Below are 288,358 nucleotides of genomic sequence, written 5' to 3'. Positions count from 1 at the left end.
GCAAAAATTAAACACTGTTGCAACTTCCAAACAGTGTTTGTGATTCATGCTATCTTCTTTTTCATCTCAGAGTTATATATTACTAATTCATTTAAAGGATACATTTTGAGTGCAGCTGTGTGACAGTGGTGGTGAACAATTAACAGTTAACATCCTTTATGTATTTCTATCCTGTCCCCTCTTCCCTTTATTGCTTATTTATCTTTTATCTACGTAAGTATCCCATTCTACTTAAAATGGAAAATAATAGGGTTTAAGTGAATTGCCCGAAGTCAGGGTCTTTTGACTTTGAGCCCAAGGCTACTTAAAGGGTGGTTCACAAACCCACAGCATCGGCATCATCTAGGAGATCATGAGAAATGCAAAGCATTGGGCTTATTGAATCAGGTTCATCAGGACATCAGAATTACTGAATCAGACTTGCTGAGGGTGGGATTCAGGCATCTGTTTTAAGCAAGCTCTCCAGGTGACTCTTATGTACCACCAAAGTCCGAGAAAAGTTTTAGGCTACTTATCTTTACCTACTGCACATATGTGGAGTATTAGTAAACCTTGCTTTAATTTGACTGCTTCACTGTCCCAGATCTTCTCAGAAGAACCTCATTCTAAGACCTTGAACCCCTCTGTTCTGTGTGGAGGACCTCCCAACACACCAGTCAATCAGCATCTGCACTGTCCTAAAGCAGTGTTTCTCAACTGGGAAAGATTTTGTTCCACAGCGAACATTTAGCAATGTCTGTAGACATTTTTTGTTGTCATGGCTTGGATGGGGGTGATACTACTGGAATCTAGTGGGCCAAGCCCACAGATGCCGCTAAACATCCAATAATGCACAGGACAGCTCCTTGCAACAAAAATTATCCAGCAGAGAGACAGCAATAGTGCTGAGGTTGAAAAACCCTGCCCTAGAGGGTCCTAAACAATCAATGACCAATATGCCCACTATGACATTTTGGCCTGCTCTCTTCCTTCTCCACTCCCCAAATTATTAATAGTCACTAAGAAATGGCAAAGTTTGCTTGCTAGGCAGAGAAGTTTTCTGATTTTAAACTTGATTCAGCAGAAGAAACTGCCACATGACAGTGGAATCACAATATATCATCCCACACTCATCCATCCTCCTCCTCATTTGTTTTCATTTCGAATGAGCCCAACAACACCCTCACTAATATTTTACATAGCTATGTTATACATTTAATAAAATGCATGTCCTTTAAAAGTCATAATGTTCCCACCAGGACTTGTATATGATACCATATAATATTTCTTGAAACAGGGATCTGGCTTGGAGAATGACTTCAATTTGTTTTCCAGATACATGTGACATAAATCACTATTTCATAGACTGATCACCAGACCATTGCTGGCTTGAAATAATGTTTCGCAGCCTGCAACCTGTTACCACAGAAAGTTCTTATTTTTAAAATCTATAAACTGAAATGATGACCCTTGACAGGCAATGAAACCTACAGCGTTACTTGTTGAAGTTCTAATTTTTACTATATCTTAGCAATATAATAAATAATTGAATAGAGAAAATATAACTTAAATAGTGCTCATCTTAGCCTGGGAGCCCCCAAAGCAAAATCTGAGGTGAAGGTTTATGATGAGTGGTTAATTCGAGAATGTGATTGCAAAAAGGAGAAGCAAGGGATAGGGGAATGAAGCAGGAAAGGAGGGAAATCCAACTGCACCGTAAGTTGGCCACCCAGTGGGTGGCTGGTCACTTCATACTGTGCATGAGCCTTTGGGAAACTTTATGAAATGTATCTCAGAATCATCAGTCTGGGGAAGAAAGGGAGAAGCAGTTTTCTGTTAGCTGCCTGTCTCATGGGTCAGCATTGTTGTACAGAATGTCTGCTTCCCCAGATTTCATTTGTGAGTGCTAACTGTTCCAGAGATGCCCAAAGATAGGAAGTGAGAGGGGTCTAAAACAGGAAAATATTAGGCTGCACCTGTCAGAAATTTCTGGAAGACTATAGAACTTGCCCCTGTAGAGGTAATTACAATGAGAGGTATGGCCAAGAGTACTGGAAGAGATGAACAAGAGGTGTTTGCAACATAACCCTTTAATAACATACTTAAATTAGGTTGAGTTATATTACTCATACATCTATAGTATATACGATGAATATATAGATGTCTGAGACATGTGCTATACATCCATATAATATATTTATCTCTCACTATATAGCCCTGTAAGTATAGGTACATATGATACACACATGCACACATGTGCATGTACACATACAATTTATAAGTATATAATTCAAATAAATATTTATGAACATTTTAAATGCTTATATAATATTTAATAATGATAATGACAATAAAGATTTTCAATATTTTTCTTGTCTAAGCTTAGCGTTGCCTAAGATGTATGGTTCCTCTTGTTCTGGCCTCATTTGAAAGGAATTATTTGACATTGAAATGTCAATTGGACTTCTTATTGGAAGTTCATGACAAGTGTGCCTTTCCAGTGGATGTTAGCTTCTTGTATCCTTTGGATAATAACATTTGATATTGACTATTTCTGCTGTTTAAACTTAGAATCTGACTACTTCTGTTTAAATCCTGTCTATACAACATACCAGTTGTGTGACCTTGGGCAAGTTATTTAAACCTTCTGTGCACCAATTTCCTCAATTATAAAATGGAGACAATGACAGCACCTGCCCTATGAGACTACTATAGAAACAAATAGTTAAACATGAAAAACCTTTAGGTTGGGGCCTGGTACATAGCAGGAGCTCCTAGTATCTTAGCCATTCATAGCTAATAAATGTTAGCTATCCTTATTATTTTTATACATGCATATCAAAACTGTATGGAAGGGGACAGAAGAAGAGAGAGGTGGAATTATTTGGCCTATCTTTTCTTGGGTCATTTCCTACCAATAAGCAATCTCCAATGTATTTTTAAACTGAACAAACACTTTAAATTGCATGTCTTTGGTTTGTTTTTAAAGCACTTTGCTTATCCTAAGTTTTATCCAGAGATAAACTTTTAATATATTTTAGAAAGCATTTAGTATGTCATTTGAGAGTTTCTGAGTCACACTAGGGTGTTATTGAATGGAACAGAGCCTTTAAAGTAAAAACCCAAGAAACGTTAAAAGCAAAACATGAGTTAAGTGACTCTGGATGAGTGGACTTGAAGATCACACTTGTAGCCATGTGGCCAGAGGGTAGGAAAACCTTCAAACAAGACAAATCAGAAACATTCTCTGTACCTTGTTCTAAGTCCTGTGTGAAGACCAGAGGTATAAAGCTAGATAGAAGTCTCTAATTTAAGGAACTCACAGCCTAGTAACCCTGCTACCTAGCTTTACTCCAAAAGTATAAACCAAGTATATATGAACCAAATGTATAAACCAGTTTTAGATATAAAACAAAATAAAATAAACAAATCAATAGAAGTTTTGTCTAAGTGGTCTCAGTAAAAATTCAGCCAAATTGAGTCTTTGGTACAAAGAATATGATTCAAGGAGGATTATATGGGGTTTTAGAATTAATGCTTAATGGTTCCAGTTCACTATTAGATATAAAGGGCAATGTGGGAGCCAAGTCCAGGCTAAGCCTTATTCCTATAGAGAAAGAGCAATAGTCCAACCCTAGTCCTTGAAGGTGAGAAGAAGACCTAGAAGGGAACTGGAAATGCATGAAAGTTGTAAAGCTCTTACAACTGAAACACTCACAGTCTGTCTGAAGGACGAAATATCATATTAATTGAGCACCTACTATGTACCAGTTTGCCAACTTCTTTGTAAGAAATGTGTCATCACTTCCATTTCCAAAGACTTCTAACATTCCAGAAGTTAAGTTAGCAATCCTCAAAAGATTATAAAGATAAAAAGAAGCCAAAGCAGAGTTGTAACCCCTGCCTGTCCAGCAATGCACATCATCAAATTGCTTTTTCCTCTGGGTGTGAACAAATGAACACCAGCTCACCAAATACACAGTTGGCCTATCATAGCTAGCTGGTCAATGACCATGTGAGGTCATCGGCAGTGACTTGGTATCAGCCATTTTTGAGCCCTGGCAGTGATAGAAAAATGCCCTTGATATTTCAGAACCATGAGTTTGACAGGGCAGATGAAACAGCTGATATCAATTAGAAAATAAATTAGGATTTTCTGGCCAACTTAAAAATAAATCCTATGCATAGCCATCCACAATCTGGAGTAGGAATCATTTACTGACTCAAGTAATTGCCTCTAAATGTCTGTAGCAAGTTAACTACCTAAGGCAAGTGAGACAAAACACCCTCAAGAGAATTGTATTTGTTTATCCTGTTAAGTAGGCTTTTAATTGTGGTATGTCCCTCTGCCTAACCTCCTTGACATTTAAAGGCTGGTGGTCGATTCTGTACTTATTATTCATGTTGACAATAAATAATACAAGGCAAAGAATTGATCTTCTACTAAAGGTAAATTATGTGAGGGAAAACAGAATGGTGAAGACAAGGCTCTCCATATTGTCTCTATCCTCTGCTATATACCAGGCTAAGCCCACATGTTGCTTATTTTCCAGAGGTTTTGGGATCAGAGCAGAGACCCTGCATCAGAGTCTCAGGTCCTAGGACCATTACTGCTCTGCAATGTTGGGGAGACCCTTAACCTCTCTGAGCCAAGTATCCTCATTCAGATGTAACTAGTATTCATTTGCACACTTTGGAAGTGGCAGAATTTTTCACATACACAACTTTGTTTCCTTACTGTATGCATCATGCCACAAATCCTGTCAAGCTGGTGATACTGTCCAGGCTCTTCAGATAAAGAGACTTAAGATTTAGAGAGGGAAAATGTTTTGCTTCAGGTTACAATAAAGAACTGAGATCAGCTGACCTCCAGGTCCATGTACTGCCTACTACAGTGTGTTGGTCATGGCCCTCTCCACCTTGGTAAAATTAGAATCTTCTTATTTCAAATTAGAAGTAATCAGATGTTAAGAATGTTAAAACTTAACTTTCTGCCTAGTGAACTTTGTTCTACCAGCAATAATCAACTACTTAGATTTAACTCCTCCCCTTCCCTTTCACATCCAACTTCTGCCAAGGCCTTTTGAATCTCTGTTCTAAACTTTCTTGACTCTCTCTTCTTCCATTTTCCACCCCACTGGTTAGTTCTGAGACTGTCTCCTAGACCTGTGCAAAAGCCTTTCCTGGGCCCCTGCCTCCTCCTCCTCTCCCTCCAATCTATTCTCTTTGCACTGTTGGCTGCATGGCTTTCTATATTATAATTCTCTCTGCTGTGAGAAACCCTTGACTCCCCTGTATTACTCTCCCAGGTCAGCTCCTATACAGCCCTTATCCCATTTCATCCCAACCCCTATGATAAGTCAGCTGTTTTCAGCAGTCTATGCACCCTGGGTTGCCTCACACCTCTGTGCTGTTATTTTTGTCTAGAACCCTAGTGTCACCTTAAGGAAAGAGTTTTCTTTATCCTTGAAAACTCACCGACCCTCATGAAGACTTTCCTCCCCCTCCTTCTCCATACTAACACCCACCTCCCCTTTTACTCAGATCTACTATTCACCCACAATTGTCAATTATGGAGTTTACAGGGAAGAGTTCCCCACAACTGGCAATCAAGGTAAATAAAATGATTCTCTGAGACTTAAACCTTAAAACCAACACATAAAGGATCAAGGCAGAGAAGTGCAAAGTCATCTTAAAGAGACAGAACAGTCTCCAAGCTTGAATATTGGGTTATAATAAATCTGAAACCCTTGGGGCCAGATTTGCTTTGGAATTCACATAGTTTGTTGTAATACAATGCATACACCGTATGTTCTAAATATAATACCCTCAGTGTAACATGTTGTGGAAATCATCAGTATTTGTGCAGTGAAACTATGAACCTCACACTAAGAAGCATAAATAAAGATTATAAATAGCTTCATGTTATTTCAGGTCAGATTTGCCCTCAATTTACCACTTGTGGCTTTCAGAGCTTTGAGGATTTCAGAATTGTGGATAATGGGTTGTGGACTTGAATCTCCCTAAATAAAGAAATTCTCAGTCAGAAAGGGAAGAACTCAATCACAGAGAAGTGAATCAATAAGTCTAGCCCACATTCAAGAGGAGGGGATTATACAAGGTTGTGAGACTAGGAAATAGGACCACAGGGGGCCGGAGGCTGCCTACCCTACAAGGGATTGTGAAGTATTCCAGGGTTAGTTAAAGCTGAGCTGCTTTCATCCCCAGGAGAAAGGGTCAAGGAGAGAGAGAGTAGTTTACGGAACTTGGAAGGATAGAGTCATGTGGAGAGGGCAGTCTTGAAAGACAATGTGTCCTTGGGTCAAGGAAGAGATATCTTCAGATGAACCCATAGGGAGAAAGCAGGTTGAATAAATACCCTGACCTCTTTTTTCTCTCTCTCCCCATCTCCTGATAAACCTCTTGACTGGTTTATCTGGTTCTGATTGATAAACTGGTTCTGATTGATAAACCAATCAGAAGCCCTGAAACAAGAGAGCACATTGATGTATTCCGTATAGGTCAGCCAACAAGGGCAGAGATTGGGTCTGGAGGGATAAATAAAAGATACCAGCACATTATACTAGTATCTGGAAAATCAGCTGTCGGGGACATTTTGGTCCCAGGGAACTTTTGTGTTTAAAAGGTTAACTTGGTATAGCATAGGACACTGTATTCAATATCTTGTAATGACCTATAAAGGAAAAGAATCTGAAAAAGAATATATATATATATATATATAATATATTTATATGAAACTGACTGACTTTGCTGTACACCTGAAACTTACACAATATTGTAAATCAACTATAGTTCAATAAAAAAGTTTAACTTGAATTATTATTATCGTTTTAGCATGAGTCATCTTAACAACTGCCTTATAAATTCCTGGTCAGCAAGGATGGAGCCACATTTGTCTTTAAACATTATGCACTAATTTGCCTGTGCCAACACAGGTTCTCAACCTCAGATATTATGTAGTAAACACTTTTTATTTTAGGGATGAGAAAATGGCTGAGATGTTAAGTGAATTGCCTAAGATCACACAATGCTAAGCCCACGTGTTCCAACACTATCTGTAATTTACTAATTCCTTAATAGTAATGATAATGATAACTTTGCAAGGGTACAACATTTTAAAGTTTACAAAGAACTTCCACCCACATCATCTCATTTATATCTCACAATAGTGCTTGCTTCAGCAGCATATATACTAAAATTGGAATGATACAGAGAAGATTAGCATGGCCCCTGTGCAAGGATGACACATAAATTCGTGAAGAATACCATATTTTTATGCACCCCAATGTTCACTGCAGCACTATTTACAATAGCCAGGACATGGAAGCAACCTAAAAGTCCATCAACAGAGGAATAGATAAAGAAGATGTGGTACAAATATACAATGGAATATTACTCAGCCATAAAAAGGAATTAGATAGTGCCATTTGCAGAGATGTGGATAGACCTAGAGACTGTCATACAGAGTGAAGTAAGTCAAAAAGAGAAAAACAAATATCATATAATACCGCTTACACGTGGAATCTAGAAAAATGGTACAGATGAACTTATTTGCAAAGCAGAAATAGAGACACAGATGTAGAGAAGAAACTTATGGATGCCAAGGGGGGAAAGGGAGGGGTGGGATGAATTGGGAGATTGGCATTGACATATATACACTACTATGTATAAAATAGACAACTAATGAGAACCTACTGTATAGCAAAGGGAACTCTACGCAATGGTCTGTGGTGACCTAAATGGGAAGGAAATCTAAAAAAAGAGGGGATATATGTATACGTATAACTGATTCACTTTGCTGTACAGCAGAAAGTAACACAACACTGTAAGGCAACTATACTCCACTAAAAATTTATAAATAAAATAAGCCATGAAAGGCAAAATAAAATAAATTAATCCCACAATAACTCTGATGTACTTGGAAGGTAGATATTATTTCCATTTTATAACTCAGAAAGTGACCTACATAAGTGTTACTTATTTTCAACACAACAAAAAGTGCCATAATAAGCATAGGAAATAATACGGAAGTTTGGGGCTTATTGAACTCAGCTATTCAGTCTCATTACATAGGATTATCTCCTCTAACTGGTTAAGGCAATTCTCTGAACTACGAACTGAGGGGCTTCTCAGTGAGAAACCAAGATAGGGTCTTCCTGTATGAAAATGGTGAGAGCAATGTTGTGTGAGTTTCAGGTATACAGCAAAGTGATTCAGTTATACATATACATGTATCTATTCCTTTTCAAATTCTTTTCTGTACACCTGAAACTAACATAACATTGTTAATTTAATGTAATAAAAATTAAAAAAAAAAGAAAATGGTGAGAGCAGACTGAAGCAGATCTCAGGGAATCGTCTAAGGGGAGAAAGAGAATAAAGCAACCCTACTAAGGGGCTTTCTTTCTCTACCACTGATGGAGTTCCTCCTGTGCTTCCTGGTGACATATCTATAGCATTCTCCAGGAAACAAAGCCTATATTCTCTTGGGGAAATCTACACAATGAACACACACACACACACACACACACGCAAACCCAGTAGGCTGGGGGGCAAGAAGAGGGTCTTGGGAAAAACTATGTAGAATTTGAAACCTATACTATTGTTCTAATTATCTACTGCTATTTAACAAACCCCAAAACTTAGTGGCTTAAAATAACATCCCTTTTAACTATAGTTCACAATTTCGTGGGTCAAGAATTCCCACGAATTCTGTTTCACGTGGCATAGACTGGAATGATTCAGTGAAATTCAGCTGACGGCTGGTCTGGTCAGGAGGAGACAAGAGACTTCATTCTTATAACCAGTGTCTTGATGGGCATGGCTTGCAAGCTGAGCTCACCTCTGCCTCTCTCCCTCTCCATATAGTTTCAGGGCCCTCTATGAGATATCTCCAGTAGGGTAGTTGGATTTCTTACACAGCCGTTCAAGACTCTCAAAGATTTAGGAGGCAGTTGCTAGCCTTTGTTCGAGGAGAGGTCCAGACTGTCATAGCATTAGGTCAGCTGTGCAGTTTTGGTCCAAGAACTCACAGGTTGACTCCGTTCCAGGAGAAGCTAAATAGACCGCACCATTTGGTGGGAGGATCATCAAAGAATATGACTATATTTGATCCCATACAAGTCTTACCATAAACTGCTCCGATTTTCTCCATTCTTTTCATTGTTACCACTCATTCAGTGTTTTTACAATTATAATCTGAAGAAAATAATGAGGACACAGGGGGGATAATTTTTAACTCTAGGAACATGCCCCATCAACTGGGGACATGAATTGAGATGATCTCTCTAGCATAACTGGTATATGTCTTGTTTCACTACCCTGGGTTTAAGTCACATAATGTATTCATAACTCAGATAGGATGCCCTTAATCCCTGTAATCACCCATTCATGTTGCAATTGTTTCCAGATTTTCCATCCCAGATATTTTAAGAATCCTCAGGCTTGCTTGTCCATGTCTGTTGCTCACCTCTTTCTGCCAGGAGCTTGGGGGCTATCTCTCTAAGCAGAATTTTGTAGGAGTGGCTATTGCTTCGGTCACTGTCTCTGGTCTTGATGCCAGTTCACTTCAGTCCCCCTCCTGCAGCCGTATCTTGGCACACGTTATTAAGGGAATTCATTACTGTTATTTTGATCCTTACGGTGCTATGAAAGAATGACCCTCCCTTTCCAAATGAAAAGGACAAAGTTTCCTCCCTATTTTTATTCTTACACAAGATGTGTCCCTTCATGAAGCTCCCCAAGTGTCCAGCATTACCGTACTTTTTATTCACCTACACAGAGCCAGGTACCCTGGGGTTGCTGATGCAGCCAGGGAAGCTGGCACTGGATGAGTTCCAGCACATGCCTGGCCACAGGCTATGTTCAAATCCTCCTCCCAGACTTTGCTCAGACAGTTGTGCTGCCTATGACTCAGCGGGTAAATTTCCCCTTTACTTACGGTGTGTTGTTTCCAGGACTGTTGTCTGCCCGTTTCCCCTCCTAGCTTCTGTTAGGACTTGCCATCTCCCCATTCCCTACTCCCCTTCCTATCTCTCATGTATTTCTCTATAGCCTGAGCTTCAATGTTCATAGGGTTCCTGGCCTTTTTTCTTAGCTCCCCCTGGGTACCTCTCTCAGGCCCTAAAAAAATCAATAAATGCAAACAGATATGTGATGTGTGTCTGCATGTTTGGGAGTGAGATATAGTGTCTAAATCCCTTCAACAGAAGCATCTTTGTTCCAATCCCTATCACCCAAAAGTTTTGGATTCTTGGGTTCTCTTCAAACCCTGTATTTCCCCATTTACTTTACCTTTGCCTTGGCTACAAACATGAATTGGAAGAAAAATAACTTCTGCATAGATTTCCAGTACAGAGACAGTTCTCTTTCCTCTTTATTTCTCAGGGGACTAAACCAAAATCTGCTGTCCCTCAAAGTCTATTCTGATTGGCCTGGTTATGAACACAGGTGCTTAGCATGGGGTAGGGCCCATTTGCTGCTTCTTCCCAGCCTGGGGTGGAGATTGGTGAGGGCAGGGATTGTCTGGTTGCTTTAAAGATTGACGTCTGGGAAGTGTGATTCTCAGTGTTCCTCCTCAATTCTCAAATTAGGTTGCTCGTGTGCATGGGGAACATCTGTCCCCCGGGGGCGGATTTGTAGTGTCAGGAGTTACTACCACTTCTAAGCATGATCACAACAATTTGAGGACTTGAGAATGTATCACCAGCAGAATCAGTGTGTGAGCTTGCCGCACGTCCCTGCTTCACACGTGGAGAGGGCGTGAGACGGGGCCCAGCACCGTGTGAACTGCCTTCTAAAGTCATTAAGCCTTATAAACTGTTAGATAATTCTATTTATCCATGAATCATCTATGTCTGACTTATCTCATCAACATGTCTCTCAGGTAGTTACCATTACATGTTTTTGAGCTTTGGTAGCATTGTAAATGTACTCATTATTAGAAGCTCTGGCATTTGGCACTGAATGTTCTTTTGCTTTGTGCTTTTGTTTGTTTCTTTCTCCACCAACATCATCTCTCCCCTAGAGGTCGCTCTCACTTGTGCAAACATCCTGCTCTCAGAACCAATTTAGATTCTGTAGAACTCCCCAGGCAGTCTCAAAGAAGGAAGGAAGGGGAAACTGATGGCAGTTTGACCAGAAATAAGAGGGTCTTTAAAAGAGCTTTCCCACGGCCCTCACCACAACCCCTTTACTGTCTGCTGGCAGCATATTCGTGGTAGGTCCCAATGAAGCTTATCAATGTTGTTTTTAATTTCTTTTAAGACAAAAACAACTAAGTGAAATTTTTTTCTTGTTTTTGATGCAACATTCATGATAGCACCTGTGGAATTTCCAGATAAGCAAACAGAAAATTTTAAAAATATCTTCGGGAGATAAATTCTATTAACACTGGTGAATGTTCTTCCATGGTTTTTTTTTCTGTATATATAAAAAAATATGAGAGCGTATGGACCACACTATACATTGTTTTGTAACCAACCTTTTCATCTGACAAACTACCTTGAATATTTTTAGTGTTCATATAAATAATCTTTTAGACAGTCATTATAATATTTCATTTTATGGATTCACCATTATTTCACTATTTACTCACTGATGAAAATTTAGGTTGTTCTATTCTTCAGTCTTATAAATAATGCTATGTGGGAAATGCTTATAAAATACATCTGAAAATACACCTATATTTTTTCTTAAAGCCAACACCAAACCCTTACCCGTGCAATTATTGGCTCAAAGAGTTTGCACATTTTAGGACTTTTGATACATAGTGCAAGCTCCCTCTTAAAAGTGGGTTCAAACCGTCTTGGGTAGTAGCAGTATATACAATGGACATTATCATTATTTCTAATTTTTGCCAGAGAACAAACTTGCCAGCCCAGGATGTGGCTGACCTAGGGAGGCTGGGGACAAGCCTAATGGGCTCCTTTCTGGACCTGAAAAGAAAGGAGAACTCTATGTAGGACAGTAAATTTCGCAACAAAAACCTAAAGCCCAAAAATTTCATACGCTAAACTTCTGATCATTTTATTGTGAGAATGTCTTTCTCTTATAGAAATTTGTTGTTCGTGGAATTTAAAGATCTTGAAAAGACTGTCCTCACTCTCAATATAAACTTTCTATCTGTTAATACTGGATCCTGTCGGCTGCACATAGGAGGTTGTCCTGCAGGTCTCAGAGGTTCTTGGAGTTCTAGTTCTAAACACTAGGGACATTTCCCAGGCAGGAAACTGTATCTTTCCTCCATGTAGCTACTCAATATACCCACTGGACCCACTAAAACTACCTCGTTTGGATTTTAAACAACCATACCTGATGTGTGACGTGATGGTAGGCTAGCAGAACTATTAGAAGGTGCCAAAATCTTACCATTGAAAAGATACCCAGAAAGACCACGTGGCATTTACAAGCACAAGGAACTAGGCAAAGGAAAGTTGAGTAAACCTCTTTTATTTATACTTTGAAACCTAAACACTGATGCTAAATTCTGGTAGGTGAGGCTGGACTATGTGGCTTAGACTAGAGAGTCAATGCAGTCTTCCATTTCCCCATTTGAAAACAGTATCTTACCTGATTCAACACAACCTGATGCTCCTTCACTCCCAACAAAGTTCTAGAGGAGATGGATGTAGAGAGAGATAGACAGCAAGAGAAAGTACTGAACTTGCCTGCACTTCAGCATGGCAGAAGTACAGGACAAGGTTGGAACGTCAGAGAAGAGAGCTCAGGAAGGAAACGGCCCTGGGGGTATTCTAAGGTAGTGGGTACCAGGTCAAGGCTCCTACTCAGGCCATCCAGGTGTAGGAGAGAAAAGAAACAATTAGCTACTCATGACCTTCTGGTGCTCGATGAGTCAATCCACTAGAAATAGGGCCCGGCTTTTGAGATCAGTTTTCCTCCTACTTTTGGAGGAGCAGGGGTGAGCATGGCTTAATGAGACAGCTTCCCTCCCATGCATGCCCATACTGTTAGTCAGGAAAAGGCTATTTCTTTGAACTAAAGTTGCAACGGATAGCAATAAAAGGACCAGGACTTGATTTCCGTCTATTACTCAGGGGACCTCAAGGGCAGTGACTCACCAAAGACAGGATTCAAATGCTCTTGGACATTCGGGACAAAAGCTATTTTTAATCACCCCCTTTAAGTGGGAGGAAAGTGGGACACAGGATGAGAGGATATCTAGGGTCTTCACTTGCTCTGATTCTTTGATGTCTGAAAGGCTGGTAGAGATAGGGAAATTGCCTCTAGAGGCAGGCGCACTGATGGTGAGGCATATTCGCTGATAACCTGAGCACAGAGGAGGAAGAAAATCTACAAAAATCAGGAACTCAAACATGAGAACAGCTTACAGCTATGGAATATAGAGACATATATCTGAAGAAGCACTATGAGTCAAGACATCAGGAAAATGGAAAGCTATGCTCAGGAAACCTGGCTTAAGGGAGAAAATAATGCAGTTAGCTTGACTTCCACTTTGGGAAGAGTCCAGTCCCTAGTTAAAAGTCAAATGTTTTGGTGTTTAAAGTTAACCCTCAGTTGGATGTAAAGGAATCGATCGTCTCAGAACCACAGCTAATATGGATAGTAGTTGCCAAAACAGTGTCAAAATAAGATTCACAGCATAAATATCCTTTATCAGCAACCAACAACTCACCAACAGTGGACCCAGAGTCATTATTTTTGCCCAAGAATTCATGTTTCTTGTTAGCCTTTGCCAGCATTAGGGTGCTTCTGGGAACAAAGGAGCCATGCAAAATAGGTTTTTGAAGACGAGGAGGAGGAAGAGGTAGGAAGACGAGCTGTATATTTGCCTTAAGTGGCAAAATTCATTTGGATTTGAAGTTCTTCTTTCTCAGCCTTCCAATGGGGTAATGGGGTACTGGGAGACAGTGCCCATGCCCCTGGAAGCATCCTCTCCTCCAGGCCTGCCTGCCCCACCACACAGGACCTCTTACCCAGGGTACTTCCATTGTGTACCCACCCCAGGTTGGGACCAAAAGGCAGCACATTTGTTTAACTATTTCTTCTCCCAGAGCAAGGATTTTTTTTTAAGGACTAGAGTTAGTAAATTAGACAAGTAAAAAAGACAAATACCATATGATTTCTCTTATATGTGGAATCTATACAACAAAGCAAATGAAAAATATAAAATTCTGCGTTCATCCTTTAAGAGTGTAGTCTCAAAATATCTAGGAATAAACCTACCTAAGGAGACAAAAGACCTGTATGCAGAAAATTATAAGACACTGATGAAAGAAATGAAAGATGATACAAATAGATGGAGAGATATACCATGTTCTTGGATTGGAAGAATCAACATTGTGAAAATGACTCTACTACCCAAAGCAATCTATAGATTCAATGCAATCCCTATCAAACTACCACTGGCATTTTTCACAGAACTAGAACAAAAAATTTCGCAATTTGTATGGAAACACAAAAGACCCCGAATAGCCAAAGCAATCTTGAGAACGAAAAAAGGAGCTGGAGGAATCAGGCTCCCTGACTTCAGACTATACTACAAAGCTACAGTAATCAAGACAGTATGGTACTGGCACAAAAACAGAAAGATAGATCAATGGAACAGGATAGAAAGCCCAGAGATAAACCCACGCACATATGGACACCTTATCTTTGATAAAGGTGGCAGGAATGCACAGTGGAGAAAGGACAGCCTCTTCAATAAGTGGTGCTGGGAAAACTGGACAGCTACATATAAAAGTATGAGATTAGATCACTCCCTAACACCATACACAAAAATAAGCCCAAAATGGATTAAAGACCTAAATGTAAGGCCAGAAACTATCAAACTCTTAGAGGAAAACATAGGCAGAACACTCTATGACATAAATCACAGCAAGATCCTTTCTGACCCACTTCCTAGAGTAATGGAAATAAAAACAAAAATAAACAAATGGGACCTAATGAAACTTCAAAGCTTTTGCACAGCAAAGGAAACCATAAACAAGACCAAAAGACAACCCTCAGAATGGGAGAAAATATTTGCAAATGAAGCAACTGACAAAGGATTAATCTCCAAAATTTACAAGCAGCTCATGCAGCTCAATAACAAAAAAACAAACCACCCAATCCAAAAATGGGCAGAAGACCTAAATAGACATTTCTCCAAAGAAGATATACAGACTGCCAACAAACACATGAAAGAATGCTCAACATCATTAATCATTAGAGAAATGCAAATCAAAACTACAATGAGATATCATCTCACACCAGTCAGAATGGCCATCATCAAAAACTCTAGAAACAATAAATGCTGGAGAGGGTGTGGAGAAAAGGGAACACTCTTGCACTGCTGGTGGGAATGTGAATTGGTTTAGCCACTATGGAGAACAGTATGGAGGTTCCTTAAAAAACTACAAATAGAACTACCATATGACCCAGCAATCCCACTACTGGGCATATACCCTGAGAAAACCATAATTCAAAAAGAGTCATGTACCAAAATGTTCATTGCAGCTCTATTTACAATAGCCAGGACATGGAAGCAACCTAAGTGTCCATCAACAGATGAATGGATAAAGAAGATGTGGCACATATATACAATGGAATATTACTCAGCCTTAAAAAGAAACGAAATTGAGCTATTTGTAATGAGGTGGATAGACCTAGAGTCTGTCATACAGAGTGAAGTAAGTCAGAAAGAAAAAGACAAATACCATATGCTAACACATATATGTGGAATTTAAGAAAAAAAAATGTCATGAAGAACCTAGGGGTAAGACAGGAATAAAGATGCAGACCTACTGGAGAACGGACTTGAGGATATGGGGAGGGGGAAGGGTGAGCTGTGACAGGGCGAGAGAGAGTCATGGACGTATACACACTAACAAACGTAGTAAGGTAGATAGCTAGTGGGAAGCAGCCGCATGGCACAGGGATATTAGCTCGGTGCTTTGTGACAGCCTGGAAGGGTGGGATAGGGAGAGTGGGAGGGAGGGAGACGCAAGAGGGAAGACATATGGGAACATATGTATATGTATAACTGATTCACTTTGTTATAAAGCAGAAACTAACACACCATTGTAAAGCAATTATACCCCAATAAAGATGTTAAAAAAAAAAAAAAGTTTAGTCTCTGTTTCCTACAGTGCTCCAGCGATCCCATACCCAAGCTCCACTGGTCTTCAAAGCCATATGTTCTGGGGGTTCTTCTTCCTGGTGCAGGACCCCCAGGCTGGAGATTTCGATGTGAGGCTTAGACCCCTCATTCCTTGGGAAGAACCTCTGCAATCGTGATTTTTTTCCCATTTGTGAGTCGAATACCTGGGGGTGTGGATCTTGACTGCCACATCTCTACCCCTCCTACTTGTCTTGTTGTGGTTCCTTCTTCATATCTTTAGTTGTAGAAAATCCTTTCTACTAGTCTTCAGGATGTTCTCATCAATAGCGGCTCTGTAAATAGTTGTAATTTTGGTGTGCCCATGGGAGGAGGTGAGCTCAAGGTCTTACTACTCCACAATCTTGGCCACTCCCTCTAACTCACATTTTTTGGATTCATATAGAGATTGAAAAATTATTTCAAATGACCTTATTTCTATTTTTATTAATTACTTCTCAGAATTTTTGGTATTGGTTTTCTTAGTGATTCCCCCCCAACTTTTTATTATGAAAAATTTCAAACAGAGAAAAGCTCAAAGAAAAGACAACGATCAGTTATATACGCATTACCTAGATTCAGTAATTGCCAACATTTTTCCTTGTTTGCTCCACCTATTCCCATGGATTTTCCAAGGTCCTTCATTACAATTGCCCCTTTGCCTGAGCCCAGGGCCACCAGATCTCACACCTATTTGCGATGTGACCACCTCCTTCTTGGAGATTCCTAATTTATAGGTGTAATGTCTTCTTTACTCTTCTGTGCAATCTCTGGGCACTCAGATGTGGACTCTGAAGCAGCCTGTGCTGTTTGCAGATTTCCCGACTTACATGTTAACTGGAATGTGTGGTTGCTCTCCGTCTCCTAGTCATGCTATTGAAATGGACACTGCATGATTTTGTTTGTTCTCAATATTGGTTTCTTTTTTTAAGAATGTGATAAAAATATCAAAATTTAAGCAGCCACTATTATTCTATGGAAACCTGAAAACTTTTATATTTTTACTGATTTTTAAATGTCCTTTATACATGAGGACAATTAATCAGATGCTGTAAATGGTACTGTACTTATTGTTTCCTTTTAATTTTTTGTTAAAAATTTAAGCCATCAGATTTTTTAAAATTTATGTCAAATTAATGAGTACATTTTTGTGACATTTACCAGTTTTTACATGTGTGAAAATACATTTCTTATCCAGAGAGTACATAAATATTTGGCTGTAATACCTGCTGATTTCTATCTATCTTTCTATCTCTTTACCTACCTATCTGTCATCCTATTTCTAATTATTAAAAGTGTCTGAAATATTGAAATATGTTTGATCTATAGAATTGATTGATAATCTTCAGGATCGTCCCCCCCATAGCTATTTTTTTTCACACATTTGTAAAATATAATTGCTTCCTCAGTGATTTATGATGACCTTTCTTTACGGTATATGAAGTTCTTATCAGTGTATATTATGGTCTATTTCAGAGATAAGTACTGTGTAGCAAAGTTATTTATTATTGCTATATTATTTATATGGTGTAAATTGGGGAAAAACGTAGGTTTAAGCTAAGCAATTATGTTATAGATACACAATGTAATAATATTCTATTACAAAGTTGATATTATAGAAGAATATGGATTGATATATATAAGTTGTTTACATTGTTAAGGGACAAATGTAAGTTTTATACATATATATTTATACTATTTAAAATATTTATTTTTGAATATTTATACACACAGGCGAACATCTGGAAGAATATTTCCAAGTCGCAACTGATGATCTTTGGAGGTTGAAGTTCTTGTTAGATTATAATTTCTTTTTGTATGCTTATCTATATTTCTCGATTTTTCTATACAGTCTAATAAATATGCAATATTCAGAAAACAATGTTATGTATTTTTATTTCTGTTGCTTAAATATAACTAAATTAGGGCTTCCCTGGTGGCGCAGTGGTTGGGAGTCCGCCTGCCGATGCGGGGGACACAGGTTCGTGCCCCGGTGCGTGAGCATCCCACGTGCCGCGGAGCAGCTGGGCCCGTGAGCCGTGGCCGCTGGGCCTGCGCGTCCGGAGCCTGTGCTCCGCAACGAGAGAGGCCGCAGCAGTGAGGGGCCCGCATAGCGCAAAAAAAAAAAAACACATATATATATAACACTAAATTAACATTTTGTTAAATTTCATTCCAGTGTACAGGACTAGATTTTGCTTTTGACATTTTTATAGTTACATTTAATTAACCTCTGAATCTGAGGGAGGGTTTTTATTTAAGGATTATTGTTTTGCTCAACAAAATGATGAGATATAATAATGAAAAATAATAATTTGCAATAAAATTATCTATGTTGCAGCCCTATCTCTAGGCTGTGGTTGATGTATCCTCACCAGTTTTTAGTGAAATAGGTTGTGGGTTTTGGGGTGATTTTCTCCTACAGACTTTTCTGATGAGTCAAGTGTGGGCCTCTTGGCTTTCTCACAGGACAGGCACCCAGTCTTCCCATTGCAACAGGTTCCTTCTCTTGGGTTTTCATATTTTTTAATTTATTTCTTTGTCTGTGGAGCATGTCTTGAAGAAATTTTTTTCAAGGTAAACCCTGACATATCTAAGACTATTTTTCTGTTGCCTTCACATATAAAAAGAAATTTGGCTATGTATAAAATTCTTCCGACACAACCTTTTTTCTTCAAAATTCTGCAGCTGTTGCAGTCTTGTCTTCTAGTGAAGTTGGTTCTGTTTTAGAAACCTATAATTTCTGCCTGGAAGCTCCTGAGAGATTTTTAAAACAAAGCCATCTTATTCAAATATTCTGCTAGCATATATTTGGGGATGCATCTATTTTCCTCAATTTGGTCTGGTACATGTTCAGTATTTTGTATATAACAGAATTGGAATTTGGGGGGGTTATTTTTCTTGGTGTATTTTATCTAATTTTGTGTTATTGCTTCTGTTACAATGTCCTAGTTTCTTCCTAAATGACACCTATAATTTTATATTGAATCTACGATTTTTGTTGGTCTCTGTTACTTTCACTTGTTTTGTCCTCCATTTGGGATCTTACCATTTTCATTGCTTTGTCCTTTCTTTTTTGCATTCTGAGAAAACAGTTGAAGTTGTCTTCAGTATCAGTGATTACATTTTCTTCAGTATAAATTATATTATCAGTACCAATGATGCATTCACAGCTTACTGTTACATATTTACTTTTCTGGTATTAATGCCTTATAGGATCCAGCTCATTTTTTGTTAAAGATTTTTTGGATGTGAACCATTTTTAAGTCTTTATTGAATTTGTTACAGTATTGCTTCTGTTTCATGTTTTGGTTTTTTGGCCCCGAGGCATGTGGGATCCTAGCTCCCTGACCAGGGACTGAAACCGTACCCCCCTGCATTGGAAGGCAAAGTCGTTACCACTGGACCGCCAGGGAAGTCCCCAGTTCATTTTTTATACACTTGATTGCTTTTAAATCTTAGTTTGTCCATAAGACTACCTGTTTTCCCACAGAAGTCAAGGTTTTTCAATGATGTAAGGAAGTAAAACTTCCCCATCCCTTCCTTCGTTCTGGTTCCAATAAGAAATCATATTCAGAGTTTTTTCTCTTACGTCTTTAGCACGAATTCCACTTTTCCTTTTACTGGATTTTTTTTTTTTTTGTACTCTTCATTTTTTTTCTTGTTGTTAATTTACTGATTGTTGTATATGAGGCTTATCCCATCTTGGAGCTTACTGCAGAGAGGGTAATTGTTCTTAGCCCCAACATTTGTTTACTTAGGTGCTGAGTGCATATTCCTCTTAGTTCTACAGTTGGATCAAAGACTGGCCCAGTTTTTGGCTATTAAGAATAAAGATGTTATACACATTTGAGAACAGGTTTTGTGTGAAGACAGATTTCACTTCTCTTGGCTAAATGCCCAGAGGTATAATCACTGGGTTGTAAGGTAGTTGTATGTTTAGTTTATTATAGAAATTGTCAGACTATTTTTCAGAGTGGCTGTATCATTTTGCAATCTTATCAGCAATGTATGAGTGATCTAATTTCTGTACATCCTTTCCAGAATTTGATGTTGCCATTATTTTTTATCTGATCCATTCTGATAGATGTTTAGTGATACTTCATTGTGATTTTAATTTGAATTTCCCTAATGGCTAACGAAGCTGAATGTCTTTTCATGTGCTTATTTGCCGTCTGTACATCTTCTTCAGTAGAATGTCCCTTCATGTCTTTTTCCCATTTTCTAATTGAACCGTTTTTTGTGGGTATTATTTTTTTGAGAATTTTAGAAACTAGTCTTTTCTCATATGTATGGTTTGCAAATATTTTCTCTCTCTCTCTGGCTTGTCTTTTTCACCATCTTAATAAGGTTTTTCACAGGGAAAAATTTGTTTAATGTTGATAAAGTCTGATTTATCAAATTTTCCCCTTATGGATCATGCTTTTGATGTTAATTCTAAGAACTCTTTGCCTAGCACTAGATCATGAAAATTTTATCCATTTTTTAAATAAAAGTTTTATGGTTTTACATTTTACATTTAAATCAGTGACTCATTTTGAGTTATTTTTTGTATTAGGTATGAAGTGTAAGTACAATTTGTAACCTATGGATGTCCTATTGCTCCAGAACACTTGTTCAGAAATTTATCCTTTCTCCATTGAATTGCTTTTGCAACTTTGTCAAAAGTCTGTTGGAAATATTTGTGTGGGTCTACTTCTCAGTCCTCTATTCTGTACTATTGATCTGTGTGTCCATCATTTTGTCAATACCATGTAGTCTTGATTATTCTAGTTATATAGCAAGTCTTGAAATTTGTAAGTCTGATTCCTCCTACTTTTTTTCTTTTTCAAAATTATTTAGTTATTTCATCCCCTTTTCCTTGCTATAAAAAGTTTAGAATAATATTATCTATATCTACAAAAATGTCTTGTTGGGATTTGGATAGGAATTTTTCAACTTGCCCTATAACAACTCTTTTTCTGGTCCAAGATCCAATCCAGGGTTCCACACTGCATTTAGTGTCATTTCTCCTTAGTCTCCTAGAGGCTGGGACAGTTCCTTTGTCTTCCTTTCCTTTTGTGGCTTTGACAATTTTAAGAATATTGGTCTTTTATTTTGAAGGATGTTTCTTTTTTACTCCTTAGCATAAATTTAAATTTAATATATAGTTAAACATATATATTTAAGTTAAATATAGACACACCTATATTAAGATTTCACCATCAAAAATAAAGTAACAGTCCTTTGTTTTCCTTTTGTGGAAGATATAGGCGCTGCATTCAACCTCAAGAAACTCTCTCTTTCTCTTTTTTTATCATTCTATGAGTTTAGAAAAATTTGGACATGTATCTACCATTATACTATCATACAGAGTAATATCGCTGCCCTAAAAATCCTCTGTGCTCTAATTATTCCTCCATACCTTCATTCCCTGGAAACCACTAATATTTTTATTGTCTCCATAGTTTTGCCTTTTCCAGAATGTCGTATAGTTTGAATCATATTGTATGTAACCTTTTCAGATTGGCTTCTTTCACTTACTATATATACTTAAGATTCCTCCATGTCTTTTTATGACTTGACAGCTCATATTTTTTTAGCACTGAGTTGTATTCCACTGTCTGGGAATAACACAGTTTATTCATCCGTTCATTTACCGAAGGACATCTTGGTTCCTTCCAAGTTTTGACAATTATGAATAAAGCTACTGTAATCATCCATATGCAGGTTTTTTGTGTGGATATGTTTTTCAGCTCCTTTGAGTAAATACCAAGGAATATGATTGCTGGATGGTATGGTAAGAGTACGTTTAGTTTTGTAAGAAACCGGCAAACTGTCGTCCAAAGTGACTGCACCATTTTGCATTCCCACCAGCAATGAACGAGAGTTCTGTTCCTCCATTTTTCACCAACAACTGGTGTTGTCAGAGTTCTAGATCTTGGCCATTCTAACAGGTGTATAGTGGTATCTTATTGTTGTTTTAACTTGCATTTTCTGAAGACATATGATGTGGAACATCTTTTCATATACTTGTTGTTTGTATATCTTCTTTGGTGAAGTGTCTGTTATGGTCTTTGGTCTATTTTTCAGTTGGGTTATTTGTTTTATTACTGTTTAAGAGTTATTATATATTTTGGATATGTATCTTGCAAATATTTTCTCCCAGTCTGTGGCTTGTCTCATCATTCTCTTCACAATGTCTTTCACAGAAAATATTTTCTTAAATTTTAATAAAAAGTCCAGCTTATCGATTATTGCCTTCATGGGTCCTGACTTTAGTGCTGTATCTAAAGAGTCATTGCTATACCCAACGTTATCTATATTTTCTATGTTGTCTTCCAGGAGGTTTACAGTTTTGCATTTACATTTAGGTTTGTGATCCATTTGGGTTTTCTTTTTTTGTCAAGGGGTGAGGTCTATGAACAGATTTATTTTTTGCTTGTTAATGTCTACTTTTCAAGCAACAGTTTTTGAAAAGACTGTTTTTGCTCCAATGTATTGTTTTAGCTCCTTTGTCAAACATCAATTGACAATATTTATTTGGGTCTGTTTCTGGGCTCTTTATTCTGTTCCATCAATCTATTTGTCTCTGCTTTTGCCAATTCCACACTTTCTTGATTACTGTAGCTTTTAAGTCTTGAAGGCAAATAGTGTCAATCCTCTGACTTTGTTCTCCTTCAATATCGTGTTGATTATTTTCGGTTTTGTTTTTCTGTATAAACTTTAGAATCACTTTGTCAATAGCTACAAAATGTTACTGAGATTTTGATTGGAATTGTATTAAATCTATAGATCGAGTTGGGAAGAACTGACATCTTGACAATATTGAGTTCCTATTCATGAAAATGGAATATCTTTCCAATTTTTAAATTTCTTCTTTGATATTTTTATCACAGTTTTTTTAGTTTTCCTCATATAGATCTTATACATATTTTCTTACTTAAGTATTTCTTTTCTTTTTTTTGGTGGTATTGTAAAAGGTAATGTGTTTCTAATGTCAAATTCCACTTGTTCTTTGCTGCTATATATAGGGATGCAATTGACTGTATATTAACCTTTGATCCTGCTATCTGTTATAACTGTTTATTAGTTCCAGGAGGTTTTTTATTCTTTCTTTCTTTCTTTTTCTTTCTTTCCTTCTTTCTTTCTTTCTTTTCAATTTGGCAATTATTTAGGATTTTCTATATAAACAATCATGTCTTCTGTGAACAAAGACAGTTCTATTTCTTCCTTCCCAGTATGTATGCCTTTTATTTCCTTTTCTGGTCTCATTGCATTAGTTAGCAATTCCAGTACAATTTTGAAAAGGAGTGGAGAGAGGAGACATCCTTACTTTGTTCCCGATCTTAGCAGGAAAGCTCCAAATTTCTCACCATGATGTATGATGTTAGCTGTAGATTTCTGTAGATATTATTTATTAATTTCAGGAAGTCCCCTCTATTCCTAGTTTTATCATGAGAATTTTTATCATGAATTGGTGTTGAATTTTGTCAAACACTTTTTCTACATCTACTGATGTGATCACGTGATTTTTCTTCTTGATGTGATGGATTATAATAATTGATTTTTAAAATATTAAATCAGCTTTGCATACTTGGAATAAATCCCATTTCTTTGTGGTGTATAATTTTTTAACATTGTTGAATTTGACTTGATAACATTTTTTGAGGATTTTTGTATCTATGTTCATGAGAGGTATTGACATGTAGTTTCCTTTTCTTTTAATGTCTTTGTCTGGTTTTGGTAATAGTGTGATGCTGGCATCAAAGACTGAGTTAGGAAGTATTCCCTCTGCTTCTATCTTCTGAAATAATTGATGTAACTTCTTTCTTAAATTTTTGGTAGAATCTACCAGTGGCACTTTCTGTTTTGGAAGATTAATAATCATTAATTCAACTTCTTTAGTAGATCTAGGCCTAATCGGATTGCTTATTTCTTCTTGTGTGAGTTTTAGCAGATTATGTCTTTCAAGGATTTTGTCCATTTCATCTAGATTATCCAATTTGTGGGCATAGAGTTGTTCATAATATTCCTTGATTATCCTTATAATGTCCATGGGATTATATAGTGATGTCCATTCCTTCATTTCTGGTTTTAGTCATTTGAATCCTATCTCTTTTTTCTTAGTTAGCCTGGCTAGAGTCTTATCAATTTTACTGAACTTTTCAAAGAGTCAACTTTTGGTTTCATTGATTTTCTATATTGATTTCCTATTTTTATTTTCATTGATTGCTGCTCCAATTTTTATTATTTCTTCTTTTCTGCTTGTTTTGGTATTAATTTGCTCTTCTTTTTCTAGTTTTCTAAGGTTGAAACTTAGACGATTGATTTTACATCTTTCTTCTTTTCTAATATATGCATTCAATGCTATAAATTTTCCTCATTTCCCTCTAAGGACTTTTGCTGCATCTCACAAATTTTGATAAGCTGTTTTATCATTTTCATGATATTTTAAATATTCATGAATAGTTCAAAATATTTTAAAATTTCTCGAGATTTCTTCTTTGAATAATGTGTTATTTATACATGTGTTGTTTAACATCCAAGTATTTGGGGATTTTCCAGCTATCTTTCTGTTTTTGATTTCTATTTTAAGTCCACTGTGGTCTGAGAGCAGACATTATAACATTTCTATTTTTTTTTTCTTGCGGTACGCAGGCCTCTCACTGTTGTGGCCTCTCCCGTTGTGGAGCACAGGCTCCAGACGCGCAGGCTCAGTGGCCATGGCTCACGGGCCTAGCCGCTCCTCGGCATGTGGGATCTTCCCGGACCGGGGCACGAACCCGTGTCCCCTGCATCAGCAGGCGGACTCTCAACCACTGCGCCACCAGGGAAGCCCTATCATTTCTATTTTAAAAAATGCATTAAGCTGTGTGTTATGGCCCAATCTTGGTGAATGATCAATGTGAGCTTGAGAAGAGTGTGTACTCTGCTACCGTTGGATTAAGTAGTCTATAGATGTCAATTATATCCAGTTGACTGATGGTGGTGTTGAGTTTACTGATTTTCTGCTTGCTGGAACTGTCTATTTTTGAAAGAAGGGTGTTGAGACCTTCAACTATGGATTCATCTATTTCTTCTTGCATTTCTATCAGCTTTTGCCTCGTGTATTTTGACACTCGGTTGTTAGGTGCATATATGCTAAGGATCTTTATGTGTTTGTTTTTGATTCCTGTTTCTTCTGTTTTCTGCTGGTTGTTTTTTTGAATGAATCTTTAGTGTTTGTCATCAGTTCTCATTTAAGCCTCTTTGTCCTTTCTCCCTGCTGTGGGAGAGCTAGTTCTGTCTGTCTTCTCCTTCATTTATATGATCCCTAATAATATCCATTCTGCTCTTTACTACCTCCAACCAACAGATTCACCTAATGCATGTGGATGTTGGGTTCCTGACATTTACTTTAGGAGGCTTTATTTCTATGCTGCCAAGTCTTCTTGGCAGGCATCTCTCCCCACATTGAGATCAAGTCCTCTCTGATTCTGATTCCCTGGCAGCATAACTGCCTAGGACAGGAGTCATCCCTGAGACCACTCCTTCTTTGATTGTCACTGAGGATAATCACTACTAGTTTCCAGCAGTAAGAAGGCATCAGTGGTGTGCTTCCTAACAGCTCATGTCTGCCACTTACCTCTAGCCCCTGCTCCTTGGAGTTAAAGGCATGTTTCTGAGGATTTAAGACCTTCTTTCTTTATTCCTCTTCTGTGTCTCATTATGTCTTTGTCTCAAGTTGATATGCATGTCAATGCTTAATTCTTGTTATTACATCTTTTAATAATAATTACAGAAAATTCCCTCTTTATTTTCTTAAATCATTGTTTAAATGCAGAATTATTATGATACTCCTAAAGACGTTTTTCTTTAGTTAAATTATTTTTTTATTCTATTTTTTAACATCTTTATTTGAGTATAATTGCTTTACAATGGTGTGTTAGTTTCTGCTTTATAACAAAGTGAATCAGCTATACATATACATATATCCCCATATCTCTTCCCTCTTGCGTCTCCCTCCCTCCCACCCTCCCTATCCCACCCCTCTAGGTGGTCACAAAGCACAGAGCTGATCTCCCTGTGCTATGCGGCTGCTTCCTACTAGCTATCGGTTTTACATTTGTTAGTGTATATATGTCCATGCCACTCTCTCACTTTGTCCCAGCTTCCCCTTCCCCTTCCCGTGTCCTCAAGTTATTTTTAAATGACAGGGACTCTAAAATAATGACTACCTAGTTGATGCAGGACATTCTTGGATTTGTCTGATGTTGTGATATTATACTTCATTTTGGATTAATATTATAGCATCCCTTGAATCTTGCATGGCTAATAGAACGGACAGAAAGCCTGGACAGAGGATCAGGCTCAAAAACAAGATGGAAACCTGGGCAACTCTCTAGCTACGCACACCAGAAATTATTGACAATTATATCACAGTGCTGCGGCTGAAATGAACTCCAATGATACTTTTATATCCTTGATCACTCAGCCCAAGATTCAAAGTCCTTGCATGAGAGCGTTAACCTGGCTTGGGAAGGTCAAGTAGGGCATGGTGATTTATTATTTTAATATTGCAAATCACAGGGAAAAGAAGTTTCCCTAAGAGGAAAACAGAGTGCAATTACCAAAATAAAAATGGGAAGAGGCAGGATTGTGGAAAACAGCAAAAGCCCCCTGCAAACTTTTAACTAGGTACCTCAATTTTAATTGCAATGAGTCACGCTGTGTGGCCTTGCTGAATAACTAAGAGAGAAGAGTGGAAGGCTAACAATTTACTCTGGCATCTTTCTCTTTGATACGACTATGCTGGCAAACAACATTTTCTAACATCTTGGATTTCTTTACAGTTAATGCCACCAGTTGACATACATCCTGTATTTTATTTTATCTGAGTGCACTTTCTAATAACTTTTGTACTTGTTTTGCAGTCGTTACACATTCAAGATGTAATCTTTACCATACTCATGTTAATCATATCATCTGTGATATCAGTGACAAATGAGATCCTCAGATCATTGGATCAAATGCCAAGGAATGAACACAGGTGCTCAAAACTCCCCTGCTCCTTCAGGACAAATTTCACCTTCTCAGAAAGTCTTCCCCACCACTGTGGTATCTAAGTAGGCCATTATATCTACCTACCCACGCACCCCCACCCCCACCCCCCATTTAATTTCTTTGTAGTCTTTATCACGAGTTGAGCTTATTTTGCTTATTTGTTTACTTGTTTATCTTTGGGCTTCCTCCATGAGAACAAGCACCATGGCCCTCTCACTCACCTGGTATGCCCAGTACCTAGCACAGGACCCTGCAAAGAGGAGATGTTCATCTTTCCTGAATGCTCATGCTATTGCTGGTTGAATTTGAGTTCCAAGTGCAAAATGCCGGATTTAAAACATTTCAGTGTACTTGCTGAGGTCATGCTGCCCTTCTGTGCTTTATAAACAACTATCTAGCACTTTATACCCCTAGTGTTTTCCTTCTAAATGCCTCGATAATTTGACTTGGAATCATAGTCAATGGAATAATTTTCACAGATTTTCTTACTGCACTCTGCACTGATCAAAGTAAAAATAAATGTTCTGGCATCTTGGAAGGGTGAAATTTATTATATACTATTCATTACTTACAGGAAATAATGACTGTGAATTTAATCCCACCTAATTACTCTCTCAAGATACTTCTATACATAAGATGAAAATTGCACCCTGGAATTTAAATGGCATTATTTGACATTTCAGGAAGCTGACAATTTTTTTAAATTAATTATAGTGGCAAGGTAATACATGTGACTCCATTCCCAACTACTTAATTTACTAGAATGTATTGCACTCAACATACAAATTAGAGACCTGATGGTATGACAAAGGAGTATCACAAAACTGTTTATGTAACAAGTAATTTCAACAATGTACTATACTCTCATGTTAAGTAATCCAAAGATGTGAAAATACAAAATTGTAGAACAAATTATAAATTGTTTGTTTTACAAATGATATCTTCTATTAAAAACTGATTTGCCACAAGACTTTCCACCTTCTGAACAACTTATTGCCTAAAATAATAAACAATAAGTTACTAAGTTGCTTGAGAGGAAACTTGTAAATGACAGGGGAAAATGTCATCTAAATTATTTAAAAAACAATGAAAAAAAATAAAGGTCAGGAGTTAATGGTTATTCATTCCTCCAGTTAAGTAACATTATTTGATGACCTGTTAGGTGCCAGACGTTATTAGGATCAAAAATCAGATGTGAGAATAAGTCATGGGCTGTATAGGCACTTATGAAAATTTTGTGCTATGAATTCAGTATCCAAAATAATGTAATAATAGTACGTTTTTGGTTTTGCTTTGTTGGGGAAATGTATACACACCACATTTTTCAACTAAGACCCAACTCAGAGTTGCTAGGGAAGATTAAAAGAGGCCCTCAGATGGAAGTGGCTTGAGCTCTACCAGCCACCACCTACCTTTAGTCACAAGGAAATTTGGATCTGTGGATATTTCAAACCCATGTGGTCTGTGATCTTTTTCTCTTTCTCCCTTGGCATATGGTAAAAAGTAAGAGTTCGTCTGTTACTAAGCCTAGATTTGTTCTGCAGGGGTGATGTAATTTTGTTGTATGCTTTATGTGCATAGAGACAGGACATAAACTGAACTAAACTGTGTTGTGTGTGTGTGTGTGTGTGTGTGTATGTACGTGCATGCATATGTGCTAAGTTGCTTAGGATATTCATATTTAAGGTCTCTAGGATAAGTGCCAGATGTCATAAAGTCTTGAAAGCCAATAAGAAAGCAGGTGAAATTTTTAAATTATTGATCGATTACCCAGTTAAGGTTTTTTGTTTGTTTTGTTCTGTTTTGTTTTGCTTTTAATTCCTCTTGAGCCTCTTAATAAAGGTCCCTATTGCTTACTGTGAGTTGTGGGGTTTTAAAATGGTAAGAGAAGCATTAATAAGGAGGAGATTAAGAAAGATGTTTCAGATTAAAGATGAGTTTAACCAATAAATATCTTTCGAGTGTTTCCTCCTTGAAATTAAGCTCCAAACTGCCCACCACCTCTTCAATATTGCTGGATTATAATTATTATGAGGAGGTAGAAGATGTAAAGATTATTTTTGACTAAGGACCTGGAGAATGTTTCATGAAGAATTTGCCTGGCAGAGAACTTTCACTGTATTATTGCTGAAATGCAATGTGATTTTTAATTTAAGAACTCATTTTGTGTTAGAAATAGAACAGAAATTATAGACAAAAGTCGTATAGCCCCTACAATTTATAATAATAAAACTGAGTGCTAAAGAGAGGGGAAAAAAGACTTATTCATTATTATAAGTAGTTACTAGAAGAGTTAGAACTCAGTCATTCTGTGCTATGATGCACTTTGCAGCTATACTGAATTAAAGTAAAAACATTGGCTGTGAGAGGAACAGTCTGGCATCACTGAATGACTTCCCCATTATGTGTGAATAGCCCTACTAAGGGTAAATCCAACATGATCTGTTTTTCTCTGGTAGGTGAAGAGGCGTCTATGTATGTGAAGTGCTATTGATGTTATGAGACCTATTTTACCATATTCGCTTCTATAACAAGCCTTGTTAAAGATTATAATAGACATTTTTGCAGTCATTCATCCTGTGTTCTTTTCATCAACAAAAAGTTTTGAGTTGTATATTTTGGAATAATTAAGATTTACCCTAGGGGAAGAAAAGACATGTTTTGACTGGTAGCTGAATTCATGCTTGCTTCATGAGAGAGAAGCATTGCATATTTAAAATGTTTAGCAGGGCTATTACATCCTTTTTAAATTATTTATGAATTTTTAAAATGTGTATCATATGTTTACTATGAGCAAGGTACTGTGGTGGGTAAAAGATAATAATTATTAAATACTTATGAGTGAAAGTGCATCAGAAGTTTCCAGTACATGATAAATATACAACAAATGCTACTTTTTTACATCTCAAATTTTTCCTGACATATAGCATTTGTCCATAGCCTTATTACAACTTTTAGTCCCCTCTTTTATTCTGTTTTTTCCTGAAAATTATTAAAATATAAATACATCAGCCTAGTATCTGTCAAACTATATATGCTATCAACATTCCTGCCATAATCAAATGACCTCTCTGGGACTGAATTCATCAATTTTGTTTTTAGAAAACTTTGTCAGAACAATTAAAAGAAAATAAAAGTAGTCACCTCGAGAATGAGAAATTAGATAAACCCAAGATCTGGAAGGGATTAAAATTTCATGAACCAATTCTACTAAATTTTTTTGGAAATCTAGATGAACTGATATTGATAAATATGGGGAGAATATAAATGGCTAGAATTGACTGAAGAAGCAGCAGAAAACTTAATCAATAAGCTAGTAAAGGTATTTAAAGAGTTGTTTATGAACTATTTCCAAAAAGATGACAGACCATTTGTCAGATGGACTTTCAAATTAAGGGATGTATCATCCCCATGATATTAAATTGTCCCCGAAAATAGGAACAATATAGAAAAATATATCTTCATTGTGCATATATACGTATCATAACTCTGATCCCTGAAGCTGACAAATCTAATGAAGAAAAAGATTCATGTCACTGATGAACATAGATGTCAAATTTTGGAATAAAATTCAGCTGTATATTAAAAGGAAAACATCAATGACTAATTCAGGTTTATTCAGTAATGCAAACATGATTAAACCTTAGAAAATGTATTACCCTAGTTAGTCCCATTAGCACATCAAAGGTGAAAAACTGAATCATCAATCAACTCAATAGATCCAAAAAAGACCACATAAAATTCAACAACCACTCTAATATTTTAAATCCTTAATAAAATACAAATCTAAGAATACTCTCTTAATATATTAAAAAATGTTTCTTTCCAAAGCAAATAGTAGAAAGCGTATCTCCATCATTTCTCCCAAGTCCGAGGCAGAAACTGATAATCCAACTCAGCATGCTCTCTTACAGAGACTTCATAACTACTTTCAAGCAAGAGCTACAAGTAGCCAAAGTAGTAGATCAGAGTGGATACTGAAAATGACACTGTTTTTTTTTTTTTGCTGTCCTGAAGTGGTTTCCCATTAAGGACAAGAATAAAACAAGATGCCTGAGACTTCCCTGGTGGCACAGTGGTTAAGAACCCACCTGCCAATGCAGGGGACACAGGTGCGCGAGCCCTTGTCTGGGAAGATCCCACATGCCACGGAGCAACTAAGCCCGTGCGCCACAACTACTGAGCCTGCGCTCTAGAGCCTGTGAGTCACAACTACTGAAGCCCGCGCACCTAGAGCCCGTGCTCTGCAACAAGAGAAGCCGCCACAGTGAGAAGCCCACGCACCACAATGAAGAGTAGCCCCTGCTCACAGCAACTAGAGAAAGCCCGCGCTCAGCAACGAAGACCCAATGCAGCCAAAGATAGATAAATAAATAAATAAATAAATTTATTTTTTTAAAAAAGATGCCATTATTATTTCAGTCATTTAGTGCTATTCTATCAGCCAATGCAATTAGACAAGAAATAAGTGAAAAAAGAGCTGAAAATAAAGTAAATTTAACTTTGGGAGTTGTTTGTTTGTTTGTTTTGTTTACAGTTGACCCTTGAACAACACAGGTTTGAGCTGCTCTGGTCTACTCACATGTGGATTTTTTTCAGTAGTAAATACTACAGTATTACATGGTCTGAAGCTGGTTGAATCCATGGATGTAGAACTGTAGATCTGGAGGAGCCACACATATGGAGGAACTGTGTATATGGAGGGCCAACTATAAATTATACACAGATTCTCGATTGCTCAGAGGGTTGGTGCCCTTAACCCCCACATTGTTCAAGTGTCAATGTATTTTCTCTTTATTTTAATTTTGCTGATAATTTAATGGTCTACTGGAAAACCTAAGGAAAATGGAAGAAAAAAAACAAAAAATATTATAGTGTATAAGAAAATGTTATAGTTTGGCAGATTATAAAATAAATACATAAGAAGTTGATACTTTTCTATATATCAGTAATAGGCATGATACCTTCCTTAGTATATTATATATAGTAAGTGTAAGTTAGAGCTTGGAGTTTTTGGTAAAATTATGGCCAGAATTTCCATGATGAGTTGGGGAAAAGACATTATCCTGGTGTGGGAAGAGGAGCTTAATTAACATTATTTCCCCCTCAACTTAATGAAATAATATCCTTCTACAGTTTTTGGAATATATATTTATGTTTAAGATATATTTTTTTATATTTATTCAAAATTTTGAAATATATATATACCCCATTACCATTACAGTGCTATATAGACATGTATGACTATATATGTAGTATCTGACTACATATAATGACAACATAATATTGTAAGTCAGTATTACTTACAATATTATAAGTAATATTGATTCATATTGACTTACAATATTATAGTTTCAGGTATACCACATTCAATATTTTTATACATTATGAAATGATCACCTGTTAAGCCTAGTTACCATTTGTCACCATACAAAGTTTTTACAATATTATTGACTATATCCCCTATGCTGTACATTATATCCCCATGACATTTATTTTATAACTGGAAGTTTGTACTTCTTAATCCCTTTCACTTATTTTGCCCATCTCCCCATCCACCTTCACTCTGGCAATCACAAGTTTATTCTCTGTATCTATGAGTCTGTTTCTGTTTTATGTTTGTTCATGTGTCTTGTTTTGTTTTTTAGATTCCAAGTCCATCCATATTGTCACAAATGATTTTCACAAATGAAATCGCAAGATCTCATTCTTCTTCATGTATATAGACAACTTTACTGAATTCATTTATTAGTTCTAATAGATTTCTGATGGCATATTTAGGGTTTTCTATGTATACTGTCATGTCATCTGCAAACAGTTTTTATTTCCATAAAGGCTAGATACAGGATAAACAAATGAAGTTTGCTCAAATAAGACAGCATTCTGAAGGGCATCGTTCAAGTTGGTCAAGGAGAGGATTCTGTCTCCTTTGGGATGGGTGTGCACTGGTCTAGTTCACACCACAGAATCACATGCACAGGTCCCAAAGGTAAGTTGCGTGAAGCTCCACAGGACTCAGGGTCATAGCCCAGGTACTTTCAGACGCATATGTTTAAGACTTGACAGATTTTTCCTTTCAACATGTTAAAGTTTTGCAATTTCCTAATGCTTGGAAATCTTTTGCCAAAACAAACTATTAAGATACCTTAATAGAAAGGTAAATAATCCCACTGTTTCTCCCCACAGTTAAATCATACACAAGGACAGGAGAATCAGTTTAGAGACCCAGCTCAGTTTCCCAAGTCAACTTTTCAGGGCCCTGGTTAATTTCCTTCCTTTCCTTAGGTTGGTCAGTTTGAGAACTAAAGCTCATTGCATGCAACAGTCTTTCCAACTTACACTGACCACGACTTTGGGGTGGAGACTCTGACAGGCAATTTGAAGGAAAAAAATAGATTCTTTTTTTCTCATTTGATTTTTCAGAATTCTGTTTTATTTGCTCCAAAGAACTTTAATTCTAATTGAAGTCTTAAAATGTCACAGGGCATTCATTTTGAAGATGGAAAATAAGAAAAAAAGAAGGAGCAGATCCTTTCATTATATCAACTGAGCATAAGGAATGTAGTCTTCAGATTTGAGTCTCATTCTTTCTCATTTTCTAAGTTCTGGGGTAAATGTTGCAATGGCGGAGAAGAGAGTTGCCCTTGTGCTACTTTTGCAGAATCGTTGAGTCAAAAGTATGACAGAACTTTTGGGGAAATTTAGATGGTAAGAGATAGCCAGCTATATCCTTTATAGCAAAGGATTAATCTTACTCATCAATCTATCCCCAGTTATCTACATAAGGTCACTCTTACACATTGTAAGTGATCAGCAAATATTTATTTAGTGATTAAATTCTAGACTTATTGCTGATGCTTGTCCTGTAGTATCATCTCTTGGGTGTCCATAAAGTTTCCATCTCAAAGACAAAAAGGTGGAAATGCAGAAATACAAATGCATGGCATTCAGAGCAAAAAGAGATTTACCCTACAGCAGATGGCCATATCTGCTAATTAACCAATCAGTTAGCAAGCAGAAATAAGGGAAGAGTCTTACCATTATTGGTCTTATTAGTAGTAGTAAGTTCTTTATTTTTCATAAAACATTTTTTGATCAAATAAGTTAATATAGTCACCGCCTACATTTCTCATTCTGAAATGCTTTGGTATACATGCAGCTTAAAAACTCGTACTTCTGAATCAAATCCTCTACCTTTTTATTTCTGTACAAGTACTTGAAATGCTCTGAGCAGAGATGTTTGAAAGTCTTAAAGAGGCCAGCCAGGGTCCATCTGGTTCTGAATTTCAATGTAGGTAACTTGCTTGCTAAGGGACTCAGGTACTTTTCAACTGAGCAAGTAAGAACTATGCGCCCCCAGGACAAAGGTTAGCAAGCAGGAACCAAGACCAATTTTCTTAGCCTATCAGAGACTTGATGTTACTAAAGGAAATCTGGGGACAGTGTAAAACAGTAAGGATAAAATGAGGATGGAAGTTCACTCAGACGTAAATCAGATTTCATTTGAGCCCTCAGGCTATTGTCTCTGGAATCACCCTGGTCTTGTGGACAGATTTTATTCCTGGTTAGGGACGCTTTAGGGACGCTTTAGCCTTCTGGCCTCTGTTTCAGATTCTTCCAAATCTGGTTACCATGACAATTCATTGATTGGGGTGGGGGAAGGAATCCAGCACATAGCCTGCTGCAGTCTAGCTCTATCTCAGATCCTGAGGGTCCTTGCTCCACTCCTCCAGCCAGTCTGGCCTATGGGAAAGGCCATCACATGAGCAAACACAGGCTAATCAGAACCACTGTTCCCTAACACTCCAACAGTGCCCTTTAAACTTCTCCTTGGGAAGGTGGCTTCAATAGAATTGGAAGTCAATATGTCAGCAACATATCCATTGCTCCTAATTTGGGGCAATGCAGTCTTTAATATTCAAATATTTAAAAAGCTCAGCTCCATCTGTTGAAGATGGATCTTTACATGGCTGCATTTCAAGCCAGGCTATGAGAGATGCAAGACTACCTACCCCTACCCTCTCCAGAGTCACAGTTTAGGAAAATAAATAAGTGGTTTGGATCATCTAAAGGAAGTAGCATTTTTTCTGTTTCTCAAGTAGCCCATGAATTTTCAAGGGCAGGATTAAATATTTGACTTTAAAAAATTTTTTTGGCTGGTGGCTTGGAGTTTGCTGTGATACCACTCTGCAGTCAATTTATTTCAGAACCAATTCACATGTGTAGTCTGAGCACTCTGTTCATGTTTGTACTCATGATAGCAACTAGTAAGAATGTATTTATAGGAAATACTTGTCCCTTCTTTTTCATGTTTCTTTATAAGAGGGATTTCTCTCTGCCTTCAAAACACAGAGAATGTTAAAGTCGTGTTTCTAAAATTGTGAGCTACTGCTTATTTACTTTACTCCAGAGTAGGAATGACTTTTCAGATGGGTGACATTAATGAGAGCCTGGTGTCCATTTGGCCATGTTTATGTGAGGTCTGTCTCATGACATGGAAAAGACAACAGAGAGCCATCTTTCTTTGTCCCTCTCCATCTGCTGGTGCCTGACATTTTAGGACAGACTGTGGTCCTCCGCATAAGTAACTGAATAAGTGAGCTCTGAGTCCGTTCAGACCCAACTCTCTCTGCAAGTTTGTGCCAAGTTCTATATTTGGTCTAAATTTAGGAGGAGCTTGTACAAACTATTCTTTATGTTCCTGGGTGCTCTCCATTTGAACATTACCCAAGGAACTCTATGCTTTAGGAGTTATTGGGTCTTCATGAATAATGATGCTTTGATAGACATTTGGCTGCTCTGGTTTATTGGTTCTCTAGTGGGTAGAATCTGGCTGGAAGGAAGCCTAAATATTCCATTAGAACATAACAGTTTCTGACAGTCCACAGAAATAGTGTCTTATCCTCAAAAAAGGCAAAATACTTCTGAAGATATCTTCAACAGAACGGGAGGTTTGGCTACAGCTCCCCGCTCAACAAAATTACAGAGAAAGAACAGTGACTCAAATCTGGAAAAATTAAAATTTGAGAAGACAGTGTGAGGAAGCTGTCATAGAATTTGCTACTTTCTGAAAACCAGTCGTATGTTTTATTAATAGAACTGGACAGAGATTCTGGAGATGCTATTTTTTATAAGGCATATTCAAACACACCTGAATTGTCAAGCCTTCTGATGTGACTGGTAGTAAAAAGCTATGGAATGAAGATAATTATTAGAAAAAAAAACAGTGAATGTATGATTTTGTGAAGAGCCTTTGTGTCAGCAGAAACTTTTACTTCCTGACTTTTTGATAGTAGTTTTGCATGTTTGTGGTCTGATTTTTTTTTTCTATTCCTACTTTTATTTTGGATAGTGTTTAATACTTAGGATCATCCCTTTCTGTCCATTATCCTCTCTTCAGTGAAGTTTTTATAATGGATGATGGGAAGGTTCCAGTTCCATAAGATATGCAGGACTGGGTAACTGAAGAAGCTGACCTAAGTGCAGCAAAGGCTCTCAAAATGTGTTATTATTTCTATTACTGTTTAGAATAATTCACCATTTTCTCTACCTTGGAATGGAAAAAAAGAGCCGCATCATGGGAATTGAAAAAGTAAAATATTTTTCATTATTTCTTTCATTTACTGAGGGAATACCATGTACATGTACCCTCCCTGAGAAACTCATTAAAGCACGATCTTCATTCAAAGATGACTGGAAACAAGTTTCATTAAAAGGATATACAATAAGGATTTAATATATTTTTAATTGCACATCTAGGACTAAAACAAGATGGGAACATAGGTTGAAAAATAATATGTAAACATTATGAATTCTGATGAAGTAGGGAGAATGCAACTTTTAAAATGGGAGGAGAAGGGACAGACAATTAGGAAAATAGAATAACATCATTGACTGATGTATAGGTCATGGACAGAGTCAACAGATTCTATTTAAAACTGAGTATCACAGACTAGAAGGATAAGAAAGCAAAAAGGAGATTAAGGGCAGTACAAATAGTATTCATAAAATAGGAACCTTTACAATAAAAATACATATTTTCCTAAGTACCAAAAGCAAATGAGATAAAGCAAAGGGGACAAACAAGACACAGAATTAAAACTGAATTTGTTTTAAATTTAATGTAATCCTAATACAATTTCTGATGAGTTTTCTTTTTAACCTATCAAGTTGATGCTAAATTTCACACAGAAAAATAAACTCAGGAAGAGATTGGGCTTTGAGTGGAGACTAGCCCTACCAGATATTAAAATAAACAAAGCCTCTATAATTAACACAATGTAGTACTGGCTCATGAATGTACAGACAAAATAAAGCGATAGAACAGACCAGAGGATACCAAACTACAGCTCACAGGCCAAATACAGTTCACCACCTCTCTGTAAATAAAATTTTATTGGAACAGAGACATGCCCATTCATAAGTCGTTGTGACAGAGACCACAGGTTTCACAGGCCCCAAAATATTCATAATCTGACCTTTTACAGAAAAAAATTCCCTGACCCCTGGAGCAAACTATTCAAAAATAGATCCAACTACATAGAAAAATCTAGTATATGATAAAGATAATATCTCAAATAACTTCAACTTTGATAATTTTTTAAAAAATAAACGTTGGATAAATGAGTAACCATTTGGAAAAAGATAGAATTAGGTTCATTTGCTATACATACATACAAACTCCAAATGGATCAGAGATCCAAATTAAGGCAAAAAAAAAAAAAAGCCACAAACTATGAATACTAGAAGAAAATACAAATGATTTCCTCTCTAATTATAACAAAAAATTCAGATGCATGAAGAAAAGACTGTTTAAGTTTGACTACATAAAAACCAAAAGGCTTTGCAAGGCAAAAACATTACAAGCAAACTCAAAGAAACAAATGACAAACTGGGATAAAACATTTGCAGCCTATATCATAGATAAAAGCATATTGTCCCTAGTTTATAAATAACTTCTAAAAATTGAAGTAAAAAATTTTCTGTAGATACCCCAATAAGGAAATAACACTTACTTACATAGTATTGTGGCCAAGAATATGTAACCTGAGTATAATGATGAGAAACACCAGACAAACCGAAGATGTGCAAAGTCCTATTTGAAAAAGGAGGGAGGGAGACTGTACTCTTTAAACTGTGGATGTCTTAAAAGACAAGGAAAGGCTGTATTGGTCCAGATTAGAGGAGGCCAGAAGACACATGACAATTAAAAGCAAAGCCTGCCCCTAGACTGGATACTGTACTGAAAGAGGGAAATGATATGAAGAATATCAGATCAATTGATATTATTGCAATACAAATTGTAAATTAAATAAAGAACATTATGGTAAATTTACTTAAGTTGTAACTGTGTTCTGGTTATTAATGTAAGAGCATATCCCTAGTCTTAATACATGCACCCTGAGGTATTTTAAGAGTAAAAGGTGTACAGTTGTTTTGTACTATTTTAATATTTTTATTATTACAAATTTTCTGTAATTTTAAAATTATTTCCAAACAGGAAGTTTTTTAAAACTGAATGAGAAATCCATACCAGCATTTTGGGGTTGGCTTTCTCTTGCCATCCTTTTCCCTAGCCACCCCCCCCCAAAATAAAGAATTAGTGGGATATAAATCAGTGAGTATTGCTTTCTTAGGGTGATGCACAAAGACAAATAGACCAATGGAACAGAAAAGAGAATTTATACAAATAAAAACACATATGGCCACTTGATATTTGCCAAAGTGATACTTCAGTGGAATGAGGAAAAGGATTAACCTTTCAATAAACGGTGCCAAGTTATTTGGACAGTCACTTGAAAAAGAAGAATAAGGAGACTGAAAGGGGCAGGGGGAAAGAGGAGAAGGAGTATAGATCCCCTTGCTCACACAATAGAAGAAAATCTATTTTAGGTAAATTGTCATTTTGAATGTGAGAGGTAAAAAAAAGTTCAATGAATAAACATAAAACATAAGAGAATATCCTCATGACCTTAGCATGTGCAAGTTTCATACACAAAAACAATAAGCACTTATCATAAAGGAAATAACTGATACATCGGATCACATTAAATTTAGCAAATTCTGTTCATCACAACACATTTTTAAACTTCTGGCTAAAGACAATGGAAGCTGTGTAGTAATCAGCCTCCCCAAATGATACAAAATAACTTCATAACTATGGAATTTCTACATGCAGCCATACCCTCAGCATTAACTGAAGACAGAGAATGTCAAAACTGCAAAGTAACCATGAATAGAAAGAGAAAAATCAACAAATTCCTCAGTATAATCCCTCATGCTCCCACCCCTCCCTTGTCCCATTGGAAAACTGTGTGGAGAGCAACGGCAGACCCAGAAAAAGGTGGGGAAGAAAGAAGAAGAGGACGAGCTTTTAAAAAGGCCTGGGAGTTATTTGGATTAGTCACTAGAAAGATTAAATCATCCCTAAATCTAAAAATACTACAAATATTTTGAGGCATGGACTACAGGGCAGAGATTTTTAAGTATAGGTGACTTAAAGGGCAGGCGCCACATCTAATTTAAAGGGGCAGTTACTTCGCATAAGACTGTTAAAGCAGGCAGTTAGCTAGATATGAGCAAAGAAAGGAGGGCAAGGTCCAAATGGCAGGACCATGCATCTTGCAAACCCCTGGGGGTGGTGGTGGGGGTCCTTGGGCAGACAAAAAAAAGCAGGAACCTCCAGACTGACAGGAAACCACACATTTTGGGCGGTAAGTGTCCTAGAGGCAGACAAAGAAAGGTGGGAAAAGGCGGGAATCTCCAGCATCTGAAAGCAACCTTTTGCTCACTATGCCCTCATTACAATAAAATTAGCCTTGCAGATAAGAAGTTCCCATCATGCACCGAGGCCGTGACATTTCCGATCAAGGCTAAATGAGGACCAAAGTCCTTCCTCCCCTCAGGAAGGTGGGGCTGGGATGAAAATCAGGGAAAAAGACCCCCAAACCCCTCCCTCCCAAATGAATATTCCACCCCTTCATTTCTACAACCCACATAACCAGCTTGCCAAAGAAACTCAGTGCAGCTACTCACCAGAGACTGCCTCCTCTCCCCCGGGGGCGTACTATCGCTTAAATGAATCCTCACTTTGCTTTCTTGACCTCCTGTCTGTCTCTGAATTCTCTCTGACACAAGAACCTATGCTGGGTGCCATCCTTGTTGGAGCCATCCAGAATTCGGTAAGCCTCAGCCTTGCGCTTGAGGCGCTGCGTGACTTCCCGCCATTTCTCGCACGCGCGCTTTCTTCGTCCGTCCCTATCTCACTTACTTTCCACTCTTAATTTCACGCCTTATTCTGCTGGAAGTGGGATGAAAAGAAATCTGCCAGGTATCTTCCCGGGCTAGGTGTGGCACTTTTCACTGTCACATATGCGCAGGGCAGGTCAGGAAAAGTTTCCAGCCACTCTCACAGGCAACTAGGGACCCAAACCACAGGAGCTTTGCCCTCTGGATTTGCCTTATCCACCCTTTCATTAACTGTCATCAGGTTCAACTGCGTGGAAATGTAAAACACAGCCTGCCTTACACAGTTCCCGCCATGGTTGCAGTGCACGGTCCATTCCGGAGCTCCCTGGTGCCATGCATGGGTGGTTTGCGCGTATATCCCCAGGTGCTGGGAAGCGGGATGGTCCTGCCCCGCATGGCTGGGACCCATGGCGGTGGGACTGCCTCTGGGTTGCCATTCTTCCCCTCCCTGTGTTCCGCCAGCCCCCTCCATGGTCGGCTGCCTCTGGGGTCCATGTCCCCACCCTCACCTTCGCCTCTAAGTGTCAAGCGGGGCAGTTCCTGCTGGGGAGGTGGGGCGACTTGCGCAGGGCTGGGGCGACTTGCGCAGGGCTGAGTCGGGAACGTGGCCACACACTGGGGATACACGCCCTGGCAGGAACCGCCTCCCTTGCTATCTAGGGGTCGTAAGATTGGGAGTGTCCATGCAGGGTCCCCGGAGCCTCCATCCCCTTCAGTCCACCTCGTGCTGCCATACCTGGCAGGACCTAAATACTGTCTTTTCCCACTGCTGTACCACTGAGGAAAAGACCAGTATTTAGACACCGGTCAAGTAAGGAAACCCCGCCCCGCACCAAAAAAAAAAAAACAACCACCATGGAGCAGAATGTAATTTTAAATTTTAGTCCAAATAGAATTAAACATACTCAAGCATTTGAGGAAATGAAAAAAATCACCTTGAATCCAAAATTCTGAACTTAAACCAAAATAGACAAAAATAGGAAAAAAATAATATAAGGGGTGATTGAACTCAGGAAAGAAGTGGAAGAAAAAGACAAAATTTTCTTACAAATTAATAAATTGCAAGAGCCCGAGGTAGAATAGACTTCAATGAAAATTTAATAAGAGGCATTGAAGGAGGGTGATAAAACAAGCAAGAAACTGAAAATGACATGAAGAATGAAAAATAAAAGTCAAAGAGAAAAATAAGAGAAAGGCTGGCAGAGAAGCAATAATATCCACATTATTGGAATACATAAAGAAGAAAAATAATGGAAGAGAGTTAAAATAATTAAAATTGTAATTCACAAAATCTCTCCAGAAATAGAAAAACATCTGAATCTGCACACTGAAATGGCTCCCTGCGTACCTGGGAAGATTAAACCAGAATGATTAACTCTGAGGCATATCCTAGTAAAACTATTAGATTTCAGAGAGAAATTCCTTGTGGTCTCCAGGCAAAAAGATAAAATATTTACAAAGGCAAAGGAATTAGATACAATTCCTTTCAAAGTCAGCATTCAAGCAAGCCCAAAATGGAGTAGTACTTTTAGAAAACTCAGTGATTGAAAATGTGAAGTAAGGATTCTATATCCAGCCAAGCTATTCTTCAAATATCAACAAATATGTAAACAGTTTTTAATATACAAGAACTTAGGGAACAATGAGCCCTTCAGGCCTTCCTGAGGAATCTACTAGGGATGAGTTTTATTCAATAGAGGGATGACTGGAGAAAATTCAGCAAAAGAACTGAAGTGAGCATTATAAAATAGATACATGTACATATAAGAATGAAGGAAAGGTGGAGATGAGGATGGAAGAATAATATATAAACATTATATATTGTGACAAAGTAGAAATAATGCAAATTTGGGGAGGATATTGGAGAGGCAAAGAGGAAAATAGATACAGCTCATTGTTATTTGCTAACAGGTAACATTAACTGATACAAAAAAAAACAAAAAGAAAACCAAAAATCCCTGATATACCAAATAGGAAAAAGTCAAATAAGAAAAACGGGATTAAGGACTTTTAAAAAGGTATAGATGCAAAGGTAATTACTAGAACAAAAATATAAAATTTCCTAAATACCAAAAATAGGAAATGTGTATCAATACATACATACACATGAACTATACGTTATTTATTTAAAAGTAAATATATAGACAGTATACATATGCAAAGAAATACACATCTTGGGGCTTCCCTGGTGGCACAGTGGTTGAGGGTCCGCCTGCCGATGCAGGGGACGCGGGTTGATGCCCCGGTGTGGGAAGATCCCACATGCTGCGGAGTGGCTGGGCCCGTGAGCCATGGCCGCTGAGCCTGCGCGTCCGGAGCCTGTGCTCCGCAACGGGAGAGGCCACAACAGTGAGAGGCCCGCGTACCGCCAAAAAAAAAAAAAAAAAAAAAGAAAGAAAGAAATACACATCTCAGAGAGAAAGAAGCAGCATAACAAATAAACCAAAATACACAGAATCATAAAATATTTTGGTAGAGCTGAGATAAAACATATTGGTCATTAAAAAAAAAACTTACGTACTAAACAAATAAGGTTTTCAATTTAGTTCACAGAATGTAACCCAACTCTGTGCTATATTCGAGAAACACACTGAAAATGATGCAGAAAAACTAAAAATAATGGAATGGACTCACTTATACCAGGCAAATGGAAATAGAGAGAGAGCAGGGTAGCTATGTTAATATCAGACAAATAATTCAAGCCCAAAAGCTATGACATGACAAAGATAGATACTTTTTAATGCTAAAGGCTACAGTCTATAATGAAGATATAACACATGAATATTTATGCATAAATAAGAGATCAGTCATGTTTATGAAACAGAATTACAGATAGTGCAAGGAGACATAGTTAGAGATACACCTATAATAGGAGACTTTAATATATGTCTTTCAGTATAAGTCAGGTCAAGAAGACAAAAATAACTAGTGAGATAGAAGATCTAAACAACATAATTGAGTAGATCATGTGGATATATATCAAACCCTGCACCACAATGATAGAGACTACATATTTTTCTCAACTGTCCCTGGCACATTCACAAAAATTGATCATATATTGAAAAACAAAGAAAATGTCAGTATCTCCCAGAAAGTATAAATAGTGTAAGCAACACTCTGTTCACAATGCAATAAAACTAGAATTTAATAAAAAACAGAACTAATAATAAAGGGAAAGACTCTTTTACCTAGGAATTTTTATATCAAAGAATATCTGAATGTTCATATGTTTGGAGGATTTTGCTACTAATTGAACTGTTATGCAATGACTTTTAGGTGAAAGGAAGAATGGTTCAAGAGAATCAAACGGAAGCCTCTTCCCTCTTCTGTTTCTTTTCTCCTGTACTTGTCTTGTAGGAGAGCAATGAGTCAGAATGAACCTTTTCATATACTAGCGGAATTATCCAGAATTGAAATGACAACCAGAACAAAGCTATCCCGGTGTAGCTATAAACCACAGAAAGCAGAGACACTGTCATATACAGATATAAGGATCATCACCCAACTGCAGAGTCTTAAGAGAATCATACGCACTTGATCAAGAGCAAGGAATTCTTTATACCCAAAGTTTTAGTCTGATACCTTCTTGAAGAAGAAAATCCATGTTTGAGAATGGTCATAAAGAGGTGCATCTTAGTTAACTTGACACAAGTATAAGTTAGAGGAGGAGAAATTGGGGAAAGAAGGAAGGTGAGGGTGAAAGTGGGAAAAGGGAAGAAAGGAAACCTCTCTATGTCAACTTCTTTGCTAAATGCTTTTGCATATGTTATTGCGTTTAATATTCCCCCAAGTAGTGTGACAAAGATGATACTTCCTCCTTGTTTCAGATTTTAGGGATCTGAGTCTTTGAGAGATTCATAAAGTCATAAAGCTAATTGGCGATTGAAGTACAATGTAAATTCACATTTTTCTGTGTCCAAAGCAAAATACTCTTTTCATAACTCTGCCTTTGTATCCTTCTCTTCCTCCCATTCTTCCGTATTTCACTCAATAAATATTTAGTGACTGTCAGTGTGCCAGGGACTGTTCTCGGCACTAGGAGTAGAGCAATAAACATGTAGACAGCAGTTCTCCTCTCACAGAGACTACAGTCTAATGGAGAGGAGACTGAACATGACCATTCATATATAAACAGGAATGGCACCAGACCATGGTAAGTGGTGGGAAGATTATTAAGACAACATGATAAGAGAGTAGTTGAGTGACTGCTTTAGGTTGGAGGACAGGGCAGATCTTTCTGAGTTATTCCAGGCACTGACCCTCTTAGGGAATGAGCTTGTGTGTCTGAGGAGCAGAAGGAAGGCTAGTGGCTCTGGGGTGTAGGGAGCAAGGGGAGAGTGATTAGAAATGAGGTCAGAGAGGTTAGCAGGAACCTGATCTTGTGAGAAACTGTAGACTGGAATAAAGAATTTGGGTTCTGTTTTGAGTCTGGTGGGAAACTTTTGAGTGTTTTAAGCTGGAAGTTGATAGGACATGCTTTATGTCTTGAAATGACACTGGAGCAGTGGAGTTATGATAAAGATGTAGTTTTACGTCATTGCAGACCATCTGCACCCAAATGGAGCACCTAGGATAGCAAAGGAAAAACTCCCGCAGACTGTATCTTCAGTAAAATAATGGGCAATATTTGGGAATGCCTTCATGAGCTCCGAGGTGGGGAAAGGGCTCAAGCTGCACAGTGATATAGATAAATCAGTCAAAACCCACTCTCAAAATTGTTCAGCAAACATTTTCCCTCCAAAGAACTAAGCCTCACTTTGAGTGACTAGTGATAGAAAAAGGATAAAAATGGAGCAAAATACAACAAATGTGGGGTTAAGGGAAAAAGGAGCCCAGAGGAAGCAGATCCCAGGAAATACTGGGTAGGAAATGTATCCTAAAATGAGAGCACTGTCTCAGAAGGTGAGACCTTTGGGTCCCTGGTAAACACAGGATGGAGGCAGAAAACCTCCCTGAACCAGAGCAAGCTCTGAGAGAGGAAGCCACTGATACACTGAGACCATGCGCTGGTCCTTCTTGGGACAGTAGGGAAGCTCTTGGATCGTGAAGCTGGGAAATCACCCTGACCCGTCCCTTTCCCATCACAGGAAAAACTACCTCATTTAAACATGGAAACAAAGAAGGAATATGACATAACCCCATACAGAGTTATAAAAAGGAAAATAGATGAAAATATACTAAATAACATTCTGACAGGCAGTGAGAATGTACCAAAAATGTGCCTGCAAAGCAGACAAAACTGTAACCATATTTCAAACCAAGTTGAAAGAAATTTTAAAAAATGATTGGAGATTTAAAATTGGCACAAATCAAAAGTAGATGAATTTAGAAATGATATGGTTAGACAACAAGAAGATATGAAATGAGAACTGCCATAACATAGGAAAGGACTTTAAAAGAAAAATTCTGAAATGAAAACCTAATGAGAAGGTACACAGGAAGGAATAGACACCATGGAAAATATAATAAGGGAGATATGGGATGTAAAGAAGAAAAGTGAAAAAATCGAAGGGAATTTTTTTAAAAGGAATAAAATACATTTGAGGGAAAGTGATAGATATGAAAGTCAAGGAAAGGAAATAAAATATTCATATAATTGAAGACACTGAAGAAGCTATGGAACAGAATAAATATTAAAGAAACATAATTCAAGAACCTTTCCTAAAATAAAAGAAGCCTTGAATTTTCATATTCAAAGGGCCCATCATCATGTACCTTGGAAACACAACCCAGAACATTCAAGAGAGAGACATATTGTAGTAAAACTAAAGGACTTTTAAAAAGGAATCTGAGATTCCAGGCAAAGAGCCACATTACTTATGAGGGAAAGAAAATCTGATTAGGATGATATTCTGACAGTCCCTTTTTTTATGTTAGAAAACAATGAAACAACATTTTTAAGGTATTCAGGGAAAGGAAATATGAAATAGGATTTTATAATCAGCAAAATTCTCCTTTAATTATAAAGGCTACATTCACACAGTTAAGAATATGGAAGGACTGCTCACCAAAGAGGAAGTAAAGCAGACACACAGTGAAGGATTTTAATGTATCAATAAATATACATGGTATTATCTCCCCTTCTAAAGAACGAGATTTTCAGACAAAGCAAAATCCAGTGTTATGCTTTATTCCTGAAATGCATCCAAAATAAATTATTCAGAAAGGTTAAAAACAAAAGGGTGCTCAAAAATTAACCAGGGACATTCAAAGAAAAAGAAAATAGAGGACTTAATCTTATCAGACGAAGTAGAATTCAGATCAAAGAGTATTAAGTGAGACAAAGAGAGACACATTATACTACTAAAAACTACAATTTGTAAATTGTAAACGAAGATATAATAATTGTTAATATCTATGCATTCAGTAACAACATTAATTTTCATAAAGCAGAAACTACAGGGAAAAGAAAAATTGAACAAACACATTCTGAAAATAGAAGACTTCCACAGTCCTCTCACAGAAATAGATAAATCAACGATGAAAAATTCATAAGGATATAAAAGATCTAAAAAAGCTTAATAATTAGTATGGAATTTCTATATTGAATAATATACCTTATTTTCAGTTACATGTGAATTAGTTATGAAATTGATCAGATAACTGGTAGGCTTAAAGAAAATTTTAACAAGTCCCAAAGAATATCTGAAATATATATGTGTATGTATATATATGCACACATATATATATATGCAGCATTTTATATATATACAGCATTCCTATGCAAAACTTGAACTTAATAGCAAAGTAAGAAAACAAAAATGCCCTTCCATATGGATACTAAAAAGAAACAAATGACTAGCCTGGTAAGAATTGAGACCATAGAAAGTGAATGACTGTATTGCATGCTTTCGAGACAGAGAAAAGGGATTTGCCGATGGACTGGATTAGGGCAGTAAATATAAAAAGCGATGTTTCAGTGCTCCATGTATATACTACTGACCTCAGCAGCTGCCCAGCTGGCCCACCCCTTGGTCTAGCTCTCCTACTTAACTGGTGACCCCTCATCCCTTCTCCTCATTAATGGCACCACCAGAACCTAAGAAAAGCACATTTCAAACAACTATGCAGCATTAGCGGTTGCTAATTGTAAAGCTCTTTTTGATTTTCAGTACCAAACACTTTACCCAAATATATGTGCATCTGCCTTCCCTTCTTAACTTTGGCTTTCAGCAGTTGCTTTGGCATTTATTTTGGAAGTGTAAAGAATCTTGCTACCTGCTGGTGTTGGAAACAGGTAAGCTAAGATGAACATCCTGTTGTCGCCCAGAGTTAAATCTGAGAGCTTCTCTGCTTTTCTTGGGACAGAATCAGTTTTGTTTTATTTACTTCCTTGGTATTTGATCACAGTTTATGAAATACAATGCAGATTCCAAGGCCAAGGATCTGAAAATGTCAGGAAAAGAACTAGAAAAGGAAAAAGGGAATCTGCAGGACTACTACTTGGGATCGAGAAGTCACGACTTGACAATTTTCTTAGACTCTGGCAGGTCTACCTTGGGTCAAAGTACCCAAGCCAATCTTTAGTTGGGGTAAGAGTGGGAACCCAGGGAAAGGGACAGAACCAGGTCATTACCACATCTTCCTGCCATCATAAATCCTAGAGTTATAAGAAAACTTAAAAATCATCTGGTATTGAACCTCTTGACTGTAGAACAGTAAACTGTATTATCTTTACTTTAGAGATGAGATATTTCAGATTCAGACACTTCTCTCAATGGTTGTGTGGAGGTTAGAATCAGAGGCTCCTGACTCGTAGCACACTGGATTTTTCTGAGTCCACAGTTTGGATTGCCTAACTGTTGTCACTGCTACCACTGGGGCACTGGTCTTAAGACTTCTCTAGAACAAGGGTAGTAAGTGAGGGCAAGAGCCTCTTTTTTTGGAAGGAAGTCACTCACTATGTGTAGCCCACACTTAAAGAGTGGGGAATTATGCTCCACCTCCTTGAGGGAGGAGCATCTACATAAATTACTTGGAATTCTGCACGAGAGATTTGTCTCTTTCTTCACATTTTTCAATTATTTATTTATATGGACTCATTAATTGCTATCTTTTACACTAAATAATAACCCATTACTACTTTATTTTGTTGTTCAAATTGTTCCAACTTTGGCCACTGGGAGTTCTTTCAGTTGGATGTTGTGTCCCTTTGACACACCCTCATCAGTGTGGATATTTAGGCGCTCTCTCTCTCTCTCTCTCTCTCTCACACACACACACACACACACACACACACACACACATACTTTCTTACTTTCTGGCACTAAAAGATACTCCATGCTCATCCTGTATATTTCCTGTTCTTATAGAATCAGCCATTTCTCTATGTAGCTCTGGTTTCTTTTATTGGAGAATGGTATTAGGAACCAAGATCTGGGTGGTAGGTGGGCTCATTGCTACTGGGGTGTTCTTGTTTCTAGGCTCTTTTAGTTTATAGAGCAAGGAAATATATGTGTGTATACTAAACCATATATGTACACATAACTATAAATATTTCTATATAGCCATCTATATTGAAAGTAAACTAAAAATGAGCTCCTACTAGTATCTTTAACTCTTATCTATTACCATGTGGATTATTCTAGCCTCCTCCTCTTTCTTGTGTATAACCTCCCACTCCAAAAGTGAGAAAGTTTGTTCCTACTATTTGCCATCAATTTACTTAATTTTTCAATTCCAGTATATATGTATAGTGGTAGCAGAATTCTTAGCCTGTAAATTCTAAGAAAGAATTTTACTAACTAGAGTACAGGGCTTACATACAGTTTTTTTTGCTTTCATCTTACAGATGCCACTCATTTCCAAAATTACTTAGGTCAGAATCTTTTCCCATCTTGCTTTATATACCTGTAACAGTCACATTATTTTGTCACATTCTACATTCCATCTTGGGATCCCCTGAACTTCTAACTGATTTTTAAAATTATTATTTTAAGGTTCATTCTTTGTGTTGCAAAGTCTATAGGCTTTGATAAATGCATAGTGTCATGTATCACTCTTGCAATATCATACCAGAGAATTTCACCACTCTAAAATATCCCCTTCGCTTCATCTAGTCAGCTCTCTCCCATAACCCTGGCAACCACTGATCTTTTTACTCTTGCTATAGTTTTACCTTTCCAAAATGTCAGATAATTGGAATTATACATTAAAAAAGCCTTATGTTTGGCTTCTTTTACTTAGCAATACATTTTTAAGATCCATCTGTCTTTTTGTGGTTTGACTACTCATTTCTTTTTAATTAATAAATAAGTATTCCATTATGTAGATGTACCACACTATGCTTATCCATTTACCTACTGAAGGAAATCTGGGTTCCCTCCAATTTTTTGCAATTATGAATAAAGCTGCTATAATCATTCATGTGCAGGTTTTGGGGGGACATAACTTTTTGAATCAGTTGGGTACTTAGGAGTGCAATTGCCGTATCATATGTTAAGACTATGTTTAACTTTGTAAGAAATTGGCAAACTGTCTTCCAAAGTAGCTGTACCACTTTGCATTTCCACCAGCAATGAATGAAAGTTCTTTTGCTCAGTATTCTCACCAACCTTGCTGTCAGTTTTTACCCACTTTATTCTAATAGATATATAGTTGTATCTTATTTTTTTCCTTAATTTATATTTTTAAGATGCATTAAGGCTATTTATTTCTTCACAGTTCAATTTTCTAGGGTATGTAAGAAATTCAGTACTTTCCTTTTTAACATCTGTACACGCAGTTATATTTTCAATGTAAGCCAAGTGTTCTTCAGTTGTACCTTTTTATTGTTGCTTTTATTCCAATTGTTGTGATTTATTTTTCAAGAAATTCATAATTCTTAAATTGGATTTCCATTTATTATCTTCCCATTACCATAATATTTAACTCCTTTCATTGTTTATGTCATTTTTCCCTACATTACATCTTCTTAAATTTGAACTTTATATCCCTTATTCAAGATTCTGAATTTCTGTCTTCTGAGGTTTTTAATTTAGCTGTTAAATTCATCTGTATAGTTTCCTTATAGCATCCATTTCCCTTTGAATTTCTGTACTTATTTTATCTCTTCTCTTATAAAGGCTTCATGTCCCCGCTGTTTTAAAGCATGATTTATTCATAAAATTATTTCTAGTGATATGATTTCCTCCAAGTCTTCAAAATGATGAGAAGAGAATTATCTAGATCTAGTGTGTCCACCTGTCATTGTCTGACTCACTGTTTTCTGGGGGTTGCAATCTCTGAAGCCACTTGACTAAGAGGAACTTTGGAGTGGGGTGGGGAACAATGTCTCACTACTTCAAAATAATAACTTACTATAGCGGAGAAATAGATGTGCTGTTTGGGGCTGATAAAGGTCTGAGTTTCTGATCTGCAAGCAAAGATGTCAGTGAGAAATTTTATATTCTTTATACTCAAGCAAGAATGTTTCCCTTCCCTTAGGTGAAAACCATATGCCAATGTCTTTTTCATATTCAAATTCTCGTTTCTGCTTCATATGTTTTTAATTAATGAAAATGCTCCCTATGGTCTGGCAATATGTTGACTGTCAGCCTTAGTTTTAGATGTAATTACAAATTATAATCATTTCCTGAGTTCCCATAGGTATTCCATTAGGAACTGGGCAAAACTGAATTAAAGAAAGCTAGCCAAATGTTATAACATGATGGTAAAAAAAAAGTGTTTCAGCAGAAATATAGGATTTCCTTTACATATATAGCTTATAAAGTAGAGAAACCTTGCAAAACACAAAAGAAAGCTTAAGAAATCATAGCAGATTACATCAGCAACACTTTTATTTAATAATTAAATCAGTAGTATATAATTTTAATAAAATATCTGAGATGCAGGTATTAATCCAGTGCTGTCCACCTATTGTTAATGGTTTGCACAGAGATTGAAACAGAGATTTTGAGATATATAGGAGAAACTGAAAAGAACTATAGGAATAATACTAAATCATAATATGAAAATTGTAAAGAGGGACTCCAAAAATTAGAGGCTTCTAGATAATTCCCTTCATTTGTGGGGATTACTACCAAATAAGAAAAGGATCTTTAATCCATGTTTTCATAGCTTTATAGAGGTGTGATTTTTATACAGTAAAATTCACCCATTTTGAGTGCACAGGTTGAAAACTTTTAGTAAATATATATAGTTATGCAGCTACTAGCATTTTCAAACTTAATAATAACATTTCCAACACCCCTCAAGAGTACCTGATATCCCTTAGCAGTCAGTTAAGGCCTCCAGCACTGACCTCTGAGAACAACTGCTTGGTTTCCAGTCACTATAGTTTTACAGTTTTACCTTTTCTAGAATATTATATAAATGGAATCATACAGAATGTAAGCTTCTGTGACTGGCTTCTCTCACTTACATGGCGTTTCTTAGACTTATCTGTATTGTTAGTGTTTTAGTATTTGTTCTTTCTTCGTTGCTGAGCAATAGTTCATTGTATGGATATCTTACATTTTGTTTATCCATTCAGCAGTTCATGGATGTGTGTTCCTTACAGTTTGAAGTTATTCTGAATAATGCTGCTAGAAATATTTGCATAAAGTTGATCAGCAGACACAAATGTTCATTTCTCTTGGGTAGTGGAATTGTTGGGTCATATGGTAAACTTATATTTGAGCTTTTAAGAAACTGCCAACATGCTTTCCAAAGTGGCTGCACTGTTTCACATTCCAACTAACAAGACAGGAGAGTTTCAGTTTCTCCACAACTCATCAACACTTGATAGCATCAGTTTTTTTTAGTTTTAGCTATCCTAAATGTGAGGAACACATTCAAAGGCAAAGCATGTTTGCATGTCTCTCCAAGCTTGCTTGGTTCCCTGGGGTATCACGTACACATGTGTAGTTTATTAGTTAGCCAGGCATGCATGGAACATTTATTATCTGTTCTTCTACGATCTCTTGACTCCCATTACCAAAATCCTCCTATAAATTCTTACTCTGTAACCTACTTCACACTAAGCCCACTAAGAACACCCCAGTGATAGGTTTAACTACTTAAGTGTGGGAGGGGTAGAAATGGCCGTATTGTAAGAAGGCTATAAGGTCACCATTATTTACCAAGGAAGCATCAGTTATTCCTGAGTAAACCTTCTCAAGTAGTTGTTGGCATTTGGTCAATTTCCTGTGCCCTGAAATTTTTTTTTAATCATTTTATCCAGTTAATTCTTTTCTTCATGGGGGAGGGGGGGAATTTTTCCCCCTGCCCTCCCCCTCTCTTACTACCACTACCAGAAGTAGCATGATTAGTCCATTTTTGTGAAGAGGAAAAAAGCTGTACACACACACACACACACACACACACACACACACACACCCCAAAATGATGCTAAGTGCCATATTATATCTGCCTCAGCCAGGCTGTGTAGGTTCTGAAAAGCAGTGAGGCTGAGGCTAGGGAAGTAATGGAATTAGGCGCTTTCAGTGCATGACCACAAGTCTTATACATACCTGGTCAGGGGAAAGAGTAGAGAAGTGTAAATCATAGCAAGAATAAGTTTTATCTTCAGCTTGGGAGAAGAGTCAAGCAGAATATGAAGAATAAAAATGATGAATAATTTAGTTATCTGTGGATGTATTACATGTTATTTTAATGATAATGATGGTCTATTACTCTTTGTCGGTAGTCATGATTCTAATATAAAAGAAAATGACCAAAAGTAAAATTAAGAATAAAGAGAAATTTCCTTTCTTAAGTATTTGAACAGGCCATAGGGAGAAGTTATAAAACTATCTTTTCCTTCAGCACATTATAAGTAGAAAAAAATAAATTTCTGGCAAGGATTGTAATCGAATTAAGATAAACTTGACAAATACCTGATACTATTTCTAGGTGCAAATGACTATAAATTATATTAGGCTATAAATTGTGATAAGATTTTGGATAGCAGTACTTAGCAATTAATTACAATCGATACACAGTATACGAAGTACCACTATGATAATACTCGTTACAATTATTTCCTACCCTCTCTCAATTTATTAATATACAACACATTATGTATTAGAATTACTTAATTACTCAGGAACAAAAGAAAGTATTATGTAGCCAGAATATGGGTTTTAAGAGAAAAAGATTGTATGTAGGCAAAGCCTTATTATTATCACTACTTATATTATTATCTGCTGACTACCTCTTTTGTGCTCTAACCACTGTATCCTGTGCCTTTCATAAAAACAACTCCACTGAGATAAGTGAATCTTCACGGGTAGCTTAAAAATGTCACTCTGTATCCTGAGTATTCTCAGAAGGGTAAATGTTGCATGTAGGTCAGGCAAGAAAAGAATATTATATGTGCAACACACAACTGTCCCTGATAATAGATGCCAGGAAATGTAAGTGAAGCCATTCTAACTGGGGCAGAATGATGACTCTCCCACCCACATTTTTGCAGTTCTTTGTTGATTAAGGCTGGAATTTTATTTTCTCATCAGTTTACAGATTTTTCATTTACTTTTATTAATAATAATACACCAAATTCCCAGTGCTTTATATATTTTGAAATATATTCACTTGATTTCTTTCATCACAACAACTCTGCTATTATCCTCATCATACAGATGGCTTTCAGAGGAGTAAAGTAAGAAAATTAGTAAGTGCTTGTATTAGTCATGATTCTATCCAGTGACCAAAAATAAAATTAAGTAAAACCCAGAATTTGCTCTCAGGTATTTTTTAAAGCCAAATCAAATGTTTTTTTTTTTTTTTTTTCCCATCTTGCATGCCGATGCAATCTCTAAAGAAGATGTTATTTCTTTTGTAGTCAGAAAAAATGAAGGCCTTCAGAACTGTCAATGAGAGGTATCCCTTTTCTTGAAAGTATTGTTAGACACAGACACCCCAGCAAGACATGACCCTTGCTAAGGATTAGAAAAACTAAGTTCTGGGTAAACGTCCACAATGAGGGGAGGTAATTTAGAAAATTTGCAAACTTTTAATTTGTTTCTGCAGTAGTTATCTGTACCTAACGCCTTTACCAACGTTTAACTTGGTTATAATTTTCTCTCCATGTATGTTTTTTCTCCTACTGAACTATAAAATTACTGGAGATAGGGCTTCCCTGGTGGCGCAGTGGTTGAGAGTCTGCCTGCCTATGCAGGGGACGCTGGTTCGTGCCCTGGTCCGGGAAGATCCCACATGCCACGGAGCGGCTGGGCCTGTGAGCCATGGCCGCTGAGCCTGCGCGTCCGGAGCCTGCGCGTCCGGAGCCTGCGCGTCCGGAGCCTGTGCTCCGCAACGGGAGAGGCCACAACAGTGAGACCGCGTACCGCAAAAAAAAAAAAAAAAAAAATTACTGGAGGTAGAGTTTATGTTATAAATTTTACATAATGCTTACCATAATAATAGTGTGCTTTGCACACTACGCTTCACAATAATTTTTTGTTAAGTGAATTAATTACACAATCCTATCCTTGTTTTCATATTATAATTACATTTCTTTGGTTTACTGACAAGAGCTATCAGTTTGGATAAGCTAAGGAAAAACCATACAATAGAGGGACAGACAATAATGAGACAATGTGGATGATATGTGGGAAAAAAAATAGCGAAATCAGGGAAAAGAACTAAAGTAAGTTAGGGAGAACTGGGAGTTAGCAAGAGGAAGGATGAAGTTGTTCAGAAAAGGCTGGAAAAGGCACTGATTGGACTTGACCTTGGCTAGATAGCAAAGAAAGGAACTCAGGAGAACAGGAACCTAATATAACTCCTACAGGAGTCAGCCTGGGAGAACATTTTCCTAAAAGAAAATTCAGAAAGGATAAGACTTCCTCACTGAACACAGAGGTGCATGGTATCACCAGTGAGACTGCATAGAAGCCGAATGGAATAAAGATAAAAAACATCTCTCCTCAATTAAAACAGATGAAGATCCACTCTGTAGCTGTGACATAAGCCATGTTGAATCAACACTGGAACAGATGGCAAGAACTACAATAAATGCATATGTACATACATACATAAAATTCCCCTAAAGATAAATAAATTAATTAATTTAAAAAACTGATGGCAAGAAATAAGAAAAAATCTAGTTAATAACAACAACTGCCAATCTAACAAAGAATATGTTTCACGTGCTTGAAAAAAGGAAAAAATGGTTCCTTTAAGAGCCAGTCACAGAATTCCTATCAGGATGACCTGGCATTTGTGGGGGAAACACCAACACCAAATAATAAAGATGAGGCCCCAGAATGTGAGATTGAAGGCAAGTGAGCTAAGAAAGGGGAATGAAGATTCTAGGAGAGAGAATGCCCCAGAGTAATTGTGGGAGGCCTGAACACTGGTAGGAGAAAGAATCAGAGAAAATTCCCTAGTGAGAAAAATGATTAAAGCTCTTAAGCACAGGGACATCTCTCCTACACTTTTAAGAAATTTGCTCTGCTATTTGGGGACGTACCCCATCTCCATCACCACAAACCTTGAGTAAAATTTGCCAAATATAAGCATGAGTCAAAGGACTTTGATAAGTGAAATAAGAGGAAGCTATCCAGTTTGGGGGAGAGGGGGAGTTTGGGCAGGGGGTATAGAAAAATGTTATACAGGAAAGGAAAGGCAGATTAGAAGATTTTTAGTATAAGTAGGAGGTTAAAGTCAGAGGGAACTAGAGAAAAGTCAGACCCATCCCCTCTCTCCTTCCCTGAGACAGTTGAAGCGTACTTTATTTCCCACTGTAAGATTGTGGTAGTTTGAGACAATCATATTTAAATCTTCGTGGGCAAGTGGACTACCCTCACGCTGTGAATGAGGAGTCGGGAGATGCCTGGGAACGTACACCCGCTGGGGATAATCTTTAACAATGATGGTGGATAAATGCTCCAGCTCCTGTGTCCTGATCAGGACAAATCTAAGGGTTACTTACACTGTCTCCGAACTTTCCCAGTGGGATTGAGCCAGTAATGACCTCTCTGAAACTTTGCTTGTTACCTTGCCCTGTTTGGCCTTCTTCATGTAACCTCTTCCTGAATAAACCCTTTTCACCAGAATCATTGTCTCAAGGTCTGTTTTGGGGAACTGAACGTAAGACCAGCGGTTAAGGAGGGCTGTACAAGGGAGGGGCTGTGGAACACACCTGATCCTGAACTCTTGGTCCACAGCCTGTGTCAATTACATCCGAGTTACCCCTAGCCTCAAGCACAAGATCAGCGTAAGGGGGAGTCTTCCATGCAGGGCAGCTGAATGCATGAAAATGAATGAATACTGAAACCTGGCTGGAATCCGAAGGAGGGAAGACTTTGCCCCAGAGCACAACAGAGTAAGATAAGATGCAAAGCAGGGGAAATTATGTATATGGGTAGAATAGAGGACTTGTGAAAGGTAAATAGTTTGGGGCTTTTCTCACATACACCATTGACTTTTTCTCTTAACTGATTTCTGTAGGACATTGACTAATGTCCCAAGCATCCTGAATGTTCAGGGAAGTTGGACAACTGTCTGGCACACTGACCCACCAAGAGTCAGTTGTGTTCACCTCCAAACCTGTTAATGACAGTTATCGTTGCTATTGTTATTCCAAAATATAATTAAATATTATGTGAACTGATGAAGCAGAGTTGAAGAAAGACACATGTTTCTATGAATACTTGGTGAATGCTTTGAAAAGACAGCAGAGAATAGCTTAAAATATGCTGTCAAAGTAAGGATGGGGGAAACAACTATTAAAAAAAAAACAAATCCAAGAAAAAATTAAAATCTGGAAGGATGCTGCATTATACTGCTACACAATGTATCCTTAGGTTCTCACTCTACTTTAAAGACATTAAAGCTGGACATGGTAGGTAAGGCGTTATGGATGCACTCTGACATGAAAGGTGAGGTGAAAACCAAGTAGTGTATCTATACTCCAAAAGCCTTGGTTCTGGCTTAAAAGATTGACTGGAGGATGTACAGATATGCATTTACTTAAAACAAAATGTTAACCATTTTAAAAAATGTACTGAACTTAACCAACTATTTGATTAAGAAAGCAGCTACCAAGTGAGTCCCAATTGTAATGAATATGAAGGCTTTTTTAAAATTATTAGGCCACACAAGGCTCCCAAGCCAAGGAAAAAAGTGAGCTAATGAAGACAGTAATTTGAAACAGTTAAATGAACACAGTCTAGAGCCAGACTGGTCTAATCGCTTGCTAGGCCTTTCCTTTACAGACATACCTCGAAGATATTGAAGGTTCGGTTCCAGACCGAATGTTTTGGTTTCCCAGTGCACATAAAAGTTATGTTTACACTATATTGTAATCTATTAAGTGTGCAATAGCAGATGTCTAAAAAAACAATGCATATACCTTAATTTAAAAATGCTTTATTGTTAAAAAATGCCAACCATCATCTGAGCCTTCAGTGAGTTGCAATCCTTTTGCTGGTGGAGGGTTCAAAATATTGCAAGAATTACAAAAATGCAACACAGACATGAAGGGAGCCCGTGTTGCTAGAAAAATGGCACCGATAGACCTGCTCAATGCAGGGTTGCCCAAACCTTCAATTTGTAAAAAACACAGTATCTATGAAGTGCAATAAAGCAAAACGCAACAAAATGAGGTATGCCTACACTGACACCACCTTGTGCGTCAGACACATTGTTAGATTCAATTCTCCTTCACTACCTTATTAGCAAAAGACTATATCACAGATAGTGAAATTCAGGCTCAGAGAGATTAACTGACTTGTCCGACATCACACAGCTAGTTGGATTTTGTTGAGGTGGCTGTTATTACTGCTGCTATTATTTTAGTCAGTGATAAATACACAACCCAAAATATAACACGTGGTCAGAGTTGAGGAGGTAAGCAACTGAATCATGTTTTGCTTTCCCAGAGTTTAAGTGAAATGTCTTCCTGAAACCACTCCAACCTCTCCTGTCCAGTAAGCTTTCAAATAATTTTTTAAAAATATTTACTTATTTATTTGGCTGTGCCGGGTCTTAGTTGCGGCACGCGGGATCTTTGTTGCGGCACGCAGGATCTTTAGTTGCGGCATGTAGGATCTAGTTCCATGACCAGGGATCGAACGCAGGTCCTCTGCATTGGGAGCACGGAGGCTTAGCCACTGTACCACCAGGGAAGTCCCCCAATAATTTACCTTTATGTGGAAACAGAGAGGTATGATGGACAGAGAAGCAGGCTTTTGAACAAGAACAGGTGGATTTGTGCTGATACTATCACACTACTTTAGTAGAAGCTGAAGTTTCTGGTTTTGTCACCAACACTCATTTTCCCATCCCCTTTTGCCTGATAAAAACCTGCCCCCTTTCTTTGGTCAGCCTCTTCCTTACTGCCTGCTATATAATGTCTTCCTGGACAAGTCCAAGGAATAGGCACATGGCCCACACCAGGCCCATCAGAGCTCTTCCCTGGAAGTTTCCACATGGGGGTACTGGCAGCTTTCTTACCCCTCATTATGTGAGAGCTTGTCTGCAAAAGAGAGACCAAAAGGGATAAGCAGGGATGAATGGGGAACGAGGGCATGAGACAGCGCCCCCTGGTGGCATGGACAGTCCTTAGTTCCCGTCCCTGAGGGCCGGGGTCCTGTAGGATTTCCTTGTGAACAGCTCTAGGATCTTTATCAGGTTGAGACCACCCCACCTTACCCTCCAAACCCCCCTTTTCCTAAGCATGCCTATACTGAGCTCCTGTCTCTTGCAACTGAAAGAATCTTGAATAGTATTCTGACCTCGGGGGGATAAGTTATCATAGCTTTATCTTCATTTTCTATGAGGGTAAAGTAGGCACCTCACAGGGTTATTGAGGGCTAAGTTAGATTATACATGGGAAACACTTTACACATAGTAAGTGCTCAATAAATAACAGCTATTTGCATTGCTGTTATTGTTAATGCTGAAAAGAAGGCTCTGAAAAAACACACACACAAAGGTCTCTATTATAATGTAAAACATTGACATAATCCAATTTATACTTTGGTTTCCCGTGAATCTGGTCAAAATAAATCCATCACAGGAAGCTGTGTCTCTTGGTGAGCAAGTACCACGTTTGGGGCTAAAACTTAAGGACCATACCCTGGAAATGGGAACTCAACTGACATGCTGCCTACAAGTGAGAAGCCACTGGGGATCCCATTAGCAAACCTGAAACAGGAGTCGTGGAAAATCATCTTGGAGTGATACTTTGGGGCAGCCTTCACCTTCTATTGGAGGGGGTTTTATTTGGCTTTTTAACCAGGGACATGCTGTGGTGCAGTGGGATCAATTTAGTTTTAATTTGGAAGTGGCCTGACACACAATTCAATAAAATGTTGGTAATAAATCTTTGCTCTACTCCAAGACCCTGGAGGCTAATAGTGACATGCAATCACAGCTCTATCATATTTTGACAAATGCTTAGTGTTTAATCTCTGAGGAATCTGAAAAAATTGAATCCCCTGAGTTCCCCAAGTGTTACGAGTGTTGGAGGAGCCCTGTCTTATTCTGAGAAGTAAAGTCTCTCTGGGGAGGAATACAAATCCCATGTATGCTGGGCCTTGCACTATATTCACTCATTTAATCCTCAGAATTCTATGATGTAGTTACTACATAACATTCCCATTCTACCGATAAGGAAACAGAGGTACTGAGGAGTTAAGCAACTTTTGCAGATTCACAAGCTAGTCCAATCCAAAGCTAGGATTCAAACCTAGGCAATCTGGTCTAGTTAGTTCATGTCATTATTTCCTACACAGACCCACCCACTACTACAACAACCACTACTACTAAAAATAATAATGCATAACAACAACAACATCTCATTCATTTGGTGCCAGGTACATGCTAAGTGCTTCACAAGTGTTGTCTTAATTTACTCTTAACAGATGAGCTTTATTATTATTTCCATTTTACCAGTGAAGAACAGAAAGCTGAAAAGGATGTGGTGAAGCAAAGGGTAATAACTAGGGCCCTGATCAAGGGCTGGAGAAATCTTGAAGAATTAATGTTTGAATTTCATTCTGGAGAGTGAGAAGGAATTAACTAGGCAAAGGTAAGAGTGGGGTAAGGATGTTTCAAGTATGGACAAAGGCCGTATGTGGCATATTCCTGAAGGCAACTATTCCAGAGAAGGCCTGTGACCAGAGAGCAGAGAGGGAATAGTGAGAGTGAGATGTAGTTTAGTTTGCATCTTGAACTACAGGTAGTCACTGGAAAATTTCAAGTCAGAAAATAACATGATAGAGAAGGGTAAACAGAGTGGTGGGAGACCAATTTGGGGGCTGCTGCAGCAGTCCTGGCGAAAGATACTCACAGTCAAAACAGGTCCAGAGGGAGGGCAGGGAAATTGGGGGAAGTGAATGGACTTGAGAGCTATTTGGCTGGATATAAGTGATTGGGATCAGGAGATGTCATAGTATGACAGGCTTCCCAGTTTGCACAACTGGTTGGAGAAAAGTCTCCCTCAGATGACCCTCTCACTGCTCATCCTCAGACTTAGGCTCCTGTGAAAATGGGGCTGTGAGTGAAATAGTGGAGGGTAAGCAAGGTGCACTGGGAAAGTGCTCTGGACTTGAGATATTTGTTCATCCAAATCTTTTGGGCTGAATTAGATCAGTTGTATGTCCCACTCCCACTTTGAAAGCAGGAACCATGAGATTAATAAAATCATTCAGGTTTTACAAAATGTGGTAGTCTCAGCACTTTGTCCTGGCGACTAGTGCTAGTGAATGAGTCTAATTCCAGAAACATCTACTCCCCACAAGAACCTTGGGTCTTAACTTTTTTCCTCTCTTTCCCCTCTTATACTCAGCCCATCACTTGTATGTTGCAACATTCACCATGCCCTGGCTACTGCCACTGGCCTCTGGTGGTCTACGTGATAATGCTAAGTTCTAAGAATTCAAGGGCAATATTTTCTGTTTTCCTAAAATTATTCATGTGTTTTTTCCTTAGGCAGAAAAAGTTTAAGAAACATTTTGAGTTTAAATTGAGCTTAATTTTTCCTTCTGGTTGGTCTCCACATGTTTAGAAAATGTTTTTATGTTTTAGAAACCCAGGTTATAAGAAGAAATGACTAGTTCATGAGATTTGCCTCATTCTCTCGAAAAGCCTAGTTACTTATACAAATATGATCTTTTTAGAGGCATTCAGATCTTTTGTGATTTAACCTTAGGGTATAGATGGGGAGTGTACGTGCAATAAACACCGGAACCACGTGGAAGAGAAAGTCTTCTTGGAATTATCCATAATTTACTCCATAAACATTCATGGAATACCTACTTTGTACCTGGCATCAAAGATATAAATCTGAGTAAACAGTGTTTTTGAAAGTCAAGAAGGAACATTCCATCTCATGAGGTGGGCATACCCAATTTGTTGTGACCCCTCCAGGACATCTCAGTGATAACCCACAGGGAACTGAGCTGTTGTGTGGGAAGTGGATGAGAGTATCAGAAAAAAGACTTAATCAGACAAGGAGAGTTTCAAATGGCCATGCTGGAGTTGCTCTTTTTAAGGTTCCTTCTCGAAAATTCTTTGAATTAGAGTCCCAAACAGAATGAAATTTTGGCTGGGTTCAGGTTCAGATAAAAAGATACTTTGAATGCTGATTCAATAGATATAGAAATAGATTTATTTGTTCCAGCTCAAACTGGTTCACTATTTTTGTTAAAAAAATGTTAAGTAGCTGAGGTAGGGGAATGAACACTTGGGTTTGTTAGGAGGCTTTCAACAAGGCAGGCACACGAGTGGGTTTTGTAAGACAGGTTGAGTCAATCCCTCGATGGGAATGCACACATCTAGAAAGAACACAAATGAAGGCAAGCACACTGCTTCTCAGGCTTGAGAAGTCCCAACAGACTTGAGAAGAAAGTCGAGAAAGCCTGCCAAATTAGCTGGCATAGAACATCAAAACTGGATGAGGAATTTTAAAAGGCAGAAAAGACTTTTAATCAGGAGGCAGTACCCTGAGGAAGATCAAAAGCCTGTTAGATACAATAGTTATGATGGAATTTAGTGCTAAAAGGGCCATTTGGATAATTAAAGCCTCATATGTGACTTTTATTGCCTCCATCCTTATATGCCTCTGTCCTTGCAGATGAAGATGTGAGCAGGAATCTGGTTACAGGGCCTGCACTAGCTGAGAGCAATGTGGTTTGAGGGAGAGGACATGTTGGCTACCCATTATAACCCAGAGGTTACAGCCTGGAAGCCCATAGGCCATATTTGACCTGAAGACAGGTATTTTTTGACCTGTATGGTGTTTAAGATTCGCATGATGTGGTGAGACAAAAAATCCAGTTCTATGACTTCCTTTGAAAAACCAGACTGGAAACTCTGGTCCTTAATTCCCTCATAGTAGCCGCTAGCTGGTTCTGAGTAACAACTGTCCCCTTTACACAGGACATGAAGACTCAGTTCACCACAAGCCTAGTGCTTGAATGATTACTTATTTTTAAAGTAATAGCCTCTATATCATTGTCTATATAAAAATGGGAAACTAAACACTGAAAATTAAACAAAGAAGATCACACAATTTTCCTTACGTGTGGTCCATGTCACCTGTCTGCATCATCTGTCTAGTCTCTGCTGCATTGATTCTGTCGCTCTTGACATAGAAAATGCTTAGCCATGACCCTTGTTGGGATCGTTCTGAAGATGCTCATGAACAGCACCCTTTTAGAAAATAAAACCTGGTTTTATTTTTTAATATTTTTGCCAGAAAGTGGATTGCTCCTTCCTAATTCCTTTTTAGTTTATTAACGTAAGATGACAGTGTGCTGGGAAAGAGGGAAACAGCTGTTAGAGTCAGGCAGCCTTGGTTTAAATTCCAGATTTGCCAATAATCATGGGGAGACTTGAGGAAAGTCACATTCTGGCCACAATTTTCTCATCCCTAAAAATAGGTATAATAAAATTTTTCACACAGAGTGATTCCAAGCATTAAATAAGAGCATTACATAAAGCTCCTAACTGCTCAGTAAATGACACCTTATCAATTATGATCAAATGATTTTATATGCTAGCTCCAGATTTAACCACGATTTTATGACAATAAAATGAGGTAACCTGAAATATGTCAGGTGCAAGTGGGCTACACTATGTAGCCCCCTCGAGAATGTAAGAGAAAATATGATCTCTTGTCCAGAGGTTAATTAATAAAAGTAATGGATTAGAGCAAGGGTCAGCAAACTTTTTCTATAAACACCACTAAGTAAATATTTTAAGCTTTACAGGCCACAGAGTCAGTGTCACAGCTTGTAGGCTGCTGCCCTTGTAGCAGGGAAGCAGCCACAGACAATACATAAATGAATGAGCATGGCTGTGTTCCTATAAAACTGTGTTTATGGACACTGAAATTCGAATTTCATATAATTTCCACATGGAATAAAATATTATTCTTTTGATTTATTTTTCAACCATTAAAAAAAAGTACAACTATTCTTAGTTCTTGGGCAGCACAAAGTCAGATGGCTGGCTGAAGTTGGCCTGTGGGCCATAGTTTGCCAACTCCTGCATTAAAACAGTAATATGAAAAGTCATAATAAAAAACATTCTAGTTCACAGAGGTAGACTTAAGGCTTTGTATCTAAATAATGAGAAGCAAACAGAGAGTTAAAGAAGCAAATTTTGGCAGAGTAAATGCTCTCAATGTCTGACTGACCCCAAACCCATCTGGAAGGACTGGCCCCATCTGGAATTTGATATGTTGGACTAACATGGCCTGATGCTAATCAGTAGTCAAATCGTGCCAAGCTCCCCTCACTCACCAAGAGTCCTCCTAAATATCATTTGGCTTTATTTTTTTCTACAGAGTTGCTTACAGGGAGGGAATGTACTGGTCAAGCAGACACAAATACCTATTTTGTTTGACAGCTACTTCTTATTGCAAAAGGATAAACTGTGATTCTGATTTATTCATCAGTCTTTTGTAAGTCCTTTTATTTTTTCTTTAAGCCTGAATCAGCATTTCCAAACCCAATTACCTTGGGGATATATATGAGAGTGTTCTTATGAGCCTACATAGCTGAGGGCCAGGTCCTCAACACTGGTTAATTTATGAAGGTAATTTCACTTTAAAAGCCCTTTCTGTGTGGCCAGCCAGCCTCCCACAGAAAGTCTGGAACTCAAGCTAGGCTACATGTTCTCCATACAAACTTCAAACTCTCTTTAGAAGGTTAGTGTGGGAATTCATTGGGTAAACATGTAAAGTAATAATGGCACACAGGAAGCGCTCAATTAGTGTTTGCTATTATGATGATCACGACTATGATTATTGACAGTTGCTGTCACTTTACCCTGGTATCTTAATTATACACATGAATAGGCCTCACTCCTTTTTTATGTTCCTGATATTAAAAGATTATAATTCAGGGCTTCCCTGGTGGCACAGTGGTTGAGAGTCCGCCTGCCGATGCAGGGGACACGGGTTCGTGCCCCGGTCCGGGAAGATCCCACATGCCGTGGAGCGGCTGGGCCTGTGAGCCATGGCCGCTGAGCCTGTGCGTCCGGAGCCTGTGCTCTGCAACGGGAGAGGCCACAACAGTGAGAGGCCCGCATACCGCGAAAAAAAAAAAAAATTATAATTCATTTGAATGGGTTGGTGGGATAGGGCGAATTACATTAGACTGTGTTGGATTCTAAAAGTGCTTTCTACTAGCAATCAAGGTCACATTTAGCAGAAGAGGAAAGAGGACTTCAAATGCATTGAGCACTTACTCTCTTCTAGAATCACTAGGCTTTAGAGTTTCTGAGAGTCCTGTAGGTTGGTATAGCTATTCCCTCTGTATTGACAAGGAAGATGGTTGCTCAGAAAAGTGAAATCATGTTTTTAAGGTCACACAGCTGGGAAGCTGTGGCCCTAGGACTTGAATCAGAATCTCTCTCTCTCTTTTTAAACAGTAGAGTTCCATTTATGCATACATTCTTTGTGCTACAATTGTCATATAGATTACATCTAAGTATGCTATAAACTCTACCACACAATGCTATAATTTTGCTTTAAACTACCATATATTTTGTCAAAAAATAAAGAAAGGGAAAAACATAACGTTTGTGTTTATATTCACATAGCAACCATTTCTGATATGAATCTGAGTCTCTTTGGCTTCAAGCTTGAAGGCTGTCTGCTGCATGATGACAGCCAGCTCCATCAGATTCCCAAACTCTGATTTTCTGCTCTTTTGGATTTAGACATAAGGCTATTCTAGGGCTTCCCTCGTGGCGCAGTGGTTAAGCATCTGCCTGCCAATGCAGGGACACAGGTTCGAGCTCTGGTCTGGGAAGATCCCACATGCTGTGGGGCAACTAAGCCCGTGCCACAACTACTGAGCCTGCGCTCTAGAGCCCGCGAGCCACAACTACTGAGCCTGCGTGCCACAACTACTGAAGCCCGCGCACCTAGAGCCCATGCTCTGCAACAAGAGAAGCCACTGCAATGAGAAGCCTGTGCACCGCAACGAAGAGTAGCCCTGGCTCCCCGCAGCTAGAGAAAGCCCGTGCGCAGCAATGAAGACCCAAAGCAGCCAAAAATAAAATAAATAAAAATAAATTAATTTTAAAAAAAAGACTACTCTATTATGGTATAAACCATAGCCTGTAGAAAGGGGCATAAAAAGAATAAGTTACCCCACAACTTTAAAACAATAGTAGGAATAACTAATATTTACTTAGAGCTTATGATGTGCCAAGATTCCACTTAGTGCTTTACAGATTCTTTCTCATTTAATAGTATTACCATTAATAATAAGCAGGTAATATCATTAGGTCCAATTTGTAGATGAGGAAACTGAGAATTAGAGTGGTAATTTTCTCAGTATAAAAGAGCTAGTCAGAGACTGAGCTGAGATTAAAATGCAGGTCTATCTGACTGCAGAGCCTATATTTTCACTAAGATACCTTAGTATTATATTATTTTGTGTTCTGTGGATGTGGTTACAATTATTACATTGCCATGTGCTTATTCAAATCAATGAACACAAGATTCATCTTACAATACTCTAAACAATATTCTAAAATTACCATATATTCACAAACATAAGGTATCAATTATAAGGTGCTTCCAAATTTTTCAGAAAGATTCCCTCAAAGAGGTTTTCAGTTTTTAGCTTTTTTATATACTTAAAATTTTGGATTATAGATTAAATAGTTAATTGCCTCATCATTTTCAGTCTGTCAACTCACTTATGCATACATATGCTTATATATCTAAGTTACCATAGAAAATCATGGATTAATTTAGAAATATATATTTTTTTACTCTTGCACTTCATGGACTGATTTTGTTCAAATTTTTCACATGCATCTTTAACACCAGGGCTATATCCACATTAGAACTAGTTTTTGAGTCATCTAACATGGTTTTCCAGAACACATTATCTTCATTTCCATGTAAGTAATTTGAGATATGGCCCATTTTGAATTTTAGTTTGAGTATGATGGTTCCACTGTAAAAAATTTTCCTAAGCCACAGAACTCATTTTTAAAACCTAGGAATTTGTTTTTGTCCTGTGATCTCTTTGACTTAACAATTAACTGTATTAGGTTTATGTTCCAAAAAATCTTTACAACAATAGCTATCACCGGCAACAATAAAGGCAAATTCCAGGGCTGATTATTAAATCTATCAACATTATTTATCTTTTTCCTTTTTTATTTTGAAACAATCGTACGCTTAGATGTATTAATCTTTACGCGATTGATTGGAGGCTTAAATGTGATAGCATATGGACATGTCTAGAGTGAGGGTCCTGCACATAGTAGGAACTCGCTTGTTGTTATTTCCACAGACCAATGTAGTTCATGCTACTGACAAAGGCAATATTCTGACTTCTGTCTTTCATGGCTATCGTACTTTGGGCCCTGATGAAATCAGTTGATGGATTATCTCGTTTATAATCAAAAGACTAAGAGGCAGTGCACTCAGCCAGCTTGGAAGGCTGGCGCCTGCTATTCCATCTACTTGCAATCTGGTCACTACAACTTTTCTTCCCAAAAAAGGTCTTAAACTGCTCCTCTTGGTTTATTTCCCCATGATTCTCAATAATAATAATTAAAATGATAATAATAATAATTCTGATTTGGGTAGAGAGATACAATCTACAGGCTACTTTACATGTGCTGTAGTGTTTATATCTAACAATGAGGCTACAGCCATGGTATTATCTCTCATTTTCTAGATGAGAAAATTGAGGTGCACAGAAGTTAGATAAGTTTCTCAAGTTCCCAAAGCTAGTACTAAACAGCTGTCATACAAACTCCTTTGTGACCAAAAATGAGTCGTGTTGGGCAAAACCTATGACAGCAGCAGTTATTTCCAATAATACTGTGCGATATACACACCGCTTCCCTTTTTCCACTGTCAAAATTAGGTGGAATGAAAATTAAAAGTTATGTGCAATTGATTAAGACAATGCTATCGATGTATAATTCTCTACATTGAAACAAGATACTATGATGCCTAAAGAGCATGGTCTCTAAATCACAAGCAAGGGAAATTCTCCAGACAAACCCAATCAGGCCTTGCTGTCTGGGCCTCTGGCTTCTGAACGTTATTTCTCTATCAAAATACCCTTATCTTTGTCCATCCACTTTCACCGTTGGGCAAACTTCTGTGCAGTCCTGAAGAACCCAACTCAAAAGTCAAGTCCTCTATCAAACCTTTCTCAATACCGCTGGATATACAGGTAAACGTCCCTTCTCTGTGCTACCATGGTCTGTGTGATCCCTGGGATCTGGGACAAAAGTTTATTTATAATTTGCCCTGTGCCTGGCAGTGGTGGAGTTTCCATGTAGTGGATAGTTGATGGAGATTTCCCCAGGGTCAGCTATATGGTCTGGGGAAAACTTATCCACCCTCAGCTCCAGGGATGACCAGATTGTCTTCTAAAAAAATAATCAGTGTATCCGATATCCAGGCAACATGGTTTATCCTTGAAGGATCAGTGGGTTTATCCTTGAAGGATCAATTCAGGTCAACAAAATATATGATATTAGCTAGAGGTTCCTAGAAGGGATAGAAACTTCCTTGCTCTTCTGGGAGAGCCCAAGGAAAAGATAGGTTCTTACCCTCTGGACTCCCAACCCTCTTAGGTAACCTCCAGACACTTCAAACTCAATACCAGCCAAGCAGAAGCCACCACTCTCTCACCTTGCTCCTCCTCCTGCCTTCCCTGTGTTTGTGAACAGTGCCCAGATCACCCAGGCGTTCTGGAACCTGCAAGTCATCATGGGTTCCTCCCTCTTTATGACCCCATAACTCGTCAAACAGAGTCCTGTCACTTTTTTCCTCCTGAATACTCCTATAATTTCTCACTTTATTCTTTTAATCTACACTTCTCTTTCCCTACTTTGGGGCTTCATCATGTCTCTCTTGGACTATTTCAGAGCTTCATAACTGATCTCCTTTCTTCCAGTCTAACTCCATTCAATCAGACCTCAACATTGCCTCCAGGTTCAGATCTGACTGTGATCCACAGAAGCTCGGAATATTTCTATGGGTCCCCATCAAATGCAGGACAAATCTCAGCTTTCTTAAAATGGCAGGCGCTTCTCTTCTTGATCTGGCCTCTCCTTACTTCCTCAGTCTCATCACTCCCCACCCTACCCCCCGCTCCCTAATAATTTATACTCAAGCAATACTGAATCAGCATCATATTCTGTGATATGCTGTGTCTTCCTTTTTTTTTAAGATTTTTTAATTTATTTGTTTGTTTATTTATTTATTTATTTACGGCTGTATTGGGTCTTTGTTGCTGTGTGTGGGCTTTCTCTAGCTGCAGCAAGCAGGGGCTACTCTTCATTGCAGTTCGCGGGCTTCTTGTTGCGGTGGCTTCTCTTGTCGTGGAGCACAGGCTCTAGGCACGCAGGCTTCAGTAGTTGTAGTGCATGGGCTTAGTTGCTCTGCGGCATGTAGGATCTTCCCAGACCAGGGCTCAAACCCGTGTCCCCTGCATTGGCAGGCGGACTCTTGACCACTGAGCCACCAGGGAAGCCCCTGTGTCTTCCATTTTTAATGCTTTCTTTCCCCATGGTCCATCTGGATGACATATTCTCTTTCTTCCAAAAGTCAAAATCAAGTCAAGCATTGGCTTCTCTGTGAATCCTTCCTTGATGCTGCCCACAAGTGTGGGGTCTCCTGCCCATGCATCGTTTTATTACAATCTTGAGTATTCCCAAGTTTCTTCTCACTAAGGTCACCTTTCCTTTATAGTCAGCATTGCAATCCTCCACCATCTAACATCCTAAAATTCCCTGCAGGATGAACCATCATTTGTATTTCCACAATTGGGTATGCATCCATTATGGACAAGTCTTCCACTGCCTCTCGTCCTCATCACTGTCATAAGTTGATTTCCTAATTATCCTTCCTCCTTCTACAAAGATGTTGAAAGATGGAGTGCAGTCTCATCTTCCATCTCAACTCGTGCTTTCATTCTCAGAGACATCAGGGTCTGTGCAGATGACCCAGTTAATCCCTTATCTTCTTAATTCCTTTACCTCCTTATCACAAAGAACTTTTCATCACTTCATTTTAGCCTCACAATTTCAAGGACACCTCTTGGACCTGTCATCAATATAAACTAAGCCACCCCTGAAGTCACAAATGCCTAAACTAACCCTTTAACCACAACCTTGTAGTTTCGTGGCTCGGTTGTTTAAATTGCACAGATTACAGTGTTCACCACCACCTTAACATTAGGCTCCAAAGTGCATGTAGCTCAGGAGCTGCATAAAAAATTTATTAGACTGTGGGAAGAAAATATTAGAACCTCAAGTTACGTTTAACCCATCATTTTGCATACACCTTATCGTGTATATACATGATGTACTAGTAGAATAACTCATGAGAATAGTTTTACACACATAAATAAGAGCATGAACTCAGCCGCAAAACTCCATCAACTCAAATCCTGCACCATTTACTTAAGGTGGGGACTTGAGAAAGTCACCTAACTACTCTATGCCTAGTTTTCTCATTAGTAAAATTGTATAGTAGTAGTTTCTACTTTATGAAGTTATTATGAAGGTTACGAACCTTGAGCAAGTTAATATTTGTAAAGCACCTAGCTCTGTACTGGAACACAGTGAGTACATGTAAGCGTTAGGCAAACATCCATGCATGTATGAAGGCTATGTGCCAAAATGTTTTAACTTATAAAGAGGACCGATTTACAAAGTATGAAGGCAATTCCTCTTATCCTTTCTTAACATCATTCTTCAGCCATACATTTTTTTTCTGTCTTCATTTTCCTCCATACCTAGTTTAGATTACACTACTCAGAGCTCCCTGCTCACTCTCCCCCATCATACTTATCCTCATAAATCTAAAAATCTGGATGAACATTAAAAACTGCCACTGTTGGGTATGTACCCAAGAGGCCAGTATTACTGGAAAAAAATCACATACCTGGGAGGGCTGGCATCTCTCCATATTGATGATGACTAGCTCCAGATGGACATTCTGCCCTAAGTGTCCTACTCAGTACTTGGTGATCTGCCTCTCGCTCACTCATCAGTGACATTTGATTTTACATCTCTTTATCTTCAAGCCTTCCAGCTTTCCTTTCCCTATTGTATTTTCAGGTTGCAAAATTTACCTCTTGTTTTACTGAAAACACTCGAACTCTTTAAAAGAGAATTTCTTCACTGTAAAATGAGCAGGTCTAGAGATCCATCCTATCCCTCCATATTTTCCCCTTCATAGTTTCTAGTGAGGAAGAGCTCTTTCTCCTCTTACACTTGAGGTCTGGAGCGCCTGCCCTGTTACATCCCTTGTTCCTTTACTTCCCCCCTCTTTTTCCTTATATCACCAATCTCCCTACTGGACCATGCCCTAGAGAATCCAAATAGGCTTCAGTATTTACCATCTTAGAAACAAAAACAAACAAACAAACAAAACAGAAAGAAAGAAAGGAAGAAAGAAAGAGGGAGGGAGGGAGGGAAGGAAGGAAGGAAGGAAGGAAGGAAGGAAGGAAGGAAGGAAGGAAGGAAGGAAGGAAGAAAAGAAAACAGAAACAATCTTGTGGTTCCACAATACCCTTCAGCTATTGCCCCATTTCTCTGATCCCCATTATAGTCAAAATTCTTAGAACTCATTTTTCTACCTCCTTCCGTTCATTCTTACAACAGCTCTATTCTGAATTTTGCTCATGACTATATTAAAATTGCTATTAAAGGTCAACGGGACTCTCTAAATTAAAAGCACATTTCCCTGTCCCCATCATCCTTCACCTCCCAGCAAGATTCCACACCAATGACAACTCCTTATGGCTTCAGTACTTTCTCTCCTGATTTCCTGGGCATATTGCCTATTTTCCTCAGATCTCTATGACTGATTCTACTGTCTTTTTTTACTGCATCCTTTAACTTTGCCTAAGCTTCAAATGTTAGAGAAACTCAAGTTTCTTCAGGTATCAGTTCTAGCGTACCTTTTCATCTTTTTCAGTCTCCCTCTTAACCCAAACTCTAGGAGGTTACATTTATTTCCCTTGCTCCTTTAAAGACTGGAAGTATATTAAGAAGTTCCTGCTTAAATACGAGAAGTAAAGAAGTTCTTGACTTCTATATTTATTCTCTTTTGGAGCTTTATTCTTAGATATCCACTTGTCCACTTGATATCCCTTCTTTCATTTAATATAATAATCATATATTTAATATGTTCAAAATTAGACTTTTAGGGACTTCCCTGGTAGCACAGTGGTTAAGAATCCACCTGCCAATGCAGGGGACAGGTGTTCGATCCCTGGTCCGGGAATATCTCTCATGTTGTGGAGCAACTAACCCCGTGCGCCACAACTACTGAGCCTGTGCTTTAGAGCCCGTGAGCCACAACTATTGAGCCCGTGAACCACAACTACTGAAGCCCGCACGCCTAGAGCCCATGCTCTGCAACATGAGAAGCCACCGCAATTAGAAGCCCGCGCCCTGCAACGAAGAGTAGCCCCTGCTTGCCGCAACTCCTTATGAAAGCCCGTGTGCAGCAATGCAGACCCAACGCAGCCAAAAATAAATACATTTATTTTAAAAAATTAGACTTTTAATTTTGTCTCGCTTAGAGTAAATCACCATCACCTTTCCTCTGACCGCAGCTGTAATATCATAATTGTCTTCTCTGCTTCTTCTTTTGCCCCATTTTAACCCAATTCATTCTTCAAACAGCACTGAAGGTAATCTTTTAAAAATGTAAATGGCTTAGAAACCATTCAACTCCTCATTGCGTTTCAAATAAAATTAGTGTTCCCTTTTTCGGCCTGCAAGGCCTCTACATATCCTGGCCTCTGCCCACCTTTCCAATGTCAGTTTGTGCCATTCTACCCCTTGGGCACTAAGGTGAAGCCACACTGATCCCCAGACATACCGAGTTTTGTCCAGCCTGAGGGCCTCAGTGTACACTGTTATCCCCTTAGCCTGATATGCTCCTTCCAACACTTTGCCAGGTGGCCCCTCCTCTCATTCTTCAGGTCCCAGTGTAAATATCGCTACTTTGGAGATGAGTCCACCTATATCTCTAAATCAGTAACATTCCCACCTTGTTATTCTCTATTCTAATTTCCTGTTCACTTCCTTCTTAGCTTTTTATTCTTTGCTATTACTTATTTGTTTATTCTTTCTCATCTTCTAGGCTGGTACACATCACTGCACAGTACACTCAGTGCTGAGTCAGTAGGGTCTCACACTTTAAGAGCTAAATCTTAGCTTCAGTACTTACTATCCGTGGAAATTCAGCAAGATTTCTAACATCTCCATGCCTTAGTTTCTACATCTAGAAAATTAGAATAATCATATGTAAACTTATTGGGGTAGAATGAGGATTAAGGAAGATAATATACATATAGCATTTAGAACAACATTTAGTACAGAGTAATTACTACTACTCCTCCTAGTACTATTACTACTACTGATGATAATAATATCAGTAATTAGTAGCATTCAATAAAATTGTTGGATGAATGAGTAAAGATTCAGATTTATATTATTGTGCAACTACAGTGTGCCTGATCATGCTATTTGCCATCACATATGCTTTATTTTAAAATTTTTATTCTCACAACTTAATGAAATGAACAGTGTTATCTCATGAGAAGCTATTCAGAATATGTGAATAACTTTCCCAAAGATACTTAGCTCCTATGCGATAAAACCAGAATTTGAAACCAGTTTACTTTCAAGTCTGGTGCTATTTCCAACAACTCACTGTCCATGGACCAGAACCACCTCGTCCATTAGAACCACATGGAGTGCGTAATTTTATCAAGGAGTAATTTCAACTTCCAAGTCTTATCATTCAAAAAACACATTTCGTAAGGCTATAGCTGCCATTGCTAGTGATTTCTCTGATGGATCTCAACAAAGTCAATTGAAAACCTTTCGGAAAGGATTCACTGCTTTAGATGTTATTAAGAACATTCGTGATTCATGGGAAGAGGTCAAAATCTCAAAATTAACAGGAGTTTGGAAGAAGTGGATTCCAACCCTCATGGGTGACTTTGAGGGGTTTAAAACTTCAGTTCAGGAAGTAAATAGCAAGACGACTAGAATTAGAAGTGGAGCCTGAAGATGCAACTGAATTGCTGCAATCTCATGATAAAACTAACAGATGAGGAGTTACTTCTTATGGATGAGCAAAGAAAGTGGTTTCTTGAGATGGAATGAACTCCTAGTGAAGACGCTGTGAAAATTGTTAAAATGATAACAAAGGACCTAGAATATTACATAATCCTATTTACTAAAGCAGTGGCAGGGTTTGAGAGGATTACCTTCAATTTTGAAAGAAGTCCATTTGTGGGTAAAATATTCTCACACAGCATTTCGTGCTACAGAGAAATGGGTGGTGAAAGGAAGGGTCAATCGACGTGGCAGACTTCCGTGTTATCTTATTTTAAGAAATTGCCACACCTTCAGCGGCCACCACTCTGATCAGTCAGAAGCCATCAGCACCAAGGCAAGACCCTCCACCAGCAAAAACATAACTGCTCACTGAAGGCCCAGAGAGCGGGTAGCATTTTTTAGCAATAAATATTTAAAAATTAAGATACGTACATTGTTTTTTTAGACATAAAACTATTGCACAGACTCTTAACAGACTACAGTGTAGTGTAAAAATAACTTTTATGTGCACTGACAAATTTAAAAATTTGTGTGACTCACTTGACTGTGTTATTCGCTTTACTGCAGTGGTCTGGAACTGAACTTGCAATATCTCTGAGGTATGTCTGTACTTTGTTAGAGACCGAAGGAACATGGTTTGCATGGGAAATGTTTAGGAGATGTGATCCAGAGGAAGCAAGCAACAAAAAAGCCATAGGGAAATGTTTACAGAAAGCTCCGTGTTCAACTAAATAGGAGACCAGATGTTACCATAAACTGATCCATGTCTGAAAAATTGTTCTACAGAGTTCTGGCCAGGAAAAATAATTGGCATCTTCTTGAAAACATGGGCAACTTTTAGTACTGGCAATTAGGTACCACAATTTCTTTCGGTTATCATGTAGAGTTATCACTTCTTTCAAGAGTTATCACTTCTTTCAAGCCAAATAATAACAGGTTTGGCCATGTTTCAAGACAAATTGGAAATGTTCAAAGAACATTGGGATTATAATTCCCAGTGAACCTTTCAGTTTTTGTCTTTCCATGACCTAAATTATGTTCAGGAAAAGAAAAATGAAGTTGTTATTCTTAACCATATGTAAATGCAGAGACCATCAAGGGTGGATCAATGAAAACTTTCCCTGGAAACATAAGGCTTCCATGCAACCAGTTATTAGATCCCCAAAGGATTCTTTGGGGAAGAGTCAGGCTAGACACAAGAGGAGGAAGAACTCTGTGGCAAAGATTTAGGATCAGTCTCTGTGAGGGGAAAAAGAAAGGATGTGCAGCTTACTCCTGTACAGAGTAAGGTAGTGAAGCCCACTGAAATGGCCCAGGGCTGAAGTGGGCAGCATCCCCAGATGCTATTTGTCCAAATAGGCTTGCCTGTACTGCAGTGACAAACAACCTTCAATTCTCACTGGCTTTATAAGAACAAAATTTGTATTTCTTCTTCCTGTTATATGGCCAAACAGGTAGGCAGTGTGGCTTAACTCAAGGACTCCAGCTGATGGAGCCTCCGTCTTAAAATATATTTCTGTGATCAACTAAGTAGTGTATTTATTCAATATACATTTATTGAGTGACAATAGTGTGTTGGATCTGGAGATATGGTAGAGAATATATCAAAGGGTATGGCTTTGTGGATTTACATTCTAGTAGTTTTATGCATATTTTTTAATCCTCAGGAGGATCCTCACAAGTAGGCAGTATTATCACCCCCATTTTATCAATGGGGAGATGGAAGTATAGAAAAGTCTTACACAACAAGTCAGTGGTAGAACTGGGATTTGATCCTTTGCAGTCTGACTCCAGAGCACATGATTTCACCCACCACACTATGCTGCCACTGCTGATGCCTGATGAGGAGAGTCACCCTTTACTATTCCCAACATATGAAAAAAGGGAGCTAAAGACAGTAGGATTTGTGTAATTGCTAGGTCAGATGGGAGAGCCACATGCTAAGCTAAGTGGCAAATTGTCCTGTGTGGAATAGCACTAAGAGCCTCAAGGTTCCAAGGTTTCTACGACCTCTGTTCATTACAGGGATGGGCAAGCTAGTTCCTAAGACCGTGAGTTCAAGGGTCTGCTTGGGAAGAACTGGCTCAAACCCCCCAAGGCCATGTTATGGCAGTGCAAGTCCTTGGCACCCGGAGGGCATACACTTGGATCCCAGCCCAAAACTGGTGTGAATCTTAGGTTCTTCATCTGTAAAATAAGCATAAAAATGGTATTTTCCACACATGGGTTTATTGTAAGATTAGAAGTGATAATGCATGTAAGTGGAGTCCTGGAACATAGAACGTTCCCAAAAAATTATTATCCATCATGTCAAGTGGGCCTAATACTCCTTTTTACATAAGAGTTAATGGGACTTTATAGCAGGTACTAGTTCAAGAAACTTGAAAGAGTGAGGATAATGTGTGGAATGGGAGGATGTTGAGAGGGTTCTGTTCACGCAAATTGCCTGGGTTCCTGCTCGTTTGCCCAAGTAACAAGTTCATATCCTGCATTTCTCCCCAGTGTCTGCTTTGTCAAGCTTCCAGCATTCATTCCTGTTCTAATCACATTTTGTCTAATTAACATCAAACTCTAATCTATAATCACTACAGGGAAAAACATCCCCCATGGCGACGACGCTTCTTTTAATCCCTGGTGGTGTGTAATCAAGGAGGGTATTTGCTGAGCCTAGGACAAGTCCTACTAGCCCAAGATGTAATCAAGGAGACATGGAAACTCAAATACAAGCAACTGACCCACCACAATTAAGAGAATTTGCCTTCAAAAGCTGTTGGTCCCCTGAAGGAAAAGTATCAAGTACTATGATAGAGAGAATTTTGGACATTTTGCTCTCAAGGGGCTCAATTATTTCTAAATATATTTTCAAATAAATGAGACTTTCTTAAACCATTTATCTCCATAGCAACTAAGCTGGCAGAGTTGGTAGAAGTCTTAGCTTCTATCAGCTGTGAAATATGCTTGTTGCTTGCAAAGTCTGTAGAAAAAAAAAGTGCTATATTGAATAAGTAAAGCAATAAATTCACGAAGACTCACAGGAAATGAATGAATAAAGGGATGATGGAAGCTTTTGCAAAGATGTACAATCCTACCCTGAGAGTTTAATAATAAAATTCCATTAGACAAAAGCTCATTATGGTTGTCAAAAACCTCACATTTGGTTATCTCGTAAGTAAAATAATTCTCTTAAAATACAAATACTTTTCTCTAACCATTCACCCCAGCATATGTGGTGCCTATAAGGTTGTAGCCTGGAGATCAAGAAATTTGAGTTCTAGTCCCAGTCTGATGCTAAATAGCACTGAGTGTTGAGTAAGACTTTCAACCTCACATGGACTATTTCCTTTTCTATGCAATGAAAGGATGTGGGATTCTATTACTCACCTTGAATAAGTGAGATAAACAATAACTTCTAAAACTTCTTTATGGCTTTAAAAAATGTCTTTCTCCGTTTGCACAGTTGTGATTTTTTTTAAGTTCTAGGAAATGAGTCAGCTATTCAGGCTCATGGGCTACCTGCATGTGTCAGACCCTGGCTCCCTACTTGTCTTTGCAGAATTTCAATCAACTGAAGGGAAGGGCAGGTTGACCACTCCAAGGCATTTTTGAAAAAGGGTGGAGGTGGATATTTACACTTACTGCACAACTTTGCATTTACGGTACTTTAACATATTATCTCCTTTCATCTTTACAACCTTGTATGTTAGGGATGATAATTCTCATTTTAGAGCTGAGGAAAGAAAATGTTTAATCCACTTCCTCACTGTCCCACCACCAGCAAGTGGTGGAGCTGGGGCTTTAATCCGCATCTGCTGGACTCCAGAGACAGGACCTCATCAGGCTACCTCTCCTCTGAAACCATCTGGTTCAAAGGCATAATGTAGTGCAGAGAGGCTTGATCAGGGAGTCGAGACCTGAGCTTAAGCTCCAGCACAGTCACCTATAGCTGTCTGACCTCAAGCAAGTCAGTACTGTCCTTGGGCTTTTATCTTTATCTCCAAGAGACAGGATCATAGGGAGTGACTACTTCTTGAGACAATGGACATCCTCAGCTGAGAAAAGGATCAGAAAAGCATCCCAAGGAGGAGTAGGAGGGTGAGAGTTTCAGACTCACTGTGACCATGAGTATTTACAGCAGGAAGGCACCAGGGTGACCACGTGTAGAAGACTAGGTTCAACCCTTTGAAAGGAAGGATGAGCTCAGGTAGCACAGATTTTGAAAGTGGTTCATTCAGCATTCACAACTGGAAACAAAAGTCAGACACTGAAATAAAATAAGCTAGAAAAGAATTTTCTGGCAGCCGAGGCAAGGGTTAGATTGAAAGCAGCAGGCAACATTCAGCTGTCTCTATATTTCTTTGCAGGTGAGTTACTTTCAACTGAACCTAGTGTCCAGACGTGAGAGGAGTAGAATCTTCTGGAAAAGTAGACCTTGCTTAAATTAATTAATACTATGTTTTGGGTTTTTTTCTTTACAAATTATCTCTTAATGTGTTGATAGAATATGTTCATTGGAATCACATCACTTTCTTCTATTTCTGTACACTCTAAAGGAATAGTCAGCTGCAGTCAAGAGAAGGAAACATATCCATACTTTCCCTTACCCCTGGCACCTTTTCATTCAGGCTTAGTAGCTCTATCAAACACAAGCCCAGCTCTAGTTCCCTAATTCATGACTTAGAAGAGACACCATTAGACACATTTCGTTAATATTATCCCTCTGAATACAAGGGGAAGAGGGAATTTCTGCTTTGAGAGGAATAATGTAGTACAAAGACCTGGAGTCAGCCAGGGTTGGGTCCAGTTCTGAATCCTTCATTTACCAGTTGTGTGACCTTAATAAATTACCTAATCACTCTATACTTCTTTTCCTCCTCTGAAAATGGCTAGGGAAATTCTAATGGCTGTCAGTTTCCTAGAAGTAAATATAGAGCTGAAAGCAAAAGATAAAACAAGGAGTCAAAAATGAGAATGCTGGGAAAAAGTTGGGGAATAAGATTCAGAGCAGGATGACGTTTCAAGTCCAGAACATGGATGGTGTCAGGAGCTTTGGTGTCCAGAACCCATCTCCACGTGTGGAGGGACTGGCCGCAGCAGAGGGCCCAATTACCAGTCAACTGCAAAAGTGTTGGCAAGCCTAGCGCTGTGACTGTCCACATTGAGACCAAATCTCCAAGACAAAGGAGAAGAAGAGGAGGCAAGAAATCTTCAAACTGAGAAGCAACAACAAATGCTTCCAAAGGTAGAATGATAAAAGGACTGTAGGAATTAGCTCAGGTGTGAGTTGCTTTATTAATAACACTGTTTACTGGTGCATTTCGTGGGGCTGCAAAGGTGGAAGAAATCATGCAAAGCCCTTCAGTTCTTCTGTTTGTTCTTCGCTTTGCTTTAATGTCACATATCTCAACTATGACACTCACACCATTCTGCATGTGGCATCCATCCAGGCACCCATCATGCCTGAACCCAGGAAGAATGAGGGAGGCTTTGTGAGTGGTGTTCTTCTGAAAGTGGCAGAATTGGAAGGTGCAAGAGCCATCCTTCCTCCCATGGGAAGTGGCACTCTGCCTCCTGCCCTGCTTCCTCTGTCTGTGCTGGGTGAGAGAGCATCACTTAGTCTCCTTCCATGTCCTTGTCACTTTGTCCTAGGCAGGTATACTCCCAGGCCTAGGGGGTATGGGCGAGGATGTCCAGAGTCCTCCACATAGACCCAACAATGGCAAATCAGATGGATAAGCCCAAAAGGGGCTTCAGCAGCATCTGTGCATAGTCATGGATCACTCTCCTCCCTAGGCTGGACTTTACACTTGCACAGTGAACAACCATTCACCTAGGCCAAGTCTAAATACAAGTTCTTTTTTTTTTTAATTTTTGCTTTACTTTGTACTCTTTCAATTTTTATTTTTGAAATAATTCCAAACTTACAAAAAACTACAAAAATAATGCAATGTACTCTCATACACACTTCATCCAGATTTAGTTTCAAGAAGCAAGAATATGTAAAGAATTCTCATATATCCTTCACCCCAGTTCACCACTTGTTAACAATTTGCCACATATGCTACACTATTCCCTATCTCTTATGTAATCTCATATATATATATATATATATGTAATTTTCCCCTGAACCATTAGAAAGTAAGTGGCAAAAATCATGCCCCTTTACTCCTAACCTGTACAGTGTATATTTCCTAACAACAGAACATTCTCTTATATAACTACAGTACAGTTTTCAATATCAAGAAATTTAGCATAGACACAATATTATTATCTAATCCACAGTCTGTATTCAAATTTTGCCAATTTTCCTAATCATATCCTCTATAACATCTTTTTCCCAAGAATTATCTGTTACTTTTAGTGGCCATATCTCCTTAGTCTCTTTTAACATGGAACTATTCATCTTTGTCTTTCATGACTAAGATTGACATTTTCAGAGAGTACAGTACATTGTGCATTTTTTAAAATATTTCTGTTTCATTTTAGTGTGTTTCCTCATGATTACATTAAGGTTATGCCTTTTGGGCAGGAATATCAAAGAAGTGATATCATGTCCTCCTCAGTCCATCACAACAGGAAGCAGGGGATCTCAGTTTGTCTTATTACTGGGAAGTTAACTTTGATTGCTATGTAATTTCTTCAGATCCTTATAATACTATGTGAGTGTCTGGATCGGTGGCACTCAATCTTTGTTCATACATTAGAATCAACAACAAGAAGTTTGAATGTCCAGCCTTCACCCTGGATCAGTGATTCTCAAACTTACCTGTGAATTGGAATCACCTGTAAAAATTTTAAGATGCTGTAATGTCTGATTCTAACATTTAAAGATTCTGACATATTTAGTTTGAGTTTTGCCAGGGGATTAGGATTTTTAAAAACTCTCCATGTCAAGCCAAGTCTGAGAATCACTGCTCTGGACGAATTAAGTCAGATTTTCTGATGGTGGGCACTGGAATATTTTCAAAGCTCTCCAGGGTATCTTTATGTGCAGAGAGGGCTGAAAACCACAGGTGTACACCTAGGAGATAGTGTCCACCTTTAATCAAAGGGGAAGCCTGGAGCTGTACTGGTTTTCTCAAGATCATACAGCTAAGAAGTGGTAGGGTCATGTATAACAAACCAGGCCTTCTTCCCTGTTAACCATAGTTCTTCTCTGAATGAGGCAGAAGTCAGCTAGTTGACACCTATTTCACCTGGGAGGAGACCAGAGGAGGTATTTTTCTGCTCCTAGCCCAAGAAATCTGAGAAAATCAGACAGTTAGGCTTATATTGTTCTGTTCTGCTAACTTCAGGTTGTTCTGTTAATGACTACATCCTTTCTACTCAAAGTGTGGTCCACGAGCAGCAATGTCAACATCAGAACCTCAGGCCCCACCTCAGATAAATTATTCAGTTTAGTGTAGAGAATCCCAGAAAGATGGCCCATGCATGATGCTATTTGGTTACAGAAAGCTTAATTGTGAGACATCTAATTTATTATAGGGCCACTCTAGGACTAGAATTCCTGGGGATTTCCATCTAGGATGATAATTTGATCACCCTTATTGTGCACTTCTCTCTAACTCATGTGCATCCAAGTGACTGAGAAACATAATAGAGATCCCTGGATCTTGGCAAGGGTACTATTCAGAATTCAGAATTTTGGAAATTCTAGAGAGTAGGCAAATGGGGTTAAGGTATTGGCAAGCTCTTACATATTACCATGTACAAGGGGAAAATACACCTGGGAAATAAGTGGACGTAAATACTTAGCAGAATTCTAAGCTAGAAGGGATATGGGTGGGAGCAAGAGTGGGCTACAAGAGAGAAAGAAATTGACCATGATTCAAGGAGTGTACCAGGATTGAGACTATGATTCTCACTCCAAAGTTATACTTGGATGCTTTTCTGAGGATAGAGGAGAGGTGTGGGAAAAGGGGTCTGAATCAGCTACTTTTAGTTTGCACATAACACAGAGAAAATTCTTTAGCATGTCTATGCCATATCTTCTTCTGCTCTTGTATGTAAGAATAAACAAATAAAAACCACCAAATGAAAAGATTTAGCTGTTCAACAGAAGGGGAATAGAGGTAAGGAACTGGGATAAAAATGAATGAGATTCCAGATGACACTGTAGGAAAAATATGTTAGAAAAGAAATATTCAATATCAGTAAAGCACTGTTTCAGATAATAAGCTCAATTCATGCATTTTAAAAAACACTGTGGAGGCAGTCACTAGCCAGTTGAATGATGAAGGAAACTGAGAAGCTGATAAAAGCTGAGCACAAAACATTGTCTCAAACTCAGAGGAAAAAATAAAAGTAAGAATATAATAATAAGGAAAATGGCAAGAGACTAGGAAAAATGATCCAGGAGATCCAACACACATGATATGCAAAAGAGCAAAAAGAGAAGCAAAATCAAAGAAATAATTGAATAAATGTCCTAAGCTGAAGAAAAATTTGAATCTTCACCAGGAAATAGACTGTCAAATATCAGATGAGATTAATAATAAAAAGAAAAGAAATCTTGCTTTACAACACAAAAGAAGTCTCTTATAGAAGAAAAAAAAATCTCAGGATAAAACCAAATTTCTTGTTTACAGCATTGAATACTAAATGAAAGTGGAACATTTCAGTGAGATTCTCAAGGGAAAGTTTGCATAGCTTTTGAAGGGAAAAATTCTATACTCGCCACTATTTACTTAATTAGTAAAATCATTAAGATACTCTCAGATGCGCAAGGACTCATACCCTTCCAGAAAATGTTCCTCAGGAAATAACTGTGCCATTTAAAAAATAATAATAACTCAGGAAAAATGAAGATGTGGTATAAACGCATAGATATAAAATAATGAAACTACTTAAAACTCGACTTACTGTCCAAATAATTATTGTAAATATGTTTTCTCCCCATAGGAAGCATGGCTTATTTTATTTTTCTCTTTAAAAACAAATTTTTTTTTTTAATCAAAGACCTAGCAGGTTGTTTTAAAACATACACACTGACCAAATAAATGAAGTTAACATTCATTCCTTGTTTCTACTACCATAATCTGAACTAAGATCCAGTGGTAAAAATGTTTTTATTTTTAACAGTTTTAACATGGTTTTGCAACCTCGTAAAAGTGTAAAAACAATTTTTGAAAAATAATAAATTAATTAATACGATTGTTCATAATGGTAATCTGAATGTAAGTTCTCAGATTATCCTAATTAAAACTACTAGCAGGAAAAGGGAAAAGATACACTATAGACACATCCTACAGTTTGCAGCTTGCCTAGTTGACATCAATGGATACTATTTCCAATCATAATATGGAAAATAGGCTAAGAGAACTTGATTTCTTATTGAAATAGAAACATTAAATGCTAATTACAGAATAGCAAATACATATAAAAAGATGCTAGAAAGAAACACATATGTGATGTGACAAAAGCTGTTTGCTTAGAAAAGTTCAAGCCTGATATCCTGTCCTCAAGGTAGATTTTATCTTCAATGGCCAAAGCTGAAGAACTGAAAGTGACATTGATCTTGACTGAACTGGTGGGTGGGCCAAACTTCGATGAGTTACGTGACGGTCACTCCCAACATGGGTGTCAGTGCAATGTGGGCTCTGGAATGTGTTGGTCCTTCTCAGACCTGCTCCCTTACTGCCTCCTTGTGGCCCAGTGAGAGGCCCTATTCTAGAACTGTGTATTCACAAATTCATCATTACAAAGAAATTTTCCTGTTTAAAAAAGAAAACAAACTGGACACCCAACAGGGAAATACAGGTGTGCAAGTAATATTTGGTGGGCACCACTGATTTGCATCAATGTTCCTGTATTGTCTTTTTAAATACATAAATCACACTAATCTTTTAAAAATAAAAGTGTTTAAAGTCATCTTGACATTTCTTCCTTTAAGTGTAAAGAGGAATTCGTGTTTCCTGAGATGGGGGAATGTGAATGTGAGCATTCTCTCTCTTTGTATCAACACAAGACAGAACTCTGATGCATCACTTGATCAGGGAGAGCTTGGAAGCCAGAAGCTAAGTTTACGAATTGCCTAGTTGCTAAGGAAGACTTCTAGAGACCAAGAGAGGGATAAAAACATAACTGGTCACAGCAACAAATCAAATAACAAATAGGAGCAAAACTTTGCAATTCAAGTTGATGCACATTTTTGCAATTTCTGGAAACTTCTTTTGTAACCTTGTTTTAGATGCAGAGCTGTCCCCAGTGCTTATTTTGAAGAAAGTTTCAGATGTAGTTTTGTATACACTATTGTGAGTCCAGAACATCATCTCTGCCAGAGACCTTTGCACTGTTAAGTCTCATTGGTTACCGCAAAACTGAAGCTCTTGGAACTCCTGAGAAAAATTCTAAGCATCAGCAAAGTGATGCTTAGAATTTATAACAAAATAACAAAAGTATTTTGAAGAGCAGGAAATATTTCCTGATTTGAAAACTTATGTCCACACAAAATTCTTCACATTTGGGTTTATAGCAGATTTTTTCATAATTACAAAAACTTGGAAGCAACCAAGATGTCCTTTAGTAGGTTAATGGATGATTAAGCTATGGTACACCTGGACAAAGGAATATTATTCAGCAGTAAAAAGAAAACACAACAGTGGTTGTCAGGGGTTAGGGGGAAGAGAGGGATGAATAGACAGAACACGGAGGACTTTTAGGGCAGTGAAACTACTCTGTATGATACTATAATGGTGGATACGTGTGCCATTACACCTTTGTCCAAGCCCATAGAATATACAACACCAAGAGTGAATCTGAATTAAACTATGGACTTTCGGTAACTATAATGTGTCAGTGTGTGTTCATCAACTGTAACAAATGTACCATGCTGGTGGGGGAATGTTGATAGTGGGAGAGGCTGAGCATGTGAGGATAAGAGGTGTATGGGAACTCTCTGCATTTTCCACTCAGTTTTAATGTGACTCTAAAACGGCTCCAAAAAATTAAGTCTATTTTTAAAAATATCAAGCATCAGCAAGTGATCAGAAGTGTTTTGAAGAGCAGGAGATATTTCCAAGATCCTCTGCATTTATGTCACTGGCAGCTACCTTGCTAACACTTCTCAACTCAAGAGTACAGACACCATGGCTATGGGGTCAACATGAGTTATTTTAGTTTATCAGTTTATTAACATCAGATATATAACCTTGAGCACATCATTTTAAACTTGTTTCTTCTCTCCTTCATAGGATTGTTGTAATGATAAAAGAGGTAATGCTATCCTGACAGACAAGTTCAATAAAGAGTAATTATTGTGATTTTTGTCATTACTTAATACATCCCAAAAGAATTTTATGGTTAGTAGTAGGGAAATTTGAAAGAGAAGGGAAGAGTCAATGATTTTTTTGTACCTATCACACACATATATACATGCACACACCCCTTTCCTATAGCTGGCTCATTAAAAATCCAGTGCATTTATGGCAATACCTTCCCACAAAAAAAGTCATCATATATCAAATCTGATGGAACAGTTAATGGTTCAGAGTGAAAGCCCAAGCACTTTAGTTCTATTTTCCTGAGATGTTAATCTATTCATCAGTTTACGTAAAGAAAGAAAATAAATAAATGAGAAAATAGAAAAAATGTAAGGAAGGAAAAAACGTGTTATGAAATTTGTTCATAAATAATAAAAGTGTGGTTTGTATGGGAAAGGAAAAATGATGTGCAGGTATAAAACGTTGTTACTTACAAAAAGGGATGGTTTTTCTCCTCATTAAACCTTTTGCTACTATGGAAACCTTTTGTGTTGAGGTTTTGGAATTTTTTAAAACTTTAAAAATATTTACTAATTATCTTGCTCCAGAATTTATTTTTAATATTTTTTAAAACCTGGATTTTAAGGAGGACCTTCAAGGTGGCGGAGGAGTAAGACGTGGAAATCACCTTCCTCCCCACAAATACATCAAAAATACATCTACATGTGGAACAACTCCTACAGAACACCTACTGAACGCTGGCAGAAGACCTCAGACTTCCCAAAAGGTTAAGAAACTCCCCCAGGTACCTGGGTAGGGCAAAAGAAAAAACAGAGACAAAAGAAAAGGGATGGGACCTGCACCTCTGGGAGGGAGCTGTGAAGGAGGAGAAGTTTCCAAACACTAGGAAGCCCCTTCACTGGCAGAGACAGGGGGTGGCGGGGGGAAGCTTCGGAGCCACGGAGGAGAGTACAGCAACAGGGGTTCAGAGGGCAAAGTGGAGAGATTCCCGCACAGAGGATCGGTGCCGACCAGCACTCACCAGCCTGAAAGGCTTGTCTTCTCACCCACCGCGGCAGGAGGGGGCTGGGAGCTGAGGCTCGGGCTTCAGAGGTCAGATCCCATGGAAAGAACTGGGGTTGGCTGCGTGAACACAGCCTGAAGGGGGCTAGTGCGCCACAGCTAGCTGGGAGAGAGTCTGGGAAAAAGTCTGGACCTGCCTAAGAGTGAAGAGACCATTGTTTCAGGGTGTGCAAGGAGAAGGGATTCAGAGCACCACCTAAAGGAGCTCCAGAGACAGGCATGAGCTGTGGCTATCAACACAGACACCAGAGATGGGCATGAAATGCTAAAGTTGCTGCTGCAGCCACCAAGAAGCCTGTGTGTAAGAACAGGTCACGATCCACACCTCCCCTCCCAGGAACCTGTGCAGCCCACCACTGCCAGGGTCCTGGGATCCAGGGACAACTTCCCGGGGACAACTTTCCTCAGGCTGTTGCAACCTCACACCGGCCTCTGCTGCCTCAGGCTCGCCCTGCATTCCATACCCCACCCTCCCCGCCAGCCTGAGTGAGCCAGAGCCCCCTAATCAGCTGCTGCTTTAACCCCGTCCTGTCTGGGTAAAGAACAGATACCAGAGGGAGACCTCCATGCAAAGGCAGGGCCAAATCCCAAGCTGAACCCCAGGAGCTGTGCGAACAAAGAAGAGAAAGGGAAATCTCTCCCAGCAGCCTCAGGAGCAGTGGATTAAATCTCCACAATCAACCTGATGTACCCTGCATCTGTGGAATACCTGAAGAGACAACGAATCATCCCAAAATTGAGGTGGTGGAATTTGGGAGCCACCGTAGACTTGGGGTTTGTTGTATGTGACTGATTAGTTTCTGATTTATAAGTTTATCTTAGTTTAGTTTTTAGTGCTTGTTATCATTGGTGGATTTGTTTATTGGTTTGGTTTCTCTCTTCTTTATTATTATTATTATTATTATATTTTTTAATTTTTTAATTTTAATTATTTATTTTTTTCCTTCTTTCTTTTTTTTTTTCCTTCTTTTCTTTTTTCTTCTGAGCCGTGGGGCTGACCAGGTCTTGGTGCTCTGGCTGGGTGTCAGGCCTGAGGCTCTGAGGTGGGAGAGCCGAGTTCAGGACTCTGGGCCAAAAGAGACTTCCCAGCCCCACATAATATCAATAGGCGAGAGCTCTCCCAGGTATCTTGGTCTCAACGCTAAGACCCAGCTCCACTCAATGACCAGCAAGCTACAGTGCTGGACACTCCATGCCAAACAACTAGCAACACAGGAATACAACCCCACCCATTAGCAGAGAGGCTGCCTAAAATCATAATAAGTTCACAGACACCCCAAAATACACCACCAGACGTGGTCCTGCCCACTAGAAAGACAAGATCCAGCCTCATCCACCAGAACACAGTTACCAGTCACCACCACCAAGAAGCCTACACAATCCACTGAACGAACCTTAACCACTGAGGACAGGCACCAAAGACAATGGGAACTACAAACCTGCAGTCTGCAAAAAGGAGACCCCAAACACAGTAAGTAAAGCAAAATGAGAAGACAGAGAAATACACAGCAGATTAGGGAGCAAGGTAAAAACCAAACTAATGAAGAGGAAATAGGCAGTCTACCTGGAAAAGAATTCAGAATAATGATAGTAAAGATGTTCTAAAATCTTGGAAATAGGATGGAGAAAATACAAGAAACGTTTAACAAGGACACAGAAGAACTAAAGAGCAAACTAACAATGATGAGCAACCCAATAAATGAAATTAAAAATTCTCTAGAAGGAATCAATAGCAGAATAACTGAGGCAGAAGAACGGATAAGTGACCTGGACGATAAAATAGTGGAGATAACAACCACAGAGCAGAATAAAGAAAAAAGAATGAAAAGATGAGGACAGTATCACAGACCTTTGGGACAACATTAAATGCACCAACATTCAAATTATAGGGGTTAGAAGAAAAAGAGAAAGAGAAAGGGACTGAGAAATTATTTGAAGAGATTATAGTTGAAAACTTCCCTAATATGGGAAAGGACATAGTCAATCAAGTCCAGGAATCACAGAGAGTCCCATACAGGATAAATCCAAGGAGAAACACACAAGACACATATTAATCAAAGTATCGAAAATTAAATGCAAAGAAAAAATATTAAAAGCAGCAAGGGAAAAGCAACAAATAACATACAAGGGAATCCCCATAAGGTTAACAGCTGATCTTTCAGCAGAAACTTTGCAAGCCAGTAGGGAGTGGCAGGACACATTTAAAGTGATGAAAGGGGAAAACGTACACCAAACATAACTCTGTCCAGCAAGGATCTCATTCAGATTCAATGGGGAAATTAAAACCAACAGACAAGTAAAAGCTAAGAGAATTCAGCACCAGCAAACTAGCTTTACAACAAATGCTAAAGGAATTTCTCTAGGCAGGAAACACAAGAGAAGGAAAAGACATGCAATAACAAACCCAAAACATTTAAGAAAATAGTAATAGGAATGGATTAAAATACAAGAATGGATTTGAATGGATACAAATACAAGACCCGTATATATGCTGGCTACAAGAGACCCACTTCAGACCTAGGGACATATACAGACTGAAAGTGAGGGGATGGAAAAAGATATTCCATACAAATGGAAATCAAAAGAAAGCTTGAGTAGCAATACTCATACCAGATTAAATAGACTTTAAAATAAAGAATGATACAAGAGACAAGGAAGGACACTACATAATGATCAAGGGATCAAGCCAAGAAGAAGATATAACAATTATAAATATTTATGTGCCCAACATAGAAGCACCCCAATGCATAAGGCAAATAAAAGCCATAAAAGGGGAAAACAACAGTAACACAATCATAGTAGGGGATTTTAACACCCCACTTTCGCCAATGGACAGATCATCCAAAATGAAAATAAATAAGGAAACACAAGCTTTAAATGATACATTAAACAAGATGGACTTAATTGATATTTATAAGACATTCCATCCAAAAACAACAGAATACACTTTCTTCTCAAGTGCTCATGGAACATTCTCCAGGATAGATCATATCTTGGGTCACAAATCAAGTCTTGGTAATTTTAAGAAAACTGAAATCATATCAGGGGTCTTTTTTGACCACAATGCTATGAGACAATATATCAATTACAGGAAAAAACTGTAAAAAATACAAACACATGGAGGCTAAACAATATGCTACTAAATAACCAAGAGATCACTGAAGGAATCAAAGAGGCAGTCAAAAAATACCTAGAAGCAAATGACAATGAAATCACAGTGGCCCAAAACCTATGGGATGCAGCAAAAGCAGTTTTAAGAGGGAAGTTTATAGCAATACAATCCTACCTCAAGAAATAAGAAACATCTCAATTAAACAACCTAACCTTCCACCTAAAGCAATTAGAAAAGAAGAACAAAAAAAATCCAGAAATTAACAGAAGGAAAGAAATCATAAATATCAGATCAGAAATAAGTGATAAAGAAATGAAGGAAACAATAGCAAAGATCAATAAAACTAAAAGCTGCTTCTTTGAGAAAATAAACAAAATTGATAAACCATTAGCCAGAATCATCAAGAAAAAAAGGGAGAAGACTCAAATCAATAGAATTAGAAATGAAAATGGAGAAGTAACAACCGACACTGCAGAAATACAAAGGATCATGAGAGATTACTACAAGCAACTCTATGCCAATAAAATGGACAACCTGGAAGAAACAGACAAATTCTTAGAAAAGCACAACCTTCCAAGACTGAACCAGGAAGAAATAGAAAATATAAAAAGACAAATCACAAGCACTGAAATTGAAACTGTGATTAAAAATCTTCCAACAAACAAAAGCCCAGGACCAGATGGTTTCACAGGCAAATTCTATCAAAAATTTAGAGAAGAGCTAACAACTATCCTTCTCAAACTCTTCCAAAATATAGCAGAGGGAGGAACACTCACAAACTCATTTTATGAGGCCACCAACACCCTGATACCAAAACCAGACAAAGATGTCACAAAAAAAGAAACCTACAGACCAATATCACTGATGAACATAGATGCAAAAATCCTCAACAAAATACTAGCAAACAGAATCCAACAGCACATTAAAAGGATCATACACCATGATCAAGTTGGGTTTATCCCAGGAATGCAAGGATTCTTCAATATATGCAAGTCAATCAATGTGATAGAGCATATTAACAAATTGAAGGAGAAAGACCATATGATAACCTCAATAGATGCAGAAAAAGCTTTTGACAAAATTCAACACCAATTTGTGATAAAAACTCTCCAGAAAGTAGGCTTAGAGGGAACTTACCTCAACATAATAAAGGCCATATATGACAAACCCACTGCCAACATCATTCTCAATGGTGAAAAACTGAAACCATTTCCACTAAGATCAGGAACAAGACAAGGCTGCCCACTCTCACCACTATTATTCAACATAGTTTTGGAAGTTTTAGCCACAGCAATCAGAGAAGAAAAAGAAATAAAAGGAATCCAAATTGCAAAAGAAGAAGTAAAGCTGTCACTGTTTGCAGATGACATGATACTATTCATAGAGGATCCTAAAGATGCTACCAGAAAACTACTAGAGCTGATCAATGAATCTGGTAAAGTAGCAGGATACAAAATTAATGCACAGAAATCTCTTGCATTCCTATACACTAATGATGAAAAATCTGAAAATGAAATTAAGGAGACACTCCCATTTACCACTGCAACAAAAAGAATAAAGTAGCTAGGAATAAACCTACCTAAGGAGACAAAAGTCCTGTATGCAGAAAACTATAAGACTCTGATGGAAGAAATTAAAAATGGTACAAACAGATGGAGAGATATACCATGTTCTTGGATTGGAAGAATCAACATTGTGAAAATTACTATACTACCCAAAGCAATCCACAGTTTCAATGCACTCCCTATCAAACTACCAATGGCATTTTTCACAGAACTAGAACAAAAATTTCACAATTTGTATGGAAACACATCACTAATCATTAGAGAAAGGCAAATGAAAACTATAATGAGGTATCATCTCACACCAGTCAGAATGGCCATCATCAAAAAATCTACAAACAATAAATGCTGGAGAGGGTGTGGAGAAAAGGGAACCCTCTTGCACTGTTGCTGGGAATATAAATTGATACAGCCACTACGGAGAACAGTATGGAGGTTCCTTAAAAAATAGAAATAGAACTACCATCCCAGCAATCCTACTACTGGGCATATACCCTGAGAAAACCATAATTCTAAAAGAGTCATGTACCACAATGTTCATTACAGCTCTATTTACAATAGCCAGGACATGGAAACAACCTAAGTGTCCATCATCAGATGAATGGATAAAGAAGATGTGGCACATATATACAATGGAATATTACTCAGCCATAAGAAGAAACGAAATTGAGTTATTTGTAGTGAGGGGGGTGGCCCTAGAGTCTGTCATACAGAGTGAAGTAAGTCAGAAAGAGTAAAACACATACTGTATGCTAACACATAAATATGGAATCTGAAAAAAAAAATGTTCTGAAAAACCTAGGGGCAAGAAAGGAATAAAGACACAGACGTAGAGAATGGACTTGAGGACACGGGGAGGGGGAAGGGTAAGCTGGAACGAAGTGAGAGAGTGGCATTGACATATATACAGTACCAAATGTAAAATAGCTAGCTAGTGGGAAGCAGCTGCATAGCACAGGGAGACTCCAAAGTCACATGATCATTCCATCATCTAGAATGTCATTAAGCCCCATTTGCAATTTGATATAGCCATTAATATATCAAAATTGCTTCTTAAATAAAAGTGCCTTTATTTGTGTTAATTTATCTACCTTTTATGAATTATGCTTTCATAGTACTTTTAACTTCTCTTATTATTTTTTTTTTATTATTATTTTTTATTTTTTTTTTTTTGCGGTACGCAGGCCTCTCACTGTTGCAGCCTCTCCCGTTGTGGAGCACAGGCTCCGGAAGCGCAGGCCCAGCGGCCATGGCTCACGGGCCCAGCCGCTCCGCGGCATGTGGGATCTTCCCGGACCGGGGCACAAACCCGTGTTCCCTGCATCGGCAGGCGGACTCTCAACCACTGCGCCACCAGGGAAGTCCGACTATTCTGAATGTACACAGCAGTTTCATTTGTAATAGCTCAAACTGAAAACAACCCAAGTGTTCATTACAAGTGAACAGTACACAAAATATGGTATATCCATATAATGGAATACTACTTAGAAATAAAATAGAATGCACTACTGATACACACAACAATGTAGATGAATCCTAAAATAATTAACCTGAGTGAAATAAAACAGACAAAAAACTTTCAGACTTTATGATTCTACTTATATAATATTCTAGGAAAATCAAACTAATCTACAATGACAGAAACTAGGTCATTGTTTTCCTGAAGAATGGGGTTGTCTCGGTATGGCCAGGATGGATGGATTCCAAGGGAAGACAAAGAAACTTTTGGAGTAATAAGTATATTATTTGTACTGTAGTGATGGTTTTATGGGTGAATATATATGTCAAAACTTATCAAAGTGTACACTTTAAACATGTGTAGTTTATTGTGTCACAATTATATTGCAATCAATTTGCTAAAAACACTGTTAAGAACTGAATAGGCAATGAAACACAGGTAGAAAACATTTCAAATGTGTGTATCTGACAAAGGAATTGTAACCAGAATATACTTAGTTTAAAAATCTTCTATATCTAAAAAAAAAAAAAATTAAAAACATCCTTTAAATGGGCAAAATTTTAAACAGATATTTCACAAAAGAAGATATATAAATGGCCAATGCTAAGTGTATGAAAAGATGCTGAAATTTTCCATCATCCTGGAAATGCCAATTAAAACCACGATACGTATGACTACATACCCAGTACAATGACTACAGTAAAAACACGGGCAGTCCAATGTTAGCAAAAATATGGAGCTACTAGAAATCTCACACATTGCTGGTGGAAGTGTAAAATGGAAATAATTTTTCGGAAGTGATTGGAAATTTCTAATGAAGTTAACTTTACTTCTTTTTGTTTTCATCTTTCTCTTTATTCTCAAAATATGATATTATAAAAGTCCAAAATGAATAGGCTGTTCCTTGTGTGGTCTCCAGTGCTTTGAGGCAGAACTGAGCCCCCAGAAATGTGAGAGGATCATCTCAGGAAGCTAGCAGTAGCTACTGTGCTGAATTCGACGGCCCCAAGTCAAACCCTGGGCATATCCTTGGATGTACGGTAGGGCTTGGGCTCTGGTTCTTGAAGAGGAATGGGGGTGGAAATCATTTTGAGATGACAACTGAGCAGAAGAGGACTCAGCACCAGAGGGTCTGGTGGGACAAGTAGGGAAGGCAACACTCCTTTCTGCCACTACCTAAGGGCAGAGGCAAGTGATTCCAGCAAGAGGCCAAAGTAGGTAGCAGCTCCTCGGATCCCATAAGGGAGAGGCCAGACCACTCCAGGGCTGGTTAACTGGCATCATAAGGCAGTGGAATGCTAGCCAGAAGAATGAAGACAAACTGTTCCAATTTCTGAGGAGCTTGCTTCCCAGCCTCTAGTACTTTCTCATGATTGGCCTCCTCCTAGCTTTTATAATCCAAGATGACCTTGTTATTGATGAGGGAGAGGCCAAAGACTCAAAGCCCACAGTGCCTTGAAACTATAACATCTGGTACTGTGCTCATGCCAACAGCATCCACGCCCAGCTTCTGCAACAGATGACACTCTGCCACAGTCTCAAAACTGGGGCCCCCTACCATCACGTAGGTGCCTTCCTGTAACTCTCTGTTCCCGCATTTGTTTCCAGGTACTATGAGCCTTCTGCTTCATATCCTGGTCATAAGTGTCAGACATGGCAGGGAAACTAACTCCAAACCTCTCACCACTGGGCCCTCTGAGAGGGTTCTCACTGCAGAAACAAGATAGGTTGATGTGATCAAGGATCAGCCTGATATCTCCAACCTCAGACTTGGAGTTGAGCTCTCCAGATGCACTGATGACCACTAGGGTGTCCACACCCAGAAGCCGGAAAACCCTCACTGGGAATGTCACCTTCCAGAGCAGGTAGACTTCATACATGTGGAACCTGCCCTGCATCATCACACAGGCTCTGCCATTCAAAATCCCAAACACCAGTCAACCAGCATGACCTGGCACTGTACTTTTGAGAGTTTGGTATTTGGTTGTAGTCAAAGATCTGGGCCTGAGTTAATCTGTCAGTCAGACCTCCTAACCCAGAACCACAGATCACTGCCACTTGAGGTCCATGTTTGGTGTAAGACGAAAGCCATTTTGCAGTGTTCTGATAACCTTCATATGTGAATCTAGACTCTAGGATGGGAATCTGTGACAAGCATGTGGGCTGAGAAGACCTCTTCCCTGTACGTGGGTAGGGGAGCAGACTCCCTCTAACCTCGCTCCATAATGCCTGCGTGCGGACGCGCGCATGCACGCACACCAGCTCCTTTTGCCATGTCATCTTTATGCCTGGGATATTCACCCATAGGAATTTGCTTAAAAGAGATAAAAACATTTGTGCACAGAAAGTCTTTTTTTACAAGAATGGTCATAGCAGGGATTTTTTTGGTGTTTTATATTAAAAATTAACTGATATTAATATGAACATATGCATGGCTGATATATTTGAGAAAATTCTGAAATTTTCCTTCTTCATTTTTTCTTTTTTGTAATTGAAATAGAACTGACATTTAACATTATTAGTTTCAGGTGTACAATATAATGATTTGATATTTGTATATAGAGCAAAACAATCACCGCAGTAAGTCTAGTTAGTATCCATCACCACTCTCTTGTGATAAGAACTTTAAAGACTTATTCTCTTAGCAACTTTCAAATATACTATACAATATTATTAGCTACAGTTACAATGCTCTACATTATATCCCCATGACATTTATTTCATAACTGGAAGTTTGTGCCTTTTGACCACCTTCACCCATCTCACCCACTCCCACTCCCCAACCACCTCACCCCTAATTCTGGCAACCACAAGTCTCTTCTTCATATGTATGAATTTGTTTTGTTTTGTTTTTTAGATTCCACATATATGTGAGATGATACAGTATCTGTCTTTCTCTGTCTGACTTATTTCACTTAGCATAATGCCTTCAAAGTCCATCCATGTTGCTGCAAATGGCTAGATTTTCTCCTTTATGGATGAATAATATTCCATTCATAGCAGTTTTATTCACCATACTCTAGAACTAGAAACAGCCCAAATGTCTATCTTCAGGAGATCGAATAAACAAATTGCGATATATTCATACAATGAAATATAACTCAACAATAAACAGGAATATACTACTGAAATATGCAATAACATGAATGAATCTCAAAAACACACTGAGCAGGGGCTTCCCTGGTGGCGCACTGGTTGAGAGTCCTGCCGATGCAGGGGACACGGGTTCGTGTCCCGGTCTGGGAAGATCCCACATGCTGCGGAGCGGCTGGGCCCGTGAGCCATGGCCACTGAGCCTGCACGTCCGGAGCCTGTGCTCTGCAACCGGAGAGGCCGCAACAGTGAGAGGCCCGTGTACCACAAAACAACAACAACAACACGCTGAGCAAAAGAAGCTATACATAAAAGGATATACTGTTAGGTTTCATATAAATGAGGTGCTAGAAAAGGCAAAACTCATTTATGGTACTAGAAATTAAAAAGTGGCTACTTCTGTTAAGTGTGGGGCAGGAGTTGACCCCAGACATTTGGGGGATGATGGACATACATATTCTATATCTTGTTTGAGGTAGTGTTGCATGAATGTATACAATTGTTAAAACTCACTAAACTGTATGTAAATTAGACCTCAGTTGAAATAAAGAAGAAAAACCAGTGAGTTAATCTCCAGATAACAATAAGACAAAGGAATACTCCCAGTGGAAATGAGTCTTCAGATTGTGTTTTAGATGAAATGACCCCTGAGAACCCATAACAATTGATTCTAAGCCCAGCCAAACTATCATTCAAACAAATAAAGGCTCTTTGAGATATGAAGTGACTCAGAAGTGTTTTTCTTCTCAACATATATTGGGGAGTTGATTAAAATATTCTCTAGCAAAATGAGAATGTAATTAAGAAAGACATGATATCTTAAAAAACAGTGAATCCAAAGTAGGAGCATAATAGAAGAAAGCTCCCAAATTAACAGTTTTATGGAGATGTAGACTGATCTGTACAGACTGGAGGATGAGGAGAGAGAATTCCAACAGGGAGGTGTCTGGAAAAGAGGTGGATTCTTGAGACGTACGATTTAGAACAACTTAAGGAGGAGATAAATGTTAATTGTGTATGAAAAAAAAAGGTCATCAATCTTAAACTTTAAGGAATATAGCCCCTATATGCTCAAATAAAACAACTGTGGCAATTCTTGAAGTATTTAAAGTAATTTTTCCCTTAATTTTAGAAGGATCCTCTAGAATCTAATAGTTCTTCTGTTTAAAAAAATAACAAATTCTGCAAATACTTCAGTTTCAAATCAACTTCTTTTCCTTCTGTTTAATTCATATAAAAATAAATTTCATACCTTCTTGCCAAAGATATTATATTATGTAAAGTATCATCCCATTGTTATGAAAATTACTTCTCAGACTATTTATCTAACCATACATCCTTCCATATGTATATATGCACAAAGAGCTGCCTGGAATCATGCCTATCTGATGTTCATTATATTTCTCAGTGGTGGAGTTTGGGTAACTTTTTTTTAACTCTCATTCTTACACATTTTTATAATGATTGAATTTTTACAATAAGAATGTATCATTTCCATAAAGACAAGGAAGAAAAAAGCTTTAATAAAGGAATCTTCACCAAAGTGTGAGAAATGTATTATAGCTTAAGGCTACATAGGGTGCTGTCATTTTAGCAGGGAAAATTCAAAAGCCAGTCTTCACAAGCATGGGAGCTGACAGGCTGCTCATCCATCTTTACTACTATACTACCTCAAGCTTGGCAATTGCCCTTGTAGCTATGGCCTCTCTCCCCCTTGATCTGAATGCCTTTCCTTGGAGGAAATTGTCATGACCACAAAACACTAACCCAATGTGCTTGGTGCAACAGAAACAACTGCTTAGTTGTTTTGCTCTCAATTCCCATAGAATTCAGAGAGATACAATAAACTCTTTAGAAGAGCAGAAGCAAAAATCCCTCCATCAGTTATTATCCCAACAGGGTTTAGATAACAACAAGAATAAATTTGAGATAATCACGCAAGAAAGTCCAAAAAATAAGAAAAGAAATGCATATGTCACAAACATATGCCTATTTGTTCAATGTGTTCCATCCTTATTTATCAACTATTAGCTTTTCTGACACTGTACCTGGTGCTGGGTATGTAGGGTAAACAGGGTAGACCTGCCTCTTGCCTACTTGTCACTTCAGTTTAGTGGGGAAAAGAGAAAATAATCAAGTGAGTAATTGAAAATTGTGGTCAGTGCTTTAAAGGAAACAAACAGCAGTTGTGATTTAAAAAAAAAAAAATAACAGGATGGTCAGAGAAGGTCTGTCTGGGAAGAGGTATTCATTAGAGATGAGAATTATAGAGTGAGAAGGACTGAGACATGCAAAAAAGGTGCAGTAGAGGGCTTTCCTTGCAGGAAGTGTGAGGACTCCAAGATGGGAAGGGGTTTGGTGAATTCAAGGACCTGATGCAGAGCCAGTGTGCCTGGATGGCTGTGAAGAAGGGGACCAGTGACCCCCAGATGAATGGCTGAAGACAACCGAGATGAGCAGTATAACTCAGAGTCAGCTTGTGACCTGAGCCGTCTTAAGAGGCTGGTCTCCGTTTCTATTTTCAGGGCTATTTTAGAGGATATTTCCTCTAAGTTTGCCATAGTGTGTTGAATGTCTTCCAGAACCTGTGAACATCACCTTGTTTGGAAAAAAGGGTCTTTGCAGATGTGATCAAGTTGAGAATCTCAGGATAAGATCATCCTGAGTTAGGGTGGGCCCTAAATTCAATGACAAGTGTCCTCAGAAAAGAAGGGGAGACCACACGGAGAAGGCCATGTGATGATGGAAGCAAACGTCGGTCAGGCTGCTACAAGCCAAGGAGGGCCTGGAGTCACCAGCAGCTGGAAGAGAAAAGCATGCATTCTCCTGTAGAGCCTTCAGAAGAAGCAAGAGCCTGCCCATACCTTGATTTGAACTTCTAGCACTCAAAACTATAAGAAAATAAATGTCCATTGTTTTAAGCCACATAGTTTGTGGTAATTTGTTACAAGCCCTAGGAAGCTAATAGAGTTGCTGACATTTCCACCTGTTTTCCTTTCTCAGATCCTTTCTCTCTCAGAATGACCTGGAAGCAGCAGGTGATAAGATGCAAAAGGAGAGACAACAAAGCTCCCTAGAACGAGAGGTTTGGCTTAATCCACCCACCCTTCATAGGGGCACCAGCATTGTCCTCAGGGCACAGCCCAAGACCACCTAGCCCTGGTTTATCAATCCCTTTCGCCCAGTGTATTTCGTGGTCTCTAGCTCTTATAGATGCTTGGATATGAAAGACTCTCTTTTTAATGCTCTGGGATCACAGTATTTCCCCCCACCTCCTTTTTCTAACCATGATTTAAACAATTTCTGTTAAATCTCTCAGGAAAATGGGTTTTGTTTTTGCATTGTTTTGTTTTATACATCCTCCCATCCCCTTCAGGATGTTGTCCATGTTTGACTTTAGACTCACCTCAGGAAGAAAGATTTTGGCTTCACGGTCTTGGGGCAGAGGTTTCAATTCCAGTTCTCTGAAGTGGCATCTACCTCCCCAAAGGAACAATATAATCACTTTTAATGCCGCCATGGACCATTCTATGTGAAGTCTTATTGTTCCTGCTGGCTGGTTTGCCAGAGCCCTGTGCTCCTCTGGGAACCCATCAAGGAGTACTCCTCTCTGCAGAGACATGAAAGGGGCCTCAGACACATCTTCTTGTCTCTGCAGGGAGGTCTCATGTGACTCAGGGACAGAACTGCCTTCTGTGGAACATGGTGAAGGTGGTCAAATGGGTAGGAAGCTACCTCCTCTAATAGTGGGGGGAGTGGGCTTAGTCTGCCCAGCAGGACTCTAACTGCCTGGCTGGAAGGCAGGGTTTCTCACCAAGAATGGAGGTGCACACGGAGCCAGGAGTGGAGTGAGGGAATGACAGCAATAAACCAGGTAAAGAAGGGATGAAACATCAGAGGGTGTGGCCTGGGCTATGAAACCAGGACTCCAAGTTGGGGGGAGAGCAAGAGAAAGGAGGTACGTATAGTCAGAAAGGACTCCACAGACAACGTGGAGGAAGGCTGTTGTCCACAGCTCAGTCCTTGGTACCAACCTCCCTGTCACATTGCTAAGCCAGCTAGAGTCCAGGCACCAGAGCAGAAGACCAGAGAAGCCTAAGGTCTTCACGTTCTTTTCACCTGGGCTATCTATTTGCACGTGTCCAATGACAGGGGCTTGCTCACCTACCTTCTCTGTAGGCTAAACCTTAACCAAACCAAATGTTAGAACCTTAAACCTTTAAGACAATACATTAAGCTGTAAACTCACCTAATTGTTCTCTGAAGTTTTTGGACCCAGCTATAGTTGGTGACATAGAACACCAACAATCCAAACCCCATCAGAGAGAACATTCTAAATTGCCTTCTTTTCCTTCACCTTTCCAGAAGTTCCCAGACCTGATTGCACAGCAGAATTACCTGGGAGAGCTTCTTAAATTAAACAGCCTCAAGGCTTATCTTTACCTGAGTACATGGGAGTAGGGCCTAGAAATATACATTTTGAACACATGGTCCCCATGCATTCTGAAATGAATTGTCCAGTGAGAATTGGGTTTTGGGAACCACTGTCCCTACTGGGATGGCCTTGGGAGTGAGACCCTGTCTCAGTCATATATATCCTCACACTCACCCCCTGGCCTAATACATGGAACATGGGAGACCCCACAGTGCTTTTCGTCCTGAACTGAACTAATAAATGCTGATGTGAAGTGCAGTCAAGATGCTTTGGGGAACACCTGCAAGAATTAATTATACTAAGGGCCATTTAAACAGAGTATCAAAAGATAAGCAGAAGATTGGCAGGCAAATTTGGGGTGGAGGATAAAGAACTTCCCAAATAAGTGCTTACAAATAAAGGATATGGAAGAAGTTGGGGGACAGGGGCTGGAGTGGGCTTTGGGGACACCCTGCCCTGCTGTTTCTCATTAGACACTGAAATATGTGAGGCCGACTCAGCCAGGAGAGTCCCTGCGTTCAGCCATAGGGACTGATTGTAGGAAGCTTGTGATCTATACCTCTTTGACCTCTTCAAGCCTCAGATATCACAGAAGGGAAGGGAGGAGATGGGAGGGGATTGTGAAAAGGGAAAGGAGAGAAGAAGGAAAGGAGGGAGGGAGGGAAAGAGGGAGGAAGGAAGGTGAGGAATGAACATTTATTGGGCATCTATTCTGGGCAAAGTGCTTTCCTACAGCGTATTTTGTTTAATCCTCATGACAAGCTTATGAGACAGCTATTACTAGCAATACTCTATACATGTGCAAACCAGGTTAAACGTGTCCAATATCACACAAGGATTTGCGTTTCCTGGGTGGATGTCTGCTAAAACAGTTTGCTCCAGATAGACACAATTTTAGTGATCATCTTCGATTGTGTGATAAGAGGCTGGTTTGCATTTTCCTGTTACCAGCGGTGATTATTAAATGCTAATATTCCATTGTCTTAGAATGCAAGATTGCAAGAGAAACATTTTCAGGGCCAGTTCTCTGTTGCTAAATATACCCAAGGAAAAGTTTGTGGACTTTTCTTTATGCAGAAGCATTTGCTGCAAAGGAGAGAAAACCCCCAGTAGAATTTTGGCTCATTTCCTCGTTTGAGAGTGCTCTCTGGCTGGAATCAGAGTTCCAGAGAAGTTCCTCAGAGAGCAGAGACTACTGGTTCCTACAGGCTCAATCAGTTAGTCTCAATGGACTCTTGTAGAGAATGACATGAAAAAAGTTTCATTCTTCCAACTGCCTAATAAAAAGTGGGGGGCAGAGGGAGGAGCCACCATATTATATGACGCTGAATAAGGATGACAAGACAGGCCAGCTCGTCTGGCTCCTGAGAGAAGGAAAATGCTAAAGAATAAGCTCACACATCCCATCCCTCACCATCACCGCAGCCACAACCCCTCAAATTTCCATAGCGTCCTGCCTGGACCTCCGAAAGAGCAGCCATGAGAACCAACCACAATCACTATCTACCTGCCTGTCTGACACACACCAGGCTCTCAATCATTCTTTTTAATTTTTTCCTTTTATATCAATACTGGAGCTAACCCTTTTCTTCTAGGGATAACTGTGTGAATAGTTACTGTGAAGAGAAGGAAAGTGGAAATCATGTGCTTCAGTTTCTGAGGCCTTCCCATGCTCTCCTTACCTTTCTGTCAGCTGGACACATATAATGCAGAGGCCATAGGAGTTCCCTGAATCCTAAACAGGAGAGAGCTGCCTGTCATACAGAAAGACTCATCTCAGACCATAATGTAAAGAAACACACTTTTCTTTTTGTATGTGGTGTCTATTTGTTAAGGTAACCCAGCCTACTCAAACTCCAACAATAGGAACATGGGTCACAGGTTAAATCTGTGACAAATGGTATTCTTTCATACATCAACACGGGATCCTGACATGCTGCTGGAATGCTAACCCATGAATTTGTAAATCAACATGAATTTGGCCCAGCTTAAAAGTTTAAGGCATGGGAAGTAGTTTGAAGCTCCCCTAAGTTCACAAAGAAACCATTAAACTATTTTAAGTAGGGAAGCAGCAAGATTAGATCCGTATTTTAGAGCAAGACCAAAAGCAGAGAAACTAGGTTGAACACTGTTGCTAGAATCTAGGTTCCTGTCAGTGCTTACAGAAAGTAGCAGATGTCTTCAAAACACATCTAGAAAGGAGCAGGGGGAAGGGCACTAAAGAATGTGTCATGTGAACATTTAAGAGATGGGTAGAGACACAAGAGCCTGCTAAGGAGACTCAGAGAAAGCATCTCGAGAAGCAGGAAGAAAACACAAGGATGGTTTGTACAAGGAAGGGAGACCGGGAGAGAGAGTTTCTAGGAGTGGGTTGTACACAGAGACAGATAATGCTGAAGGGCAACTGAGCCAAGCATGAAAAGGTGCCCATTTGATTCAACAAGTGAGAACCACGCCATGGGACCATGGGGCCAAGGTGTGGGTCACTAACCCACATTATTGGAGCTTGAGAAATCGGTAAAGCATGAGGATGTGAAGGCAGGAAACTTAGAAAACTTTTTCAGGAGGGTTGGCAGGAGAAGTAGGGAAGTAGTCAGAGGAAAACACGGGTTGAAGGAGTTTTGTGTGTTTTTTTAAATTTGTTGTAAATGTGAGAGGATTTTTTTCAAATGCCGTTGGGAAGGAACATGCAGAGAGGAGAGAGAATAATCAATGGAGCAAGTCCCTGATGAAAGAGCTGTAAGGGGTATGGGATGCAGGGCAGAGAAATTAACTGTTGGCAGGATGAGGAACCTCTTTTATTATAAACAGGAACAGTGAAAAAGAAGTACAAATAGAAGTAATTTTTGTTTGGCTGATTAAACGTAAATGGATAATGGAAACAAGGAAATCTACGTTATCAGCAGAAAAGGAAAGAGAAAACATCTATTAAGCCTATTAGAGTTTCTGTTCGTTGAAGGGAAGGCAAAGTGGCCCTACATAAGGGTGATTCAGAGGAGAAACACAAATGAAAATGATCTAGGCAGGACCCAGAGAAAAATTTCAGAAACTGTGTGACCATATAATCTAGTGGTGGAAGACATGGGCTTTGAAATCAGAGAAACAAGGTTTTGTATTCCAGTTTCATTATTTAATAACTTTACAATCTTGTACAGTTTGCCTGACCTTCATAAGACTCCAATTCCTAATACCTGCAATGGGATTATGTACACAGAACAATGACTATTTGGAACAGCACATTATGAGTCTTCAAAATACTTTTGGCATCATTATTATTATCCTTCAAAAGCATTTAAGAAACTATGATCTTCATGAAATAAGCACAGAAATGCAGGGATTACGGGTAATGGTGGAGAGGTAAATGAGATAGCTTCCCAGAATATTCAAAAAATGAACAGAGATTTAAACAATAAGAGAGTTGATGAATATGGAGGACTGATATGAGTAATCGATGTTCCAGAATGAAAGATCAAAGAATAACAGAAGCTATAATCAACAACATACAACCATTCATTTGCCACCTTTATATTTTCACACTGTACACCCACACATTTATAAACCACTCACTTTTGCTGCACAAGAGAGGATTTTTTTTCACTTCTACAATGTTGAAGCTGGTTGTAGTCAGCTCAGAGGCATATAACATAAATTTTTGCTCATGTACTTGTCAATTTTTAGAGCTACAGTTTTATCGTTAATAATATTTTAATTTGTAACAAAATTGTGCCCCAGACACATTTCAACCATCACTTGTCATTTGCACCACAAACAAACAAAACAAACAAAACAATAAACTGGCAAAATGGCAAACACTAATGTTACCACTATTACCAAAATCCCTGTTACTTCACAAGTTTTTCTTTATTTTAATTGCATAATGATAGAGATTGTAATTATCTACAGTATGTAATTACCAACACTCATTATTGATCTTAATAGCTTAAAGCTTGAACTTTCTTTTCCATTAATAGAAACACAGCAGTTTTCATATTAATATTAAAAATAAAATGTATGTGTGTTTTTGCCCACTAGCTAAAACTTTGGAGCTGATTATGCTTGTATGGCAGGGGTTAATTGTATCATAATACTCTGATGACCTGGAGACATCTGTACATAATTGAAATAGCTCCCTGCAAATACAGCCAAAAATCAATGACAAGGGATCCATGCTAGAGTCCATCCTGGCAATTTTTCTAATTACACAGATAAAGGAAAACTCTCGAGTGTCGAGGTTTGAGCAGATGGTAATATCTCAAACCTCTTCCCAATCCCCACCTCAAGGTGGAGAAATCAGATGACGTAGTCAGACAGATGGAGAACACAAGAGCTTTATCACTGATAAAGCTGATTGGGGAATGCAGCTTAGAGCTGGTGCCCAAGGAGCAGCCTGAACCATCTGTTCCTCTCAATGCCACTCTCAAAACAGAAATTAAACCTGCCAACCTGGTCACTCATAAAGCTGGACGAGCTCATGTTTCCCTAACAGAGGTAGATGCCTTACATGTGGCAGAGAAAGAGAGACCAAATGTTCTAGTGGAAGAAGGTCACACGTTGGGCACCTCAGTGCTCCTGCACATGACTTCTCTTCCAGAAGACTAGCCTGGGTTTCTTACATGCAGCTCAGGGCTTAGCCATGAGGAAGCAAACACTGCCAGTCCTCCTAAAGCCCAGCCCCAAAGCTGACACAATGTCACGTCTACCATAGTTTATTGGTGAAAGCACTCAGGCCAGTCCAGGATCAAGCGAGTAGAGGGATAACCTTCTCTGCTTGGTGAAGAACTGGCAAGAGTGTACAGGAAGGGAAGGAACTGATGGCAGTCAAGCTTTCCCACACCTTAACGCAGCAGTCCCCAACCTTTTTGACACCAGGGACCGGTTCTGTGGAAGACAATTTTCCCGGGACAGGGTGGGGATGGCTCAGGTGGTAATGCGAGTGCCGGGGAGCGATGGGGAGCGGTAGATGAAGCTTCACTTGCTTGTCCGCCCGCTGATCACCTCCTGCTGTGCGGCCGGGGGTTGGGGAGGAGTTTGGGGCACCCCTGCTCTAACGGACTGAGAGTGCCTCACAGTTGCCTCTGTGTACCAACGTCAAGCCCATCTACATGTTCTACATGTTTCCAGTGAGCGATGTCGCTCTGGGCTCTGAGTGCAGAATAAAGAGAGCCCTGGAACACACAGGATTAATAAAATTCTCCCCTGCTATGGAGTCTTACCGCCCTTCGACTTAGAGAATGACATATGAAGCTTGTTATGCTCTGGCCATTCAATGAAAAATGAGTCTCAGGAATGTGAAGCTGCAGAGCCTGAAGATTTTATTTGTACTAAGAGTCTTACAGTCTTAATGCTTAAAATCATCTCTTGCGTTTGAAAAGCTGTAAGAAAACTACCTTAGTATATGTTATCATTTCTTCATTTTTACCTTTAAAAAAGTGTTTTCTCATACATTTGAAACTCATGACAGTGCTATGAGATAAGCATAGATACAAAAAGTGTTGGACCTGGAAGAAGAACTTAGGTCTTCTCCCTTTAAAATAAAATGGATTTTTTTATTTGTAAAAATAATAAATGTTCTTGTAGAAAGTCTGGATATACAAAACGCTTTAAGAATTTAAGAAAACAAATTCCCCATAAAAGCACATCTCAGAGATAAGCATCATTACCCTTGTGATTTAACTTCCAATATACTTATTTGTTTCCCCTTAGCTAACAGCAATAAAAAGCTCTTACATCCTTCATAATCACATATGTAGTTTTTCAATTGTAATCATATCATAAAACAATAACTAGGTATATCCTTATTTACCCCAGTCATTAAACACTCTTCAAAACACAATTTGTAAATGATATGCTTTTTAATCTGACTATATAAACGGATACATTGTGTAATACCTGGAAGTGCAAGAGAAGCAATAAAAAATTAATTTAAAAAATAAATAATTAATTAATTTAAAAATTCTCTGTATGCCTACTACTTGCAGCTAACAATTGCTATCTTTCTGCTGTTTTTCCTTCTGGAAATATTTTAATACAGGTAAAGATACTGAAAGTGACATATACATATCTATCTATCTCTATACGTGTGTATATAAACTCAATATGTATAAATATTTTATATTTACATGCATTTACATGCATTTTATATTTACAAAAGTATGATCATAGTGTACCCTGCTTTGTAAACTTCACTTCACTTTTACTGAACAACGTATGGTAGATATTTTCCCATGTCTGTTTTTCACAATACCAACACATCCAACATGTTATTATGAAAATTTTCAAACATTCAGAAAAGTGTAAAGATTGTGCCTTGTGTGCCCATATACCACCACCTAGATTCTACCATTGATGACAACAGTTCTCATTACTCTTAGGTGGAGAGTGTTCCTGGGACTCCCGACCTGCTGGGCAGCAGGGATGGGTGGGTGCAGTGCACTCTCCCACAGACAGCAAATACCCCCAGGCAGTGCAGAAAGAAATCATCTCTGGTTAAATGGTCCATGGTCAATGCTCTACTCATCACACTTCTTGGAAGCCTTTCTCCGTGTGTGTGTGTGTGTGTGTGTGTGTGTGTGTGTGTGTGTGTGTGTGTGTGTGTGTGTGTGTGTGTGTGTGTGTGTGTGTGTGTGTAGCTCTCCGCCTTTCTTAAGGCAGTTGCAGAGGAAAGGTTTTCTGGTTCCAATATTGTCAGTGTGAAGCAGTCATTTCTGGGTTGGTCAGCATTTGTTGTACTGCAAAGAAACTTTATTTTTGTTCTTAAAAATGTTTGAGATTGGTCTTTTAGCTTTACACTCTAGAACCCTCGAATACCCTTGCTATTTGAGCATATAATGATCCTTTAAGAAAGCACAGACATTTATTAAGAACAACAACAAAAACCCACATTGACCATAAAAAATATAGCAGTTAGGGAAAACAGCACTGCACTCAAATTCTATATGAAACAGCCTCAGTGCCTGTGGTCTAAGTGGTACCCAAAAATCTGCAGAGGTGGAAACAGCTGAGCTGGCTCTCCTAGAGTTCACTTCCCACCAGTGGAACTCCAGAAAGAGCTCCCCTGTCCATCAGGGGATGAGATGCCACACTCTCTCACTGAGCAATAAAACGACCTTAATCTTGACCTCTTCCCCTCAACAACTCTTTCTCAAGGGTAGAGTGAAGTAGCAAAAAGCTTTGAGCTTCTCCCTGAGAAAAACAAGTAATAACCATGAACTTTCAACAGCCCCATCCTGACATTATTTCATTTGTGTTTCAACTACCTTTGTGTGAAGTAAGGAAAAATATGATCACTCTCCCCCATGCTGGAGAACTTGATTCAGAGACTCAGACAGGTGTTCAAATCTACATTTTTTGACACCTAACCAACTGCTCCTTCCACGCCACCACCCTTACTTACCTCTTCTCAAAAGCAAAGAGGAAACTGGTCAAGACAAAAGGCTGAACAAAATAGCGGGCAAAAAAAAAAAAAAAAAAAATAGCGGGCAAAGTGGCTTTATTAAAAATTATTCACCTGACAGCTTTCCTTCGTCCACAATATGGTGTCTATAAAATATGCATGGCCTTCAAGGAATTTAAGAAGTTCAATCTTCCTCCTTTTTCCCATACAAGTCCCTGAGAAATGAAAGCTATTCTGATGAAATGATTGAAGGGAACAGTGTGCTTGCACCAAGCTTCCTTAACTCTCATTCTGCTAAAGTAAAATTATGAGGCAACTGCCCACCTGAGAAACTTTAGACAAAGTCATAGGGCAGGGCCCATTAATAATTAATAGGGCTGGGCATTTGTTTACCCCCGTCTGGTTCTGGCTCTCTGAGGACCACCTCCTCAGCCTTCAGGCCACAAAAGAACCTCAGTAATTTACAGTCATAAAAATGAAAAATCACTGCATGGAAGTGAAGTAAATGAGTTCTGTGCAATGAATAGGAAATGATTTTTTTTTTCCTCCCACAAAGTGTTCATATCAAAGAAAAGGACTAAATCATGGAATTTCCAAAGAGCTGTCTCTTCTCTTACACAAATTGGTTAACCTGAGCTCCTGATTTACACTCACAGGAATCTGTCATTTGGCCAATGTTTACTTCTCATGACGATTTCTATGGGGTTTTTCCAGAAGGACCAGGATGTTGCCATATTTGACCAGAGAAATTTTAAGTCATTTTCCTTTAACGATTTATGTATGCATTATCTCCACAGTGGTGGACCACCTTGATTTTGATATTAACAGGCTTTTGAAAGATTAAAAGCTCACATCAGAGCCTCTGGCACTCAGCAATCATTCCCCCCCAGTGAGTGAAAAGATATAGAGGCAGACAGAAAAGTGGAAATCCTGAAAAAGTAAGCTTTTCCCCGAATGAAACAAATATGATCTCAGGTGTCAGCAGATTTTTAAAAATCCTACGCTAACACATTTAGATCTCACCATTTATTTCCTCTGATCTTAATTAAGGAAGCCCTTGAGTCTCCCAGGCCTGCCCAATCATCCAAGGACAAAAATTCCAGGAATTCCCCAGTCTCACCCACGGGAAAGTCTGCAGCAAATCAATGTAAGCAATTATCATGATCTCCCACAGAGACCAAACGTAAGAACCTACCAAACGTCCTACTTTATTGAGTTCCAGCCTTCTATTTCAAATCTCCAGCCTCAAGCTCTTAATCTGCTTGAAATCCTAGTTGACATGGAAAATTGATATACAATCTAGTAATATTTCATGGGGTGATCTGGCCACTTTGGGCTCACGTGGGCACACTACCTTGTTTCCTGGGCTGTAAGATGAGCCCGTGGTGCTAATGTATTGTGCTTCATATATCGTGCTTCCTTTACATTCTCTCCCTTCCTGACTTCTGCAACCACTAACCTCTTCTCACATTGCTGTCTACATCTTTATTTTAATAACAGCTCGTGTGGCTGGCATAAGTGTTTTGTAATTAGTCCCAGTGAATCACACAAAGTTAGAGTGGGAGAAAAAAATTGAAGATCACCTAGTCAAACCTCTTCCTTTTTAAAATTGAGAAACCACACTCAGAAAGTTAAGTAATTTTCTCAAGGTGTCGCTACTTGTTTTGACAGAAGATCTATCCTGATCTTCTGACTCAACACTATACTCTTGACACACACACCACTGGTTCACAATATTTTTAGCCACTGGACTCTTTCTCCAGATGAAATAAGATGGGGAAGGCAATGCAAAAAGATGATAAATTCAAAGCAGGAGTGGGTCCTGGAGACCCACCTGCTGGACCCTCCCCACCTGCTGGATCCTGCCCTGAGGCATGGCCATAAGACCTCTGGGGAAGGTTATAATGAGACTATTTAACCACATGGTAAGGCAAAGTCACAGAACAATCAAAAGGAATGCACCTGTCACCATTGTCAGCCACACATACAACAGCATACTGGCTGTTCACCACTGCTGCCTCCAAGGGTCCGCAGCGCAGTCTGTAAACCACTACACTTTTCTGTGTTAGCAGGGCTGCAGGTGGAAAAACATTAGCCATCCGGGATATCGCCAACCAGAAATGTCTAGAAATTGGACTTTACCACATGGCCTGAGAGAGCACTCATGTCTAGTCACTGTTGAGTCACAGTATCAATTTCCTTTGAAAGAAACTACATAAAAATACCGAGTTAAAGTTAGTGCAGGGTGCTTCAGCTAAGCAGAATAAACTCAGTGTGGAGAATAATAACTTTGCCAAAATTTTACACAGTAGGAAAGCAGGAAGTGTCAGCAATCCATGGAAAATGGCAGGCATTTGAAAAAAAATAAAGTTTTATATATATATATATTTTTTAATTTATGTATGAAATAAATATGTTTGTGTGTGTGTTTGTAAGTAGTTCTGAAAAGTAATGTGACAACTGAAAAATACTTGCTATGAGTCATGCTTTTTTAAAAAGCATTTAAATACACACACAAAATCCTAAGACACCTCTCCATCACTTGGCAGATGGAAAAAACCAAGAGGCTGAATCAATGTTATTTTCACTCACATCAAAACCATACTTTCTCTTAGTTGGAAGGGTAAATATAGGAAAGAAAGTTTAGAATATCTGGAAAATGACAAGTATCAATAAATAGGTTTGAAAGTCTAAAGTTTTCCACTTGTTCATTTCCTGGTTCCTGTCCCGGGGTGTCCATCCTGTGTACCTCAAAGACAGTGTCACCCAGCAGGTCTGACTTTTCTCTTCCAGCTCAGTTTATGATGCAAGGGATGAGTCATGGAACCACAAGTTAGAATCCAGACCCTGTTTGATTACACTACTCTCCTGGTTCTAGGAAATCATTAATCTTTAGGAGCCTTAGTTTCCTCATCTGTTAAATGTCATGAAGAATTTGTATTCACTTTGTTGCTAAAAGTAATAGCTGCAGATTATAATTTTACTATTATTAATATTTCATGTTTAAATTATTTTATTTAATTAACACTTATACAGCCCTTATTATATGTAGGGACTATTTTTAAAAGCTCTGTAAATATTAGCTTATTTAATGCTCAAACTTATGAGGCCAAAATTTTCCCAATTTACAGAGAAGAAAACAGAGACACACAGAGGTTAAGTAATTTTCTCAACACCACACAGCTAGTAAGTAATAAGGTTGAAATTCAAACCCAGGTAACTGATTCCGAAGTTCTTGTTCTTACTTATCGCACTATGCAGCATTGAAAGTAAAATATTATTTTTAAAACATTTCTTGACTTTGTAGAAATTAAAAAGTAAATCAACAGCCTCAAACAATGTATTAGGCGTAGCTGGGAACCAACAATCAAAAGGTAGAATGATTTCCCTAATCTCCTCTTGACTGCTGGAATTGTGTAAGTATTGAATCCTCTTCGTGCAGAGTATTAATCTTCAGCAAGTGCGTGCCTCCTAAAAGTTTGGAGCGATAAACTAAAGTAAGTCTTACAGACAAAGCTGTATTTTAATTGCACTCTCTGCATTAGCAGAATGATGAATGAGTAGGTTTGGGGCTATAGTAGAGTTCCTCTACAATAGCCTTCCTCCAGCTTTATAGAAGCTGTTTGAGCAGAAGCTACACTTATTGCTGTAAACATAAGGTTGCAATGGCTATTATCCTGGGGTGATCCCTTTCATGGGGACTTAAAACTTAAGTAACTGAGTCAGAGCCCTGAAACCTACAATGTCTCTTTATTTTCTTTGCAAACATTAAAGAGAACTGCCTCTCCCTACCATGCTTGTCTGAGAGCCCCAAATCATGAGTAAAACACAGTAAGACATCAAGACAACAAATGACTGAACTGAAGCATATAAAGGACATCTCCTTGACGATGGGACTCCATCTATGGGTCCAGGAAGGATGCTACTGCATCTTCAGCAGTAGACCAAGGTAGGGTCAATGTCATTGCTAATACATAAATTTGAGTTCCTCAAGTGAGCCAACTCTAGCTTCTCTTTGGAAGAAGATACATAATCATAGTAGTTAATGTGTTTTTCTTTAGGTGATTCAGGAGAAAATAAGCTATAGCCCCACAGATGGAGAAAGCAGACATGTAACTTAAGCCAGTTACCCCCCCGTGCAAAAAAAAAAAAAAAAAAAAGAATCATTCCCACCCTCTTCAGAACAAAGAGAAGCCCAGGAAGAGAAAAACTTCATTAGCGTAGAGCTGTAGACCAGGGCCAGTGTTTGTTAGATGTGGGGAGAGTTAATGGGGCTACTGAAGAAGAGGAATGTCCTGAGAAAGGAGAGAGAATAGAGAGATTAAGTACAGAAGACTGTAGAGGTGGAGACGGTTAGTTGAAAAAGGGAATGTCCCCCATGGGACACTCTCCAAAGACCTAAGCAGAAGGTCTTGTCTCTGACTTCTCCTGCAGCTCTCTGCTTTCCTATGGAGTTCAAGGAAAACCAGATAAAGTCACAACTCCCAGCCCTCAAATTCTGTACTGATTTGGGATACTTACTTGAACCCTTTAATTAGAAAAATAGTGTGGAAATATTTGAAATGGAGAAAGTGGGGTGCTGGTAAGACAGATCTCTCTCTCTCTCTCTCTCTCTCTCTATATATATATATATATATACACACACATATATATGTGTATATATATATTTAAAATTCCTGATTTGTAGCACAGGCCACTTTCCTTGATGTAAATATGCCCATTAATGCTGATTTCAAGCTACCAAGGTGATGGCCCTGTATGCAGAGTTTGTAAGCAATGCCCTCAGTCTCTTTCTCCTGAGTCAGTACCGTCTGGCTTCTGCTCACGACTCCACTGGATGGGGGCCACATCCTTTTCAGATCATCAGCCTATGTCTCCTGCATATCTCATTCAAAAGCTTATAAACCAGCAGTAGTAGTAGTGCCCGCAGTTGAGAGACTGTTGGACTAATTTCCCTGCCTCCCCCTTCCCCTAGAAAGTTTGAAAGGGATGAGTACAACTAAAGTAATGGCCATGAAAATGCATGGTGATTATAAATCTGTTCAGTGTAACAGTACCATGATCCATGACCTTACACAGGGCAAGTAAGTAGTCACAACAACATCCAAGCACTGATATCCACCCAACATGAAAAATAAGTCAAAGAGTAAGCAGAATATCTTATTACTGGAAACAGTTACTAAAGGCAGGGCTGGATAACAGAGCTTATATCTGTGGTCAAGTGGGCTTCCAAATAGGAAATTCCCTGGAAGTAAGGAGTCTGGAGGAGTAGATACCTTTAAAATGAGAAGCATGGAGGACAGTAACAGAATTTATGCTCTCTGCAGGAAGATTTTCTCCCAAGAGAGTTTACAGGGAGGAAGTGATGGAAGACTATGACTCAGATTGAACAGGTAGGGCTTCCCTGGTGGCTCAGTGGTTAAGAATCCGCCTGTCAATGCAGGGGACACAGGTTTGGGCCCTGGTCCGGGAAGATCCCACATGCCACAGAGCAACTAAGCCCATGCGTCACAACTACTGAGCCTGAACTCTAATGCCCGCGAGCCACAACTACTGAGCTGGCACGCCACAACTACTGAAGCCAGCGCACCTAGAGCTGATGCTCAGCAACAAGAGAAGCCACAGCAATGAGAAGCCCGCGCACCGCAACGAAGAGTAGCCCCCGTTCGCGGCAACTAGAGAAAGCCTGCACTCAGCAATGAAAACCCAACGCAGTCAAAAATAAATAAATAAAATAAATTAAAAAAATTTTTTGAAAAAGTACATACCCTGACGCATGCAATACTGGAATACAGGGTTCCTAAAACATCCTATGGATTCTCAGTCCTGCTAAAGGATGAGATTTACAATGTAAGGAGCAGAGAGGAAAATGGGTTCTGGGACCTGATATACTCTTCTGAGAACTCCCTAAAAGAAAGTTTTCTCTTTCTTGTGGAAACACCTTTACATCTAGGGCTCCTTCTCCTCACCAGTTTCCCACTGGCCCTGAACATCCAAGGGCAAGACCTTAATCCAGGAATAAGTAAGAGAGGGGTGGACAGGGACCCAGTGGGAGAGATACAGGCACAGAGAAGGAAAGCTGGGGAGCTCTCTTTCTCTCTCTCTTTCTTCCTTATCATTTTGTCATTTCAGGGAGAAGAGAAATGCCTTAATAACTGCATGAGATTATTACAGATAACTCCAATTAATATGTGATAAAAGCATAATCTTCTTTTCTTTCCCACAAGCTTTTCTGGAAACTGAAGAACCAGGTTATTCTAGCCCAAGCTATAACCCAGAAAATTGGGTAACTGTGAAACTGAGTCCCCCTAAAACTGAGTTCCCTTACTGAGTTTATAAGGGAGGGGAGAGGGAAAGACTGGTCCTGTTTCCCCTATATAACTCACCATCAGATAAGCTATTCCAGAGGCCGGGAGTATCACACTAATGGATGTCCCGCACATGAAGGGAGAGAAAGGTATCAGCCCCAAACCCTTACATCGCCTAGTTTATTTTTATCTTTGTCCATTGAGCTTAAGCTTTTGATCAGCTAGGGGTGTGACTGTTCCCTGTGCAGAGAAGATCACCACAGGGCTTAGGGAAGACCTGTTTCCACTTTCATTAGGTCCCTGCCCAAGCACGGACTTCTGCTGCTTTGTGTATCCTCATGAGACTGCTGATGGGCAATATATAATTTGCCTCCATAAGGCTTTGAAATTGGCCAGAATAGTTAATTAGTTAGGACAACCACAAGGCTATCCAGTTACCAAGCTGAAAATCTGCTCTCTATTTTATTTCCTATGCCAAATTATGTCCAGCCAGCATATCAGAGGTTCTGCAATAAAAGCAAATGAATAAAATGCCAACTAGATAGATACACCCTGAATTTGATTACTAAAACCTCTCCCTTAATCAAATTCCAGAGAGAAATTAAAGTTCTAAGACTAACAACACCCTTGCTTGTTGGAATCCAAAATTTATTCTAATCTCATATTTTGTTCATCTCAGCTAAAAGAGTTATTCTAGAGCTTTTAATTCCACCTGTAATGGTTTCTTGCAGAACTCTCCAGAAGCCACTCACACAGCTGACTTACCTCCTTCCAGCCTCACAGACCTCATGTAGCAGTACTAAGGCCCAGGGTTCCTTCACCCCTCATACATGTCCGTATTCTTTCTCATTTTCAGTGTCTCCCCTTCCCCTTCCCAACTCCCTATTACCTCCTTCTTTATCATCCCAAACAATAGAATTAGGATGGAGTTGGAACACACAGATGTAGATATGAAGATGTTTCTCATCTCCTGCTTCTGTATGGTCACAGACTTCGGTGGATGTTCCCACTTGTTCAGACAGAACTAGCAAACTGGACATTTGATACACTCCTTTTTCTGTTATTAAGAAAGGATAAACCCCAAAGGTTTCTATTCTTCACTTTTGGAAAACACAGATCTCTATGGTCCATGCCTCTGCCAAAATGTGCTAATGTCACCTAGTAAGAATCTACTCTTCCAGCCTTCTGGGAATTTCTGAGCATTAAATGTGTTAGGTCAAAAAAAAAATGTCCATTTTTTTGCCATGCTTCATTAAGAGAACCTTAAGTGTCCTCAAGGACCATGCCATATAACGAGACCTACTTTGTTTTGGAACACTGCTTCATAAATAAGGGAAGTAGTTTTACTTACCTAAAGCTATAGTATCAATTTTTCTACTTCTCTAGTCCTTGCAACCAACTTTGATAAATAACTTCTGACATTTAAAATGCAGCTCTTGAATCTCCCTTCTCATTAAAAGAAAAAAAAAAGTTTTGGAAATAGCCATCCCTCTGGCCCTATTAGTGGATGGATCATTTTTTAAATAAATGCTTTCAGTATAAAACTAGAACATGCATATTAAAGAACATTTGGAAAACCCAGTAAAGAAGATAGAAGGAAAAACCATTAGCCCCATTACCCAAGAAAAAACCACTGATAGCATTTCAGTGTTTTCATTTATGATTTCTTCTTAGAATTTATGCTTATAAGGTATTTCCTCAGATTGTAAATAGGTCAATTACCCATAAATAAAGCTATCCATTTAATGTAACTCTAAATTGTGATTCTTAATTAGAATGAGATTGTAATAAAAATCCCCATGGGTTTCTTCTAGAACTTGTGATTCACTCTAAATTCAACCTAAAGTATAAGTGAATGAGACTTTGTAAGAAAATCTTTTGGAACAGCAAAAAAAGGGAGTTCGGTAACATATATTAAAATTAAATATGCGTACACTCTTTGACCTAACAATCTAATTTTAGAAAACTCTTTTTAAAAAGTATAACATTAGTATGTATTTTGGAGTGGATTGTTTGTTTTGTTTTGGATCTGCAGGTACAGACCATTGAATTCATCACACTTCCCAATTCATGGAACATTAACTGATATCATCCACACAGGGAAGGAACAAAGGCCTCTTGTTTTTGTTTTTATTAGTTTCCTTTTGATCTTCAATCCTCATCTCCCTACCCCTATTTCTTCCTTCCCCAGTAATCACACATTGCATTACAATAATCTAGTCTTTTAGGAATGGCACCTAAATTGCCTAAAGAACCTTTTAATCACAAACAATGCAGCAATGAACAGCCCCACACACTTTTCCTCATGAATCTACGTACAAATTTAGCTGGGACATAGAAGGGAGGGAAAGAGAGAGAGAGAGACTTACTTTTGCAAAGTACTTTTGAATTGCTTTTCATATTGCTTGTATCTATTTTATTCTCACCAGTGGTCCAAGAGGTTACCCCTCTCATTCTCACCAATACTCGTTATTAACTTTTGTCGATGTAATGGGAATAAATAGCAGTTCAAAACTGTTTTATTTCACATGTACCCGATTAACTAATGAGTTTGACTATCACTTCATATACTTAATAGCCACTTGATTTTTCACTTCTGAGATCTGAGTATACATGTTCTTTGTCCACTTTTTCTTTTTTGGTGTCCTGATTTCTTCCTAATGTTTTAGAAGAAATCCTCTAGTCTAGATTTTAATTTCTTCCCAGTCTTAGATTTGCCAAATATCTTTGTCTAGTCCATTGTATGTCTATTAATTTTGTCCATGATGGTTTTAACAGAAATCCAGTCATAACGGATTTGATTGTTCGCCAATCTTTTGGTGTAATCCAATCTTAATATTTTATATTGTGGATTATACACTTTTGAGTCTCCTTTAGGAATATTCATCTGACCTGAAGTCAGAAAGATAATCTTCTATATTTTTTTCTATGAAGAGTTTCTGTTGCTCCACATCCTTATCAGCATTAGATGTCAGTATTCCAGTTTTGGCTATTCTAATATGTGTATAGTAGTATCTCATTGTTGTTTTAATTTACAGTTCCCTAGGGACATATGATGTGGGGCACCTTTTCATACGCTTATTTGCCATCTACGTATCTTCTTTGGTGAGGTGTCAGGTAAGATCATGGCCCATTTTTTAAGGGTGTTGTTTCCTTATTGTTGAGTTTTAAAAGTCCTTTGTATAACAGTCCTTGATCAGATGTGTCTTTTGCAAATATTTTCTCCTAGTCTGTGGCTTGTCTTCTAATTCTTTTGACATTGTCTTTTGCAGAATGGAAGTTCTTAATTCTAATGAAGTCCAGCTTATCAATGATTTCTTTTATGCATTATGTCTTTGGTGTTGTATCTAAGACACGCTGTACTCAAAGTCATCTAGGTTTTCTCCTATGTTATCTTCTACTATTTTTATAGTTTTTCATTTTACATTTAGGTCTATGTTCCATTTTGAGTTAATTTTTGTGAAGATGTGTATCACTCTTATATTCAGCATTTTACAGGAGTCCCTACCCAGCACAATAAGATAAGAAATAAATATATATAAGGAAAAATATAAAACTGTCATTATTTATAAGTGACAAGATTGTATACACAGAAAATCCAAAGGAATAGGCAATATTAGTTTTAGATTTGAAACATGAATTTATCAAGGTTGCTGAAATCAAAGTCGATTTGCAAACAGTGATTGTATTGCTATATGCCAGCAACAAACAAATAGAAAATATGTTTTTAAAAAGAGTCCATGTAGAATAGCATCATAAAACACCAAGTAGTCAAGAATAAATCCAACAAATAATGTATGACCTCTAGATTCAAAGCTACAAAACATTATTGAGTGAAACTAAGAAAGATTAAAATAAATGGAGACATATACCATGTTTGTATTCACCTGCTCAGGCTACCATAACAAAATACTATAGACAGCATGGCTCTAACAACAGAAATTTATTTTCTCACACTCTGGAGACTAGAAAGTCCAAGATCAAAGTCCCAGCTAATTCAGTTTCTGATGAAAGCTCTATTTCTAGATTAAAGATGACTGCCTTCTGTCTGTGTCCTCACATGTCAGAGAGAGCAGTCTCTCTGGTGTATCTTCTTATAAGGATAGTAATCCTATGGGATCAGGGCTATCCTTATGACTTCATCTAAGCTTACTTCCTTCCTTAGAGGTCACACTAGAGGTCAGACTTCAACATATGAATTTTGGGGGGAACAAACATTTAGTCCGTAACAATGTTCATGAGTAAAATCTTCCATAACCTAGATGTAGGTATAGGCAGTCTAAGACTCAAAATAAAAGAAAAAAATTCCTAAGTTCTTTTAAAATTTTAATAAATTTTTAAAACCTTCTGCATGGCATATATATATGTATATATAGCAAAGCCAAAAGACAAATTGCAAACTTGTAGAAAATACTTGCAACATATATTGTAAGTAAAAATTTAATATCCCTAATATACAAAGAACTCTTTAAAAATGAAAGAAAAAGACTAAAATTCTGGTAGAAAAATAGGTAAATGACCTGAACAGAAAATTCACAAATGAAAGATCTAAAAATGACTCTTAAAACATAGGAAAGTATATTCAACTTTTTTCACATACATAATAAGAGAAATGAACACTTACATACCACTTCTCACCAACCAGTGTGACAAACATTAAAAACCTTTACAACAAATTCTATTAGCCAGGCTATGGGGAAACAAGCACTCTCCTACACTGATGATGTAAATGTAAACTGTTACAGCCCTCAAGGAAGGGAATTCGGCAAGTTCTAAAAAAATTACACACGCATTTATACTGTGACTCAGGCTTCTCACTTCTAAGAGTTTTCCATGAAGTTACACCTCAAGCAGTAGGAAAATACATATGCACAAAGTTATTCTTTGCAGCTTTGTTTGTGATTGCAAAAATGTTGTAAATAATCTAAATCCCTATAAACGAGAAAGTGTCTGAATAATCTATGGTACATCCACACAATGGAGAACTATGCACCTATTAAAAATAATGAGAATGATTTTTAAAAACTGGTACTTTGTGCAAAGTGGCCACCACTTTGGAAGGCAAATTATGCGGTCGTCTCAGAGGGTACAGAAGAACAAACTTACCAGGATGGTGGACTCCTTGCCTCTCTTCGTTTATAGATCTCAACTCTCTAGTAATCCTAGGCAGGACAGTTCAGTACCCAATGTAGAGAGCCTAGCACTTCCTCTGTGAGAGGCTCACATGCTTGGCACTGGATCCAAGTCATTCCTGAGCTTTCTTGCTCTCAGAGTGATGCTACCAAGCCAGGATTCCACTGCAGGTAGGTGAGCACCATCCTCAGAGGTAGAAACGGCACCTGGGCTATCCTCCTGCTGGAAACCAGTGGATGACTGTGCTTTCCATGGTGGGATTTCCATCAGTCACTTTTGCTCCTTTCCCAAAGTTTATAGCCTTTGGGAGCCTTACTTGGAGGACTGAGGACATTGTCAAAAATTAGTGATAGAGAAAGGGGCAGGATTTTGTGACCCGGAAAGTTGAGTACACATAATAACTGGCTTCCACTTTCCTGAAACCACTTAACCAGGAAAGAACACTTGGGCAGACTCTTTCCTAGGAAAGTTCTAGAGAAAAGTAAAAGGAGGCCTCCAGCATTCCCTGCAGTAGAGGGAGAAGGAGAGGAAAAAGCCCCTTCAGTAGAGAAGCTCCTCCCTGGAACATAAGCCTTAGGGAGACTCAAGATATCTGGAATGGACAGGACAGATCTAACCTGGAGAACAGAGCAGGGGAACATGAGCCACAGAACTGGCAGGTGTTCTTCCTGCTTCCTCATGTTTATCCTTCATGTCTCAACTTCTGGTTACAGTGGTGTAAGGAGACTATGATTTACTGAAGAGAGGGATGCAGAGTGGTTCTCAACAAATTGCCATCACTTCCTATGAAATGGCTCTTGAGCAGGTGAAAGCCTGAGACCCCATGAAGAATGTGCGACAGACCATCCTATCGCTTTCCTTCAGGCACTGGAATAGGCTAGGAAGTCACCTGTTCATCCTCAATGAAAAATAAATATTTCAGTGCCTACGTTTATGGAAAATTTTAGTTTGGTAAACTAATTCTATTCACATACCTCCTTATGCGAGGAAAGAATCACATTTTCAAGGAAACTTTTAGAAATCATTCTCGTCTCATTATGAAACAAAATGCAAAAATCCATTAAGAATTTATGTTTCTATTATATGTAAGCTTACTGTAAAAAATACCATAATAAGAAAGCTCCAAATAAAAGAGAGCTAGAGATTATCCTAATAAATATTCATTTAGCAAAAATCCCAATTGTCAGATCTCTATCTCCTTTATTCTCTTGCAATAAAAATTGAAACAGCAGCTGAATGAAAATACATCAAAATAAATTGTTTTGAAAGATTGCATGAACACTATCTATCATAAGGGTCATAATTCATAAAAAGGACATGCTCAAAATAAGTTTTCTGTACTCAGCCTGACAATTTGTCTTATGTCCTTATCTTTGAAAGTACAGTTTTAAAGAAAACAGGTCTTTAATGGTTTGTTCTGTGCTGTTTTTTGTTCTGGTCAATATTTTTATTAAGGTCTGGGACATGGATAGCAAAGGTATGCTGATCTAATAACCCTGGCCAAAGAGTGGGGAGATGAGCCTGACTACACCAGTGTGAGAAGCAGAGATCACTCATATGTCAGAGGTGGAACGAGGGTCCAATATGGATCATCATATTGGCTGGGAGCCATTCTCTATCAGCCAGGCATGTGTTTATTTGGTTGCAAGTTCAGTAGAAAGCAACAGCTCTAGGTGGCTTCCAATATAGTTGATGTTAAGTCTTAAGTTTACATGGTATCTGGAAAAAGGAAGGTCATAGCCCCAATGTGTGCTGAGCCCATCACAGAGTTTAGCTGCAGCATGGGGTTTAGTTCTAGATTCTACTTATGAACAGTTACTCAGACCAACTGGAGCCAGTTCAGAGGACAGGTGAGATAGTGAAGACATGGAAGTATTGTCACACGGGGAGCAGTTGAAGAAACAGAGAGAAGAGAAGATTTATGGAAGACATTATATGTGTTCTCAGATACTTGAAGGGCTGTCATACAGTGAGAGGACAAGACTGATGGCTACTGCAGAGAGGCTGGCTGCACATCTGTGGGAACCAGAGCAAGAAAAAAAATACACAGGCTGCCTGAGTAGGAAGTGAATGCCCCAACATGGAGGAGTCCAAACAGACCAGCATTTGTTAGGGCTGTTTGGGGGCATTCTTGGGTTATAAGTAGTGGTGGCTGGAGGACTGGAAGACTGGCATAGGAAGCCTCTGCAAAATTCTACAAGGTCGTAGGTGTGAATTGGATTTCTTCTGATGTCTCCCTCCCCCCGTCCCTGTTGCCTAGAAGTCCCCTCTTCTGGGTGCTACCTTCTTCAGTGACAAAGAGCACTTTTTCCTCTTGTTTTTTTAAGACCCCCTAACAGTACTTGCCACATTCTGTTCTGTACCACACTGCTCAATTTACCTGTCCTGTCTTTCTTCCCCATCTGACTGTGAGTTCTGACGTGTTAGGAGAAGGCTCTCACTCCCAGTCAAGGGCATGCCCTTTGCCTGAAGGCTTCTTGTCAGAGGTGAATATGTGCACATTTGTAGATACTTATATAAACAACTCTGAGAAAATAGAAGAATCTGCTTTGAGAAAGGTGGGTGGGGTGAGGTGTTGGCGAGTGAGAGACCTCAAATAGTTGTTATGAGGAATGCAAAATTTAAGAGAACAGGCCAAGCACAAATGTTCCATTATGTAACCAAGGTAATATTGTACTTATGTAAAAAATAATTTCTTCTGAACTGGAAAATATCCTTTATATGTTGAAGAAACTAGTGTTTTCTGAGGTCAACCATACTGCTGCTCAGGGATGAAAAGAACAGAAATCAGGAATTCAGAAACACAGAGTAGGGGCTCATTAGAGCATTGTTGGAAGCCCAGCGTTCTGGTTACACTGAGTCTCATGTGCTGGACAACCAAGCCCAAGACAGTATTTGTCAGTTTTACAGAATCATTAAATGGGTAATTTTATCCATCCATCTTCTGGATGTTCACCCTCTTCATGGGGTTCTACTTAGGTGACCTGAGGTCCAGAGTGGACCTGCAAATGTATCATCTTCACTCTGTGGGGAGAAGTTATGGGTCGGTTCTTTCAGATTCTTCAAGCCCTGGGCGAGCGGCACTGTGGATGCAGCCTGGGGAGCTGCCAGCCTTGGCCCCAACTATTACAATGGCTGGGAGCAAAGCAAAAGTGCACACGTTCAGTAAGAAAAGATATATTTGAGACCAATATATTTAAGGCTGTCAGGAGCAAAGTTATTAGAAAAGTTTCTTGTAATGACAGAATTAGAATGTGCTTTCATGTCATTGTTTGGAATTCACTTTAATTTTTAAATAATTTGTGTTAACATCTGCTCATGCATTTACTTCTCATCAACATCACATTACACAGAGTAAGGGTTTAAAGCAAACAGAATAAGGAGGCCCTGGCTTCAGGGCGATTATAGGCCCTCTGGGGTGTAAGTCTAGGATTTAACACAGGTTAACGTCAGGAAGTAAGGGACAGAAGAAAAGCCAAAAGAATTGGAATAGCGAGTACAGGATATAGCATTGAAGTCTATGACATTAAAGTTTGTATAAAGTTCAAGATAACCAAGATCTGAGAAAAGGTTTAGCACAAAGGTGGTGATGGTGACTGGAGACATTTGAAAATGTGTTACCCCTTATATGGTGGGGATAGAAGTCAGAATAGAGAGGGTTTAGAAAGGAGCAAGGTGGTCTGAGAAGCTCACTCACTCTGGAGAGTAAGAAGCAGAAGGAAGGAAATGAGTTAAGTAGCTAAATCAAGTACCGGATCATTGATTTTTTAGTAGAAGGGACAATATCACAGTAATATTAAAGGGCCTTTGAAAGAGATAATGATAATAAACCATCCATCATTCTGCCCTCGTGTTTATTCATATTACCATGCTTGCTATTTTATAGTCAAGTTTAACTATATATTATGTCAAGTACTTTCCATATTTGTAAAAATGTATTCATAGTAGCTTCATGTTTCATTATGCTTTATGTACCATGGTTCATTAAACCATAAGTATTTAGGTCTCTCCCTCCCTTTTTTTCTTTTTTCTAAAATGAGTGGTACTACAATATATGTATTTGTGTATGTTCTCCTTCCAATAGATTATTTCTAATCCCCCGTGTGGCTGTGTAAATGGAATAAGGAAGCAACTGAAGTTAAATGAAGTCATAAGGCCATAAGGTCACAGGGTAGCATTACTGTTCTTACAAAAGAAACATCAAAGAGCTCACTCTCCCTCTTCTCTCTCTCTCTCTCTCTCTCTCCCTCCCTCCCTCCCTCCCTCTCTCTCCACTTGTACTTACAAAAGGCCATATGAGGATACAGCAAGAAGACACCCACCTACAAGCCAGGAAGAGAGTCCTCAACAAAAATCAAACTTGTCTGCACCTTAATAATGGACATGCAGCCTCTAGAACTATGAGAAAATAAATGTCTGTTGTTTAAGCCACCCAGCCTGTGGAATTTTTTATGGCAACCTACACAAATACATCATGTCATAAAAGTGTCAGTTCTTCTCAAATTAACCTATAAATTAAAATCATTTCAATCAAAATGTCAATGAATTGTTTTTGAAAAGTTAACTTTGGTGCCCCCTACAGCCCCTTAAAATTTAATTTGAGAAACAAATTATTTTCTCAAATAAATGGGAAGAAAAGAATGCATGCTACACTAGCATGCACCAACAGTAAACCACATGGTTATACTAAAAGAAAGGCTGGCACGTAGTAAGTACTCATAAAATGTTAATAATTATTGTCATCATCCCACTCATTATTATTACTCACTTTTGGTAGATATTAAATGTTTTAACCTGCATTGAGGGAAATTGGGCAAAATTTGGTTTAAAAAAAGCCATAAAGATGTAGTTAGACTAAAGGGCCAAGATGTTTACTGTTTATAATGGCATGAAATTGAAGCATCCCTACTGTTCAATAATGAAGCAGTATTAAACATATCATAGCATATGCATAAAGCAGAAAAGGTTTCAGCAGTAGAGTCACTGTCAGTCACAGTGCAATCAGGGAAGTGGTTACACAGGTGACAGAAAAACTGAGAAGGCAAATGGGATGATGAGGCAATGCAGAATTTAACAACAGCAGGAAGCCACTCACATCTCCACACCTGGATTGATGATGGGGAGGAAGTGGTGTCACTGGAACCAGAAGTCGAGACCTTCTTATGGGAGGTATGGTCCCAGAGCAAGGTTCCAGGTGAGTCTGGGACCATAAAGGAAAGGGCTGTCCTACTCTTGCTGGAACCAAGGAAGAAACTCATGGCTGTCAAAAGTAACACTCAATGTAAAGAGAAAGGCAGAGAAATACCCTGGTTTTTTCCTTTCCAATCTTCCACCAGTTCCTCCCTTTGGTGAATCTCTCTGCAAATTAGTGAGGCGATAGCATCTGGGATATGTAATTGCCTGCAATTCAGAGGAGTGCAGGATAAGATGGGAAATGAATCTGAGAAGAAACAGGCAATAAGCCAACATAACTATTCTGTGATACTTACTGGTGAGGAAAACATATTCATGATATATTTTAAGGAAAGAAACGGGTTATAAACATTTATATATTTCCAAATAGGCATATAAATACATACATAAATACTTAAGCACATAGAAAAACGTCTAGAGAACACACACCAAGGTATTAGTGCTAGCACTGTCTGGATGATAGTACTTCTGGCTTATCTGTATTGTCTAGTTATTCTAAAATAAATTATTTAACACTAATGACTTAAAATAAAAGGATAATTGTGTTTCTGTGTTTAAGAGCAATTAGCTTGTTGGCTCCTTGAATATTGAATATAAAGATGAGCTATCTTTATCACGTTTAGAGCCTTTGTGTTAGAGGGGGGAAAAGAGCTTAAATTCCTCTACCAATATGAAATACACAACTGCCTCTCTTGACATTGACCATCAGACAAAATGTTCAACGTATTTTGACTTCTGCTTGCCCTTCTCTACTTCCACATATAACTGAAATAATAAAGTATATTACACCTGATTCCTTTTTATTTCTTTCAACAATACATTATGAATCATCTCCAAGAAGAATTCCTTTCACATTTGTTTCTTTTATTATCATGTTAACCTCTATAATTCAGGTAGGTCCATTTTATGGTTCTCATAGTTAGTAACATTTATTTTATAACATGTATTCCCTCTCCCTTAGATTTTAATTTTGTTTCTTTTCCCTCTCAAAACACCATCCATATTATTTGAATAGTATTAGAATGTAGTTCTTGTTTGGGAGGATAATTCTGATGCCAACCTGAAATAGTAAAATGAGAACCCCTTAACTTCTCCACCAAAACCCAGTTAACCTTCCTCTAGGTTTTTCTCAGTCAAGATCCAGCCTGAAGGTAACAATCACACCAATTATTTTTACAAAAAAATGTAATACAAAGTACAGTTAATTAGGTTTTGGAGAACTGAAAATGCAAACAAGGGACACTGAGGTATTACACAAGTTGTAACGGCAAGAATTAGCAACTATCCCCAGCGTTGGGAGGACAAAGGGAAGGAACTGGGATTATTAAAATGTCAATGCTTAGAGGAGGGGTCCCGAGGAACTAGGATGGAGACCTCTGAGGAGAGGGCACCACCTGGTTGGTACAGCCTTGTAGAAGGCTTCCTGAGGAGCTGGGACTTAAACCTCTTAGCAGGGGTCCCTGGCCGGCCAGCGCTGCAATCCCTGAGGGGACACCATGAGGCTGGTTCTACCAACAAACTGTGTAACTGCTGCTACTGCCAGGGTGAACAGCCATTGATACAGTGTTGCTGGGATGAACAGGAAACAGACGCATGAAGCTGTCCCTTCTCACTCTTCCCGCTGGCCACCCTCCCTCTAGCTCCCCCAGACATAGCAGACATAGCAGACATAGCAGGGAGCAGGCTGACAAAGCAAATGGTGTTTGCAGAGACCTGGTTAGAAGCTGAGTACAGAAGAGTGTTTTGAAGCTGAGAGATATTAGCAAAAGTACATGCCACACAGCTCCTGTCCAGAGTGTCTGCAAGTAACAGGACTCTATGCCTATTTCTGAGAGTGACAAGGAGGACTGGGGACCAAAACTGAGTAAAATAGGCTTGGAATAAAAAGTGGGGGGAGTTGTTTACCTTAATTAGTAAAATGGCAAAAGACATAACAGTCTTCCCCCGCCCACCCCTCCCCCACCCCCGCTCAGTCAATGCTCAAGAGGAACAGGCTTTGAGCTTCCTGATGCTGAGAGGCCCTTATACCTTATTATTATATTTATTCGGCTCTCTGCAGCTCCTGGTATTTTTATCTCATTTCCTGCTCTTAGTGCCCATTGAACCAAATAACAAGTTTGAATTTCTGAATTTGGACCCTAAGAGCCCTCCCTCAGGTACAAACTATATTCACTCTCAGGCCTTCTAAATGATATGCCCTCCCCCACCTCCAACAATACGGTGGCACATCGTATCCTGGCCTTTTATCATGTACTCCCACAGACCTGTGCTGGTCTTAGAGAGCCTTATTCATCCATGTATTCATCCATTCACAAACTAATTCAGCAAGTGTTTGCTTATGACTTTCCGTGTTGGACATTGTTCAACACACTAGAGATACAACAGATCTGCAAAGCAAAGCAGATCAAGTCTCTGCTGGAACGGCCATTCCAGTGGGCGCTGAGAGGGAAAGGCAGGAGCGAGGCAGGTAATGCACAAATACGTGACAGAAGGTCAGGGGATAATAAGTCCTATAGAGAATAATACAGCAGTATGAAAAGATAGTAGCAGGGATCTAGAGAGTGATCAAGAAGGACTCCGAAAATATAACCGTTGGACAGAGATCAGAATGATATGCATCTCAAGAACATCTGTGAACAAAGCAATACCAGGTCGAAGGAAGAGCAAGTGTAAAGATGCTGAAGCAAAAGCATGTCCAGCACGTTGACAGAGAAAAGCAAAAAGGCCAGCGATGCTGGAAAGGTGCTGGCTTGGAGTCAGGCAGGAAGATGAGGCCAGAGAGGCAGCAGGTCACACAAGGCTGTATCAGCCATGGTAAGGACTCTGCAATGCACTCCAAGTGAAATGAGAAACTACTTAGAGGGGATGACCAAGAGAGAGAGAAAATAGTTGATTTAAGTTAAGAAAAAAATTCTCCTGGCTACTGTGTAGATAGTAAGTCACAGACTCTAAGAATCAATGAATTAAAAGAGACAACATTGTTGTATGTACCACTAAGAAATTATAAAAACAACAACAACAACACTGCTAATTAAACCACACATGAAGCTTTCTAATGAATCAGAAAGTTGTTTAAAAAAGTTGTTTTAAGTTTATTCAGATTTTTATCATATATCACTCTTGTACATACAAAAAAGGAAAATATACATGAAATTAATTGGTTAAAAAGTTTGTCTTCACATTCAGAGTTCAACCCTTCTGAGATGCTTTTCAATTCAAAGTCATCAAGGAAGCTCAGCTATTCACTGGTTCTTTCATTCGTTCATTCAACAAATACAACCAAGCACATGCTCTGTGGTAAGCACTGTTCTTGGTGCTGGGAGGCATTATTTAAATATGTTAGACGCAGTCCATGGCCTCACCAAGCTTACAGTCCAGTGGATCACAAAAAGCAAGGAAAGGTAAGGGCAGCAAACAGAGAGGAGAAAGCAACATTTCTGCAAATGCTCTGTTGTCATCAGGCACCATTCACAACAGGAACTTTAATGTCAGACAAAGCTGGGTTTGAAACGTGTCTCTCCATTTACTACTGAAAATGTATCCTTGCATCTTGGAAACAATTGTTTAATCTCCCTGGTCATCGGTTTCCTTCTAATATCCACCTCATAGAGTTGTTATTAAGGTAAAATACAATAGTGTATGTAATTCCCTTGGAGGAGCATTGACTCTAATCATGGAATTCATGGTTACTATATCAACATACATTTGTTTGTATTTAAGTATGCCTTGTATGGTTCTCATATTAATTCACATGCTCATGATATCCCAGATTCTTCTTGAGTCTGTGCTTATTCCTTCTTTCTGTAAACTTTTAGGTCTTCTAAATATGCTACAAGCACAAAATTGTAAAAACATGACTATTCTGTCTTCTCACAATTATACACTGAGTTGACATCTCGTTTCTCTGTCCCCTAGCTCATAAAATCTCAGGGAAAATAAAAAGCACATTTTGCCTCCAATTGTGTAAAGAAAATTGTTATTTGCCACTCCCTTTGTTTGGCAGAGGTAAAAGTTAAAGGACTGAAAGGAAAGTGATTGGAACACAGCTCAAAGACCCTGCAGGAAGGTGCCAGATTACTGCATCTAAACAGGTTGAAGGAAGTTAAAGGAAATATTGGACTGGCTCCATCCAGGAGCCGCCACTGTTTACTTGGGTCTCGTAAAGTCATATTCCTGGCCAAATATTTAAAACTTTGATCAGGCACTGTTTGTTTCCACTTCAAAAAGCCTTATGTAGACAAAAAAACAAAAACAAACAAACAAAAAAAAACACAACTACAACTGTTTCTTTCCTTTAAATCTTAAATGATATAAATTGTTTCTTGGTTGAAGTTTTCTTGGCAGGAGCTTCTTAGAAGCAAAGTAGATAATCTATCTCCAAAATGTAGTTACATTCTCTTTCTCTTTTAAATTCTAGACCTGATTAGAGACCTCATTCGCCATCTGGCTCAGTTGAGAGAATCCCAAAAAGCTGGAGTTATGAATTGGAAAAAATATATATCTTCCTATATGTATCCCCTATTAATACGTTAGCATAGTGCATGTACGATCAGCACTATTTCCATGTGTGTGAAAGAGGTAATGTTCTCCCTGCCAACTCTTTCTGTTCCAAAGCAGAAAAGATCTCAGAGATCAGACAGTACAACCTTAGAATAAAGAGGACGCCATGGTTCCAATACAATTATGAGGGCATAAGGTACCCTTTCAATTCCTAAATGTTTTTAAATAGATGACAAATATATATATGTACTATCTGATTTATTTTCTTCCAAAAGATATTTTCATTGTAATGAGCAACTTGAGGCGATACAGATCTAGAGAATGGTCACAAATTGTTAATGATTAGAGTCCCATTACAAGCAAATAACCGAAAAGCAACGAGGAGAAGAATGAATTCTTATCCAGGCAACATACGGCCTTTAACTACAACAGACACATGAGTGTGTTCTCTGTTTACAAATTTTTAATTTTTCAAAACATTCCAAGCAACTCAGATGAATTGTCGGCATGTGTTACTTCCAGTATATGTGCTGCTGAAGCAAGCACGTGTGTGTTACTTCTTAAAATACATTCCATCTTTTGATTCACAAAATACAATTAATTTTTTTCACCTGAAGGTTTAACTGATGTGGATAATCAGATGTCAACTGTGTAGAGAAATTAATTTCATCCAAATTATGGGTAAATTATTTTCTAAGTCAATGATGTTTATTTCTTTGAAGTTTTGCTTGTCTTACTTTCCACACAATTCCCTTTATGTCCTGATCTATGTTATATATTAATTCCTCCATCTTTTAACTTGCCAAAGCGTACTGTGGAGCTGAAATGGGACATGCCCTGTACAAGGCTCATACTTGATTTCCTCTTTCTCTTGAAATGTTCTCATTTTACTCCTTATATTTATCCATGATGATGATGATCATGATGATATCTTTATTTCATTCACTCAAACGTCAGTCAACTGTCTAGCACTAGAGTGCTCCTATACCACTTTCACATTTATTACCTCATTTAATCCTCATATCAATTCTGGAACAAGCAGGACAATAATATTATATCCGTTTTTATAAACAGTTTAAGAGAGATTAAGTAATTTCACTGCATTGTGGAGTTATCAAGGATTGGTGCTCAGAATAGTACCCAGACTGCCTAACCCCAGCACACAATGTTTTCTGTGATGTCCTTACGAAAATAATTTGAGTTTTGATATTGCACATACCTCAGTTGGAATTTCCTCTCATAGCTAGCTAGGTGAATGTGATTTAGGTAAACTTTAAAACTCTCCTTGAGCTTCAGTTTCCTCATCAGCAAAATGGAGATAATAAATAACATATATAAACCACCTGGCACAGTTCCCAGTGCAGCCTAAGTTTTTAATAAGTAGTTACAGAGAGGATGTTAGTTGGTGCAACACAGACATTCCATAAATGCAGGTTTCTCCCTTTGCAGCCAGATCACATCAAGGTTCATTGCAAGTGAGACTTTCACTAAATGCGGATTGACAGAGTAAAACATATTTACAAATTAAGTTGAGCAATTACTACTAATAACATTTATCGAGCACCTACTATGTTCCACACACTGCCTATTCTAAAATGCATGACATGTAAAATGCATTACTATTATTATCTTCGTTTTACTTATTAAGAAACTGAGTCACAGATGGGTTAAGTAACTCCCAAGATCACACAGCAAAGAGTGCAGGAGCTGGGATTTGAACCAGTTAATCTTGTTCCAGAATCCTCCAAGTATCGGTCAGTTCCAATATCAATACTATATCCAAATTATATACAAAAATATATGCCAAAACATGCAAAAATAATCCAAGCCTACATAAGAGGATGCCCTGCTTTATTTTATACTTCTGTAATAATCAGTTTCCATCACTCAAGTAGCTAAACTTAAAAAAAAAAATTACCAATGTCTTGACATAAGGCATAAAGTTGCTCCTGAGAACCACCAGATTGACATCTATTTTTTTAACCATCAACTATCAATCAAAATGTCTTTAAATATTATGATAAAGGAGAGAAAAGTTTCCCTCAGGTAAATCAGGATGGGATTATACCACTTCCTTGCTCAAAAATCTCCAATGCCTTCATTTTTCTTACAGAATCAAGTTCAGATTCTTTAGCCTGTCACTGAGGATACTCCAAAATCTGCCAGCATTTAGTTTTCGTTTTATCTCCCCCTACTCACAGCCTGAAGTCTCCACTCTTCTTCTAATATTACTTTCAAGTTCTTATCTCCACAACTTTTCTCTAGTTATTCCTATATCCAGACTGTCACCTTGCCTCTCTCTTGTCCCTACCTATTCCCAAGTTGCACACAGTCTACACAATTGGCAGCATTTCTGTGAGTTACCCTCACTTTCACTATCTTCAAGGGGTCCTTTTCTCTCAACTCTGGGAGCACACTGACTACTCCAGTCACTTGTTGTTAATCCTCACATTGATTGAGCACCTATGTTGTTCCAGGTGCTCTATATGTACATTTGTATTTACTCCTTACAAAGCCTGGTATGTACATCACTGCCTTCATTTCCCTTAGGAAGAAATCAAAGCTGAGAGATTTAACTTGCCAGAGGTAGCTAGTTACTGAGAAGTGAATTGGATAATCAAATCAAAATGGTCTAAAGCCAGAGATAATATTTTTCTCAAAAGTTTCCAAAACAGAACCTAGATTTTACCTTTTAAGCCAACCTGATTAATTTCTCATGGTACTATCTTGAGAATAACTGCAAGGATATACTAGGGTGCAGCAGGACTAAGTGCCGTGGTCCATTAGTGGAGTCCTCAGTGGGTGTGGGAAAGGTGGCAGGCATGCAGAGTGGGGAGTGCATCCAGGGCTGACGTACAGAAGGAGAACATGTTGACATAGAGTTAGGTTTCTTCCCCCGGGGCTTCCTTGTAGCCATTTCCCAACTCAGCTACTCTTCAGTCATCTCTAACACTCTTCTTCCTTGCTGTCTCCCACTACTGAGTCTTTAAAAGCCAGACACTCATTTTCCAGACTCGCTTACAGCTAGGGGTTGCTGTGTGCTCTCCTTCTTGCCACCAAGATACAAAGCGATAACTGCCAGTACCTTCATGAGCACCATGAAAATGTTTTCCTCTAGGAAAAGAGAGACAGATAAGAAGAATGCCCTCCTCCACCAACCCCCATCCTTTTTTTCCCATTATCATCCTTGCTTTTTGTTTTGGACACTGACTTGTGAAAATATGATGACTAGGCATGGCAGCCACCTTGTAATCATGAGGAGAGACTTTGTCAACATGATAAAAATGGTCAAGAGGCCCCCTATGGCCTTGTTGGACCACCAAACCTTCCCTGATACAGCTCAGCTCCAGCCTTCTGTGGTATAAACAATATGCCTCCATGGTTTAATCTACTGTGAGTTGAGTCTTCTTCTCCTTGCAGTCCACAGCATCCTAAAGCAGATGCACCATCAAATGGACAACAGCAATAACTTCCTACATGCTCTGCCCAATTTGTCAACGTAGATACAGCTCAGAACGAGGAAGTCACTGACTCTTTAAGTGACGCTTTTAAAAAGCTGTAGAAGCAAAAGGCCCATAAATCTTGGAAGCCTTAACTTTTCACTGTTAGATCCAGATTCTTCCAAAAATTCCTGGTGAACTCAGAGTCTAAAGTTTATACAGTAAGGCAGGAGGGGAGCATTCAACCTAACAGCTGTTTTCTCACTGTACACAGGGAAGATAAGAATAGTTCCTATAGAGGATTGGAAATGAAGAACAAGAAAATAGATGTTCATGTTGGGGTCTGACTTGTGGATGGCCTTTTCTGCAGGTCTGACCCATTGACAGGGTATTGGATAGAATAGGCTTGGGAATGTGAACACAGAAAGGGCTTGTACCACACTTTTTCCCTGGAATTCAGAGAGAAGACAGCCATGCAAAGTGCCTTGCATCAACATAGGTGGACTGCTATAGATTAGTAATAGCATAGCAAGACCAACCCATCTCAGACCTTGGAAGAGATTCAAAAATTTCCCAACCGTTCCCCAGAAGGGGCCCAGAAGACAACTGAGAATTAAGAGCTGGAGTGCAGGGCTTCCCTGGTGGCGCAGTGGTTGAGAGTCCGCCTGCCAATGCAGGGGACATGGGTTCGTGCCCCTGTCTGGGAAGATCCCACATGCCGCGGAGCGGCTGGGCCCGTGAGCCATGGCCGCTGAGCCTGCGCGACCGGAGACTGTGCTCCGCAACGGGAGAGGCCACAACAGTGAGAGGCCCGCGTACCGCAAAAAAAAAAAAAAAAAAAAAAAAAAAAAAAAAAAAGAGCTGGAGTGCAGTCAGGGATCCATGAGCTCATAGCAGATGCAAAAAGTGATGACATCAGAGACATGGGAAGAAAAAGTAGAAAGAGAACAATTCAGAGATTGAGTTTTAAATGAGTTACCTGAAAATTAAAAGACTGGAAAAATGATGTTTTTTCTCCTATAGAACAGAAATGGTATTTCATGAACTAAGTTGATTTCTGTAATAAAGTTTCATTTTTCCCATCTGAGTTGGTATTATAAATTTTAAACTTTTAGCAGACAATTTGACATCCCTGGACTACAATATGTTAGGAATCATTTATCTGAGATAACAGCGATTTTCCCAAAGATTCACCAGCAGCAGCCCCATTGCCATGATGTCTGACTCTGATTTGTCTAAGCCAGAGGACTATTGACTTGTGTTTCCGTCTGACCCAGGGGAAAAGACCCAAGTTGAGGATCCCGAGGTGCAGAAATCCTACAAGCTAAGAAGTTTTAAGCATGCATTTTATTTCACAACTGCAAAGAGGAGGCACAAGCCCACCAGATGAAGATGGCGTGATCAGCCTTTCCACCTCTCACCACAGAGCACTTCCACGCTCAAGAATGGACCTTGTTCACAGGAAGCATCACTCAACTGGATTTGTCTCTGATACCAGCTTCTTGGGGAGACCTGCCTGTTGTGAGTGACATTTCATTGTTGACACACAGGCTTCTTAGTTCACTGTGAATGATGTTTTATGCCATTCAGCATTCTAAAGAACCCAGAAGGAGAATGTTCAACTTACAGACCCAAGTCAGATACCACAAGAGAGTTTAGAGCAACCACCTAGGCCACTGCAGAATATCAGAATGATCGTGGATGTGGAATCAGACTACCTGGGTCAAATCCCTGTTCCATAACCTCCTCTGTGTATTACTCTTTCCTCAATTTCCTCATTTGTGAAGTAGGAAGGCTAAAATCTATCTCAGCATGTTTTTCTGAAGATTAAAAGAAGTAATAGGTATAAAGCGCTCAATTCCACTGACTCATAAAAGAAATGTAACAAATATCAGTTTCTTTTTCTCCCTTCTTTTGTTATTTCGTGCTCTAAATTTTACCTTGTTCTGAGTTTAAGCACAATGTGTTTACACTAAGGTTTAACAACTGTGGTGACTTCATCCTTTAGTCAATCTAATTAATGTCAGCATTAGCTGTACCCAGTAGCCACTGTAGAGAATAAAAGGACCATTAAACATTAAACTCTCAGGTACACACCAGTAATCCACTTAAATAGCTAGAGATGGCTCCACTGATACTCATTCAACAGATGTTCACTCTGTATCAAACGTGTGCCAATCTCATCCACAAGGCCAGAGAATAGAAAAGGGGAGAGTCCAGGCTCTGTAACACATGGCAGAGATAAAACAGGGTGATACAGGACTAAGATGAAAGATATCAAACTCAAAACCAAGACTTAGAAGCAAGGAGGCTGTATCAGACTGTTTCAGTAATTCAGGTGGGAATGAAGTAAAATTAGCATGGTAGAGATGGAGAGAAATAGTTTCCAAAAAGCATCACAGGGGAGCACTGGCAGACTTTGATCATTGAACAGATGTAAATAGCAGGTGGAATAGAGGAGGTAAACATGACAACATGACACAGTCTATTAATTCTAATTCAGGGCCTGGGCCGGGGAAACACCTAGGTGATTTGGGAGATACAAAGAGAAGAAGCCACATTCCTGACTTCTACAAAATTTATAATATATTTAAGGAAATAAGACATAGCCCCCTTTTCCCTTCTCCCCTAATTTATTATTTTATTTTTTAAAGGGCCCTATTCGGTTATCAGGAAAGAAAAAGGTAGTGAAAATGCAAAGGGGTGGGGCATCTGGGAAGAAGTTTTGTGAAGCCTCGAGGAAATCCCATTGAAACCTCCACATAACCATTTTTGTCTTACAGAGAAAGTGGATGAGAAGAACAGCTTGTGTCATTTACTTTTGAGCAAGGTACCCCAAAGCCTAGGGGGCCCTAGTTTCATTTATCTAAAGAGGAAGGGAAGGGGCTTCCCTGGTGGTCCAGTGGTTAAGACTCTGGCACATCCACTGTGGGGGGCCACATCCACTGTTTGATCCCTAGTCGGGGAACTAAGATTCCACATGCTGTGCTGCATGGCCAAAAAAATTCATTATGCTGTACACCTTAAACCCATATAGGGCTGTATGTCAATTACATCTCACTAAAATTGGAGAAAAAAAGAATTTGAGAAAGAAACCACAAAACATAAAAAAAAACTGAAGAATGCTAATAATACTGTATAAGTTGGAGTCGAGTAACATACATGAAACTTTAGTGTTGTTTACAGTAAGATGGGTTACTTGTTAAACAAGAGAATCCTACACTGAAGTTCAGTCAATCCAGGTTATCCCTGACAGACTGCTTCTCCTCTTGTGGGGTTTTAAAGTGTAAAGCATTTCATAAAGAGAGCAGGTCTATGTTCATTATGAATCAAATTGGATTTGTTACTGCCTTAAGCAGTAGAGGGCGATATGATAGCGGTGATGGTATGTAATTTCAAAGGTTAGGTCATAAAACGCCATTTAGCTGTAACTTATTTGTAAGCATGCTCACTTTGGGATCCCTGAGCCGCTATGCAAGATGTTCAATTATCCTGGGGTTGCCAGGCTCTGAGGAAGCCATATGAAATGACTCTGTGTCATGACTCTCTGGTCAACAGTCCCAACTGAGCTCAGCATAGAGACATCCCAGCTAGAGTGCCAAACATATGAGTATAAAGTTCTCAAAAATATTCCAACATTCTGTCATTTAAATTACGCAAAGTTTTCAAGTTCTCCTAGGGAGGCCCCAGACATCACAGAGTAATGACAAACCATTCCTGCTATGACTTGTCCAAATTCCTGATTCCCAGAATCTGTAAGCCCAATAAGTGGTTGTTGATTTGTGCCATTAAGTTTTGCAGTGGTTTGTGACACAACAATATACAATCAGAACATCTCCAGACATTTAGGCAAGAATAAACTATGTGATTAAAGTCTTAGGTATTTACAAAGTGTTGTTCCACATTGTTATGCTTTTGATTGTGCTTAGTGTTTGATATACTTTTTGGCCAACCCAATAGAATGCATTCTAAAGACAAAAGTCAAGTAAAGTAGGACGATAACAGCTCAAGAAATTTCTACTAAGTATAATCGAAGTTTGAACCACAGCAGAATATGCATCAAAACAGCCCACAAATCTCTTTTAAGGCTCTTACTAATTAAAGTTCTCAAGAAAATATCTTAGTGCAGTGATTCTCAAATTTTGATATGTATCAGAATCATCTGATAAATAGTTAAAATATAGAGGCCCAGGCCTTTACCTACTTAATGTGTCTGAGTCTCTCTATTCTTCATTAACTCTCCAAGTGATTCTGAAACACATTAATGTTTGAGAATCATTGATGCAGTGTTATGGAAAGTAAGTAAAGTGCAGAAAGTAGGTAGGACGGCAACATTTCCTGCCTCTCTACCCGCGGCATGTAGGAAAATTTTGAGGAGAGGTTCAGCTGAAGGCAAAGTGAGTATCCTTTTTCAGCTTTTCTCAGACAGTTTCTGAACAGTTTCTTAATTGCAGTGCCTTCTTCCTCTGACTTGAGTGAAAACCCCATACCCACATATACATTGCCAATCTGAAAGTTATGTGGCCATGCACACAGGCTAATCAATTTACTTGCCAATTAAATGTGTAGGGGTGGGTCATTTATTGTCAACAGACAGAAAACCTTCAGGCCTAACCACTTTGTTTAACTCAGTACTTCTCAACTTTGACTGCACATTAGAATCACCTGCAGAACTTTTTAAACTCCCCATTGCCCAACCTGTACCCCAGGCTATTAAGACAAAATCTGGAGGCGAATCACAGGAAACGTTATGTATAAGGCTCCCCATGTGATTCTATCCAAGGTTGAAATTCTATCCAAGGTTGAATTCTAACACAAATTCTCACAAATGAGGCTGATTCATCCTGACTTAAGAGAAAAATCTGTAACTCTAAGGTTACTTTTTCTATTAAGATACTCTTATAATTTGGTATCAGATTAAGTAGTTTAAAATATGAGAAAATGTGCAGGAAGTCCCAGAGATCTGATTGTCTGGATTCCTGCCCTCTCCTTGCAGTCCTCAGTCTAAATGACACAATGTTAATATAAATCTGCTCTTTACAGGAAGAAAGCATCTACCACATTAGTATATGGAAATAGAAAGGCTGTATAGACTACATCCCTTTCTAAGATGATAAAGCAATAAACAACAACAACACATATAGAAACCATAATACGTGAATAAGTCTTTCAACTCAATAAGAAGACAAATAACCCAATTTTTTGTATGGGCAAAAGATTTCAATAGACATTGCACCATAGAAGGTATCCAAATGACTGATAAGAACGTGAAAAGGTGCTCACTACAATTAGCTATTAGGGAAATGCAAATCCAACCCACATAAGATAACAGTTTATACCAACTAGATAGCAATAGTCAGAAAGACATATAATAATAAGTGGAGGTCATAATGTGGAGAAACTAGAATCCTCATACATTGCTGGTGGGAATATAAAATGGTACATCCATCTTAGAAAACAGTTCGGTAGTTTCTTAAAAATTAAACACACCACAACCAAATGGGATTTATCCCAGCTATGCCAGGCTTGTTCAACATTCTAAAATCAATTAATGTGATCCATTACATCAACATGCTAAAAAAAAAACAAACAAAAAAAACACATCATCATATCAATAGATGCAGAAAAGACATTTGATAAAATCCAACACCCATTCATGATTAAAGACCTTCAGCAGCCTAAGATAGAGGGGAACTTCCTCAACTTGATAAATAATATCTACAAAAAATCTGTAGCTGACATCATACTAAGTGGTGAGACACTCAAAGCTTTCTGACTAAGATCAGGAACAAAGCAAGGATGTCTTCTCTCACAATTCTTTGCCACATATTTCTGGAAGTCCTAGCTAATATGATATGACAAGACAAGAAAAGAAAATTTATATAGATTGGGAAGAAGAAATAAAATTGTCTTTGTTCACAGATGATATATTGCCTATGTATACAGAAAATCTGAAAGAATAGACCTCCCCCCACCCAAAAAAAGAAAGAAAAACCCTCCTGGAACAAATAAGCAATTATAGCAAGGTTGCATGATAAAAGGTTAATAGGTTACTATATGAAAGTCAATTACTTTCAATTGTCAAAATTACTTTCAATTGTCAATTACTTTCAAAGTCAATTACTGTATACCAGCAATGACAAGTGGAATCTGAAATTTAAAATATAATACCATTTACATTAGCCCCCCACCCCAATTACTTAGGTACAAATCTAACAAAATATATACAAGGTATAAATGGAAAAAGTACCAAACTCTGTTGAATTAAATAAAAAAAGAACTGAATAAATGGAGATACATTTCATGTTCATGGATAGAAACAATATTGTCAAGATGTCAGTTATTCCCAGCATGACCTAGAGGTATAATGCAATCAAAACAAAAAACCAAGAAGTTATTTTGTGGATATCAACAAACTGGTTGTAAAGTTTATAAGGAGAGGCAAATGACCCAATATAGCCAACACAGTATTGAAGGAGAAGGACAATGTTGAAAGGCTGATTTTCCTGACTTTAAGACTTACTATAAAGCTGCAATAATTCAAGACAGTATGGTATTGGCAAAAAAAAAAAAAAAATAGACAAATAGATGAATGCAACTGAATAGAGAACCCAGAAACAGACCCACATAAATGTAGTCAAAAGATCTTTGACAAAGGAGCAAAGGCAGTACAATGGAGCAATGACAGTCTTTTCAACAAATGCTGCTGGAACAATTAGACATTCACATGCCAAATAAATAAATAAATAAATAAATAATCAGTCTAGGCAAAGACCTTACACCCTTCACAAAACTTAACTCAAAATGGATCATAGACCTAATGTAAAATACAAAATTATAAAACTCTTAGAAGATAACATAGGAGAAAATCTAGATGACGTTAGGTATGGTGATAACTTTTTAGATAAAATACCAAAGGCATAATCCAGGAAAAAGTTATGAATAATCTGGACTTCATTAAAGTTAAAAACTTCTACTCTGCAAAATACATTATCAAGAGAATGAAAAGACAAGTCACAACTGGGAGAAAATATTTGCAAAAACCACATCAGATAAAGGACTGTTATCCAAAACATACAAAGAACTCTTGTAATTTAACAATAAGAAAACAAACAACTCACTTAAAAAAATAGACCCGAGACTTCCGGGAAGATGGCGGAAGAGTAAAACGCGGAGATCACCTTCCTCCACACAGATACACCAGAAATACATCTACACGTGGAACAACTCCTACAGACACCTACTGAAGGCTAGCAGAAGACCTCAGACCTCCCAAAAGACAAGAAACCCCCCACGTACCTGGGTAGACCAAAAGAAAAAAGAATAAGGAGACAAAAGGATAGGGACGGGACCTGCACCAGTGGGAGGGAGCTGTGAAGGAGGAAAGCTTTCCATACACTAGAAGCCCCTTCGCGGGCGGAGACTGCGGGTGGCGGAGGGGGAAAGCTTCGGAGCCGCGGAGGAGAGCACAGCAACAGGTGTGCACAAGGCAAAGCGCAGAGATTACCGCACAGATAATCAGGGCCGACCGGCACTCACCAGCTTGAGAGGCTTGTCTGCTCGCTCTCCGGTGCAGGCGGGGCTGGGAGCTGAGGCTCGGGCTTCGGTCGGAGCGCCAGGAGAGGACTGGGGTTGGCGGCGTGAACACAGCCTGCAGGGGGTTAGTGCACCACGGCTGGCCGGGAAGGAGTCCGGAGAAAAGTCTGGACCTGCCAAAGAGGCAAGAGACTTTTTCTTCCCTCTTTGTTTCCTCGTGCGCGAGGAGAGGGGATTAAGAGCGCCGCTTAAAGGAGCTCCAGAGACGGGCGCGAGCCGCGGCTAAAAGCACAGACCCCCAGAGACGGGCATGAGACGGCTGCTGCTGCCGCCACCAAGAAGCCTGTGTGCGAGCACAGGTTACTATCCACACCCCCCTTCCAGGGAGCCTGTGCGGCCCGCCACTGCCAGGGTCCTGGGATCCAGGGACAACTCACCCGGGAGAACGCATGGCGCGCCTCAGGCTGGTGCAACGTCCTTCCGGCCTCTGCCGCCGCAGGCTCGCCCCGCCCTCCGTGCCCTTCCCTCCCCCACGGCGTGAGTGAGCCAGAGCCTCCAATCAGCGGCTCCTTTAACCCCGTCCTGTCTGAGCGAAGAACAGACGCCCTCTGGCGACCTACACGCAGAGGCGGGGCCAAATCCAAAGCTGAGCCCCTGGGAGCTGTGAGAACAAAGAAGAGAAAGGGAAATGTCTTCCAGCAGCCTCAGGTGCAGCGGATTAAAGCTCCACAATCAACTTGATGTACCCTGCATCTGTGGAATACCTGAATAGAAAACGAATCATCCCAAATTGAGGAGGTGGACTTTAAGAGCAAGATTTATGATTTTTTTCCCCTTTTCCTCTTTTTGTGAGTGTGTATGCATATGCTTCTGTGTGAGATTTTGTCTGTATAGCTTGGCTTCCACTATTTGTCCTAGGGTTATATCCATCCGTTTTTTTTGTTTTATTTTACTTTTTTTCTTAATAATTATTTTTTTATTTTAATAACGTTATTATATTTTATCTTATTTTATTTTACTTTATCTTCTTTCTTTCTTTCCTTCCTTCCCTCCTTCCTCCCTCCCTCCCTCCTTTCTTTCTTCCTACACAACCCACTGAACCAACCTTAGCCACTGGGGACAGACACCAAAAACAATGGGAACTACGAACCTGCAGCCTGCAAAAAGGAGACACCAAACAGAGGAAGATAAGCAAAATGAGAAGACAGAAAAACACACAGCAGATGAAGGAGCAAGATAAAAACCCACCAGACCTAACAAATGAGGAAATAGGCAGTCTACCTGAAAAAGAATTCAGAATAATGACAGTAAAGATGATCCAAAATCTTGGAAATAGAATGGACAAAATGCAAGAAACATTTAACAAGGACCTAGAAGAACTACAGATGAAACAAACAACAATGAACAACACAATAAATGAAATTAAAAATACTGTAGATGGGATCAATAGCAGAATAACTGAGGCAGAAGAACGGATAAGTGACCTGGAAGTAAAATAGTGGAAGTAACTACTGCTGAGCAGAATAAAGAAAAAAGAATGAAAAGAACTGAGGACAGTCTCAGAGACCTCTGGGACAACATTAAACGCACCAACATTTGAATTATAGGGGTTCCAGAAGAAGAAGAGAAAAAGAAAGGGACTAAGAAAATATTTGAAGGGATTATAGTTGAAAACTTCCCTAATATGAGAAAGGCAATAGTTAAAGTCCAGGAAGCACAGAGTCCCATACAGGATAAATCCAAGGAGAAATACGCCAAGATACATATTAATCCAACTGTCAAAAATTAAATACAAAGAAAACATATTAAAAGCAGCAAGGGAAAAACAACAAATAACACCCAAGGGAATCCCCATAAGGTTAACAGCTGATCTTTCAGCAGAAACTCTGCAAGCCAGAAGGGACTGCCAGGACATTTTGAAAGTGATGAAGGAGAAAAACCTGCAACCAAGATTACCTACCCAGCAAGGATCTCATTCAGATTTGATGGAGAAATTAAAACCTTTACAGACAAGCAAAAGCTGAGAGAGTTCAGCACCACCAAACCAGCTCTACAACAACTGCTAAAGGAACTTCTCTAGGCAAGAAACGCAAGAGAAGGAAAAGACCTACAATAATGAACCCAAAACAATTAAGAAAATGGGAATAGGAACATACATATCGATAATTACCTTAAATGTAAATGGACTAAATGCTCCCACCAAAAGACACAGATTGGCTGCATGGATACAAAAACAATACCCATATATTTGCTGTCTACAAGAGACCCACTTCAGACCTAGAGACACGTACAGACTGAAAGTAAGGGGATGGAAAAAAGATATTTCATGCAAATGGAAACCAAAAGAAAGCTGGAGTAGCAGTTCTCATATCAGACAAAATAGACTTTAAAACAAAGACTATTAGAAGAGACAAAGAAGGACACTACATAATGATCAAGGGATCGATCCAAGAAGAAGATATAACAATTGTAAATATTTATGCACCCAACATAGGAGCACCTCAATACATAAGGCAAATACTAACAGCCATAAAAGGGGAAATTGACAGTAACACATTCATAGTAGGGGACTCTAACACCCCACTTTCACCAATGGACCGATCATCCAAAATGAAAATAAATAAGGAAACACAAGCTTTAAATGATACATTAAACAAGATGGACTTAATTGATATTTATAGGACATTCCATCCAAAAACAACAGAATACACATTTTTCTCAAGTGCTTGAGAATGAAATATCATTCTCCAGGATAGATCATATCTTGGGTCACAAGTCAAGCCTTGGTAAATTTAAGAAAATTGAAATTGTTTCAAGTATCTTTTCTGACCACAACGCTATGAAATAGATATCAATTACAGGAAAAGATCTGTAAAAAAATACAAACACATGGAGGCTAAACAATACACTACTTAATAACGAAGTGATCACTGAAGAAATCAAAGAGGAAATAAAAAAATACCTAGAAACAAATGACAATGGAAACACGACGACCCAATAACCCCAGGTTATTCCAATGTGCAACCAGGACTGAGAACCCCACCGTGGTGAGCAGTCAGCATGTAAAATACAGGGCTTTGAGGGGGCTCCAAGTTTCTACAGGGAATGTAGAGGTTTGAGGTTCACTTCATTGCAATCTGTCAGCAAACCATTTACTAAGGCTTGTGTTAGGGAGGTGGCATGGTGGGGAATGGTGCACTGCCTCTAGTGATATACTGGGCAGAGACCAGTCCTCTCAAAACAGAGTAGAGTCACTGTGAGCGTACCTGTCAGGCTCTGCCATGAGCCAGCCCCCAGCACTGTTGGATATTTAAGGCAAAGATTCTCTACTGCACCATCACAACATGGTGGGTTTGTGGGTATTCTTGTTTTTGGGTAATAGCTAATTAATAAAGTCAAAGTACTGGCATTTTCCAATGATTTACGTTTTTTTGTTAAATTTAAAAAGTTTCAAGGTTATCCTTGTAACAACACCACACTCACACACCTGCACTCTGATGGGTTCATTCATTCAACAGATATCTGTTTAATGCCTATCATACGTGTGCCAAGCACCATGCTACATGTTAAAGATAAAGCAGTCAACCCAACAGCTGTGGAGCTTATCATCTATCAGAGAGCAGAGATATTTAAATAAAGTATTAAACTGAGATGAGCAATATGATGGGCAAAGTAAAGGCTACCAAGAGGTCACAAAGCAACAAGCTCTTGGAGGTTCAGGGAAGCTCTTTCCTGCCATGAGACTTGACTGGTAAGTGTTGAGTGAAAGAGCAAGGGATGATGTTACAACTAAGGATGAGGAATTGCCCCAAACGAGGTGCCTATTCCCAAAGCTGTAGAAAGTCACTATCCCTGAAGGAAATGAATTGTAACAGTTATTAGCTATCATAATATTGTGACACAGTTTACTTCCCTACAGATTTGGGGCAATTCATCAAAATCTCAGTAAACACAGGAGAGAATGTTCTAGGCATGTGAATACCATTTTTATATGCATCATGTTAGAGAACAACAGAATTGATTCTGGAAATATATCAAAAGGTATGGGCTTCCCTGGTGGCGCAGTGGTTGAGAGTCCACCTGCCGATGCAGGGGACGCGGGTTCGTGCCCCGGTCCGGGAAGATCCCACATGCCATGGAGCGGCTGGGCCCGTGAGCCACGGCCGCTGAGTCTGCGCGTCCGGAGCCTGTGCTGCGCAACGGGAGAGGCCACAACAGTGAGATGCCCGCGTACCGCAAAAAAAAAAAATAAAAAAAAAATGGTAATCACATTCATTTTATGCCTAAACGCCAATGGATGCATTTCAATCCCTCACCAATTCCACTCATGCTCCTCCACCCAACATCATTCAGTTCATCCTTCTCATGACACCATGAGTTTTGGCATGCTTCTCTGGGAGAGTGCTTCTCAAACTCTAGCAGGCTTCAGAATCACCTGGAGGGTTTTTTAAAATACAAATTCCTTAGCCCCACCCCTAGAGATTTTGATTCAGTGGGTATTGGGTGGGGCCTCAGAATTTGCATTTCTAGCAAGCTTCCAGGTAACGATGTAGATGATCCCAGTCCTTAGGTCACACCACGAGTATCACTGGTCCTTGAAAGAAAATCCCAACTAAATTCACAGTCACCTGAGACCCTGCTCCATTCTTTAGCTCTGACTACAATATCCACAGAAGCTTCTGAAGACAGATGCAGACTTGGAATCTGCTATCCCCACATTTTTGCTTTGTAGCCCCTGCAAATGAACTTCCAGAATCAGGTTTCCAGGTGTCAGCTACTGAATATGGTGAATGTGATAGTCCATTATTTGGACTCTGTGTGTGGTAAATTTATATTAGGACTGAGGAGAGCTCCCAATTATTGACCCAATAAAAGGTATTGGGTTGGCCAAAAAGTTCGTTCAGTTTTTCCATGTGTTTCGGAAAAATCCAAACAAACTTTTTGGTCAACCCAATACTTGCCTTAAATGGCAAACGATGAGGGTTTTTTAAATGTATAAAAGTCATATCATCATGTATAAAATATGCTGCTCTGCAGAATGGTGTCAGTAAATGTCTCAAATTATACATTTGTTTTTCTTTCTTTTTGAAAATAGTCTGGTATTCATGTCAAGATCATCTGCCAATCGTATCACCCTCCAAACTAGATCACTTTGGAGCCACGAATGTCAGAAAAAAATCATTATTTATACTCACACATAAATAACTTTTCTAGATACAAAATTCTAGGTACTTGCATCTGATATTATTGTTAACAATCAGATACCTATGTGATGTTTGTTTCTTTGTAAGAGTTCTGCTTTTCCTCTTTAGAAATTTTTAGAATTTTCTTGTCTTCAGTATTCTTAAATTTACTATTATTTGTTTAGACTTTTATGCTCCAGTTTCACACTTGCTGTAGCCTTTCAATTTAAGGCCTTACACCATTCTTTAGCCCTGCGAAATTTTACATTTGCTATAGATTATTCATTCTCGTTGATGTATAGTATTTCATTATATGATTACATAGAAATTTATTTATCCAGTCTACTGTTGATGGGTATGTGAGTAGTTTCTGGTTCCGACCTTCTCAATTGATTTTGTCACCATAAATATTTAGGTTACTTCTGGTTTGTTTCCAAGCAATGCTGCAAAGGCATGTTTGTGCATGTTTCCTGTACACATACATAAACATCTCTCTTGGGTAGCCACAGGTCAAAAACTGATCCAACTGGACCATGAGTGGAAAGAAAACAGCACAACCCAAGGTTCTCTCTCCACCTATTCCCTGTCCATGGCATCTACCATTTTCTCTCTCTTCATCCTGAACACACTATGACTTAACTGACTTCTGTCCTTCCCCAGAAGTTTCTCACAGATTTCATTTTATAAATTTTTATTGAAGTAAAACAGACCTACAAAAAACATGCATGCATTTTATGTGTGTAGTGCAGTGAATTTCCCTAAATTAAATACATGTAAGGAACCCAGATAAAGAGATGGAAATTATAGACCATGTAATTTCAGCTTTACTGGATACTGACAAATTGCTCTTCAAGGTGACCATATCAGCTAACTCTCACACCAGAAGTAAAAATGTACACCCATTTCTTCTCATCTTTGTCGACACGTGGGGTAGTCAGACCCTAGTTTTCACTATGCCAATGAATAAAAATTCTGTCTTAAGTTGTTTTTCTTATTTAATGGTTAAGCACTTTTTTCGTGTTTGTCAGTCAGAATACTCTTTGCTCATTTTGCTATTGGGTTGTCGTCCTGTTTTCACCCTTTCCCTAAGAGTTCACAGCTCATCCTGTTTTCTGAACAGCTCCCTCCTATTTGCTACCCCTTCAGTACAGACTTAATATCTTCTCATCTCTATCACACTGCACTCTTCCTAGGCGGGATGGATTATGCTACAACTTTCCCAGGAAATATCATGGGGACTATATTCTTTTATGACCATCACTACCTCTTATACTAGGTGTCGTTAACCAGTGGCTGTGCATATATGGCTCACAGAACATTTTCAGTATAAGTTACCAGGTATCATGCTTGGTTGTAATACAAGCAGCTTAGTCCTTTTGCTTTGCACCTGGCCTGCTCCCCTTACTCATGTTAACTTCATGCCTCAATAGGCCCTTGAGATTTGATGCAAATCAGTGTATGTTACAGTAAAAGCACCTCTGTCTAGGAATTTCTGAAGAAATGAGTTATCATCTCATTTCCATCACCAGCTGTGGGATCTGAGCAAGTCATTTCATGGTGAGAAGCAGTCTCTTCTAGTGTAAAATGAGAACATAAAGATATGTTCCCTGCTTACCTCGCAGAGTTGTTTTGAAGATCAAATAAAAGGACATCAAGGTGATAAGAGTATCTACCAGGCACCAATCCCAGTCGCATCACGAGGGGTCGTGGCTGACTGACAAACATAGACCCCAGGCTTTTCTGAGCACTGCCCTCTGAAAACCTAGAATAGAACCACGGGTGTGAAATACAAATGTGCTCTTTGCCCACATTTACTGAAATAACGTACAGGCTACTAAGTAAATGGCTGGGTGAGGATTTTAAGTCAGAAGGCACCCTCAGCTGAAACAAATGCATCATTATGATTTGATTTCAGAAATACAAACATGACCTGAATGAATCGACTGTCTGTTGAGTCCAAATCCCTGTATTGTTGAAGCTGGAACAGATGTGTGGCGGTCTGTCCTGGAAGTGAGGAAAAGTACAACTGAGCAGGGAGGCCTGTCCGGGGAACCACGTGGATCGCTGTGAGGGGTTCCTGCCTGTTCTGGGGACCAGGCCCCCTATGCTGGGCTGGAATGTGGGGTGTTGAGCAGCACGTGGTTTCAGGAAGCAGGCAGGGCTCTCTAGTGAGGTGGGCTCCACAGGGCTCTGTGTCTCTGCTCAGCTGAGCTCCAGCAGAAGCTTAGGGAGGCAGGGGAGGTGTAGAGCTGCAGCTGCTGCCCCGCTCTCACGAGAGGGCAGGACTCTGTCCCCGGCAGCAGGCGCAGGGACAGCTGGGCTCAGCCCCACCTCACGGAGGGCAGCTCCAAGTCCAACGGGACTGGGCAGACACTGGATTCTCCCATCCTCTGCACGGAAACAGTGACTTTCACTGCAGTGGTGGAAGGAGAGGAACGGGGCTCCTTCTACTACTCCTTTAAGGTGAGTTTCCTGCCTTCCACTCTGAACACTGATTTTAAGTCATAAGACAAAGTAGAATGTTAGACTGAGTTAAAAGAGTGTAGCCAATATTGTGAATTAGTGTAGTTTATTTTCTTTACTGAAAAGAGTTTAAAACAAAAAAACTGATGATCTAAAGCAATGAATTTTTCATACTGTGCAAGGACCTATATTGTAATTTCTTAAGAATACTGGTGGGGTCTGTTGTTTGTTTTTCTGCTGCTGCTGCAAATGTGTGAATCATGAGTAACATTCATGAGTGGATGACTTTTTAATTTTCCCCTTTTCCTTAGGTGAAAGCACTTTTAAAAAAAAAAAAAATTATTTATTATTTAGGCTGCGCTGGGCCTCAGTTGTGGCATGCGGGACCTTTTTGCGTCATGCATGTGGGATCTAGTTCCCTGACCAGGGAATGAACCCTGGCCCCCTGCATTGGGAGCATGGAGTCTTACCCACTGGACCACCTGGGAAGTCCCTGAAAGCACTTTTAATTGATCCTGTAGTAGTGCTTGAAATGTCTGTTTCTTGTAAGGGTTACTGTTGTGAGTTTTTTGCTAGGAACATCAGAGGAGTGGAAAGCCCACATTGCCCAGGACAGTACCTGATGCAGTGAGAGACAGCGCTGAGGAAGGAAGGAAGGATCACACTTTCTTTGTTGAGTCTTTGCATTGAACATCAGTGAGAAATAGGGTCTTTGACTGTAGCTGGTGATGTCACTGTTTGCAACAAGTTGCCCTCCTAAAACAGATGAGGAAACCGGAGTTCAGTGAGTTTCACCTTCAAAGTATCCAAGGGCCACATTGAGGAAAATGTCCTCATTAAGCTAATACTGTTTCCTCTTCTGAACAAGACTGTGGTCAGGAACAAACCGGGCATCTGGAAAACAGTGTCCTGCTTCTTGCATGGGAATGCTGGGACGTCAGGTTACTTCACAGGCTGCCTGATGGTGCTTTCAGTTGTTACACTAGTTCCCAGGGCTCAAACTGGTCTTTTATACCAAAAAGGAAAATACTTCAGGAAAAATTCTAGCAGTTTTTTTTTTTTTAATCCTCTGGGTGTTCTTGAAATTATTATGTTTTACTGACAAAGTAGAATTGCTGTAATATCCACGTTGGAGCTTTGCTTCTTTGCCAACACTCAGAATAAAACTTTCAGCAGGGAGCTGTCCCAGAAGCCAGCCTCACTGGTGCTGGAGAGACCAAGAGACAATATAGCAAAGCAGAGGCGAACAAGTCACTTCAGCTGACTGCACGGGACCTATCCCTAGGCACCACCTCCTAACGCATGAATGCTCACACACAGCCCAGCTGCCCGGCTCCACGACAGAAAATAGAAGCTGCAATTGGAGTTTGGGGCCATTTACTGTTGACTGAATAATCCCCTCTATGAAATCAGCCTGCAGGTCCACAGATTCTTAGAGAAGCAGGCTTTTTGCACCCAGGAAACACACCACTCCTCTCAGCGATGCTGCCTCTGCAGCCTCTTTGATATTGATAGAACATGACAGCAAACAGAATGAAGAGAGACGGGCCACTGCAAGAGGGATAATAATCAGCAATACGGCAGTTGTTCTGAGATTCAGGCAATAATCATTCTCAGCTGAAATCTCATTCGCCATTTTTTGAATACAGCTCCTAAGGGGATGTTCTGAGTATGTGGATGAACAAATCCCTGCTCAGTCTCTTCTAGTGTTTGTACTCTGTGCTAGCAACATCATCTCCAGGCACTAAGGAACATCACATCGTTTTCATCTCATTTCTATTAATAAGTTTTCTCTCAAGAAATTGGACCATTAGACAAGGGGAGGAGCAGAAAGGGAGTAAATATGTCTGGCCAGGAGCTTAGAATGTTGTTTCATTTTTTGAGAGGTATAATCATTCATTAAAACAGTGATTTTTAGTTACATAGAAGTCAGTAGTGGTGTTGGTGGGAACTAGCTTAAGTGTCTTAGTGTAACTTTTTCCATGGTCCCCTTTGAGCACAAGCAGTTTTGATGCACTGTTGATACAGAAACAGCTCTGATGCACTCTTGTTCTGATGAAAACTGTCACCCTTTTATCCCACAACCTTCTCAAGAAGAAAGTCAGAAATGTGCTTCTTTACTGTCTCCCAAACTTGTCCTTTTCATCTCCACTGCCTTTTCCAAAAGCAGTAAAAATGTCATCAAAATTGAAATGGTAACAGTCTTACCAGAACTAATAGCAAGAGCAATAGTCATACCTTTCATTGGCTGTGGGCTTTCCTGGTGGCAGGAATTTTTCTAAACGATTTTTGCGAAGTATCTCATTTAATTCTCAGCCCATGTTGTATCTTCCCATCTGGAATTGCCTTCCATCTTCACCTATGTTTATTTAAATTCTTCCCACTCTTTAAGGCTCCTCTTGGGTTGCTTCCTCCCTGAAGCCCCCCTGACCCACCCCCTCCTCTGAGTTCCAGTAGTGTCCTGGAGTGTACCTCTCTCCTTGCCACTTAATCCAACACTCCTTAACTGCTCTTGCAATAAGCATCAGGTAAATGGGTAACAGTTATTAAGCTCCTTGAGTGAAAGGAATGCCTGATGTTTGTTTCCTGTTTTCTCCAGAAATCAGCACCATGCTAGGCTTACTCAATAAACACTTACTGCATAAATGAAATGTGGTGTTCTGTTTCTGTCCACTGTCTACATGTTGTCAGACTGGGCAACAGGAAGTTTGCTTTCTTAGTGACAGAGGTGGGGGTCTTGTTAACTGCTGCTCCACACATCAGCCCCTGCCCTGCTGGGTCTCTATCAGCTGTACTCACCGAGGTCCTTCTCTTTAGGTACATTCAGCTCATCCTTATTCCGTTTCTAAACCAACGTGATGAAGGTAAGTTATAGTTGCCAGCGGGTGGGTACGGAAGTAGCTGTGCCATCATACCTCGTACCTGCTTAAGCCCTGGAGAACCCATACCCACCCCGTTGCCGCCTTACCTAGCCTCAGCTGCCTTACTGAGTCTTCATGCCTGGACTTCTAACCTAGTCACCAACGTAGCCCTGTACTTCTCTGAACCCAAAGCTCTCTTGGCAGGAGGCAAGACACCCCTGTCTAGATCTTACTAGCCCCTTCTTCACAAGCTCAGAGCCTTTTCTTTCTTCCTCATCTCCATCTCCAAAATCTTACACCTGCTCCCCACTGCTCTAACCTACTCTGTCAACCTAAGTGGGTCCTTGGATATCAGCGGGGAAGGCAGCGGGGAGTTCACCTCCCCCTTCCTCTATCCTGGGCTTCACATGACTAACGCTCTGTGGTCCTGGGTTCAAGGTTCTCAGCTCAGGCCCCAGTTTCCTTCACAGTTTCCAGTTTCTCATATGTTCAAGGTTTCATCCAGTTCACCTCCTCCATTCCTAGCCCCCAGCATTAAGCAATTATATGGGCTTCAAGAATCTACCAGATGCTTTCAAGGAGGATGGGACCTGGCTCATCAGAAAGTGAATGGAGGACCTGAATATAAGCCTGTCCAAGTGGAAGACAAAGATGAAACTCTCTTTCTTAATAGCCTTTAATTTTTTTTGTTTTGTTTTTTAAAAATATTTATTTATTTATTTAGGCTGCGCTGGGTCTTAGTTGTGGCACGTGGGCTCTTTTAGTTGCGGCATGTGGGATCTAGTTCCCTGACCAGGGATCGAACCCTGGCCCCCTGCATTGGGAGCACGGAGTCTCAACCACTGGACCACCAGGGAAGTCCCAATAGCCTTTAATTTTGACTGTGAATTCGTTAGCAATGTTTCCTGAATCCCTGATTCTTAACGATGAGAAAATTAATTCAAAGTAATGGGGAGGGAAACCTGCCTGAATTAGTAAATTGCCGAAATTATAAAATAATGCAAATGAACTCAGTTTTATTACTCTCGGGTGAGGGGAGAAATATGAACCAAGACTGTGAATATATCACCTGAAGAAGATCTTTTATTGAATCTCCTTCAGTGGGTCATTACAAATGATATGCAATTAGTCTAACTATTGTTTATATGTAAATGGTTGCTTCTAAGTGCTTGAGGGTGATTGGACAGTTTGTTGCCTTTGTTTTGCACCCTTTGCTTGCAGTCTTACTGTTAATTTTGTTAACACACCCTTCCTCCATTAATATAACAAAAGCAAATTCCAGTTCAACCCATGCCCCAATTATTTCACACTAAGCTTTAGGAAAAGCTTAATTTAAGAAGCTTAAGTATACTGTGCTTGTTTTTATTATATTTAGGCTGACAAGTCATTTCTAAGAACTCTCTATACCTACTGTGTACCAGCATTTTCACTTTCAGTGACTGTCACTTCAGCTCCTCTCTGCCCACTTGCCTGCTTCCCTGAACCCTCCCCTTGTCCCATCACAGCCCTGCAGGACTTGCCTGTCTCACTTCCTGCTTGGACCCCAGGACAATGTCAGGGATGCCCTTCCTGGAATCCAGGAGCCCTCAGTCCTAGACCTCCCAATGTATCTCCTGCAAGTTATAACAAGGGTCTTGCATTTACATTTTTTTGTCCTCTTCTAATCAGTTTAACTCAGTATGTTCATTTTGAGTTTCGAGAGTTGAATAATGTGGCTGTTCATAGGGAAATTACTACTAATTTTGCCCAGTTAGATAATTATTAAAGAGCTGCTATCACTGCCTTTTTCTGCACACCACTTTCCAATCCCTTGCCCTGGGCCAGCTCTACCATGTTCACCTTCACTCCATGTCCTTGAGAAAAGCACGTGTGTCATCTGTTGGCTCCACAAGGCTATTGTGCAGTTCCCAAGCTATGTACTCTAGTGTGTGAGAAAGGGTAACTTCCTTAACTAACTTTCTCTTTGGGTCACTAATATATCTGATGCCAGGAAACAATCTTAGTTAATTCAGAGTAAACTCAGAATTGCAGAGTTTTCCAGCCTGTGAAGGGTTTTCCCACTTTCTGACTCAGGAAAGGCATCTAAGCTCTAGGAATGATGCTTCTACAGCGTGTGTGTTCACATGTGTGTGGTCAGAGTGAGGGAGGGAGGCTGACCTTGGGAGGAATCTGGGCAAGTTGGCGTAAGCTAAGATGAAGAGGACTGTCTGGGCTTCATAAGTGGTCATGCTAGTTCCACACCCTTGTCTGGATCCCTATCTGGCCCGGGTCAGACTGCACTGCTTTCTGCTGCAGCATACCTTTGTCTCGTTTCCTTCAGGTACACAGGTGCCCACATCTCCCTCTTTCCCTCTCTCAACTTTGGCTGAATTTCTGGATCCTTCCTGGGAATAAAAAGTTTGACTGCTTCCCTCCCAAATTTGGGCTGGTCTTCTCTCTCCCCACGTGGCCATTGTATCTATTCAACTCCCACGCCATAAAAATCTGGGTAAATCCCCAGGGGCTGCCATCCCCTGGTTCCTATACAGTAAGTGTAGCTCAGCACCCTTTAATCCTGTGCTCACAGCCTTGGTCTCTTCCTCTCTTTGTGGTAGCCTTATAAGGGGCCAATACAATATCCTCTCACATTCTGTACCACTATTGTACCGTCTGACACTCCTGTCTCCTGCTGCCTGCTTTCTCTCTGGTGGGGAAACTGACTTGACTGTTTTCTGACAAATTTATTATTCCAGACTCTCTGCTCTGAATGCTCAAATGACACATCCCCTTGCAAAGGAAAAAGACACTTCTCTTCAAGCTACTTATGATATCCTCCATGAGGTATTTTTGAAAGCCCCGGGCTGACTTGTGTCTCTTTGTCTGCACTGCTGGAGTAAAGACTGCCCTGAGGGCAGATCGGGTAGAGCTCTCTGGCTGCCTGGACTCTGGGAGGTTTTCTCAAGGAAGAAGAAAGGAGCATATCCATTAATGCTTCAAAAAAATATGTCACCCCGTCATCCTTGAAATCATTTCCTGTTGATAGAGTGGGTAAGAATGTTTCGAGCTATGTTCTCAAGTGGACAAGAAATGTAACTTTATTTTCTGTAACTGAACTTAGCTTCTCTCTGGACCTCTCAGTCTAGCTGATGGCAGAAGAAGTAGCCTAGTCATCCCCAGGTAAACTCAGGCTCTCGACTCTTCCCCATCACTGTAGTGAGGCACAGGCTGGAAAGTCAGACTGCTGGGGTCAGGTCCCAGCGCCACCACCATCGAGCTGTGACCATGGGGAAGTTTGCATCTACCTGTGCCTTGGTTTACTTACCTGACAAATGATTCTGAGAATTAAGTGTCCTTCAGAGGGCTGTTGTGATGAGTTAACCCTGAATCTCAGTGGTTTAACACGTCAAAAGTTTATTTTTCTCCCACGTCCCAGTTGCAGGTAGATCAACTTGTAGCTCTGCCTTCTAGCACAAGCAGTTTCCAAGGGAGATGGCTAAGCTTCTCTTATCTGCTCTGGCCTGAAATGACACATGACTGACTCTGATTCCATTGGCAAGAATTAATTAGCTGATGGGCATAGGAGATGTAGCTTAACTGAATGCCCCCAGTGAGGGGAACATAGTACACTGCTGTAAAGCTTGGTTTGACCTTCACCTTCTGCACAATAAAACCCAAACTCTTCAGCCTGGCCTTCTGGCTCTGCACAGTCTGACTGGACCCCCGCCCCATCTCCTCTCCTCTCCTCCTGTACCATGCTGCACTGAATACCATATTCCAGGGAAATATTACCTTTGGCAGGAATGCCTTTCTCATAGCTTTTTCTTCTGATATCACATCTAAGCTCAATTGCCCCCTCATCTGTGAAGAATTCAGATTGTTTAGTAGATCAGCATCATCACTATTCTTATGCTTCCAAAGCACTTCAAATCTCTGTGCAACAAGATTCATCTCTTGACAGGCATGTCTGCCTACACACACATACAGACATACGTGTGCACATAAACATAATCCAACACACACATACACAGATACACATACACACACAAGATGTCAGTCATTTTAAGTCAGCTCTAGATCCCACTACCCCTAGCGTAGTGCCTGACACATGGTAGACAAATGGTCAAAAAATATTTTGTTGAATGAAAGGGCATATCAAGAAACAATCTGTATAGCAAGTTTATTCCAAAGGTCTCAGTAAATTCGTGTGAACACATTAGAGTGGATGGAGTCTTAATCCTTATTCTACAAGCCACTGGGTTTGAACTTAAAGGTACCATGATTTTAGGAAATTCCTGACACCACAACATGCCCTATTGGTGGGGAGGATGCATAGACAGGTCATTAGACCTGAAGCAAACAACATCCAAGATCTGTCTGTTCCCCTTCCCTTGCCACCAGCTCTGGTTCCACATCTGAGACCTGGAAGCCATCCACTTCTGAGATCTAAGACATCGGGCAGGTTTTGGAAAAGGGTGTTCACATTCACATCCCTGCTCTCCACTTATGTGTTCTGATGCCTGATTATAGAAACTCAGCCACAGAGATCTTCTGCAAAGTGCAGAGGGCAGAGGGCACCACCTGTGGACAACAGAATCTGCTCCAGTGGGGTGAATGTGTCAGCCTTGTCTACTAGAATCTCAATCAGGTAGTCACACATCGTTCCTGTCTGCTGCCTCTGGACACTTCAAGCAGAAAATGTGTCTCTGCTGTGAACAGTGAGACTACAACTGCTTTCGCTGGGTAGGACCCTATACTAGGGACTAGGGAGCCAAAGAGGATTTATCACTGTCCTAAGGGGCTGGGAAACTAATGCTTTCATTCAACAAATATTACTAAGGTGATTTCAGCCTTTTAAATTCTTAACAACTATAGATAAACATAAATATTTCTCTCTCAATTTAAATTTCAAAATAAATTAAATATCATATCTAAAAATAAGTCAAAGTATAAACATGCAGAATACAATCTTTGAAACTGTATTCTTTTCTTCCCCATATGTCATGTACCCCTTTACCTTACCCAGTTGAGAATCACAGATGGGCTTGACTATTACTTTAGGCACTGGGGTTTCAAAGATGAACAAAACAGGTATGTCATTCTCAGACAATTCTGTGTAATGGGGGAAAGAGACAGCCAATAATTATGACACAAGGGAAGAGAATGCAGTCACTTAGATAAGGGGAGAAAAGACAGGGGTGAGGGGGAAGTGACAGAACGAGGCATACGCAAATTAAAAAGGAGGATTTCCACAGAACTAGAACAAAAAATTTCATAATTTGTATGGAAACACAAAACACCCCAAATAGCCAGAGCAATCTTGAGAAAGAAAAACGGAGCTCGAGGAATCAGACTCCCTGACTTCAGACTATACTACAAAGCTACAGTAATCAAGACAGTATGGTACTGGCACAAAAACAGAAATATAGATCAGTGGAACAGGATAGAAAGCTCAGAGGTAAACCCACACACATATGGTCTCCTTATTTTTGATAAAGGAGGCAAGAATATACAATGGAGAAAAGACAGCCTCTTCAATAAGTGGTGCTGGGAAAACTGGACAGCTACATGTAAAAGAATGAAATTAGAACACTACCTAACACCATACACAAAAGTAAACTCAAAATGGATTAAAAACCTAAATGTAAGGCCAGACACTATTAAACTCTTAGAGGAAAATATAGGCAGAACACTCTATGACATAAATCACAGCAAGATCCTTTTTGACCCACTTCCTAGAGAAATAGAAATAAAAACAAAAATAAACAAATGGGACCTAATGAAACTTAAAAGCTTTTGCACAGCAAAACAAAACATAAACAAGATGAAAAGACAACCCTCAGAATGGCAGAAAATATTTGCAAATGAAGCAACTGACAAAGGATTAATCTCCAAAATTTACAAGCAGCTCATGCAGCTCAATATCAAAAAAACAAACAACCCAATCCAAAAATGGGCAAAAGACCTAAACAGACATTTCTACAAAGAAGATATACAGATTGCCAACAAACATATGAAAGAATGCTCAACATCATTAATCATTAGAGAAATGCAAATCAAAATTACAATGAGGTATCACCTCACACCGGTCAGAATGGCCATCATCAAAAAATCTACAAACAATAAGTGATGGAGAGGGTGTGGAGAAAAGGGAACCCTCCTGCACTGTTGGTGGAATGTAAATTGATACAGCCACTATGGAGAACAGTATGGAAGTTCCTTAAAAAACTAAAAGCAGAACTACCATATGACCCAGCAATCCCACTACTGGGCATATACCCTGAGAAAACCATAATTCAAAAAGAGTCATGTACCACAATGTTCATTGCAGCACTATTTACAATAGCCAGGACATGGAAGCAACCTAAGTGTCCATCAACAGATGAATGAAGAAGATGTGGCACATATATACAATGGAATATTACTTAGCCATAAAAAGAAACGAAATTGAGTTATTTGTAGTGAGGTGGATGGACCTAGAGTCTGTCATACAGAGTGAAGTAAGTCAGAAAGAGAAAAACAAATACTTTATGTTAACACATATATATGGAATCTAAAAAAAAAAAAAGAAGAATGGTTCTGAAGAACTTAGGGGCAGGACAGGAATAAAGATGCAGATGTACAGAATGGACTTGAGGACACAGGGAGTGGGAAGGGTAAGCTGGGACAAAGTGAGAGAGTGGCATGGATATATATACACTACTGAATGTAAAATAGATAGCTAGTGGGAAGCAGCCGTATGGCACAGGGAGATCAGCTCAGTGCTTTGTGTCCACCTAGAGGGTGGGATATGGAGGCTGGGAGGGAGACACAAGAAGAAGGAGGTATGGGGATATATGTATATGTATAGCTGATTCACTTTGTTATAAAGCAGAAACTAACACCATTGTAAAGCAATTATACTCCAATAAAGATGTAAAAAAAAATAAATGAAGTGGGAATTAAAAAAAAAAAAAGGAGGATTTCTACATAGAAAATCAAGTCACTCTTCATTGAAGACAGGTAAACAGAAGCTTTGAATTTAGATAAAAGAGAGAGATAAAAAGACCCAAGTGGACCATTAGACTAAACAATATGGAGTTTTTTCCTTATAGGCAAGAAGAAATCTTTGAAGTTTTATTAGCAAAAGTGTTAGCAGTGAAAACTGTGACTGAGAGAGATTAATCAGGCTGCAGAGTGCTGGATGGGATGTAGGGAGGGGACACTGAGGAAAGAGAGTCAGTTATAATGACCCAATGAGTGAGTCAGTGCTCAGACGAGGATTGCCTGACAGTGGACAGGAAGAAGCCGTGGGACTTCCTGTCCAATCATATGCAGGTTTGGGGAATTAGAGAAGATTGGCAGAGGCAGGGAAGGACGATGACATGGGGGCTCAAATTGATAAGATGATTCTAAAATATATGTGGAAAGACAAAGGAAATTGAACAGCCACAACAATTCTCAAAAAGAATAAAGTTTGGGAACTCACACTAGCTTGTTATGACTTACTATAAAGCTACAGTGTGGTATTGAGGAAAGAATAGACAACCAGAAATGGAACAAATAGGGAGTCCAGAAATAGACTCAATCATATACAGTCACTTAATTTTTGACAAAAATAAAAAGGCAATTCAATGGAGAAAAGCAAAATTGTTGCTGGAATAAATGGATAGCCATATGTAAGAAGGGAACCCCTGCCCAAACCTTACACCCCATAAAAATTAACCCCAAATGGATCACATGCCTAAGTGTAAACGCTAAAATAAAACAACCCTAAAATAAAATAAAAAGACAATATAGGAGATAAACTTTGTGACCTTGGATTAGGCAAAAATTTCTTACATACGACACTAATGGCACAATCCATAAAGGAAAAATTTATTAAATTGGACTTTGTTAAAATTAAGAACTTCTAACACACCATTGTAAAGCAATTATACCCCAATAAAGATGTTAAAAAAAAATTAAGAACTTCTATAATTTAAAAGATGCTATTAAGAGAATAAAAAAGCTAACCACATACTAGGAGGAAATATCTATAAACCACAAATCTAATAAATAATTTTTATCCAGAAGATATAAATAATTCTTAAAGCTCAGTAAAAAGAAACAAAAATCCCAACTTAAAACAATAGGAAACTTTCAAACAGATATATCACCAAATGGTGACTAAGCACATGAAAAAATGCTTAACATCCTTGATCACTGGTGAAATGCAAAATAAAACCTCAATGAAATACCACCACACACTTATTAGAATGGCTGAAATAGAAATATACTGATGATATCAAGAATTGGCCAGGGCGTGAAGCAACTAGAACCATCATACATTACTGATGGCAAAGCAAAATGGTAAAGACAGTTTGGAAACTTTTTGCCATTTTCTTAAGAAGTTAAACATACATTTATTATACAACCCCAAAATCCTACTGCTGGGTATTTGCCCAAGAAAAATAAAACTTATCTCTACATAAGAGCCTGTATGTCAATACTTATACTGGCTTCATTTGAAATTGCCAGAAACTGGAAACAACTCAAATGTCCAGCAGTTAGAGAATGGATAAACTGTAGTACCTCTATACAATGGAATATTACTTGGCAATAAAAAGAATAAACCTACAGATACACAAAACAACGTGGATGAATTTCAAATGCATTATGCTAAGTGAAAGGAGCCAGACTGAAAATGCTATAATGATTTCATTTACATGATGTTGCTGAGAAAACAAAACTCTAAGAACAGAAAACAAATCAGTGGTTGCTGGGAAGAGGTTGACTACAAAAGGGCGCAGGCGACTGTCTTTGGGTTATCGAACTACTCTACATCTTGATTGCAATGATGGTTAAGTTTGTCAAAATTCACAAAACTAAGCATTCAAAGGGTGAATTTTCCTCTGTATAAAGTATTACTTGATAAAAAGTATTCTATAGCGATGTATCTTTCCTCAAAGCATGTTTCATTTAAAAGTTATGAGCCCCCAAGTGACAGCATAGTGGAGGTAATGCTAAAACCCCCAGAGGACCTGAAACGGGATACAGATTTAGAAGATTAGTACGGAATTCAAGATGGAGGAGCCTCCGAAAGCACTAAGTATGGATCAAAATAGACAGAATAATGAAGTTCTCACTTCACATAGGTATTGCTTAAACGTCACCTCCTCAAGAGTCTTTGATTTAATGACATTATATGTCTATGCATTTGTTATCTATCTCATGGTGTCTACAAACTATGCTCCATGAGGACAGGAGCTGTATCTTGTTTTATCACTTGCCTCCAGTGCCACCAGTCATGCCTTGATAAGACCCTCAGAGAGTCTTGAAGAGTCAATGAACCCTATCATAGACTTAGCACTGTGCTAAGCATAAATATTAACAAAGAATTCAGGATATAGCTCCGTGAATGTTTTCCAAGGGTCCTCTTTATTCTAGTTTACAAGTAGACATCAACCATTAGCCATTTAGCATGAATCTTTACTATATAATATTTAGTACTAGTGAGGAATACTGAGGATGCTACCAAATTTTGGAAAACATCAACAGCATTGGTGAAAGGAGGAACTACATGAGCCCGGAGAAGGGGAAAGTGTGTTCAGGAACAGGTCCTGAATAGACTCCTGTAGATAGCAATGCTGTTTGGTTGACCCCAGAGTTAATCTCAACATCCTTCTCGCTTTCCCAGCTGAATACTCCCTTGTAGTAAAAGGTAGCACAGTTTGAGAAACTAATTGGAAGTCTATGAGATTTCTGGTAAAGGTTTCTCTCTTTTTTTCTTTTTTTTTTTGATAAAAAGAGAAAGACGTGGCTGGAATTTTACTTCCTCCCTTGAATTCAGATACAATGCATGGAGCTGCAGCAGCCATTTGCAAACACGAAAGAAAAGCTAAGGCAATTTCAATGAGTTAGGACAGCAGCTACCTATCTTCAGATTTCTTATTATGTGAAAAAAATAATTTTATTTGTTTCAGCCCTGGTTACGTGGGCTTACTTTTACTTTTGAGCTGAACACTTTCCCAAGCGATACAAATACCAAGTGCAAAACTATACATTTAGAGTACTGAAGCCAAGCCGTTGAAAGTGAGAGTCAAACAGACATTTCATATATTCTGCCTTTGGGTGGCGCAGGGCCTGGCTCTTCTCATGTTTCTCATCCTGCTATTTTCTAGATTACAAAGGTACTGAACAGAGTTTTATAAACAGAGATTCAGAATGGATTGTATGTTTCCGAGTAACCAAGGAAGAGAAAGTTTCTCCCCCTTCCCAAAGAAAAGAGCCCTAAATTTTTCAGAATTATTCTTCACATTTCAGATGACCATGTGATTCACTTAGGTAATGCTATGAAAAAAAAAATACTAAAAGTACTTTTAAAAACACTAGTTCAGGGCTTCCCTGGTGCCGCAGTGGTTGAGAGTCCGCCTGCCGATGCAGGAGACACGGGGTCGTGCGTCGGTCCAGGAAGATCCCACATGCAGCGGAGCGGCTGGGCCCGTGCGCCATGGCCACTGAGCCTGCGCGTCCGGAGCCTGTGCTCCGCAACGGGAGAGGCCACAACAGTGAGAGGCCCGCGTACCGCAAAAAAAAAAAAAAAAACAAAAAACACACTAGTTCAAAAAACTACCCAAAACAATGGCTCATTTTATCATGATGGCTCAATAAGAGGATTTTTATTCTCCTCCCTGAAGCACAAGGAATCACAACCCTTCCTGACAGTTTAAGACAACCAAGAAAAGTGTGAGAAATGGGCTGTGGACCCTAAACCAATCCTATATGGTGCTACCCTTACCGCATCACACGGTTTCTCTGGACCCAGGCAGCTCAGCTGTGGAAGCAAAACAATAATGATGTCCCTGCAGGACAGTGAAGAATGGAAGGAGCCACATCTCATGTGAAAGATGAAGTTTGCAGGGAGAGAAGAAGGAGGATGATCATGGAGAAGTTCTACTCACTAATCTCTTGGGAGGGTCCCCCCAACCCAGAAGGGGTTAGGGGTGAGGGTGGGCTAATGCCCTTCTCCTCAAAGACCAGCCTCACAGACTCTTCATCTTCCCACACTCTCCACCCATCCAGACTATTACCCATTCTTAAAGGTACACAGAGCAGAAACGTCCCCTGACTCCTCCTCTTTTTAGTTCCATTGATAGTTCTCCTACAGATAGAAGTAGGTGGTTGGAGAGAAATAAGAAGCAAGCATAACCTTGACATGATTCACAGGAAAGTAAAGAAACCTGTTTAATTCTGCTTAACCTGAATTTCCTAAATTTATTTGACCACATAACATCACAGTATTACCTCTAATTATACGCACCATGAAGACAATGTCCCCTGGAACATACCTCAGAAAAGGCTCTGCAACATCGTGTTGAGAGGCCCAGAGAGGTAAAGTGATCTTACCAAGGTCACACAGTGATTAAATGGTAGTCAGGACAAGAACCGTAGTCTCTAGAAAAAAGTCAGAACTCCTGGTCGGCTTGTTGAGAGGATCATGAAAATAAGAGGGTACTTTATAAACTAGAAAGCACTAGTCAAATTTAAGATAGCAATAACTCACAATGCTAAGCATTACTGAAGTATATAGAATATTTGAATAAATGAAAAGGTATGTGGTGCTTCAGGATAGGAAGACTAAATTTTGTGAAGATGTCAATTCTCTGCAAATTTCTTAATAATGTTAAAAAATTTAATCAAATCTTCAATGTGACTATTTTAATTTGACAAAATAACTTAAAAGCTCTTTTAAAAAAGGTAAGAAAAGCTAAGAGATTTGAATACAGATGCTAATGAGGAAGAGGGATTTTTCTCTATCAGTTATTAATAAATATAAACCTGCATTAAGCAAAACATTTTAGAATTAGCACAGTAATTGAAAGATTAATAATAAATAATTTGCCCTGAAAATAAAATCCTAGTACATATATGAACTTACTACTACAAAGACACTACAAAAATTAGTAAGAAGAAATGAATGTTTTGGCAATAAGAGTAGTGAGTGGATGAGTGATGATTCTTACCTCATGTAAAGTTGTAAGATCAATTTCTGTTGGATTTCGTAACTAAGTTTTTACAAAATAGACAGCAAAAAGCATAATTAGCAGAGTAATTTTGGGATGAGCAATAACTTTCTAAGCCTAACAATAAAAATGTAAGGGGAAACAAAGAAAAGTATTTTCAATAAAAATAAATATATAATATTTATATGTACATAAACATAATATTACATATTATAATATGAAATAGTTGTACTACAAATATAACATGACTAAAGTCCTTAATATATAAAAGCTCTTAGGAGAAAAAAGATATTTCTAACAGAAAAAACAGGCAAAGGAAATAAAAAGAATTTTAGTTTAAATGCCGACTTAATGTATAAAAAAATGTTATTTGCTTGTGGTCTGAACAATTCAAACTTAACCATGAAGCATAATATAAGACATATCAAATTAGCAAGGATTAAAGACAGATGTTACAAAAGCATGTGACAGTCTTGTAGACTGCTGGTGGGAAAGTAAATCGGGACAACTTAACCCAACTTTTCTAGAGAGCAATTTGGTAATATACAGCAAGCATAAACAGTACATTTACACTTGGACTTATTAGGTCTACTTGCAGGATTAAACCTTAAGAATAGTAAAGAAATATTCAAGGAAACTTTAGACATAGTCATTTGTGTTAGATTATTTCATTGAGTACATATCTGACAGTAGAAAAGTGAAATTGTGACACAGCCACAGGATGGAATATTAAGAAATATTATGCACCTATAATAATCATTGTTCCTTATTCAATGTTAAACTTTTTAAAAAATCACAATAAACTGCATATATAATATATTCCAAGTTTTACAGATATATAAATACCTATTCATATCCAGATATATAGCCAGAAAATATAAAAAGGAATATACCAAAAATGGGAAAGTGAGAAATTCTCTCTGGCAGATGGGGTTTTGTCCTTGCACTTTTAAAATATTTCACTAAATTTTTGACAGTGAGCACCTATTACTTTTATTATCAGAATCAACAAAATAATCATGTAAAATACACTATGTAATGTCTCAAAAATATTTTGCAAGTCACAGTTCCATGGGAGCAAATGAAAGGATCTATTTCCTCTGCAGACAAATCACAAGGGAGGCTCTAAGAGGCATCTGAAAGCAGACACCTTTGTGATGGTAAAGCAGGCCAGATGGAAGAAGAGGAGGTTCCAGATAATGCACTTGGCCCCCAAGAATCACACATCAAAGGGTCTGAAGACCTGCCAGCGTCTCCCTAGTAATGAACTGTCTGGGTGCGAGAGGGATGCAGTCTTTAAATAATGAAGTTTACACACTTTCAGAGCCAAAGCAGAATTCAGGAATTTAGTGATGAATGTAGTGATTCTCCTAATTCATTTCTTTCTCTCCTCTCTCATATTGCTCCTCTTAGAATTTTTTCCCCACTCTGACCCCCAATTAGTATCTTAATAGTGATTTCTGGATTAAGCATGCAACCTGTGAATTATCTATTCCTTTAAAACTCCGTTTTCCAATTGTGTCATTTTTCTATTATCATTGGGATGGGCTGAACCATAAAGTGCACTTGGGCTTCCATGTTGAGAATAGTAGGTAGGTGGATTAGACAGAGGCAGGCATCAGGCTTAGAGAATCAACCTGGCCCAGGGCACTAGCCTCTGCTAGGAACCAGGGCTCCTAAGCATAGGCCCAAGGTGATGTGGCCAACTCCATCGAAATCCAAGAGGCTCGGGTGGAGTGGGAGTGATGCTCGGAGTCCGGCAGGTGCCTGCATGTGTCGACTTTGGATAGGCTGCCAGGGAGCCTATGAAGTGACTAATGAGAGGTGGAAGGATTAGTGTTCAACCCTGGGCTGGGGAGGCTTGCATGTAGGGGATCAGATAGCATGTAGGGGACTAGAAACACAGGCAAGAGAATGGGAGGACAGTGGAAACCAAGGCAGATGACCAGCGGTCATTGGATGTACACTAATCATTAGCTTTTTAAACTCTGTTGACCAGCCACCCAATTTAGATGAACAGAAAATGAAGCCGCCAAGAGTAGCAATATAGGACTAGAACCATCTCCCTGGAATCATATAGAGCCCTTCTCACGCCCCTTTCCCCCACCTGTTCTCATCTACCAGGATGTTCAGCTCCATGCCCTGGCCTCACATCTGCTTCTGTCCTTCCATTTGCTCACTCCCCCAGATTTCTTCTAGCTACCTGATTTTGAGCCTCCTGGAAGGACTGGAAATGACAGATTGATTGTATCATGGTCTGAGCTGAGATAAGCCCTCAGGGGGAAGTTTCCTTGGACACTTTCCCTGTTGAGTAGCACCTCCAAAACAGAAAACAAATTCCCACAGTGTTATTTTTTTAATTATGTGGATCATGAGGAAGAATAGTTTCTTGGTATTTTTATTACATAGAATTACTTTGGTTTCTACTACATTGTAGAGATTTGGACCTAATTTATCCAAATGTTAGTGTTCTATGTTTCAAGGATCTAGAGCTCAAATAGCAATTTAAATGTTAATCTCAGTTCTTGGTACACAGCAGACACTTCATTTATTTGTTCAACAATATTAATTTCTACCTAGACTGGAGCCCAGTGGGTTTTAAGATGATTTCTAGCATCTGTGGTCTGATATACTATGGGAATTCAGATGGAATCCCAGAATTTAATTGCCTCAAAGCTTCCAGTGTACCCTATTTGTGATTAATCCGGAGGTCATTTTGTGATTCAAGAACGAATCACAAGAAGGGACTCACATTAAAATGAATGTGGGACACGTGCATTTCTGTTTTTGGTGAAATTCAACGATTCACTAGTAACCAGAAAGCTGAATCAGCCTGTCATGTAAAGGCAGTCCCTGATTTGCACCAAAGCCTGATATGAATGAGAAGAATTAGGCAGTGGGAAGTTAACACTGCTAATTAAACTCGAAATATGACCCATGGCAGTAATGATCAAATACTCCAGACTAGTAACTAACCCTTTCTGGTCAGAGTAGAAAGAGCTGTATTGAATAATACAGTTATTCAATATGTCCTGGAGGCTAAACTAAGAAATAAATGTTAGACAGTGAATTGCTTTCTTGTTCAGTCCCAGTTTGAGGGAGCTAAAGTTGTATTCTGTCACCTATGATGATGGTGTTGAGAAGTAGGGCAAAGGTAGTACATGCAATGAAGACAATTGGGGAAGATTCCAGATGGGGAGGAATCTTTTCTCTTGGTAGCAAGTTCTTTTAACTAAGGACAAAGACTCAGTGTGGACCCTTCTCCACTTTTGAAATAGTTTTTAGGACACAAGTCCAGTTTCTCATTATAAGCCTTTCTCTGATCTGTGACCACACATAACGTTCATGGATGGTCCCTGTCTGTCATCACTAACCTGAAAGTTTTCAGTCTGCCTTCATGCATACTCTTGCCAAGCAACCTACTTGTTTGTTTGGCTACTTCTACTCATTTCTCAGACTCAACTCACATATTAATTTCTCCAGGATATACCTTTTGACCAACCATGACCAGTCCCTCCTCAAGTTCTACTACATGCCCCTTATTGGGGATCCTACAGCATCTCCATTACAGTAGTTCACACTGAAAATTTTTGTTTACATATATGCCTCTACCACCAGACTAGAAGCTCCCTGTCCTAGCCTTCCTTCTATGGTACTATGGAACTTCTGTGGAACTACGGTAAAGTTCCCAACGTATGTTGAACTTAGCTGCTAGATTCTCAATAAATGTTTGTTGAGCTTGATTATACAGACTGTAAACCAGTATAATCATTGTCACAGCAACATGACTTCAAGGACAGCTTCCTACTTCGGGCCTGAGTATCATTTCTACATCATCGTATAGGTATATGCCAAGGCTCTCCCTTCAGGGTAAATGCCTTCCCCCTCTGGTACACTACATGAGAGATCACAGGATGACACTTAGTGCCCAACCATTGATATTTGGGACCATCTTGGTCCACAGCCCTGCCGTCCACCTCAACAGACCCAGGCTGCGACAATACTTCCCATTCCATTCATGTTCTCTCTTCTACATGCAGGAGGCCTCCTGCCAGCTGGTCCTACCAGCCCCTAGTCAGAGGGTGCAACCTACATTTCTGTTCAAGACCCCTATTAAAATGATATTAAGAGCCTTACAAAAATATAAGACTGGAATTAACATCCACACTTACATGCAGCTTTATGTAATTCTCTAATTTTTTTGTAATTTAATTAAACTAATTAAATAATAAACTATAAATATATAATTTATAAACAATAAACTAATTACTTAAATTAATTTAAGTAACTAATTAAAAAGTCTCGTTATATATTTTTTCATAATTGAGTATTAGCAATGAAGGCTATCCTGAAAGTAATCCAAGACGGAATTCCCAGAGGTCCAGGTAAAACAGTTAGAAAATGTGAGTGCAGATAGGTGGTTGTGATGACAATAATTCCATGGTATTTGCAAGGATGTCTCCAAGCTGGGTTACTGGGAGGGTGGTGAAAATGCAGATTTTCCAAAGGGGCATCGGCAGGAGGAGGGGGTCGTGGGGAGGTAGCCGAGGCAGAGGCTCCCATGAGCAAGCCTGGTCCTACCCCCGTGCCTCCTGCTTGACCTCCTTAGTGATTGCTGACCACCTGGCAATGCTTCTGAAGCAGCAGGTAGCGCGAGACACAGGGAAAAATTGGGACAAACTCCTGAATGACAGGTTTCCGATGGTTCAGAAATGGTCACTGCCCAAGGGTCTACAGATCCTCAATGCATCTCATTCCCCAAGTCTAATGAGGCAGCTTTGGGAATCCAAAGCTTTGCAGTCTGCTCCTGCCTATCTCACTTCAGATTGTGTGCTCCCTGTGTTACATAGTGATTCAGCCTCAATGGAATTAGATGCTTTCAGAGCTCTGCTTTTGGTATTTCCAACCCACCTAAGCCAATTACTGAGGCTTGGAGCAGACCTCAGAGCCTGATGCTGTGAATGACAGGTGGTACACTGGTCTCAGTGACAGGACAGCAGAGCTTCTTGGACTGCTGGCTGAGAACTGAGGCTGAATCATAACCTTCTGAGACTTCAGTTCCTCTCTTGGGAAGTATGATGTATTCTCTCCTTCCTGTGTTTGAGATATTCATCTTCAACATCACAGAAATAACAGGAACCATAAAATGAAACATAAAAATGTAAAGGGTAGAGAAAGCCCTGTGATCCCTGGGGCAGACGATGTAGCTGCATCTTGTGCGATATTTACGACTTCTGCTGTGTGGAAGCCACACGTTACTCCAGAGTCCATCCATCCAAACACATACTGAGCATTGACCTTACTCTCAGTCCTGGGGAAGACAGTCATGAAACCGACTCAGCTCCAAAAACCCAGCTTCAGACAAGTTTGGGTCAGAAGGAAAATGAAGATCTGTTTCCCACTTGAAAATTGAAAAGAAATGAGGCAGCTTCACCGTCTCTGGCCTAATATTCGAGCAGAAAGCCACTACAGTAAGCAGGGCATGGACTTTCAGTCAAGCAAAGCCATGTTCAAACTCCATCTGTATCGCTTATAAGCCAGGTATCCTAGATATCAACTTCTCTGAGCCCTACTTCCTCACCTATAAGAATGAGGACAGTGTCATCTCATCAGTCAGGCTGTGACGATTGGCAGCCTGACCAATGAGTACCTATTTACTGAGTACCTATTATACATTACAAACTAAGTCAGTCAGGTGCTAGATTAAAAAGTGATTCGCTCAAATAATGTTAGTTCCTATTCACTCTGTGATTGTTAAAGATACCTTAGAGTTTTTTTGTTTGTCTTTGTTTGGTTTTGTTTGTTTTCAGTTTCCGGGACTGCAAAGGAAAAGAGGATTATTATTCCTTGGATTTGAATAAATCATGTCTTCCTCTCCAGACAAATCTGACATATCTAGTTTCAACAAGTCATACAGCTAAATGTCCTGTATTTCCTGAGATGATTTTCATTTCAAGTAACCTCTTACGATACTTATAAGTACCCTTGTCCTTGTCATCAACCATATATTCATCCATCAGATATTTATTAATTACTTTCTATGGGGAAGATAAAATTTCAGTCCAAAATGGTGACTCAGACTTAATGCCTGGCCTCATGGAAATCCTTCTGGCTCTGGAAGCATATCGCATGGAGTCAAATCCCAGGTATCAGCCCCATGGCAGCATCAGCATCGTCAAGAGAACACTGCAATTCATCCCTCTCAAACCAAGGTTGTAATTTTCTGCTCTGCAGGAAGCTGGGGTCACTGCGTGACCTCAGTAACTTGAGGTTAAAAACCAATTAGTCATAATCCCACAACTATTTAACTGAGCTTAAAACAGTCTCTAGTCACTGAAAAATTCCAAATTCACCTATTCCCTCTACTCACTATTGAGCATCTGGCTTGAATTTTTGCCTCACATGACCACTAGGGGGCATTTAATCCCCAACTATATTCTTAAACACTGGTTCTGAGAATGGTGTTGGTATACCGTCCGTACCTGTGGGGAAGAGGCGCAGGTGGAAAGCCTGTGAGGCTCAAGTGAAATTTCAGCAGACTGGAACTGAAAATAGGACAAAGAGGGTAAATTCAAGCATCATTCTTAAAAAGTAGTGAGTTATTTATAAATCACTGCTCAAACCTAAATGTAGTCCATGAAACTAAGAAAGGAGATAAACCAAGTTTTACTTTGTGTGTACTATGCATCAGTCACTGAGCTAGAAATCTCCATTTTTGTCATCATATCTATCCATCACAAGTATCCTGAGACAGATTTTATTTCTGTCTTCATTTTATAAACGAGAAAACAGGCTCAGAGAGGTTATCATTTACTGATGTGTCACACATCTAGCAAGTAGTAAAGAATCTGATTCCAAATCAGGCTGGTTTGAATGCCCACTCACTTTTCTACTAAATGGCTCACTTGACTGTGATGCTCAAATGCCTCTACACTTGTTTCCCCAATTCCTATTGTCATAATTCTCCAAATCCTCGTATTACCCTGGGATGCGTGTGTGTTTAGGTGTATGTGCAAGCATGGGTTTAAGTATACTATGAATAAATGATCCTACAACTATGTAATTGTTTTCATACTTAATGACCTTTGTACAACTTGATGAAACAGGACTTAATTCTGGCTGGGTATAATTTATACAATCTACATGTTTTAGTCTCCTTTGTAGTGCCAACACTTTCTACTAGAGACAATTCACTGATACTGAATGAATTAACAAATAAAGAAACATGGCTCTTGGAAAGCAACAGTAGGGAACTTCTCTCACCTGGAAATTTCCTGGAGCCAGTGACTTAAGGTTGAGATTGTCTTTCAATAGAAAACTCCAAAGCAGAAGGAGTGGACCTGATTTCACAGGATTTGTTCAACCTGCTCCGTACACATCATCGAATCCCAAGGAGAACAGACACTGACCTGTTCACAGAGCACCCTGGGACGCCCAGCCCAAAGCACAGTTACTGCAAGCTCCTAAGAAAAGGCTCAGGCGAGCCAGCACTGACTGCTCCAGCCCTCCTGAGGCTTGACCTCCAAGTCACTGATACATCTAACCGGGATAATTTGATTTGCAGTGTTTCAGAGTGGCAAGTCTGAAATCCTTAAAGGATATAGCAGGCTGGAAACTTAGGCTTGATTTCTATGTCCCACAAGGAATTCTTGAGGAAGCATTCCTTCTTCCCGGAGAAACCTCGGCTTTTGCTCTCAAGGCTTTCAACTCATTGGTTGAAGTCCACCCATATTAGGGAGGGTAATCTGCCTTTATTTAAAGTCGAGCGATTGTAGATGTTGATCACATCTATAAAACACCTTCACAACAACCACCTTACACTAGGGTTTGACCACACAGTTGGGTCCTCTAGCCTGGCCAGGTTGACACATACAATTTTACCATCACAAGGGGTTTCTTCAGGCTCTTCTTACCATCTTCTCCAAACAGAAGCACTTCTCATTCCAGTCTTAGACGTGTGCATTCTTACCAGGACTCTGCCCAGACCTTTTGGGCTGAAGTCTCTTGGCTTCTGATTTCCGACTTGTCTCTGGATCCCCTTGGCTCCCTGTTCCTCACCCACAGCTCAGCCCACCCCGTCCTTATGTCCAACCCATCCTGTTCCCCCGGGCTTCTGCTTATTCTGGGCTATGGACTTTAGGTAGATGGAAAGTTCCATTTGAAGGAAGAGTGGAAAACTTTTTATGAAGAACTTGACATTTTAAATGAGTAGCATTCCTGCTTTATTCATCTTTACTAATTATACACTATTCAGTGGAACTTTAATATTACTATATTATATAATTCTGTCAAAGGAGAAATAGTAAGATAACCCATAATCACACTACCCTAAAATAACCACGCTTAACATTTTAGTATACTTCAGTCTTTTCCCTGCATGTATAATTTTGCAGAGTTGTAATCACACCCAACATACAATTTTATTATGTTTTTCCATTTACCATTATATTATAAGCATTTTTAATGTTGCCACATAATCTTCATGTCTGTCATTGTTAATAGCTACATAATAGTTCACTGAATTGAAGTGCTTTATTTACTTAACTATCCTATTATCTTTCAACAATTTCCAATTTCTTCTTACAGTAAATATGCGTAGTGATTGTAGTGTTCTTTTTCAAACTTAGAATTCTTTCACATAGGCTTAAAATTGTTTGGCAAGAATACTGTGTATACATTTTTGTCTCTTGACATATATTTCCAAATGGATCTTTTTAAAGGTTGCATCAATTTACACTGCTGCCAGTGTAAATAAGGACAACTGTGCCTTCGTTCTCTTGAGAGTAGAGCTTTGACAGGTGGGGATAGGAGACCAGGAGGAAGACATTTCAACACCAAAGCCTGAGCCTTGCATTCTGTAAAGTACCCTGATCCTCACTGATACACCAGTTTTGTGTTGCTTTGTTTCTCACAGACTGAGCAGTTGATAACTCTGTGGGTCCTCTGTGTTTTTACCATTGTTGGAAATGCCATCATGCTGTTCTCTACACTGAGAAGGAAGAGGAAGTCGAGAATGACCTTTGTGGCTCAGCTGGCCATCACAGGTACATAACTGCAGTGTGTGCAGAATTCCAATGGTTCCTCACTTTCAATTATTTTATCAATAGAATTGGTGTATTATCAGTCCAAAATGCAACCGCAAATTTGGGAGAAATTTCTACAGGGATATAAAACTCAAATTTGAATTTTTCTTCCAGCAAATTTAACATATTTAAATATTTATAAGATTCCATTATAAAAATAACTCCTTATACAACAAACTTGAAAATATCATTATCAGTGCTACCAAAGCATTCTAAAGAGTTCTACTTTCCCTATACACAGCAGCCTCCATGGTTCACTAAGGTGATATTACCATATCATACCGTCTTATGAGCTTAAAGAATATATCCCAGAAAATAGAGTAAAGGGTAATTAGGATTATCGAGTAAATGCAAAATTCTTGGATGAGGGTATAATAACTTTCTTTCACCATATTTTTTCAATTACAGTGTTGTAACCAACATTCTACAAAACTATGTGTTCTTCTAGAGTGTAAGAATTTAGAGGTGGTAAGGATATCAGCTTAGAATTTAAAGTACTGTCAAGAATAATAATAAATGAACTGAAATTTCACCATCTATTGTCAAAAAGAAGAGTTGCATGTTCTAGTCAAATCCATAGTCTGCTATGTTAACCTGGGCTTAATTTCTCACGAATGTTCTAGATAGTCTAGATAAATTAATTTGTTAATACCCTCTGGAAAAACTCAAGGGGTCAGATCAGGAGCATTTCAACTGAAGAATTCTTGGAGAGAGAAAGTTTGCCTAGAGTCTGAGATTAGGCTAACTTCTTACTTAAAGTGTTAAAATTTCCTTCATACACATTTCACCATGATCTCAGATCCTGTAGTAAGGGATTTGAGAATACATATCTGAGTCTTTAGTATGTATAAAAAGGTTACTCTGGTATCAGCTGAAGGATCCTATTCTTTCAGATTTACATAAATTTGATTTGAGTCCCCTATCCTATGCTAATGGCCTCCCCAAGATTTATTCAAATTTTCTGGACTTTACATTTTTAGTCATCACTTCTGGTTCTTACTTGCTAACTCTGCTGAACCTTTGCTCTCTTTTACAGGCATCTCACCTTCCCTAGTCTTTTTTTTTTCTTTTTAAGCCATACTGACCCTAACAGGGCACTCAGCTCCCCTTTCTTTTATATTCTTTAAAATCATCCACAGAAACATAACTTTCTATGTTTAAAAGACTTTGTCAAATGTTTCTGGCAACAGAGGGAGATTGCATTATAGCAAAGCAAATATATTAAAATTGAATATTATATATTTTTGAAACTTTCAGCTACAACCAATTGTGTCTTTGACTCTCCAATGTTGTTTTATAGGATAACCAAATTTTTTCACATAAACATATTCTTGAATCATCAGATTCAATTGACATCATCAGTGACACACATATTTGGAAAATTAAATTCAGAGACATTAATTCTTGGCTCTTCTGATAGAGAAAAGTAAGAGTTAACAGTTATTACTGGGTAAGGCAATATTAATGCCCTTCATTAAATAATATTTTCCATCATGACTCACCTCCTAAGAGCAGCTTCCTACTTACAGGCCGGTATCCTTGAGTGATTCTTTAAGGAACATTTTGATTTCCATTTAGTAGGTGAATCAATTGGAGTCAGATTCATCTGCACATCTATAAAATCCAGATAATGGTGGCTTAAGTTTACAAGGATTTATTTTCACCTATGTAAAGAATTCTGGAGGTAGACGGTCCAGGGCTCATATTTTATTTTCTTATCACTGGGGTCTCAGGCTCCTGTATATATATTTTTACTCTATTAAAGGATTTTCATACTCAAGGTCACCTCATGGTATGGATGGCTCCTGGTTCAAGGTGGCTGCTAGAACTCCTGCCATAATCCCCAGATTCTAGTCTAACAAAAAGGACGAGAGGAGGAAGGAGAAGAGGGGCTCATGCCAGCTATGTGTCCTCTTAACTGGCATTCCTAGAACTCCCACCCATTAATTTTTGCTTGCATCTCATTTGTTATCTCTAACTGAAGAAAAGCTGGTAAATGTTTTTGTTTGTTCATTTTTAACCCATTGGCCAGAATAAAATCAAGCTTCTTTTCCTAAGGAAGAATGAGAGAACAGAGATAAGTAGCAGTCTCTGGCATAGCTTGTCTTCCATATTTCAGTTTCCATTGAGAACTGAGAAGTTTAGACAATGAATCTCTGTTTGACTACCCATTTGACTGCTTTGAAGGTGCTTCCTCCAGAGTGCCATGCTTTCTTCTTTAGACCTCATGTCTTGGAAGGCCAGCACTTCGCATGTTGTCCAAACACTGCAGTGACCCATTGGATGACTGCCCCATTAAGTAGATAAACTCCTATTGTTGACTATTCACATAACCTCCCCCCCACCCAGTTTTTGGCTATTATTAGCAATTCTGCAGTGAATATTCTCACAATTAAATCTTGTGAGCATTCTTTATTATTTATTTAAGAAAATTTATAGACATGAACTTACTGCATCAAAAGAAGACACTTCAAACTGGCCAATGTCCTGTTAGGTCACCCAAGATTAAAAGATGATGAAAAATGTCATGGGACAAATGCTCTAGAAACTACCAACACAGATCCACACTGAGTCTTGTTTAAAAAGGACCCTGAAAACAAAAGCCCTACTGGCTTGCGATAGTTATGAGGACACGGATTCTCTTTGTTCGCCTATAAATGTTCTATCTGTACCTACTCAAGGCTAATTTGCTTATTTTAAAAAGGAGCATTTTCTTCCACCCTAGCCAGTGTATCAGAGAAGAAGCCACACCTAATCTGGCCTTTCTTTCCCCCACAGTAATTATAGCAGCACTCGTATTTGTGAAAACAAAGAACACATCATTTACAAGACATTTGAAGAATTGTTTTTATTTTGCATCTGTATATTTTAATTCACTTCCCTCTTCTCCATATTTCTTATCCCTTCAAAAAATCTTACCTAATTCTTCTCTATATCTTCCATTAGGAATTTTGACTGTAGGTTTAGTCTTGAGAACGGAAGGAAACCAGAAGTTCTTAAAGCTGCTATTTTGGCATATTCTGCCATTCTTAGCACTTCCATTTTAACAATCTATTGGATGAATTTAATGACTGTTTATATTTTATGAGCTAAAGTGCCAATTAAAATTTATTAGTCATTTATCATCTTCAAGACTGACTTGTCTGTTTTATTCAAATGCCATAAAGAAGGGGAGCTAATGAGAGTAACTCCCATTGAGTGTTCAACCAAGGAAAGACAGAAAATATATATTTTTTGGCACATATTCAAATAACATCCTTCTTCTGATGGGACCAAATCTTCTCACATTGGTGGAAATTAGCTTTGCCTCAAAGCACTTTCTGGAGAGCAATTTACTAATAAACGAAGGTATGTGCCACCCTCAAAGCCTTCCTGTTAATTATCTGACAGCAGAGAAAATTGAGAGGTTCAGGCAGGGAGGTGAGACCAGGAAGACTGAGGTATTCAAGGCCATCCATGGAGTTCACTACCACTTCCAATGCTAATTTCACTCACTTTTTCCCTGGGGTTTTGAGTTGCATACTCAGTTCATTTATTTATTTTAATTCTGCTCATTCGTTTTTTAAATATTTTTTCAGCTTTATTGAGATAAAGTTGACATAGACTATGTAAAAGCTTAATATGTACAAAGTAATGATATGCTGTATGTACCTATTGCAATAAATTCAGTTAGCATCCATCACCTCACATAGTTACAATCTGTGTTTGGCGGGGGAGGCGAGTATGTTAAGAACTTTTAAAATCTACTCTCTAAGCAACTTTCAAATATACAATACAGTATTGTTAATGATGGTCACCATGTTGTACATTACATCCCCAGAACTTATTCTTCTCATAACCAGAAATTTGTTCCCTTCGACCATCTTCACCCATTTCCCCCAATCCCCACCTCTGGTAACCACCAATTTGTCCTCTGTTTCTATGAGTTCTTTTTTTTTTTTTTTTCAGATTCCACATATAGCATTTGTCTTTGACATTTCATAATGCCTTCAAGATTCATTTATGTTGTCACAAATGGGAGGATCTCTTTCTTTTTATGGTTGAATAATATTCCATCGTGTATGTGTACCATGTATTCTTTTTTTTATAAATTTATTTATTTTATTTATTTATTTTTGCCTGCATTGGGTCTTCGTTGCTGCGTGTGGGCTTTCTCTAGTTGCGGCGAGCGGGGGCTACTGTTTATTGCAGTGCGCAGGATTCTCACGGAGGTGGCTTCTCTTGTTGCGGAGTGGGGTCTCTAGGCGCGCGGGCTTCAGTAGCTGTGGCGCTCGGGTTTAGTTGCTCCGCGGCATGTGCGATCTTCCCAGACCAGGGCTCGAACCTGTGTTCCCTGAATTGGCAGACAGATTCTTAACCACTGCGCCACCAGAGAAGCCCTATACCATGTATTCTTTATCCATTAATCCACTGATGAAAACTTAGGTTGTTTCCATGTTTTGGTTATTGTATATAATGCTGTCATAAACATGGAGGTACAGATACTTTGAAGATAGAGATTTAATTTCCTTTGGATATATATACACAAGAGTCAAATTGCTGGATCATATGGGAGTTTTTAATTTCTTAAGGAAACTCCATACTGTTTTCCATAGTGGCTACACCAATTTACATTCCCACCAAAAATGTACAAAAGTCCCCTTTTCTCCACATCCTCACCAACACTTACCTCTTGTCTTTCTGATAATAGCCATTCTAACGTTTGTGGTGATAACTCTTTGTGGTTTTGATTTGTGTTTCCCTGGTGATTAGTGATGTTGAGTATCTTTTCTTGTACCTGTTGGCCATTTGAATATTTTCTTTGGAAAAATGTCTATTTATGTTCTGTGCCCATAATTTAAATGGATTATTTCTATTTTGGCTATTGAGTTGTAAGAGTTTCTTATATATTTTGGATATTAACCCCTTATCAGATATATTGTTTGCAAATATTTTCTCCCATTCCATATGTTGCCTTTTCATTTTGTTGATCATTTCTTTTTTTATGTATAAGCATTTTAGTTTGACATATTCCTGCCTGGTTATTTTGCTTTTGTTACCTATGCTTTGGGTGTCATATCCATAAAATCATCGCCAAGAACAATATTGAGGAGTTTTTCCCTATGTATTCTTCTAGGAGTTTGATGGCTTCAAGATCTTACATTTTCCTTTAATCCACTTCAAATTAATCTTTGTGAGCAGTGTAAGATACGGGGTCCAGTTTCATTTTTTTGCATGTGAATATCCAGTTTTCCCAGCACACTTATTGAAGAAATTATCTTTTATCCATTGAGTATTCTTGGCTCCCTACAGTCAACTATTAGTTGACTTTATATTCATGGGTTTATTTCTGGTCTCTCAATTCTGTTTCAATGGTCTATGTGTCTATATTTATGCCAGTACCATACTGTTTTGATTATTACAGATTTGTAGTATATTTTGAAATCAGAATGTGTAATGCCTCCAGTTTTGTTCTTCTTTCTCAGAATTTCTTTGGGTATTTGAGGTCTTTTGTGGTTTGATATGAATTTTAGGAATTTTTTTCTATTTCTGTGGAAAAATGCCATTGAAATCTTGACAGGGATTGTATTGAATCTATAGATTGTTTTGGGTATTATGGACATTTTAACAACATTAAATTTTCCAATCCATGAACAGGGGGTATCTTTCCATTTATTTGTGTCTTCTTCAATTTCTTTAATCAGTATCTTACAATTTTCTGTGTGCAGATCTTTCACCTCCTTCATTAAATTTATTAATAAGTATTTTATTGTTTTGGATGCTATTGAAAATGGGATTGTTTCCTTTATTTCTTTTTCAGATAATTCTTAGTGCATCAAAATGCAGCTGACTTTTGTATGTTGATTTTATATCCTGCAACCCAAATCAGGCAAAAATACCAACTAAGCTCCCTAGCCAAATGGGGTCACCATCTGTGATCTTTGCTCTGGTGCATGTGTGAAGAGAAATGTCATCTGCCAAGATCTGAGCACTGGTTGTTATAAGCTCCACCCTTCTTCTCTGCTTGTTTCTGATCCACAGTGGTCAAGCCCTGCAGATTTTCCCAGTGATTCTTGTGAGCTGAGACCAGAGAGGGCATCCTGGGAAGCGTCCTGCAACACTGGGGGAAGTGGATGCGCACTTTGGGATATTTTTTCCCCACTGGAGAAATTGTAGGCCCAGTAGGGCCCTCTCAGTGTGGCCTTGTGCCTGCCTGGGGGAAGGATGATGCTGTCAGAGTGTAGTTCTTCAAATTACCCTTCTAACGTGGTCCTTCTTGGTCTCTGTGGTCCAGGGGGTTGTTTCACATCACCCCTGTGTTCTAGAGTTTTCACAATCATGTCTTGTCTATGGACACTTGCTAGTTGGTCTTCTTGTGAGGAGGACTGAAGTCAGGAATGATCTATGTTGCCATCTTGATGACATTACTTGTAATTCTTCCCTTTCATAATGAAAATGCTTAAGACTAAGGATTTTTTTCTGAATGCATAAATTTTTTCTTATTGTTTTTATTTTCCAAATATTTTAGTGTTGAATTTTTAATTTCCTCTTTCACTACTAAATAACTATTTAGTAGTTTTTGGTTATTCTTATCTTTAATTTCTAGGCAACTTTATTTTCCTTTAACATTTTGTAATTCACATTTAATTTTATTGCCTTGCAGTCAGAGAATATTTTTAGAAGGATTCCTGCTCTTTGGAATTTACTAAAAGTACCTTTGAGGTGTAACACGTAATTATTTATTTTGAAAAATATCTAACGTTTACTAAAAATTAGGACATAATAATTAAAATTGGGGAAATTAAAAAAAAAATCACCTAAATGAAAAAAAGCAATGGTTGTTTACTTTAGAGCTTACTATAGCAAGGAAGTCAGTCAGTATCATTTGTGTTGGCAGGACTCAAAGGTAGGCAGAGGAGTGGGAAAGCTTTGTATCACACACAAAAAAAGGAAAGCCTGCAGGTGTGCCCTGATTGGAAACTGTTGGCATGGGAAGCAGTAGGCAGACTAACCAGAAGCACAGCATCCTATGTGATTGGTTAGCATTGCATATTTGTCTTTCTCTGTTTGGTCCTAAGTTGGAAGCAGAGTCGGTTATTAATAAGGGAAGCTGTCAGTTATTAATCAAGTGCTTCCTATTTGGGGCAGATCACTAGAGCAGTTATTGTTTGGCTTTCTGGACTGGTTGCTACAGATAGGAGGCTGGCTTCCTGAGCTGGTTACTTCAGGTTGCAGTTCAGAGTTCCATTTTTATATACAGTCTGGTCATTGTCCATATGTATATTCAGTCTCTCAATGTATTCTTTGTGCTTATCTTTCTGAATTTGCCCTTATTAATTACAGTCTTCAGATTTTCTCTATTTCCATATATGTACTTCTTACCTATTTGATATGTCATGAGTGACTAAAAGTGGTTAAAAAGTTTCACACTTTGTCTAATTTTCTCCCAGTATTTTTTATCAATATTTATTTTATAAATTTTAACATTTTGTTATTTGGCTCCTAAAGGCTCCTGACTAATATATCTTTAATATAGGTCTGAGTGCTTAATGTTACAAACACACACACACACACACACACACACACACACACACACACACACACACAATCCTTCTAGTTTCGTTTATTAGCTTGCTTAAATTTTATTTATGTGATATTAATATTAAATGCATCTATTTAATTTTTATTGCATTTGTTTTCCAAGCACGGGACTAAGCATTTTAATAAAATCTCATTTAAAAAATATATTTATCTCATTTGTCTTCTGCTTTGTGACTATGCTTGCAATAATTATCAGCAAGTATTTCTATATTTGAATGTTTCAATGCTCACCAATAGTTGGCTTCCCCATTCTTGGTTCCTTTATTTTGATAGAGCTTCCAATTTTCTGGAGTACTTTGAGTGCTAATATTTTTCCTCATTCAGCCTGGATAGGATTCTCAAGCACCCGGCATCAATGAAAAAGACTTTCTCTTGCCTCCAAGACAATGGCAGTATAGATGAGGAAATCTTGAATTCACAACTCAGATCACCATAGATGTTGCTCCACGGACTTCTGGCACCCCATGTTACAGAGGAGTCTAAAGTCAGCCTGGAATTTCTTCCTTTATAGCTTACCAGATTTTTTCTTTTGTTTCCAGATTTTCTTTTCCTTTTTTTGCTGCGCTGAGCTGGGTATGGGATCTTAGTTCCCTTACCAGGGAACAAACCTGCACCCCCTGCAATGGAAGCTCAGAGTCTTAACCACTGGACCTCCAGGGAAGTCCCCTAATTTTTGTTTTTTTTGAGGATTCATACTTTTACCTGGTTATATCTATTTATTGATCCACTATATCAGTTCTGTTTTTTGCCAAGTAAGCTCTTTGGATCTGCAGATTAAAGTGATTTCTTAGCTCATTTTATTTATGTCTGAATATTGATTATCTTCCATTTATTCTTATCTTATGTTCAGGAGCACTAACTATTCATACGTCAGTAACTATGGTCCTTCTCTCTCACCATTTATATATCTTGGTCCTATTCTTCTAACTATTAAAACTTTTTCTAATTATTGATTTGATTTTGATTAGCAGTGTTAACTCTACCTTTTAATGTTTCTAAAGTATCTTAAAAGTTGCCTTTCCTTTGAGCAGTTTCAAAACATTCATTCCTTATATTATCCAGTACCTTTTTATTTCTGTCAACGTCTCAGTATTTCTCTTTTCACAACTTACCTAATGTCTTATTATCTCATCTTTCACCTTTTATGCCACAATGTCAAAGTTTTTCTTAAGTGTAAAAAGAACACAAAACACACTGCTTAAGATTTAAGTATGTTTCCTGAACTAAAAGGGTTTTAAAGGATTTTTTTTTCTGACATTTGTGTATTCTTTTCTACTTAATATTACAAAATTTCTCTACCATATGACTCACTCATTCCACTAAAAGTTGCTTGATTGGCTAACATCTGAATAAATGTGCATGCTTTTCATTTAGATTACTCATACAGTGGCTATACAATACCATCATTGTTTCCCACTCTGAGAAGAGATGGTCTATGTTTGTAAAGAAAATCGGTTTCTCTTGAGCAGGAAAAGAAGGTATTGTCCTATCACTATGGGAATAATTTAACTAAAAGGAATGAACTCTTATCCCAGGAAAACTTTTTCTTCTTTAGAGAAATTGGGTTTCTTTATTGTTCCCTCCGTTTGCTCCACCATTATCACACTGTGTGACCTGGAAAGGGCACTTAACCTCACTAAGTGTTCGTTTTCTCATCTCTAAAAGGAAGGAGTTATCTGGATGATATTAAGAGACCAGAAATGATCTGGCTCTAGTAGTCCTGTGCTTCTAGTTAGAAATTTCCAGTTGTAGAAATTGAGGGGAATTTTTACATTTTCATATGTCTGCCAATTAAACAACTTTTGTTATAATGAGTACAGGTCACCTTTATGAATTAGCTCTGTTGCCTAAAAATGGTAATATCTGTCTCCTGGTCCACACAGAACGTGTCCAGTGGAATGTAGTAATAATAGTAATAATAATAAGATTGACTCACTCCTCTGCTGCTTGCTACCTCACTGGGCTTCCCAGATCAACACACTACAATTCCTTTTGTGGCTTATTCTTTCATTCCTTCCTCTAGTCATTTAACAAATACTATTAAGCACTTACTATGATGAGGCTTGGTTCTAGGTTACTAAGGACACAGTGGCGTACTTGGTTATTAGTTACAGTTGAAACAATAAAGCAAAAAGGGGGACAATTTTGCTTTTGTCATGCAAAGTTCAGTGACAGAATAAGCTCTGGGCTTGATTTGCTTAGCGATTCGGGAATGCCACCAAGGACCCTGTCTCTGACGTGGTAGAAGGCATCACTCTCAGCCTTGTTCCTCATCCTGGTTGTAGGATGCTGTATTCATTTGCTAGGGCTGCCATAACAATTACCACAGACTGGGTGGCTTAAACAACAGAAATTTTTTTCTCACAGATCTGGAAGCTAGAGGTCCAGGATGACCATGTTGCCAAGTTTGGTTTCTTCTGAGGCCTCTCTCCTTGAAGTGGTGGCCATCTTCTTCTTTTGTCTTCTGTTGACCTATAACAAATAGACTGCCAATTATTTCTCCAGGAAAAAAATAGGGTTTATTCAGGATCAGTAAAGAACTGCCATTCAGGGTGTGCAAGTATGGCAAGCCATGTGCAAGTCCTCTCACAGGAAGGAGAGGAGAACTCTTTTAAAGAGGGGAAAGGGAAGCTGGGAGGGCTATAGGAAACAAAGTGTCCACCGGAGGACTTGAGAGTTCAAACGATAATGGCTTTTCACTGGCTGAGTTGTGCTGACGTTTTCTCATTGGCTGAGCTCTTGCCAGGAGAGAAGAGAAAGTCTTTCTTCTTCCTGTTGGGCTCTGCTGTCTTCATAGGACAGGAGAGCTCCCCCTTCTGGCTTCCTGACTATTTTAATTGAGGTTGCTGTTTATCAATTTTGACACTTCACATGGTCTTTCTTTGAGCGTGTGAATGTCTGTGTCCTAGTCTCCTCTTCTTATAAGGACATTAGTCAGGTGGATTAAGTCCAACCCATATGACCTCATTTTACCTTAATTACCTTTGTAAAGGCCCTATCTCCAAATACTTTCATGTTCTGAAGTACTGGGAATTAGGACTTCAACAAATACATTTTGTCGGGGGGGGGGGTAGGGGGACACAAGTGAACCCATAACGGATGCTTACTAATGACTCCTGGGGAACTCTTGTCCACATGCACAGAGAAAGACTGTGATTTTTAGAAATTTTCTTAGAAATGTAGGAAGCCACCCTTCCCGGCAGTGCTTAGCAAACACGTACATGACCCTCACCAACCTAACTTGAGCTATATGCTCATATATGAACTAATCAGTGTGAACAAGATATGCAATTACTGATGAGCTCACATTGAAGTCAAATGCCCCACTCCTAGGGATTCAGCTTTCCCCAGAGCACACTGGCTGGGATGAGATATTTGAACTAAAAGTTGGGTTCTTACTAAAAGAAGAAGTAGATGTTGGAGAGATAACCCCATTACAAATGGTAGGGGGGGAAAGACAGAGTGCTTAATCCTCAGGAGCTTCTATTCAGGGGAGGGGTCGGGGGGAGATTTTTCTCAGGGCTTCAGGACTGGGGCAGCTGGGCAGTTAATGCCTGGAATCTAGAGCAGGACAGAATATATCTCTACCCAAGAGTTGGGAGCCTTCCAAATATCTTTGAAGATTAAAAACATTAAAACTCTGCCTGAGAAAAGTAAAATTTATGAAGTTATAAAGTTAGCTTATTCGATTCAACTCGGGAACTTACACAGATCAAATGAACTGCAATTGTGTTTGTCTCCTGATATTCAGATAGAAGGGTGATTGGTGAGCACAACCCTTCAGGATGTTTACAAATATCATCACTTTCAACTTTATACAGGCTTGTGAGATAAATATTCCCGTTTTCCAGATGAGGACAACAAGGCTCAGAGAGGGTAAGTGGCCTGGCAAAAGTTTTCGAGTGCCTTCTGCCCTGCCCCATAGCCCCTCTGCAGCGTGAGGACGCAAGAATGAGCAACCTGGAGTTGCAGGTGGTCCTTTTCCCCTAAAGGGGTTTGAGAGCCACCAGCACCTGTTCAAGGGGTCCTTGTGGTCACACCTTGAGGATCCTCCGAGTAGAGCAACTTAGTATACAGACAGGCACCACAACTCTGTCCTGTGCAACTCTGTCCTTGGCTCAGCAATTATTGGCTCAATTCTAGATGACCTCTGCCAAAAATTTTAACATTAAGAATTGTTGCCTGTTTCTAATTTTAATAATTAATGGAAGTTTTACAACTCTCAGTGACTTTTAACTCAGTTTTCTTTGGCTTACTGTTTCTCGGGCAGTAACAGTGTGATCACTGTTATACAAACAAAGGCTGGACATGATCTATGACCAACTTCTTCCTCCATGGTAATATCATTGCATGCTTCTGAATTCCCCAGCTTTTTGTACAATCGGGTCACTGTCTCAAAATTCGAGCAATCAACACTTGAGTTTAAAACGTGTCCTTGTAGCATACTTTTTAGGCTAATCCAATTCACGATGCTCTGACTTTTGTTGCCAACCGCTTACTTGACACGTCTAAAAATGCCCTTCTTCATGCACAGCTTTCCACACCTCAATTGCTGCCAGCACATCTTTATCGTTGCTTAGAACAAACAAGAAGTCATCCTAGACTCCTCTCTTTCTCTCACACCACACATGCAATTCATCAGAAAATCATCTGCCTTAAAAAAAATTCAACCACTTCTTGCCATCTCTATTGCTTCCACTCAGTTCTGAGCTTTCAGCATCTCCTGCATGGATTACTTCAATAGCCTCCTGATAGGTCTTCCTGTTTCTATAGTTGCCTCTCTATAGTCTATGCCAAGGGTGGCAAACTATAGTCCATAAGTCAAACTCTGTCAACTGCCTGTTTTTGTAAATAAAGTTTTATTACAACACAAATAGGCCCATTTGTCTACATACTGTCCATGGCTATTTATGTGCTACAATGGCACAGAAATGAACAGATTTGACAGAGATCATATGGCCCACAAAGCCTAAAATGTTTACTATCTGACCCTTTAAAGAGAAGGTTTTCTTCTCTTTAGGTCCCTGGAATACTCTCCACTTGGCAATCTGAAACGTCCTTTTGAAATAAAAATCAGATCAGGTGATGCCACTGCTCACATCCCTCCTATGACTCCCCAGTTTACCATGAGTAAAATCCAAAAAGCTTTACAAAGACCTTTTAAGGTTACATGATCTGGCTTTTCCATTACCTCTCTGATTTCTTCTACTGCTATCTCCCTCATTCACTCTGCTCCAGCCCAAAGGACCCCTTGCTGTTCTTCCAACATGCCAGGCACAATCTTACCTCAGAACCTTTGCACATGCTGTATCTTCAGCTTAGAGAGCTCTTTCCCCAGATGTCTGCATGGCTCACTGTCTCGTGTTCCTCAAATCTTTGCTCAAATATCAGTTGCTTGTGGGTTTCTAATTAATACAACCCACCAGCCCTAGATCCCAGAATTCCTGAGACTTCCTTCACACTGTTCTATTTTTCCTTTTTTTTGCATAGCAATTGTTACATTCTACTATGCTATAATTTACTTATGCATTGAGTTTATTGTTTATTGTTTGCCTACACTCCCTAAAATATAGGGCAGGGATTTTTGTTCTATAACAACTTAGAAAAGGACCTGGACACATAGTAGTCATTCAATAAATATTTGTTGAGAGAATGAATGAACAAATGAATAAATGAAAAATGAATATAAAATATTTACAGGTCCTAACATTCTGCTAAGCACTATGGGGGAATACACACACACACACACACACTCCCCAATATGTGACATGTTCCTCTATCTCAAGAATTTATTATCACACACAAAGTTGAAGGAATTTAGGAAAAGTATAATGGAATATAATTAGCACTAAAATGACTAGTATAGCCAACTGTACAGAGTAGATTAGAATAAAAGAGAACAAAGTAGGACAGAGTTGTTTGGGAAGGCTCCTTGAAACACCATGAACCACTCCCAGAAAAGTAGAGAGAATTAAACTCAATTAAACAGTGGGTGGCAGGAGGAGCTCACAGTATTGCATATGAAGGGCACAGCATAAGCAAAGCCAGGGAAGCGAGGAAGAACAAGCTTTACCACACCTGTTGCTCAGCAAATTATTAGTCAGCCCTAGCTTAACAATCCAGTGTTGAAGTTTTGATCTTCCTCCATCAATCATCAATCAATCAATCAATCAATCAATGGGACATTGAGGAGCTTGGTCTAATCCACCTAGAGAGTCAGTACAGAGAAAACAGGCTATAGAAGGGAACATGGAGCCCTCTGGAAGACCCCTGGCCAGGTAGTGCTGGAAGAGCACAAGTGCAGGGTATGCCTTTAGTAGAGCTTCTTGGCATCTGCATGTAGGAAATCCTGATGAACATTCACAAAGCTCCAAGCCCCGGACGTAAAAGAAAGGGAAAGAAGGTTTCCATTTAACAGTTAAATTTATTAAACCGATCCATGATGGGAAAAGGCAGAGTCTTCTAGATCCACTGAAATAGTTACTTTGTTATAGATTATTCAGTAATATGCAATCCTCCAAATAGTAATATGATAATATAATATGTAATAATACATGTATATACATTAGATATATACATTATATAATATATATCTATAACTGTATATATAATATATAGAGAAATATATATAATATACAGAGATACAGTTTATAATACATGCAGATACATTATATCATATATATATGGATATATATTATACCTATATGTCTATATATCACATATCATATATATCCATATATATCTATAGATTCAAAAAGACTGACAATATGAAATTTTTTAATAAAAGGAGAGAAACCATGGAACTAAGTATCTACTACCGACCAAGAGAGAGAAGTACTAAATCAGGTCACTAGTGTAGTGTTCTGTCCTTTGAATCAAGGATACGTCATCAGGCCTCACGATGATTATGTATCCATTCAATTAATCAAAGTTCATGGAGCATCTACCATGCGCCAGGCTTATGCTAAGTGCCAGGGATTGAGTGGTGAGCAAAACAGACAGTGTGCCAAGCCCTGAGGAACAGAAGTCTCGTGCAGGTGCAGATATTAAACACACACTGGTCTAGGACAGTTTGGAGGGGTCTCCAAGACCAGCCACCAATTCTTTCTCTGATTAAATGATCATGAAAACACCTTCTGATGACTACTTAAGTCTCTCATATAGATTGTTCAGGCAACTGTGAGGTTTGGGGGAGGTGGCTACAGATTGAAAACCTAATTTCTGAATCTGCCGTGCTGAGGACTAAACCATAGATTTCAAATCACCACAGGAAAGTCACTCTGTGAGCCTCGTGGGGGCACCTTCCTGCTGGCTACATACTCTGCTTTCAAGAGAAATTTTTTCTTGAGCTTTCTTTCTTTTTCCCATTTACATTTTTTCTCACATCTTTTTTCCCCACTCTAAGTCTTCCCCCAAATAAGCTTGTCTTGACTTACCTTGAGTTCATTTTGTCAGATTGTCTGTTGTTAATTCCATGTCATCACTGCCTCTCTCCAGGTTTTGCTTTGCATCACAGGGGAGAAGGCTGCATTTCCCAGAATTGTTTTTCCCATTTACTTCCAGGTCACATTCTGCCACTGAGGGGTACAGACATGAAATCTGGAAGATAGTTGAGAAGGAGAAACCACTTTCTCCAGTGGCAGTTCTGCCAGAACACGAGCAGATGGCAAACATGCGATTACCAGCAGCAACTTCTAAGCAAGTTCTTGGAAGTTACCTGATTTCCTGGTGCTTCCAAAGATTCTTGAAGTTTGCAGGCTCCTGGTGAGCCCCTATAAACCACCTGCTTTGGTGCCACGGGCAAACTAAGGTCATCTGCAGGTGCTTTGTAGCCACTCAGGTGCTTTCTGATTTTATGAACTCAAGCCAAAGCTTCCCTAAAGCCCTCTTAAGTCTCATTCCCTTTATCTAAAACCTTTCCTACTTGGAATACCTAGAAAGGCTACTTTCTGACCAAACTTGAAAAGTTCAGTAAGTTTGTATGGGAAGGACTATCCCCAGTTATTTTGGCCCTCTCCCCAAGATCCTTAAACTAAATATACAATGGCCTCCCTTCAGGTAGAGAAGAGAAAACAGAGGGAGGAAATGTAAAGTACCTATTTCTAGATTCCACTATTAGTGACTAATGTGCTCTTTGTGCTTCCTATACTGGAGCCTCACAGACTAATCAGAAGCTTGAAAAGAAGTCCTTTAGCCAATAAGAGAAAAACCTTTTTACCTGACCTCATATTGCATAATTGAGAAGCTCTCCTTGGCCTGTGGGTCTTCTTAGTGATGTGTTCAGGATATGGCAAACAGGCTTGCTTGGCTAGGGAACAGGGACTCCATAAAGGAGTGAGTAGGTTTATAAAAATATGATCACCTAGTGGACTCCAAAGCTGGTGGTTCTCAACATCCTGCAGATAATCAACTGCAAGAGCAGTTACAAAAAAAAAAATATGTCCAGACTCATACCAAAGATTTGATTTAATTGATCTGGAGCCAAACCAAGACGTTAGTAGTTTTTCAAAGTTCTCAGATTATTTTAATATGCAGCCAGGGTTGAGAAACACTAAGAAGATGTCCATGAAATGCTCAGCACAGATCCTGCTCAAGAAATGTTAGCTCTATCCTCTGCTGTCATTGTTGGGAAATCTGAGACTTGAGCCCTGGCTTCTTGGAGGAGTGTCCCTTCCATTTCCCCACAGCAGCCCGGAAGCGTGGATAAGACCGTACAACACACTCCTTGGCACTGACTGAACATTCCAGTCAATGGAGACTTTGCAAAAGTACTGATGCCTGGTAATCCTGACCCATTAAATCAGCGCCACTGGGGTGGGACCCACGCATCAGTATTATTATTAATTATTCCACAAACATCGCCACATGATCTGATCTCTATTCCCCCATTATAATTTATTTGTAGCTCTTTATGCCACTTCAGTTACAGCTGCTTGTTTATATCCTCTCTCTCACTGTACTGTGAACCACCTGATGTCAAGGTGGATGTTTTGTTTCGTATTGTTTTTATACATTCTCTTTCCCCTTACGCTCAGAACCCACCAGAGTTCTAACATTTTGTATATATTTAAGTAATATTAATTTAATTAATTGTCTAATGCTGCAGATACCCATCTGAAGCTCTCCCACTTCTCCAATCTACTTTTTTCACTTACATTCCCAGCTGTACTTTCTTCTGTTGCTGTTTTATAATACCTTTTCTCACACTGTAGCCAAAATGATCTTTTCAAAATTCAACTCTATCGTTGAAGTCTGTTGGTGGGTATGATAGTATATAGACAATGATATAATTAGCATGCATGTGAGTTATAATATTTGGTCTATTTTTGTGTATGTGAGAAGGCACCCACAATTTACAAATGTCCCCAGTGATTCAAAAATGCACCCAAGGTTAAGAATCACTATTCTAGGGGTAGACTGAGGCCAGATTGCAGAAGCACCTGAGACCCAAGACCAACTCTAGGAGTTGGAGTGTAATAAATGCAGGCACTGGGTCATCACTGATGTCTTTGAGCAGAGATGCAGTGGAACCGGAGACGTGTTTAAGTGTATAAGCCAGAATGCAGCATGTGGATATAAGAGAGACTTAATTACTTCTGAGAGGGTCCTTTATTCATTTCTCAAAGGACTTACATAATCATCTCAGTTCTGTTTCCAGTTTCCTTCCTTCTATAATTATTTTTTCCTCCATTCACTTGCCCTGATAGCCTTATGCTCATTTGAGCAAATGTCAAAGGGCCACATTTCAGTATATTAATTCCCTTGCTGAATGTTACAGATGAATTCCCATCTGCTAGTTTTATTAAAATATAAATGGGGAAAAAAACCCTCTACATTATCTAGGAGACCCATGTGAGCAGCCTGGCTCCACTAGCTGTTGTCTACAGTAGATATGGGTTATGAGCGGTCATGATCCTAAGGACACAGCTCTTTGTTAAAAAGAAGACCAGACTGGGCAGAGGCAGTGCCTCCCTGATCTGTAACTGCCATTGCTGGTCCCCACAGCTAATAGAATTTCAATTGTCAGAGCCATCCTGGAACAATAGACTACAACTATGAATTTAATCATCTAGAAACCAACGACATAGTTTCATTTCTCTGAAAGAATTTGCATCTTTTAAAAGAGTTAGCACCTTCATGGTTTTGCTAGCACAGTCTTGTGATGTAGGGGGCAAATAACCAAAAATATTCTAGAAAGAAGATAAGGTAATGAGGTTAAAATATCAGATGGAGCAGCCTCTGGAACTCCTCCTTTGCAGCCCACCTTCACCCCCACCCCAAATTAAAACTTCTAGAAGAAAAAAACATATATTTTTAAAAATTAATAACTTATCATAAAGGCAGAAGGTGAAATCTTCACGTGCCAGAAATAAAGAGCAAATCCTTAGGCTGGAAGGCTATGGGAGCTGAACCTCTGCAGAATATAGTGGGAATCAAGATGTGATATTTTAGGTGCCGTGCTGTCACATCTCTGAGACGGTCAAGGCTTCAGGACTCGAGCACGGAACTGGACTGCCTGAATGAAGCCTGGAATTGGGGAAACTGCATCGTCTGTAACTGAGAAATGGAAAATCTCCTCACTGGCTGGGAAGCCAACCATTTGTCCTAGGCCTTGTTTCAGGACCCTCCAGATATGAGAACCTCAGGAAATAGGATCTCAAACCCACTGTGCACCACACACCAGGCACCAAGTCCACTGGACACCTCTGGAGGACATCTTTCACATAAACAAGGGTCCCCTGTTCTGGTCATTGATTGCTATGTGACAAATAATCCCAAAAGATAGTGGCTTAAAATATCAGTTTACTGCCCCTCATGTTTCTGAGGGTTAGGAAATCAAGCAGGACACAGCAAGGTCCATGACGTGGACTCCATGATGTCTGGGACTTGTCTAGGAATAGCTTGAATGGCGTGGCTGGCATGGTGATGCTCACTGACCACGGGAGCTTAGCAAGGACTGTAAGACAGCTTCCTCAGCTCCTCTTCACATGGGTGTCTCCAGAGCTTCCTTGGAGGGTGGCAGCTGGGTTCCAAGAACACGGGGTAGAAGCTGAAAGGATACCTATGGACCAGGCTTAGAAGTCATGACGTGTCACTTCTGACAGATTTCATTGACCAGGCACGAGCCACACACCAGCCAGGATTCAAGACGAGACCACACAAGGGTGTGAATAACAGGAAACATGGTTCTTGCCGTGGGAGGCGGGCCGGGAGTGGATTTTTAGAGACTAGTGACATGCTACTGGAATCAGGCAATGTGTCAGTCCTTGGCTGCAGTTGTGGAAATTCCCATGCAAAAGCCAAATAGAAACATGGATCCAGAATAAGACAGTCCAATGGTGCCCTTCAGAAATGATCGTAAAACTCCTCCCATAGAAGGACCTCTTCTCATTAGATCACCTGCAGGACTGCCTCGGAATTCCCAAAGGTGATAGGTCCCCTGGAAGATGAAGTCAGGTAGGACGTAGGTGCCATTTAGCTGGGATGTGAGCTCCAAGGCTGACGAAGTGGGGATCTGCAGGGTTGTTCACCACCGAAGACCCAGACCCAGTTCCTGATTAGCCTTAGGAGTAAAGCAGAGCTGGGGTCAGGGCTAGATGGGTAGATGGGCTACCAAGTGAATTTAACTATGCATCAAGCAGTGTCACAGAGACCAGGAGTCAAATGAATGAAGATGTGCCATTGTTTTGAAGGACATAAGACCACATGCACGTTTATAAGAAATTTTACTAGGATCACAGACCTCCCATGTCAGCCCAGCATTGATCTCTGAACAGAAGCCCCAGGGTAGCACAATTCACAGTGGAGATGTGTGCTCAGATTAGCACAAATGACAAGTCCTACTGTGTTTCCTCTGTCTGGAAGAAGAGTAACGGAGGACAGCCTATGTGGGGGAGAGCGTGAGAGGAGCATAGCTGTCAAGGTTGTGGCAGGTTCCTTTCTGCCCTGCTGATGCTTCAGAATAGAGTGGAGATCTATGACTGCCTCACAATTCGGACTGCTTGAAAGGCAGCAAAGAAAGAATACCTAATTTAATAAATCAAGAAGCTCAAGCATGGAAAGGCAATGCTATCCCAAGCCAGCATTCCTGTTGGAATAAGCACATGGGAATGTGAATTCAGAAAGTCCTTCTCCCAAGGAAATCCCCTTTTTGACAGCTAATCCAGCACAAGTGGATTATAAAGTAGCTCATGCAATGAAACGTTTAGAAATGCTTCAGAAAATCATATCATCGGAGCCTCTACCAAGGAATTGTCAGTCAGCCATACAGAATATTCTGTGTGACCTTACCTTAAATGCTTGGCAGAAATATTTCTTCCCTTCTGGATGGGGTCATATAATTCGTTCAAGCCAATGAAATGTGAGCAGAAGTGATTGTGTCACCTCCAGGCTGAAGCCACGAAAAAGTCCCTTTAAGATTACCTTGTCTGGAATGGCCATCATCAAAATATCTACAAACAATGAATGCTGGAGAGGGTGTGGAGAAAAGGGAACACTTTTGCACTGTTGGTGGGAATGTAAACTGATACAGCCACTATGGAGAACAGTATGGAGGTTCCTTAAAAAAACTGAAAATAGAACTACCATACGGCCCAGCAATCCCACTACTGGGCATACACCCTGAGAAAACCATAATTCAAAAAGAGTCAGGTACCAACATGTTCACTGCAGCTCTATTTACAATAGCCAGGACATGGAAGCAACCTAAGTGTCCATCAACAGGTGAATGGATAAAGAAGATGTGGCACATATATACAATGGAATATTACTCAGCCATAAAAGAAATGAAATTGAGTTATTTGTAGTGAGGTGGATGGACCTAGAGTCTGTCATACAGAGTGAAGTAAGTCAGAAAGAGAAAAACAAATATCGTATGCCAACACATATATATGGAATCTAAAAGAAAAAGAAAAAAATGGCTCTGAAGAACCTAGGGGCAGGACGGGAATAAAGACGCAGACATACAGAATGGACTTGAGGACATGGGGAGGGGGAAGGGTAAGCTGGGACGAAGTGAGAGAGTGGCATGGACATATATACATTACCAAATGTAAAATAGATAGCTAGTGGGAAGCAGCTGGATAGCACACGGAGATCAGCTCGGTGATTTGTGACCACCTAGAGGGGTAGGATAAGGAGGGTGGGAGGGAGACACAGAGGGAGGAGATATGGAATATATGTATAAGTATAGCTGATTCACTTTGTTATAAAGCAGAAACTAACACACCATTGTAAAGCAATTATACTCCAATAAAGATGTTTAAAAAAAAAAAGATTACCCTGTCTGTCTCTCCACTTGCAATAATGAGTATGGAGGCTGTGTTGACACATCAGGGTCTTTAGAGCAAAGCAGCCTGACTCACTCTGCATTTGGAGGTCGTCTGCTACTGCAGGCAGCATAAGCCTCATCTATGCTGTTACTCTGGAGACCTGGTGGGCTCATTTTGTAACCCTAGATGTGCCCTGATGCTGGAGCCCTCTCATGGGAGAGCTATTGGTGGGGGCAGCACAGGGGTGGGAAAGCTTGTTGTTCAGCTTGGAGAGGTGTTAGCAGAAGCAATCCTAGGATGTGCCTCCAAGAGAAGAAAGCTGAGTGAAGCCACAGTCAGAATGAGGGAAATAGTATTGGTTAAACTCAAAGAAGGAAGCATAGAAAACCTGGAGAAGGAGTGATGATGTGGTGGCCCCCAGAGTTGAGGTGCCAGGACATGGTATAAATTGTGCTCGGGATTCAGCTGTTCAGGTCTCAGCTTACAAACAGGTAAGACATGTTTCAGTGCCCATTCAGCAGAGAACGTACTTCAGATGAAGGTTGTGCTCTAAATTCTATTAATGGAGAGTCTTGTTACTTGAAGCGTGAGATGATTATAACAAAGGCATCGTCATCCATCCACCACAGAGTAAATGAGCCCATGTATGGTATTTACCAATGTATAAAATGATGACAAACATCACACTCCTCTGGGCACTTTAGCTGGTACCTTGGAAAAGTTGAGCATTGTCACAAAAACGCTGTCTTCCTACATCAACCCTGGCCTGAGAAGAGCAGGAGAGCATACATACTGGCAGCAGGTTGCAGAGACAGTGTTTCTGCTTCAAATCCTTGCTCTCCCACTTTCTATTGGGAGATCTTGCAAGGTGGTTATTTGACTTCTTTCTGCTTCTATTTCCTCATCTGTCAAATGGAGATGAAAGTGTTTCTTTTTTCATGAGGTCAGTACGAGAATTATACTGGATCAGGAAGAAAAGTGCTAAGTACCGTGTCTGATACATGAGTCCTAAATAATGCTAGATATCATGATTTAAACAGGACCCTTTAAAGTACTGGACAGGTATCCCTACCCACCCCCTTTCCCCTCTTTTCCCATCTAAATGCCTAAGACAGGTCATTTCTCCCCTCTCCACACCTGCCACACAGTTCCTGGGAGTACAGAACTGCACTGTGGGGTCTCACTCTGGAATGAGGGCATCACAACTTGAGGGTCTTAATTCCCTTCTGTCTCTAACTTGCCACTATTCTTGTCTGCTTCACGCCTAACCAGGGTGTTCAGGAGCAGATTACACGCGGCCCTGCAGCTGCTGCTTTGTGAACGAGGGCTTCTCTTAGAGGGAGAGAAGTCAGACAATTCCCTTCTTGTGCGCTTTACTGGATACCAGAAAATTCCCACTACCAATAACATTTTTACCACCATTCACATTCTCATGTCTAAAATTCTGTAAGGCAGGGCACATTCGTTTAGCTAAAATATAAGAATTCCAGGGAGAAGATATATAGCAAGAGTTATCGGTCACATTTACCTCGGTACAAATGAATTTCTCAGATTTCTTTTCTGAAAGCAGGTTAGACAAGGGGGAGATATAAGAGAGGATGAAAAGCCTGAGGATTTGAGAAGCAGCTGAGAAGGAAAAGGATCCAAATGAGAGCCCTGGGAACTCCAGAGATGCTCACTGTGGAAGTACCATTTGGAGCAGGGCTGCTCTGAATGGGCCATGTCCCCAAATGAGTCGTACCCCCAGAGGCCTCGTAGGGTTCTCAGGGTCTCACCCGAGGAGGAGACTACTTTCAGATCCTGGGATTGCAGAGTGTATAACAGTAATCTGAGGAGCTATTCATCAGTGAACAGGAAGTAATCAGAGTGCACAGCCAGCAAGTGTGGGCTTTGGAACCAAAGGCATTTGTTTTAGGACACGTCCCGCATGGGGGATTTTGAGGGCCAATAAATATGTCAAATGCCCACCCTGCCCCTCAGTTAAAGGATGTGAGATCGCCTGGACCTCTAAATGTGCCACTGTGGCCCTTTGGGGGAGTATAAACATAGGAATAAACACAATGGATGAGCAAATCTAGCTGGGATTTATTTGGGCATCGTATTTTAGAGGAGAAGTTTAAAATTTTTTAGTTTACGCACTTTAAAATAATATCGAGGCTCCCAAAGAACTTTTGTTTATGTGGATTAACTTATCTCTAGAATTATTTACCATTTTGGAAAGTAAAATTGAGAAATTAAAAATATTTTTATTAATTTATTTTAAATAACAGTAATAAAATATTAACAGAAATAACATACATTATGAAAAATAACTTTTTTTCCAAAAAAAAATGATTGCTTTGTTTCTTCATCAGTCAGCTATGATATTATATGTTATATGTGTGATATAGTAGGAAATACATATATTTAATCTTTGTCCCATCCTTGGCTCAGAGCTCCTAAAACCCCTGGAATTTCCTGAGCGATGGGGGTGAGAGAAGCACTTTTTGTTATTCCTAAGAAGCCCTTTTCAACTGTACCTGCGTTTATACTAATGAGGTGACTCTTGGAGGGCCCCCAGGTAGCTTCAGGGTGAGAGCTGGTACACAGAGGAACCAACCTTGTGATTAGAGGGTTGGAAATTTCAGCTCCACCCCTTCTGGAGGGACTGGAGATTGAGTTCAATCAACAATGACCAATGATTTAATGTAATGTAATGAATGTAATGAAACCTCCATAAAATCCCCTAAACAGGGTTTGAGAAGCTTCCTGGTTGGTGAACACGTGAAAGTGGTGAAGGGCGGTGCTCCTGTAGAGGGTATGGGAGCCATGTGTGCACACCTACATGTTGCCCTGTGCTTCTCTTCTGTTTCCTGAGTTGTATCGGCTATAATAAACTGGTGAACATAAGTAAAGGGTTTTCTTGAGATTTGTGAGTTGTTCTAATGAATTATCAAACAGGGGCAGGGAAGATTGTGGGAGCTCCCAAATCTGCAGGCAGCCAGGCAGAAGTGTGGGTCACCTGAGCTCCCCATTTGTGGCAGGTGTCTGAGGTGGGCATTCTTGTGGGACTGAACTGTTAACCTGTGAAGTCCACACCAACTCTGACAGTCAGCGTCAGGATTGAGTTGGACCGTTGAATACCCAGTTGGTGTCAGAGAAACAGAGGCATATCATGTAGCCTCTGGAAAACACCATGTGAAAGAATGAGAGAAAAAGCAGTAACATCTTAGCATTGTTGTAAAAATAGTTTTGACTTTGCAGACCACACCCCCTCCCCAGAAAGGGACTCAAGGGACCCCAGGAGTCCCTAGACCCCACCTGAAGACCTCTGTGTTAGAGGATTGTTTTCTGTGATTGGACTGTTCTGAAACTATCCATTCCTTAGCTCCAGAATACATCATACAAGTCTCAAAGGTCCAAAAAAGGTTAAAAATCGCTTTTTCATAATTAAGATTTACGATGAAGACTCCAAGGAGTCCTTGGAGTTTGTGTCCAGAGACAGCACGGAGCAGAGAATGGTGGAAGATGGGATTTGTTCTGTAAGTTTATCCAGAGCTCATGGCGTATGGTGACTATGCCAGGAGTGAATGAGTACTCAGTACCTAATAACGGCACTGGGGAGGTATATACAATGAGTGGGAAATGAAACGGTAACCTCACTGGTTGTCAGAGGGCTAGAGCGAGGAGAAAGGCCCTCAGAGCACGTGTGCTGGGTATGCAAAACCCTCCCATCCCTGCACCTCTCAAGGGAAGGGTGGGAGGGAAGCCTGTCCCTCCTTTCATTTAAATGCTGATGCCTGCCATAATTTGCTGTAAAGCCGTTTTCTCTCTCACGACTTAGGAGAATGGAGTCAGATGGTTAGCATGCTAGACTGTTCAGAGCTATGTCGAAGCAGCAGGTGACCTAGAAAAGATCTGCCCCCCAAAAAAAGCGATAACACGCTGTCCCTGCATAATGATGATATTTTGCCTCTATGCACTGTTAAGTTTCAGAAATATTATGGGAAACAAGAAAGGGATTTTTCATACAGCTGGCACCTGACTAAATAAATGTATATTTCATACCTGATTCTTTAACTAGGATCCCAAATGCATTCTCATACTTCTGCCAGACAGACTGTTATCCTTTTCTTATGCAAAAAATCTAGATGGACTTCCAGCTCAAGACTGTGCCTGGTTAACAGCCCTCAATACCACCTGTCTCATTTTCTCTCCTTAAAAATATGGGAAAAAATGAAAACTCTCACTACTGTTGAAAACCATCATTGACAGACAACCTAATGTCTGAATCAGAGAGGAACAGACACTACTTATAAAGCAGATGGAGCCGCACTGAGAAACACTAAGCCAACGAGCCTCTGCACCATGCAAAACACAGGCTGTCAACAAACGTGAGACAGAGGCATTGTCTGCAGCCTGATCTGACCCACCCATCGAGGAGAAGCTCATCCTTAGATGCTGCCAGGCTCTGAGGCAAGCAGAGGATGGACTCTGCCTCATTAGCTACTTTCTAGAAAGAATACAAGTCCCAGGGGAAAAATGGTCCGGATGTAGGAGTGGACTCAGGATATAATGTGATGTGCAGTCCCACAAGTGAGGAGCTGGGTGTATGAGCAGAGAGAAGTCCCCTGGTAACAGGCCACACTGGGAGTGGGTGGGAGTTGTGTGGTTTTGTGTGGTGTGGTATGTGTGTGGGTGTGGCACGTAGGGCACGTAGTATATGTGTGTATGCCTGTGTACGCATGTAGCATGTGTAATGTGTGGTATGTGTTGCATTGTATTGTGTGGTGAGTGTGTGTATGATGTACTGAGTGAATATGTATGTGTGAGTATGCAGCGTGTGTATGTGATACGTGTATGTGGTATGTGTTTGGTGTATATATGTATGTGGATGTGGTATGTGTAGGGTGTGTGTGTATATACCTAACTACTACAATAAAGACTCCTAAAGAATAAGGCAATTGAAAGAGAGGGATGAGTTCCCTGGGAGAAAGACCCATCAGAAACTTGGCCTGGAGCTGTTTGCGCACGTTGACCTGGCCTCTGGATGCAATAAAGGGTGGTTATTATTGGTTCACCATATGCTGAACAGAGAGTGGGAATAAGAGTCTTTCATTTACACTATCTGCTTCTAAGCATCAGATCTGAAAAGAAATCTGGTTATTTTTTGAGAAAAAGAAGAAATCCATCAAATAATGTGTAACTATAGAAGCATAATTTATACCAAGAAAAAAGAAATAACATCTGGAAGGCTCCGAAGAAAAAGACATCTCTAAAAAAGTATACCTCAATGACTAGAGAAAAAGATATTTCAAGGAAATGTTTTAGTGTCATGAAGAGATGGAAGAAGGCATAAGCAGGAACAGTGCTGTAAGCAAAAAGGCAGGGAGAGGAAAGGAAGACGCTGTCATGAAAGGCGCCATTGTGGGGAAAGGAGCCACTAAAACAAAGCTTGAGGCAGCGACAACAAAAACAGGTCAATTCGTGGTGCAGAAAATCCCATCACCTACTGGAAGTGCAGGTTTGAGAAGCCTTTCCAGAATGCCAGGTGAAAGGATAAGGGAGTCAAAACAAAGTAAGAGGAGATAGGAATAAAGTCAGCAAAGAGTGTTCCTGGAAGAGAAACAAAAATAGAGAAAAGCTGAATCAAACCTATAACATAAGAAATCTTTCCTGAGCTTGCAAAAAAGGGAAGAAAGAGGCTTGTGGAAGCAGATTCCAAGAGCTTACCATACTTAGGCACAGTAACTGAAAATATACCTGGGGTATCCCCACCTCCACCATCATCTAGTCATGTCTTATCAAAGCATTTTTATTCATTCACTCAACAAATACTTATTTTATGTGCCAGGCACTGCAATTATAAAGATCAAAGGAAAAGTCCTCAAAGATTTAGGCAGAACAAAATTGTTTACCTACAATACCCACCGTAAACCAAATATTAGATCATTAGAAGAAGACATCTATCATCTTAAGGGATAGTTTGAGGGCTCAGGGATTTCTTAGGCTTCCAAGCTACCTTTCCTCTATGAACGTAACAAAACGACAAATGCAGGTATACATTTGTTACCAAACCAAACTTGGATCCACTTGCTTGCCTCACAGCCTAGTCAATCTACTTACACCAGGTTGTGGTGGAGGAAACTGCAGCATTTATTGCAGGTGCCAAGCAAGGAGAATGAGCAGCTCATGCTTAAAAGACCCAAACACCCCATGGCTTTCAGGCAAGGGTTTTTAAAGACAGTGTTAGGGGAGGGGATCATAGGAGCATGGCCATCTCATGGACCTTCTTCTGACTGGTTCATGATGAGGTAACAGGGTGGTGTTTCAGGAATCTTAATCATCAACTTTCTGTTTCCAATCAGTCTGGGGTATACCACCATCCTCCACCTGGGCAGTGGCGGGGGTCTTCGATCTTGCAGAACAACTTAAAGACACATGTCAGATTGTTATATATATATCACTTGAGGAGGAACTATTGCTGAACTGTTGATCTTGACTACTTTTCCTTTGTTTCTGCATTCCCTCACTTCCCTAATTAGTGACTGGTTGAGTCTGGTCTTTGGAACTCAGGGAAGGGCTGGGAGACTAAAGCTTCTTTTCTACAAACAAAAAATGGGGGACATGAGGGGCTTTTGTACCCGGGACAGCCCCACAGGTTCCTGCTTGGTTTCACAGAGGTGTAAAAACCATGGCATCAGTATTGAATATTTAAAAATATATGTAAATGTTTTCCACAACTAGTGGAGAATTGGAGAAGAGTTAAAGGCCTAAAACTGAAGAAGTCATTCATGTACAGAAGTCCTAAAATTATTAAAACACAGATAATCATAAATAATTGGTACATGTGGTTGTAAACTGAAAACATGTACCAAATATTATACTAGAAGAAGGATGTATATAAATGTACATACCCTTAGCGCAACAATTCTATGAGTAGAAAAATTTCCCCCAAGCCACTACTTAAGGATGGTTTAATGGTTTCTAAACAAGGATGTAATTTAGTGTTAGTTACAAAATGAAAAAAAACAAAAGAATAAGAATAAAACAGTGGTGGCATTGGTTATATAAACAATAATTTATATCTACGATGAAATAAAATACAACAATGTAGATGATGTAGATAATGTCCATTTATAGGGTAATAAGCTGCGATATTGTTATCTAAAATATGGGTTCACTTCTTGGTAGGTGTCAAGCCAAAAGACATAACCAAGCCAAAGATCGGGAGAGGGAAGGATTTCTTATTACTTGCAGCAAATAAGGAGAACACAGAGACTCTTTCCCAAAGCAGTGTCTCCCCAGCAGCAAAACTGGGGAAGTTTTAAGCTAAGGGTACATGCATATTCATGAAGGGACTTGGGTGGTCCACTGAGTCCAAGCTTTAGTTGATAGAAGTCACGAGGGTCAGAAAACGTCAACATCATCATCCATTGGGTTCCGGTTGATCTGGTGGTTGAACACTTTAGGATAATCTTTACCATTGAAACAAAACTGGGAGTCTTTAACAACAGATACATAATCTTTGCTATTGCTTCTCTTTTGCCTGATAATAGTTGTTTGTTCTTTTGTTCCTTTAAGATCATTAATTACTGAGACATGTTCAAGGGCAAGCATTGTGGCCAGGCCTAGATCATAAAATGGTTTAGGCCAAAAATGGCTTCTCTTATGTCAAAAAAGCCACGCCTGGTTCTCTTTCTCCAGGGATCCCCTGTCCTGTTTGTTTACAATATGTTGTCATGTTAAAAAGAAAAAAGCAACTTAAAACCCAATATTTACAGTATAATTCTACTTTAGAAAAAAATATATGGGGCTTCCCTGGTGGCGCAGTGGTTGAGAGTCCGCCTTCCGATGCAGAGGACGCAGGTTCGTGCCTGGGTCTGGGAAGATCCCACATGCCGTGGAGCGGCTGGGCCCGTGAGCCATGGCCGCTGAGCCTGTGCGTCCGTGAGCCTGTGCTCCGCAACGGGAGAAGCCACAACAGTGAGAGGCCCGCGTACCGCAAAAAAAATAAAAAAACTTTTTAAAAAAAGCATGTAAATAGAAAATAAATTCTAAAAATTTCTGCAGTTGAATGTTAATAGTTGTTATATCTAGATGGCAAGATTTTGCATGCTTGTTATTTTCTATTTTATCCTAGTTTGTTTGGCTCATCTGGATTTTCCAGTTTTTCTGCAAGTTGCATGTAAGCAATTTAAATAAGGCTGTGACATAATTAGATTTTCAAGGGTAGAAACAGGATTGCAGGGCCAATATAAAAGACAAAGTAATTGAAGCAAATCAGATGAGAGATGATGGCAGCCAGAAGCCAGGAAGTGGCAGTGGGAATGGGCAAAAGTGGGCAGACTTGAATGATTCCAAAGACAAGAACTGATGAGCTTGAAGATGGGTTACTTATGGGAGTGAGGCTGCAGATACCTACAGTGCAGTAAGAGATCATGCTTCCTTGGAGTTTAAAATAAGGATGAGTCAGCCAGATGGAGAGGGAGGGAAGGCCATTTCACCCAGAAGTGTGTGTCCCATTATTTGACCTGTCTTACAGTGGCCTTTCCCAGCCAAACTGCAAACACACCCATCAAAGTTGAATTAACATTTTCAAAGGGAGAGGAAAGCATAATTCCCTCTGGAATCTCTGAGCACATTATGTCAAAGTGAATCCATCCATCCTGGCTACAGCAGTTTCCAGACAGGCTGCCCAAGGCTGCTTTGCAGAAAAGGCTTATTCTGTGCTGAGCACCTCATTTACACCTGAATGGAGAACTCCTGAGAATCCTGGACCTGCCAAGCACAGCACAGTTACTATTTCCAGAAAATTTTCATTTGACCCCAATGACTTACAATAACAGAACAATGTCCCATTACCCAGTAATAATCACTGTGACCTTCACTGGGAATGAAGGGTCCTTTCCCACAAGGACCTGATCCAAAATACCATCCAGCAGATGGGAGCTCCTGTCAGAACATGAAGATCCATCACACTGACAGGTTCTCCCTGAAGACCCCAAGTGCCAGAGGATTTGAACAAAGCATCCTTTTATATGCAGGGTGAAGGAGGCACAAATTTCTAAATGGCACACAATACAGTAGCCTGTAATTATCTATTTTTAGCAGAATTTTTAAGTCAATAGGACAGGTCAATATGATTTCCATTCCAAATCTTCATTGAAGTTCTTTATCAAAAAAAGACTTTTTCACTTGACCTATTCAACATTTCTTACCAGATATAATTTCTAACAATGATAATGATAATCATAATGAAATAGTATGAATATTTCTTAGTTTGCCAGACCCTATTACAAACCTATCTCATTTTACCTTTATAACAATCAACATGAAGAAGGTAACAATTTCTACAGATGTCAGGGAGAAAATGTGTCCACTTGATTGAACCAAAACCCATCTACCTCCCACACTGAGGAGTTAGGCTTTTATTTTAAAGAATATGCTGTTATCAAGAAAGACCTATTAAACATTTGCTTTGACCTTTGCCCTCAAAGTCATCCAAACCTGAGTTACCGGCTGGTTTCTCGAAAAATGTAATTGTTGACTTTTCTTTTCACCACCTTCGGCATAACTAGTATAAAGGAAAACCTCTAAAATAGTATAGCCATATTGCCACAGAAACAGATTCAGAAAAACAAACCTGAGAATGCTAGAGAAAGGAAACATATTATGTAAGTTTTCCCTTAGAGTTTGGCAGCCTTTGTTCATAGTTGGCTATAAACTCATTTAGTTCTACCAATAAGCCCACACAACTTTACTTCCTGACATCTGTTCTCTCCTCCAATGATCTGGAAGTTTTCTTTCTTCTGATAAGTGTAAAACATTTGTGGGGATAAGATGTGTTCAGAAAGGGACAGAAAGCAGACAGCCTGATTCAATAGGTCTTGGCGGGGGGAAATCCCAGGAAGCTGGATTTCTTTAAACAACCCCTTCAAAGTTTTCCTTACCCAAGTGGTTTTGGAACAATGTTTTGAGAATCTCGAGTCAGGTATTTGGTGGTGGTATGCACATAGTGATTAGGAACATGGCATCATAGGGTCCAGAGTCAAATCCCAGCTCTTTGTGTCACCAACTGGGTGAAGGTGGCAAGCCAATTAACTAAGTCTCAGTTTTCCCATTTATCAAGTGGGTGTGATAATAATATATGTAAATTAATGAGCTAATATATATATGTGCAAAGTGGTTAGCCCAGCGTCAGGATTACAGCAGGTAATCAATAAATGGAAGTAATTATTATCATCATTATATTATATGAAAAGTTAGATAGTAATATAGTATGCAGTGAAGCCCTCATTTTCTTGGACAGAACTAAGCACAAATCCCCGTATGTCTGTTGCCCGTGGAGTTAGGTGAGAGAAATGTCTAATGGTAACACACAACACGTGTTAACAAGCTACCCAAATTAATAATCCAATTAAATTCCACTTTAAACAGGAACAAAAAAGGGAGGGGACCTCTAAACCCCTTCTCAGCACAAGCTCTCAGAACAGTAGACTGCTGACTGTCACCAGGGTGACTGTAGATACAGCTTTCATAACCATTCCTGAAATCACTCATATTCCAAAAAGAGAACATACTTCTAAGAGTAAAACTTAGTAATTAAGACACTCAGCCAAAAAAAGACATCACAATACATATCATAACACCCATAATAACACTTTTAGAGAATTGACTATGTCCCATCAACTGTGCCATGCCAAATCCCCTCCTGGAATTAGCTCATTCTATCCTGACAGCCACCCTAGGATGAGTGTTGGTTTGATCTCCATTTGCGACTGAGGGTACTGAGGACAGAGAGATTAAGTAAGTATTTATGAACACCTCATGGGCAGTAGAACCAGGTTAAACCCAGGATAACACATCCCAAAGCCTGTGCTCCTAATCAGAAACCACACACAGAGCTGCTCATGTAGTCAAGAGAACAGTAGTTTCCCCAGAATGTGGGCAAAACCCAGTGGAGAGGCTGTTTAGTGCACTATGCAAGCTAATTGTTGTCACCAGCTTGTTAATGAACAGGAAGTGGGTCAAGATAATGAGAAGACAAGCCACAGACTGGGAAAAAATATTTGCAAAAGACACATCTGATAAAAGACTGTTAACCAAAATATACAAAGAACTCTTAAAACTCAATAGTTAGAAAAAAAAAACAACCCAATTTAAAAACTGGGCAAAAGACCTGAATAGCCACCCCACCAAGGAAGATATACAGATGGCAAATAAGCATATGAAAAAACACTCCACATATGTCATTATGGAATTGCAAATTAAAACAACAAGATACTGCTATATACCTATTAGGATGGCCAAAATCCAAAACACAGAAAATATCAAATGCTAGTGAGGATATGGAATAACAGGAACTCTCATTCATTGCTGGTGGGAATGCAAAATGGTACAGCCACTTTTGATGACAGTGTGGTAATTTCTTACAAAACTAAACATACTCTTACCACACAATCCAGCAATCACACTCCTTGGTATTCACCCAAAGAGCTGAAAATTTATATCCCCACAAAAACCTGCACATGGATTTTTATAACAGCTTTATTCATAATTGCCAAAACTTGAAAGCAACCAAGATGTCCCTCAGTAGATGAATGGATAAATAAACTGTGGAACATCTATACAATGGCATATTATTCAGCGCTAAAAAGAAATGAGCTATCAAGCCATAAAAAGACGTGGAAGAAAACTTAAATGCATATTACTAAGTGAAAGAAGCCAATCTGAAAAGGCTACATATTGTATGAATTCAACTATATGACATTTTGGAAAAGGTAAAACTATTCTAAAACCATTCTATTCTAAAATTAAACTGGAAAGAATAAAACGATCAGTGGTTGCCAGGGGTTAGAAGAGAGGGAGGGATGAATAGGCAGAGTGCAGAGGATTTTCAGGGCAGTGAGACTATTCTGTATGATACTACAATGATAGATTCATGTCATTATATACATTTCTCAAAACCCATAGAATGTACAACATCAAGCATGAATCCTAATGTAAACCATGGACTTTGGAGGTTCATTGATTGTAACAAATGCACCACTCTGGCGGGGTATGTTGATAGGGGGAGAGGTTGTGCATGTCGGGGGTGGGGGGTATATGGGAACTCTGTACCTTCCTCTCCATTTTGTTGTGAACCTAAAACTGCTCTAAAAAATTAAATCTATTTTTTTTTTAAAAAAGAAGTGGGGCTTCCCTGGTAGCGCAGTGGTTGAGAGTTCGCCTGCCGATGCAGGGGACACGGATTCGTGCCCCGGTCCGGGAAGATCCCACAAGCCGCGGAGCGGCTGGGCCCGTGAGCCATGGCCGCTGAGCCTGCGCGACCGGAGACTGTGCTCCGCAACGGGAGAGGCCACAACAGTGAGAGGCCCGCGTACCGCATAAAAAAAAAAGAGAAGTGGATGCTAATCTTCAACACGTGCAGCTTTTTATAATTCATTTATAAACAATGATCTCCAAGTGGGGAAAGACTCATGTTCATCTTGCTAGCTTTTTGAAAATTTATTTTGAAATAATAATAAATTCAAAGGAAGTTCAAAAACAGTAGGGTGAGGTCCTCATACCTTTTATCTAGTTTCCCCAATGATGTTTGTATGACATTTTGCATAACTCTGATACAATATCAAATCAGGAAACTGACATAGGTAAAATGTGTGTGTATAGCTCTATGCCATTTTGCCACATATGTAAATTCGTATAACCACCACCACAATATCTTGATCAAGTGCCGACTAAGATACTCAATAAAGATACTATTAAAGACTCATTGAATGAACAAATAAGCAAGTGGCTGATTGAATGCATGAGATAAATAAACGGCACATAGATCTTATTTGAATATAGGGTCAGTCAATCTCACAAATCATTTTTATAAAGTCTTGATCTGAGGGTTGTTTATAAATGCACGGATTGGAAGCACACCACCACACTATCAAGAGCCATTTCAACTTGGCTAATTGAGCCTACGTGTGTTTAGTTGCCCTCCCCAAAAACATTGTTATTGAAATAATATAACATAAATATAGGGGGAAATGTGTACATATATATATACATATCCTTGATGATAGGAAAGAGTGCTATCCATGTGGCAAAAAAAGAAAAAATTGAGACTTTCTTACCATATTCAGAGCAACCTGTGGGAAGAAAAACAAAAACCTTTGTAGTAAGTGGAAGGGATACCCGTCAAGAATCCATTCTCCATCCCAGAACTCAGAAAACCAAGAGATGGGGCAGTGTCTCAGCCTTTGACAAAGTTCAAAAGCTCTAGGTGGAGCTAGTGCTCTGGTCTTAGTCTCCAAAAATAACTGGACTTTGAACTGGCCCAAATTCTCCCTCAACTCTTGTCTGCTCATCCAAGGTTTTTTCAGAAACCATCCAAGTATCTGAACAAAACCAACAGCATCTCTGTAGAAATACTCTCAGCTCCAAATTTGACATTATGAAAGACCCTCAGGAAAAACCCCTCTGCTGGGCTTGAGATCCCTGACAACTATATCCACTGTTTTTCTTCTCACAGGAAGCCCATCGGCCTGAAGACTGTGGCGCTTAACCACGGTTTCTGTGGGTCATTTCTCAGGTCAGCTGCAAACAGGAGCAGACAGAGAACGTAAACTTTCTCATTGCAGCTCTCTGTTTAGAACGCATTTTTGCTTGCTTTTTTAGGGAGAGTAGAGAAACTTGCTCCTCTGCCTCCTGAGAGAAAACTGAAAGTTAGATTCGATTTCAGAGGGTGCCCACAGTTTCTGACCTAAGGATATTAATCAGGGTGTCTTAACCCCTCCCATCTACCCTTTGCAAGATCCATCACCTATTTCCCCCGTCGGAGGTTCAGTTCTGAGTAAAACACTCCTGAGCACGTCATCCTCTCCCAAGGAGCCTTGTCAGCCCCAGGATCCAGTCTATGCAAGCATCCCACCTGCCCTGGAGTTGTGGCAGTGCGGTGATCTCTGGAGACTTCCACTTGAAAGGGAATAGAGGAGGAGCAAAGCCCATTGGCTGATCTCTATTTGCCTCTCTGTGTCCTAAAATTTCCACCTCCTTGTGAATAAAAGAATCAAAGTATGTTCAATCCCAGTGCAGAGCTATATCCCTGAACCTTACAGGATTTAAACATCTTGAAAAAGTAGAACAACCTCTGATAGAAAAATCAATGAACACGTACAAAGTTTCTGTACTTCAAAAGGAAACTCTCTAATGAATTTAGCTAATACAATCCAATAAGAAGACAACAGAATAAATGGTGTAAGTGAAAAAAAATGAGTGAAAGTATCAGTTTGAAAATGATGTGACTATTTTAGAAGGAAACACAAGATTGTTTGGAAATCCCATTGGTCCTAATAAGAGATTTAATTAAAGTAGCTGATTATAAAAGCAACAAATATAAAAAGCAATTAGCTTTTCTATATACTAGCAATAACCTATTAGAAAACATAATAAAAAACTAAAGATTGCATTTTCAATAACACAAAATGCATATGAATCCACTTTAAAATTAATGTAGTGACTTATGTGAAGAAAATTATATCAATAGAAGTTAACTTAGTGACATTTTTTAAATTTAATAATTGAAAATTCATTCAATGTTTCTGGTCAGAAAAGTCCACATTGTAGACTGCAATTAAAATTGTGGTTCCATGCAATTCAGATGAAAACTCCAATTGGATTTTTAATTTTAAAACTAGCAGATACTATTTTAAAGCACATCTGGAAACACATATTCTTGATATTTTTCCAAGAAATTTATAACAAGGGAAACAATAAGTAAAATGTAACTGCTCATCTTGAAACAAGGCTATGTTGGCTTAAGATTCAAAAATGAAGGAACAGAATGAAAAGCTGGAAAAAATCAAATATACATAGGAATTTAGGAAATAAGAAAAATGCTTTTGAAATGAACAAGGGGAAAGAAAGGTGGTTGAATAATCAGAGCAGGATGTGTGCTCCAGCAGATTAGCCCTCCTGCTTTCCTGCACATACTTAACTCTGTGCTGCCTGCAGCCCTCTGTGCTGGCTTGGCCCTCTGACTTGAAGTCTTCTCCCAAAGCTATTCCTTGTCTCTGCTCAGTGTTCCCTCCACAGAGAGGTCTTCCTTGGTCTTCCTAACTAAAATAGCACCCTGTAGAGTGTTTAAGGGATTTGGGGGTTGATCAATGAAAAAGATGTGACCACAGGTACCAGTAACACACACAAGCTTTATTTAGGTGCCGCTTTGACAAGTTTGCGTGTGAGGAAGTCCCTCACAGCCAGACTGTCAAGTGGCTACGGTGCAGGGGTCACCGTTCAGAAGGGAAGGAAGGTAAGGTGGGAGTGAGATCAGAGAGGGGTTTATGTGTCTAGGTGATGTCGTTCAGCAGCACAGCAGGGAGTCTAGGTCGGGGAGTTCCAAAGTTGACAGCATCTGCTTGAGGTCTTTTTAGTCTATGGCTATAGCTATGGCTATAAAGCTAACAGATGTTGGGCACAGTTTTTTAGGGTATACAAAACAGGAAGGCTGTCAGTGGCTAAAAATCTGCTTATATGGGCTATATATATAAAATAATTAGATGTAAAAACTTGAGTTGGTGCCAGTGCGCCTTTGAGCTAACGGATCTCAGTCTGCAATGAAGAAACAAGCAACCTAGGAGCTAATATACAGAGACCATCTTTGGCTTATTTATATAACACACTTGCACCCGATTCAATGTCAATACCCCGCTTGATATTTTGTTATAGCACTTATCCCTCTGCGCCATTATAATCTATATTATTTGGTTTTTGTGTTTTTATCTGTTTTTCTCATTACAATGTTAACTCTATGAAGATAAAACTGTGTCATCCTTATACATCGATGTTTCCTCAGTGCCAAAAAATTGAGTGTCTGAACAGAATGGGTACTTAAAAAACATTTGCTGGAGGAATGAAGAAAGGAAAGGAAGAAAGGAGGAAGCCATACTAAGATAAGCATCAAAATAGAGTTAAAATTCCAACGTAAACATGAAATTGTTTTTAGGAAAAATATTTCAATAATTAGGGTGGGGAAGAATTTTTCTAAGTGGGACATCAAGGTAGAAATTATTAAGGAAGACTAACAGATTTGAATTCAAAAATATAAAACATAAAATTTAAATTATGAGGTTCAAATTTTTAAAAATAAAATTATAAACTAATTTAAATATTTACAGTATAAGTAGTATTTGCCTAGCTGATAGAGAGTTGATATCCTCACCAAATAAGGACTTCCTACAAATCAATAATAAAAAGAAAAATACCTAATAGAAAAACAAACACAAATATGTGAATAGGAAAACATAAAAAGGAAATGCCATTCCCCATTGTCTATTTTAAATGTTTAATGTCATGAACTAAATAAATGCAAAAAACAATAACAATGAGATGCCATGTCTGCCTACTAAGAAAAGAAAGTAGGTTTCAGGAAACTGGTACTGCATCAGGCCATTTCTATTAAATACAATCTGAAAAGGTATCAACAAAGCGTTGGAAAGTGTTTATCTATGGGTCATGTTTTGCTTTTCGATACTTTAAAATTTTTCATCATTACATATTACTTATGCAATAAAAAAGTAATTGTACATTAAAAATGAATAGTTAGGGTAAATCCCTGGCTCCTAGGGTGGGCCAATCACGGAAAACAATGTCCCAATACTGAGAACGGCCTAGGTCTGTTGCAACTTTGGTAGCACAGAGGAGAGGGTGATGATTTTCTCTGCTTTAGATGAAGGCCAGGGGACGAGAGTTAATTCTGAACAGATGGATCTTGAAGTCTCAGCAGAGGTTTTCCAGGTGCCCAAAGGAGGAATGGATTGTAGGCAAAATAGAATGTGCAAGAAGGAGATGGGCACAGGACGGCATGGGGCGCAGTAACAACTTGAACTCTCAGTTTCCAGAATTCACACTTGACACTGAATGTCTATCAGGTAATAGGGCTCAGGTTGGAGTTCACGTCACTGGTTATGGGTAAAAGACAGATTTTTTTGATAAAATTTGCAAAGCGAGGGTTAGTAAAAAGAGCACATTTCCCTAATGTCTTACCCCGGGGAGTGCTGGGACTGACCAGAGTGTACCTTTCAGGGGAGGGACCCAGCTTCCCCAGTTGCTCACCTTTGTTATTTATCAAGGGATAGAACAAGTTTATCAATGGGGGGAAGGGTGTGGTGGTGGCAGAAAAAGGGCCTCGACCACTAGGCGGTCTGGTGTAGAGGTCAGTTGTTTAGGAAAGCCAGCTGCCAGCTTGAGACCCATGGGAGTTGAGTTCAGGTGCAGTCCCACCTATTGACCTGGAGAAAACCCACTGTCCCCACTGGCTCATCACCTAGGCCACTCGGTGAGAATTCCCAAGTTGCTTTTGGACTATTCTATTTATCCCTAAAAGAATCTTAGGGTCACCTTTGGACTATTCTGGTGTCCATACATTTCATTGATTTTAATTTCACTGAGGCTGGATTTGACTCACCCATGCTTTAAGGGTAGTGTGCAGAATACATCACAAAACTAGTGCCTGAAGTTAACTACATGCCCAGCAGTCACGTATCTATTAGACGTCTTTTTGTGTATTTGTCAGCACATACACATACACGCTTATGATACAAGGCTGTTCTTTTGTGAAAAGTAGCCACAAAACTACTTTTTTGTACTAACTGCCAATGCTAGGTGACAGAGAGTGAAGGGTTAACAGTTCTTGGACAGAAAAGAGAAGTTCTAGATAAATGACAAAGAAGAGAAATATTAACCCATGTTATCGGTTAAAGTTTGAGTGATAACAAGGGCAACATTTAGAAAGAGGTAAAGGGGATCCATGAAACTGTTTTAATGATTGCCTCACTAATTCAAAAACTGCTCATCCAGTTAGAGATAAAATAAATGAATGAGAAAATGGTGATTAACTTAGAGTGTTAGTAGGTGTTTGACTGTACAGGAACCCCTGCCCAGCAAAAGTGCCACAACGGCTTTAAATAGTATATGTTGAAAAATAAAAGTTGGTTGGAAATTTTAAAAATATATTTTTTCCTTGCAGAATGTGGATAATAGGACTTTGTGAGGTGAGGTCACCTTAATCACACACCCTCTGTACAAATGTGGATTCTATAAGAATAGTTAACGTCATTCATCATTCTTGGTTAGTGTTACTGCAGAGATGTAATGCAATATTGTGTGGAGATTATTTTCATGACAAATATACTGTGATTGCTATTTAAATTACCGTAGTCCTGCATTTATAGAGTCATGGAAGTCACAAATTTTTCAGTTATAGAAAGAAATTATGTGACATTCAAGAAAACGGCGTTTCACAACTGTCTTGAGATATTTCTGTCTTAGAATACCAAAGACTACATTGGTACCGCTACAGAACAAACTGGGAGGGGGAAGTCATGGGAGATGATACTGAGGAGATGGGAGGTGGGAAGCCGACCATGAGTTGAGTTTCAAGCCATGTATAGGGATTCAGTCGGAAGGCTCACAACCATAAGAGTGATGAAATCAGATTGGTTCTCCTGGAAACCAATTTCACTGAAAGATTCCCCTGGAAATGGACAGACAGATTGGTGGAAGACAGACTGGTAAGAAACCAGACTGGAGGAGTCAAGGTAACAGCTTAAGAGACTATTTTCATTGTCCTAAAAAGATGATAAGGATCTCAAATCCAATGGTCCTCAACCCTGGTTGGACCATAGAGTCAGCTGGGGAGCTTTGGAAACTATGGATTCCTGAATACCATTCCAGATCAAACACATCAGAATCTCTGGGGCATCACTATTTTTTTTAAGTTCCCCATATGATTCTGGTGCAAGATGAGAAGTGAGAATGCTGCTCTGAACTACGCAATCGCAATAGATGTGGATATATTCAAAAAACATTCAGGAGGTAAACCTTCATGATGGCTGACTGATGGAAATGGAGGAACAGGAAGTGTCTAACTTCATGGTGTAGGTCTTGGACAGCTTGGAGGATGGGGTGGCACTTATTAAGATGGAAAATATGGAGAACTTCTTGAATATATTTCAAACTTTGAATACATGTGTAGTCTCTTCAAAACCTAACCTGCCCTGCAAATCTACAAACTTGGAGTGGCAATCAGCAAAGAAAGCTTATATAAGTTGAAAAATAATTCTTTGCTAATGTCGGGAAAATTATATTCTTTCAAAAGTTACAAGAAAAATATGGCTTGACTATAGATGACTGTTCTCAACAGAGATCTGGATATTGAAATAGCAACATCTCATTGTGAAGATTTTGCTCCTATCTGAGATTAGATTCATCATTTCTTTTCTTTAAGACTGAGTTGGAGTATCTCATCAGAGGACACTATTTCTCAGCAAACTGGTCTATATGGCTATGAAGTTTCATAGCAATTCTTAGATTTCAGTCTTCTTGAAAACCCACATCCACCTGCAAATGTGTTCTCTGTCAATTCCTACTGGTCTTATCTGTTTTTCTCTTGCTTGTTCCCTCATTTAATGGTTGTATTTTTCCCTGCGAAGGTATTTCTCCCAGGCAGGATCTCTCCACAAGGAACCCCAGCAGCATTAGGTTTACATTATCCTTAATGCTAATAAACAATCACTATGACAATGGAGTAGACAACTCTGATTGGGTCATGAGTCCACAATAGGTGGGGGGCATGGAGTCAACACCACCTAAGTCATGTGGATTAAGGCCTTCTCTGGGAAAGGTAATTGAGATACTGTCATCGGGAGAAGAAATATATGTAGGGTAAGCAAAACCAACAGATGACCAGTAAAACCTCAGAGAGTCTCTGACTTTCCATTTCCCTGAGCCTCACCATGACTGAGTGATTCACAGGAATAATCCATGGTTTACTGTGTTCCCTCCCCAGTCTCCACGCATGCCCATGTGTGGAGGCAGAGATGGTCATGCTTCATGGGGAGGCCCTGGAAGTTTCAGAGAAAAGACTACCCTGGAGGTTAAAGCTAAAGTGAAGGCCAACTTGTTGGGCCATTCATGGCAGGCCATCCCTCTTGTTTCTTATCCCGGAGCCCTGTTCCTCTCCTCCTTTTTGCTGACTTTGATAACTCAATGAGTGAATAAATGAAAGTATATTTGGATGCCACACATATGGTCCCTACAAACCCCATGCCAGCCTTCCTTCTTTCTTCCAAAAGATGAACTGAGTGATTATTGGAATAAAGGAGCTGGAAAAGTGAGAGCTCTCAACTCCAGACCCAGAGAAAAAAGAATGGAGCTTGTGAAAAGTAATGCTTAATGAGTTAATTTCCAAAAGCCTAAAACAGAGCTTTAAAAATGTTCATTTCTTTTAAATAGTGGTTAAGGTTTTGATAATCTACCCTGAGGAGGTCATATAAAACTGCTGATAAAGCTTTTTGCAAAGAAATTTTCCAAAGCTATTTATAAAGTAGAAAACTGTAAACAAATTAAATGTCCAACTTTGAAAGAACAGTTAAATAACATATGCTACATCCATTCAAAGAATATAGTTTACCATAAAAATAATTTTAGTAATAAATTTATAATAATTTTGAAAAAAATCTCCTAAATAAGTGAAAAGCAAGATAGAAAATTATATATGCACAGTGAACTCCAGCTATATAAAAGAGTAAAGACCAGGCTTCCCTGGTGGCGCAGCGGTTGAGAGTCCTGCCAATGCAGGGGACACGGGTTCGTGCCCCGGTCCGGGAAGATTCCACATGCTGCGGAGTGGCTGGGCCCGTGAGCCATGGCCGCTGAGCCTGCGCGTCCGGAGCCTGTGCTCCGCAACGGGAGAGGCCACAACAGTGAGAGGCCCACGTACCGCCAAAAAAAAAAAAAAAGTAAAGGCTTACATGGAAAAATGAACTCAAATAACTGTTGTTTTTGGTGATGATACAACGTATGATCCTCCTCTTCCAACTTTCTACTTTTCTTTAGTTTCCATATTTTTGGTAAGCATAACCGATGTTCAGTTCTCAATCATCTTGATTGACCTGTCAGCAGAATTTGACAGAGTTGATCACTCCCTCCTCCCCAAAAAACTTTCCAAACTTGCCTTCTAGAACACCATACCCTGCTGTTTTTGTTTTTGTTTTTTTTCTTTTGGTACGCGGGCCTCTCACTGTTGTGGCCTCTCCCGTTGCGGAGCACAGGTTCCGGACGTGCAGGCTCAGCGGCCATGGCTCACGGGCCTAGTGGCTCCGTGGCATGTGGGATCCTCCCGGACCGGGGCACGAACCCGCGTCCCCTGCATCGGCAGGCAGACTCTCAACCACTGCACCACCAGGGAAGCCCCTACCCTGCTGGTTCTTCACTCACCCATTGGTCCCTCCTTCCATCTCCTTTCCTTGCTCCTCTTCTCCCTTATCTTCTCCCTTATCTCTTAGCGTTGGGTGTCCCAGAACTTGGTCCACAGATCTTTACTCTTAACTAGCCACACTTCCTTAATGGCCTCACACAGCAGCATGACTTTACGTACCATCTATATGCCAACAAGTCTCCCACTTATATCTCCAGACTAGTCCTTGCTCCTGAACTCTAGACTTGAATACGCAACCCTACTATACATGGCTGCAAAAAGATATCTCAAACAATTCATGTCCCAAACTAATTCCTGATCTTCCCTCCCCAAACCTATTCCATTTGGGTTCTTTCTCATCTGTACCAGTCAAGATTTGGTCTGGAAATCAGTTACTCTAATTATTACAGGAATCAAGGGATTGAGTAGATAAATTGGTGCTTTCCTAAGCGTGAGCAGAGTTACAAGAGTGAAGATCAAGAAGACTGAAGCCAGAAGATCAAAGAAATACCTCCAAAGCTTGTGGTTCTTAAATGTTCTTTGGGGAACCGCAGCATTTCTCAGGGTCTATGCCAAAGCTCCCGTCAACTGTCTCAACTGCAGAAGCAAAGCAGGCTCTTCCAGAAGCCTGAGAAGCTATACACCTTGCAGTTGCTCATACATCTGCCTTCTATGGCTACTGACAATAATGGCCTCTCCTCAATTTTCCTTTTCAAATTTCTCATTGAAAAACTCTAACCTGGAACCACATGGGGAAAGAGAATCTAGAAAATATGGTTCCTAGATTGTTCTCCATCATGCAGAGGAGTCCCCTAGAAGTAGACAGACAGGTCAAAACAAACAACCACAGCTCTTTGAGAGTAAGGTTTGTATTGCTCCCTGTGGCACTAGCAACCTGCACTAGGTGTGCAGTGTCTTCATGGCCACTGTTGACCTGGGGAGTGGAGGATGGCAAGTGGGAAATTTAAAATTTTGTAGCAATGGGAGAAAATATTTGCAAATGAAGCAACTGACAAAGGATTAATCTCCAAAATTTATAAGCAGCTCATGCAGCTCAATAATAAAAAAACAAACCACCCAATTCAAAAATGGGCAGAAGACCTAAACAGACATTTCTCCAAAGAAGATATACAGACTGCCAACAAACACATGAAAGAATGCTCAACATCACTAATCATTAGAGAAATGCAAATCAAAACTACAATGAGATATCATCTCACACCAGTCAGAATGGCCATCATCAAAAAATCTAGAAACAATAAATGCTGGAGAGGGTGTGGAGAAAAGGGAACCCTCTTGCACTGTTGGTAGGAATGCAAATTGATACAGCCACTGTGGAGAACAGTATGGAGGTTCCTTAAAAACCTACAAATAGAACTACCATATGACCCAGCAATCCCACTACTGGGCATATACCCTGAGAAAACCATAATTCAAAAAGAGTCATGTACCAAAATGTTCATTGCAGCTCTATTTACAATAGCCTGGAGATGGAAACAACCTAAGTGTCCATCATCGGATGAATGGATAAAGAAGATGTGGCACATATATACAATGGAATATTACTCAGCCATAAAAAGAAACGAAATCGAGTTATTTGTAATGAGGTGGATAGCCCTAGAGTCTGTCATACAGAGTGAAGTAAGTCAGAAAGAGAGAGACAAATACCATATGCTATCACATATATATGGAATTTAAGAAAAGAAAAATGTCACGAAGAGCCTAGGGGTAAGACGGGAATAAAGACACAGACCTACTAGAGAATAGACTTGATGATATGGGGAGGGGGAAGGGTAAGCTGTGACAAAGCGAGAGAGAGGCATGGACATATATACACTACCAAACGTAAGGTAGATAGCTAGTGGGAAGCAGCCGCATAGCACAGGGAGATCAGCTCGGTGCTTTGTGACCGCCTGGAGGGGTGGGATAGAGAGGGTGGGAGGGAGGGAGACGCAAGAGGGAAGAGATATGGGAACATATGTATATGTATAACTGATTCACTTTGTTATAAAGCAGAAACTAACACACCATTGTAAAGCAATTATACTCCAATAAAAATGAAAAAAATTTTGTAGCTCTCTCTTACTATAGTGCACCAACTTCTTTCTTCACTAAGCTTTCTCTTGCTTGTTGTAAGTTATTTACTATTGGGTTGGCCAAAAAGTTCGTTTGAGTTTTTCCGTAAGATGTTATGGAAAAAGCCGAACGAACTTTTTGGCCAACCCAACGTATTCCAGAGTTCTGTGGAAGTTGATCCTGACAGTTTTCACCAGCGCGTTAGCTGCTGGAATGATGTAGCACTGGAGTTCCCTACCCTGTCACGTTCAGCAACGTCACCCCCATCTTTTTTATGTTCTTAAGTTAGATACTTGGATAATTTGGCTTCACGCTTTCCTCTTTTCTATTACAGGCATTTAGGCACCATAAGTATTTGTCAAAAATGCTTTAATTTCATCTCACAAGTCCTGATAGATATTATTTTCATTCTATCTCATTATGATTAATTAATCTAAAATTTCTATTATGATTTCTTTCTTGACAATTTTGACAAATTTTTTTTAGAACTTTAATTTTCAAAAGCACCAGTCTTGTCTTTGTTATTATTCTCTAGCTTAACTTCCTCTATGTTTTAGGTTTTATGAAATTGGAGGAAACTTGACATACCGTGTAATGCATAACATTTTTAGAATGTGCCATGTGCCTTTGAAAATATGTGTGCTCCAGATTTGAGAAGTATCATTAATTATTTACATCAGATCAAGGTTGTTTTCTGCATGATTCAAATTTCCTCTATCCTTAGTGATTTTTTATCTACTTGATCTATAGATAACTAAAAGAGGTTGCTAAAATCTGCAGTTATGGTGGTGGATTTGTCAATTTCTCCCTGCAGTTTTTTTTTTTTAAATTTATTTATTTTATTTATTTATTTTTTTTTTTGGCTGCATTGGGTCTTTGTTGCTGCACATGGGCTTTCTCTAGTTGCGGTGAGCAGGGGCTACTCTTCATTGCAGCGTGTGGGCTTCTCATTGCTGTGGCTTCTCTTGTTGCAGAGTACGGGCTCTAGGTGCGTGGGCCTCAGTAGTTGCAGCACACAGACTCAGTAGTTGTGGTTCGCAGGCTCTAGAGCACAGACAGTAGTTGTGGCGTACGGGCTTAGTTGCTCCGTGGCGTGTGGGATCTTCCTAGACCAGGGCTTGAACCCGTGTCCCCTGCATTGGCAGGCAGATTCTTAACCACTGCGCCCCCAGGGAAGCCCATCCCTACAGTTTTATTAAGTTTTTACTTTATTTACCCTAACAGGTTTAGAATCGATACATCTTCCTGGCGTATTCAGTAACTCTCTTTGTCTCTAGTAATGCTTTTAACCTTAAGGCTTTTATCTTACATTGGTGTAGCTATAGTGTCTTTCTTTTACTTAATATTTGCCTGATATGTCATTTTTATTTTAATATTTTTAGCTTTTATGTTTTAGGTGCTTCCTTTTTCTGCTTTCCTGAGAACAAGTACTCATGTATCTAGCCCTGTGTCCGGTTTGACCACCTGCTCCCAAGGGGTGGGGGTAGGCCTCAGGATAAGAGGAACAGGGAGAGCAGAGGAGATGCGAAGAAGCCCTGATCCTTCATCTGGCATCAAAGTGAATTAAATGACCAGGCCTTCTCTCCAGTGTTGGCCCTGGACTCAGATAAAGTTTCCTCATGACCTCTTTGTGTTTGAAACTCTAGGTGTCCAATGAAGAAGCCCTGATCCCCAAGTGTTCTGTTCACGATAAACACTCCATTTGGTTTGTGATTCAAAACAACATCCATTATCTCTGTGAAACCATTTCCTCTTCCAAAAGTTGTGACGTTGTCTGAAAATGGTATGAGATATTTTAAATGGGGACTTTTTCAGGTTTCCTGTACCCGAGACTGACATCCTACATTGATTGTATAAAATTCCTAGGCACTATCTTTTTGCATAATGCCTCTTTTCCATTCTCTTTATCATCTCCTCCTGGAACTCCAGTGAGATTTTTATTAGAGTTTCTCATTCTGTTCACTATGTCTCTTAACTTCTCTTTGATCTACCTCTTTGTCTCTCTCTATTGCCTTCAATTTGATTTTTTCAGATCTCTCTTCAAGCTTACTGATTCTCTTTTCATCTGTTTCCAGTCTTCTCTTTATCATGTTTATTGAGATACTAATTTTAATTATTATGTAATTTTTTGTAATTTCTAAAAGTTTTACTTTGTTCTTGTTTTAATATACCTGGTCAATTAGAGAGTCACTTTTTAATATAATCAAATTTATAATTCCCTGCTTTATTTCTTTTAATGTATTTTTAAGTGCTATATAATACCGTTTTTCTGATATTTCCAATACATGAAATCTCTGAACACTTAATTTCTGTGTGTACACAGATGTTCATGTTTGCACAGTGGAGTTTTTCAAAGGTCATAGTACACTCATGACAGATGAAAGTAAAAAAGGCAAATAAAGTTTTAGTATTATTATGAAAATAATTTTGACCCGATAGATTGAGGGTCTCAGGGACCCTTGGGGATACTCAGATCACACTGAGAATCACCTCCCTAAAGCATCCATTGATTTAAATGAATGCTTTCTCTCCTATGCATTGAGAATTACCCTTGGGACTTGCCCTTGGCACTTTTAGGAAGATGCCAACGCTGGGAACATTGAGAAAATGAAAGCTGCAATCATTTTCTCTGGAACTCTGGTTGAGATAGACTGCAAGCAATTAAAAAATACATCATATAGCTATATAATATTTTTGATTCTTAACCAATGTGTTTTCCCCTTCTCCTCTTTAGAATTTCTATCACTACACAATCCTCCATTTGGACAGCTATATCATGAGGTTTTTGCTGCTACAATGAAGGTTTATTAAAGGAACATGAAAGCAAAATAGTGTACTTCTTGACTTTTGAGTTTCAAATGATTTGGAAGAAAAAATGAAAAGCCAGGCTATGCGGATCTAAGAATGGGAAGGGATTCAGAGAGCACGTGCAGGAGACAGGAGCTTGAACATCAGGGCATTGCTGGGAAGGAGACTTTGAGCCCTGAGCCACCACAGGACAAACACTGCAGAGGATGTGGGAGGGGAGATACAAGCTGGAGAAATTCAAGAGGAAGAAGGTCTGGGACTCACTCTACCCACTTTCTCAAGAGGCAGTCCAGGGAATGAGTGAGGCACTGGGTTCCCCCTCCACGTAGCGCTGAAAGTGAGAAGAAATGTATATGTGGGTATCTAGGCAGAGAGCCTGAAACAGCCACAGAGGATCTCTGGACACCTGCATTCTGTTGTGGGGACAGAGAATGTATTCTGAGCAACCAAGAGCAGAGAGAGCTGGTGCCTTAAAGGGGTCCTGCAGTTAGAAAAAAGGGAGGCACCACTTCGATCTACTGACAACCAAATGTAAGATGGAGTTGGGGACATCATCTCAGTAGATGTCAATGAGGGAAAGGAATGATGCCAATGACCAGACCCGCCCCCCACCGCATACACACACAGGACTTGACACTGAGTAAGCTTTCCAGAACTTTAAGAGGACTACAGAGACAAGAGAAGGGTAAACACTTAATTGACTGCAATTAAGTTTTGACATCCAGCAGAGTAAGAGTTCATAGTCGCATTTAATTTCAGTTTTAGAAGATGAAGAATGTTATTTTTCTTGTACAACTACAAACAGAAGTGTAACGACTGCTCGGATTCCAGGATTCCTTAGCTGGGTGACAGGTGGGAAGAGATGAAGAGGGGATGCAGGGAAGGGATCTGGGTACCGCTGCCTCGCTGCTTTCTTTCTATGGAGACCGCATCACAATGAGGCTCATCGTGGCTCCAGGAATGTTTACCGTCTGGTTCTGCTCAGCAAGGCTCTCAGTCAGAGAACATAACTGATGTGCACAAAGCCGGGCCTCTTGCCAGCTCATGGAGCAAGGGCCTCTAATTCAGAGAAAAAGGAACTGGGCCTCTGCCAGTCATGTACCTTTTATGCTTCATACGGGCATCAGTCAGACCCTGATTTCAGGCTGACAAACCAGGAAAAATAAAACCGTCAGAATGCAGGCAGGCTCTTGACGGGGACTGTTAGCTTGGTAATGGAAGGGAATGTTATTGCTCTAGGCATTTGCATAATATTTATTGATCAAGCCTCCTCAATGCTACTATTCTTCCTGAGAGGTTCTGGCAGTGCAGGTGGATGGTTTAGGCTCCCATCACAGCCTCTGCACACTCAAGCTGGGCCACAGTCACTGACGCAGCTCAAGAATGGGGCAGGGAGTCCCAGTGTGACCAAACAAGAGGCAGAGCCTCCATCAGTGTGAGACTGGAAGTCGAGGTAGCTGGGTTTTACTCACAGCTCTCCCACCACCTCGCTGTGTGACCTTGGGCAAGCTGCCAGCACATTCTGTTCCTCTCTGCATTCCACACCACCTGGAATCCCTCCGTTAGGGAGTCCCTCCTGGGCCAAGGTTTGAAGCCCCCATTAAAACGAAAATGCTGTTGTGAGAATTAAGTGCCTTTAGCCATTAGCTCCCGAGAATTAGTTTGTCAGTTTGATTTGTTTACAGCTGAGAGCTCTTTGGCTTTGGTGGGCTGACATGGGGGTGGGAGCAGGTGGGAGAAGGCTAAGTGGAGCGTTGGGAATCTCCTGCCTGGGAGTGGGATGGATGACACAGGGAAGGATCCTAGTGAGTCATTATAGAACCATAGACGCAGGTGCATCCCTCTCCCTGCAGTGCCTGAATTCTTGACAAGTGAACTGAGGATCTGCGGTTAATCATCTCCTCCTAAGGCAAGCTACTTGGAAGCTCCAAGATAATACAGAGAGAAACCCTGAGCCCAGCCCTATATTAGCCTGAAGTCTAATGCTCCCCCCAGGTGACAGCCTCGAAGGGAAGGCGTGACAGGCACAGGCTGAAGTCAAGAGTGTGACCTTGAGTCTCCTCTTCTTCTGGATAAATCATGCCCTATCCCTTCCCTGCAGCCCTAACAACTCCGAGCCCCCTTTGTGGCTGATCCCGGCCTGATGTTTCTTCCAAAGAAACCTCCACCTTCAGTCTCAAGGAAACCTCTCAGAGGCAACGGCATTTACCTGCGGCAGTAAACTGCATGAAACATGGCAAAATGTCTTAAACTGCCTCTGGGTCCATCCATTTACCTCTCCCAAGGTCTCCATAAGCTGCTCAGAATCTCTTCATTCACCGCCTTCTAGCCTCTCTCTTCCCCCAAATTTCCTCCTGAACATTCCAAGGAAAAAGGGAAGAGGGTAGAAAAGAAAGTGAGAAGAAGAAAGGAAGGAAAGCTTACATTATTGAGAGTCTATTATGTTTCAAACACTTATACCATTTAATCTTTACGAAGTAAGTATACTTACTTCAGTTTTATAAGGTAGCCACTGAGACCCAAGATGTCTAAGTAAGTTGCCCGAGGTCACAGAGCAACTCAGTGGCCAACAATGGATTCAGATAGTGACTCTGTCACAGGTCAGGCCCAATTACAATCAAAATAATTCCTGTCCTCCTGAGAACCTGAGAGCCAAGCCCCAGGGACTCAAGGGTGGGGCGTTGAATAGGGCAGAAAGTGAGGAGGACACCAGCTGCTCATCAAAGTTTGGCCCTGATTATAATGACTGCTCCAATTAAAGTTCAATTTTATCTCTTTAGAAGGTTTCCTTTATATTCCAAATCTGATGAGAAGTTCACATTCTAAAAATGCAAATCTGTTAGAATATTTAAAATTCAGGTCTTTGGTTACATCTTTTAAGAAGACTCTTCCTGTGTTTGCCCTTACTCTTGTGTCTATCTAATTTAATAACTAGAATTTTACTAGGTTTTTGGGGAAATGGGGGATAAAGAAGCCTAAGTTATGAGTCTTATCCATGAGTCTCTCACAATCTGGTTGGAAAGACTAGTAAATTTAATGACATAGACATATTAAATGGTGAGCCCTTCTCTCACTCTGGTCTAACAAAGCCCGGCTCATTCTTCAAGGTGCAGAGCTCAAGGGGTACCTCTGTGAAGCTTGCCTTGTACTCTTGGTTCCTACTGTAGCAGATTTAATCAATTACTGCATCTTTTATACCGATATCATGCAATACTCTTTGATATTTTACACGCCTCCCTTTGACACTGGAATGTGAGCTACTTGAGGACAGAAATAGAGTATTCTCTCTTGAATTCCCAGCATGGTATTTGAAGCTTAGTAGACAGAAATCAATAATTATAGACTGATGGTTATGTAAATAAGTGCTAAATAAAGTGATGCAAATCAGAGACCTCCAGGGAAACCTGATGGAAACTTCATGGAGGGGGTAGAGCTTGCATTGAGTCTTAGAGGATGAATAACATTTGGGGTTGTTGATGCTGCCAAAATTATCGGAGAAAGTTACCAGCTACAAGGGTAAGACAGAATAAAAGACCAGAAATACAAGAATATCTTCCCAGATGTTTCATGGTGGTCCTGGTTTCAAATATCTCACCCTATTGTCAGACATTGCCAGCTTCAGAATAAGGAACATTGTTTCACAGAGAAGAGGGTGTTATTCTGAATCACAACCTGAGCTGAATGTTCACCATGAACAGAAGGCCTGGGGAACAGGACTGCCCAATGGGATACCTAGAGTTTTAAACATGAAGAAAGCATAGGATGACTTTATCTGGGGCCCAGCCCAACACTAGGAAGAAGGCCCAGCCATCCTGAAGCACTTAAATTCCCTTTGACAGTTCAACGAACACTTGTGGAAACCTTGCCAGGTCCAAGAGGGTCACCCAGCATCAGGACCCCTTCTCATCTCCTCTGCTCTACCTGACCTTCTCCTAAGATCTACTATCCCCTTTGCAGCAGGTGGTTGACTGAACATAAGACTAGGTACATCAGAACTTGCTCTCAGACAGAGGATTTTCAGGGCAGTGAAGGATACTATAATGACGGATACTTGTTATTATACTTTGGCGCAAACCTCTAGGAGGTACAACACCAGGAGTGAACCCTCATATATGAGGACACTCTGTACTTCCATTCGATTTTGCTGTAACCCTAAAACCGCTCTAAAAAAATAAAGTCCTTATAAAATAAAACAAAAACTTGTTTTCAAGAAAGAAGAAGAATAACAATAATAATGCACATATTACATACAGGCGGACACGTTCTTATACACTCAGTGACTGTCTCCGGATATTCAGTTTGATGGTAACAGTGGCTGCTTCTGAAGAGGGGACTGAGTGACTAGGAGTCAAGAGCAGGAGGAGGGTGCCTTTTTATTTTTAGGTTTTATTATTTTGTCAAAATACGCAGTCTCATCCTGTGCAAGCATTTACAAGAATCAGCTGATGAATTTTCACAAACTGAACACACCTGTGTAACCAGCACCCAAATCAAGAAACAGAGCATTACTAGCTGCCCCCCAAGCCTCCTCCCATCAGCTTCCCATCATCACCCCTCACCTGCACCCAGGGTAATCCCTGAGGCAAAGGTGAGATTTCTCCTGATTCTGTACCTTATCTAGATGGAATCTAGGTGTGTGCTTTGCTGTCTGGCTTCTTTTGCTCAGCATTTGTCCAAGAGATTCGTCATCATTGTTGCCTGTAGTTATAGACCATTCACTCTGTTGAACGGCATTCCATTGTATAATTATACCACAGTCGATTTCTCTGTTCTACTAGTGATGGGCATTTGGGTAATTTCCAGTTTAGAGCTATTATGACTATTACTGCCTTGAACATCTCAGACTCATTCTTTGCTGAGATATTTATTTTTATTATTTGTACTATTTGAATTTTGTATTGTGTGTTTGCATTACTTTTTTTAAAAAAACACAGAAAACATGTTTTAAAAACACCTTCTAGGGCTTCCCTGGTGGCGCAGTGGTTGAGAGTCCGCCTGCCGATGCAGGAGATACGGGTTCGTGCCCTGGTCCGGGAGGATCCCACATGCTGCGGAGCGGCTGGGCCCGTGAGCCACGGCCGCTGAGCCTGTGCGTCCGGAGCCTGTGCTCCACAACGGGAGAGGCCACAACAGTGAGAGGCCCGCGTACCGCAAAAAAAAAAAAAAACAACCAACCAACCAAACAAACAAAAAAAACACCTTCTAGGGCATTTTAACTTGAATCACAGACTTCACTCCTTCCCTGCTGACAAGTAAGCAGAAAAATTAATAGCAATAGCTAATATTTATTGAATGCTTACTGAACCAACTCTTTGCAAAACAACAAAAACCCTTTTTATCTTCTCATTTAATCCTCCAAATTATCTGAGCTATAGATACTCTTTTTTTTTTTTTTCTTTCAGTACGTGGGCCTCTCACTGTTGTGGCCTCTTCCGTTGCGGAGCACAGGCTCCAGACGCGCAGGCTCAGCGGCCATGGCTCACGGGCCCAGCCGCTCCGCGGCATGTGGGATCTTCCCGGACCGGGGCACGAACCCGTGTCCCCTGCATTGGCAGGAGGACTGTCCACCACTGCACAACCAGGGATGCCCTATAGATACTCTTATCACTCTCATTTTTGACCTATGGAAACTGAGACTGAGGGAGTTTAAATAACTTGCCCAGAGTCGTAGTTAGCAAGCAGAGTTCAAACACAGGCCCTGACTCTTGTACTTTAACCTCTGGTGCGCAGTCTCCATTAGACAGGGCTGGGCGTCCAGGGAGCCGGTCAGAAGTGACGAGGAGGAGCTGAAATACAGCAGCTCCAAACGCCCGCTCAGCCCAGCCCCACAGCATGGATTGTTCTTTTCCCCATTCACGTCCTAGTTAATCAGATCCTTTTGAACATGAAAGAGAGTGAGATTGGATTTTGGCTAAGGGGAAGGAAGGGAATCTGTCCCATCTGATACCTTCAAACCTCTCCAATGTAAGCCAGCAGGAAGCACTTCAGTGCAACCTGCATGGCAATTTAATAATTCCCCAAGAATGCCAGAAGATTTGTAAAGTCACAAGCAATCTGGATCCACTAGCACTTGGGCATAATGAAAAGAGCAGGAGTCAGCCAGCTTTTTCTGTTAAGGGCCAGATATTAAACATTTTAGGCTTTGGGGGGTCATATGGTCTCTGTCTCAACCAACCACCTCTGCCTTTGTAGCATGAAAGCAGTCATGGACAACATGTGACTGAATGGGCATGGCTGTGTTCCAACAGAACTTTAGCTGTGGATACTGAAATTTGAATTTCATATAATTTTTATGTGCCACAAAAATTTTTTCTTCTCTTGATTTTTTCAAAAATTAAAACATTTTTAAAGATTCTTCATCTGAGATAGATATAAGTCTTTATATTTTATCGTTTTTTATTAGAGAATCCTTGATATGAAATTACTGAGCAGAAAAAAATGTTTTCAAAATTCTTGAAAACAAAAAAGATTCTTAGTCTGACAGCTGTACAAAAACAGGCGGCAGACTCTAGAGATCTGGGTTTGAAGCCTGGCTCTACCATTTATTATTTCTGTGGCTTTCAAAACATTACTTAAATTCTCCTAGCTTCCTTCTCTCTGGGGAAATGAGAAGAGCAGGAACTATGCATTCAGGTCCTCCTTTGTGGTTAGCACTGAGACGTGCTTTACTTAATTTAATCCTCATAATGACCACAAAAAGCAGAAATTATATTACTGCCTTTCTTTGGACAGTTACGGTGTTTGTTAGAAAGAGATTATGTACATAATTTTGTCTGCCCTGGCCTTCATTGTTTTTTGAGGTTCATCCTCATCATATGCAGAAGTCTCTATGTTGGTTCAATGATAGTGTTCCTGCTTCTTCTAAGATTCTGTGATTTTTTTTTTTTTTTGAGTATCTGTAGTTGTACTGCACTTTAGAGTGAATCGTTTCATCTGATTAGAATTATTCTATTCAATTAGAAGTAGGTAAAAGTCCAATTTATACTCCAAATTTCACTGAACCAAAGTTGAATGCACACTCTGAGGGGTCACTAATTCTATTTATGTGCAAAGTAGAGTTTGGCTCAGATACATTCATACAAAACACTGCATTAAATAAGAGAATGTCTGTGAGTTGCCTAGCACAATGCCTGGCACAAGGATAGGTTGACAATATTTGTCCCCATCCTGCTTAAAGACAAGGATCAGAATCAGAGAGCTATTTCTTGGGAAAGGCATCACCTGGAAAGTTGAGGCCAAGGCACTTCTTTACTTCCAGGCTCATCTTGTACTCTTCCCAGCCCCAGGCCTGAAATCAACCAACTCCAAGGAGCCACGTAGACCAGGATACATTTGAGTGAAAGGGCTACAGGAACTGTGAATGTTCTAGGGACATCAGCTTATATGCTCAATCTAAGCCCAAATACCCTTTCATACTTCAGTGATTCTCAACTAGAAGCAGTCCTTGGGCATTTAGAAATGGTGGGGCATTTGGAGTTATCACAGAGTCCAGGGATGCGAAATTTCCTGTAATGCACAGAGCCGTCTAGCCTAACAAAGCATGGCTCCACAAACAGCATCCCTGCTAACAAATAGCTCTCCAATCCCTGAGCCACTCCTCACAGCTCGTCTATCTTGACTTCTGTTCCCTCAAGTATTGGCTTGGTTCTACTCCCCTTGTCAGGCACTCAGTTAACTTAATCACCGCCCTCTTCTTAGTGGATGCCAAATGTATTCAATTAACTACCGTGCCTTACAGCAGATAAAACAGCCAGTCTTTACTGTTGATCTAGTTTAATCAGAGCCTCAACCACTTATTTATCAATTATTTTCAGAAAACTATCTTCCAGAAATTGGTTACCTTACAATGAAGCCCCTTTCATTTCCAGTCCATGCAGCACTCCGTCTAGTCATTCAGCCCTATTCATTGCATCACCCCCAATCAGAGGTACTCAGGGTTTACACCAAGCGTTTTACCAAGCAGTTTACATGCATTATCTCATTTAACCTTCACAATAGCCCTATAAATCACGTACTCTTAGTATCATATTTTTACAAAGAACCTGATGTTCAGCATGGTTAGTGACATGCCTAAGATGGCACAGCTATTACGGGGCAGAACCTGCATTCAAATCCCTACAGTCAGGCTCCAGGACCCGTGCTGCATCCACTGCCTGTAACACGTAAGACATGCCCAATAAAATGAGAAATACAAAATAAAATATGAGAGTCATGGAAAATATTAAACTCTACAGAGACAACAAAATCAAAAACAAATTTAAGCTTTGAGGTACTACAAAGTTACTGCGACTGAGCATATTTCATTCTGTGCTTCCTAGTAGCCAAAACTAAGGGTAAAAACTTCTCAGATATGATTCCTTCCAGCCTTGAGGGAAATGCACCATAAGATGTTTCCTGAGCATGAACACTGATTCTGTGGAGCTTATATACAAGACTTGGATAAGACTTCAGTAGAATGTTCTCAACAACATCTTTACAGTAAGTGAATCAGTGATTCTCACAGACCTTCAATAGGATCTGAAAGCATGAAGCCTGTTGGAGGACAGAGGGAATGAAAAGTGCCCAATGAACTGAGAAGGCATCTTTTTTTTTTTTTTTTTTTTTTGCGGTACGAGGGCCTCTCACTGTTGTGGCCTCTCCCGTTGCAGAGCACAGGCTCTGGACGCGCAGGCTCAGTGGCCATGGCTCACGGGCCCAGCGGCTCCGCGGCACATCGGACCTTCCCGGACCGGGGCACGAACCCGTGTCCCCTGCATCGGCAGGCGGACTCTCCACCACTGTGCCACCAGGGAAGCCCCCTGAGAAGGCATCTTGTAGACCAAAAAAACGAGGCAGGAAGCTCCATATACACAATGGATCCGTTAATTATAGGGTAACTTACTCACAGGATGGGATCAGGTTCAGGCAGACAACGATCCAGAAGCATTCGCAGCTGTAGTCCACACTGACGAGGGGCCCCTGAGACAATTTTATAGTTAATCTAGCGTATGGGGGTAGGTGCTTGGAAACAGGACATGCATTCCTAATTTAAGATTTATGGATGGGTAACTAGTCTCATGGGCGTCAGGAATATATCAGTGAAGGTTTTCATTGTTTGGGGATTAACAGAGCATAGAGGCTACCTGGTACTCTATGATTACTAAACAATATATATTAACTACAAAGCCTTTGATGACAGAGAAGTGCACAGTACAGTCCTGGGTAGGGTCAGTGAAATAGGATATTTGCTAAGATCTTAGATTATGCAAAAGGACAGCCATAAAGACCATCCCAAGACAATGAATGATCTTGTGTCTCTTCCTGCCTTACTTCCTGTTACAAGTTGGATTCTTTGGGAAACAGATGTTAGAATAGAATTAGGCATGCAAAGGTTTTGGGGGAAGTAACACCTATGAAAAGAAAATGAAAGAAAAAGGAATGGTCAGGAGGACCCATCAAAGCATGATGGCAACCTACCAGATTCTGCCAGCTCATTAAAGGATTCCCATGTTGCATAGAAATGACTAGACCCTTCTACCTGCACCTCAGGCACTGGCAGAGCTTGGATTAAGAATAACATGATCTCAAGCTGAGGCAAACCCTGAGAATCTAACAGCTGGAGGATGCCAGTGAACCACACTCCTTGCAGCTCAACAGCAATTTCTTTACTGAAGAGGGATCTGAGTAGTGTATCTCCGTGTCTGCCTCATGTCCCTATGTACAAATTTATACCTGGTTTCAGCAGGATGAGATGAGAACCAAATATTTCTTGTTACTATTGACCACTTCCGTTCCAACCTGTTACAACTCAGCTGTCCTTGGGCAAGAGTGCAAAGGGAAAAAAAAAAGACATTCAAAGAACTGTCTCTTGGATAACTGCAAATGGAACTCCCCACCCCTACACTTAGATTTCTAAACATCCCGGGTCATTGATGTCAATTCTTCTTACTAGGAAAACACAATCTCATTAAAAGAGGAAACAAGTTGTCCATTTCTTATATTTATACTGAGTCAATTTGAGTCCCGTGTTGTGCAATGATGACTGAGTACAACCCTGCCTCAAGAAATTTCCCCTTAAAATGGAGTGAAGAGGAGAAATAGCAGTGACTCAGTGCCTTATCTTCCCTCATTTCAAGCAAACATTTTCTCTTGCTGAATCTGATGTTTGCACGTACCAGTGTAAGACTTCTTCACCACTCAGCAATGATCAGTGACCCAGGCTGGCTAGTTGGCCTCATTCAATGAGATTCTTGGCTTTTGAACACAACAGAAGCAAAGGGAATAGGTTTTAGGAGGACTTAGGTTTCTTTAATTAGACACATGATTTTTATTTGTTTGGTGGACCAATGGAGAAAGGAAGACATTAGTGGCATTTTATGACTTGTTAAGACTAATTGAAAAATCTCAGGAACAAAGCTTTCTGTGATGCGGCGAGCCGCCTCCGACCAGCAGAATGACGAGTCGCCACACGCAAGATTCTTCTCGTATCACACTTTATTGGAGCACAGCTTGGTTAAAGAAAAGATGGAAGGAAGACCCCGCAATCCTATAGCAGTCTGCTTATATAGGGATTAAGAACATGTGTCGCTCTGTGATTGGCTTTCGCTGATGGTGCGACTTGTGAGCCAGCATCGGATAGGTCGCTACTTTAAAACCTCATTAGTATACTTAGCGCAAGCGCAGTGGCCACAGGAAGGATGATTCAGCTTCCTGCTGCGTGGCAGTTAGCTGACCGCGCCCTACATCTCCCCCTTTTTTATTTACTAGGATCACCAAGCAGAATGTAGCCCGTACAAGTGTTCACCTCATGATGTGCTCACTGTTCGAGGGCAGTCTTCCGTTGGCATGTCTGAGACACCTTCCTGCGTGCAATGCCAACAAGGGCTGCAGGGTGCAAAGGCTGACTCAGAATAAGTTTTGATTCCCTATAGAGGTGCAATGTCAACAGGGCCTCTCTGTGCAAGGGCAATCAATTCGAACTGTTCAGGACGGAGACCCAGGCTGCGGGAGAATCACCTTCACTAACAGCCAAAAGCGCTTGAGTGAGTAGGACCTTATCTCGATGTGCCCTGACGCGCATGCGACAGACCAACCAGAGACATATTATAATCAGAGCCCAAAGATCCCCACCCCTACCCACTCTTTAAAGAAGGAAAAGGCAGAAGAGAGCCAAGAGGTAAAATCTCCAAAGGTAACGGGTTCCAGCTTGGTAGCATTCAGTTGCATAATCTGAATCTTTTGCTTAAATATCATCCGTTCAGCTTCTTGAGACCAGTTTCCCTTTAGGAATTCTCCAATCTCTGCACTCCTATTCAGGGCATCTGTAAAGTGGCCAAAGCAGAAATATCCATGCCTACTCCTGCCTCACTAACTAATAACCAAGAATAAAATGGCCATCCTTCAAAATACCACTTTGTACTATCATTTCCTTTTGTCTCATTAGTATCATTTCCTTTTTCCTTTCTTCCCATATAGGACTTTAAATCAGGGGAAAATTGAAAGCCTGAACTAAGTTCATACTTAGCATAAGTTCCCCCCTGACAAGGGGTAAAGACTGGGGGTGTTGATGTGACTGGCTCACAATAGGGGGCGATAACAGTCCTGTTGGCACTTGTTTTATCAGAAGCATTATTTCTTAAAGGAACTATCCCTGTATGTTCCAAAACTAAAGTGGTAATATTCATCTCATTTTCACTGGAATTCCCTATACCTAAACCTGAAGTGTGGCCTTGAGTTATCTTGCTCAAAGCTTCATTCAACATATTCAATGGAACCAAATTATTTCTAAGTGGATTGTTCCAAGTGGTCAAGGTTATCCTGGCCAAAAGGATACAATCCTTTGTGGAATTCCAACTAATACAAAGACTTCGATTCAAAATAAAACCACTGGCATTATACGGTGCCCAGTCATAATTCAATGGCTGGGTACAGGCCGTATTCATTTCACAACTAGTGGAATAAAATATTGGAAGAACTCTGCTCTGAGAGTGAACCGGCATGGGAACTGGCCAGGTACGGCCAATTCCCCAGAACGTCATATTCTCTGCCCTAAGCAAGGGAAGAATCATCAGGAACATCCAGCTCAGCATCTTCTCTGAAGTTTTCTTCAACAATTCTCGTCAGTCTTCATGGCACCCAGATCGGATCTTGATCCGACGGTTCACTCTGTGTGTCGAGTTCTGAATCGGTCCTCCATGCAGGGCGCGAAGTTCCCGGGTTTCGGCACCAAATGCGGCGAGCCGCCTCCGACTAGCAGAATGACGAGTCGCCACACGCAAGATTCTTCTCGTATCACACTTTATTGGAGCACAGCTTGGTTAAAGAAAAGATGGAAGGAAGACCCCGCAATCCTATAGCAGTCTGCTTATATAGGGATTAAGAACATGTGTCGCTCTGTGATTGGCTTTTGCTGATGGTGCGACTTGTGAGCCAGCATCGGATAGGTCGCTACTTTAAAACCTCATTAGTATACTTAGCGCAAGCGCAGTGGCCACAGGAAGGATGATTCAGCTTGCTTCAGCTTCCTGCTGCGTGGCAGTTAGCTGACCGCGCCCTACACTGTGAAGAGAGTGCTCTAATGAGAATGGATGTGATGATTATTTACCTAACTGAGCAGTAATGACCGAGGTACAGTCCACTTTCCCGGGATTAATAAAGAGCTGGGGAGTGACAGTTTAGGCCATTAAGCTCAGCTAGTACTTAATCTTGGCGGAAGGGCACAGTGCCAGAATCATATTAGTACTGTAAAATGAGCCCAAAGCTTAGAGACACAAGAATTTACTTTTTTGAGAAATAATTTTAATTGGCAGTTAAGCACCTGACATCAGTTTGGGCAATGCAAGTTCTATCATTAAAAATCTTTCACATAATGTCTTGAAATCTTGTTTCATTTAGAGTGTTCTCAGGCATATGGTTGTTAAAAAAGAAAAGTGGGAGAGAGTGGGATCCTTAGTAATATCAAAAATAGTTTCTTGTACAACTGCAAGCAAACTATTATCACCTCCTCTGCTTTAAAAACAAAACAAACAACACTAAAGACATTGAATTGAGCTAGAAGCATCAAACCCTGGAGAATCACAGTTGAAACTGTTACCCAGAGTGGCCCTACAGTAAAACCAGAGCACCTCTCATCCATAACCCATAGTTGGAGCTAAAAGGATCTTACATTATCAGACATGTTGATGTTATAAATATTGTGTTTGTATTCAGTAGCCCCTTATCCAGTGCAACAAATGTTCATGTACTACTCACTTGCCAAGAAAAAGAGTTACTCAGCTTGCTAGGTGTTCATTGTTCCTATAGTTCTGCTCTGCATGGGAAAGTTCAAACATCAACTCAGAGCAAGTAGAAATCTAAGAAGTGGAGCCTCAACTTGCTCTGTATGCAGAGTGAATCCTACCCTGGTGGCCTTGCATTTTCAAGACGTTTGCAAATCTGTTTTATAAGCCAACGTTTCCTTCTTTACCTAGCAAGCACTGAGTATCTTGCAAGACACCATAAAAAGGGATGAGACTATAAACATGAGTAAGGCACAGCCACTGTGCTCTTGCAACCTAGCAGAGATCTTAGAATCGAGAGAGCTCTTTTAGAAATCTGCTGAGGGATCAAAATTTCTAATCATGTTCTTCCTTCCAGCATCTGGATTCTGTAATCATTATCTTAATCTACATTGAAGGAGATCGTTAATGTGGCTCAGTCTGCTCTGTGGCACCACCTCTGCTGCAGCCAGCCAGTCAAGCAACAGCAGTAATACTGTAGTCATTCACTGAGTGGAAAGTTACCAAGCTCTTACCACTAAATAAGACAACGTTAGGGTCCGGAGACGTGAAGGTGAATAAAAGAATCTCTATCCTCCCACGGTATAGCGGAATTAGAAAGAAAATTTTAACATGTTAATGTGTTACAGGTACTTCGATAGTAGGGTAGGGAGAAGCCCAGAAGAGGGAATCAGCCAATCTCAGTAGTCTTCAGGAAGAAGAGAAGAAAAGGCATCATAAAGGAGGTAACATTGAACTAAACCTAAAAAAAGTTAGGAGATGTCCTTCAGGTAGAGGTGCACGAAGAACCTCCTAAGTCAAGGGACCAACATAAAGAAAGGGGCTGGCAGAGAGAACAGCTGGGGATAGTCAAGGGAGCAAGGGCTTCTCAGTAGAAGCTCTCTCAGCTACACTTAAGTGCCTCACTGGATTAACTAACACTTCCACTCCTTCTGCAAACTAGCAGAAAACATCCTGACTAACTAGCATCCATGACAAGATGGATGGACCCTAATGAGCCCGTCCATTTCTGCTTCCACCTCCTGGGTTATCTGAGTCACAGATGTTTGTTTCTAGTCAGTTTATGCCAGTTGTACTCATTACTGAAATTATATAATGAACGTAAACAACATCGAAGAGTTGTTGTTTCTGTGAAAATTAAGTCGGATACTTTGAAAAGACTTGCCTTTTTTATTTTTACTGAGTCACTGAAAGAAGTTGCAATAGAATTAAGCCCAGAGAATGGAACTATAAAAGAATGAAGGAGGATTATTAAAAATCCCTACAATGAAATTCTGTCTCAAATTGCTTTGCTGATATCTCAAGTTCTCATTCTAATCTAAAGAAACCAGAACTGGCAATCATAAAAAATGCATTAGGCACACAAAAAAAGATGAGGCATAAAATCAAATAAAAGTCTTGGCCCTAGGTTAAAGAAAAGACAAATAAATGTCCGTGAATGTTTTATGTTAAGATATTTTAAGACGAGTTTGTGGGTGCGCTTCCTTTCTTTAACCAATGTTTTGACCAACTAACTGGATGTCACTATTAATGTGCTGGTTGAAAGGGTTTCTCTTGAAGTATGAATTTAGGATAGGATGAGAAAAGATCACACTGAAGAGAAAGGCAGGAAGGATCCCAAAGTCACAACAAGGCATTTGGAGTTTATTCTGTAGACCAGGGGTTGGCAAACTACAGCCCACAGGCCATTTCAGCCCAAAGCCCATGTTTATAAATAAAGTTTTATTGGGACACAGCCATGCCCATTCAGTTAGAGGAGTGCCCATGGCTGCTTCCACACCGCAATGGCAGAATTGAGGCGTTGTTATAGAGACGGTGTGCAGGTATACAGGAAGGTTTAGGCTATGCCTGCAGGAAAGGCATGAAATGCTGCCCTCCTGCCAGTCACTTCTCTCAATAAAAACCGTAGGCCACCGTGGGACCAAATTCTATTGCCCCCAAAGCACAGAGAAGGGCACAGAAACATTAAAAACCCTCAGTCTTTGGGATGGAGGTATAAAGCAGCTGGTCCAGGATACTATACCAATGCCATTAGAAGTCTCCTACCACTAGAGGAAGAGATTGAAACTCTCTCCCACACACGACCCACCACAGATACAAGGCAGGAGTTTGATTGCCATGGGAGGGAGGAATTGGAACACTGAAAATGTCCCAGCCCCAAGGCCCAGGTGCACAGGTCTATGTGAGACTGAGGCTGAGCCAGGACAAAACAGAGCATTACAACCACCAGCTTAGCAAGCATTGCGTGGTAAACCGTAACAGTGCTACAGAAATAGAGATGCATCTGAAAGCCGAGAGTGCAGCATTAAAACTCTCCAGTACCCCAGCTCCCACCATAACAGAGCATCCAAAGAGGAATTTGAAGCCTGTACAGGGTGAGGATGACCAGAGCAACAATGTCATTAACCATTAGGGAAATGCACATTGAAGCCATAATGAGAGGCCACTGCATACATTGTCAAATGACTGAAAGAAAACATACAGACAATACCAAGTGCTGATAAGGATGCAGAAGCACTGAATCATACTTTTTCGGTGAGCATCACTGTGGTGCCGCAACTCCGTAAAACTGTTGAGCAGTTTCTCCTGAAAAGCCATACTTACCCTATGGCCCAACAGTCTACTCCTGAGCTTTTACCCTGAGGACATGAAAACTTATGTTCACACAAAATCTTAGGAAGCCTGGAAGCAACCCAAACAGAGTGAGCTTATCCTCCTGTATTTGCAGGAGGCGCCATCATCTACCAGGGCCGCATAAGCCAGGACCTTAACATTGGGTTGGCCCGAAAGTTCGTTTGGCTTCTTCTGTAAGATGTCACAAAAAACCTGAACGAAATTTTTGGCCAACTCAATACGTTGTCAACTTCTCCCTCTACCTCACCTTTAAAACATCTAATAGTCACCAAATCCTTCTTATTTTACCTTATAAAATACATGTCAATTTTGCATCTTTCTCTATATTTTTACTCCAATTTGATATATACTAGGTACCAGCGATCTCTTTCTTTTTCTTTTTTTTTAACATCTTTATTGGAGTATAATTGCTTTACAATGGTGTGTTAGTTTCTGCTTTATAACAAAGTGAATCAGTTATACATATAAATATATCCCCATATCTCTTCCCTCTTGGGTCACCCTCACTCCCACCCTCTCTATCCCACCTCTCTAGGTGGTCACAAAACACAGAGCTGATCTCCCTGTGCTCTGCGGTTGCTTCCCACTAGCTATCTATTTTATATTTGGTAATGTATATATGACCATGCCACTCTCTCACTTTGTCCCAGCTTACCCCTCCCCCTCCCCATTACCTCAAGTCCATTCTCTAGTAGGTCTGCATCTTTATTTCCATCTTGCCCCTAGGTTCTTCATGACCTTTTTTTTTTTTTTCTTAGATTCCAAATATATATATTAGCATACGGTATTTGTTTTTCTCCTTCTGACTTTCTTCACTCTGTATGACAGACTCTAGGTCCATCCACCTCATTACAAATAACTCAATTTCATTCTTTTTATGGCTGAATAATATTCCATTGCATATATGTGTATATACATATGTATACATCTTCTTTATCCATTCATCTGTTGATGGATACTTAGGTTGCTTCCATGCCCTGGCTATTGTAAATAGAGCTGCAATGAACATTGAGGTACATGACTCTTTGTGAATTGTGGTTTTCTCAGGGTATATGCCCAGTAGTGGGATTGCTGGGTCGTATGGTAGTTCTATTTTTAGTTTTTTAAGGAACCTCCATACCGTTCTCCAAAGTGGCTGTATCAATTTACATTCGCACCAACAGTGCAAGAGGGTTCCTTTTTCTCCACACCCTCTCCAACGTTTATTGTTTGTAGATTTCTTGATGACGGCCATTCTGACCAGTGTGAGGTGATACCTCATTATAGTTTTGATTTGCATTTCTCTAATGATTAATGATGTTGAGCATTCTTTCATGTGTCTGTTGGCAATCTGTATATCTTCTTTGGAGAAATGTCTATTTAGGTCTTCTGCCCATTTTTGGATTGGGTTGTTTGTTTTTTTGATATTGAGCTGCATGTGCTGCTTATAAATTTTGGAGATTAATCCTTTGTCAGTTGCTTCATTTGCAAATATTTTCTCCCATTCTGAGGGTTGTCTTTTGGTCCTGTTTATGGTTTCCTTTGCTGTGCAAAAGCTTTTAAGTTTCATTAGGTCCCATTTGTTTATTTTTATTTCCATTTCTCTAGGAGGTGGGTCAAAAAGGATCTTGCTGTGATTTATGTCATGGAGTGTTCTGCTATGTTTTCCTTTAAGAGTTGAATAGTGTCTGGCCTTACATTTAGGTTTTTAATCCAGTTTGAGTTTATTTTTGTGTACGGTGTTAGGGAGTGTTCTAATTTCATTCTTTTACATGTAGCTGTCCAGTTTTCCCAGCACCACTTATTGAAGAATCTGTCTTTTCTCCACTGTACATTCTTGCCTCCTTTATCAAGAAAAGGTGACCATATGTGCGTGGGTCTATCTCTGGGCTTTCTATCCTGTTCCATTGATCTATATTTCTGTTTGGTTTTTTTTTGGTGGTACACAGGCCTCTCACTGTCGCGGCCTCTCTCGTTGCGGAGCACAGGCTCCGGACATGCAGGCTCAGTGGCCATGGCCCAGCTGCTCCGCGGCATGTGGGATCTTCCCAAACTGGGGCATGAACCCGTGTCCCCTGCATCGGCAGGCAGACTCTCAACCACTGCGCAACCAGGGAAGCCCTCTATTTCTGTTTTTGTGCCAGTACCATACTGTCTTGATTACTGTAGCTTTGTAGTATAGTCTGAAGTCAGCAAGCCTGATTCCTCCAGCTCTGTTTTTCTTTTTCAAGATTGCTTTGGCTATTCGGGGTCTTTTGTGTTTCCATACAAATTGTGAGATTTATTTTCTAGTTCTGTGAAAAATGCCAGTGGTAGTTTGATATGGAGTGCATTGAATCTGTAGACTGCTTTGGGTAGTATAGTCATTTTCACAATGTTGACTCTTCCAATCCATGAACATGGTATATCTCTCCATCTATTTGTATCATCTTTAATTTCTTTCATCAGTGTCTTATAATTTTCTGCATACAGGTCTTTTGTCTCCTTAGGTAGGTTTGTTCCTAGATATTTTATTCTTTTTGTTGCAATGGTAAATGGGAGCATTTTCTTAATTCCACTTTCAGATTTTTCACCATTAGTGTATAGGAATGCCAGAGATTTCTGTGCATTAATTTTGTAACCTGCTACTTTACCAAATTCTTTGATTAGCTCCACTAGTTTTCTGGTAGCATCTTTAGGATTCTCTATGTATAGTATCACGTCATCTGCAAACACTGACAGCTTTACTTCTTCTTTTCCAATTTGGATTCCTTTTATTTCTTTTTCTTCTCTGATTGCTGTGGCTAAACCTTCCAAAACTATGTTGAATAACAGTGGTGAGAGTGGGCAACCTTGTCTTGTTCATGATCTTAGTGGAAATGGTTTCAGTTTTTCACCATTGAGGACGATGTTGGCTGTGGGTTTGTCATACGTGGCCTTTATTATGTTGAGGTAAGTTCCCTGTATGCCTACTTTCTGGAGCGTTTTTATCATAAATGGGTGTTGAATTTTGTTGAAAGCTTTCTCTGCATCTATTGAGATGATCATATGGTTTTTCTCCTTCAATCTGTTAATATGGTGCATCACATTGATTGATTTTCGTATATTGAAGAATCCTTGCATTCCTGGGATAAACCCCACTTGATCATGGTGTATGATCCTTTTAATGTGCTGTTGGATTCTGTTTGCCTGTATTTTGTTGAGGAGTTTTGCATCTATGTTCATCAGTGATATTGGCCTGTAGTTTTCTTTCTTTGTGACATCTTTACCTGGTTTTGGTATCAGGGTGATGGTGGCCTTGTAGAATGAGTTTGAGAGTGTCCTCCCTCTGCTATATTTTGGAAGAGTTTGAGAAGGATAGGTGTTAGCTCTTCTCTAAACGTTTCATAGAATTCGCCTGTGAAGCCATCTGGTCCTGGGCTTTTGTTTGTTGGAAGATTTTTAATCACAGTCTCAATTTCAGTGCTTGTGATTGGTCTGTTCATATTTTCTATTTCTTCCTGGTTCAGTCTCAGAAGGCTGTGCATTTCTAAGAATTTGTCCATTTCTTCCAGGTTGTCCATTTCATTGGCATATAGTTGCTTGTAGCAATCTCTCATGATCCTTTGTATTTCTGCAGTGTCAGTTGTTACTTCTCCTTTTCCATTTCTAAATCTATTGATCTGCGTCTTCTCCCTTTTTTTTTTTTGATGAGTCTGGCTAATGGTTTATCAATTTTGTTTATCTTCTCAAAGAACCAGCTTTTAGTTTTATTGATCTTTGCTATAGCTTCCTTCATTTCTTTTTCATTTATTTCTGATCTGATCCATATGATTTCTTTCCTTCTGCTAACTTTGGGGTTTTTTTGTTCTTCTTTCTCTAATTGCTTTAGGTGTAAGGTTAGGTTGTTTATTTGAGATGTTTCTTGTTTTTTAAGGTAGGATTGTATTGCTATAAACTCCCCTCTTAGAACTGCTTTTGCTGCATCCTATAGGTTTTGGGTCATCGTGTTTTCATTGTCATGATCTCTTTCTTGAACTTCTGCACAGTTCCCTAACAAATCTACATGGTAATTCCAGTACTGGAACTACCAAACTGATCTCCCCCTCCCTCCCTGCCACAACCACTACAGTAACTAAAGAAATCTATTTAAAACATGTCTGAGTACATAAACATTTAATTGTTCCCTCAGTATATGAAAAAACAAAAGCTCCTTTAATTGGCACATAAGACCCTTCCCTGGATTCTTGTCTCTCCATGCCCATTTCTTGCCACTTTCAAGCACCTATTTTATGCTTCAACAAATTGTTGTTGTTTCATATGCACAAGCCATTTAATTTCTCATCTCACTTTGTCTCACCTCCATAACTTTGTTCATGCTGTCATCTGTGCCAAATCAATGTCCTTCCCTCCCTTTCCCCTGACCTATCCTTACTGACCCTCCAGGGTTCAGCTCAGGTGTCATCTCATTTTGACTTCTCCCCACTCCAACCATATTCAGGCTTGGACTGGGAACCCTCAAGAACCTGTCAAAGGAACACTAAAGCATGCCGGGAGCTGGTTTTGACTTTTCTGAGTGTAACAGTTTCCTAGAATCGTTCACAGAAGAAATTTTAAAAAGCAAGAGTAATACATGGAAGTAATTAAGCCTTTAAAGTGTACACTTTGTTCCTAAGGTCCTGTTGATTACCATTTAGGAAAGGCTTATTTGCATTGTCCTCAATTACTTAGGCAACTAAATAGCTTTTACTGATCAGATTGAGCAGCATTTGCTTAATAACAAATAACAAATGCAGTGGCACAGTCTATTGATAGTCTCCTCCCAGAGATGGGCTTATTTAAGCTTGAGCTCCAAGGGGAAAGTTTTTTTACTGAAGTGCATTATAACTGTTCATAGAACACTTAGATCTAGAGAAACATAAGCTTGGGGGGTTTTTTTCTCATTATTTTTAAATTAAGGAATAAGTAAACCAAAAGAGCATATCCAAGTAATTCCAATGTCCATTCCACTCATACAATGAGTCCACATCTGCCATGAAAAGCTCTGTAAAATTCCTATTTGATCAAATCACAAGCCCACATCTCTGAAGACCCTGCTCTCATCTGACCTTCTCAGTTAGAACTTCTCTGATTATCCAGAACTGCCGTGAGATTTCTCTCCTCCAATATTTCTGACAATTTTCTGGTAGTTCCCATGTGCTTGCCAATGCTTCTAATTGTTGTTACTTATAGAGAAACAAAAAGGAAGAGACAGGCAGAACACTGGTGTTCAATATAAAAATGCCAGCTGGGGACTTGGCAAGAGGCAGGCAACACCCGATCATGGAAGGCTTTGATGCTAAACTAGCGGCTCAGACTTCACCCTATTAATGGTGAAGATCCAGAAAGAGAAGATTTACCCTCCTGCCTCTCAGGTCCTGGACAAAGTGTTATAACTCATCTCCCAAGAAAGTGACCCTAAGTCAGTGAATCAGTCTTAAATTCCAGTCCTATTCATCAATCAGCAGAGAATCCCTGAAGCACTGTTTTGAGAAAGATTCTGGACCACATAATCAATTAAAGATATTTGTCATGGGGATGGGGGGAGAAGGAACTTCTAGACATACAGCATATTTTACCATAGCTTCTGGAGACATCCGTACAACTTATATAGTCTGTAACTTTAGAAATGAGCACAAAATCTCTAACCTTGGTCTCATATCTTGGCCTCAATTCCTCTGTAGTTTAACCAACTAAGTCAATGAAATTGACAAATCACGCACTTGACTTTTTCCAAAGGTGGATTTGAAAGGGGAAAGAAGAAGAAAGCAGAGGAAACTGGGGAAGGGGACCGTACTTGGATGTAGGGAGGTAACGAGAGGTCCAAGTTGTAAAATGATGGGTGCAGAAAGGGAAATTTTGAGGGGCTTCATGAGAATAAATATTTTCCTTTTCTCAGTTTTGCACTTTATTGATCCTCACACAGTCCTTGTTTTAGTACAGGTCTAAACACCTTTAAAACTCCTCTCCTCTGACTTAAAAGGTCAACTCTGTGATTAATATAATTCCTCTTTAGTCATTTCAAAACTCCTTCCTAAGTAGGTACATCTGAGTGGCGTGAGGCTCTAGTAAGTCAAGTAACTCCTGCCTTGTCTTACATTCCCTTAACGGCCACCTAACAAATCAGAAAAAAAAAGGCTCTAGTAAGTCAAGTAACTCCTGCCTTGTCTTACATTCCCTTAACGGCCACCTAACAAATCAGAAAAAAAAAAAAAAAAATCTCCCCAGGAATTCATTTCTACTGTAGCATAGCTGCAAATTTGAAAGAGGCTGAAATCAACCACTTGTGTGTTTTTGTTAGACTCTTTCACAGGACTGGTTAACATCTTGACAGATATCATTGGGAGATTCACTGGAGACTTCATGGCACCTGATCTGGTTTGCTGAGTAGTCCGCTATGTGCAGGTATGTAGCACCTTTCAAATGTGATGAGACAAACTGACACCAAAATTAGCTCTCGGATTCTTCATAAGGAAGATAATATAAAACCCTGCACTCTGATGCAACAAACTGCTCACTTCTTCCTAGTTGAAAGGAGAAGCAAAATTTCTAAGATTTCTTTCATGGTTTTTTTTTTTTTGGTTGTTAAAAATAATACCTATATAAAGAAAATACAAATAAGAAACAATAAGAACATAAACATTCATATTTCAAGCATTAGGTAAAATTTCTGGGTTACTATTCCTTTTGACGTATTCTGGCTGTCTTAGTCCATTTAGGCGGCTATAACAAAAATACCACAGAGTAGGTGGCTTATAAAAAATAAACATTTATCTCTCACAGTTCTGGCAGCTGGAAATCCAAGATCAGTGTGCCAGCATGGTCAGGTGAGGGCCGCCTTCCAGACAGCAGACTTCTCATTATTTCCTCATACACTATGACCAAGTGGGGTTTATTCCAGGTATGCAAGGCCAGTTCAACATTCAAAATTCAATTGATGTAATTCATAACAACAAAAGGTAAGAAAAGATTATATGATCATATCAATAGATACAGAAAAAGCATTTGACAAAATCTAATACCCCCTCATGATAAAAACTCTCAGAAAACTATGCATAGAGAAAAGCTTCCTCAACTTGATAATAAACATTTACAAAAAACCTACAACTAACCTCATACTTAATGGTGAGAAATTAGAAGCTTTCCTCTTAAGATTGGAAACAAGGCGAGGATGTCTCCTCTCAACACTCTTATCCAGCATCATACTGGAAGTTCCAACTAATTCCAAAGAACTAGAAAAAGAAATAAAAGGTACATAGATTGGGAAAGATGAAATAAAAACATCTTTGTTCACAGATGAGAAGTTTGTCTATGTAGACAATTAAGTGAAAAATAGCAAGGTTGCAGAATACAAGGTTAATATACAGAAGCCAGTTGTTTTTTCATATACCAGCAATAAACAATTTGAAGTTAAAGTTAAAAACACAGTACCATTTATGTTAGCACCAGATAAATGAAATATTTAGGTATAAATCTAACAAAATATATGCAAGATCAATATAAAGAAAACTGGGAAAACTCTGTTTAAAAAAAATTAAACAATATCTTAAAATGTATAGATATTCCATGTTCATAGATAGGAAGGCTCACTATTGTTAAGATGTTAATTCTTCCCAATGTGATTTATAAATTCAATGCAATCCCAATCAAAATCCCACCAAGTTATTTTATAGATATGGACAAATGCTGAAGTTTAAGGCAAAAGACACAGAATAGCAGATACAATATTGAAAAAGAAGAACATGGTTGGAAGATTGACACTATCTGATTTCAAGAATTACTATAAAGTTACAGAAATCAAGACAGCATGATATTGGAAAAGAATCAACAAACAGAACAGAATAGACGGCCCAGAAACAGATACACACAAAAAGTCTAACTGATCTTTGACAAAGGAGCAAAGACAATTCAATGGAGAAAGGATAGCCTGTTTAAGAAATGCTGCTGGAGTCATTGGACATCCACTTGCAAAAATAAATAAATAAGAATCCAACCAACTTTACACATTTCACAAAAACTCACTAAATATGGATCACAGACTGGAATGAAATATGCAGTACTATAAAACTACTAGAAAATAACATAGGAGAAAATCTAGGGGACTTTGGGTCTTTCAATGATTTTTTTAGATACAACATCAAAAGCACAATCCATAAAAGAAAAAATTGAAAGTTGGCGTTTTATGAAAATTTAAAATTTATTCTCTGCAAAAGACACTGTCAAGAGACTGGAGAAACAAGGCACAGATGAGAAAAAATATGCAAAACATACATTTGATAAAGAATTTATATCCAAAATATACAACAAAATCCTAAAACTCAACAATAAGAAAACAAACAACCCTCTTCAAAATGGGCAAAAGAACTGAACAGACACTTCACCAAAGAAGATACACAGATAACAAACAAGCATATGAAAAGAAGTTCAACATTACATGGCATTAGGGAATTACAAAGAAAAACAACGAGATACCACTACACACCTATTAGAATGGCTAAAAAAATTTTTTTAATTGAAGATATGAAATGGTACTGAGAATGGGTAGCTACAGGAGGTCTCATTCATTTCTTGTGGGAATGCAAAATGGTACACTTTAGAAGACAGTTTCATAGTTTCTTATAAAATTTAACATACTCTTACCATACGATCTAGCAATTGTGCTCCTAGGTATTTACCTAATTGAGTTGAAAACTTATATCCACACGAAAGCCTGCATAATAATGTTTATAGCAGTTTTATTCATAATTGCCAGAATCTAAAAGTAAGATGCCCCTCAAAAGCTGAATGGATAAATAAGCCAAAATGAGCTATCAAGCCATGAAAAGTCATGGAGGAATCTTAAACGCACATTGCTAGGTGAAAGAAGCGAGTCTAGAAAGGCTACTTTTGTATGATTATAACTACATGACATTGGAAAAGGAAAAACCATGGAGACAGTAAAAAGATCAGTGGTTGCCAGGGATTTGGAGGGATTGAATAGATAAAGCACAAGGGATTTTTAGGACAGTGAAACTCTTCTGCATGATACTGTAATAATGGATAAATGACATTATGCATTTGTCAAAACCCATGGAACTGTACAACACAAAGAGCGAATCTCAATATAAACCTTGGACTTTAGTTAATAATAATGTATCAATATTGGATCATCAATTTTAAAAAACTGACCACACTAACGTAAGATGTTAATAAGAGGAGAAAGTGTGGGGAAGGGGGGCTAATATGGAAACTCTCTGTCTTATCTGCTCAATTTTTTCTGTAAAAGTAAAATTGTTCTAAAAAATAAAGTATATTGACTTTTTTTAAAAGTCGGTTCAGAGATTCTACTTTAAATGAATCCAATCTGGCATTTTTCTAAATAAAAATTTTTAAGTTTTCTGCATTTAAGTCTCACTTTTCTGCAAGAATTTTTTTGTTTTTTTGGTTTCATATTTCCTAGGTCATTTTTGTCAGAATTGAGGGTGGGGTAGTGAGAATTTAGACATATGTCCTCAAGCTGCCATCTGTTCTACAAATGGTATCCCATATGTTGTTGACATGTAGAATTTTCATTGTTGACATTTATGAATTGACTATAATTATACTTTAATTTCCTTCTTGACTCAAGTTAATTATAAGGGTGTTTACATTTCCAAGTGGTATTTTAAAAAAAAGAAGATACTAATTTCAGCTTTTACTGCGTGTTGTTTTAGATATGTGAATTGTATAAATTCCACTTTTTGGAATCTATTGAGGGGTTTTCTTCTTGGTAGTTTAGTTTATGACTAATTTTTGAAATATTGCCTAGATATTTTACAATAATGTGTATTATTCTTACAGTTTGTTTAATTATTTCTAGCTATGTATTATTGTGTTTTTTTCCTCTGTAGAACTTTGAACATCTTAGTTATGTATTTAGTGTTATGTTACTTGTTACATTTAGGTTTATTAATATTCTATTGCCATTGTGTCTTGTATCTATTATCACTATAAATAATCCCTTTATTCCATGTAGTGCTTTTTGCTTTGAATTTAATTTGTCTAACAGTAGTACTGTAATGAATGCCTTCTTTTAGTTTTCAGTTGCTCAGTATACGTTTGGTCATCACTCTATTTTTTTTTAACATCTTTATTGAGGTATAATTGCTTTACATTGTTGTGTTAGTTGCTGCTGTATAACAAAGTGAATCAGCTATACATATACATATATCCCCATATTCCCTCCCTCTTGCATCTCCCTCCCACCCTGCCTAGATGTTTGAAGACTCCTGAAGTTAAATACTCTTTTTGACTGTGTCTCAAAGTAGATCTCTTTTTATTGACTTTGCCTGCTCCTCTGGGCACTCTACTGTGACCTTTCCTCCTGCTTCAGATTCTGAACTTGTGTGAGCCATCTCACTCAACACAGCCGCGGATGCCGCCATTCTTATGACCGTCTCATCACAACACTCTACCCGATGGGGTTCTGCCCTTGGGAGCTCTCCTTCCCATCCTTCTCTGATGCCATCTCTTCAACTGAGTGTGGCCAGCCTTAACAATTCTGAGTTCATGGATCCCACGTAAAAATCCCAGTTTTCTCTAAGGAGACAGTCATCTTAATTTTGTTGTTGTAAAATTTGGCCATCATTTCTCTCTCTGACCGTTCATCACCTTTTTAGCAAGACTAGCATTTCTTCTTATATCCCTCAGGGGAGCCTTCAATCTCTGATCAGTCTTCAGAACGCCCTCCCTATGGCACCTTCTACAACACTGATGCTGGGATGCATTTGTGGTAGTGTTACAGAGATAAAAATAATAAAGAACAACGATGTAGTTGATCGTTGTTTGTCTGAGCCAGGGAATGAACAAAAAGATACAAATTCAGACAAAGGTTACTACCAAAGTCATGTTATTTCTATTTCATCTTATAAGAAATTCAGACACTCACCCTTAGATTTCGCTCTTCGAGTTACTTTTCTACCACTCTGAATTTGACCCAAAGGTTACAAAGCAGTGATATGGCTAGACTCCTGGTAGAAATGAGGCTCAAAGTTATTTGAAAAATTTCCACCCTGATCATCTTTTCAGGGGTATTTCATTTAATTACCTTTTGACTATGCTCTTCACAGAAGAGATATTAACCTCTTATATCCCAATTTCCTTCTCTGCAAAGTATGCAAATATCACTAAAGGGCATGGGTAAGCTTAATAAAAGAGAGGGTGGGAAGGAAGAAGAGGGGACCCAAGGGCTGACCCTGGTGAACAGCTCTGCTGCAGAAGTGGATGAGGAAGGGGAGCTCTGAGAGTGTCAGCACAGATGGTGATAAATGATTCAAAACAGCACATGGGCTCCCTGAAGCCAGATCCCTTCTATCATCTCTCAACAACTCACATTGATTAAAGGCAAATGAATGTTTGTTTCTAATTATTCTGGAATGTCAATTGTGGCAGAGAAAATTAGTTTAGCTTTAAAAGTCAATTACAAACACATGTACCACGCAAATGTCAAGAGGGACTGATCCTTGGAGAAATGCAGCGTCTCCGAAAAGCCAAGTGAATGAGTGAGCAAGTGAGAGCTGGAAGCACTCTCACTTGTCACAGCTAGCAGTGCAAATCCCAGCACCACGAACAGCAATCTTCTTCCTGACATGGGAGTCAGTCATTCCTGTCCATACTCCAAACGTCATCCATCCCTTGGTTCAGTGCCAAGGTTTCTAAATAGCACAAAATGCTCTTCTTTCCATGATGTGCATTTCCTCACCTCTGTGAGGCCACTCACCTCTCATTTCTGTCTTCAGGTTGTGCTGCTCTATGCCTCTACCTATGTCCTGGTGTCCCTCCGCATAGACAGGTACCATGCCATCATCTACCCCATGAAGTTCCTGCAAGGAGGTGAGCTGGCTCAAACAAGTACGATCCTTGGGTGAGGGTTTTCACTGATATTATCCTCTTAGTAATGGTCTTTTCCTTCCCCTTTCTTCTCCTCTTCCACTTCCTCCCCAACTTCATGAGTCTGATTGTCCAAAAAGATGTAGAAAAGAAAGTTTGGGTGCCTGGGAAAATGCTGATGGCTTCTATGGATGGCCAAGAGCCACTAGGAAAGGTGCTTTGCTGGGCCTACTTTGTGACCATTTACCTTGACGCTGACGCTGCCAGGTTTTTGTTTTTTGTTTTTAAGAGCAGTGTCAACACGCATACCTATCCAAACTAAAGAACACTCCCACTTCTACTTGCTTACTTTGCAGAAAAAAGCACCTTGCTCTCCTTACCCTAAAACCATGGAAATAATTGGAAAGATGTTTTAATTTATAATTATAATAGAAACAAGGAAAACCCTCTTTGATCCAGAGGTAGCAAAGAATCCCTGAAAGAAGGAAGCAGATGGGTCAGAGGGAAGGCTGAAACCACACAACCCACAATACACACAGATGATGATGCAGCGATATGGCAGAGGTCTTCCTAAATAGATCGTGTAAATGTCCAGAGCAAGAAGGACTCCAGGAAACTGGCAGGATGATTCCTGGAGTACAATGAGGACATTTCATCACAGCACATCTCCCTTCCCACTGCTCTTCCCCTTCCCAGGCGTGCAGGAGGGATGGAGGTCTCTGCTTCCAAGTAGTGGAGATATTGGATTTGGAGAAAGAGTGGGGCCCTGGGAAGCAATGACAGCTTGGAATGATGGTGGGTACCTAGTCACAGGACTAATTGTCCATTCCTCCGCCCACAGGCAGAGCCCACTTACCTCTTTGACCCCCAAAAGCAAATAAGAAGCCAACATACTACACTTTCCCAAGCAGGCTGTGAAAATAATAAAATGAAGAACCTAATAGGAAACCTTGCCTACAAAAATGAGGTGCAATCAAATATCACAAAAAATGTGACAAAAGCCAAACTGTGGAAAATAGATAGTACGTTTAAAATACCATTCTGCAGAATTTACAACTAAGGAAGCAAAATTAATAGAGCAAGCAGAACTTTAGAATAAGTAGAATTAATGTCATCAGATACTACTCAATACATCAGGCAGTACTGACACAGATACTTTGAATGGCAACTTAATAATATCTAATAAAATATAAAATGTGCAGCCTTTTGACATAAAAATTCTACTTCTTGGTATCTTCTCTGGACAAATACTCACATGTGTGCATGCACACGCATGTGTTGTGTGTTGCAGCATTGCTTAGAATAGCAGGAATTCAATGCTAACCTTGGTGTCCCTCAATGGAGGAAAGGCTAGCATCCTATGTAGAAGTTTCAGTAGATTAGGTTCATTGAGTGCATACTATGTGCTATTCGTGATTCTAAGTTCTTTACATATGTTAAATACTTTAATCCTCACAACAGCTCTGTGATGTCAATTCTATTATTATTTGCATCTTAATCTGGGCAATTACAATTCAAAGAGTTAAAGTAGTTTGCCCAAGGTCATACAGCTAGTAGGTGCAGAGGCAGGATTTGAACCCAGATGGTCTGGGTTCAGTTTAGGTGTCCTTGATTACTGTCTCTCAGTGAGGAGGTGGCAGAGCCATGGAGAGTAATATGCATTGACATGAAAATATCTACATCATATATTGAGTAATAAAAACAACATACATGCAGTATCATACTGTATGATAACATTATTGTAAAGAAAAACTCAAAACAATGCTATATATTGTGTACAGAAAGAGAGAGAAGAGTGTGAGAGAATGCAAGAAAATGTGAGGTCTCAGAATAACAAACAACTGCCTGCAAAAATGTACACCAACTAGTCCTCACGTCTGGGGATGGGAGCTGGACTCTCCATAGAGAACACAGGGACTTACATGCCTTTAGGGAAGTTTTATACCAGAAACATATCAGTGTGTTGTGTGCAATTGAAAGTAATTTTAAGATCGAATTTATACCTGTTTCTCAGGCTTTTTTAGGTTGTGTGAGTGTAGGAAGGTGTGCAATTCGCACCAAGCTTTCCAGACAGTGTCATGCTCTAGCATCTTCTCCGGCAGAGAAGGATGCAGGGGAGGGCACGAGGGTAAATGGGAGAGACATTTTATGATATATGTATGCAAAAGTGTGATACTCTTACTCAGCCAAACACTTATTTACGTCCTGCAGGCTCTGGGAAGGATTGCATTTGGTGTACAAAAAGACACCCACACCAGAGTATTTCAAGGCGAAAGAAATAGGAGTAAAGTGAACTTAAGTATAAGAAAACATGTGAGGGGTGTCCCAGGACACTTGCTGGAGGTCGAGGCTTTGGGCTCCACAGTCAAGAGGGAAACATGGTCAGTTACATGTCTCACCACCATATTCATTAGATAAAAATTAATCAACTGTTTAGCTTATGGGAAATAGGACTGGTTCTGGGAGATACTGCGCAATATTATAAATCATGTCCTAAATTACAGGAAAGGCAGGAATGAATATTATAGTGTTCTTTAAAAGATGTAAAGCAATTTACTTCCTCACTATAAAATTAATAGACGCTTCATTTAGGGCACTTGGAAAATAATCATCTCTAATAGCTTCAGGGAAAGATGCAAGCTTGGAAACAGAAATTCGCCGTTTTCCCTTCCTCTGCCCAATCCCAACTGAAGTCATAGAAGAAGCCTACAAATAGGAGGAGACCTGCAGCTGGGATGGGAGCCAAGGAAAGACGCCATCCAAAGACCAGAAACTTCAAGGAATTCCCAGCACACAGGGAGCAGATTAAATATTAACAAGGATGCCAAGCCCCCTAGGAAAGCTGCATGGCCTTTCAGGAAGCTGAAAAGATCCGCACGGTGATAGGATGTGGTAGTTGGTGGAACAGGGTGTAAGAAGGTCCAGAGAACCTTGGGCTAGAGTCATCTTGCTGCTCCAGCACGTTAGAATGTAAGGGCAGCTGTGAGGGGCAGGGTTGGGGGTTTATGTGACGGAGCTGAGAGAAGGCGGGAGAAAGAGATTCCCCACAGAGCAGCATAGAAAATGGAGCCAGTGGAAGCCAGGAGGAACTCTCCTGTGGCTGAGCAAGCACATGGCAATGGTAACAAAACCAAGGGAAGGAGAGCAGAAATGGGGGGGCACATTTTTACTGATGTTTTATTGCTTTTTACTAAAGTGGTTATTTCCTAAGCCAGCAACTCCAGAGGAGTTGTCAGTTTTAAAGCTCTTTAGTAAAAATAACTGTGAGAGTAATTAGAAAACCATCAACCCATAATGAAGAGAGATATATAGTGCCAGGTATGAAAATATAATATACAACTTTGATAATTATAACAATATGATACTGGAACCTATCTAAAGCATATAGAATACCAAATCAGTTAGAAAAGAATGAATTTGCCAGTGTATCGTGTTAGAATAGCTGTCTAGCCATTTAAAAAAAATAGATCACTACATGTCACAGTTAATTACAAAGTAAATTCCAATTAGATTGAAAAAGCAAAAATTTTAAACATAAGAGGGTATGGGTATGGGTAAAACGTTCATCATTTTGGTGAGGAAAATATCTTTCTAGGAAAGAAATCTTGCAGTTCTTTAGTAGTCAAAAAGATCATTTCTATATATCTTTCATTTACTTGTCGCTTTGTTTCTTAAAAATTTCTCAAAATTTTTTCATGTCCTTTGCCCACTTTTTCAATTGGTGTGATCTTATTTCTTTGCCAGAGTTCTTTATAAGAAGGATATTAGCCCTTTGCTTGTCATATACAAATATTTCCTATTTGTCATTTTGCTTTTTTTTTTTTTTTTAAGGTACGTGGGCCTCTCACTGTTGTGGCCTCTCCCGTTGCGGAGCACAGGCTCCGGACGTGCAGGCCCAGCGGCCATGGCTCACGGGCCCAGCCACTCCGCGGCATGTGGGATCTTCCCGGGCCGGGGCACAAACCCGTGTCCCCTGCATCGGCAGGCGGACTCAATCACTGCGCCACCAGGGAAGCCCTCATTTTGCTTTTTAAGTATGTTTACAATTTATAAATAATTTTAAAATTTTTATTTAGTAAAAACTATTTTTATTTCCCTTATTGTTTCTGCTAATTGAAGAACTGCAAGATTAAATATTTGGATAGGAAATCTTACCAACAAGATAACTAGACTAAGAGGAAAAATCCTCAGTGCTGGGCAACTATAAGGAAAAGGACACTTCTGTACACTTCTAGTGGGAGCCATAAATTGTAGACACTTTGGGGGAAACTTAGCTATATTTGCCCCAATCTTCAGTTTCTAAGAGTTCATCCTAAGGAAATAACCAGAGCAGTGCAAAGAGACGCATATGAATTATTTATAATACAAAATAATTGGAAACAATTTAAATACTCAATACTTTGAAAAATTGGAGTTTAGTCTAACCATGGAAAAATTTTATTTTGTCCGTGTTTTTTATTTTATTTATTTATTTATTGTGGTACGCAGGCCTCTTACCGTTGTGGCCTCTCCCGTTGCGGAGCACAGGCTCCGGACGCGCAGGCTCAGCGGCCATGGCTCACGGGCCCAGCCACTCCACGGCATGTGGGATCTTCCCAGACCGGGGCACGAACACACGTCCCCTGCATCAGCAGGTGGACTCTCAACCACCGCGCCACCAGGAAAACCCATCTACTTATTAATTTTTAAGTTCATTACTACATTGAAGCACTGTTTACCACGTAAGGTGACTGCAGGGGCTTTTAAACTACGTAATTATCACTGACATCAAGGGGCTGAGTTTTCAAACAGGAGCAGAAGAGCTCCCACTCCACTGGATCACTTGATCCATGTACGGTGACGACAGAAAGACCTAAAAAGACTGTATTATAATTCCACCCCAAGGTTCCTGCTTGTTCAGTGTGCCAGTAATATCTGTTTTCTAAATCTTTCTAATAACTCTTTTCAGAGTGACAATTCAGCAAGAACAGAACCCCAGATATTATTCTCCCAAGTATTTGGGATTGAAGATTCTACTAGAGTCCCTAGTTTCTTCTAGAATTGTTCTCACTTCTTATAGCTCCTTGACCACACCCTACACACCTCTCTACGATACCACCAGACTCTACATTTCCCTCCCCACCCAGAAACATGCAACTGCTTTCCAATTTGAAAGTTGGAAGGTAGAGGGAGGTCTCCTGTCCCTGGATGAAGAAGGGCCGCCAAGACCAGTCAGCACAGACAGCACAGCTACAATGGGGATGAAGATGAAGACCTTCAACAACAGCTTAACAGAAAGCATCACATCAAAACAACTCTTTTCAAAAAGCTCTCTCATGTATATTAATTGTCTCTCTCTAGCCCCATCATGACTTCATTAGGTGAGCAAAGTGTGTATTTTTTTTTTAAATCCCACTTTAGAGAAGAACTCAGGCTGAGACTGAGTGATTTGCCCAAGGTCAAAATATCACATCTGAAAGAGCCCAAATCTAGTGTGTAGGGGCTTGGTTTGAATGAACCCTGCTCTCCAGAACCAAGCCCAGTGTTCTTTCTCTGCCTTACAATTCCTCCCTTGTTCCTTCAAATGAAAGAAGGCTACTTAACATTTGGCAAACAGCTTTCAAACACTGTCACAGTGCTTCACAGTGCTAGGTACAAGAGAAGGATGACAGACAGACCAAAGTCCCATCCCTGCCTTTGAGGATGGGCAAGGTACAAGAGACAAGCATTCGCACAGCAACCTATCAAATGTATGTGGTACAAACTGAGCTCCGTAGTACTTTAGGAATGGGTGCATCAACATCTCAATCAAGCAGGTAAATCGGGGAAGCAAAAGAGGAGAAACTGGGGAACACTGACCTTATACCAGGCAGTGTTCCAGCTTCTGTGTAAGCATACTCTTTTTAATCCCTGCATCAGCCTTAGATGCTGGTCCTATTATCCCCTTTTTATGCATGAGGAAACTGAGGCTCTGAGAGTTCCAGAATCCCTCTTCCACCATGATATTTTTTCACACTAGATGCCAAGCGTGCTCCCAAAGGATGTTTCCAGATGCCCAAGCATCCCTCTCTTTTCTCTGAGCAGAAAAGCAGGCCAAGGTCCTCAGCGTGATTGCCTGGAGCTTCTCTTTCCTATTCTCCATTCCCACCCTTATCATATTTGGGAAAAGGAAACTCTCCAATGGTGAAGTGCAGTGCTGGGCCCTGTGACCCGACGACTCCTACCAGACCCCATACACGACCATCGTGGCCTTCCTGGTGTACTTCATCCCCCTGACAATCATCAGGTAAGAGGCCAGCAGGCCAGACCCATACAGGGGCTTTCCCGGTTCACCAACTGCTGCTCTCCTCCCCTATAGGTCACTCATTGCTCCTAGTGTCCTTTGGGGAACGGGCTAGGTGACAAGATTTTATCTAAAGATGCTATGTGCTAAGCTCAACTCCTCCAAAGTGGGACAAAGAGGAGGGAACTAACATTTTCTGAGTATGTGCTGTGGGGCAGGCATTTTACCAGGTGGTTAACATTGATCTCATCAACCACACTACAACTCTGTGAAATAACTATTATCCCCATCTTATAAATGATAAAACTCAAACTCAGAGAGATTAAGTAACTTACCCAACATTACGCAGGATTTAACCCCAGGTTTGTCTGATTCCATATCCTGTTCTTTCTCCTATATCATGCAACCTTTCAAATATAAGACATAGTACCAGTTTCAGAGATCTTATAATCGAAAAGACAGACAAACTTGAAACAAAACTGAGCAAAAAAATGCAATACACACAAAAATATGTTAGACAATGTACGCGATGAGGTCAAATAATGGCAGGGAACACTTCTTGGAAGCATCCTTTGAAGGAAGAAAGGCTTCAGATAGGAGAAGGGGACGGTGGAGAGAAAGCAGTTTCCCTGGTAACTGGGGGTCAGAGTGCGTATGGTGACAGGAAAGGACAGGCAGGCAGTGCCGATGGAAAGGAAGTTGGCAATAAGCTCTTTCTGGATGGGGTGAGACTCAATTGTGAAGGGCCTTAGGAACCAAGCCATAGTATGTTCCCTTTGTCCTGCAGCCAATGGTGGGCCAAAGATGGTCTTTCAACAAAGAAGACCACAACCACCTGGACAAGGCAGGGTCTCCCTTGGTCACATGGCAGGATCATCTCTGAAAGAGTGGCTCTGCACGGGTGGACGGGATCAGGAATTGCAGGGAGATACCTGGCATGTTGAGTATGTATATGGGTCTTGCTCATCCTGCACCTTCTGAGTGTCCCCAAGCCTGCCATTGAGTGTCACGTAATTCGTCCTGGGCAAAGGAAGATCAGCCTTTGGGTTTCAATAGTATAAATAATGCTGTGATAAAAACCTTTGTACTTAAAATTATTCATGAGTCTCTGATTATTTCCTCAGAACTCATGCTAATAGAATTGCCAGATCACAGATGATGCTCATTTTGAGACTTTTGATGCATCTGCATAAACCGCCCTATTAAAAAATGTGTATTCCTGCCGACAGCAAACAAGAGCTCTCATTTTTCCTCCCCTGACCCAGAGGAAGGTGGTGTCATTTCTTTATTAAGTCTTTGCTGACCACAGAGATTTAAAAAAGTATCTCATTGTTTCAATATGCATTTCTTAGATTAAGTGGTTGCGTATTCTTCAAGTGTTTTCTGACATTATAGGAATCTCTTGTTCTTGCTCTTCGTTCGTCTTTAGTCTCTTAAGATGCTAAAGCTGGAAAAATGTTATCCACCACATAGTCCAGCCCCTAAACTTTTCACGAGTAGACTTAGGGCTAAAAGAAGCAAAATGACTTGCTCTCCATCAGCAGCAGAGGTTGAGCTGGACAGGAGCAGAGTGATTCCCACTGTTAGCCCCTCAGCCTTACTGAGATTGGATATTGTCCAGTCATCTCTGCTGGATCTACAAGTTAACATCTATATTGTATTTCAACTTACTGCTCTCCTCTCCACCAAGCTGAATCTGGGGGGAAGCCTGAAGGGAAGATGAAGGTTATTTAGACAATCAATCAAAGGTAAGTAACAGCCACATTAAAAGAAGCCCATGGAAGAGGAAAGAGGCCAGTTGCAGCGGTAAGAAAGTATTTGGAAAGAAGTGACTCATGACGTCACAGGCAACTGACACATCGATTTCGGTGGCAGCAAATGTCCCAGCTTCTCTCCTGATTAATTTCCCATCAGCTCCTGAAATCAGTCAAAACCCCTGCTCAGCAGGGCGGATGCAGCCATGAACCACAGGCTCCCAACGTGCTGTCTGGCCAAATCCCTCATGCGGGGCTTTCACTGTCTGAAATTTCCCCCATTAATTCGAGCTGCCTCTTCTTCTCCTCCAACTTGCCTACCGCCCAACTTGTGCATTTTTGTAGTGTCTTTGGAAAATGCAAAGTCTAATTTAATGATTAAAGGGGATGATTTCAAAATCACTCAGCCCTTGTCAGACAAAACAAAGGCCTCAGTAAACCCTGCTCCTTGCTCCTTGCTTCCAGCTGGGGTAGAACCATGAAAATTCAGAGTGACCTTGCTCTGTCTGTCCTTGAGCTTCCCTGAAGCATTTCCTACCTACTCAGTTATCATCTTCCCTCTTCCTCTTCCATGGTCAGGCTTCTGCAGGAGAGAAAGCTTCTCTCTGGGGGATGCAGCATAGCAACTCCCCGCTTCTTGAACCAAGACCAGGCCCAGATGGAGTTTTGTGAAGAATTTGTTTGCCAGCTAGTTGAGGGATAAGTTGCTATAATTTCATCTCTCTCAGAGCTAAAGCTCAACTCTTTTTTTTTGTTGTTGTTTTTCTTAATCACACTTTGTTACCCTGAGCTTGATTCTGTTGCTAGTGACTCTTTCAGATAAGGTTAAATTCTTAATTCCAAGACTGAGTAGACAAAAGAAACAACACAGATAAGGTGTTCATGCTCTTTATTAACCATGCCTCATGCTTTATTGTCCCTCATGCGTGATACATATATACATATATATATACATATGTGTACATACATATATATACATATATGTATATATACATATATATGTATATTCTTTCCAAATTGATAGGCAAAAATACATATATACTATTGTTTTAATTCGCATTTCGTTCATCACAGATGAGGTTGAACACATTTTATATGTTCGTTATTATTTTTGTTTTTTAAGTAAATTACCTATTCGTATTCTTTTACCCGTTTTTCTCCATTTTATTTTATTTTCTCTATTCTCTGTCTTTAGAGATATTTTTTATATAAAAACTTTTCCTGTTTTTATATGATTAGGATATTTCCCTAGTTTGTCCCTAGTTTGCCTTTTTATTTTGAATGTGATTTTATTTTGCTTTCAGTTAATAAGAGTGACATAATTAAGGAGAGAAATCATGAATACCTAAATTAGAAAGTCAAATGACTCGATTTAAAAAAAGAATCATAGGAAAGCACTTTGCAAAACTTTATATAAATGCATGTGAAAATATGAATGAAATGTATATGGCTTTTCTGCAATATATAAGCATTTTATATTTTAGTATATTCACATCGACACACAATTTTCTTTACATTTTTTTCATTTCTTTTCTTTCTTAGGAAATTGTCCCTTTCACAAACTTATCTATACTTTAACTTTTTAATGATTTATAATTTTAATTATTTGAAAATAATTTCAGTGTTGAGAGCATGTTAAAAATATCACCTTAAAATATTTGATTTTGATGTTTAATTTGATTTTTATGTAATATGAATTAGAGATCTAAGTTAAATTTTTTTTTTTTTTTTTTTAGTGCTGGGTCATTTGTTCCAATATCACTTACTGAATGATTTATCTTTTCTCTACGGTATGAAATGGTAATTTTATCATATGCATATTTATATTATAAACGCTCTTATTGTTTCTGAGCTTTCTATTCCCTTCACTTTATTCTGTTTTTATTTTCTCTATTCTCTATCTTTAGAGAATTCTTTATGCAATAACCTTTTTCTTTTTTAATATATTGCAAAAATTTCCCTAGTTTGTCATTTGTTTCTTCACTTTGAATATGGTTTCATTTTGTTTCCAGTTTGTAGTGATTGACATAATTAAGAAAAGGAGAAAACACACAAATAACTAAATTAGTGGTTTTTCTGCCCCTAACACCACATTGTTTTCATTACTGTAGCTTTATATACATTTAATATCTGCTAAGACAGATCGCTGGTCCTTTTCAGATTCCGTGGCTATTCCTGGAGAAGCTGCTCACACACTCTCCTTGCACCCACTACTGCAGCCAGAACAAGCCATCTCTTGTTTCCGGGACACCCCACACTCCTCTCACCCCTGGGCTTTTGTGCACATCATTCCTTATGCCTGAGCACTCCTCCAGTCTCACCCTGCCTTGCTTCTGGCAAAATGATTCACATTCTTTCTGTCTCATTTCAAATACCAAACCCCACACGGAGCTGCCCCTGCCAATCCTAGGCCGCATCCCGCCTCAGTTTGTCCATGTTGCCATTAAGGCTTCACGGGAGAGTCATTGCCTGCTAGTGTGGCTACATTTCTTGAGTACATGGACTCTTGTCTCTTAATCTCTAGACTCCAAACCCAGCACGTAACGTACACTTCATAAATGTTTGATTAAATAAACAATGCAGACCTGACTGATGAACTTCATCAATCAGACAGAAGTGTCATGTCACTCCATATCTCTCTCTCACTCTCTCACACACACAGACACACACCCCCCTAGTATATAAATTTCTGGTTATTTAGTGCCTAGATCAGTTTCTGGCATATGGTAGATACTCCATAAATATATGTAAAAGGAAAGAAGGAAGGAAGAAAGGCAGAGAGGGAGGGAAAGAGAGGAAGGAAGGAGTTGTATTGTCAGTGGCAAACTGTCATGAGAGCTGTGTATGGATAAAGATTTAGCTGTTCTGTCATTAATTAAATCAGGCTGCCAGGACTTGAAACCACAGTGACTGACAATAAAGGCAATACACTATTTTTCTGGGTCAACACAACTCCTGTTGTTTCAAAATTTACTTGACACAGCTGTCTAACTGTTGCTGGGAAAGGTTTTTAGCCCTGGTGTAATTGCTTTACTTTAGCTATGGTTATTTTCTTGCTACCTAATTGATTTCTCATTCTCCTATCATTTTTACTCTGTGAGACAAAGGCAGAGGCTTAAAAGATCCAGAGCCGACAATTGCAAAGGAATAAGAGGAAGAAAGCACGCTTGTCATGGAGCACTGATTTATGTTACACGAAAAAAAACCCATCTTATTTTGCTTGGGGAAAGGGGAACAGACCGTGGGAAAGCCCCAAGCTGAGGTCAGTACAGTTCTATGGACTACAAGGCCATGGTGGGTAAAAGGGCCCAAGATCCTAGCCAGCACTGTCCATGACATGAAGTCCAAGGCCAAGGTCGGATGACCCATCGCATCGGTCAAGGAAGTGACATCCTATATATTCTTACCTGAGGGGTGGCAAGAGTTAGGTCTTTTGAAAAAGCCAATATCACTAGCCTGCCAGGTTATGGTAGATGCTTGTGTTTGAATTTCCCATATCCATTCCACTCTAAGCCACTCATGGCAACCCCTCCCCTCGGCATGTGAATGGTTCAGGAACGGCCACGTCATCCAATTCTAGCCAATGAAATGTGAGCTCTCTGAAGAGCTTTTGGAAAGATTTCCCCATTCGAAGCAACAAAAGAGTATGAAATGAAAAATAAAAATCTTCCTTCCACTTCTGCCCTGTCCCCCTCCTCAGAAGTAGCACTGTTAAGAATTTCTTATATACCAGCAGTTCCCAACCTTTTTGGCACCAGGCACCAGTTTTGTGGAAGGCAATTTTTCCACGGGCGGGGGTGGGGGGGCTGGGGGAATGGGAAGAGAGGGGCTGGTTTGGGCGGAATTGCGAGCGATGGGGAGCAGCAGATGAAGCTTCACTCCCTCACCTGCCGCTCACCTCCTACCGTGTGGCCTGGCTCCTAACAGGCCACGCACCACTACCGGTCCACAGCCCGGTGGTTGGGGACCCCTGCTATATACCCTTCCAGGACTGTTCAATTCATATACCAGCATATACACATGTATAGAAACAAATTATACACGCTGAACAATGTCTGATCTTTAAAAAAACATGTTAATCAATCATTTTACTTTCCTGTTTAGAGCCATTCAGTGGATTTCCATTGTTTCAGGATAAAGTGCAAGACCTCTAACCCTGCACTAAAGGCCATGTGTGACTTGGCTCTTGCCTCACTCTCCATCCTTATCTTAAGGCACACAAGCTGCCTTACTCACCATGCTTCAGCCATGCTGGCCTTCCCTAAGTTCTTCAAATGCGCATGATCCCTCCTGTTTCAGCAACTTTGCACATGCTGTTCCCTCTGCCTGAGTGATCATCCTCTTTTGCATTTAAAAAATCAATTTTATCCTTCAGATCTTAGCTGAAATTTCACCTCCTCTGGGAAGGTTTCCATGACCCCCAGAACAAGCCTTCTATTATATACTCTTGTATCTCCCTATATTTTATCTTCATAGCATTAGTATTAGTGAAGTTAACTAATAAAGGGGAGAGACGCTTTTGGTCAGGGAGCATCCTTAAGCCCCTGCTAGGAGAAGAGTAAAAAGGACCGTGCTAAGTGAAGCATCAGCTCCCCCTACACCCCCTCCCTATGCTTGGCCTCTAATGAGAACTTCAGAGCACAACTGGACATCATCCTCAGGCCCCAAAATGAGGCAAAGATGCAGGCAGAGATGGAGCCTGTGGCTCCAAGACTGTGCTGGGCCTCCTTCAAGTCCCCAGGCCTGTGCTGAGTCCTGCAGCGTTTGTGAAAGGGGCACTTTTGGTCTGAGTGGAATGCTCTCCATGTGTCTTGAGGACAGAGAGAATTTTTGTTCTGTTTCCTGATGCTCCTCATACACAATCCAGAAGCAAGACTCAGGAACTGGCCTCAGGCATCCTCTTAAGTACTTAATGCCACTTGAAAGGTCTTCCTCTGGCTTTGACTCCCGCACTCTCCCACCGCCAGGAGCTGCCTTCATGAAGGTAATGAAGGAAAACGGGTCTGTGTCTGGACTGTCTTCCATAAAATCAAGAAATAAACCAGCCAGTTGCAGGGAAGAGGTATTTTACTCAATCTTAGTGACCCTTAGGTTTTCAGATTTCTAAGAAACTTGAAGAAAAGCTACAACTGCTAAGGGAGTGGAGATAAAAGACATGGAAGAAGTTGACCCAAAAGAATGGAGGTGCTATTCCTCAGCTCTGTTTCTGAGAATGGGCTATTTCTAGGTCTGCTTGATCTTTAAGATACAACTGCCATAGACAAAATTCAGCGTGCCTAGTGTTACACCAGCATGGAAGCCCCAAGGAAGGGGGAGCTAACTGTCACTGAGGAACAGAGGCAGCTCAGAAAGGTTTCACAGCAAAGTGATATATAGAGAATGGGCTAAAAAAAAAAAAATGAATGTATTTTCAGGAAGAAAGGAAAGCAAACACAGAGAAATGGAAGACCTTGGATCTCACATTCACCCAAAGTCAACCACATACTAAGCATGGAATCGGGGTTAGTTTAGTTGGTTTCTCCTGTTGCCCACATGGAAAAAATGTGTTGAGAGACAGTGGGAAGGGAGGGAGGCAGGATGATAATCATAGAGATGAAGAAAGCAGAGACAGATTGTGGGAGACTTTGGATGCCCTGCTTGAGAGACTGGATACCATCTTATAGGAAAGTGGAGGCACTGGAGGGTTTTTAAGCCAGGGAATGATGCTCTGTCCCAGAGCTCCAGTTCTGATGGCGGGAGGTGTGGGCATTCAAGATGCTAGCAGAGTGGAGGTGTTTAGAAGACTATGGCAAATAATCAGGCAAGAGATTATAAGGGGTGCTTGCTTTGTCAGCATGTATACTAAAATTAGAATGATACAGAGAAGATTGGTATGGCCCCTGCATAAGGATGACACATTAATTTGTGAAGTAATGCACACTTCTGTGTTTAATGGGTACAGAGTTTCAGCTGCGGAAGATGAGAAAGTTCTGGGGATGGATGATGGTGATAGCTGCAGAGCAATGTCAGTGTACTTAATGCCACCGAACTATACACTTAAAAATGGATTAAATGGTAAATTTTATGTTATGTTTATTTTACCACAATAAAAATATCATCAAAATATCAATATTAAACAAAAAGAGATCATAAGGGTCCGAAGTGATAGTGAAGAGCAGGAACGGAGAGGAGGGTACAGGTGATGGAGACATTTTGAAGGACAGTCCATAGAACTTGTTGATTAATTAGGTGAAAGAAATCAGCAAGAAGGAGGAAATGAATGTATTCAGAGTGCTCTCTGACGCATGACTGTTACACCCTGAGAAGTGGCTGGATTTGGGGAATAAGCTAAAGAGGCATCTTACTTATTAGTTTTCCTGGCTAACAGTAAAGCTGGTACTGGCTTTCCACCTGCCTGACTGATCCTAAGGAGACGAGGTGGGGGTGACTAAAGCCCAAACCCCTAACACATAAAATCTTTCTTAATTTTCCATTGTACATATGGCTGATGGTCAATAAGTATTTGAATTATTGATCAGTTAAGCCCTGGGGTTGCAATTGTAGTACACAATTAATGCTTGATGGTGGTTGTAACCTTTCCTTGTATTTCATTTACCTGGGAAAAAGTTTCCCTGCTCTAACAAATATTCAACTTAGGGTAAAGAATAGACTCATTAGCAGTTTTCTTTCTCATTTTTTCTTTAATGTAGACAAACAATTTCCAGGAAAGTCCCTGGGCAGGTATATGAGAAGGAGTGAGGATGCTCCAAAAAGGCCCCGAGCTTTCCTGGAACACTCAGAGGGGTTCTCTGAGCAGGGGAAAATCAATAAGGAGGGTTTTACCACAGCCATTAATTGAAGTATATTCTAAAGATCATTAAAAGCAATTAGTGCTTTGTCAGCTACTGCAAAATAGAACTCTGATTTTTTTTCAACCAAGTGATTCTCAAGAGGGAAGTTGGTGCAGTTTTAAACTGAAGAAGTGCTTTGTCTCAAAGTTTTTAGTCAAGGTTCTTAATAAAGTAGAAATGTCAAATAGCTAATTAAACGCATGCATGCTTATATTTATCAAAGGGAACAAAGGATACAAAATTTGCTAATGCTTTTGAGTCATTAACACTTTTTTCCCTTTTAGGTACAGATTATATCATGTAAAAGTAGGTGTGATATTATGTGAAAATTGGGGAAGAAATAGAGGAAAGAAAATGGCATTTATTGAACCTCTGCTACTTTTCAAGCCTGTGCATAGCACTTTAAATGCTGTCACATTTGATCCCTATAAACCTCTTAAGAGGTTTGTACTACTACCTCGATTTGACAGTCTCAACTGAGGCCCAGTGTCTTAGTGGGTTCGGGCTGCTATAACAAAATATCACAGAGTAGGTGACTTCTAAACAGCACAACTGTATTTCTCACAGTTCTGGAGGCTGGAAGTCTGAGATCAGTACAGTACATCTGAGATCAGTACAGTACATCTGAGATCAGTACAGATCAGATCTGCCAGTACATTTGGGTGAGGGCTGTCCTCCAGGTTGCAGACTTCTCCTTGTAGCCTCACATGGCAGAAGGGTCAAGAAAGTTCTGTGGGGTCTCCTCTTATAAAGGCACTAATCCCATTCATGAGGACTTCACCCTCCTTATGATCTAAGCACCTCCCAAAGGCCTCACCTCCTTATACCATCACATTGGGGATTAGGATTTCAACATGTAAATTGGGAGAGGAGAGGGACACAAACATTCCTCCTATTTCGCTCAGTGTATTAGCTATGTATTGTTGGGTAACATATTATCATGAACCTGGTGACTTAAAACATATACTTATTATCTCACAGTTTCTGTGGGTCAGGAGTCTGGACAGTTAACTGGGTCCTCTGCTTAGGCAAGGCAGCCATCAAGGTGTCTGCCAAGGCTGGGGTGTCATCAGAGGCTCAACTGAGGAAGGATCTTCCTCCAAGCTCCCCTGGGCTCCTGGCGGAATTGATTTCCTGGGGCTGTAGGACTCACAGCAACTTGCTTTTTCAAAGCTAGGAATACAGAGAGACACTAGCAAGACAGGTGCTACACAACTATGTAATCACAGACATCCCATCACTTTCACCCCAATGCATTGATTAGAAGCAAGTCACAGGTCCAGCCAACACTCAAGGGGAGAGGATGACACAGTGATGTGAACACTAGAGGTGGGAATCATGAAGGCACATGAAAGCCTGTCTAAAATCAAGGTCATGTAACCAGCAAGTAGTAGAGCTGGTTACAAATCTAAATCTTTCTGACCCCAAACCCTGTGTTTTGATTCCAGTCTAAGCTCTGACCACATGAGTTATCTTGGAGAGATCAGTTAACTTCACCAGGTCCAAGCCTCCTGGCTTAAAAAAAAGAAGGAGCTGCCATCTACTGTGATTCTACAGAGGTGGGCAGACCGTGGTTGAGAGACCCCTGACTCCACACCTCACACTCAGGAAACTCGGAGTGGTCTTCACAGTATGGACCCACCAGACATTTTATAGTATCTTTGGTCCTTTCCGCAGTGTCATCTACGCCATTGTGATCAGAACGATTTGGGTCAAAAGCAAAGCCCATGAGACAGTGATTTCCAGCTGCTCAGGTAAGTCTCTCATCTGCATTACCCAACTCTTAGCTAATTTTGCTTCTGTACAGGTTTTCCTCTAGCAAATGTGAGCTTGGGTTTTATAACAAGCCTGCTCTGTTATATCAGGGCCCAGCTGGCAGGTCAGACCCCCAAAGGCTGTCCCGGGCAGGCTCTGCTTTCTCCATGTGGCTTCCCTAAAAACTGAGGAAGGAGGACTTTGGGCCTGGCCAAGTTGTGCCAGCAGAGTCCTTCGAAGCAGTCTTTGAGCCAGGATCTGAGGGTCACCCTAGTCTGGCAGGTCTGGCAGAGAGGCCTCCTGGAGGACTCTGGGATGAAAAGAGAGGACAGTGCAGGGAGGAAGCCGCACATTCAGCAAAACACGAGGACAAACATTTCTACTTGGCTTACATTCTACAAGAAAACTGCCGTCTATCCACAGAACAGTCCTGGACCCTAGGACAGTCAAGGCATGGTTCATGCCTTCCCCACTGTCCCAGCACACCACCGCACAGCAGAATGAGCCCGAGGCTGCCAGCTACAACCCTTCCCCAAATCCCGCTTCAGCAAACCTTAATGCTGAGCACCGCCTACACAATAGGTGCTGAGACTTGGAACGCCACCCTGCTTCCCAGGCAGACATTGCTGGGCCTCTGAGGACAACCTGGAGAGAACACAGCAAACCAAAGTGCCCAAAAGAAAAGAGAAAGTGTTCCTGGGTGTCTAGTTACTTTAATGTGACTAGTTCTGAAGGAGGGGACCAGCTCTCCTCCCATGGAGCTTCCACACCTCCTCCCATTCCATGTACACACACAAACGCACACACTGAAACACCCAGTCTCACATACACACACACACACTTACACGCCCATATGCACACACATATACATACTCACCCACATAAGCTCACACAAGGGCAGCAAGGTATAACACCGATCCCTGGAGTAAGAAGTGCTCGTTTCTGTTCCAGATGTGCCACTAAGAGCTGTGCCACCTTGCAAAGTCATTTAACCTCTCTGGACTCCAAGGGGTTAAAATGAGGGGACAGATTAGATTCTCTCTAAGTCTTCCTCTTTTCAGACTTTCAGCTGTTACCTTTACTGGACGAAGACAGAGCTCGTTTTCCTCCACATCGAAGCTACTTCTTTTAGTGTTACTTAGAGAAAGTTAAGAGGTTCATTATTGAGCACTAATAATCTGTATCCCTTTTCCTAGGAGAATTAGTAGAGATGTATAAGTCTTGGTGTCTTCAGCTGAATTCAGTTCAATTCTGCTGTGTTCCAACACGTGTCAGGAGTGGTCCAAAGGACCAAGAATGCCAAGGAGTAAATAGCATGGATCTTGACTATAGGAAGCCTACAGTCTTGTGCACTGGGTCTCAGCCCTAGCTGCACAAGAGTGTTTCCCAGGGAGCTTTTCAAATGCACCAGTACCCAGAAACTGCTGCCTGAGAGATTCTGATTTACTTCATCTGGGGTGGGGTCTGGGCATCATTACTTTGGAAAAGCTCTTTGGATGATCTTAATGTGGATCCATGGTTGACAGCCTCTGGTCTAATAGGAGACACTGTCACAGGCAGCTGACTTCCACTCTGAGTGACGAGTATAACCCAGAGGTGTTCACAGGCTGCTGGGAAATTTTCTACCCATGAAGAATCTATCATTTGCTTGTGGCTCAGCACAGATCTTTGTGCCTCCCTCATGCTGGTCTAGTCTTTGCACTCTGGTTCTTCTAGAAGAACAAGAGTAATCAGAGGGGATAAACACAAATGCATTCATTTTATTCTCTGTGGGTGGCTGGCGATGGTCAAAGATCAGAATATTTGTCTGAAAAAAAAAGATGGATGAAGGCATCCTTCCTATATCAGATATCAAAGAAATACACCAAATAGTTGTTGAACAATCATAGAATTACATGAAAGGGGGACTAGAACAGGACAGAAACTCTAAAGGAAACCTAAGGTATTTAGGGTATGATGAAGTAGTTCAGACTGATAGGAAAATAGAGATTGTTTGAAAATTAGTGTTGTTGAGAAAACTAACCAACTATTTTGAAATAGATGGATAGGTAAATAAATAAAAAAAAATACACATGATTGCTACCTTATATGCTATAAGGAAATAAAGTTCTGATTAAGGGAAAGAAAAGAAAATATACAAATTATTGTTTATAATCAGGAAAAATTGAAAAAGGTATGAACATCCTACAATGAGGGATTAAGTACATTAATTATACAGCCATACAATGAAATACTACAGCTCTAAAAATTATTGTATAGTATGCTTATTGCCTCAGAAAGATGTTTACGATGTATTAGATTAAGAAGGAGAAAGCTGTATGGTGTTGCCTTTATAAATGTGTGAATATATAATATACAATAGAATATATAAGTGCATGTACAGATAGATGATAGCTGGATGGACAGATAGATAGAAAATGTCAGGGAGGACAAGTACTAAATGTTATAGTGATTAACTCTGAGTGGTAGAATCTTAGTTGACTTTTATTTTCTTCTTTTATTTATTTATTTTTGTGTGTGCTTGGACACTGAGAGGTCTAACGTTGAGACTGTATACATATATTCATTTTGTAAAAATTATCATCTATCTTTTACAAATGGAAATCATATTAATTTTTAAATTATACATATCTGTATAGATATATCATTGCCTGGGGAGCTTTTCAAGTGAGTTGTCACTTAACAGAGTGCATGACCCTAGTGTGATGGTGAACAGATCAAGTGTAGTGTGACCAGAAGGCTTTGGAAGGTCCAGAGCTTTGGGTTGGAAGGATGCATGGGGAAAAGGAGGATGTTTTAGTATGCTCAGGCACCACAACAATATACCACAGTGAGTGGCTTAAAGAACAAATTATTTTATCACAGTTTTAGAGACTCGAAATCCAAGATCAAGGTACCAGCCAGTTCTGTTCCTGGTAAGAGCTCTCTTCTTGGATTGCAGATGTCCGCTGCTGCCTTCTTGCTATCTCCTCACATGGCAGAGAGGAGAGAGACAGAGAAATCTTTCTAATGTCTCTTCTTATAAGGGCACTAATCCCATTGTAGGGTTCCTGCTCTCGTGATCTCATCTAACTCTATTTCCCAAAGGCCCCATCTCCAAATACCATCACATTGGGGATTAGGGCTTCAACCTATGAATTTTGTGGGGACACAAAAATTCAGTCCATAACAGGGGAAGAGTCAGGAAAAAAAAAGAGATGGTGGAAAAAAACAAAGACTGACCAAATGAGAATAGACAAAAGCTATTTTTTCAAAGCTTGCTATAGCAACGGAGTCAGCCACCATCACTTGTCTCTTGGCAGAAATACAAAAGCAGGCAGTGGAGTGAGAAAGTCTCCAGGACGTCCTGATTGGTGGCTGTTGGCATGTGGAAGCTGTAAGTGTGCTGACTAGAAGCATGGCATCCTGTGTGATGTGTTAGGGGTGTGTATTTGGCTTTCTCAGGATGGCTTTAAGTAAAAAACAGGGGCAAATATTATAGAAGCTGTCAGTCATTTATCAAGTCTTGGCTATTTGGGGTAGACTGTTACAGGTATTCTTATTTGGCTTATGGACTGTGAGATAGAGACAGTGGTCTGACTTCCTCCAAGTCTGAGTTGCACATAGCAGATTGGCTTCCTGGTCTGGTTACTGTAGATAATGGGTTGGTTTCCTGGGCTGGTTGCTGCAGAGTGTGGGTCAGAGTTCCATCTTAAATATGATCTGGCCACCATCCATTTGTTCAGTCTGTCAACACAGACTGACAAGACAGAGGGACAGACAGAGCACTTACTGTCAGCCACTTCTGGGTCCTTTCCATACTTTACCTCCCTGAATCCTTACAGAACCCTGAAAGGTGATATTATCATCTATCTTTTGCACATGGAAGACAGGCTCGAGGGTAAAGCAATTTGCTTGTTTTCATAGGTAGCGCATGACACAGCAGGATTCAAATGCACATATGATTGGCTAGAAAGCCTATGTTTTCTCCTCTACATCAAGCTCCCTCTCAGGAAGAAGGACATGACAGAAAGGAAGGTGGTGAATGACTGAAAAAAGAGTTCAAACTAAAAGAAACCAAACCAACCATTTTTTTAATTAAAAAACCCAAACAGGATTGTTGGCATGGCTGTCTTTCACCAGCCTCCCTGCTGTGCTTGGCCTTCAGAGCACTATTCCAGAGTCACCTCCCGAAGTGTTTTGTTTTGATATATTTAAAAATCTAAAAGGTGACCTAATTTTGTTTAAGTAGGCTGAGCTCTTCCTGTACTTTCAGATTTAAATCAGATTGCTTTAAACCCTTGTCCTGTGATTTCTGCAGGTTCCAGGAGACTGCTGTGTCCTCTCTCCCTGTCCCTCTGAGTTCTTACCCCACTGTCTCACCTCCAACAGCTCTTCTGTTCCCTCTGATCCTGGTCCAACGAACCATGGAATTCACCTTATTTTCCTTAGGTTTGAGGTGATGAAAAGTTTCCACATTCTGTCAGCTACCCCACCACCCGGGGTATCTCCCACCCCTTTTTTCTCAGCAGGACTTTCACCATTGTGGTTGGGCCCCTGTCTCTCTCCAGAGTGCCTCATTTCTCACTGCTACTTGATTTTCCAGTCCCTGCACTCTTGGGTTTCCCCCATCCTCTAGTCCCTGAGATATTACAAAGCCACATAGAGATCCATTTTCCCACTGATACACAGTATGCCATTACTCCTCCCCAGAGGTGGAAATGGCTACAGTCAGTTTTTATTCTTTAATAAAGTTTATATGTCCATCACACCTATGTTTTAGTTGTCTGTATCTTTATATCAGCATCACTGACCCCTTTCTGGAATGAGGAGCAGGCAGATGGTGGTTTCAAAAGCCTGTATACTCTCTACATCTTATTCATAAGCAGAACTCACTTGGTTTTCTATCTGTCATTACAGCCAAGTAGCTCTGGAGTTGGCTGGTAAGTAGGATCTCCAGTGGTGTTAGTACCCCAGGATTACTGCTCATCAATGAGGGGACATAAGCAATGATTAGCGTGAACAGAAGCTCACTTTGTAAACACAGGCTGCAAAATTCAAGTTTAAGAATCACTCTTCTTTCTGGCAAGTATGTCTATTTCTCCCCCTCAAAGGCTGACAGAAAGGAAAGGAAAGAACTATTTAATAAATGATCTACAGACTTTCCCAAAAACAAGTGCGTGGAAAGCGAGAGGTAGAGAATATGAGGTTTCCAATCCCGTAGGTTATCTTTCATAAATGAGCTTGCTCTTGATGCCCAGGGTGTTTACTCCTATAAAACAGAACATTTATCGCATGGGGGCAGGAGATGGGGGAGGTGCACCCATGAAATATATGAAGTATAAGATATCTGATATAACTAAGTCTGTCCATTATGACTTGGAAGATGTGATGTGATCCATGCTATATCCAAAGTACATGTTTCCAATTAAATGGGGCAGAAAGAGGTGAAGAAAAATTTTTGGATTAGGAAGTGGGTTAGAGTCCTGTTCACCTCTAACTAAATGAACTTGAAATAAGCTCATTAAGTACCTTTCTTCATCAGTACATGAGAGTAAAATGGCTTCTTTGCAATCAACACCATCAGCAAAAGACATAAAAGAACTTTATGAAAAATATATACATATATAAATAAATGACACTTATAGCATGTTCGTGGATAGTAAGATTCAGTACCATAAAGATGTCAATTCTCCTCAAATGATCTACAGATTAATGCAGTTCCAATCAAAGCTGAAATGGGACATTTTACTGAGCTTGACAAGCCAATTTAAAAACATACATGGAAAGAGAGAGACAAACCGTATGCTAACACATATATATGGAATTTAAGAAAAAAAAAATGTCATGAAAAACCTAGGGGTGAAACAGGAATAAAGACATAGACTTACTAGAGAATGGACTTGAGGCTATGGGGAGGCGGAAGGGTAAACGGTGACAAAGCGATAAAGAGGCATGGACATATATACACTACCAAACGTAAGGTAGATAGCTAGTGGGAAGCAGCCGCATAGCACAGGGAGATCAGCTCGGTGCTTGGTGACCGCCTGGAGGGGTGGGATAGGGAGGGTGGGAGGGAGGGAGATGCAAGCGGGAAGAGATATGGGAATATATGTATATATATAACTGATTCATTTTGTTGTGAAGCTGAAACTAACATACCATTGTAAAGCAATTATACTCCAATAAAGATGTTAAAAAAAAAAAAAAAGAACACTTACAACTCAACAATAAAAATTTTTTTAAATGGGAAAAAAAAAAAAAAACATACATGGAAATTTCAAGCACCAAGAAAAAGCCATGAAGACAGTTCTGGAGAAGTAGAACAAGGTAGTAGAGGTTTACTGAACCAAATATTGATTTATCATAAAGTTAGAATGATTAATAGAGTATGGTATTGACACAATTCAATAGAAAAATGGAAAATAAAACAGCCCCCAAATAGACCTACACATATATGAGAACTTGATACATGTCAGAAGATCATAGGGAAAGAAATGAAATTGGAACTTCACCTCAATTCTTAGGCAAAATTACATTCCAGGAAGTTATAGACTTAAATGTGAAATGTAAGACTTTAAAAAATTTTTAAAGAAAATGTAGGGTGTTATTTTTATGACACTAGAATAAAGGAATTCTTAAACGAGATACAAGATACAAGGTACATTAAACCAAAAAATTGATGGATAAATTTGACTCTATTTATATTTAAAAGTCAAACCAAAAGGTGGGAGAAGCTATTTGCAACACGTAATCCGGGAAAATGTATGAAGAATGTATGAAGAACTCCTGAAAATCAATCAAATATATTTTTTAAAAAGATAAATAGAAGAAAAATGAGCAAGGCACAAACAGACATTTCACAGGAGGGAAAAGAGAAACAGCCAAAAATAAGATTCTCAACCTCATTGATAAATCAGGAAAGTGTGCATTTAAACTTCAATTAGATACAATTTTCCACTCACAGGACTGGTAAAAAATTTGAAGTCTGTTATTTCTAAGTATTGACAAAGATATAAACCTCATGGTTCATCTGGCAATATCACTCCTAAAAAACTCAGTAGACTTCTGATTTATTTGCTTCCAGTCAGTTTCACATGCCAGCAATCACCATATTCAAAAAGTCTTTCTGAAAATAATTCTCAGGTCTGACTTGTTTCTTTCCTTCCTCATCCAATCCCTTTCCCCTAACTGAATAGAAGCTAGCTTGAAGCCATCTGAAACAATAGGTGGGAGGCCACATCCTTAGTCTGGTCTTCCCCTCATTGCTGGTTTAAACTCCTCACTGTAATAACTGAACTTGGTTTCAGGTTTCATCGGCACAAGACCTGCACACTCAGAAGCTATACACATTTGCATTTTCATTTTGTACCCGGCCACGCAAAGTATACAGCTGGTGCCACGAGGGGCTAGGAGCAATTGACCCTTGCAACTCTACAAGATCCCAAATTTTAGGACATACTTTTAACTTCCTTTCATTTTTGTTCATAAACCAACCAACTCTTGTCTGAGTTCATCTCTTTTTTCTAATACTTTGCTAAACACAGCTGGTGGCAATCAACACACACTATTAACATTCTGTTTATCAACTGTGGTAGTTAATTTTGTGTCAACTTGATTGCCCTAGACAGACAGCTGGCAAAACATTATTTCTAGGTGTGTCTGGAGTGCATTCCTGGAAGCATTTGAATCTGTAGACTAAGTAAAGAAGATCGTCCTTACCAATGCCAGTGAGAATCATCCAATCCACTGAAGGCTTGAAGAGGATAAAAAGGCAAAGGAAGTGTAAATTTGTTCGAGCTGGGACATCCATCTTGTCCTGCTCTCGTGCATCAGCATTTCTGGTTCTTGGGACTTCAGACTAGGATTTAGAGATTTACACCATTGGCTGCCTGTTTCTCCAGCATTTGGACTTAGACTTATACCATCATCTCCCCTGGTATTTCTCCCATGAAAATGCCTTTGGATTTGGGCTGAATTATACCACCAGCTTTCCTGGTTCTCCAGCTTGCAGACAGCAGATTATGGGATTTCTCAGCCTCCATAACTGCATGAGTCAATTTCTATTACAAATTTCCACATATATATATATCCTATTGGTTCTGCTTCTCTGGAGAGTCCTAACTCCACACCACCGTTGTACCCTCCCTGGGGGTCCAGTCTCAGTAGGCACACAATCTGCCTTCCAAAGCATCACATATAACAGTTCTATCCAATGCATCTGTAGTGTCCCAGCTTTCCCTATCAATTTCCTTATTACCTGCTGCCTGCTCACTAGGCCAATGCCACATGTTTTAGGTTTGTGTTATGACAGCACTGCATATGAAGCACCAATCTCTGCTTTAGTTAAGGAAACTCTAGCAGCTATACCAGAGAAACCCCCAAATACAGTAGCCTTAAAATAGAAGTTTGTTTCTTGTTCAATTAAAGTCCAATTAACAGTAAAGGTCAAAGGGATGGATACACAGTCATTCAGAAACTCAAGCAGATGGAGATTCTGCCACTCTTAACAGATGGCTGCTAAGGTATTGCTTAGCATCAGCATCCAGCAGTCTGGGGAGGGGGGAAGAGAGAGTAAAGGATTACTCAGGGGGTTTATCTGAGCCAGGCCTGGGAATGGTACATATGGATTCTTCCCATGTTCCTAGAGGCAGAACTTAGTCACATGACTACCCCCTGCTGAAAGGGAGACTGGGAAATGTTGTCTCTCTGTGTGCCCCGGGGGCAAAGAAAGGATTTGGTGTATAGCTAACCTGTCTCTGCCACAATTATTTTAGGTCTGTCAGGGTTCCTGGTTCTGCCTGAGCTGAGGCGCTGAGGAACAGAAAAGGCTGTGAGTTAGGTAAGTTAGGTCATACCTCCTCCTATCTAGCTATGACCTCCTATAAAAAACAAAAGGAAGTGGCCAAAGTCCTGCAGCTAAGCAGATGAGACATAACATGCTAAAAATAGTTAACATTCAGGTTATATTCGTAGATAAAGAAGTCATCAATGATCAGAAATTGAAAATGAATTTTAAGTTTAAAAATTTTAGAAATCAGGCAATCAGGCATAACAGCTAAAATGTTTAATTTTTAAAATAAACCTGAAGTACATAAAGTTCCCAACATATGAAAACATATTTATTTTAAAATATTAACCAGGTAGTCTTCCTTGTTAACAAACAAATCACCTGGACTCATTGTAGGTCCATTGTAGGTCCCCTCCACCCACCAGGAATAAATTCTGCTTCACTTAAAATCCCTAGATACCACTGGTTCCCCTTCATGGGCTCAGCGCACAAGAAAAATAGGTTCCCAGTGACTCTGCAAGGGGCATGAAGCATGGGAAGGTAAGGAGCAGGAACTGGCCACTTGGACACTAACCCTCCAGCGTGGGCCCCCACTAGGGATGCATCCTTGAACTAAGACAGCCTAAGGCAGCATGCTGCTTTCAGTCCTGAATCTAATCGACCCACCGCCTCTCGGCTACCCCCTATTAATGCACAGTGACTGCTGAATTTAACTGCTTTTCTGGCTCCAGCTCAGCCCCATGGCCTGAGTAGAAATAATCCTTTCATCTCCCAATAAAGGAGAATACTGGGATTTTATAGCTCAGCTCACTTTGAAGAGCCATCTTTAGGAGCTGGAGGCTTTGCATTTCCTAGAGGGGTCAGATTAAATATGCTTTTCACTGATCTCATTGGGAGATCGAAGGGCAGGAGTTGATTATATTGTCACCCATTTGCTCTATGGAAAGTACTGCAAGTTTCCATTTTAAGCAGATTTCAGAGCACAAATGTCATTCTCGAGAAGTTTTCTGAAAAATCAACTAAGTCTTCAGAGCCATACTGTTTAGGAGCCAGCTGTTAGTCCAGCAAATGGAGATACTTTGAAAAGACACAATTTAAAAAAAAATAAATTTATTAATTTTATTTATTTTTCTATTTTTGGCTGCATTGGGTCTTTGTTGCTGCACATGGGCTTTCTCTAGTTGCAGCGAGTGGGGGCTACTCTTCGTTGGGGTGCGTGGGCTTCTCATCAGGTGGTTCTCTTGGTGCGAAGCACAGGCTCTAGGCATGTGGGCTTCAGTAGTTGTGGCACTCGGGCTCAGTAGTTGTGGCTCACAGGCTCTAGAGCACAGGCTCAGTAGCTGTAGTGCATGGGCTTAGTTGCTCCGCGACATGTGGGATCTTCCCAGACCAGGGCTCGAACCTGTGTCCCCTGCATTGGCAGGCGGATTCTTAACCAATGCGCCACCAGGGAAACCCAAAAAGATACAATTTGATCTGCTGTCTTTTTTTTTTTTTTTTTTTTAAAGAAGATGTTGGGGGTAGGAGTTTATTAATTCATTTATTTATTTTTGCTGTGTTGGGTCTTCGTTTCTGTGCGAGGGCTTTCTCTAGTTGTGGCAAGCAGGGGCCACTCTTCATCGCGGTGCACGTGCCTCTCACTATCGTGGCCTCTCTTGTTGTGGAGCACAGGCTCCAGACGCCCAGGCTCAGTAGTTGTGGCTCACGGGCCTAGTTGTTCCGCGGCGTGTGGGATCCTCCCAGACCAGGGCTCGAACCCGTGTCCCCTGCATTAGCAGGCAGATTCTCAACCACTGCGCCACCAGGGAAGCCCTGATCTGCTGTCTTTTACTTGCCTCCCATGGCTATAATCCCACCCTGATAATTATTTGATGTATACAATTCCTATATACAGATAACATTGTATAATAGCCTATCTAAATGTATATGGTAATATCTTCTGTTCACTTCCATAAAGGCAGCTCATACCTCCTGAAATACTGTTAAAACCTATTCATCCCAACTAATAAGGGAATTGACATTCTCAGTGTGGGGCTTGGCATCTTGAATACATTATTTTATTTTAATTATCAAAATAACTCTGTGAGTTTGATGTTTTATGCTTCATGTTTGAAAGTGGGAAACGGAGGCTAGAAACAGTAGGCAATTTGCATAAGGTGACACCTCTAGTAAGATGTGGAGCTGGAGGGTGTATTCAGGTTTGACCCTAAAGTCTGTATCCTTCCCAAGATATCACCTTGAAAATCAAGGCTTTTCAGCCTTGACACTATCAGTGTTTTGAACTAGATAATTCTTTTTTGTGAGGGGCTGTTCTGTGTACTGAAGGATGTTTAGCAGCATCCTGGCCTCTGCCCACTAGATGCCAGTAGCACCCACCCCCAATCATTTGTGACAATCAAAAATGTGTCCAGGGCTTCCCTGGTGGCGCAGTGGTTGAGAGTCCGCCTGCCGATGCAGGGGACACGGGTTCGTGCCCTGGTCTGGGAAGATCCCACATGCCGCAGAGCGGCTGGGCCCATGAAGCCATGGCCGCTAAGCCTGCGCGTCCGGAGCCTGTGCTCCGCAAGGGGGGAGGCCACAACAGTGAGAGGCCTGCGTACTGCAAAAAGACATTTCCAAATATAACCCAGGGGGCAATATCGCCCTCACTTGAGAACCACGGCTGTAAATGCTTCTGAAGCACTTGCTTCCTTACACCGCTGAAGTTTTGTGGTGCTGTGAAATGCACGGAATGACTTGAAGGCCCTAATAGTGCCTAGGAGTGGCCTTCCAGGGGAGACATTAAGAAATAAAAATCAATTCTAATTAGCATTTCAGTTCATTGCACATAAAAAGCCCCTTATTCCTATGACTCCTGCTAACAGTTTGTCCTCTCCAGTGAGTAAGTGTTCCCGCTGTGAAAACACTCAGAAGCTTCGATGGCTGGTTGTTGTCTCAGAAATTCAGCCCAAACTCCTCAGGGAGACATTCAAGGTCTTCCCACTTTGGCCTCAGTTCTTCTCCCCACTCTCAAATCCAGCGTCCTCTCAGGCTCCAGCCAAGCGAGATGACTCACCGAGGTCCAAACGCTTCCTACAGTTTCTTGTTTCCGTGTCTTGGCTGAGGACGTTCCCTCTGCTTCACACGTCTTTCCCAATCCCACGCCCCTACCCCCGGCTCTGCCTTGGGAATCTCTGCCTCTGCCACGGGCCTCCTCTGCCTAACGGTAAGGGGGTGGCTTACTTCTTCGTTCATAGTCGGGTTTTGGTTTTCGTCGCTCTCATCTCACCCAGCCATGTGCGGAGTGTGTGATCTTTCCTGCTGGATTGAAAGTTCCTAGAGAAGAGGAACTGTATTTTAGCCTATTTTGTTCGGTCCTTATCTCTTAGCAGATGTGCTATGCTTGGTGGGTTGGACTGGATTGGATTGGAGAGGGGGTAGAATAAATAGTGCAAAGGTAAATTTCACACCAGTTTCCATGAGGATTTAAATACACTTCAAACGTGAAATCTGAACGATGTAGTGAGGACCAGCGAGCACAGTAGTTGGCCTCTAGGGTATAACCGCCCTGCCCCATATGACTCAGGTGCCCTGGGTGGGCCTCTGACCTGGGCCACCACTAGAGTTGTGCCCCTTGAGCCTTAATCAATGGCACGCAGCTGAGGGTGTGTGGGGCTAGCATTCTATCCATGACTCCCTCATTGAGGGTATGCCCTGGGGCAGGTCTGCATATATCCAGAGAGAGGGCACCTTTTCACAATTTTCACAAAGGCACCATATGGTCTGGTAGAAGCCCTGACAGTAAAAACTCTCCCACAACATCAAGGCACCTTATGTACAACATCTCCATCCCCAAATTTGTCATCTAACTACTCCTTCTACTAAGAATTATTGCACTGAATTCTGCCCATCCTAATCAGTATTTGTTTCACCACTACTTCTTGACTAGAGAGAGGTTTATATTAACTCGTTCAACAAATATTTATTCATCATTCACTAAGTTTAGAGGATGCAGAAACAACAAAGTCTCTGTCTCCATTAAGCTTACATTCTAGTGGATCCTTAGATTTAACCCTCACATGTTTTACTATCAAACAACCCACATAGGCTTAAAGTTATAACCAGGCTCCTACTTGGGACAGGTTTTTATTATAGCCCCGCTTGAGCTTTTCTCGAGAGTAGGGTTTCTGAGTTAAATGAGTACGTTAGTCTGGGGTAACAATTCTAGGCAAACCGCTTTGCCCTAGGTTGCTGAAGGGACAAGACGGGTGTCTCAGCATCGCCCCCTGTGGTCACATGGCTAATTCCAGCTTCAGTTGATTCAGGGCATCCAGCCAAGCCTGTTGAGAGAGTATGGATGTCCCAATGCACTTGCATTTTATATTAAGCTGCAAACTGAGCAGTTTCCAGCATCCAGCCCAGAGTCCTCTTTAGGAAAATGTCCAAGGAGGGTCTTCCTGGGCATAGGTGAGGAAGATGGAAGTGGTCCCATGACAACTGTGGGTGTAACCTATGATGCTTCTATTGGCAGAAGCAGCATTTATTTTACCATTCTCCTTTTGTGCCTGCAGATGGAAAGCGGTGCACCATTTCCAACTAAGGGCTCATCTCAAAGGCAAAAATCAATGCCATCAAGTATAGCATTGTCATCATTCTTGGTAAGCAACGTCCCTCCTTTTGTTGCAGAACTGTGTGGACGTTCCAAAAGCAAATTTGTACCTAGAACCTGGTAGGTAGAGAGCCCATACAATTAAAAAATCTGTCTACGGGCACTTCTACCTTTGTCTGTTTAGATAAGAATATGTGAAGCTAATCAGTCCATCTATGCCTCCTTCAAGGGCGGACATTTGGTTTCTAATCACTCTCTTTATGAATATTGTTGTCCACCACAGCCCTGGGGTGCGTAATGTGGAGAAAATCAATTAGGACATAACTAGCTGAAGCTGATGCTCACCATCATCCCGTTGACCCAGTTGCTTTCCTGAAGGCACACTCTCCCCAGGGCTGAAGTCCATCAACCAGAGGAAGACAAAAGTGGCATTCCATTTCTTCTGGATAGTTAATGTCAAGGTCACTATAAATCCTTCCCTAATGGATGCCTTATCTTCTCTCCACCCTACTGTCGTCTTCCCTTTCCTTTTCCTTTCTCTCTACTCTTAACACCCATAAAGTCACCTCATCTCAGGAAAAAAAAAAAAAAGGTATTTCTAGAGTACCTAATATATGTCAGATTGGTGTACGTTCTTTGTTATTCTCAAACCTTCAAAATTTTCTCTCCCTTCCACCCTCTCAGTTAATGACCCTGATTCTTATTTCACTGAGAAAATACTCTATCAGAATAGAACTTCCTCATTCTCCTGCCTTCACATCCATGGACCTACCTGCATCTCTATCTGTCTGTTCTCCTATTACCATGGATAAACTGTCTCTGCTTCTTTCTAAATCCAAAATGCTCACTTGAGCCCTGTATCTCATTCCTTCCTGCCAACTCAAGATTTGCTTCTCCAGTCATCTCCTCACCCCCACAGATGTCTCCCTTGCCTGGATCGTATGCACACAAGCATACTGTAATAGGTCCCTCGATAAACTCTCCCATAACAGACCCTCTTTAACACTCTCTTTTCTAGCAGAACTCCTCCACTTTTCACCTCTCATTCTCTGGAGTCTATTTCTGTTAGCTTTCTTTCCTATTACTCTAGTAAAGGCATCCTTATCAAGGTCACCACAACCAACAAAATGCCAAGTATCAATTCTCAATCTTTACCTTACTTGACTTCTAAGCAACATTTGATTTGTCCTTCTTTGGAACACTTCCTTTGCTTGGAAATTATATCTATGATTTCTACTTGAAATCTCTGTGTATAATTTCTAATAAGCTTATCATACTCGACATGAAAACCCAGAAGTCTCATGCTCTCCTACCTCCTGCAAGATAACTCTTCCTCCTATTGACCCCAGTTCAGTAAATGACAGCATCTTTCACCCAGTGTCCACACCAAAAACCTAAGAATCATCTGTCTGTCATGATTCTATTTCTCTCCCATCTCACATACCTAGTCCATCAGTAAGGCCTAGAGGTTTTACCTACAAAAGAGATCTCGAATCCAACCATTTCTCAGCATCTATGCAATTATTTTTTTGGTCTAAGCTCCCACCAACTTCTCCCTGGAACACTGCAGCTGATCTTCTCTTATTCCTTCCCTGCAAAGCAGCCAATGTGATCTTTTTAAAAATGTAAATCAGACACTATCACTACCCTGCAAACCCACATATAGCTTCCCATTACATTGGAATAAAGTCCTACTTTTTCCCATGTCTTAGATGGCCTCTGTGATCTATCCCCCAGCCAAGTCTCCAACCCCATTCCCCTGCTCTCCCCCTTTCCTATTCTATAACAGTCACAACGGTTTTCTTGCTATTTCTTCAAAATGTCAACTTGTTCATACCTTGCACCGTTTCCCCCACCTGTAATGTTCTGCCTTCAGATGGTGGCATGGCTTATCCCTCACATCATCTTGTTTTCCAACAATACCACCTCTTCAGAAAAACCTCCTTGATAAGTCTTAAATAGCTCTCCTGTAATCTTTACCCTACCTTATTTTTCTTCATATTTCTACTTCTACCTGACAGTATAGGATAGATATTGATCTGCTTATTGTCTGTCTCCCCTGCTGGCATAAGAAATCCATGAGAGCAATGACTTTTGCTTTTGCTTTCCTTACATTATTATCCAAGGCCTTAGGGGGTCCACGCACACTAGGTGCTTAATTAATATTAGTTGAGTGAATGAATGAGGTTATGCAAGAAGGAAAGGGATTTGTACCATTTCCTTTTTATTTAGCTCAAATACTACCCCTCCCTACCCTTCTTGCAGCTCTTGGGAGCTCTGGGAGCATAGCTCTCATGTTAGCTCTTCTAGTGTATCAAATCACCAGAACCGTCCAGCTCACCTTTCTAAAATGCAGCTGCAAAATGCCAAACAGACCACAAACAGTGTGACTCAGCAAGCAGAACATAGTCACAAAACAACACTGCAGGCAGACCTGGGAATAGAGCATATACCACCCACCAGGGCTCAAAATCCTTTCCCAGAAGCTTCTGAAGTAGATCAAAGATTATCTTGCCTTCCCAGATAATCAGAAGCACAGATGCGCATTCCCCGGATGTTGAGTTAGGAAACATATCTTATACATGTGTTTCAGAGCCAATATAGCCCTTCGTAATCAGGCACTATATTCCCAGGCACTGGGCTCTCTTTAGTCAGAGAGCAGTGCTGTCCACAAGGAGGTCAGCCAGTGTCAACAGCCCAGTCAGACCCAAACGCTCCTTCCTATAACATTTTGTAATGCCCCTTTACCACGCTGAAATGAAATGTATACATAAAACTATCTAGTTAACATAATTCTTAAAGGATCAATATACAATAATATAAAGGAGGAATAGAAAGAAAATAATTTATAATAAAATAACACAGATTTCAATATAGAAATACTTGGGCACAGCCCAATGAAGTAGTAATAGCTCCAAATGAAAACCAATGCACGTGTGTTTTCATGGAGACATGAAAACTAAGCAGTATTGCTGCCAGTGACTTTATTTTCCCAGCAGGTGAGCAAATCCTGCTAAAGTTCCAAATTAAACAAAGTAATCTTTCCTCTATTTGCAAGGGAATTACACTTCTGGAAGACTCAGTATTTATTTAAAATATTGTATTCATATATAAAACAGAGTTAGGTTTCTAGATTGGGATCATTATAAACAGGGTTCTCTGCCACATAACATTTGAAGGATGTATGGGACATGGGTGGGACTGCCCGTATCGTGCAGGAGGACCGGTATCCCTAGGAAAACCAGAATCCTCCCCTAACACACACAAATACATAAACATGCATTTTAAAAATTCCCCCAAATGGAAGCTTTGCCCCTCCATGCCCCAGAACCACTATTCTGGGCCAATGCCAGGCTTCACCACCTGAGCCCAGAATGTTTAGTGGTCTTTGTGTTTGAATTGCTCCATTTTAATAGATTGCCAAGGTCTGGGGTAAAAAATGTGTCAGTCCGGGCTTCCCTGGTGGCGCAGTGGTTGGGAGTCCGCCTGCCGATGCAGGGGACGCAGGTTTGTGCCCCAGTCTGGGAGGATCCCACGTGCTGCGGAGCGGCTGGGCCTGTGGGCCATGGCCGCTGGGCCTGCGCGTCCAGAGCCTGTGCTCCACGGCGGGAGGGGTCATAGCAGTGAGAGGCCCGCGTACCGCAAAAAAAAAAAAAAAAAAGTCAGTCAAACCGTTACGGAGGAAAGTTGGTTCCTGCAGCCAGATGGCAAAGGAAGCCTGACTTCTCTGAGGAAAAATCTATGCGTGAGAAAGGGGGAGAAAAAGGGTGGAGAGGATGCAGCAAGAAAGTAGGGGAGCACATGTGTGTGTCCAGTCAACCCCAATAAGGATTATCTCTGTGGTAATAATCTGGGTTCTCCAGAGAAATAAAAGATAGATATATATGTAAAGAGATTATTATAAGCAATTGGCTCACATGATTGTGGAGCTGAGAAGTCCCCAGATCTATGGACCCAGGAGAGCTAAAGGTATAGTTTCAGTCTGAGTCAAAGTGAGAAGCTAGAAGATAGTCAAGCAGACAGAGTGACTCACCTCTCACTCAGCCTTTTTTATTTATTTAAATTTTTTCCCCTAACCAGTGTTAGGAAGATATTTTCTTTTTTAAAAAAAATTAATTAATTAATTTTTGGCTACGTTGGGTCTCCATTGCTGAGCACGGACTTTCTCTAGTTGCAGCAAGCGGGGGCTACTCTTCGTTGCAGTGTGCAGGCTTCTCATTGCAGTGGCTTCTCTTGTTGTGGAGCATGGGCTCTAGGTGTGCAGGCTTCAGTAGTTGTGGCACGTGGGCTCAGTAGTTGTGTCTCGTGGGCTCTAGAGTGCAGGTTCAGTAGTTGTGTCTCCTGGGCTCTAGAGCACAGGCTCAGTAGTTGTGGCACGCAGGCTTAGTTGTCCGTGGCATGGGGGATCTTCCTGGACCAGGGATCAAACTCATGTCCCCTGCATTGGCAGGTGGATTCTTAACCACTAGCCACCAGGGAAGTCCCACTCAGCCTTTTCATTGTATTCAAGACTTCAGTGGATAGAATAATGCCCACTCATAGTGGAGAAGACAATCTGCTTTTTTTAGTTTACAAATTCAAATGGTAATCTCATTCAGAAACAGTCTCACAGAAACAACCAGAAATAGCATTTAACCAAATATCTGGGCACCCCATGACCCAGTTAAGGTGACACATAAAACTGGCCATCACACTCTGGATCTCCATTTCTCATCCCTTTCCTCTGAGGATTTGGATCCAAACAGAAATCAGACAGAGTCTTACCCACACCAACTGATTTGTAAGAGGTATAGGGTGGGTGTTTTCTGGAGTGGCTGACTTAGAAATGGAAAAGAAAATTGAGAATCTTGTGACTTAGCCAGGCTGTGTTTTGAAACATTAGGTACCACCCTTCGCCTCATCTACCGCAAATCAGGAGTCACTATCTGGGCAAAGTGCTCCCTTTTCTGTCTTTTCCCATAGAGTCTCCAAAGGGATTTGCTGGGTTTTCTTTCACACTGTGTAGAATGAGAGGCTAAGGCCATGCTGAACAGTTCCCAGCCTTTCAGTAATCCCTACAGTGGTCAGATTGGAGCCTCCCTTTACAAATAGAGAAGCTCCAGCAAATTTACTCAATTTTAGCAATGCATCTGTGGGATGTAATGTATGTATGTGTAGATGTGTGTGTTTAAGTAAATATGACATTAACGTTAACACACACACAACTGTTCTAAGTATTTCTGAGAGATTCCAGGTGCTAAGGAAGCTCCTAGTTGAAGCTGCAATCAGGGCCAACACAGAGGGCCCCCTGGGCTGTGGGCTGCTATGGTGCTAACGGCTCTTTTCTCCCCAGCCTTCATCTGCTGTTGGAGTCCGTACTTCCTCTTCGATATCTTAGACAATTTCAGCCTCCTTCCAAACACTAAGGAGCGTTTCTATGCCTCTGTGATCATTCAGAACCTGCTGGCCTTGAATAACGCCATCAACCCCCTCATCTACTGTGTTTTCAGCAGCTCCATCTGCTTCCCCTGCGGGTAAGGGGCATTCCTGCCTGGGTCAGACATGGGGATGCCCACTGCAGTCACCTCCAACCTGTGTCTTCCTCATGCCAGAGCTCCCTGGCAGATTATAGATGAGACACTGGAGGGTCAAAAATGTTCCGCTAGTATGACAAATTCAAATCCAGCCTCATCCATGGCTCATGCTTTCTCCTATATTACATCACCTCTTATAGCAACCATCCTAATCAGGTCACATACAGAAGACCTTTTTTTTTAGTTCAAAGCTTCTCTACGTGAATTGTCGCAATACAATGCCTTGGTGATAGCAGAACATGAAGCATTATTATCATTTTACAGATAAATTCAGGCTCACAAGGTTACATGACATTATTGAGATTATATGAATAATTAGTTGCAGAGCTGAAATTAGATCCCTCCCACATCTACTCAGTCTGCTGTTTTTCAGCTGTTTTTCAGCTGTTTTACTGCACAAGCTACAGGGAATAGGTGGAAAAATCCATAGGATATAGAACAGTAGAATGGTTTCAGGTTTGGGTTTGATGCCCTCCACTGGATCTCTCCTCCATCAATTGACAAGATCTTTCAAGTCCTCCTAGAATTATGGCTGGTAGCATTTCTCAATGATCCTAAAAATCTTTGATAAGTACTAGAATGGCTACCATCCCCTGCCCCCCCTTGCCTCTGGCCTCTTGCTCGTTGCCGCACTCCCCTCCCCTCCCCTTTCCTCTTGTCTCCGTGATAGAATCGTAGAATGGTTTCAGGCTTGGGTTTGATGCTGCCATTGCTGATTCACAGCTACACGTGACCTAGGGAAAGTTATTTAACTTCCATAAACCTCTGTTTCCTCACGTGTAAAAAGGGGCTAACAGCAGTGCCTACCTCTTAGCCAGTGATGTCTCTGTCCTTTGGGCTCTGGTCCTGACCAGTAGGAAGGAGGGCTGTGAGTGGTGGGGAAGGAAGGTGAGGGGTATTACATATAAAGTGCTTAGCATAATGTCTGATTCTTAATACAGTCTCCATAACTGTTAGCTCTTAACATCCCTACTTCCCTTTTCATCAGGTCAAATTATTTTTCCTCTGTGCTCTGTTCTTTCTCTAGGGAGCAAAGATCACGGGATTCCAGAATGACATGTCAGGAGAGAACGGAGAGGCATGAGATGCAGATTCTGTCCAAGCCAGAATTCATGTAGACCCTGAGGCAGTGGTATTGCTAGCCTGAGCCCCATCGGCTCTCCTGGGTCCCCATCAGCACCCTGGGCATGTGCACGAGGCCTGAGCCAACTTCTCCACCCTGCACTTTTCATCACTTGGGGGATGCACAAGGAAAACACCCTAATGAGTGTGTGTCACCTGCATTGGCAAGTTCTAGCCAATATGAAGTCACATACTATTCACACCAGCCAGGAAAGATGCCCCGTCTTTCCCCACCACTCCCAGCTGTCCGTCCCACTGGTCAGCACCAGAATCAATGGACAGAGACTTCACTGGCCCAGGGCCTAGGCTTGGGCAAGCAGAAGGGACTAAAGAAGCATGGTACATGTGTCTTACAATTACAGTTTAAGAAGTAAATAAAAGTCTTACCTGGGCCTAGATTTTCCTCCCATTTTTGGATTTAAGTTTCAGTAGTTGTAGCCAAAGAAATGTTTGTCTTGAAATGCCAACAAATTCACTTCCAGGCATTGAAGCTTTGCGTCTCCTCTGCAGATGGCCTTGGTTGACAGATGGATGTGTTGGCAGCAGCCAACCTCACAGTCTCATTGTATCAACAAATGATTTGTAGAAAGAACACAAATGCTGGCCCTCCAGAGCAAGGTTGAAATTGAGGGGTACTTTCTCTGGTAGGAAAAGAAATAGTACAAAAAGTCATGGGTCCCTGACCTCCAGGCTCTGCGAGTTGGGACCTGGGTCTCAACACATGGCTTTTCGGCTCTCTGAGGGCTCCTCCCTTTGCATTCTACATTTAGACCACTCTGGGCTCCATTCCTCATACCTCAGGGACACTTCTCTCTCTTTAGTTGGGAGCTGAATTCCTGTGGCTTTTCCAGGCATGATGTTGCTGTAAGATCTTTATCATTTTTGCATGTCGCACCCATTGTCTATCTAACACCTTGGCTGGGAAGCACTGGTGAGGCTTATTTTGACAAGTCCGGAGTTTGGTATATATAAGCATAATCCAAATGAAATATGACTAAATGTTTTCTAGTCAACTTTTATCATCAGATTTTTCCATAAGTGGAAGTGGAATAATTTAATTTGATTATATATACATCCCCACCCACGGCTCTGGGATGCGCGTGAGCTCCTTATTTTTAGCCTCACATACATTCTTGACATTAAAATCTCCTTGGCAAAACCCTTCTTCCCAGAATTATTCTGAGCTTAAGCCTTTTTTTTTTTTTTTGGTCTACTGCTAGTGGAGTTATTAAAATCTGCAATATATTTTAATAGCACCCTATTCCTCATTATGGTGTCAACCCAAAGATTTCACATTTAAGGTCACAGTGGCATTTTTCCCATAAACTCTCTTTCCAATTCCATCTGACCTTAGGGAAAGTATTTCTTAGCCAGAAATCAGATTCTTCAGTCACCATCTCTCCAAATTATTTTCTGAATTTGAAGAGACTGAATAATCTAGTCGTACGTCTATAGAACAGTTTTGAAGGCTGCCTTCCTTTCTGTCCAATCAGTTAAAAGTGAGAAACCCTGGAAGCTTTGAGTGGTTGAGAAGTGCTTTTTGACATTTCACTTTAAATCAAGATGTGCCACAGAAGACCCACAGAATCATTGCTAAAATAACTGCCTGCATGGGAGCCTATTAACAGCAAAATCTGGCGGCTGTCCTCACTGGCAAAACAGGAGGCCTGGGTTCTTTTGACAGATGCTTTCAATCTCTGTCAAGCTCTGGTCTGCAAAAGACATTACAAGCCTACCTCACCCATCAATAGACCCTGAAAGTTAAGGAGAGAGTTGAGTGAGGGGCTTTGTGCTCCTTAAAAACTGTGAATGTGATTTTGTAGTTGTTGTGGTGCTGTGTCTCCCATTCCCAGTGAAGACTGGAGATCAGTAAGATGCTGGTACAGGCTGCTGCAGGGTAAGCTGCCGTTAAAATGAAACTTGCTTCATATTGGGGTGGATTCTAGAATCTTCATTCTCATGTATTTTCTGAGCTTGAGGAAACATGATTTAAACACTGAGGAACACTGGTAATTGTTCCATAGTCTTATGACCTTGGACAAATTATTTAATGTCTCTGAGCATCAACTGTCTCATCTGTAGGATGGGAACAAAATAAGTCTGGAGCAGAGGGTCTTGTGGGTTCTTTAGAGATACAGGTTCTGAGATTGTAAAGACTTAAATTACATCCAGAGAGTCAGAGCTTCTGGAATTTCTTCCCCAGGGGACCAATGACTGTATGACTCAAAGCTGAGTTATTTGCTCTTTAGAAGTTGTAACTTCCCCCTCTATCACCATGAAGTGAGAGAAACATCATTTCCTAATTGGGAAATACAGTTTGAGCTCTTGGAGAAAGTGAGCAGCTTAGTGTTGTGATGTCACCGCTTGTAGCCTTGGATGCCCAAGTTGGGGCAGAGAAGCCAGCAGGGTGCTATATAAAATAAAGGTGCTTACTTCCCACATCAAGATGTCAAAGAAATGGTTACATTATCTCATAGCTTTAGGCACAGGTGAAAATTTAGGATAACGAGAATAAGTTGTGTTTAATATATTTAGCCATGCTAGAGAAAATGTGTCTCCGCTTTACTGAACTAAATTAAATATAAATGGTAAAAACTTCTCTACTTTCAGGGCTTGTGTTGAGCATAATTTAATGGAAGTTTAATTTTGCCAAGCAACATCTCCCACTTTTCCCCCCCAGAAACTGGTAATACCTTTTTAATGGCTTTAGTTTGTGATTATGATGAGAAAAAATGTATTCCTTCTCAACCAAACAAACATGCAGCTTAAATTTGCTTCCACATTTCATTTGGACATATCTGTACATCCATATACAGAAAGGAATTTGTCTCTTCCTTCTGCATCCACAGTGTCAAAAGGGACCACAAGCCTGGGTCTGCTGGGGAAACAGGAAAACAAAAATATTTTTGGCAGGAAATAAAGCAGTTCTGCTCTTCTAGGATCATCTTGGGTGAACTACAGGGCTACTGGCAACTACAGTTCTTTTATCATCATCTGAATATACCTCATTTTATATGCAGATATACCAGTGTTTTCTGCAGCTTTTCGATTGTATTTGATTGAAAGGAGATGGTCCTGTTTAGGGGCCAACCTCCTCGCTTTTGGAAACCTGAAAAACACATGCTTCATTTCTCTGCAGTTGCATTTTAAGAATGCATTATCCTCAACAGGGCTGGTTTGGTTAACATTTTTAAAATGCAATTCCACACGTATAGAATGTTAAGGTGGATGGAGGCTTGGGTCATGTCGTCTCATGGTTTTCAGTCTGCTCAGGGACCCCCTGGGAAGTCCCAGAGAGGTGACTCAGTATTCATATTTGTACACACAAAAATAGTATATGTGTAAGTCTAGAAGAAACTGAAGATAGTTAAATTGCTTAAAATCCTTGAGTTATCTGGAATGAGGGTAGAATATAGATTACCATTAGACATTGATACACCAAGAATGCATGTTTTAATTTCAAGAATCCATGTTGTAATCACTAAAATAATAGAAATAAAGTATATAACTTCGAAACTAAAAGAGAAGAAAAACAAATGATAAAATCACTCTACCAGTCCAAAAGAAGGCAAGAAAAAAGATATAGGAACATGAACAGCTGGGACAAATAGAAAGCACATAGGAAAATGGTGGATTTTCTTTTGTCCAAATATATCAGTAACTGTAATAATGTAAGCAGATTAAATGCTCCAGTTAATAATCAAAGATCATCAGACTAGACTTTTGTTTGCAAAAGACATGCCTAAAACACAATGACACAGAAAATTTGGAAGTAAAAGAGTGGACAAAGGCATTCTATGGAAACAGTACTAAAAGAAAGCTGGTGAGACTATATTAATAAAACCTAAATAAACTTTAAGGCAAAAAGCACTAGTAGAGTTAAACAGGGACATTTCAAGTGATAAATGTTTTAGTTCAATAAGATGATATAATAATTCTGAATTTCTATGCATTTACAATATGGCCTCAAAGTATGTATTCCAAAAAGTCAGAACTACAAAACAAATAGATAAATCCACAGCCGTAGTGGGGAATTTTATCACTCTTAATTCCAGTAATTGAAGCAGGCAAAAATAAGGAATGATCTGCATAACTGGAACAACATGAGTAACACAGGTAGGTCACTTTATCCTACCACCCCAGAGTAAACAGTCTTTTCAAGCACATGTGAAGCAGTTATAAAAGTTGACCATACACCAGGCCATAAAACAGGCTTCAAAACTTTCAAAAGATTGAGGAGGCTTCCCTGGTGGCACAGAGGTTAAGAATCCGCCTGCCAATGCAGGGGACGCAGGTTCAAGCCCTGGTCTGGGAAGATCCCACATGTCGCGGGGCAACTAAGCCCATGCGCCACAACTACTTAGCCTGCGCTCAAGAGCCCGTGCTCTGCAACAGGAGAAGCCACAGCAATGAGAAGCCCACGCACCACGACGAAGAGTAGCCCCCGCTCGCCACAATTAGAGAAAGCCCACGTGCAGTAACAAAATCCCAACACAGCCAAAAATAAAAAAAAATTTTTAAATAAAAAGTTTTCAAAAGATTGAGCTCATATAGTCTGGTTTCTCTGATCACAATGCAATTATGCTAGAACTCAAGAGCAAGAGTATAACTAGAAAATTACCATATGTTTGGAAATTAGGAAATATGTTTCTTAATAACTTATGGTCAAAGAAGAAAATACATGAAATTAGAAAATAATTGTACTGAATGATAATGAAATTATATCAAATGTGCGGGATACAAACTAACACTAGAAAGAATTTTTCTTCTTTTTCTTTAAGTCAATGAATAAATCATCTATCTTACGAACGTAGGAAAATTCACCAAAATAGACCCAGAGGAAATATAAGGAAGAAATTAATAAAAGGAGTAAAATTAATGAAATAGAAAACAAACATATGGGAACTCCCTGGTGATCCAGTGGTTAGGACTCCGAGCTTTCACTGCCAAGGGTGCAGGTTCAATCTCTGGTCTGGGAACTAAGACCCAGCATGCTGTGCATAGCATGGCAAAAAAAGAAAAAGAAAACAAACATATAATTTTAAAAGCTCAAAAGATAAAATTCTGTTTTTTGAAAAAATAACAAAATTATAAACCTCTTGTGAGACTGGCAAAGGAGAAAAAAAGAGGGAAGGCACAAATAAGCAGTATCATTTATTTTAAGGATATCACTGTAGGTCCTAAGGTCAATAAAGAGATAATAAAAAGATATTATGATCAAGCTTATACTAAAACAAACTGAAAATATAAATGAACAGGACAACTTGCTATAACTGACAGAAGAAGAAACAGAAAATATGAGTAGTAAGTATCATAACTACTAAAGAAAGACTATGGCTTCATTGGTGAGTTCTACCACCACTGAAGTACAAAGCAACTCCAATTTTATACAGTCTTCAGGAGGCTACAAAAAGGGTGACTTTTAAAATATTTATGAGACTAAAAAAGCCTTAATGCCAAAACCCTACAAAGATATTACCAAAAGGAAAATTACAAGTGAACTTCTGTCATGAAAATTAAAAGTTCCAAATAAAATGCTAGCAAACCAAATCCAGCAAAATATAAAAAGACTAAAGCGTGTGGCCAAGTTGTATTCATTCCAGGAATGCAAAGCTGGCTTAATATTAGAAAAGCACTTAAATAACTCATTACACTAATAGATTACAAGATTAAAAAAAAATCAGTGTAATAGATACAGGAAAATGTTTGATAAAATTACTGGGCATTTAGGCATGATAAAAGATTTTCAAAAACTTGAGATAAAAAGAAATTCCTAACTCTAAAGGCTATTACCAAAAAACCTAATGATAAAACTTTGAGGTGGTCCCTTTGAAATAAAGAATGGATGAGTAAAGAATGCCAGCATCATCACTTTTATTCAATATCATATTGAGATCCTAGCCAATACAGTGGAGCAAGCAAAAAAAAGAAGAAGAAAGGTGTAAGAACTGGTAATGAATAATAAAAATCAGTATTATTGATATAAATGTATAGTAGAATATCAAAAATAATATACAATTATTAGAATTATTAATTCTATTATAATTCTAAATGAGATAAATTATTAGAAGTAATCATGAGGTTTAGTAAGGTTGCAGAATACAAAATCAATATACAAAAAC

The 288,358-nt window shown here is 39.8% G+C and overlaps 1 protein-coding gene, 2 non-coding genes and 1 pseudogene across 3 annotated transcripts; 3 read left to right on the top strand and 1 right to left on the bottom strand.

Annotated features, from left to right (window-relative positions):
- The first annotated feature begins 7,168 nt into the window (after positions 1-7,168).
- Positions 7,169-7,275, top strand: LOC115853948 (U6 spliceosomal RNA). The gene has a single exon (XR_004039793.1). It is a non-coding gene; the product is annotated as a U6 spliceosomal RNA (small nuclear RNA).
- An 86,318-nt stretch (positions 7,276-93,593) lies between these two features.
- Positions 93,594-94,603, bottom strand: LOC115853552 (purine nucleoside phosphorylase pseudogene; annotated as a pseudogene).
- Positions 94,604-143,352: 48,749 nt separating this feature from the next.
- NPSR1 (neuropeptide S receptor 1) lies at positions 143,353-282,198 on the top strand. The gene is given in 11 exon segments (XM_060304945.1): positions 143,353-143,395; positions 146,816-147,000; positions 170,736-170,865; positions 240,037-240,140; positions 245,492-245,585; positions 251,646-251,847; positions 262,106-262,182; positions 275,504-275,590; positions 280,874-281,052; positions 281,901-282,002; positions 282,142-282,198. Coding segments are annotated over 11 exon segments (1,260 nt in total).
- On the top strand, positions 259,416-259,522 carry LOC115853960 (U6 spliceosomal RNA). Its single transcript, XR_004039804.1, has one exon. It is a non-coding gene; the product is annotated as a U6 spliceosomal RNA (small nuclear RNA).
- Positions 282,199-288,358: the final 6,160 nt, after the last annotated feature.

The sequence above is a fragment of the Globicephala melas genome, chromosome 9 (genome assembly GCF_963455315.2).
Source record: "Globicephala melas chromosome 9, mGloMel1.2, whole genome shotgun sequence".
NCBI lineage: Eukaryota > Metazoa > Chordata > Mammalia > Artiodactyla > Delphinidae > Globicephala > Globicephala melas.
The sequence above is the reverse complement of the archived record's forward strand: the minus strand, read 5'-3'. Positions and strand labels throughout refer to the sequence as shown.